Source organism: Mesoplodon bidens (genome assembly GCF_964165515.1).
Source record: "Mesoplodon bidens genome assembly, chromosome: 2".
Classification (NCBI taxonomy): domain Eukaryota; kingdom Metazoa; phylum Chordata; class Mammalia; order Artiodactyla; family Ziphiidae; genus Mesoplodon; species Mesoplodon bidens.
In genome coordinates, this window is record NC_138177.1 from 46,484,180 (window position 1) to 46,752,359 (window position 268,180).

Genomic DNA, 268,180 nt, shown 5'->3' on the forward strand with positions numbered 1-268,180 from the left:
CTTTCCACTATTCCTTTCCCCCTTCACTTTATTCTTCCGCAGTTCTCTCTCTCTCTCTCTCTCTCTCTCTCTCTCTCTCTCTCTCTGTGTGTGTGTGTGTGTGTGTGTGTGTCTCTTGAAGGGGCTCTCCACCTAAGTAATGTTTTCCAAGAATCTAGAGTCCTATACTAAATTTGATAGCGACGGACACAGACGACGCACACGTACGTTCAAAAGTGAGCTCTGCGGCTGTGTTCCCACAAAATAAATTGAAAAAAAACCGTAGTACCACAATTCTATCAGAACTCAGAGAAGGGCATTTCCCCACTTTGGGCATCCACCTTTGGAAATTCCCAAGGACATTATACAAATACACTAATTTTTTTTTTTTTCTTTTTAACAGTAACTGCAGTGAACCCTCCCACAAGCCTTAGTAAAGCTGTTCGGCTCTTAGTTTATTTCCTCTGTTTCTTTAAGACGCAAGTCGGGTGTTTTGCCCTGTTCAGAAATGGCTGCCCCTGCTTCACATGCACTGCGCATGCTTCTTGAACAGAATTTGGCGTAGAGGCAACTCAGTGACTTACGCGGCGCAAGATGTGGGGACTTGGCGGCGGGCATGACTGAACCTCCCAGCATGCTTTGCAGCCCGGCGGAGAGGCCCGACGTCTAGTGATGGGGGGCCTTTGGTGCTCTACGCCGCCAAATCGGCTGTAGAGGTTGAGGTTGAGCCCGGGGCCTGGGAATTGGACGCTCGCAGAGGGGGAGAATGGAAGCGTGGCGCTGTGTGAGGAGGGGCTACGGCCGCTGTGTGGTGGGGAGAGGCAGGTCAGTAGGGCTGGGTGGCGGGAGGGAGGAGGGAGGGGCGGGCGGCCTGGGGGCGGGCGGCCAGGGTTAACCGGGGCGGGGCGGGGTGGGGAGTGGGGGTTGGACGAGGAAGAGGGCCCGGGCCGCGGTACCGTCAGGACGGACCTCCAGAGACCCTGAGGGATAGGTAAACCCGGCGCGCAGCCGGAGGGGCGCTCGGCCCACGCGGTCCGGGGCCCCGCCGCGGAGCGCGTCGGCCATGGGCCGGGTTCGTGCTTTCCGGACCAGGTTGGCCTCAGAGTCCCGGCCCTTTTCCCCCAACCCAACCTCCGAGCCAGCCTGAGCCTCCGGGTCCCCGGCCTCCTTCCCCAACCCTGCAGCCCCCTCCGGGAGCTGCCGGTCTGCAGGGAGGGGCTGGTTTGTTGTTGTGTTGGTGCCTCTCGAACTTTAGTCACTGGAATCCCAACCTTTACGATTATTAGCAAATTCTCTTTCCACATCTATATTACTTACTGGATATTTTTCTTGAAATTGACTCACTTTTTAAAAAAGCACTTCAATAGGTGCTGCACACGTTAGCGTCTCCCTAAGCAGTATCCGTGAGATCTTGGGTTTGGTATACTGATTTTTTTTCCTAATACATTTTGAAATGGATGCTTAGATATAAAAATATTTTAAGTTTAAATGTGTACCACGCGAAACCGACTGGTGTACCACACGTGGGAAGCACAGCACTCTTATTAGTTTTTACATGAGTTATGGGGATCTGGTTTTAACTCCTGTAGTCTTGGGACTTGACAATTCAGTTCAACAATGTTTCCTGAGTACCAGCTGTGTGTCAGGCACTGTGCTAGGCACTTGGGAAGAGACCCAGATTAAAATGAATAAGAAGGCACTGGCCGTGAAGGAGCTCATCATTTTAAGAGAAAAAAAAAAAAAAAGTCTGTATAAGTAGCTACAGATATAGAGAATGTTTTGTAGTACAAGTATTGTATTTCAATACGGTAGCTTATTAAAATAGAAAATGTATGGGCAAGCCCCAAATCTCTATGGCTTTCAGAGTTGTCACAAAGCAGGATACACTACCCTTGTCATGTCTTTAAAGATTTACAATTACATTGAGTTTAGAGAACAGTTTGAAAATGTGTAAACTCAATATATGTAACAGTTAAAAAATGCTGTTAAAATGAAACAAATGTAACATATAAAAGTCAAATAACAGTTAAATACAATTTAAGCAAAATTCTTTTGGTGATAAAAGTGGACATTATTGACACTATCTTGGAAATGTACCTTTAATGAATTCTGGAGGAAAGGATATAAGTTTTTCTCAGAATCCTAGCATTTTGCCAGAAGAGTGTAGTAGAAAGAAGGTGGTGCTTGAGTTGCGTTGTTTCTTAGGAGAGCCTGAGAGCAATATATCTATTCAAAATAATAATAACACTACTTTGGAGACATTTTTCATGCTATAACCTATCATATAATTGGTATCAGATAATTGATGCTGTTGGGTTTGGAGTGTTGGTGAATTTCTAGTAAGTAATTCTCTTTCATTTCCCTCAAGGAGAAGCGTGCTTTAAAGTAAAAGAAAAAAAAAGGGAGTAGCATGGAACAATAAATTATCTACCTACTGATTAGCAAGAGAGGTACTTTTATGAGGTAGTGATAGGCTTTTGTTAGCTATAAAGATGTTTGGAAAATATAACCTTGGTATAAAAAACATGTTCAGAAGCATGTTTTTACTCCAAACCCAGGTTGGAGAGATTCACTTTAATTGTAGTCACCTTATGTGTTCTATATTTGATTTAAGTATTATGTTTGCTGTGGATTTTATTTGTCCATTGAGTTTTATTAGATGCTAGAAAGCTACTCTGAATACCGTTTGGTGATTGATTCAACACAGCTGAATTGTGCGGACTTTCAGAAGTGCATCTGGTGTTTCGGGAGGTTGGTGGATTCTATGTTAAGTGTTTAGAATACCATTCATAGTTGTTTAGGGAGAGTATTGAGATATTGCCACTAGTAGTTAAGTAATGGCTGCTTTTTCCCCCATCCTTCACAGATTTAGAAGTCAGATTTTAAATATTAGACATTACCTTCCCTTGAGGAAACATTTAGATTTTGTGTGCTACAGCTGAACAAGAAGTGGTGCCTCAAGGAGTGTATTTATTTCTTTTAGATACCCCATGTTACCCCATCACCAGAAGAGTCTGGGCAGAGACTGGACTGCACCGTGGGAGAATCTGCAAAGGTGTTGCTGGAACAGACATATTTCTAGTTGTATGAGGTGGCCTGGACATTACTCTCGTGCTCCTTACCCATACTTCAGTAGTAGGCATTTTTCACTAAATTGGAGACCACCTTGTTTGTTTGAGTCTAGAACTCAGTTTCAGTACTGGAACTGGACACCTGACAACCTGAGCCAGACATCTTTGATTCATCTCTCTAGTTACATCATGAACTCTGAGGGAGATGAGCCTTCATCAAAACGAAGAAAACACCAAGGTAAAGGTGACATTTATCTTGGTGGAGAAATAGACATAAGCCATAGAGTAATTGAAACTTTCATATTTAATCCTTAAGAAAACCTGCAGGTTTTAGAGGTGTTGGTGTTTATTTTTAGCCAGTAGTTTTCTGTTATAAAAAAGGAGATTCTTTTTTAAAATTAAGACTTTTAAAAAGAAATCTTCAATTAATTGTGTATTTCTGGCAGTAAAAATAGAAGTGACTCTACATATAGACTAAAGTTGGAAAACAATGGAGGACTAGATTCATACATTAAGTTTAATTTAAGAATAATTTTCAGATTCAGTGTTTTTGAAACAAAGGTCCTTAGACTTCTTAGAAATTGGTGGATGTATGCTTGGGAGTCCACAGAGCTATTTAAAAAAATCATGTTTTCATTTTTAATGTTAGCTTCATTGTATAAGACAAAAGAATTTCCTTAAATAGAAACAATCATAAATGAAAGCTATTTTCTTAAAGAATCAGATTTTAGCTTATTAGATTTATATTTCTCATACTGGGGTCTGTAGACATAATCTCGAGAGTCTGTGGGAAGTTTTATCTTTTAACCACATCTTATTCAACTTTGAGACACTTTTTTCTAGATATCTTGATTATTTCTATTTTTCTCATATTCTTTTTACTCTAAACAATTCACCAGGCTCTCTGTGCTGCCAGCCCAGCCCTGCCTCCAAAGTATACATGAGTTGTCTAAGTAAATTTGGAATTGTCTTTCTTACTGAGCTGTGGTTTTCAGTGAAGATCATCCCTCTGAAGATATGAAAATAGGCTGTGTGAGTGTTAATGTGTAGGAAGCTGACCTAAGTTTGTCAAAGGATGGCATTCACAGTGTCTCACCTGGAAGTCAGAGCTAGATTAGTTAGTGCTCTTTCAAGTAGAACTTCTACTACACATTTAAGTAGAAATTCTAAGCACTCAAAAGTGAAAATCTATTTGTATAGCACTTAACCACCACATGTGTTTATAAACAAAGCTTTGTTTGAATGATTAAAAGGTGTATTTAGAGACATTAAAATTAGGTTCCTAAGGACAACTCATACTTTATGAATCTAGGGCTGTATGATGACATGAGATAGCTTCTCATTCACGTATTCATTGTTCATGAGGACGACACACTCCTCTTCTGTTTAGCCTTTTGTTATAAATCAGGTGTGCTCTCAGATGGAGCGGTGGTGTAGTGACACAAGCATGGGCTTAGGAACCGCTCCCTGCTCTCATTCTGCTCCACCACTAATTGTGTGGGTTTGGACAGGTCACTGAACCTCTCTGCTCCTTGGTTTCCTAGTGTAAAATAATGCCTACTTCGAAAGCCTGTGGAGGCATGAAGTGAGATATGTCAAAGTGCCTAACACACTGTTGGCTTCATAGTAGGTACTCAGAAAATCCTGGTGTTGTTGTTTTCCCTTTAATGGACGGGGAATTACATTTACAGACTGATAAACTTTGATTGCAACCTGACTCTTTATATGTCCGTTCTTCCTAGGTATTGTGAATAAGGAAAATGCTCTTCGTTAAGCCATATTTGTGACTTCTGATATTTCACTAATACTACTTTTCAATCAAGAGAACAGCATTGCTAACTTGCCTATCACTTTAAAGTGGTATTTGAAGGATTTGTGTGACACAATTATGACCTTTTAATTAGGCACCCTAAAAACCTGATCAGGCCTATTGCTTACTTTCTTTGATTCATCTGTCTTCTCTGCTGTGATCACCTTGTTGCTCCTGACATGGAAGGTATATAAGCTTTTGTAGTGTGAATTTATGTTGTGAAGTATGTGAAGGCCAAAGACTATCCACTCTCTCAGTAGTTTTCAAATTGTCTTCCAGGGAACCCTAGCATTCAAACACATTTCTGTATGTTTATTAAAAGTAAATGTGGTCAGGATAAGACGTGTTTACCCCATCATCCCAGCTCCAGTCCCAACATACCAGGGACTGATGGTCATAATGTGAAAAGTAATGCCAAAGGGTTATACAAGCTGTAAAAGTCTGAAAGCCACTGTATTAATTTGATAATCTGATGGTCTCAGTTATTTAAAAAATGGAATTGCAAAAAGACTTGGTTACAAACTCTTAATTGCCAGGACTATACAAATTTTAATGCTTTTATATGCCTTTATATATACATATTCTACAAGAAAGTATGAATGATTTTTTTAGACTTTCATCTTTCATATTTTAATGCAATGGTGCCATCAGGGTAGTGCTGTAAGTTTGTGATGGTAGCTTACATTTTGTTTGTATGACTAGAGCCCTTTCCATCTCGTATACATATAAAGACTTAATGATTTGTGGCTAAAACCATAGACAGTCCCCAGTTTATGAATGAATTGTGTTCTAGATAATCAGTTCTTAAGAATCAGTTCTGTTTTCCTCATAGAAGCTGTGTTATAAATCTCAGGGTAGTTGTGTGGAGTCAGTATAATTTGCTTTAGTTGTGGCCTTTAGGGGTAGGATTCTCCATTTTCAGTGAAGGATAAGGAAGGGGATAGCTTCCTTCTCTTTCCTGGGCATAGGACAAGCTCTAGGCTAAATTATGTAATAGTTGAACGCTTTTGTTTAGTTTGGTTTTCTTTCCTTCCACCATTTTTTCTTAACCTTTCTCCTCAGGCTCCTAGTACCTTCGTGGTATCATAATTCCAACTCCCCTGTTCCACCCAGACCTCACTATTCATAAAAATTACCTTCCTCTTCTGTCCTCTGGTCAAAATTCCTATTCCCTCAGTGCAGCAGATATCAGCATTTAGATTTTGAGGGAAGAAACCTGATTAAAGTCAATTTACCAGAGTATATTTTAAAATTTTTACTTCACTGGCATTTTTATAGAGCGTACTGACACTTTTTTTCTTCCAGTTTTATTGAGATATAATTGACATATCAGCCCTGTATAAGCTTAGGTTGTACAGCATAATGATTTGACTTACATACATCATGAAATGATTATCACAATAAGTTTTGTGAACATCCGTCATTCCACAGAGACACAAAAGTAAAGAAATACTCTTCCCTGTGATGAGGACGCTTAGGATTTACTCTCTTAACAGTTTTCCTATAGAACACACCACAGTGCTCATTACATTGATCATGTTGTACATCATATCCCTAGTATTTATTCATCTTATAACTGGAGGCTTGTACCTTTTGACTGCCCTCAACCAGTTCCCCCTCCCCACTAGAGTGTGTTGATATTCTGACTGTAAATATACCATCATTGTAGAAGATTTGGAAAAATCTACCACAATCCTTCCTCTCAGAGACAATTACTCTTAAAAACAGTGGTATGTCTCCCTTTAGTCTTTTTTCCCCCATATATAAAATATTTTTCTTCAATTTAATTTTTAATTGGTGAAATCTTAGGGATTGTCATCCAGTGAAGTGCAAACCTTCTTTCAGGAAAAGGGAGATATTCTAGGGCTCAGATTTTTTTCATATCATCTAATCATGCTCAAAAGTCCATCTTCAAATCTTTTTGTTTCCCAAGTTCATCCCATTTCTTGTTTTTCCTTTCTTTTGAGCTTATAGATTCTCTAAAATGTTCCACATTTTTTTTATGGCTTCCATGGCAGTAAGAGTATCCTCTTTAATGGTGGGGTGAGGAAGACAAGATCAAAGGGGGGTGTGTGTCTGTGTATATATACATATATATAAACATATATACTTAGTGGCGTGTGTATCTATAGTGATACACATATATATATATATTTACTTTTAGTAGTCATTTCTAAGTCAAAGACTGCCTATAATTGCAAAATCTCATGCTATTTGATCCTCTTCTCATCACTTTATCAGGGTACATGGTGTCTTTGCAGAATATAAACTATCACACATTCCTGGTTGCTGCATGCTAGGTTTGTCAGTCAGGCATCATGATTTACTAGCATTCTGTAGCTGTATTACATTTAACTTTTGCTTTGGTGTGCATTAAAAATATTTCTTTTGCTTATTTTGTTTGCATTCTTCCAGTAAATACTGCTTCCATTTATTGTCATTATATACCCTTCATTCATGTCTAAACCAGATTTCTCAGATGAATTGTTTCTGGAACTTAGTTAAGCATTTGATGATCTTATCATACTAATAGGTGATAAAATACAATGTGAAATCACCTTACTGAAAGGCCAGCTGTGACATACATATTATCATGGTTATGAAGTTGCTGAGCATGTCTGCGGCAGAGCCACTTCGTAACCATGGGGAAGTGAGAAACCGTGACCCCAATACAGTCAGTTTTATTAACACACACTCTCAGCCTCCAAAAGACTTGCTAGACCCTTTTAAACTGTTTTGTACCTCTTGGTCAGTCAGTGTATCATTTTACTGCCTTTGTAGTCAATTTGATGACAACTTCTAGTTATTGAGTACTACATTGCCATTTCCTAGGGAAAAACATTCTGTTCATTGCCTATAGGAATGTTTAAAAGGCAAGAAAATACTTATATACAGGAAAAATATGATCCGTTTTTAATTAATTCTTTGTATTTTATCTAATATATTTTAACAGGCACAATAAAACGGCATTGGGAATATATATGTAACCATAATAAAGAAGAAACGAAGATCCTAGGAGACAAAAATGATGACCCCATATGTGGAGACAGTGAGAACAAGTTTGACTTTTCAGTGATGTCCTATAATATACTTTCTCAAGATTTATTGGAAGACAATTCACACCTTTATAAACACTGCCAGCGGCCAGTATTACACTGGAGTTTTAGGTTTCCCAATATTCTGAAAGAAATTAAACACTTTGATGCAGACGTAAGTACAAAATATCATCAAAATTCTTCACATAAGGAAGAGTTGGATTCATTTCTGAACTAAATGGTTTTATCCCTTTTGTTTGTAGGGTAAGAAGGGAAGACATTAAATATAGTGATGAGGGAATTCCCTGGCGGTCCAGTTGTTAGGACTCTGCACTTTCACTGCCAAGGGCCTGGTCTGGGAACTAAGATCCCACAAGCCACAGCATGGCCCAAAAATAAATAATATATAAATATAGCGATGGAACAGTTTTTAACAAGGTATCATAACTTTGGAGGAATAACTTGCTAATGGTTGTTGATATAAATAATTATATAATGTTTCAAATAAGATCCAAAAAGTTTTAAGTGTCAATCAGTTTTGAGACAGGGACTGGCACCATATTAAGTATTCAGTAAATATTTCCTTTGATTCAAAATTTAAATAATTCGTGCAAAAATTTATTTAGATGATAGCATTCGAAAAATTACCTCTTAAGAAAGGACTAGGGGCTTCCCTGGTGGGGAATCCGCCTGCCAATGGATTAAGAATCCGCCTGCCAATGCAGGAGACACGGGTTCAAGCCCTGGCCTGGGAAGATCCCACATGCCGTGGAGCAACTAAGCCCGTGGCCACAACTGCTGAGCCCACATGCCACAACTACTGAGCCCATGTGCCACAACTACTGAAGCCTGCGCACCTAGAGCCCATGCTCCACAACAAAAGAAGCCACAGCAGTAAATTCGTGCACCACAATGAAGAGTAGCCCCTGCTCGCCGCAACTAGAGAAAAGCCTGTGTGCAGCAATGAAGACCCAGTGCAGCCAAAAATAAATAAAATAAATTTTTTAAAAAAAGGACTAGAAGCATTTAGTACTAATAAACATGTAAATTCAGGAAAAATATTCCAACATATAAATTATAAGTATTTCCTTTGGTAAATACCAGTTTTGGATAATAAGAGGGCTTCATGTGATTAAAGGTCAGGGTTTTGGGGACTGATCAAATTTGGAGACATTAATTTGATCTATACATTACAAGAAAAAAAATTTTTTATTTCAGCTTTCATCAGGTTTTTAGAATTTTAGAAACCTATTTTTAAAGACAAAAGCACCAGAAAATTCATATTTGCATTTTTTTGTTTTAATTCAAGCCATTTTTTTTCTTTTAAGGTACTTTGTTTGCAAGAAGTGCAAGAAGATCATTATGGAACAGAGATCAGGCCAAGTTTGGAATCATTGGGTACAGTATAACTTTTACTTTAGCCAGATTTACTTAATGGGTTGTTAAAGTATAACTTGCTAATAACAAAGATGTGTGGTGTATTTGGACCAGAAATCTTAATTTTGGAAAAACTTAATATGCATTTCAGAAGGTCAGGAAAACATTGAGGTATATCAAATGGGACCTTTTGTGTTAATACATAATTTTAATTCGGATGGAAAGGTATGCAAGAATCTCTTAATAGCTTCCTTTCCAGGAGTTGCTTTGCCTACTCCCAGAGCCCTAAGATTCTGAGTTCCGTGAGATCAGGGACCATCGTGTCTAGTTCATCATCATATAATTCCAGGGTCCACCGTGTGTAATGGGTAGAAGCTGAAAATCTGTTTGGTGAGTGAATACCTCTAGAAACAGGTTGTCTGTTTGAGAAATGCTGCCTACTTCGCATTCATTCATGCAGCAAATATTGATATTTTTTGAGTGCCTACTGTACACCATGCACTGTTCTAGGCAGTGGGGATATAGCAGTAAGCAAAACAGGCAACAATCTCTGCCCTTGGGGAGCATACATTCTAGTGGAGAAAGGCCAAGAATAAACTGAACAAACAAGTAAATAGTGCCTTAGGTAATGGTAGTTTTCTGGAGAAAAGCAAATGGGTCAGGTTTCAGTTTTAAACAAAATGATCAGAGAAGGTAACATTTGAGTAAAGACAAAGGAGGTGAAGGAACAAGCCATGGCTAGAGCTTTCCAGGTAGTGGAGATAGCAAAGGAAAGGCGCTGAGGTTGGAGTGCCTTAAGGCAAGTGAAGCTGCTGTGTGTGGAGTGGAGCAAGCGGGGAAGAATTAGAGGCAAAAAGGTGAGAGATACGGGGTTGGGGGTGGTGGTGAGGGGGCAGATTACTATAAGGCCTCACTGTCTTTGTCATGACTCTGACTTTTGTTAGGATGGAAATGAGAATGTGATACTGTACATGTATGTAACCCTGAAGTCTGCCAGTAAAAAAATCTATTTGACCCAGTCTCAGACTTTTTTGATTCTAACACTTATTAACATCCTACATTACTAGTGTTTTGCAGAATACACTTTGGTAAACGTTGTTCAAAAAATTAGGAGAACTGTGTTTTGCCATATATATAATTTTTTGTGTGTGTGGCAAAACACAGCTCTTCTAATACTTATATATATAAAAAACCAGCCATCTTCATTTAAAATTTTTTTCTTTCCTTTAGGTTATCACTGTGAATACAAGATGCGGACAGGAAGGAAACCTGATGGCTGTGCCATTTGCTTCAAACATTCCAAATTTTCCCTCTTATCAGTGAACCCAGTGGAATTCTACCGCCGTGATGTTCCTCTATTGGACAGAGACAATGTTGGATTAGTGTTACTCTTGCAGCCCAAAATCCCAAGTGCTGCCTCCCCTGCGATCTGTGTGGCTAACACACATCTGTTGTATAACCCAAGGCGAGGTGATATTAAACTGACCCAACTGGCAATGCTTCTGGCAGAGATTTCCAGTGTTGCCCATCAGAAAGATGGCAGCTTCTGCCCCATTGTTATGTGTGGTGACTTTAATTCTGTTCCTGGTTCTCCACTGTATAGTTTTATAAAGGAAGGGAAATTGAATTATGAAGGACTTGCCATAGGAAAGGTACGTGCTTGTTTCCTCATCATTAGGAGGTGGACTTAGTCTCTCTCTTCGTTGTAAAGTAAGGATAGTCATCACAGGGCTGTTTGAAAACCTTGATGAGTCAGTACCCTCACTTTACCAACCTGTGATGATGAGCTACAGCTACTGATAAGTAATTATTTTACTTGACTGAATTTGACCTATTGAATTTCCATCTATTTGTGGCAACATTCTGCTTGGAGGAATTGACAGGCAGTAAAAAATTCAGAATGGGGGAGGAGAAGAAAAATGAAAGCATTGACAGACATGAGTACTGCATAAATAAGGAATTACTTACAAGGTGGCAGAATAGAATTTTGAATGCTGGATGTGGGCAATATAGTTGGCAAAACAGTAATTTAGTATTTATTTATTATATAAGTTTCCCTTTATACAGTGATAAATATTTTAATTCTTTAGCTGAGTAATTTATCCCATGTTTTTATTTTAAGTGTACTTTCTTTTGCTTACTTTAGATAATTTCATCTTCGGTATATTTAACCAAAATAAACTCTCCACCACTGAGTTTTGAATGATAGTTTGAAATTTTATAAGAGTTGATCTCTCTTAGTATTTTATGTAAAAGGAAATATATTGCAGGTAGTAAAAAAGGAGGAACAGTATTAGTCCAAAACTATAGATCGTTTAGATTTCCAAATTAGACAAAAACATGCATAGGAAAAGATTGCCATTTACATGTAAATAATAAGTGCTTTCTGAACTGTATTTGAACAAGATTTTATTATCACAAATAATCAATGTAATGAATAAAGGGTAATATTTACCATTCTTGGATTCCCTTTTATCTAAGAAATAAACTTTTCAGTACACAAACTATTTAAAATCTATTCACCTAAGATACCTGTTGAAATTTTGTTTAGGTATCTGGCCAGGAACAGTCTTCACGGGGACAAAGAATTTTATCTATTCCAATTTGGCCCCCAAACCTAGGTATCTCACAGAACTGTGTGTATGAGGTACAGCAGGTACCAAAAGTAGAAAAGACAGGTAAGTGTTTGCAATACATTTTGGCAGTCTTCTTGATAATAGTGTTCCATTTGAAGACATAAAACTAAATTTTTAAAGGGATAACATCTCAGTGATGAATATTCATATATAAAAGCATATAGTTGTTTGCTTATTCCTTTTTTTTAAGAGCTCTAAATTTACCTTTTTAAAATTCAGCTTCCAAAATTATCTTTGCGTGAATTACTTGCATGTTGCTTTGGAAATGTTTGTGTTTTATTTTTGCTAATTCTGGAGATCATCAAAACATAGATACGAGAATGAACCATTTAACTAGGCATCTATCTAAACTAGATATGTCTTAAATATTGTTCCTAGAGTAAAAGGACTATACTAAGGCAAGCTAGAACAAAACAATACATTGATAGTATAAATATATTTCTCTTTGTTCTTACAGACAGTGATCTGACACAGACACAGCTGGACAAAACAGAGGTCCTAGTAACAGCTGAAAAGTGAGTTTTGGAAAGCAACAATAGACATTTGCTGACTTTAGTTGAGTAAAGAAATCATTTCTCAAAAATCACTTGGATGAAAAATGAAGTTGATGTTATTTTATGATGGTGAAGAATGCTGGCTCTGAAGTGAAGTAGACCTGAGTTCCAACCTTGACCTTGCTACTTTTTAGCTGTGTGATTTTTGAGCAAGAAATTTAACATCTCTAAGGTTCAGTTTCTTTATCTATAATTTGGGTTGTTGTGAAGATTAGATGAGACAAAGCATGTAAAGCTCAGTGTTTGACATACAATAGTAAGTGCTTAAGCACTGCTGTTTATAGAAGCAGCTTGTCCACGGACCTGAACAGGCTAGTAAATTTATTATCTTTGAAATTTATTGCTATTACATATTTAAACAAAGGTCAAGATCACAGAAAAATATCTTTCAGGTTTCAAGAGGACCTTTAGCCTCCTTTGACTTACTGGATCTTGAAACAAATCTATAGGAGAATTGATCCAAAAGAATATGTCTGTAGAAAAGACAATTACTTATACCGTATCTCTTAAACTACAGGAAAAGGTCATCAGAGGTAGCTGGGTGAAGATGCCTGGATTTCTTTTTATTAAAGAATCATGAATCTTTAGGGCTGTGGTTGAGAAACAGATGTATATTAATACAACAGGGTGGAGACTTAAATCTTGTCTCTTGGGAGATTCTTGAAATGTCTTGATTGTTTCATATTGTGGCTCTTTTATAGCTTTGACTTTCGTTTAACATTTAAATTTTGGGACCACCTCTCATTCTCTTTATCTGCTTTCTCCTCAGTCTTATTTTATTTTGTATATCTTGTTTTGGGAAAATTTCTCATATATAAGAATTAGTAAGAAAGCAATTTTTTTGAATTTTTGAAAAAGAATATATAAAAATCTGTGATTAAAACTTTCAAAGTAAAAACTTCCCTGAGTAAGATTAATAAAAAGGTTACTCTTACTAACAAATACTTAGTTTTGAGTAATTCTAAAATCTTTTTATAACAAAATGGGGTATAAGAAAAGATACTTTTAAGTATCTATATAAATACAGTGTGTGTATACACATAGCTTTTATCTGTAAACTGAAATGTTGGTAGTAAGATAACAGTTTGCAGGAGACCTATTTTACATTTAAAAATATTGTAAATATAAGTCCTTAGACATAAAAAGTTGCTAAAACTTGGAAGTAGAGCATCTTGAAGCAATTACCTTTGCTTATTGACATATGAGCTCTTTAAAAGCAGAGCAACATCTTTATTTGTGTATTCTCAGTGCATAAGATGAGATAGTGCCTGGGACTTAGTACATGCTTGGTAAATGTTTGTTGGGTGAATTTAAAAAAAGGTTTTTTTAAATTTTGTTTTCTTTTGTGACATAAAAGATCCTTAAAATTCATGATGTGTTAGTAGGAAATGATTTTTAAACCTTTTACCCATAACATTATGTGTATTTGTAGTGTGGGGTAAATGTAAACCATAATAGAAGCTGTTTTAAGATACAGTATGGGGAATTCCCTGGCGGTCTGGTGGTTAGGACTCCACACTCTCAGAGGGCCCAGGTTCAATCCCTGGTCTAAGGTCCCGCAAGCCGTGCAGTGCAGCCAAAAAAAACCAGATGCAGTACAGAATTATCTCATATACCATACCAAGAACAGTCATGGTAAAATATAACCCCTCTGACATCAGAAGTCTGTTAGTTCTAAATAGCATTCCTAAAGGCCACTAATTTTCCTTCTTAAAAACAACAAAAAACTTATAAATTGTTTAAGAATATGTGTTCATTCACAAGTGAAGGCTCTCAAATATGTTATAATTAATTTTAAAAGTCACATTAGGGCTTCCCTGGTGGCACAGTGGTTGAGAGTCCGCCTGCCGATGCAGGGGACGTGGGTTCGTGCCCTGGTCCAGGGGGATCCCACATGCCGTGGAGGGGCTGGGCCCGTGAGCCAAGGCCGCTGAGCCTGCGCGTCCGGAGCCTGTGCTCCGTAACGGGAGAGGCCACAACAGTGAGAGGCCCGCATACCGCAAAAAAAAAAAAAAAGGCACAGTAGTCGGTTAAGTATTGAGCTCCCCACTTGCACCCCACCCCATGTATCACAGCTCTGTTAATGGGTTTTGGATATCACTGCATGAATAAAGGAATGTAAAATTGTGATATGGTCTATTTAAATAAAGCTTGTCCTAATGTCTGGTTTTGTCTGGAAATGAAGTGAAAAAGTGGTTTAAATAGGAGGAATTATAAAAATCATGAAGAACTTGATGGATGCTAAATAATTTTTCTTTTCAATTTAGATTATCTTCAAAGTTACAGCACCATTTCAGCTTGTCATCTGTTTATTCACATTATTTTCCTGACACTGGAATTCCAGAAGTGACCACCTGTCATTCCCGCAGTGCCATAACTGTGGATTATATTTTCTATTCTGCTGAAAAGGAAGGTGTTGCTGGGCAGCCAGGTAAAGAATGCATGTAATCTTAAATTCTGCTTGAGAACAAAGTAACTAAAACTTCAGGGCTAAAGTTGAGAAAGCTAGCTCAACATCTAGATGTTTAGATTTCGAAATTAAAAATACTTTTAAATTGGTAATATATTTGGCAGATTGGTGATATATTTGAGTAAATCAGTTTATCACCTGCAAAAGTTGGAGGCAGTAGAACACCTCAAAGCAAATTATGACCCAAGAATTATATCCTCAGCTCTATCCTCCAGTCCCAGTCAGCTTCTGAGGTAGAGCACAGATCTTTCATATCGCCCTTTGGTTTTACTCTCCATACATTTATGTTTTTCTTGTGACAGCAACATCATACAGTTTTGTACTTAAATTTTACTGAAGTATGCTGCCTTCATTGTAGGGCCTTGCTTTTACTGCCAACAATTGACAGTTTTGTCATGTTGAGCCTGGAATATTGGTTCTTCCTGGAAAGAGAAGTCTATAATATATGTGTTTTCAAAAAGCAAAGGTGAGGCTCCCCTGGTGGTGCAGTGGTTGAGAGTCCGCCTGCTGATGCAGGGGACGTGGGTTCGTGCCCTGGTTCGGGAAGATCCCACATGCTGCGGAGCGGCTGGGCCCGTGAGCCATGGCCGCTGAGCCTGCGCGTCCGGAGGCTGTGCTCCGCGACGGGAGAGGCCACAACAGTAAGAGGCCCGTGTACTGCAAAAAAAAAAAAAAAAAAAAAAAAAAAGCAAAGGTGATAACACACTCTTCTTTGTATGATTCAATGAAAACAAGGTTTTATTTATTTATTTTTTTTTTCCGGTATGCGGCCTCTCACTGTTGTGGCCTCTCCCGTTGCGGAGCACAGGCTCCGGACGCGCAGGCTTAGCGGCCATGGCTCACGGGCCTAGCCACTCTGCGGCATGTGGGATCTTCCCGGACCGGCGGCAGGCGGACTCTCAACCACTGCGCCACCAGGGAAGCCCAAGATTTTAAATACTAATCAGAGGACTTAACATGGAGAAGGAAGTGCCATTTAAAGTAACTGGAAGTCAAAAATACATTCAGAAAACTGAAAATCCTAAATGTGGGCAGCTATTTTGTTTTTCCTGATTTTCCCCTTTTTTCTTTTCCTTTTTCTTTTTTCAGTGCTACTTTTCTTTTCCCATCTGTTTGTTTGTTTTCTCCTTCACAAGGGTAACCTCACTAGTAACATTCAGGAGGTGGTTTACTCCTCTCTGCTAGATCAACTCTGCAAAATAAGCTTGCTTTGAATTTGTAATAAGGTTCTGGTAGTTGTCATACTGAAGAACACTCACTAGGTGGCGGAAGTGTGCCATGGACCAGCATCACTAATGTTGACATTAAGAGCACATCCTCTTTCCATGGGTACTGAGTCTCTGGGACCAAACTATACTAACTTATTCTGCAGTCACCTCATAAATGTCCTACTCAGATGTGGCTTGGTCTGATTTTATACAACTACAGAAAGGTTGATGGGTGAATTTCTTAGGTAGTTGTCAATCTCAAATTATTCTTAACATCTTATGTGTTGCATTGATATTTTCTTCTAAAGATTATTTGCAGAAGTTGGAATGGAAAAAAAATCTGAAATAGAAAAAAACAAGCATCTGAAACTTGTTTGTTAGAGAATTATAATTAGGTTATGTCACAATAAAAATTTAACCATATTCTAAAAACTGTTTCATATTAGACTTCCAGAAGGGTGTCAAGCTATATATCATTGTTGTTTTCTTTTTTTTCTTTTTTTTTTTTTTTGCGGTACGCGGGCCTCTCACTGTTGTGGCCTCTCCCGTTGCGGAGCACAGGCTCCGGATGCGCAGGCCCAGCGGCCACGGCTCACGGGCCCAGCCGCTCCGCGGCATATGGGATCCTCCCAGACCGGGGCACGAACCCGTATCCCCTGCATCGGCAGGCGGACTCTCAACCACTGCGCCACCAGGGAGGCCCATCATTGTTGTTTTAAAAGAAAAAAAGAAGATTGGTATGATTTACAGTAACCTGTTGTTTCACTAAATATGTATATGTTTCTTTAATGTAGGAGCCGAAGTTGCTTTGGTTGGTGGCTTGAAACTTCTAGCTAGACTGTCACTTCTTACAGAACAAGACTTATGGACTGTTAATGGACTTCCAAACGAAAATAACTCTTCGGATCATCTGCCTTTATTGGCTAAATTCAGACTTGAGCTCTGACTCTTTTTTTTTTTTGCGGTACGCGGGCCTCTCACTGTTGTGGCCTCTCCCGTTGCGGAGCACAGGCTCCGGATGCGCAGGCTCAGCAGCCATGGCTCACGGGCCCAGCCGCTCCGCGACATGTGGGATCTTCCTGGACTGGGGCACGAAGCCACGTCCCCTGCATCGGCAGGCGGACCCTCAACCACTGAGCCACCAGGGAAGCCCCTGACTCCTCTTTGATTACATATATACTGTGCTTTCCCATTTATGTTCTTTTTCAAAGAATGTAAAGTTCTTAAGAGTTTGCATGTTACTTATTTTTACGCTATGGAATTTCTGAAGAGGTTATGTTAAATGCTTGAAACAGGTAGCAGAAGAAACAAGTTTACAACAATTTTCTTTTTTCGATAATGAAAAAATATTTTCCTGACAAGTGAGATCTAAACGCTCTTTATTGTAAAAGAGTTGTAAATATTTATTCTAAATTCCAGTAAATTTGACAGTGATTTTTAAATATAGTGCAGTTTCTTTAGTCCTCTTAGTAAAGAATTTCATTTCATGTTTTTGGCAAGCTTTACAGTGGATCCAAAATATCTTTGAGTTCTTACAAACCACAACTCATTTCCCTTGCAGAGGCCCGATATCATCATGAGGATCATATGTTTGCTGAGTCCTAAGTAGTTCATCTCAGAAATCATCAGGTTCACAAGTGTCCAACCAACCATTGTAGTTTGTTTTTGAGGGGGCTCAGTAATGCTTTTTAAAATTGTACAAATTGCTTAATTCATCTTATTACTATCCTGAGCCATGTAATATACCTGCATTTTATTGGGGAAATATAGGTCACCATAACTAGTAGGATGAAGTGCTTTACACAAGCCCACTTTCCATCCTGTCATAGACCATTGCAGGATACCTAGGAGAGGCAGAGATTGGGGTTATACCTTGTGTTTCCCTAGTAAGTTTTTTTTTTTATATATTCAGTTTCAAGAAAAGATCCCTGGATTCGGAAAGATATTTTATTTTACTTAACTAATCCTGTAGAAATTTATTTTATTAGGAAACGTATTTGGAACAAAGTGGCAGCTATAAGGTTATTTTTATTTTGCCTTAGAAATAAGAGGAAGCCAGCAAAACTCTAGAGAGATATCAGCTTGGAGACATAATGCTCGTAAGTAGTAACTTTAACTGTTTTGTGTTGTTGTGGTTTAACTGTCGTTTTGTTTCTAAAATGTTTTATCATGATGCAGCAGTGTGAGATGATGCTGATTTTTTTTATAAAGTGGTGAAGAGCAGGCCTAAAAAATGCTGTAGTTGGCTCTGTATAAGTGTTTGAATCAAAAAATTTTAAACATAATTGAAAATTTTCTCTTTTTTAGACATTGGGATCAAAGAATTATGTGCATTTTTACTAAGTAGTAATTTTATACTGAATTATACAAGTTTTTACAGTGGGTTTTCTTAATAGAATACTTCATCTTAAATTAGAAAGCAGCAGCTACTTTATAGTCTTGGACTTTAAAAGTTTTTCTACTAAAGTATTTACTACAATTTTTAAAAAATAAACCAGATAAATACCCCCAAAAGGCATGTGGGTTACAAGGATTTGCCTAGTAAAAATTATAGCGATAAGCAAGTACTTTTAACTGTTTAATGTCTCGCTTTCTCTCACAGTATTAACTATAGTTCTAGGATTTTCATTTCGTAGTAACAGTTTTCAGAAGATTGTATGTTCTAATTAGCAGATATTGTCATCATCAAATAATAACAGCACATAGTATATTTATCCCCTTTTAGTATTGGGGAAAGAAAAATGAAGGTTCATTGATTACTACTTTGTGTTGTGTGAATTTATTAACTAACTTTATATATAGGTATTGTTGATAAACATCCCTGAAAACCTCTATGAAAACTTAATTTTTTGTATCCTGATTAATATATTGTGATTTTAGGCCCTTTTCATGCGCTTCAATTTTATGGAGTTAATCCATAAAATTGCTCTCTACTTTAGCTTATAGAATGAAGTATTATTTTGTGTACTGGAGGCCAAAGGGTCCATGTAACATCATAGCTTTTTAAAGCTCCACTAGGGACTTCTCTGGTGGTGCAGTGGTTGAGAATCCACCTGCCAATGCAGGGGACATGGGTTCAGTCCCTGGTCCGGAAGATCCCATATGCGGCGGAGCACCTAAGCCTGTGTGCCACAACTACTGAGCGTGCGAGCCACAACTACTGAAGCCTGTGCGCCTAGAGCCCGTGCTCCACAACAAGAGAAGCCACTGCAGTGAGAAGCCACTGCAGTGAGAAGCCTGCACACTGCAACGAAGAGTAGCCCCCACTTGCTGCAACTAGAGAAAGCCTGTGCACAGCAACGAAGACCCAGTGCAGCCAAAAATAAATTTATAAAAAATAAATAAAAGCTCCACTAAAATTAACGTCCATTTGTCTTTACTTTTTTTGGTCCAAAGAGTTAATAACTCTGTTGGATCCTTGTATTTATCTGCCAAACTTAAATTAATTTAAATTTGGTTAATTGCTGAAACCAAATCTCCCAGTCTCAAGCGCTATGCTGTCCAAGTGTGTGTGTGTGTGTGGTTTTTTGTTGGGTTTTTTTTTTTGGCCGCACCCTGCGACTTGCGGGATCTTAGTTCCCTGACCAGGGATTGAACCTGGGCCATGGCAGTGAAAGCAGAGTCCTAACCCCTGGACCTCCAGGGAACTCCCTGTGCTATTTAAGTTTTAAATGGAAAGGGATATATTGTGGAGTAATGAAATTTTGGCTTTACTGTAGCTTTTGCTATCAGTATACATGTTTGAAATCATCTTTTTTGGAATTTAGCAGCTGTATGCTTTTAACCCTTTGCTTTCATAAAAAAAAAAACTAAGATCCAGAGAGTTCAAGGGGTTGGAGAAACATTCACGTCAAGTCATTTGCACTTTTTCCCTGTAAGTTACCTAATATATTATTGTACTAGTACATCTGTGCCTGAAGATTTTGTAGTAGATGTACTAAGCTGTGTAATTGACTTGTTGCCTCTTCTAAACTGTTTCATTACCCTTTTCAGCCTTTATTACTTAGGGTGATACCAAAATATAAGTGAATTAAGATACACCAAAATAGAGTGATGTTTAACACAGAGTCTGAAAATTGTGAACGACAACAAGGGTGAGAGAGTGATAAATTAGTTTACTAGGACAAATATGTAATAAGAGGAATAAGAAAAAAATCACACCATTTATATTTTTAGAAGGAAAACAATCCTTGAGTTTCCAGGATGGTTTTATTAAAGTCCCATGCTGTGTATAAACATACAAATGATGAGAAAAACATTAACTTGAAACATGCACTTATCTGGCATTCCCTAAAATACCATTATACAAGTTTTCATTTACTTAGAAAAATACCCACTAAAACAATCACAGTTTTTCTTAAAAGATTTTAAAAAAATGTGTTGGCCAGAACAAAGTCCAAAGAATAAACAAGATTCTGAATTGCATGTCAAAAAAACTGTACAAGGTTGTACATAAAACTATAGCTTACAAAAGCCTCGGGTATAGTAAGAATACTGAATTAGGATTTCCAAAGTTCTATTTACCAATATCTATTAATAAAATCCTTCTGAAATAATTGACTTAGAAAAAGTGAAATGCTCATGATTTCAGAGTGTATAGAAAATACTAAATATCACTTTCTGAAATGAAGTGTACTCAAAACAGCACAACATGTAGTCTAGAATCAAAATTTCTGTCATTCACTTAAACTTTGCATGTATTGCCACAATGGCTTAAGCATAAAATTTCTCTTGCATTAATAACTTTAAAAACTAGATTTCAGATCCCTTCATAGTTTTGTTTACCTTTTGAATTATAGCCAGTTTTAAAATCAGTTCTAGGGGGTAAATCATGTCTTTTTTTTTCTTGCCTTATCAATTAAATTACTTCACTAGAATGTTGGAGTTTGGTGCCTTTCTCATATCTTTTAGAAATTAACATATTCCATAGGCAATAAAAATAAAATAACAACCAAGAACATTTTAAATTAATTTTCATGTTTCTGTGACTAACTCTTGCTTTGGGGAAATGAGTCTTAAAATCAAGAAATGAGTGTGGAATAAATCAGGTTACTAATTGAATCATCAAGCCAGTTGGCAGTTTTAAGGCTTATGCATCAGCATATTAGAAACAGGTTGTATTCCTATTCCTTTCCCCTTTTCTGTGGGAAACAAGAGGCTATGCAACTATTGGCATTCCATATTTTAGATTGGACAGTACATAATACTTAGAAAATCCTATTCCAAGCTCTTAGAATGATTGCAATGTTATAAGTCGTCTACTTATTGGATATAATATTTTCAGATTGATAAACAGATGATGGTATTTCATCTAGAGAGAGAGCGAGGTTAGTATTGTTTTAGAACGAGAATGAAATGATTCACTGGCGACTGCAAACATCTAAATACATGTGGCCATGGGGCTGCAAATGGGTTCATCTTGTGAAGGTTAAAGATAACTCATTTTAAATTCTGCTAACTGATAGTATTCTTGAGGAAAGTGGTTAAGTTCTGAATTTTTAACTTACGCTGTATTTTAATCTAACTGAGATGTACACTTCAGTCAAAGAAAATCAGAAGGGGAAGCACTGAGACTGAAATAACACTTTTGTTGACTAGCAGACTTCACTTAAATATGCCTTTTGGGGGCTTCCCTGGTGGCGCAGTGGTTGAGAGTCCGCCTGCCGATGCAGGGGACACGGGTTCGTGCCCCGGTCCGGGAAGATCCCACATGCCGCGGAGTGGCTGGGCCCATGAACCGTGGCTGCTGAGCCTGTGCGTCCGGAGCCTGTGCTCCGCAACGGGAGAGGCCACAACAGTGAGAGGGCCCGCGTACTGCACACACAAAAATATATATATGCCTTTTGGTCTCATGAGTTGGCATGGTTGCTAAGATCAAACAAATGAAACGGAAGCTGTATTCTTGATAACATACAGACTTGGTATGCTGTTAGAGTTATTCTGTGTGGTCTGCAGCCAGAAGTTACACTGTAACTACCATATGCAGGCCGGATATTCATACTGTGCTCCGTGGACTAAATCACACTATAAGGTGTAACACTGTACCTGAAGACTTTTCCATTAAAAAAAAGGTTCTGCTTCTCTAATTCATTGTATTTTCCAATACCAGTTTCTAAGCATCATGAAGTGGTACCTAAAAGCAAGGTACTGGAAAATAATCACATCGTGTTGTATTTGGTCTTAATATAAGACATCAGGACACATCTCTAACAACAGTGAGTCCTTCAGAATCGAGGCCTGACTCAGAGTTTCGAAATCAGGTGAAATGGGATCAGCAAGGTTAGCTGGTTCTCAAGACCTACTGATTCACTCCTGGCCTGTGCCTTTGAGTGTGTTACTGTCAGAGGTAATTGCAATACTGCTAAATTTGTGTAACAGTTCATGACCCTGTGTGCTTTTTGCTGGACTCTGCAAAGTTTAAATGTTAGTGACAGAACATAGACTAGCTTCTGAACGTGCTTTTCTTGTTTTGAAAGAACAAAAACTGCTGTCAGTGAATGCTTTAAGAAAGATTTAAGAAAGAAGTGACTCCAAGGTTCTGAAAATGGTTTCCTGTATTGCCAGAAGAATTTCAGTGCTTTTTTAGTAGAACACTTGCATATATAATACCTTAAATTTCATCGCATGTGTGCACCAGGAAAAAAATTCCAGACCTTGTGGAGATCCCCATGGAAAATACTGGGGAAACAATACAAATAGAATATAAAAAAACAAAACACCATTAAATTTGCATATCTGATGTCAAGATGCTGAGGTAATATTGACTGCTTAAAAAAAAAACCCACCAATCTTTGCCGCTGTTATTGCTGAAAAAGACATTAATACTGATTGAGTTTACCTTACTATATCAAAAGTGGGAGGGAGGGTTTCATGAACATTTACTACTGCTGTTTAAAACAAGTAAAAGAATGTAGGTAAATGGGAAAATACAAAACTACAGTTATGGTCTTACCCTTTCTATCCGGAGTGAGTCTGACCGCAGTGGGGTTTATTACTTAGCCTTTTCGTGGTTGTCCCTTCGTGAATTTTTTCAAAGTTAATTGTTACCACCCACTCAGAGTCTATTCCAAGTGAACCCTTAACAAATAAAATTCACAAGTTCTTAATAAATAGTTGCAGTTCCTCCTGAAGATGCTGGGTAAAGTGCAGACAGAAGCACCACAGAAGCCCTGTTGCTGGCTGTATTGCTGGCCTAAATTCGGATTTGATAGCCCACTTCATTCAGAGTGCTGAGATCAGCCACCTTCTTTTCAGGCAGTGCAGGCCTAAGGGTAAAAGAAAGACGGTAGGCGAGAGGGGAAGGGACAGAAAGATCATTCAGTATCATCAGGGACCTCTACCCTTTTGGTATTTGCCCCCCCTACACACACACACCAGCCTTAGCTCCCAACTCCACCTCTTGTTTCTGAAGTCCACCTTTATAGGTTTTAAGGAACCTTTTAATAGGCTTTCAATGTAGAGTTCAAAAAATATTTACAGGTTGCTGAATGAGTTTGTTCAACTTTAAGCCTGAATTTGGTCACACTGTAACTTCTGAAACCTAGTTTCTGTAAACCTTGAAAGGGTCTAAAAAAGTTTGACTACAGTAGAACTGAACATCTGAACCAAATTCTCCTAGAAACCTTGGCCCCCTCGTGTCGGTGCCCTGGGGAAGCCCAGCACCTACAAGATGTCTCAGGCGACTCAGGTTCTTGTGGAGATTCTCAGTCACTATTCCAGGCTTGAGGGTATAAATCAGGATGAATCTTTTAGAATTCATCTGTAAAAGCAGGTCAATGTGGAAAATCATTCCGTGGCAAATCACCTCTCTTCCCTAAATACATTTTCTCAAGCACTTTCCAATATGACAGTACACCCAAGCATTTATAGGAAGTTGTAAGAAAGTACTTCAAGGTGGGGAAAGAAATCATTCAGTAGCACATCATCTGTCTTCATTAAAGATACTTCCTAGGTGACTTCCCAATATAAAATCATACCTAAGTGTTCTCATGATTTATCTCACAATTTTTTCCATTTTTAAAATGAGCCTCCTCCTCACCTTCTTTGGTAAGACATAACCCAGATTGTAAACCAGTATGTCTGAGTTCTAATTGAAAAGTTTCACGTTTTTACAAGAAGATCAAAGACATTTTTAGGTTACACTTGAACATTAAGTGTTAAAAAAAAGAGAGACCAAATGAAAATATAATTGTTTAAAAGTTTCCTGGTTTATACCGAAAGATTTCCTAGCAGTAAATTTGTTTTTCCCTTGGCATGTATGTGGTCCAACTCATTCAGTGTTGCTACAACGAGAAATCAACAGCTAGCTTCTACTTAGGGTACTGCTCGATAAAGGACACCAGGCTTAGTTTCGGCAACAAATTCTATCACCCCTCACATTCTCACTCTCATTCTCTCTCTACTTGGCCCTCCCTCTCCCCTCTTCCTCCCTCCCTCCCTTTCTTGTTTTCAGAGATGTCCCATTTCTGATAAGTCATTAACAGTCTATGATCATCCCCTCTGAAACTAGATTATCCAAAGTGGTACAGAAACCTTCCCTGACCTGCTACTTGGCACTACTAAAATAACCTGTAACCTTTCTTGTCTCCATTGCGCGGGGCTTACTTCTCAGCTGGACCATGTGCCCTGCTTTATTGGTCAGGAATCATGCCTCTCATTCCTTTGTGTATCTTCTCATGGTGCCCAGGATACACAGATGATGCTGATAAATATGGTCGACTATGGGTAGAAATCCCAGTACTTCCTTGCCTACACCCTTCATTGTATTAAAGAGCCTAAGGCTTCTGACCTTCAGGGCAATGGTGTCCACCAGCGCATACATGCCCTAGAGATTAGCCATTCCCTATAAACAGAGCCACTGCCTCAGGCCTGGTAGAGTGGCTCCCAGGGACCACTGCAAGAGCCATTCTTGAGTTGCCTGCTAAAGGGAGCACGCTTTTGCTTGTGGATTCAAACTTAACCTTGTATTTCTGCCCTACTCCTTGGCCAACTGATGCGGGGGGAGAACTAGGGTTTTTGCAGACAAGCCAGGTTCACAGTCCATAGGTATCAATATCTTGTTCGTTTTGTCATAAAGCCTGAAAGAAGTCTGTTTTGTCTCCTTGCCTGGCGGGGTGCTGTCTTTACAAATAGCTAATATGAGACTTTCTCCCTCAAGTGGACTCCCCTTAAGTTAGCATCAGCCTAAGGCAAATGTGGTTAGAAAGGTAAATTACTCCCCCCTCCGCAGTGTGCCCCACTTTTAGAAAATTCAGTAGTCAAAAATCCACTGGCCGGGCTTCCCTGGTGGTGCAGTGGTTAAGAATCCGCCTGCGAATGCGGGGGACACGGGTTCGAGCCCTGGTCCGGGAAGATCCCATATGCCATGGAGCAGCTAAGCCCATGCGCCAGAACTGCCGAGCCTGTGCTCTAGAGACCGCGAGCCACAACTACTGAACCCACGTGCTGCAACTACTGAAGCCCGCGTGCCTAGAGCCCGTGCTCCGCAACAAGAGAAGCCAGTGCAGTGAGAAGCCCACGCACTGCAACGAAGAGTAGCCCCCGCTCGCCGCAACTAGAGAAAAGCCCACACGCAGCAACGAAGACCCAATGCAGCCAAAGATAAATAAATAAAATAAATTTACTTTAAAAAATCCATTGGCCAAAGGATAAGCTTGAAGTACCCATGTGCATTCCTTGCTTTAGAAAAGAATTCAGTAGGGATCATTCCCTATAGCAATTGAAATAATTTTCCACCATGGCAGCTCTTTAGATCTCCCGTTGCCTCTGAAAGTTTAACAATCCCTTGTGCTTAACAAGAGAATCCCTTGCTCCACGGTCCTTGCAGCACCTACCAATTAGCTCACCCCAGTTTCCGAACGTTTCTCGCACATGCTTTCTTCCTGGCCTGGCATCTTCCTCAACACCAAGTCACACCTCTCCTCCTTCCGAGACTCTAAAGGTGCCGCCCTTCCTATATGAGAATAATGCTAGTGAGACCCTAGCTTCATATTTCTCAGGTGTTGGGATAAATCTGCACTGACCTATTTTCTCTCCCTCGGTCCTCTGACCAACAGCACCTGCTGGAAAGTCAGTGGCAGGACAGGCGACAGGGTAGGTCAAGGAGAGAACAAACCCTACCCACTCAGCCCTGTAACGAGGGCTTCCCTGGGGTCACTGCAGCGACAGGCCACAGGCACAAACCACACGCTTGCCACCTCCTCAGAAGCCACTTTTTGGCCACTCTCCTGGCTTCCTCCTTTTGGAGCCCCTCAGCCCTGAGGAACAGAATTTTCATATTTTTCGAACTTTCTGTGCCCTGCAAATTTCTCCCTTTACCTTTCCCATGTTCTGCTCTCAGCACCCTTGAAAACAGATGCACTTTAATGAGGGGCTCTTATGGGAATTCCCTGGCATCCCAGGGGTTAGGACTCAGCGCTATCACTGCCAGGGGCCTGGGTTTGATCCCTGGTCAGGGAACTAAGATCCCATGAGCCGTGCGGTGTGACCAAAAATAAAGAAAGAAAGAAAGAATGTGGGGCTCTTTGGCCTCCTTTTTCTAAACCTTTCCTTATCACTTCCACCAGTTCCCCACACCTTCCACGTGCTGAGAAACCACCGTTATAAATAGCTTTTATTTATTAGGCACTTACTCTGGGCCAGGCATTGTTCTAAGCAGTTTACATGGGTGAATTCATTCTCGCCATAACGTCATGGCACTGATAGTGTTACTACCCATTTTACAGAGGAAGAAAGGGAGGCACTGAAAGTTAGGAAGCTTGCTCAAAGCAAAGTCGTGTGGTTATTAGCAAGTGGTGGAAACCAGAGTTCTTCCCCAGAATCTAGAGCCCATGCGCTTGACCAAGATGCAAACTGACCCCCATCCCCACGCAAAGTATCCTCCCAAGCATCTGAAGATGACATCAGGCCACTCCTGCCTCTGCACCTTGGCTTTTGGAATGCCTCCTGCTTGTCTTCTCATCATCCTTTCAAGAACCAACCCAGATGCCACTTCTCCCCTGCAGTATTTTCTGACTTCCTCTCTCCACAGCACACTGCTCCTTGCTCTGTATGCACTGGTGTTTCCTTTTGTACATCTGCTAAAGTATCTCGAAGGCTCATAATCCCTGTGCCCGCCTCAGAGACTGCAAACAACTTCAGAGCAGGGATCAAGTGGATTCATCTGTGAATCCCCACTGTGGCACCTGTACCCCTCAATAAATTTTTGGTCTAGTTCTGACTAACGTGTAAACGACTGATAGGACTTCTTTCTGTTACGTTTGTCATGGGATATTTTTATTTCAACAAAGTCCTAAGCCAGGAATTCAAGCCACCATGACACCATTCGAAGAATTAACAAGTAGGAAGAATTTTTTTTTTTTTTTCTGTGTAAGAGAGGCTTTACCTTATCTCCGAAAGCTATTTGGGGAACCTGCCTACTTGTACAGCTGAATGTGGTTCTGCAACGACAGCCAGCTTGGGGGCTTCTAATGGAAAGGGACTAAGCTGTCTCCTTCCTCTGTATCTCCACCCCTCCCACCTCCCCCCAAGAGCCCAGAACCCAGAAGAGGAAAAAAAACAGGTTAACACTGGCAGAAAATGAGTTAAACTGAGATTCCTGGTGACCTATCCGTAAGGTGAAACCCTTTTCTTTCTCAGCAACACTGGCTACAATTTCCTGGCCTGGCGAAGGGCAGAAGTGGGTTATCACAGCATGCCACCTGCCCGTGGGCCTAGCCAGAAATACTGTTCAGTCCTTGCCAGCTCATCTCAGGGCCAGAGCTGGGGGAGCTATTGAGTATGGAGAGGCCTCTTCCAAGTGCTCCCCTGGCTATAATTAGAATATGGCAAGGAGGGTTATTTTTAAGAAACACAAGCACCAGGATGATGATTCAGCCAGGTCTGTGCTTGCCCAGAACCTCACATCAGATCCAGGGTTATTATTTTAGAACAATATATTTCTCCAAACCCCTCCCCAGTCCAAACAAGCAAAAGAAATCAAAGGATTCTCCTTTGGAAAGCTCTCGGGCACCTTCTACTTTAGGGGAAGCGGGGTAGGGACCTCAGGTTTCCTTTGATGCACTTTGTGGATGGAAAAGGGGACGCTCCTCTCTGAGCACAAATGGAAAATCCCAGCCTCAACTGTATCCAGGGTGAACCAGGGTGACGGCGTGATGGCCTGGTCCCAGGTCCACCCTCAGCCCCACCCTCAGGCCTGCATCCCAGGAGTCAGCCGCAGCGAAGCTGTGCAGAGGCGGGGAGGTGGGCTGGGGAGGACAGGGCAACTGTTCCACGGAGGAGGTATCCTGTGAGACGTGCCACTGCTATTCACCACACACCCTAGTGTTCGCTAACTACACCTTGACAGTTCGGGCACAGTGAACCATCTCCAGGTGGCACATCGTGTCTTTCACAAACCCTGAGGCAGCCTCAGGGCCGAGGAAGAGCTCGGCTAGATTGGATGTTGGTGTTGAAGCCACAAGAAGCATCAGAACCAGAAAGCGATGGCAGCATCTTGGGGACAGAAGCGGGGACAACATCATATCCTGGGGCTTGAACGAGTCGGCGTGCGTCTGTGTGACACTGGCTTTCGGGAAAGAGTCAGTAAGTGGAGGAAAAGCCTACGGGGTTTTCCCTAAAACCACCCAGCCCCCTTTCTGTCCCTCTGACTAAGGGATGTGTCTGGGGCATCTCCTCTCCTCACGTCCCAACTCCCCAGCCCCCAAGCTGTCACCGGGCAGGATGGGTCCGAGGGCCTGAGTGGCAGCCGGACAGCAGGGCTCCTGCAACTTGCTTGCTACTTAACTCATTCACAAGAATGTATCAAGCAGCACTTTGTGCCGAGCACCTCGCAAGTCTTGGGGTTACCCAGACAGATGGCAGCTCAGTGGAGCCACAATCCATCCCCCTTTCTTCCAATGGAAATTTACCACTTGCTTCTCCCCTACGAGTGTGAGATACTGATTCAGGGACAGGGCCCAGCTCTGTCCAGTTCAGGGCCGCCTGATGGGGACCCACAGACCACCAGTCAGGCTGCTCATGCTTCTTGCTCCTGTTTCCCTTGAGGTCACAGCCCTTCAGGGTGGGGGTGCACGTGCCCGTGTTCACACGCACCGTCCTCACACACCGCACACTCGCAAGGACCAGTGTAGCTGTGATCCTTGTGGTCTCTGGATTCGAGAAAGGGATATATGGTAAAGAAGCCATGTTCATCTCTCAGGCCTCAGTGTTAAGGGTGTGGAACGGACTCCATCAGGGATGGTGTTGGCCCAGCATTCACAAGTTCAGGGAGACCCCAGGCCCTCCTCTCTGGTCTAGTCTGGCAGCAGTCAGGTCAGGCCAGGCCCTGATTTAGGACTCATGGCCCAAATGCGGGTACGCCTCAGGGACGAACACTGGGTGGTTCCCGCCCACCTGTCACCTTCCTTCAAAGCCAGTCCTGCTCCTCACTCACATTCCTTACTTCCCAGGACCGCAGGCACCACTGCTGGCAGCTGACAGGGCAGACAGCTGAGGCTGCTATGTGAACAGACGGGCTTGAGCCAAGAGAGACGTGGCTCCAAAGAGATCCTCCGGCCCTTTGCCCTTTCTTCCAAGCCCTCCCCAGCCAGGAACTCTGGCCAGAGACCAAGAGCCAGGGGCCACTGAGATTCCAGGGCACAGCTTCCAGGCTCTGATCTCACCTCCCGTTTCCATGGCAGAGAACCCCTGTAGGAACCCCAACCCGGCATGACTGTTTCAGTCGTCAGCTCTGGAGGCTCCTGGCTCACTCTGCCAGAGGCAGTCTTTCCTGATAAGGCCCATCACTCCATCTTGGTTTCTTCAAGCATCCCCAGGGACCCTGGACCATATGAAATCCCCTGGGGAACGAAGCAGGGTGGGCCTCTGAGTTGGAGACTACCTTCTCTGGGCTCCTGGAAAGAAACCCCACATCATCGTGGGGGTTTTACTTCTCCCTCCATAACCTTCCTAGTTTTCTCTCCCTCTTTGTGCCCCTGCTACGATCCACATGAAGGCAATTTTCCCCTTTCCCCCCTTGGGGAGATTTTCTCATTTGGGGTCTACAGAGAATGCCTTCTTGGGCCCCATTCAAAATATCTTCGATGTGATTAGATCATGGAACCAAACTGCTTCTCCTATGACTACATTATGATTTCATTTAGAAATGACTTGAGGGCCTCACTTAACCAGTTGCCTGGAGGCATCTTCATGAGCCTGGTGGTAGAACGGAGAAGGAATTCCCTCATCCAGCTTGTGGCCCAGCAGTGGAAGGAGAACTCTCACGGGGCTGAGTAACCTCTGTGACCCTGAGGGTCTCCAGCAGGGTGAATAAAGCCCACCGGAGGCACGAAGTGCCCTCGAGATAGATGACAAAGAAGGGAACTCAAAGAAAAGGAAAAAAAAATTGTGAACAGCAAAGAAGAGAGCAGAGACAGAGGGGGAAAAAAAGGAGGCAGATGGGGAGAGAAGACAAAGATGGTCTCGTGGGTCCTGAGGGACTCTTGCCCCAGTTCAGAAGAACGCTCCTCGGGGTCACTCCAGTTGGTAGGAGCTGCTTTCATGCGAACACAGGCAGCCCAGCCAGAAAACCACTGTCCACTCACCCCCACTCCCCCGGGTTCAGGCTACAGTCAGCAGGCCAAGAGCTGTGGACTGTCAGAGACGGAAAGGACCCCAGGGAGCATCTGGGGTTCTCAGTGGAAGCATTTTAGGTGGAATGGTTCTTTACGGGGGAGGATGGTCCATAGCTTTCTTTGCAGGGCATTGACCATCTTGGCTCCCAAGATGTTGATAAGCAAAACCCTCCCCTCCCGCTGCACTTCTAACCCTTCTCCCCCAGGGGGCGCCCTGGCTCCTGTTGAGAACCTCTGTGAACACCCCTCAGTGAAGAGCTAAGCGGGGACTGAGGCCCAGAGTTGTACAGGAGTTGATTCAAGTTCGCAAAAGGCCTTTTACACCTAGATCTCAACCTCCATCTCCCTGACTCTGTAAGAACTTCAGGAAACAACCTGGCTGTTCTGTGTGGACGCTTCTCTAAACACTCCTAGAGGAGCAGCGAGTACGAGAAAGGACTCTGGGTGGAGGGGTGGAGGAGTCCCTGTTTCTCTCTTGAAACTTTGTCTCAGCTGACACTAAGGTAGTCACTGCTACTTGCCCTCCTCCCACTCAGCTGACTCTCTGTCAACCCAGTGACACTGATCCTCCTTCCTAGAAGGATTATTCAGACAAGTGCAAAAATGGAGAGGAATGCAGGGCTGGAAGTAGCTCCAGCTGCAGGGAGGTGGTGGCTGAGGATATAAAGCCACTAAAATTATCCACGCACAGACAGGGGCTGGGGCCCCACAGCTGATGGGCTTCTTGCCTGTTATGGTCATTTTCCACCCTTTGGGCCACTCCCCGGCTTCACTATGGCACCCGACACATTTAGAAATGACTTGATGGCCGTAGGTAATGCTGAGATAATAACACAGTGAGAATCACCAAACCCTTGCTAATCCTGACCATGCTACAGTAGGATGCCCAGAGTTTGATGGAGTTATGGGGTCATAATCAAATTTGTCACTTTCTCGTTTCCTAGCCAAAAGCAAGATTACCTGGAGAAAAGCCTGCTTGGTGAAGGCCATGGGTAGAAACTGAGAGGCTGCTTTTCTCCAGACACACCTCTCGGAACCAGGCTGTCCTGGATTCTAGTCTGTTGTAATGGCGGAGGCTGGGAGCCGGAGAGGGATGGAGGGGTTTGGTGCTCAGTTCTTCCCGTGGTCCCCACCTCTCACAGCCTTCATTTTACTCTCATCTCCTGCATCTCTCTTCCGACATGGTGGCCCCTGTCATCCCTAACCCAGCCCTGCAACCCACAAGTCAGGGTTTAGGAGGAACCGGGGAGAGACTCTTCCCTCCTTGTAACTCCTCCATCCACTGTGAAACTTCAGCCAAGATATTTGCCCTCTAGATTCCTCTCCTGACCTCCAAACTAGGAGAAAAGAAGCGGCAGGGGCTTCCACCACCAAGAATAAGCATGGTCTTCCTGGATTTGCTCACATCAAATTGTCCATAAGAACCCACAAGCCACCTGGGTTCCCTTGATGGGCAAACAACCAAGGCCACCTGGCCCTAATTGGGGAAAAAAATCCCCATATTCTGACCCTTGGGAGGAGTTCATGAAGGAAGACTCCTGGGAACCAGTGCTCTGCCCAGAAGAAGGGGCTGCGGAGAAGGGTCATGAGTCCAAGGGATTCAGAGGCTGCTTGCAGCCACTCTTCACCATTTCGGGAAAGTTTACATTTTCACTGAACCATGAGCCGTCACCTGTGTGCTCCTGGGGCCTGCTCAGCTACAGCTGGGACCAATTCAGGGCATGAAGGAGGCTGGTGGAATTGAATCTCATGTCCCTGCACGTCTTCCTTCCTGACCCCCCAGTGACTACCGCCCTCTCCCTAGTCTTTCTCCCCCTTCCCAGGCCCACTCCCACACCTCAGGAGGGTGGGCCCTGACACTAGAGGGTGGCCCTGACGCTCACATCCTAGGCAGTCTAACAGCCGTCCTCTGCAGGCACCAGTGTGCTTGCATGCCTTGGGTGCACGACAAAGTAGCTGCAGTTAGAGCAGGGGCATGGCCAGGGGGATGACTGAGAACAGGATTTGTCTATCTGGCCCACAGGAGGAAGACCAGCTGGGTTCCTCCCAGAGTGACTTCAGTGGGGGGCCAGGCCCCGGTCACACCCTCTAGCCTCACCCCAGCAACCTCATTATCCAGAGGCCCAGGCAGGACCAGGCAGGGCTGAGCCCCTGAACCACACTCAATGGCCTCATCCGCCCCTCTCGGCAGATGTAGGACCTTCATCTTGACGTTCTGGGTTTTTTTTTTTTTTAAGTCAAGCCCCAGATCAGTTCTCCCACATTGATTGATCGAACGGTGGCTCTCCAGGTGTGGTCCCTGGACCGGCAGCATCAGCATCACCAGGGAACTTGTCTCTCCCTTCTTTCCTTGCAAATGTACCCAGCTGTTGTTTCAACTGTCACTTCTGAGGAGATGGCTCTAAAAGCATGATCTCTCTTTCCCAACATCCTCCAACTCCAGATCTGCATTTTCAGCAACTTCTGCAACAAACACCCCGCTCCCTGGGTGCCTAAGAAGTACCTCAAAGTCCACGGTCCAAACTCAAATTCACCTTCTTACCCCACGCAAACCACCACCAATACCACCACCATCACCAGCAGCTTGTCATCCTGACTTTTGTCTCTACAACCAGTTTCTAAAATCTTATTGGCCTTACCATCCCTGGGCAATCACAGGAACTTTTTCTGGTGAAAAACTTAGTATATTTTGGACTGCAAGGTTCCTGTGGATCCAAGTAAAATGACCCGGACAGGAATCGCCTTAAAAACCAACGGCTGCCATTCTGTGCATAAACCCGTCAGGTAGAATGCCTAGGGTTTCATGTACCCTGGACGCCAGAGTCTCAAGGGGAGAGAAAGGCTTTATGGACTGCTCAACGTTTGCTGAAGAGTGGGAGCCCCTCAGGAAAGGACTCAGGCCTCCACGGGCAGAAAGGATAATCTATCCGATTAAGGGGCCCCCTCCCCTGCTTCAGGAGCCACCAGATTCCCATTTCTGGGTCACTCACTCTATGCCAAATGACCCTCTGGGAAGGGCTTACATGTCCATAGTCCTGTGAGACAACTGCTACTTTGTTCAGGGAAGCAATGGATGGATGTTAGAATCAGAGAGGAGGAGACACAGGGTTAGGGTCACGGTCAAGGGTGCTCGTCAGCATCAGGGTCAGAGGCCATGTATGAAAGGCTTGAAGCCATCCCGCTCCCTGAAAGGACACACCTATGTTGAAACCACCCTGACTGACCTTCAGCTACAGGAGCACCTGACCCTCCTGCTTTGTCATTCCTCCCCTTTCAAACCCTGGGTTCCAGTCACTTTGCTCAAGGCCTTCCTGGCTGTCGATGCTGAAGCCTGGGATTGGCAGTGGGAGGTGGAGGGGAGATGAACGGGAAACCTTCCTCAGAAATGACAATACGCGGGTCCTGTCCTATTCTTCCAAAAACAGAACCGATGCTCCCCTCCCCCGCCACCTTCCCAGAGTCAAGAGACCTGGGTTCTAGCCCCAGTGCCATCACTGGCCAGCTACACGACACGGCAAAAGACGACAAACCTTTTTTGTGCTCTGGTTTCTTCATCTAAAAAGGAAAACCGTGAAACTCTCCCTTCTCCCCCTACAGAACTGACGTGACAATAATATGCTTGCGTACAGCAGTTCAGCACGAACAAATCACTCTCGTTACGTCTTCTAACTCGACCCTTACAGCACCTTGTGATATAGGCAAAAAAAGCATTTTTATCCTCTTTGACGGATGAGGAAACTCAGGCTCCCGAAGGATTTGCCCAGGCTGCAAGGTTAATAGGCAGCAGAGAGCCAGGGCCCAAGCTTGACCTCTGTGCCCTGTACCACTCCGTCCCCTGCACGGTGAGAACCCATGTGACAGACACAGCATGCTGCTGGTATTAATCAAAGTAGTAGTTTTTCCCAGTGTAATTATGACCCACATATTGGCCAGTGGATTATCACTGGTTACTCTGGGTAGCCTCAGCATCTCCAATCCGTCACTTCTTAAGTGGGTCATTTTGAACTCAGATGCAGGTGTGAAATCACTAGCTTCACGGCTAAAACAGGGGAGGATACAGTCAACCAGGGAAGAGGATGAGCCTAGTGGTATTTCTGATGCCACCATCCATGGAGGGCGATCACGCTTTCTGCTGGGCACAGAAGGCTAAGGTTTTAGGCAAGTTCATCACTTCTAACAATCGCATTTTGGGGGTGGGAGAACTTGAGCCTGGAAAGGCTGCATGACATGCCTAGGGCCCCATAGCTCCTTAAGCAGCTGAGCTGCCTCCAGACATGGGTTTCCTAACTCTGTAAGGCCAATGCTCCTTCCAGGCTACCGGGATTTCGCACTGTTCTCCATCTCACACTATCTGGGGCTTATCCCTCCAACTGCGTCTCCATCTGACAGTCAGGAGGGTAAGAGCACTGGGGGTGATGTGCATGGTGGATCCTTTTCCATAAGAGATGTCCACCGAACGAGGGGCAGATCTCTTGGAGATCACCATTTGGTTCAAATGCCGAGCCCAGGACACAACTTCATCCCCAAGGGCCAGGCCAACCTCCCAAACGTGTGTGCTGGGCCTTAATTTGGGGAAGAGGAAATACTACTCACGACTTGTCTCGCCTGCCGAGCCGTCTTGGGGGGCTCGCCTGCCTCCGTCGGGGGGACAGTGATTTTCCCCGGCTTCTCGCTTGGGTTGGAGAGTGGGCACTTGCAGGTTTCAGGAGCTGGAGGAGATTACAAGGAGTTACCACGCTGCTTCCAAACAGCCCCGCCCTCGCGCCTTCCTACAGCCCAGCATCTCAACCCCTGCCCATTCATGATCCCGGGGTTGAGAAGGCCCTGAGCTGGAGGCCTCCTCCTGACACACAGATGTGCTTCTCTCATGCTGCACTGACAAGAAGCAGAGGTACCACTTCCCAGAGGATGATAGGATTTCGTTGCGTTCCTTTCCCCACGGCAGAGAGAGGAACAGAGCCCAATGTCTCAGCCTCCTGGGGCTGTTTGGTTGCTCAGAAAATTCCCCTCTCCCGAAGGCAAAGTCCCAACCATGTTGCCCCAGAAGCCAGCTTGTTCCTTTTCTGACCCTCCCACCCTACACGCATGCGCAGAGTGGGTCCAGCTGATCCAGAATCTCCATTACAGGTGCTGCCGAGTGAAGTCCCCAGGTGCTAAACGCAACCAAGCCTGAATTCGGCATAATCCCTTGCCCCTGCGGGTCTCAGCATACACACAGGTTTTCTCTCTCAGTGACTCCACGAGCTCTGGAGGAGCAGGGACAAACAGGCATCCTGTCACCTTGGAAGTGACATGGTAGAAGGAAGAAGGGCTTATGAGTGTAGTTTATATTAAAGCCAGCAGAGCACATGCTCCTTTGTTTGCTTTTGTGACCCCAGGTCAGAATTTTATGCCAAAGGGCTTTGCAACTTACAAAGCAAAGCAGAGATAGGGCTTCCCTGGTGGTGCAGTGGTTGAGAGTCCGCCTGCCGATGCAGGGGACACGGGTTCGTGCCCCGGTCTGGGAAGATCCCACATGCCGCGGAGCGGCTGGGCCCGTGAGCCATGGCCGCTGAGCCTGCGCGTCCGGAGCCTGTGCTCCGCAACGGGAGAGGCCACAATGGTGAGAGGCCCACGTACCGCAAAAAAAAAAAAAAAAAAAAAAAAAAGAAGCAGACATAAAACAGGACTCTGAAATAGATTTTACAGCAGGGTGACCCACTCATCCTGGCTTGCCTGAGACTTTCTTGGCTTTAAGTACTGAAAATCTCATTTCCTCAGAAACCCCTCAGTTTCAGGGAAACTGAGATGACTGGCCACTCTTACTATAAAGACAAAACAGAATAAAGCAAAACTAGAGCCTTAGTATAAAATGACTAACATTTTAGATTGACTCACAGAAGGAACTGCAGGCCAAGACTCTGCTTCAGCTACAACACCTAAATTGAGCTTAGCTCTAGTTTTTAAAGTAGTAAATGCAGAGAGACTTAAATTGTCCATGTCAAAAATTGAATGTTATTTTTTTAACAGGGTGCCTACTAAGCAAGATAACCTCAAGAAACTTTTGACCATCTCAGAAACACAGGGCACGTGGCAATAGAGAAAGAGAGAGGGAGGGAGGGAGAGAGAGAGAGAGAACGAGGAAAGAACTCTCTTGCCTTGCTCATTTGCCTCCCCTGAGCCTACCTTCATTCTCATGTCCCTGGCATATTTCTCCAGCTCCTTCCTTATATCAGCCCTCAACATCTTTGAGACATTGAGGACCAGCTGCTTCCACTCGATGGGCTGGAAGCTATGAGGCTCATGGGGGACATACAAGCCAATCTTGACCTTCTTGACTGTGTGCAGATATTTCTTGTAGGAGTCTTCAAAGTCAAAGATGAGGTCACTCAGAGTCCGAAAGGTCAATGGCTTGTCCATCAGCTCAGCCCTTCGGCTCATGCCCAGTGAGCCATAGCGGCCATTGCAGTAAATCCCCAGCACAACATGGTGAAAGTAGTTTCCTGAGAAGTAGGTTTTAAAGCTGATGGGGAATCGCTCGATGGAAGGCTGTCCATTGGTTAAGTATCTTAGAGAATCTGAGTCAAGGAAGAGAAAGGAGGCTTGAGGACACCAGCACTTGGACTCCCAGGAAAGGAAAGTAGCCCATACGGTCAGTGGGTCCACCCCTCTGCCTCTGAGCAGGCCAAGACCTAACCTTTCCAGACCAATCCTCTTATAAAGGACTCACTGGATATCTCTGAGTACCTGCTACATGATGCATACCAAACCAAATTAATATGGGACAAAGAGGGAAGATTTGCCATCTTCTTTAGTAAATCAATAAATGCAAACAAAACCATTAACAATGTACTTTATCCTCCCCTGGTGCTCTACAGGGGATGATAAGCTATTAAAAGTTGGTTTCTGCCATTGGACTGATGTTCTCAGTCGTTAATTCTGGCTGGAGTATGTGGGACAGACCAGGAATTGAAGGCCTCTGCAATGGTGCTGGGAGAAATGACAACCAGAGCCTAGACAAGGCAGTGGAGATGTAAAAGACACAGACCAACTGACAGGATGGGAAGGGACAGAATGGTGTCAGAATGGGTCAGATCTGCGCCTTGTCTGCTCCTCTCATTGGCTCCAGCATACCCATGCTAGTAGCCTTGGGTACCACAGAGACCTGCCTGCAGCATCCGAACCTCAGGCTCCCTTCAGTCCCCAACCCAGCTGGGGTCACAGCTCAGCTCTCTCCACGTGTTGGCCCGTCTGGATTGAGCCACCCAGCCTCTTACCATGAACTCGGTTTGGGCCCAGCAACCCCACATGGTGCAGCTTCAAGTAACTACCCCCACTGACTCCACACGCTGCAACGACGGACAAGAGGCACCACATCCTCAAGTCCACCTCAAAGTCTCTGGACAGCCCTGGCATGGCCGTGGAGACTCAAAGACCCAACTCTTCTGGAGAGGGATACTGGAAATTCAAATACACTCTGCTGAAGACCGTTGGTGTCTCCGGACCTTTTCTAAGGGACATAACAATCCAGGCTCTTAACATGGTGGCTTGTGCACGGTGAGTGCTCAGTAAGTGGGTACCATTCTCCACTCTCGGAGAACTTGTCTTCACCATTTCTTGCCCCTGCTCCAATTTATCTTCCACACAGTGGCCAGAATGATCTACTGAAGCCAAAATTTGGTACATGTCACTCTTCTGCTTAAGTTTTCAGTGTCTCTCATCTTCTCCAGGACTTGGTCCAAATCCCTCAGCAAAGTCCTGCCATGATTCATCCCCTGTTCCTCATCCCTTTGTACCGTCTCATCTCCCCCACACTCTGGGCTCACACACTGACCTACAGTTGACCTGTGACTTTTTTTTTTTTTTTCCTGCAGTGCAGCTTGCAGGATCTTAGTTCCCCAACCAGGAATTGAACCCGCACCCTCAGCAGGGAAAGCGCGGAGTCCTAACCACTAGACCTCCAGGGAACTCCCAACCTGTGACATTTTTGAAAGATACACCGAGACCATGAAGAACCCAAAGATCTGTGCCCATTGTCCTCAGCACATACTCCCCCAGAATATGAAGTCAAATATAACTGAATATTTTAAATGACCTTTACATTACAAGGCCATGAGACTAAAGTGACCCAGGAAACTTTCAAAAACAAGCTACTAAACCCACTGTACACGACCTCATGTCTCCATCGAAGTATAACTTCTTTTATGGCTTCACTCACACATCAGTCTTATATTGTGGAGGATTTAAACCTGGCAGAGATCTTTGGGGTCTCCTAAGAATCATGAGTGACAAGGATGCTATTGGGGGTTTCCCTGGTGGTGCAGTGGTTAAGAATCCGCCTGCCAATGCAGGGGACACGGGTTCAAGACCTGGTCCAGGAAGATCCCACATGCCGCAGAGCAACTAAACCCGTGCGTCACAACTACTGAGCCTGTGTGTCACAACTACTGAAGCCCATGCACCTAGAGCCCGTGCTCCGCAACAAGAGAAGCCACTGCAGTGAGAAGCCTGTGCACCACAACGAAGAGTAACCCCTGCTCGCCACAAGTAGAGAAAGCCCGTGCACAGCAACGAAGACCCAACGCAGCCAAAAATAATTAAATAAATTTATTTTTTAAAAAAGGATGTTATTGGGCTTTCTCTCTTTACACAGGCTGCACCCTGACTGGAACAGCCTCACTTCCTGGGTGTGATACCTTCCCTGACCTTCCTCAGTGTGGGTTAAGTCTCCCACACCCCCTGCAAGAACTCCCACAGCACTTGGTGCTTATTCATCCTGCTTTGTGTGTGTGTGTATGCGCACGCACACGTGTGCGTTTGTATCTTGTAATGGCAGGAATTGTGCTTTGCATCCTGGTATCCCCGGGCATCGCACAGGCCTGGCGCACAGAAGTACCTGGTTAGTGCTTGCTGAAAGGATGAATCTTAGATTGTGAGGATACATTTCCTTACGTTTAAAAAGACTGTACTCGACAGAGAAAGACAAACACCATGTGATATCACTTACATGTAGAATCTTAAAAAATACAACAAACTAGTGAATATAACAAAAAAGAAGCAGACTTACAGATATAGAGAAGAAACTAGTGGTTATGAGTTGGGGGGGCAACATAGGGATGGGGGAGTGGGAGGTACAAACTGTTGGGTATGAGACAGGCTCAAGGATGTATTGTAAAACATGGGGAATATAGCCAATATTTTGTAATAACTGTAAATGGAAAGTAACCTTTAAAAATTACATTAAAATTTCTTTTAAGTAAAAATAAAATTTTTTTAAAAAGGTCTGCACTGGGTGTGGGGCTCATCCAGTACCCTTAAAAGAAAGAAGGCTTGTCCTCTATCCTCAATTAAATCACAGATGGCTCCTCTCTATTAAAATGGTTACCTGCTTTCTCTTCAATTTATGATGTGAGATAAACTGGCAGTAAGGGAGTGAAATCACATCCTTCTGAGTCCTCTTACATAAATTCTTACTTGCTTTCTGGGGTGAGTTCTCTGGGGCTGGAACAAGGGCATTCCTCAGTTAAGTCAGTGTAATAAACACTGGGTGAGTGTTTCCTGTGCCAGACAGACTGCTAGGTAGGGCTGCAGAGCCAAAGATGAAGACTCCCTGGAAGTCTGATAGGGAGACAGACTCAAAGTGGACACAATACCATCAGTATGGCAGTTCCTCAAGCAAACTAAACCTAGAATTACCATATGACCCAGCAATTGTACTTCAGATACTTCAGGTATATACCCAAGAGAACTGAAAGCAAAGACTCAAACAGATACTCACACACCAATGTTCACAGCAGCATTATTCACAATTGCCAAAAGGTGGAAATAACCAAAGGGTCCATCAAGGGATGAATGGATAAACAATGCGTGGTATATACATACAATGGAACATTATTGTCTTAAAAAGGAAGGAAATTCTGCAATATGCTACAACATGAATGAACCTTGAGCATATTACACTAAGTGAAATGAGCCAGTCACAAAAGGACAAATACTGTTATGATTCAACTTTATGAGGTACCTGGAGTGGTCGAATTCATAGAAACAGAAAGTAGAATGGTGGTTGCCAGGGACTGGGGACCCTGTGTTTCATGGGTTTAGCATTTCAGTTGGGAAAGAGGAAGTTTAGAGGTGAATGGTGGTGATGGTTGCACAACTGCGTGAATGTCCTCAATGCCACTCAATTGTACACTTAAAAATAGTTAAAATGGTAAATTTGTTATGAATATTTTACTATTCTTAGAAACCCCGCATTCGCAATATATGTGTCAAGTCATTATGCTGCACACCTTAAACTTTCACGGTGCCCTAAATCAATTTTATCTCAAACTGAAAAAAACCCACCCCCATGTGACGTGTGTTGTGAGAGAGGCATCCCTGCCACCTCAGGGAGAGCAGAGAAGAGCCCTCGGGACCAGAATGAGTCCCACAGGACAGGTAGAGTCAGCCAAGGGGAGAAGAGTGAGTGGGGAGGGGACTGGAGGGACCACCAGTCCATCCTGTGACAAGTCACCAATCACTTGGATTTGCTCCATCACTACAGCAAATCAGTAAAGTCTTGGGACCTGGAGCCTCTGTGAACGGAGAGGGAGGGGACTAAGAGGTATGGATTAGGGCTGGGAAGTAGCCTGAGCTTTTCTAGAGAAAAGGGAGCAACAGTGCCCCAAGCTTGGGGAAGATCTGCCCAGTACCCAGCCTGCTGGGGCTATGCCTCCCCTGCCTCTAATTACACACCTGTTATTGAATAAACCATAGCACTTCAGCACCATGATTAAGCCCCACCAGGGCCAGTGAGGCCCCCTAAAGAGCTGTCATGATTCAGAAAATAATTTGGAACCAAAAGTCTATCTCTCCAGCATGATCAAAAAAGCAAGATCAAAAGAAGTGGCCCTTCGCGAATGAATCCTGAACTCAGAGCTCATGTCAAACAAGAGAAAACAAGGACAAGCCCATGGACACAGCTTCCAAGCAGCAGCCAAGCCGACCTGTTTGAGTTGGCAACACACCGCTTGTCCTCTAGGACCTGTGGAAGGGCCCATGGGAGGCCGACCGATGACCCAAGTCTGTCCTTCACTGTGCCTGGGAGCAAAGCAGGCCACAGGGCTGCTGACACAAAGACAAAGAGGCCGTGACTTTTAGAATTCAGCTGTGTTTCTTGTCTGTGCAAGAGTCACATTTCCCTGAGTTCAGCTGTATTTCTCCCCCCTCCCTCCACTTTTCTGAAATGACAGACCGGTTAGAACAAAGGAGAACCCAGAGCACGCTACCCTCTGGTTCGGACAGGCCCAGAGGCTGGCCACAGGTCCATCCCCCCAACCCCAAAGGTTTTATTGGTAACTCCGGTAACCTAAGCTAATTTCGGCTTGGACTGATAGAATTGCTCGGGGACAAGACAACTGTGTACGGGACTGGCGTGTGAAGCAAGATGACCTCCATCCAGGGGCCCTGCGACCTCTGTCAGCACAGGGTCTGAAGGCAGCTGGTGCCCGTGGTGATGGGCTCCCTCACCCATCACCAGCAAATCCCCGACAATTGTTCACCCCATTAAACTTGCAGGAGGCTCTGCCCAACAGCTGTGCTGACTCCTGCCTCTAAAGGGTGGGGCCTGGAGCCATCTGCTGCACACACACCCCGCCCCCATCCTGCCCTCCTGCTGGGCTCCCAGACGCGGTCCATCTCCTTGGTGGGGAACAGGGAGGAGGTATGACTGGAGGGCTGGGCAAAGGCCTCCAAAAAGCTCAAGGTTCCATTTTTCAGACATCAGCCTGGGCACCTGCGGACAGTCCTCTTACAGATCCGGCCAGCCAGCGCTCTGCAGACTAGAAGGGTGGAAATTCCCCTCCCCACGAAGATGTCCAGGGGGCCGGGAGAACAGACCAGACCCAGCCTACTGTCCCCAGTCCGATTCTGAGTCACCAGTCCTTCTGTATCTGCTCTCTCTCCTGGTTCTCCTTCTACCTCTCTGGCCTCCAAGTCCTGTAAATTCTATCTCCTCGGGATCTCTTGAAACAGTCCCCTCAAATCCATTCCCATTGCCAAAACCATGGTTCAAGCATCAACATTGCCCTCATGTAGCAGCTCCTAACTGGCCTTGCAGATGCAGCGCCCCCTTCTCCGGTTGCCCTTCAACTGGCCCCAAGAACTACCTCTCTAAAGTGCACACCTCATCATGTCCTGTCTCTGCTCCAGAGATTTCGGCTGGGCTGCCCATTGCCTTTGGAAAAAGTTACCCTTCTCAGAATGGCATTCAAGGACCTACATGTCCTAACCTGGTATCACCTCTCGAGCTCATGTCTTACTGTGTTCCCTTGGCCGGTTCACCCCAGCCGTCCGCCCCAGGACTGGGAGTTTCTTTGCTTTTCTACCAGATCATATTCTACTGCCACTACCACTAATAAGTCAGTGCCATCACAGTTATTCTGGACCATATTCCCCCTCAGGCTGAGGATCCAGGAGTCTGGTGCAAAACAGAGCAGAAAGTGTGGAGAGACCAGACCCTTGTTTCAGCTTTATGTCCTGTAGGGTCAGGACACTACGCCATTGGTCTCCTCCACAATCCACTCATAGAACTTTCCCTGGAGATGGCTTTGGATAATCCCATTTTCCCTGGAGGGTCTTTCCTGTTGCAATGCCAGATTAATGCAAAAAATAATGATACACACTCTCTCACTAGTCCCTTGAAGCTGTAATTCTCCTTGTGACTAATGCGTCTGGCCTGGGAGCTGGCCGTGATGCAGGCTTCAGCTCACAAGTTACACTGATGATGGTCCAAGCTCTGATTTGGTTCAACTCCAGATGGTGAAAGTTCAAGAGAAGCACCAGGAGGGCTTGACACTTTCCTCCAAGGAGACAACAGGCATCATCTCTATGGATCTAGGATGATAAAGGCACAAGCAGCCCCACAGTGAAGCCATCATCTATGTAGTAAATTTAAGCTTACGTCACTTAAAGGATACATGCCCAGGATGACAGCTTCAAGGCATTTGATAGGCAAGGACTCCCGAGTCATTTCTTTCGCTGTTTCCATTAACCTGTAGGGTAGAGCATAGCAAAGGATCTCAGACTTATTCAGTTATGCAGTCAGTCTGTGTGCCAATCCACCAGGCATGCCCATCGCCACACTAGGCAGCATGCAGGAGTACAGAGAGAAAGGGCAGAACTTGCCTCGTAGGAGGCGCGCAAAGCACATCCGCACCTGGTGGAACTAAATTCCTAAATTCTCCACTCCTCTCTGCAAGACGTAGTTCCGGGAGATTAGTGCTTTTACTCCACAGCACTCTCCCACTAACCCAGGACACGGGTGTTACAATGGAGCAAGTGAAAAAGGCCACATAAAACAAATTTCACAGGTCTGCCCCACCCCTGAGTTAGTCTCCACCACTGAGCTTAGCTCAGCCCCACCTCCAACCTGGCCCGGGGCACCCCTACCCCTTACAGACCAGAATATTTGAGCACTGGGATGAAGGAGAGAGAGTGGGAGAGAAAGATGGCCCCTCTCAGATAGGAGCATGGTCACCTGGCCCACAGATCATGCACCACTTACCCACTCAGCGGTCTCATTTTCCTAATTTCAAAGAACTGGGTCCCTGTATGATTGTATCTGTGTGAAGTATGTAAAGGGAAAGTGACAGAAAACTCCAAAGGTCCCAGTAATCCAGCAGAGGGATTTCTCAAAGGGATGAGGAAGTGGGGGCTTTCCAGAAGGTGGCCTGTAGCCAGAAGATCGCCAACAGTATCTTCCTCCTCTCTGTCCTGCCCTAGAAATCTACTTTCTAACTTAGGCCCCAAAGCACCTTGGATCTATACAATAGCTATTTTCAATCTGCTCTCTATTTTGTTTAGTTGACTCCATGTCTTAATTCACCTACTAGACGACAAGCCCTTTGAGAGTTGGGACCATTTATCATCTTGTGTCACCCATAAAGCCTGGCACAAGCCCAACATATTCCATTTAGCAAATATTATTAAATAAATGAGGAATAAGTGAATGGAGGGGTGGATAGAAGGAAGGAAGGAAGGGTGGAATTGACAGAAGAGTGGATGGATGGATGAATGGAAAGCTGGTTGGTGGGCCGGACAGATAGAAAGGTAGGTTGATGGATGGGTGAAAGGAAGGATGGAAGGGTTACGGATGGAAGGTGGGTAGATGGTAGGAGGGTTTCTCGAGAGCGCAGACTCTGCAGCAGAGCTTACCGTGGAGGTAGCACTTTCATTTCATGCCTGGACTGATATTTGACATTGATTACTAGATCTGAGAAGATGACAGCATTCTCCACAAACTGGGATTTAGCTGGTTGCCCACAAGGTCTCAGGGACTGACAAGCCCGCACCAGCTCATTCGGAAGGAGACTGGAGATTCTCAGATACCGGGCTCTCTGTTCTGAAGGCGACTGGAGATTCTCAGATACCGGGCTCTCTGAGACCGGATCTTGATTTTTTTCTGAGCCTGAACAAAAGTTGTTTCATATGTTTCTCTTTCCTGCCTCAAACAAAATCCTATAGAAAAAGTGCATATTGGGAAGGTGCTAATGAAGCATGAACCTGTAGCCCAGGCAGGAAGTATGAGGTTAGATGTGTGCCCCTGCAGTGGTATGGGCAGCTGCAGGAAGTGGCAATGATCACCTCAAGGCACTGCACACCCTCCCGACAAGGGTTGGGATTCCTCTCCGGGCAAAGACGTGCTTGGCCGCTAAGACACAAACATATGTAACGATCACCTGGAGAGTTTGTTATAAGCAGATTCTGGGCTCCATCCTTAGAGATTCTGATTTCGGGCCATGGTCTTAGCCCCTGATGTCAGAGTCGCCCCACCTGGGACTGTCGAATTGGAAATTCTAGGGGATGATTTTAATAAGCTCACCGTTTGGAAATTACCAGCATGAGCCATAAGAATAACCAATAACGATATAGGCTTGCCCAGATTTTAAAAAATACAATATACAAAACCCTAGAGATAAGAGAGAAAAATGAAGGGCTACGTAGCCTCACTGTGAAATGCTTTTTCACTTTACCAAAGATTTCATTCAAATAGTGAGATTCCTTGTATATTTAAAGTAACATGCAACTGGCAAAAGTTCTATTTATATGCCCAATTTTCCCCCTGTTCATATATCTAGTTTATACATCTAGTGCATGGAGTGAGACAAACCTCTAATAAAATAATAAACAACTACCTGACCATTCTTTCTCTGTTCCTTACAGTTATGGGCCCCTGAAAGTGAGCTGGGGAGGACAGCCTCCTGTAAACGCTGCCTGAAGAGCGAGACTTCACCCTCTGCTCCCTACACAGCAGAGCTCGGGGGTGGGGACTTCTCTTTCCAGAACCCAGTGCAAGGTCAGCATTCCAGTTGGCCAACGCTGTGAGACTGTCAGAAGGGAAGGCAGGATTTGTCCTTTCCTGTTCCCCAGCTGTGGGGACATCTGTGGTCAGGGCTGGCCCCAATCGGTCCCCATACCCTAGCACCAGTCACTGCATCCAGGACAAAGCAGTAGGAAGGCCCAAGGAACTAAATAAAAGGCTGCTCAGGAGGTAGAACAAAGAGGTTACTCCAATGGCCAGGTGACCTGGAGCCTGATCCCAGTAGCGTGGTGGTGCTTTCCCTTCTCCAGCCCTCTCTGCAGTCACTGAACCAGCTCAGTGAACATCACAGTGGGTCAGTGAAGGGAAAAGTGAAAACGCAGATCCTTCAGGACTGAGAATGGGCTGCAGCCTTTCCGGGAGAATGAGCCAATGATATGTAAAGCACATGCAAATTTGCCCCATCAGTGCATTCCCAGCGGCCAGGTTCGTCCTCTTTAATCTCCAGCCAGATGATCCTTGTGAAGACCATGTCCTAAATAGAAGGGGGGAGCCATGCTAATTTCTGTCACCTTCTGGAACGTTCTGTGAGGAGTCGATCACATCCAGGAAGGCTCAGCTTTTGGGGTCCAGGTCGACTCTGGCAGGTGTTTATGCTTCTGGGCCACATGGAACTCCCCACGTGCGGTCCCAGTTCAGCGATCAGCACCGACATCAGCCTTCTGTGGGCTAGAACTGTCCGCCTGACCCCTGGAGGCTGGTGTTATCTTCTCTAATATCGCTTCAGGATTCTACGAGGAAGATGCCATGTAGGGGAGTGCACAGTCCGTGAAGTGGGAACTGAGAGGCTAATCAAGTAATTTGCCCACCCAAACGAGCTGCAGCTCTCATCTGGTAGGACCCTTCCCTTCAGGGAAAACACAGAAGTCCACAGGAAGGCTTCTTGCCTATAGCACAGAGAGGGGAGGCCTCCTCTCAGGCATGTGGGACATGTGTGCAGTGCCCCGTGAAATCCTTTCTGCTAAGCTCTATGCCTTTAGGGAGGAAAGACAGAGGTCAGCAGACCTCCTGAACAATGTGCTGGGGGCTAGGATGGCGGCAGCTGCCTCGGCAGGGAGTCCGATGCTGGCTTAGCTGAGATGCTCACTGACTCGCTTGGGCAAACGGCCTGTCCCACTCACATACACCTCCTCTGTTGGCCCGGCTCCCGTCTGACTCCCATCCCTGATAAAGCACCAGCCGTGGCGAGGGCACCATCTGAGCCTGCCCCTTCGTTCTTACAACATAGCTCACATGGGCGCTCAGAACAGATGTAATCCTGACTGCGAACACTGGAGGAGAAAAGGGGCCACAGACTGGCTGGTCTGCACCCAGCCTGGACCCACAGGACTTCTCAGCTCTTCTTCAAACTCACATGAGGGGAGACGGCCCCCAACCCAGGGCCCCATTCACTCATACAGAATGGACCAAGGGCACCAGCCACCAAAGGCAACGCCAGGTGGGCCTCTTGTAGATGATGAGTGGTCAGGATCAGGGCAAAAAGTGAAAGGAAAGAAAAGGAACAGAAGACTACGAGGGGGGCTTCCCTGGCGGTCCAGTGGTTGAGAATCCGCCTTCCAGCTCAGGGGACTCGGGTTCGAGCCCTGGTCTAGGAACTGAGATCCCACATGCCACGGAGCAACTAAGCCTGCACGCCACAACTACTGAGCCTACGCACCCTGGAGCCCGTGCACCACAACTAGAGAGGGAAAACCTGCGCGCCACAGCAAAGAGCACACGCTGCAATGAAAGATCCCGCACGCCTCAACGAAGACCCCGTGTGCCGCAACTAAGACCCGACGCAGCCATAAATAAATAAATAAACAGATATACTAAAAAAAAAAAAAAAAGACTAGGAAGGAAGAGGGAGAAAGCAAGCTGGTACAGGAAGAGAGATGGAGGGAGCCAAGGATAACCAAGGAGGAGGAGGTGGAGAAAGCGTAGATGGAAGGAAGAGGGGCGTGTGCTGCCCACCGCCGCTTCACTGCCCTTTACCGTCCCGGCCCACACCCTGCTTCAACGGAGAGGGTCTGATCATTGCAGTGACGTCCTCCAGTGTCACTTCTTCTAGACTCTCACATCGAGGCATCCCTCCGTGCCCGGCCTCGCCAACCTCAGACAGCATTTGCTGACCAGATGGGGACAGAGCCGCCACCAGGCTTGCGATCATCACGCCTGTCCCCGGGCTGGGTCTGCTCAGACCCTGGTCGGAAGGATACTGTAGTGTCTTCATGTAGTTCTGGATTGCCTGGAGCCAATCTGGGATCGTCATCGACAGCCTGTAGTTGGGAACCTGGGGTACTGAAGGCTGCAGGGAAGTAGAGAGAGATCATTTTATCAAGGAGATGCAGAGCTACTCCTGAAGGCAGATGGCCACACTGGCCTGGGCACCCGTTCAACGGGTGCCTCCTGGACAAGGTCTCCCCAGACAGGCCAGTCCTCTCTCTGCGTTCCCTTGGCACACACTCTGCCCTGGGTCGCAGCGGCTCTCTATGACCCTTTGTGTGTTGTGGTATGAACACCGCCTGCCTCCCCATGGGAGCCTCAGCCCTTCTTGAGGCCAAGGACCATGTCCTATAGTGTCCCCCCCTCCCCAGGCCTGGTCCAGGAGGGTTCAGAGGTGCTCCATTAATCCTTACACTTCTACTGCATGACTACACTTTTGCTGCATGGCTGGTGTCACCATTGTATGTGTCCACTCCAGGGCACCACTGAATACAAGATGAATGGCATGGTGCTACACATGCCATTTCTCTTCAACAGCACCCCCTGCAATGCCCATCACATCCATTGCCTGAGTCCAGCCCCAAGTGCACTAGGAAAGATTCCCTCCTTGCCTTGAATCTTCCCAGCTAAGTGCAGCTCCTCTCACTCATGAGCCATCTTACCCTTTGACCCCACCCGGCTGCCCAGTCTGCCTGGGCATCTCCTAGTCTGCCTCTTGGTCAACACTCATCAGCTGAGGGTATGAAGTTCTAACCCCGGCTGGGAACGGAAGGGAGCAACAGCCGGCCAGCACTGAAAAGGGGGAGGTAAGTCCCTCTTCTCGGGAATTTAGAGCTGAGACACCACCCAGCTCTGAGCAACCCGGCCGACCAGGCCAAGAGCGAGATCAAGCAGGGGCTTCCAATCCAGTCCCTCCTGGGAAGCAAGGGGGCAGTTTCTGCTTTATTTCTTCTCCGTGTTACCCAGTCCCTTACCCTCAGCCTCTCTGATGGGCGGGGGGGAGGGGCGCTGGTGACAGGGACACTCAGCCCATGTGGGTCTGTAGCTCTGGCAGGAAGGAGAGGAGGACTAAGCCGCTTAGGGAGGGGCAGAAGGGGCCGCAGGACAGATTAGTTCCAGCCTCTAAGACAACAGGGAGAGGGAGGCCCTGGGGATTTAGTACTTAGCTGATGGAAGGTGAAGCCACTGGTGGACAGACTGAGGGACAGCACTGGGCAGCCTGGCTGGGCACCAGCGCCAGACGCTGCCCACGGACGGTCCCCAGTTCTGTCCCCAGCTCTGCAAGCTCAGGCCCCACAGCCAAGCTGGAGGGCGAGGGGGTCCCCCGGGCCTGAAGCAGGAGGCTCTTCATACTTCTACAGCTTCTGCTGCTTTTACTTAAAATAGAAGGGAACTAGTCACACATCCTATTTCACAGCCAAGGTGCAGAGTGTGTATGTGTGTGTGTGTGTGTGTGCATGACTGCATGTGTGAAAGACAGAGAGAGAATGTGAGACTGTGTGCACACACTCACACAGCTGTTCTGCAAACATTTTGTTTACAACATATCAACTCAAATCACATTCCTGTCTTGGAGAGTCATTTTTGGGAGCAAAATGTTCCCATCTGAACATCTGCTTATACGGCCATTCCCACAACACCCCCGCCCAGCCCAGAGTCAAAATACAAAGCGCGTCCTGGTGTTTCCGACCTAGCAAACATGAGGACGCTTGTCCCTGCTTTTGGCAGTAACATCCACTGATCTACCCACACCTGGAATTCTGCATAAGAATGTGCCAGAGCTCTCACAGAGAAGTGAGGAAGCAGGGGAGACTGAGAACAACCATTTCTTTCGCACCTCCAGTGTTCCAAGCTCTAGGCCAGGTACAAGAGGGAGGTGGCAAACGACACAGTTTATGAAGGCAGGAGCATACCTCTACCCTGGCAAGCATGGGACAACGCCCCGGAGAATCACCAGCCACCTGAGGGATCCCCAGAGGGATGTCCCTTGGCCAAAGCCCTGAGGAAGCCGGAGTGCCCTGGCTCAGAGTCAGCTTTGGGGGCCGACCACCAAGTTATTTCAACCCCCCCCAAGCCCAGCGGAATCCACAAGAGCCAGATGATGGGGGGAGTCAGGCGGCAGCCGGTCCTCAGAATAGCTGCCCAGTGGCGCCCAAGGGCTTTTAAAAACAGCTGCCTGGTTACCTCAGCCCCGGCTAAGAGTGAGTACAGGGGCTGCAGTCACATTCCCCAAACCCCAGCTGGGGAGCCGGGCTGCGGTGGGAGAAAAGCCGAGACTGCTGAGGGGATGATGTCATCTGGCTACAGCCCACCCTGCCGTCTGGGACAGCTGGCGGGGGCTCAGGCTGGGGCTCAGGCTGGGGCAGCTCCCAACCAGCATCTCGGGCTGCCAAGGCCCCGCAGGATGATGGACTATAAACCAGGCAGGCTCCTTGGGGTATAATTATGAGTCCTTGCTTTGTCACCTACTGCTGTGGACGCTGGGCAAGCTGCACAGCCTCTCTAAGCCTCCAGTTCCTTCCTGCTAAAATAGGAGAGGATATCACCTACTTCAAACCTTCTGAGCTGGTTGCGAGGATTATATGACCTAATGTATAAAGCAGACAACTTGGGGCTTGGCACTCGGTGTTTTTAAGTGTTAGCTGTGTTATCATTATTCATCAACAGTGTGCTTTCAGAGGTCTAGATGGGGGAGGCTGAATGGTCTCCACTTTTCAGTAACTGGAAAACAGAATCAGCAGGGCCTGAGCCCCCAGACACTCAACTCAGGAGCATCACCAAGATGCCTTCTCAGCCTGATGGAAGAGGATGAAAACATCCACTTCCCCTGTGGACATGTGGTGACCATGAGTTAATATCCTTAATTCATGAAGAGTCCATACAAAGTGATAAGAAAGCTCTTCAGGCCTCAATGAAAAGAAAATGGCCCCAGAAAGTGGAAGCAACCCAAGTGTCCATCAACAGATAAATGGATAAACAAAATGTAGCATATATGCAATGGGATATTATTCTGCCTTAAAAAGGAGGGACATTCTGACACATGCTATACATGCCAGAACTTTGAAGACCTTACGCTAAGTGAAATAATCCAGTCACAAAAGGACAAATATTGGATGATTTCTCTTATGTGAGATTCCTATAGTAGTCAAGTTTATAGAGACAGAAAGTAGAAGGGTGGTTGTCAGGGGATGAGGGGAGGGAGAAATAGGAACTCAGTGTTTAATGGGTACAAAGTTTTAGTCAGGGAAGAAGAAAAATTTCTGGAAATGGAAGGTGGTGATGGTTGCACAACAATGTGAATATATTTAATTCACAGAACTGTACACTTCAAATGGTTAAAATGGTAAATTATATGTTACCACAATTCTTTTAACGGCCATGAAAAGACAATTCACAAAAGAAGAAATGCAAATAGTGAATAAATATTTTTTTAAATGTTCCAGCACACTAACAATTTAAGAACTGCAAATTAAAGCCACTGCAAATGTCATTTTTGGCCTCTCCAATTAGCAGAGATATTCTGAAATGTAGACACTCAGTGCTGGTGAGGATGCTCTCATACGGCATGATGGGAAAATTAATTGGTACAACCTTTTATGAAAAGACCAGGGCACACTCCTTTTTTTTTCTCTTCCTCCCTGACTGGGGTCCTGAGAGTCTCTCCTCTTATTTTCCTGCCCCCTTTCAGCTGAGACTCCAACCTAGAATTCCCCTGTCCCTGTCCCTCTAGATTCCCTCCTGCCACCTGCAATCCAGCTATCTCAAACCACAGCCCAGGGCCTCCCTGGTGGCGCAGTGGTTGAGAGTCCGCCTGCCGATGCAGGGGATACGGGTTCGTGCCCCGGTCTGGGAGGATCCCATATGCCGCGGAGCGGCTGGGCCCGTGAGCCATGGCCGCTGGGCCTGCGCATCCGGAGCCTGTGCTCCGCAACGGGAGAGGCCACAACAGTGAGAGGCCCGCATACCGCAAAAAGAAAAAAAAAAAAAAAAAAAAAAAAAAAAAAAAAAAAAAAAAAAAACACAGCCCAGCTGATGAAAGCAGAATCTAGGGGGCACACATCAAAACCACCCTCTCCACACAGGCACTGTGCCTACAGTTAGGGGGTGGGGTCCCTGAGGGTAGGGAATGGTGGGGGGGAAGGAGGGGAGTGGACAGGAATACGGTTGTTCAAGAAGAAAAATGAAACAAACCACAGGGAAGCTTTTGTGGACAGGCTCTCTTTCACTCCATTCTTGCCAAGTGCAATGCCCTGTCAGAAGAATGCAAGAAGGGATGTGGAAGGACACGAGTGTGAATCATCACCATGCATCACCATGTGGAAAGAAGGGAGAAGCCAGGAAAGGAGCCAGGGAGGCATCGAGAGCCCCAGGCACCAGGAGTCTTTAACAAGAAAGTACAAGGAGAAAGCGAAGCCTTTTGCCGTCCCTGCTCTGAATATGTATTATATACACTGTGCAGGTGCCAAGCAGAATTTTCTCTGGCAACCTTGGGCGGGGGGCGAGCATGGAACATCACTCTTGGGCCAAGGATGGGCCCCAGGCCCCTGCTCAGGAACAACCAGGAATCTGTTGATGGTGACCTGGTCCAGCGGTCACAACCTTGGGCTGAGCAGGAAGGTCGGAGGGATGGATGGCTTTGAACGCAGGACAGAGGAAGAAAGTGCACTGCCTGTGTGAGCCAGCAGGGGGCAGGAGTGGAGCCCTGACCGCAGCAAAGTCTGGTCCCAAAGCCCTCACTCTTCTTCACTCACGCAAAGCCGAGTCCTCTAAATGTGAATTATTTCCCAATTTGGGATCAGCGTGAGAATGAGCCACAAAAACGTGGTGTCTGCAAGAAACGGCTTGGTGTTTCCTGCTCAATCCATCTGGCTGTCTGCCCCAGGAGAGTCGGGCTCCAGCCACTTGAGAAGCAGGAGGTGCTGTTTCCTAGTCGGCCCAGCTGTTTTTTCTGGGCCAGCCATCCTCTCTGCCCCTCCCTTCCCAACCTCTACTATCCTCCAACTGACCCGTGCTGCTTTCTTGCACTGTCCCTGAAAAACCCTGGCTTTCACCTAGTCAATTGTTAACTTCAGACTCAGTAACCACCGGGGGAGAGGCCTGCAGTCATAAATTTAGGATTGCAGAGCAGGTGACACCTGTCCCCCTTTCCCCAGTGGGGGCACCTGGATCTTTGGGCAGAAATTACCACGGCTGCTAACAAAATGTCCTGCGGTCAAAGAAAGGGTCATTCAGTCCTCCTCTTAGGCCTTTGACACCTTCCCCTGGCCACTTCTTTTGCTTCTCAGTCCACAATTCAATTGCCAAAAAAGGTTCACCTCCCTGAAACTCTCCAACCCTTCCACCACCACTCCACCACCCCCCTTCTGTACAAATTCCTCAGCAAGACACTGATCTGATTAAAGGAGAAAAGGACTTGGCCCCAGAGGAAAAAAAGTCTGCTGAGCTGAGTGCAGGAATAGCCCTCAAATCAGAGAGGAGTGGCTCCTGGAAACAGGAACTTTCAAAGCTGTTCCCATCCCAGGGTCTGCATAGGGCTCATGGTTTGGGGAATGCCAGGACCAGGGAGAGAGGGGATGCTGTGATGGGCGTTGAGGATGGAGAACCAAGCATTATGATGCAGTGTAAGAGAGAGAAATGTGAAGCTCTTTATTGAGGTTCAAAAAGCCAATGCCCATGTTCAGCCTGGGGATGCCCTGGCTTGGCAGTTCTCATGTAACCTTCCGGTTACTATGAAAGTACAATATGATATGGCCGCTATATTTAAAAAAAAAAAAAAAAAGCAAGCTCATTTTTTAAGAACGCAGAATTCAGCCACAATAACGGGCGTATCAAGTACAAGTCTCAGGAAGTAGTACTTTACGTTCTAAGCTGCTCAGACAACATTTAGGATATTGTGTTTCTTACTGTGCTCACGTTTTCGGGGACTGGCTGATGACAAACTAGCAACTGTCCTAGAAAGAGGAGGAGGAAAGTGAGCTGATCTGGGAACTATGACACATAAGAAAAGGTGAAAGGAACTATCTGTGGACAAAGACGATTAAAGGAAGATGCAGAATAATCCAGTGCACATGTCACACAGATGACTAGAACCTGAAGACTAATGGGTCACAACACCACGGGATTTGAGAGTTGGAAAGAACTTTACATGAAATCTGATCTACTCACATTTTATAGGTCAGAAAACTAAGGCCAGAGATTTTAAGTGAGTGACCTAGGCCACAAAGCTAGAGGTATAGCACAACCAGAACCAGAATTCAGTCCCTTGATTTTTTCACTCCAAGTCCTTTCCTTACTCCAAGAGAACCATCTCGTAACATTTGAGGGAGCTATGAGTAGCACAGGAAGTCGACGTGTGCCGCCCTTTGGTTCTTGAGCACAAGAATCAGTGGTGACATGTGACCGAGGAGGAGCTCTGTTCAGTTTCAGAGAAGAGTTTCCCAGTGACCAAATCTGGCCAGGCCTGGGAGCTGCCCTGTGAGGTGACAAGCCCCCCATTCCCAGGAGGCCTTCAGAAAGAGGAAGGGATTCTGCTGAGAAGTACAGGATTGGTCTCTACCAACCCTGACATTGTCTGATTCCCACAGAGAAAGGGGGTCCCCACCCACAATGTTGGGAGAAAGATGAAGCCACAATCAGAAGCCACAATCAGGTGCTAAGGGTGCTAAATGAGAAAGGCTCACTTAAGTGAGGACAGACTCCAAAGTCAGAACTGCACTCCAGTATCAGCGTTGTTCTCAGGCTCTGAGTCCTCAAGGAGGACTCAGCAAGGGTAATTATAGCTGACACAGAAGCAGGCAAGATTCTCGCCGGGCATAATGAAGATCCCACTGACCAGTGTTTTGGTTACTAAAACACCGTAACCAACTACAGCAGGAAGCTTACAGGCTCTGTCACTTTTCCCAAGGGCACACACAGCTTTCTGGCCTGCAGGCTCAGATGCTCAGGTCACCAGATGCTCCAGGCTGGGGGCTCGACCAGATGGCCTTCCAGGTCTCAGGTCTGGCATTCCTAGACCTGTCCAGGAATCTTCTTGGCCATATCAGTGTCCCCAGGATGGATGGGAAACCACCTGCCATGCTCCAACCCCCAGGCTCTGCGGCATTTCTCCTCCAGTTTGCGTTTTCGTGCTTCATACAGCGACCACTGTACATCTTCCTCCATCTTACTAACATTATCTTTGGCCACCAAACCCAATTGGCTCACTGGCTTCTCTCCAAGGTAGAAAGAGTTTCACTCCTGAGCCTCCTTCTCTATCCAGTGAGATTCATTCCTCATGTGTACTGGAAAGTCCCTTTTTTTTTTTTTTTTTTTTTTGCGGTACGCGGGCCTCTCACCGTTGTGGCCTCTCCCGTTGCGGAGCACAGGCTCCGGACTCGCAGGCCCAGCGGCCATGGCTCACGGGCCCAGCCGCTCCGCGGCATGTGGGATCTTCCCGGACCGGGGCACGAACCCGTGTCCCCTGCATCGGCAGGTGGACTCTCAACCACTGCGCCACCAGGGAAGCCCTGGAAAGTCCCTTTTAAGCCATAGTTAAAACTCTTTTTTCTCAGAGCCCAGATAAGCTGGGAAAAGAGAGAGCTGACTGTTTTGCAAGTTTCAGAGGTGAAAGTCACTGTCATTAAAAAAAAAAAAAAAAAAATTTGCAAAAAAGTCTAGGAATGATTCACGCTGAGAGAAGTCTGACTGGTTGATTGTAAATTCATTCATAGCCTAATAAATCATTTGCAAAGGGGGGACAGAGGAAGACCAAGAGACTCCAAAGAGGATAAGCGGGGTGGGATCCCTAGGGGGCCTATGCATTCTTGGCATCACTGGTGCTACTTGGTGGCTACAGTCTTCATTGAAGCAGGATGTACACGGAGCTAAGTAAATGATAAGAGTTTGGCTCCAGATTCTGAGAAACCTTGGCACAAGCCGACCACACAGCCCCAGGACAGCAAGCCCCCTTTCTCTCCCTCCCCCATTTCTAAGACGTCCAAAACAAACATCTCAATTAAGCAAAGGGGGTGGAGGCTGTTGAGAAAAATGAGGAGGGGAAGGGAGTCTGCAGCAGGACCAGGAAAATGGAAATTGCTACGTACAGGCAAAATGGTCCCATCACTGCCCACACCACCCTCTTCCTTCGGAGCCACTAACCTTTGCTAAGAAGGTGGCGTTCCTGATGGCGCCCACCATTTCTCCCCCCTTGGGGTGCACTTTGGCCACGTGCATCCACATGCGCTCCCAGGTGTGGCTGTCGATGGGGAAGCCGCTCTTGTTAACGTGAAACAGCACCCCGCCGTCTTTGTCCTCCTCCTCCGAGCCCCCGCTAGTAGCGAGGCTCACGGGCCGCGCGTGGCTGCTCCGGGACCGGGTGCCTTTGGCGCCTTTGGGGTGGGGGCAGCGGTGAGTGTCGGCCGCCGAGCCGGTCATGGTGGGGCAGAGGCGGGGAGGGCGGCGGGGGGCGTGTGCGCGCGGGCGCGGTACGGGGATCAGCGCCCCACGGGGGCGGCCTTCTCCATGCTTCTGGCTGCCGCAGGACGCGCGAAGGGGCAGCGGCGGCTGGAACTCCGCTTACGGGCCGTGCCTGAAATCAGTGAGACCCAGCACATACCACGGGTAAGTGGACACCCGGAGGAACCAAGGAGGGGGCCGTGACCAAGACGGGAGGGGGGCTTCGAAGTGTCCCCACTTCCCTGTCCGCTCCCCCCGCGCGCGGACAGGACGCCCCCCCACCCACCAGGGAATTGTACACGAGCTTCCAGCCCTGCCATTACCTAGAAAGGCGACTTGAATTTTGCCACAAAGCTTCACACCCACCTAAACCGCGGGAGGGAAAGACAAGGAGCGTGAAGGCTGCGGAGTGGACGGGGTAGGGAGAAGAAAGACAGCTCGTGCAGCGGGATGGAACAGGAGGTCCCCGCAAGGCTCCACACGTCCCTTGGTCGCCAGATGTGGCCGAGCGCCGAGCCGAGCCAGAACGTGCCGGCACGTGAGCGCCCGGGGCTGCCCCGAGAGCCCAGCGACAGCCTCGGCTTGCAAAAGCGGCCGCGTTTCTTCCAAGAAGCCCTCCCGGAGCTGGGCGGACGAGGGGCGGCCCCGGCCCCCAGGCTCCAGTGGCAGTGGCTCCACCCGCCCCCTTCCCTGAGTTCCAGCGCCAGGCACCCCGGGGAAATGGCTGCAGGCGGGGCGCGGGAAGGGCGCACAGCAGCTCCCGGACCCTACCTCTGGACGGTCGGCCTCATGGCTGCACGACTTCTCCGGGCGGCGGGGGTGGAGGGAGCTGCTGGGGGTGCTGCGGCCGTCGCCTCATTCCATGTCCCATCCTCTAATGTTATTCTGTGACATATAAGCGAGTCACCCGGGCAGCCGCCGATGTTCCGACTGCGTCCATTGGCCACCGCAACAAAGAGGGGCGGGTCCCGGGCGCGGGACTCTACAACCCGGAGCTCCGCGACGCTCTGATTGGCTCCCGGGGTTCCCGGGCGGGAGGGGTGAAGAGTAGGGGGAGCTGGGCCGCCGCGCGAAATCCGATCGCTGTCATGTCCTGCGAGCCCCGCGGGGCTGGAGCGTTTGTCCCTAGGACTTAAGACAGAGTTTCCCCAGGGGTCGCGGCACTGCGGGGGAAGCAACTATGGGAAGCAGAGGAGAATTAAAGCCACCCAAGAAGTGACCCTGAGGTAGAGGAGGGCTTGTCATAGGACAGCATTCCCTGAAGAAGGCTGGGCACACAGTCACCTGCCGCTACCAGGCAGTGATGGATGGTTCAGGCAGGCATGTAAACATGACGGCACAATATTAAATCTTTTTTTTTTAATCCTACATTACAAATTCCCCAAAACTAACAAGGGGACACAGCCATATACCCTCTGACATTAGTCATGATTAATAAAGTCCCTTTAAACAAGCTGATATGCGACACTAAAACCGAGGACATCAGCCAGGTCCCCACTGTTCTGTCACAGCTACTGAGTTAGGAGAGGGTGGAGAGATGCTTCAGAGCCACTGTGAAGTGGAGACCCTCCCACACTCTCCAGGGAAACACCTTTTCCTTAAAGGCATCTTCTTCTTCTTCTTTTTTTTCTTAAAAGAAGAGCAAGATGAGGAGCAGCACCAGACTACTGACCTGAGGTCTGGCCCTAAGTCCAGGTTTATCACTTGGCAAAGCTGTGTGATCCAGGACAAGCCATTTGCCTGTTCTGGGCCATAGCCCCTTTATGAAAAGAGGAGAGCAGACCCTTCACTCTCCAAGGCCTGTTCTACCTCTAAGATTCTGTGATCCTCTGACTTCCTCTTTTATGGACACTTGGGAACCTGGCCATAATATGCTTTCTCTTTAAACTCCAGGCCAGCCTGCCAGCTTTGAGGGGAGTGAAGCAGCTCTGACAGCAATACTAAGTTAACCTCGAATTAAGAATGCAGTCATCAAAGACCACTGATGACAGATCTCTATCTGGATGCTTAACCCTGGAACGTCTCTTTCAGAGGAAGGCGTGGTGAGGGGCGAGTGTTGGAGGGTAGCTGAGAGCCCGGTATTGGGTGAGGAGACCTGGATTCTGGACCATTCCTGCACAGCTACAGACAGAGCCCATGCCCAGGACTTTATAGATTCCATAAGGAGACTAACTTAGGTCTGGATAGACAGAGGAAATGGACCTAATAATAATAGTCAGGAAATTATCTGAATAATTCAAGTGGAACAAGCACACTTGAAGAAAACATTAGGGAATTGAAAGAGAATTATCCTCTCAATATATAATTGCCTCAGTTTTCATTTCCTGATTAGGAGAAAACATGCCTCAGAGGGTGAGCTGTTTTCTCATCTCGAACATTCTTCCTCCCTTCTTTTCTCACTCATCTCTCAAATCTGTCCCCTTCTCCTTGCTTCCCCAGGGGTTTCAAGTCCCAGGAGACTAGGATTTCAGGATGCAGATCTCTATGCAGAGGAGGAGAATATGGCCTAACCACCCCTCAGGAGAAAACTGAGTTCTCAAAGCTCAAGTGATCAGACCAGTTGGTGAACATCGAAGAATGTCTGGCATGTTTCACTGTCCTTGGCATCGATTCCCAGTGTCCTGACTCAGGCCAAATCCAAACAACTACAATGTCCCTGTCAAACCAAGGCCTGGTTCCTGCTTTACCTGAATCAAAATCCTAGGGACAAGAGAGGATTATCGGTTCATCTTCCCGCCCCAGGCACCTCAGGACTCCCTGACAGTTGAGGGAAACGCTTTTGTTTTTCATCTCCAGTATTCCAACTATCTGTTCTCTTTTCCCCAGGAGATGGGGTGCAGTGGGGAGGCAAGCGAAATGGTCTATGAAGAGAGTTGTGAGATTTGGCTAATTTTCCAAAGAGGTGGTAAGAAGCCTTCTGAAGTGAGCTGCAGTATCCCACTGAAAGGACTGGAAAGGAGAAGGGCCCTTTTGTTCAGAATTCTTTTGCAATTGAGAATTGTGCTAATTGTGTGGACCAGCCAACTCTGTACTTCATTTCTTTGTGTATTTTGTGTTACATGACACTCAAGTGAACACAGGCCAGACAGATTATGGGTTTGGGGGTTTGGTTGTTGTTGTTTTCTGCTTGTTTTTAATTTTTTAAATTGAACTATAGTTGATTTACAATGTTGTGTTAGTTTCAGGTGTACAGCAAAGTGATTCAGTTATATATATATATGTATATATTCTTTTATATATACAAATATATATATATGTTCTTTTTCACATTCTTTACCCTTATAGATCATTACAAAATATTGAGTATAGGTCCTTGTTGGCTACCTATTTTATATACAGTGGTATGTATACGTTAATCCCAAACTCCTAATTTATCCCCCCACCCTTTCCCTTTGGTAACCATAGCTCAGATCGTTAGCGACAATGACATAGCACACAGTGGGCAGGGCCTACCTGCAACTTGAACAGGAACACCTGATGACTAGATGCCCAACCTCTGAGAGCATGATCATATCCATTCACTGGCATAACAACTGGTATAGCAGAGACATGTACTGGGAAGGTTTGGAACAAGAAAAACTGGGGATTTCCCTGGTAGGGCAGGGGTTGAGAGTCTGCCTGCCGATGCAGCAGACACAGGTTCGTGCCCCGCTCTGGGAAGATCCCACATGCCGCGGAGCAGCTGGGCCCGTGAGCCATGGCCGCTGAGCCTGCGCGTCCCGAGCCTGTGCTCCGCAACAGGAGAGGCCACAAGAGTGAGAGGCCCGTGTACCGCAAAAAAAAAAAAAAAAAAAAATCAGGTAATCACCTCCATAGATGCAGAAAAAGCATTTGAAAAAAAATCAATCATCCTTCACGATGAAACTGCCCAGAAAACTAAGAATAGAAGTGAACTTCTTAAACTTGACAAAGGGCAATTCTGAAATAAAACTACAGCTAACAACATACTTTATGGTGAAAGATTGAATGATTTCCCCTGGGAGAGGGAACAATGAAAAGATAACTACTCTTAACCCATCTATTAAATGAGCAGGAGTGTGTGTGTGTGTGTGTGTGTGTGTATGATAAAATTCACCACTGTAATTTTAGAGTGTTCAATTCAGTGGCATTCAGTACATTCACAATACTGTGTAAGCATCACCACTATCTAGTTCCAGAATTTTTCATCACCACAAAAGGAAATCCTGTACTCCCCATTCTCTGCTCCCTCCAGCCCTAGGCAACCACTCATCTAATATCTGTCTCTATGGATTTGCCTCTTCTGGGTATTTCCTATAAATAGAATCATACAATATGTGGCTTCTTTCACTGAGTATAATGTTTTCAAAGTTCATCCACGTTGTAACATATATCAGTACGTCATTCCTTTTTATGGCTGAATAATATTCCACTGTACGTAGAGACCACATTTTGCTTATCCAGTCATCTGTTGAGGGACAGTTGTGTGTATTTTAACAGAAAGATAGCCTTTACCCTCAAGGAATGAATCTCTATGGTGGGATTTCAAGCATAACATCAAACTGGAGAAAAGAGAGTTGGGAGCAAGGGCCTTTCTCAGAACTTTCAAGTCACAATTTACAAATCACGTATTCTGTGACTAGCTCTTTGAGAGTGACAATGAGGCAGGATGTCTAATGGTGTCAAGGCTTCCAAACCACTTCTGCCTGGTAGGGAGGTTAATACAGGACAGCATCTGGCAGGCTCTTGGAATCAAAGCTTACATCTCAGGCTACTCACCCCCCATTTCACTGGGGGAGGACATGTCATAAGAATAACTAGGTTTCCACACACAGGCTGTTTGCACAAGCATAAAGGAAGGGAGGATCTGAGTGATCCCCTGGATAACTTAATCCCCACATCAGCCCAATTGCTGTCTTGGGTTCTCTCCATAACATATATACACACATTAAAATTAATTATGCAACTTCTAATAATGCACCAAATAGGTCTTCTTAAAGGTAGTTAAGGGCCTCCCTGGTGGCGCAGTGGTTGAGAGTCCGCCTGCCGATGCAGGGGATACGGGTTCGTGCCCCGGTCTGGGAGGATCCCATATGCCGCGGAGCGGCTGGGCCCGTGAGCCATGGCCGCTGGGCCTGCGCGTCCGGAGCCTGTGCTCCGCAACGGGAGAGGCCACAACAGTGAGAGGCCCGCATACCACACACCAAAAATAAAAAAAAAAAAAAAAAAAAAAAAAGGTAGTTAAATCAGTCCAGTTTGAAAACATTTGGCTGGGCCAAGCTTTCTTTGTGAGGCTAAGTACTGTAGTGGTTCAGAACAAAGGCTTTAGAATCAGGTAGACCTACATTCAAATAGTGCCTCTGCTACCATTAGCTCTGGGAATTTAAAGAGGAGATACAACCTCAATTTCTTCACCTGTAAACTGGGAAGAGTAGTTAACAGTACCACACTCAGTGGATTCTTACCACCATATGTGAAGAATGCAGCATGGTGCCTAGGAGAAGCAAATTTTAACGTTTTTATTAAAAATCACCATCGTCCACGTTTACTGAGATTTTATGAAAGGACAGACTAAGGACCGCCACTGCCAACTCTGCCTTATTCGATACAATTAAACCATGAGCTTAAATGGTTCAAATTGATCCCATCATCTTACATTCCTATAGATTTCATCCAGTAGCTGAATTTGGGGGAGGAAAAGAAAAAGGACCCACACAAAACTTTCCCACTTGAAGACATTTTTATTGTGGTAACGCACCTGAGTCCCTGGCAGGAGGGGCCTGTCCTCCGCGGGGGCAATAGGGTGTTTGGGACAGGATGGGGCCCTGTCCTGAGGGGGCAGCTGGGGGATGAGGCAAAGGGCTCTGTGACAGTGATAGGTCACAAAGGGCTTTGTGACACTATGTCACAAAGGACATCAGAGGATAAATAGGCTGTGCCAGGGGGTTAGGCTGACAAAGTGGTTACTTCTCTCACTAGGACGGAAGTTCACCACAGCCTCTTGGGGAGATAAAAACCCAGAAGCAGAAGTGAGGTGAGGCGGAGGGGGAGCCTACCATACCTCTCGACACACTTGAAGAGATTCAGCCTGGGCTCCAGGCGCCCTACAGCGTCCCCACTGTGATCATCTGTGCCCCTACCCACACCCCTGCTGCCTCTGGGAGACCCTGAGGCAAACGTGGGGGCCTGTGGGGCGGGCTTGGAAGACCTGCCACAGGGCCGCCTGTGTGACGCAGGAGCATCGCAGCTCGCTCTTCTGCCAGTGAGGCCGAGGGAGGGAAGAGCCAGGGAGCCGCCTTAACCGCGCTGCCTGTCGTGATCAAAGACAGCCATGAGTGGGGACTCTCTGCTCCCGTATCACACGGCCCGGAGCAGCACCTGGGTGGACCTGTTCACCACCACCACGGGGAAGCTGCAGCAGCAACTGCACAAGGGCGAATACGACCGTTTCAAGTACGCGCCGATATTCGAGAGCGACTTCATCCAGGTCACGAAGAGGGGAGAAGCGATTGACGTGCACAACTGGGGCGGCATGGTGACCATGGGCATCACATCCACCAGCCCCGTCCTCCCGCTCCCAGACATCATGCTGCTGGCCCGACGGGCCACCGGCTGTGAAAAGCACGCCGAGCGCAGCCAGGCCACCAAGGGGAAGAGCCACAAGGCTGCAAAGACCTTAGAGCTCACCAGGCTCCTTCCCTTGGAGTTCGTGAGGATCTCCACTCACAATCGTGAGAAACAACAGCTGCGCGTGAAGCTTGCCACTGGCCGCTGCTTCTACCTGCAGCTGTGTCCCCCTCTGGACGCGCGGGAAGACCTCTTCGCCGAGTGGGAACAGCTGATTTACCTCCTGCGACCACCAGTGGACAGTGAAAGCAACACCTATGCCGTTCCCGTCTGGGACATGACCTGCATGCCTGTGTTCGAGGAGGAGCAGGACGGGAGGAGCCCGGCCGTGGAGGATTTCCGAGGAAAGGGGCATCAGGACCAGGTGAGCGTCAGCAGCCTCCACACGTGCCCTGAGGTGGCCGGGGCCACGCCTGCAGCTTTTGCTGGGGGGCACGGAATCCAACTGGACTCCCACAAGCCCGATACCATGCCCGATGGGGCCACTGCGAAAGCAAAACCTACTACAGGGCTTGACAAAGCGTCCGCATCGCGGGCAACGACAAAGGTGGAGACAGCAGGGGTGGCAGGAGGCACCACGGCGGGTGCTTTGAGCACGGCAGTGATCAAGTCTCCTGCCACTCAAGAGCAGAGCACGGCCATAGCAGCCACAGCCAGCGACAGGCCCGGAGGAAGCAAAACCAACATAGCCACTGGGGACACTGCCACAACATCCCTGAGGAGCGGGAAAACGGCCTTGGCAGGTGCTGAGAACAATTCAGAGTATGCTTCCAGCACGTCCACCAGCCTCTCCCCAGGGGCCGGCATGACTGTGGTCGGAGCAGAATCTACCAGCAAGACTGTCAAAGGAAGAGCCGACAAGGACCATGAGGGGACCCTCGTCTCAAGCTTGCCACAGGAAGGCAAAGTGAGCAAACGGTGGCAGCTCACAGAGAGTGTCCCAGGCCCGCAAGGGAAGAAGGGAGAGGAGGGAGCACTGGGGAGAGGACAGAGCTCTGACGAGCCCCTCGCTCTGCAGTTCCGTGGAAAGCCACCACAAGGCAGCGGGGAGCAAGACAATCCCCAAAGCAGCTGGCCCGTGCTCAGGCGGCCGCAGAGCCACTAGAGATGACCAAGAAGCCAAAGGCCACGGCAGCCCGTGGGGCAGCGAGCAGGGCACTGCTCCCAAAGGCATCAGCCGTGCTCCCATCACCAAGGAGTCCAGGACCTCGCACAAATCGGGCAGGAGCTTATCTTCAGCGAGTTCAGGTCCCACCACCAAGACACTCAGCAGGATCAGCTCTTTCTTCAGGAATATGAGAGCCAGATTTACAGCAAAGACAGGGGCCTCATCACGCAATAAATATGTGAGCATCCTGACGAAGCCAGTGGAAGGGACCTGAATGGAGGCCATCATAGAGACAGCAGAGAGTGGCCAGGGGCTGGAAATCACTGGTGTGACATCTGAGACCATGGAGCCAGTGACCGTTGAAGCCCATCAATAGGACCTAGAGCTGGGAGCTGCAAAGGGGACCAGGGCTCTGGGAAATACCCCTGGAGAGCCCATTTCAGCTTCCTTACTGCAATTTAAATAAAAAACCATAGAATCTGAGGATGCCTGCAGTGTTTTGTCTGAATTTCTAGGTCCCGAAGCCCAGCCATAGCCTCACAGTGGATTCTGTGATGTCAGCTGTGCCACAGTCTGAGACCCAGTGTCCACTCAAGGGCAGCCCCACCTCACACACATGCTCAGCGCCAACAGCAGTGCTCCATCTGGCTTCCACTCCTTTCTGGCTTTGCCCCCAAGGGCCATGGTTCAAAGTCAGACTATGGTCTGGGAAGCTCTCCTTCACTATCCCCCTATTCTTTTTATAAACGCTTTTTCCCCCTGAAGGTCTGTAAACAAAGCCAGAACAGGACTCGTGTCCCCTCGGGCTATTCAGTGGACAGAAATAAGGGCGGCAGTATGAGCTAGCAATCAGAACAGCAAGCACTCTCATCTAGACTTAGCCATTCCCTGCCCAGGTATATACCCTGGAGAAACACACCTGTTCTCAGAAACAACTCTGAGAATGCTTATAGCAAAAATAACTTAACAGCAAAACACGGGAAACAGCCCAAATTTCCATCAGCAAAATTAATACAGTAGGATTTGAAGAGACTGGAATATTCAATAGTGAAAAATAAATGAGCTACACACATTAGCAGAGATCAACTTCTCATGATTTTTAAAAACATCAAAAGAATGGGATACAATTCCACTCACGGAACCATTCTGAAACCAGCTCAAACAATGGATTGCATAGGGTACACGTTTTAAAAAAACGGTAGCTTAAAACTGAGGGAAGAGTAAACACAAAATTGAGGACAGTTTTCTCTAGGGTGGAAAGGCTAGGTCAAGGAGGTTGACACAAGGCTGTTAGTGCTGCTGGGAATTGTTCTGTCTCTTAAGCAAGATGGTAGGTACACAGATGTTGTATTTTTCACATTTTGCTAACTCTGAAATCAAGATGGTCCTATAATCACCGTGGCAGTTGTGATGAAGTTACTGCCAATGCCTTTCTCTTTTTTTCACTTTTATTTATGCACAGAAGTGATGTCAGAAAGCCTTGGCATCTTTAAAGTACATTTATTTAAGGTAAAGTACAAGAACACTTGGTTATTAGGAAAAGAAGGAACAATATGCCTATTTTATAGATGAGAACACTGAGGCTCAGAGAAGGTAACCTGCTCCAGTCGCACAATGGGATCTTTGCAGAACAGTGATCCACCAGCCCACTTCTCTATGCAAAGCCCTGTCTGTAGTATGCGAAGGAAGCAAGCAAACAAGCCTGAGATAGGACCAGCACAAGAACCCGAGGCACCACCATTCTTACCATCATGTTCCAAAACTACAGAGATGAGCATCAATTTTACTAGATTGAGGGGAGGGAGGGGTGGGGGCTGGGAGCCGGTTTTCGAACTTCAGTGAGCTCACAGCTCTTAGCTGGCCTTATCTCGGGAGCATTCAGGCTCTGGCTCCCAGGCTTCTACCTCTAGCCTCTGGCATGACCCGGGCTGCAGCCAGAAACAGGCTCCCACCTGGAATTCCAGCATTCACTCCTGGAACGTCCAGCGTCCAGTCCTCCTCCAGCCACTAATTAGACTTTTGAATGCCCTGCTCAGAAGGGTTTCTCCACACCAAATCTGCAGGAACTTTTTCTTCTTGGGGCTCCAAAACCAAATCCTTAAACCTCACATGAGGGAGAGTATTTGTTAGGTCAGAGCATCCTTGTTGATTGGACCTCCAGTTTGTGACTTCCACAGACCTCATCATGGGAGGCTGGGGAGACGTCTCTTCTGTTGGTGGACGGAATGGTGGGCACCTGGTGGGGAGCACTGATGAGAAAGGGAGACAGCCCAAGACCTACACATATGCACTGTTTCCCCTGGCCAAACAAGGTTCCTGACCCCAGGATTAACCCAGAGCTTCCGAGAAGACTAGGAGCTGCAGCGAGATACAATTAATCGTTTACTCTCCACCAGCTTTTCCTTGGACCCAAGGTGGAGAAATTACCAAAAGATCACGTCACATTCCTTTGAGCTTATGATTTCCACACAGGCAAGTGCAGGGAAACACTAGTGTGAAGGAAGAAAATGCATTAAAAACACGTGCATAGGGACTTCCCTGGTGGTGCAGTGGTTAAGAGTCCGCCTGCCAATGCAGGGCACTCGGATTCGAGCCCTGGTCCAGGAAGATCCCATATGCCACGGAGCAACGAAGCCCGTGCGCCACAATTACTGAGCCTGCACTCTAGAGCCCGCGAGCCACAACTACTGAAGCCCGCACGCCTAGAGCCCGTGCTCCACAAGAGAAGCCACCGCAACAAGAGAAGCCCGCGCACCACAACGAAGAGTAGCCCCCGCTCGCCACAACTAAAGAAAGCCACGCGCAGCAACGAAGACCCAGTGAAGCCAAAAATAAATGATAAAATAAATTTACAAAAAAAAAAAAAAAAACACGTGCATAGCCCTTAGCTGTTTATAAAGTTCTTGAATGTGTGTGCCCCCTTCCGATTCTCACGTCTTTCCATTTTGCAGATAAGCAAACGGAAGTTCAGAGCATTTAAAGGACTTGATCAAGGTGGCAGGTGATGGTGCAGAGAGGGAGCTACCTCGGTGCAACAACTTTCAGACAGTGTGCCACCCCGGTCCCGCACAGAGGTACACAGAGGGTGGAGGAGACAGGACAGCACGAGTCATGATCACAACTCTGAGTGACAAATACAATGAGAGACGTGTGTTTGGGGACTGGATCTATTCAGAGGAGGGGGTCTGGGGCATGGGAAGGAGTTGTGGGTTAGGGAGGGCTTCACAGGGGAATTGGCACTTTTAAGGATGCATAGGGCTCAACCAGGTGAAGGAAGTATGAGGAGCAAGGGTGAAGGTGGGGGAGGGGTGGGAGATGATCAGGCCACAGGAAGAGCATGTGCAAAGTACAAAGGCTTGACACACCACGCTGTGTTGAGCAACTACAAGTATTTCAGTACTACTGGTTGGAGGGCAAGAGAGGGACGTGAGGCTGGAGAATCAGGCAGCTGGGTCTTGGGGAGCCTGGGGTACTATTTGAGTGTCTGGCACTTGGGGAACGACTGAAGGCCAGAGTCTGATGGGAGTAAGATCTCTCTGGCTCCAGGGTGGAGAGTTGATGGGCAGGGGGCTGTCTGCGGACAGGGGGTCATCCAGGAAGCCACTGCCTTAATCCTGGCAGAGTCAGGGAGCCCCGAACCTGGGTGGCCCTGGGGAGACAGAAGGGGGCGGAGTCGGGAGGTGTTGAAGAGATGGAACAGGACAATTTTCCAGCCCACATCCTGAAAGACGGGGAGCTCATGGTGTAGGTCTGGCCCTCATCTAAAGGAAGTGGAGCTGACAAAAGTGGAGGTGACTTGCCCCTGTGGTGGCTATTGGTCAGTAGAGTGGGTGGCCAGAAGAGAGGCTCACGGAAAGCAAGGAGTAATGTGTTAAGAGAGAAAACAACAGCTGCTAGACAGCTAAGGGTAAAACATCAGGATAAGGCAGCCAAGGCGGGCAGTGGCCTTCAGCACTTGGAGAGGGGCAGAACCCCTGAGCAGTTCCTTGTCTATCCGGGCAGTACTTCCCACAGCGCCCTCCTCCCCTGGGCAAAGGGTCGCCCCAGAGAGCCCCTTGTGGCCACATGCTGGTACTGCAGGTTGGCGCTTGAATGAGGGGAGTCAGCACTGAGGCTGAGTCACCGTGACCCTTTCCCTGTGTCACACCACAATTAGTCTAATGCCAACCCCAAAGGTGTGAGCTAGGGGAGGTGAGGGGGTCTGGGCAATGAGGATGTGTCTCATTCAGGCGGCATGGCTCCAGGCCCCTGGCAGTGGAGTGGCAGAGTTTGAAATGGCTGAAAGGTCCCTGAGAGGCTGGGGATCCGGACCCAAGGGGACAATGAGTGACCACCAAGAACAGGGGTGGAGTTAGTGCCAGGGTCCCTCTGCAGCATGGAAGTCATTTGAGAAATAACTGTTGAGCACCTACTGTGGGCAAGATAGGAAATCAGGGACCATGAGGATGTTCACATACACATACATACACACACACACACACACACACACACACACGGTTGTAACACAAATCACAGTGTGGTAGTGGCCTCAGTGTATAGAAAGAGGCTGCACGGAGAAGTGGAGGGCTTAGCACAGGGATGGTAGGCTGAGTGCTCTGGCAGAGGGAATGGTGTGATGGAGAGAGAGAAGGGCTTGGGAGATGTTCACAGATGACAGACAAGTGCAGTGTGCCCAGGGCATAATGTGCTCGGGAGACAGAGTGGGGTGTTCGGTGGGAAAGGAGGCAAGAAATAGAAGTAAGGCCACAGCATAGAGGAGGGACCCAGAATGCTGCACAACTCCCCTGAACCCCATGATCTTCATTACTGCAAATGGGACCTGTATCCCAGCGTGAGGCATGTGCAGAGCTGGTTTCTCCAAGAGCAGAAGGGCAAGGGAAGCCTAGACTCTTCCCCTCTGCCAGTTCGGAGAACGTGAAACGGATAATGGAGGCCCATGGCTTCCCACACTCTCTCTAAGAGGACATTATCCCACAGGTGTGCTGAGGTTGATACCCCTCATCCTGGGAGCACCTGGAGGACCAGGCCACTTGGCTTTGGCTGCCAGGAGCCCCATCTGGTACCCCAGTGTGTGCCATTCCAATGTTGTCATTTTCTGCACGTGCCACGGCCTGTGAAAGGTTGGGAAACATCTTTCTAGATATGCACATGCCAGTACATGATACAGTTTGCAGGTGAACTGTGAGTGCAGCAGCAAGGAGCTGCTGAGAAGTACCTTCCCTGCAGAGCTTGCCTGCTCCCCACAGCTTCAGCTGATGCTCACATCACCCCTCTTTTCTTTTTCCTCTGACACTTTCACAGTCCCAGGACCCTGCCATAATGCAATATACACTGGTTCAAGGGAAAAACAAGAACAAATATATTGCTTTTCATAAAACTAAATTCGTTTTTGAAAGATCTATCCTTGGCTTTGAGATCATGTCCTGCCTCCTTGTTTCTTAACATTTTATTCTGAAGTGCAGTTGACAACACGAGTTTGAACTGCTCAGGTCCACTTAAACTTGGATTTTTTTTACTAAATACATACTACCGTACTACACAATCCATGGTTGGTTGCATCCGCAGATGTGGAACCGCGGATTCAGAGGGCCAACTGTAAAGTTATATACGGATTTTCACCTGGGGGCGGGGAGGTTCCTAACCCCTATGTTGTTCAATGGTCAATTTATAACATTCATGCAAGAAAGTGTGCCATCGTAAGCATACCACTCGATGACATTTCACAAGATAAGCAACCCCACGAAACTAGCACCTGACGAAGAATCAGAGCATCGCTGCACCTCTGGAAGTGCCCCCTTGCAGTCACTCAAGGGTAACTACTACCCTAGCTTCCAACACCACAGATGAATGGTGTTGGCTTTTCAACTTTACATAGTGGAATCACATAGTATGTACTCCTTGACTCTGGTTTCTTTCCCTTAACATTATATTTATGAGGTTTGTGCATGACTTTCCTGGCGATCGTCCATTTATTTTCACTGCTATACAATATTCCACTGTGTGATGATACTACAACTTATTCTGTTATTGATTTAAGTTATTATCAGTTTGGGGCTATTAAAAATAGTGCTATTATGAACATTTATATACAGATCTGTTGGTAAAAATATACATAAACTTCTGTTCAGCATATACATAGGAATGGAATTGAATATATGCATATGTTCACCTTCTGATTATACTGCCAAGCTATTTTTCTTCCAAAATGACTGTGGAAATAATAATTCCCACCAGGAATGTATTAAAGTCCTGGTTGTTCCACATCCTTGCCAACATTTGATACTGTTTAGCTCTTTCCTTTTAGCCATTCAGGTTGGATATTGTGACTTTTCTCCCTTTTTCATGATAAAAATATACTTAAAAATATATAATTGGACTTCCCTGATGGCACAGTGGTTGAGAGTCCGCCTGCCGATGCAGGGTACACGGGTTCGTGCCACGGTCCAGGAAGATCCCACATGCTACGGAGCGGCTTGGCCCGTGAGCCATGGCTGCTGAGCCTGCGCGTGCGGAGCCTGTGCTCCGCAACAGGAGAGGCCACAACAGTGAGAGGTCCATGTACCAAAAAAAAAAAAAAATTGGATTCAGATGGTATCTTATTATTCAAGTGCCAGTCGCTTGGTTCTCAATTATAAATAACACAAAGTCCTAACCCGATGATCATATTTCTAGCTCTACCACCTGTTGATGTAAATAGCCTATTGATGGATGTATCAGACGCACCTTATGAGCCTAATAGCACCAGCTAGACCTTGCCTTTCTCCTGCCTCCGCAGCTCCCTGAACAGCCAACCAAATCTGTGTAGTTCAGCCACCTAGGACTGATAGTCACTTGCCCAGTCAGGTCCCTCTAAGCTACTGCTGCACAGCCAAGCTGGCTGACCAATGTCCGGAGTCCGTGACTCTTCCACTACTTCTGGATCAGAAGAAGTGCCACACTGCAGGATGTGGCTTCTAAGCAGCCATCAAAGGGGAATCCGAGGGAATTAATTCCCTCTGGGGAACATTTTGACCAATGAGAATCAAGAGATGAGGGGGAGCTGGGCAAATAAACTCTCTTTCCTTCCTGCCTCCTGTGGACTGTTCAGAGTCATGATTTTCTAACACAGCCTGTCTGGAGATGTCTTGCATGGCTGAGCAGACATACCTCCTGAGAAACCTGCCAGGGCTCTTTGCGGTAGGTGGTGAAGCAGTTACCTGCGTGATAACACACCGTCTTACACTGCTTCTCATCCTAGCCCACCTCATTCCCCTTTTCACTCACTCTTACTGCCTTCTCAGTCAGATTTAGTCTTTGCTTCAGATACATTTTCTAGAAAAACAGAGCTAAGACAGTTGGTTCCACAAGTGGTTCAAGAAAGCAAGTCCTCAGGATGGATTTTGGGGTTGTATCTCCTAGGTGTCTGAAATCAATAGAGTCCTTTGCTGGTGATAAGAGAGATGGCAATAGCTTTGATGTGGGATCGCACCCAAGCTTTCACTTGGTTAATTGCGGTGAACTGGGTGGAGAGCGAGACATTGGGAGAGCAAGGGGCTGTGGTAGTCAGTTTGGAAACAGTGCTAATGACAGGTACCAGAGACCTTGGAAACAGAAAATGACAGGCTCAGAGCAGTTAACTACCAACTCATGGAATGCTCTGAAAGCCAGAGAGCTGCTATGGCTTTAAGGGAAAGTCTTATTTCCTGAAACTGTGGGAGAGACATAAAATCAAGCCCAAGATCTGATCACAGGGTAGCAGAACTGCAAAAAAAAAAGACTAAATGTATGGTCTTGATAGGCATCCATGTCAAAGCAGAGCCCTGTTAGGGAAAGACTGGAACCCTGAGACCTGGGATGGGCATATCTCGGTGGGTGAGCATCTTGACCCTTCAGATCCCCTGAATGTTCCTGCCCAAACCAGGTCCCCTTCTCCATGGCTACTTCTTCTTCTCAAGACCTGGCCCCACCACTACTGCCTCTGCCAAAACCCAGAGTCAAGTTGCAGCACAGCCCACACTGGCAGGAAAAAGTTCTCTTTCAGGGAGAAAAAGCATACCTGCCAAAGATCTTGCGGGACTTGGCTAACATGTACCGGCAGGAACTGTAGAAATATGTGTGGGAGTGGATCTGGAAGATGTTATATTTGGGGGTGAAACAGGAAGCTCAATTGGGAGGATCCACTAATTTGGGGATACTCACACAGAACTCGAGATTGAATGTTTTCGCAAGGATGCTCGGAGTTTGTCCCAATAGTTCGCTGGGATGGCTCTTTGAAGCCTGGTCTCAATGATGGCCTACAGTAAGCAAAGTGGAGAAGCCAGACTTCCTTGTGTAGTCTCGAGGAAGGGGTCAGAAGACTCAGGAAGGAAGGAATATTAGAAGCATTTATTATACGTGGCTCAAGAACCCACCACCTGACTAGTTCCCTGGGCCAGCCCAGAGGACACTCCCTTCACTAAAGCAATAAAGAATGTACTAGCAAGGAGGTTTTTTGAGCACCTGGTAGTGGCTATCCTTGTAGTCCAGGGTCGATGGGAGGGAGAAGGCTGCTGTGGAACTGAGCTCCATACTTTCAGTGGAGATGATAAAAATCACAGAATTGCCAAGCACTTAATCATAAAGGGCAAGGTGGAATACTTACCACAGTGGACAGCAAGGAGGAGGAAAGATCAGAGTGACTATATCTGCAGGGACTCCTGGTGTTTGGATAATAAGTCATGGTGTTCCTAGGGGGAGGGTATCCATAGAATTTGTTGTCTAAACTGAGCCACTTTTAAGAGTGAAAAGGGTCCTAGTAATAATTACATGGGGAGCATAGGTATACACCAGAACCACCCCAGTCAAACTGATACCCATGGTCACCCCACCAGGGGTGAGATAGATGAGCAGCCAGTTGAGTGTTGCATGATTTGTATCATCAGACAGAACAGAGAGCTGTGAGCAGAAGGCCAACTTTAGTCACCATAGTGAAAAATCACAGACCCTTCCTCCTTTCCAAATCTAAACCAGATCTGGCCCAAAGCGACTGCTGTTGCTGAGGAGCCCAACTGGCCAACAGAAAAGACTGATGCTGAGCCCTCAATATAGCAGCATTCCTCAGCGGAGCCATATAGCCACCTGGTGGCAGGTAAATTTATATTGGACCTTCCACCTTGGAAGCTGGCTTGAAGGGGCTCCCATTAGTCAAATCTGGGACAGTCTGAGCACAAAATAATTAACTACAATAATGAAATGCAAACCACTGGAAAAATAGGAATCCATGAGTCTATAGTGATTATAAATAGATAAGTAAGTGGGGAAGAAGGGAAGACTTGCTTAGAGAAGAATATAAATGTGGAAGGAGTAATAGAGTTAGAAAATCATCATTCTGCAATCATCTCAGTAAAGATTATTTCAGGCAAGTGTCATAAATGCATTCTAGGGGGGCATTTTGATGAGGAGCAGCATATCTGCATGGTCTTAGGTGTCTTACACAAGATTGCTCATAAGTTTCAAGAGAAAGAATGGTAATTATCCAGTGGAGTAATTACTCAGCACCTTGACCAGGGGATCAAAGTTAATATCACCAGTTATGGGCAGATGGACAACACGTGTGTCCAGTTGTGATATCCAGAGGACACAATATCCCCTTTACACTATTCTGGCTAGAATCCTTAACATGAATCTAATGATGAAGAAACATCATACCAATCCAAAATAAGGAAAGTTCCATTCAAAAAACTATATTTTTAAAACTGTCAATGTAATAAAAACAAAGAAAATCTGTGGAAATGTTCCAGATTAAGGAAGACTAAAAAAACAGGATGATTGGTACTTCCCTGGTGGTCCAGGGGTTAAGTCTCCATGCTTCCACTGCAAGGGGCACGGGTTCGATCCCTGGTCAGGGAATTAACATCCCACATGCTGCACGGCCAAAAAAAAAGAAAAAAGAAAAAAAAACATGATGACTAAATGTGCTATCTGATTATAAACTAGATCTTGACCTATAGGGGAAAAAATGGTGTAACTGATATTATTGGGTCAATTGACAAAATTGGAATCTAGGTGTTCAATTAGGTAAAAGTATTGTGTCTATGTTAACTTTACAGAAGTTAGTACTACCGTGATGTGAGAGAATATCCTGATTCCTTTTCTTAGAAAATATACATTGAGGTATACAGGGCAAAGGGCCATTATATGTGTAACTTGCTCTCAAGTTGTTCAGAAAAACACCCCACTGTGTGTGTGTGTGTGTGTGTGTGTGTGTGTGTGTATACAGAGAGAGAAAATGATAAAAGAAATGAGGTGAAATGTTAATGGTTGATAAATCTGGGTAAAGAGTATGTGGACATTTTTTGCACTATTCTTATTCTTGCCACTGTTCTGTGAGTTTGAAATTATTTCAAAGGAAAATGTTAAAAAAGGGGGGAGACTGAATAATCCCTGTAAACATAATAACTGTCTATTATACTAGCCCTGTGAGGCAGGTATTATTATTTTCATTTTACAAAGGAAGTAACTGAGGTTTAATAGGTTTAACTTGCATAAGGTGATACAATTAGTGAGTGTCAGAACTAGAAATTAAGGACTTCCCTGGTGGTCCAGTGGTAAAGGATCCGACTCCCAACGCAGGGAACGCAGGTTCGATCCCTGGTCGGGGAACTAAGATCCCACATGCTGCTGGGCAACTGAGCCCACGCACCACAACTAGAGAGCCTGGGTGCCGCAAACTACAGAGCCCATGTGCTCTGGAGCCCGCGCCCTGGAGCCCGCATGCCACAACTAGAGAGAGAAAACCCGCATGCCACAACTAGAGAGAGAAAACCCACATGCCACAACTAGAGAGAAGCCCGCATGCCACGACAGAAGATCTCGCGTGCACAACTAAGACCCAATGCAGCCTAAATAAGTAATAAATAAAAGAACTAGATTCTCTTAATCCAACTCTTTTCTTTTTTTTTTTTTAATAGTAGGAAGAACATGAATGCAAATGCTCATCACAGATAAGTCCCAGGCGTCTTTATGATCAAAAAGTTTTACTGTCCTGATGCTTCAAACTTTTGCCTTCTAGGGAAGTCCCTTGAATTTCAGGTTCATTAATTTTTCTAACCTATCCCCTAGAGAGGGGACGCCACAGAAGGGGGAGCACAGAGGAGAATTAGAAACAAAATTACTAAGACCAGGGGAGCCGCCAGGGAAAGAACCACACTGGAATGATCCACTGGCAGCAACGGGCCCTGGACAATGGTCCTCCCTGCCAGGTTTAGAGTGCTAAGGTGCTTTGAGGACAGTTGGCTAGAGGGAGCAGAAATTTAAGACTTTCTTGGATTACAGCTACTTTTTGCCCAGAGAGGAAGAGGATCATCTGCTGTAAATTTACAGTGGCAGCCTTCAGAGGAGAAACCTGTTGTCACTTCTGGACACTGCAGTCAGAGGCTCTGTGCTCGCCCCTTGACAAAAAGACCATAGACTGCATGACATAAACAACAAACATTAATTTCTCACAGTTCCAGAGGCTGGGAAGTCCAAGATCAAGGTGCTGGCAGATTCAAGGCTCTGGTGAGGATCCACTTCCTGGTTCATACACAGCCGGCTTCTCACTGTGTCTTCACTTGGTGGAAGGGACAAGGGAGCTCTCCAGGGCCTCTTTTACAAGGACACTAATCCCATTCATGAAGGCTCCATCCTTTCGACCTAATCACTGCCCAAAGGTCCCACCTCCTAATACCACTGCATTGGGGATTAGGATTTAACATATGAATTTTGGAGGGACACAAAAATTCAGTCTCTAATAGCAACCATCTTGCAAAAACTTGTGTTTGGCCTTTGTGGGCTTCCTGAGATTCACGCAGAGAGGAGCCGTTGCTCAGATGCCTTGGGACAGCTGGGGTTATGTGAGGAAGCTCCCCTTTTGGCTCTCTGGCACTTTAGGAAGACTAAAATGAAGCAAGTTAACAAGATAGCATCTGTTTCCCAAAGGAAAATGGGAACACAGTGACCCAGACCCAGGCCTGATGAATGAGACCTAAGGCAGTTGCTATGGAGACACATGATTGGGGTCCATACAGGAGCTACAGTTGAGAGTTTCTGAAGGTCCAGGAACCCATGTGATATGAAGGGCACGCCATCTACCAGTCTTAGCTCTGCCTGCAACATCCCAGCTGAGGCAGGTAGCCATCTCTAGGTATTTGGTGACTGCCACAGAATGTGTATTTGGAATATTCATGGAAATTAGAGTAGGACAGTCATCACTGAGCAGGATGACTGTGTGACCCATCACCCCAGCCACTGAGCAGTTTTTCTGGGTTCAGATCTCTCTACTGTCCCCTTAAAATCTATGTACAGATCAGTTTCCTCCTATATGAGTTAGGGGTCAAGTGCAAAACAAGTGGGACTCTCAAAAAAGGTTTAAGTGAAAGATACTTTTTGAAGGCCTTGTTGACAGAGGCATAGGCGGGATGAAGGGGACCACCAGGGATGGTGATGAACCCAGAAGCTGTTACCTGCCTGAGGCCTGAGCAGGTGAGGGCAGGAGACAGGAGCCCAGTCCACCGAGGGTGGCCTCCTGCACAGAGAGCACAGCAGAAAGTGGGCTGGGGGGCAAACAAAGATGACTAGTACACCTTGATCTTCAGGGCATGGGCACAGGCCCAGTGCCTTCCGGGGACTCTCACACACCTGGAGATGAAAGGGAAAGACAGATAAGATGGAACGAGGACTTAACACAGGAGGGAAAACAAGGCATTCGTGTATCCAGACCACGAGCTAAGCACATTCAGAGGCTGACTGTCTTCTGGGAGATACTGAATAGGGAATGTGAGCCCAAGTTACGTAGGGAGGTGTTCAACCTTCCCTGAGGAGAGGACCAAGGGGCCTCTTGTTGACAGTCTCCCTGGATGCTCCCCTGAATGTCCAATTTGAGGAAAGAGTCAGCATTAGAAATGTGCCAACATGTCTTCCTTTTTTAATTTTAACATTTTCCTCGACCTTATCAAAAACAACAGCTGTTGGGCTTCCCTGGTGGCACAGTGGTTGAGAGTCTGCCTGCCGATGCAGGGGACACAGGTTCGTGCCCCGGTCCGGGAGGATCCCACATGCCGCAGAGCGGCTGGGTCGGTGAGCCATGGCCACTGAGCCTGCGCATTCGGAGCCTGTGCTCCACAACGGGAGAGGCCACAACAGTGAGAGGCCCGCGTACCGCAAAAAAAAAAAAAAAAAAAAAAATCCCCTTAAAAACAACAGCTGTTTGGGGAGCAAGTGGGTACCCATGACAAACATCTCTTTCGGTAAAGGAAGCATTACTAAAAGCTAAAAAGGAAGTCCACACCCTGAATGTTATCATCACATGTTACTGCTAACATTTACTGAGACCATACGACGTGCCAGACACTGGGTGCTCTTCCTGCATGGACTCAGTCCAACCTCACACAGCCACCCTAGGAAATGGGCGCCATTATGGACTGAATTGTGTCCCCCTGCCCCGATTTGTATGTTGAAGCCCTAACCCCAAAGTGTGGCTATATTTGGAGATGGGGACCCTAAGGAAAGAATTCAGGTTAAATGAGGTCATAGGGTAGGGCCCTGACCCGATAGGGTTAGTGTCCTTATAAGAAGAGACACCAGATAGCTTGCCCTTTCCCTGAGCACATGCAGTGAGGAAAGGCCACATGAGGACATAGCAAGAAGGTGGACGTCTACAAGCCAGGAAGAGAGCTCTCACCAGAAACCAAATTTACCGGCGCCTTGATCATGGACTTTCCAGCCTCCAGACCTGTAAGCAAATAAATGTCTGCTGTTTAAGCTATCCAATCTGTGGTATTTTGCTACATCAGCCCGAGCCAAGACAAGCACTATCTATATTTCCATCTTATAGATGAGGAAACTGCAGCATAGGGAAGGTGAGTGGCTTTCTTAGGTCACCCCGTTTGCCTTTGACTTTGATCTTGTCACCTCGCAGGGTCCTGCTTTTCTTATAGGAAGGGGGTAGGAGGAAATAAGTCAGGGGCCGTAAACTCAGTTGTCAACAGAGGTCACGCAGGTAACAGAAAAAGGTGAAGCTGGCAGAGTGGGGACCCTGGCACACTGGAGACCACTGCCCTCTCTAAAGAGGAGGGAAGCCCTAGTCTGCTTCCACCAATGGTTGGCCAAGTGGTTACAGTTTTTCAAGACAAATTTAGAAGTCTGGATCTTTGGAGGAAATGTTCTGGTTTTTCAAATATTGGCAACAAATTACATCATAAAAGAGTGTGCAGGCCAATTAAAACATGTCTACAGGCCATGTCTGGTGTACAACGTCCCCTCTGGACTAGGTGATTTTTTTACCCTCCCTTCTCTTCCTTCCTCTCCACTTGGCCATGATTCTCTGCCTTTGGAGATATTCCTGTGGTGTCTCTAAGTCCCTTGTCTTCAGGAAAATTATCACCATCATGATCCAGAAGTGTTTCCAAGCACAGTGCATGCAAAGGACGATGTGCAGACTTGGCTGAGCCATGAAACCCTGAGCTCATTACCTCTTCTGAAAACTGGTCCAATGATACCCACCTTGCAGGAGTTGTGGTAGGATTAAATAAGACGGGGCAGGAGGAAGCAACTGGCAGATGATGAGTTAGCTGTGTGTGGAGCCCCTGTTGGGTTCAGAGGCACTGTGCTCAGCCTTCCCATACATATCAGGCATCTCAGTGTTAAGTGTGTGAGCTCCTTACCCACAGGGTACTGTTGGCTGTACCATGCTTGAAAGAGAAACCACCCAACCATCCACCAAGTTCTACATCTCAGCAGAGGGTGACCTGGAGAGCCCAGGGACCTGGCTGGGAGGTGGAGAAATTGTCAGGAATGAGAGAGCAGTGATTTCACCCCTGGAAGACAGGAACCAAGCAGCCTCCTCTGCTTGGGAGGGCTTGGGAGAATTAGTAACAGTGTTTGCAATAATGCACTGAAAGTTCTACTTGTGCTTTATAGCTGCCTGTAAAAATTCCAGTGGGTCCATTTTGAGTTGGGGCTAATGAGGGTTAAAAACTCTCCAGGCTGCTCAGAATAGTCTCAGAAAGGCTCCCCTAGGCAGGGAGTATTTACTGAGCTGCTGATTAAGGAACAGTTTATCTACTTTGTATCATCTTTCAGCAAAGCCTCTGTCAGTGTGTGTTTTGGGCTGCTGGTGGGGGGGTTTTTTGTTTGTTTTGTTTTGGTTTTTTTTTTTTTTTTTTTTTTTAAACAAATGAGAGCCATTATGTGTGTTCCAAGGCCATGACTCAAGTTAGCTGTTTGCCAGTTGGGAGGGAGACAGAGCTGGTTTTCTGGGGCCAGCTCTTCCTTTGCAGAGCCGGAGGAGAGTCACCAAGGAGGAGAAATGCAAAAGAAGAAGGCAAAACTCATTTTCTGCCAGGTCTTGCTGGGGACAGCTTGGGACTGGGGGTGGGGGGAATGCTCTGGTGAGGACTTTGACCTGGAGAAGAATGAGTGGGTTTAAGGCAGGTGAGGTGGAGGAAAGAAGGCCAGCAAGGAGCTGGGCAGCGGAGGCTAGTGGAGCAGACCCTCCCGGAGAGGCATACAGGGAGACTTCCCCCAGAAAGGGAAGAACCTGCAAGTGGTCGTAAAGGGAGGACCTCACAGAGCAGGAAGGAGGACCTAGGTGAAGCTGCGTTGGGGGCTGCACTGAAACTCTGTATTAAAGCTAAATCCACTCTGGGCAGATCAAGGAAAGGCTTAAAGTTCCTCACCTTGGGAAGAATTTTTGGCCACAAAAACCAGGAGATCGAAAAATGCATTTTCAGAAGAGATGATGGGGAGGCCTTTGAAGTAGAGAAGAGAGCTCACTGGATTTGGGGCTCATCCCTGCCACGAACTGGCTGAGTAATCCTGGGCACCCCACCCCCCCTTCCCCTCTCTGAGGCTCGGTCTATAAAACAAAGGGATTGTATTAGATCCCTAGTTCTAAACCTCAGCTGCACATTAGAAGTACCCAGGGAGCTACTAAAAATTCTGATACCTGGCGACAGCCCAGACCAACTAAATCAGAATCTTTCCAAGAGCAGGTCCAGGCATCAGTATCCCATAAACTAGAACACTGTACGGACCCAAGTTTGAGATCCACAGGGCTACGTGGTCTCTAAAGGTCTCAATCAGCCCTGCTGCCATATATTAAGTCTTTAAGGAAAGGAGAGAGGGGATGATTGGCAGGCAGTCCTCAGTGGAAGCAAGGCATGGACCAGATGGCCTCTTGAGAGTTCCACTGCCCATAACATTCAATGATTTGAGGCTCCAAGTGGACAGGCTCTTGCTGCCAAGTTCCAGCCAGCTGTTTCTCCTCATCAATTCATTTCACAAATACTTATTGAGCACCTACTGTATGCCTAGCACCATTCTAGGGGCTGGAACGAGACAGACCCTCTTCTGTGTTCAACTCTTGGGACAGACCTGAAATCACAAAGCTAAAGAGGAGGGTGTAGGATGGTGCAGAGAGTGGGAAGGGAATTTTGGGAATGTGTTGATTCACACAGAGTTCCCAAACTTACACATTATTTCATCAAACTCCTAAGGTTATCAGGGGTCTGTCCCTGTTGTATTAATCCCATCTTCCTTTACTCCCTACCTCCTCCTACAGCTGTGCGATCATCATATCTACAGTTAGCAAGCAACCTTAGGGCCAGAAAAATTCTCTTCCGTGAGCCCAAATCCATACTCCCAAGTACACACCATGTCTTCCCAACACAGCTTAAGCCCCTCACAGCCGAGGACCGGGGCTTGAGTCTTTGGGGGCCTTGGTGTAGTTTGGAGTGTGTAGGCTACAGACAGGCAGTCTGGATTCAGGTCTTGCCTCTGCCCTCCTACCAGAGCTTATCACTACATGACCTTGGGCACATACTTAGCATCCCAACCACCCACCTCAGATCTGCATCTGTAGAATGAGTGTTATCATAGCACTGCCTTTCGCATTGTTACGAGGAACAAATGAATTCATGAAGGGAAAGCAGTGTCTGGCCCATGAGCACACCCACTAGGTGGTGACTCTTACTATCCTAGAGCAGATGTTAAATGTGCTTGTTCCGATCCGACTGATGGAGCAACCAGCAAGGTTGTAGGTTGTATGTGGTGGGATCTGCTGTCTTTCTCCCTTCCCATGTCTGACACATTGGTAGGGGAATGCTACATCCTGTTGCAGGTAGAGCCTGAGATCTCAGCAGCTTAATTCCATGGGAGTTCATTCTTCTCTCATAAAGTCTAATGGTAGTGGGGAAGGGGGCGCTCTGCTCCTTGTAGTCATTGAGGATGTCAGAGGCTCCATCATCTTCAAGGTGTGGCCCCCAAGGCAGCCCAGGGCTTTGACAACCACATGGCACACAAGCTGAGAGAGAGAGAGAGAAAGACTATCTTGGGGGGTTTTGTGGGCCACGTGGCAATGGCGTCACTTCCACGGACATTCCACTGGCCAGAACCCAGTCACACGCCACAGGGAGCCTGGGAAAGGTGCTGTGAAGAAGGGCTGGAGGGAGCCAATAGGATTGTCTCCCATCTCAAGCCCTAGCACAGGTAGTGGTTATCCCATCTGGGGCAGCACTGGGACCACTGCGCATGTGCGGGGCTCGTCTTCTGTCTCTTTTCTCTCTGACCTTCTCCAGTTACTTTCCTCCAATTCCTGTTCTCTCTCCAATGGCGCCTACTCTCTGTTGGGGTTCTGTGGTTGCAGAAAGGTTGATTGTTTGGCCACTGAGGGTTTCAGTGGAGACATGCTCTAGGGACAATGATAAAGGATGTTGGGAGGGGGATAGGGCGAGAAATGCCGGCACAGGAGCCTTACAGGAAGGACAGCCGTGGCCACCTCCACCCACCTCCTGTGAAATCAGAGAGTTTGATCCCACGGGGATCAAAGGCGCTGGGCTCCCAGGGGCCTGGAAGGGGCTCTTAGCCCCTGACACTGTCCCCTGACCAGTAGCCGCCATATCACCTGGGAACTTGGTAGAAATGCAAATTCTCAGCCCCACCTCAGACCTGCTGAATCAGAAAATCGGCTCAGAAAGATTAGTAACCTGCCAAAGTCACACAGCTAGTAAGAGGCAGGACAAAAGCAATTGAACAAGCCCTTGGGTGATTCTGGTGCACTCAAGTCTGAGAATCCCTGCTGCAGGGGTGGAGCCCCAGGTGGAGGGCGCCGACAGGACAGTGCTTCACTCTGCCACCCAGTGGCCGCGGCGTGAACAACAACCCAGCTTCCAACGCAGGACAAACTTGGGGCTGAGGAGGCAGCACTGCTAATACACAGAATAGGAAGCAAGTTCTGGAAAGCACTGGGGAATCCACAGGCCCCGCAGGGGATTCACCCAAGGCTGCCTCGCAGACACTTTTTAAGACTTAGATTAGAGTCCAGCCCCCAGACAAACCCAATGTCTGTTTCTAGAAGGGCAAACCCACCTGGGGCTTTCATGGAGACTGGGCACAGCTGGCTGGAAGAGGCCTTTATGTTCAGACTGATGACCCCATTAGGGGTCAGGGTCCAAAAGTTGCTGTCAAGTTCAGGGGGTGCCAGGAGAAGCAAAACCCCCTCTTCCCTGGGAGAGCACACAACTTCAGCCGGATCCTGTGAATTAGGCCCCCAGGATCCCAGGGCTCACCTGGTTTAGCCCTCCCTGGGTCTCTGCCAGGAGCCTGGGGGGAAGAGAACAAGAGATGATCCCTCAGGGCGCAGCCCCCTCCAGCCTCTGTGACCAGCACTGCAGAGACGGGGCTCGCCACCTGAGCTCAACCAGGAGGAAATATCCAGAGACAAAGGCCTCTTGCTGTTTCCCTTGTCCCCACCCCCACCCCTGCTCAGACTCAGCAGGGCAGGAGGCTTAGTGCTTGGGGGACTGGCTCTGATTTTGCATTTTTATGGAAGGAGCTGGCAGCTGTGGGGTTCTGGGGGGAGGTGCCCAGCTTGCTGAGTAGGCTGTTCATTTGGTCCTGACACACCTGGCTTGTCCTGACTGTGCTCTGGAGACTCTGAGGGAGGGGGAGGGGCACGAGAACCAGTGTCTGTAGGGCATCCTGTGCTGTGTGGGGAACCTGTGATCTCCGTCTCATTTAACCCACTCACATCGAATTCCCAGCAAGACTCAGCTCAGAGAGGTTAGTAACCTGCCCAAAGTCACACAGCTAGTAAGCCCCCAGCTAGTAAGCTAGTAAGATCGAACACCAAAGCCTTTGTATTCTCTGTCCATCTCTCCCTGCTGCCCACTTCCCCACCACAGAACCCTTCTGGGCTGGCTATCATGCCAGGCAGTTCTCACACCCAGAAACCTGTGGGATCCAACAGCAAGAGAGCATCCTTGCTTAGCTGCCCCGCCCTTGGCTCCCAGGGACCCCTTTGGTGACTCAACAGCAGCTCTGACAAGGGAAGATGCTCCAGCCAACTCAGAAACCAGGAACACTGGCCTGTGTTCCCAGGTCAGAGGGAAAGCCTTCTCACCAGGGCAAAGCTACATGCAGAGGGTGCCCGTCTCCACCCTCAGGGCTCCCAGCGGGGGCTGCAGAGCAGAGCCCAAGTTGGGGAGGGTGGAGAAGGAAGAAAAGCAATAGCTCAGCTCTTCCAGAGGAGGGACAGATGGGGCCCCTGGTGCAGCACGGAGCAGCCTGGCCACCATGAGCCCCAGGTGCAGGTGCCCAGCCAAGCCGAGCTGAGCCTGGGATGGTGATGTGATGCCCAGATGCCCCACTGTTCTCCTGGGTCCATCAGGTGGGCCACAGCCACCTCATGCTACAGGTCACTTGAAACCAAGGTAGCTTTTTAAGATACATTTTCTGCTGCAGACTCCAAACTACATAACCATCACTAAAATAAACACATGAAAAAACACAGGAAAAGCATGAATGGATTTATACTTTAAGCTTTATTCAACATATGGATGTCATCAAAGAACCTAACATATATGAACCTCCTGCCCCCTCAGGGTGTCTGACTCAGGAGCAGGTGGGTGTGGCTTGTTGGACTTTTTGCCAAAAGATCCCCAGGATCCCCAAGGGAATCACCAGTGTGGCTTACAATCACTGACATAATTCGCAGCCCAGAGTGTCCACTGCCATATGCCTGACTTCGAGGCCCAGAGGATGGAGTTGGGCATAGAAAGGGGACTGCGTTGAGGGCGCCAGCAGCGGCTGCCCCAGACAGGTCAGGTGTGGGAGACCTTTCTAGAGAGTCTGCACGGGACCGATGCTGGGGAGCAATCCAGGCAGCTGTCCCGTGGGTGTTGGAAGGCAGAAGTTCCAGCAGCAGATTCGTTCCAGGGCTAAGAAAGCCAGCCCCTGATGCCCCTCAGGGCTGATAATCAGCGCTGACTTCTCCTTAGAGACATGCATCCCTCTGGGTCACCGGGGTGGGCTGGTGCCTGCCTGAGGCTGGGGCAGCTGCCAGCATCTCCCAGCTTGGGTTTTCTGACCCTTCTTTTTCCCAAGGAGGCAGCATGAGCAAGGGAAAGGCCTGCCTTGCAAATCTTTCCCAGTCCCAGCTCCATTCTTTTCTGGCCCTGCAACTTTTGGCAAGGCTGAGTCTGAGTCTACTCTTCTGCAAAATGGTTGTAATCAGTGAGGCTCCGGAGTTTTTTATAGGAGGCACTTAGGGGCCCTAAGGAAGGAGGTGCTGGGAAATTGTCGATAAGCACATATACAATATTTTGCTTAGCTAACAGGCTTGTTGGGGGTGGGTTGGGGGACGGGGAGCCAGAGTGATGCTGAAGCCTCTTCCAGCCATCTTTTTTTTTTTTTTTTTGCGGTACTCGGGCCTCCCACTGCCGTGGCCCCTCCCGCCGCAGAGCACAGGCTCCGGACGCGCAGGCCCAGAGGCCACGGCCCAAGGGCCCAGCCGCTCCGCGGGACGCAGGATCCTCCCGGACCGGGGCACAAACCCGCGTCCCCCGCATCGGCAGGCGGACTCCCAACCACTGCGCCACCAGGGAAGCCCCCAGCCATCTTTTAGTGCTGCCATGGTTACAGGAATCAAAACCTGCCTCCCACACGTGGTGATTGTGACGGTCAAATGAGATCATGCAGTGAAGCCCTCTGGGAATTGTAATGCTCTCAACAGATGGAGTATGTTATTGTCTCCTCCTAAAGAAGGACCTTAGCCCTTCAGCCAGGAGCCTAACCAGCATTGCTTGCTAATGGATCAGTGACGTTCCTGTGGACCCTTCTGCAGCGAGGCCTCCAATGAGCACTTTTCCCAGCTGTGGACGATGCCCCAAGTGGTTATCTGGCTGCTTCTTACACCAGGGACTTGGCTGGATCCTCCCAACCCCCCCAAAGCATTGTTTTCTGGAGGAATCTCCCTACTCATCAGCATCCCAAGTAGTCCTCCAAACAGGTGGTAAGAACCTTCAGAGGCAAAGGTGGCCAATCGCTTCTGGAACCAGTGGGATGCTTGTGAAAAATTCCACAGCCGCACCTTCGGTCTAAGGAATTAATTTCTGGGAGTGGGCTGGAACAATCTGTGAGGCTTTTTTGCTTGGTTTGGTTTTGTTTTTCATCAAAAGCATCCCTGGTTATTGTTGTACAAACTGAATTTGAGTTTTGGAAAGGATTTTGCATGGGATCTGGTGCCCTGCCCAGACAGAGTTCCTGCAAACCGTTCAAATTCGGGAGAATCTTTCCCAATTTTAAAGTACTCGCTTAGTCCCTGGGAGGTGATGAAGTGACAGGAACACACCACATATACCAGCCACGTATTCCTTTTGGAAATGTCAGTTGAAATAGTGCAGAAGGAAACTCGAGAATAAAAACAGAACTGGGGAGATGATAGGGTTTTAAACGCATTAGGAACTTTTGCTAAGGGCAGAAGCTCCTGTCTGGAAAAGACAGAAAACTAGGGGAGGTCTCACAGGGGGCTAGGGGATGCTCCTGGCAGACTCAGCTCAAACAGCAGCTCTACCCCGAAGCCTTCCCTCCCCAACTCCCTGCCCACCGCACCGGCGCCTCCACCCACAGAGTTCATCTTTGCTAATGTGCTCCAGCAGGCGGCACAGATCCCCTCCTTAGCACTTTCTCACCATTAAAATTCTCCATATGTCTGTCCTCACCAGACTATGAGAACTGGCATCAGGTCTTGCTTGGCTCTGCAACCCATCCACTGGCCCAAAGTACTGTTTAATGTTTGTTGAACGAATAAACAAACAAATCCCCTAATTAACCTGTGAGACAGAAACCCAGAGAAGATCTTAAATTTTAAGAGAGAATTTAAAGAAGAAGAAAAAAATGGAAGTCTTAATCATACAATTCATTATCCTTATAAATAATAGAGGAAAACATAAACAGGCAGAGGAAGGGTTAGGCAAACCCATACTTGAGAGTTCCAGAAGTGAATATGTAATTCAGGGAAGTGGTTGTCTTGTGTGGGTCTGACCCAGTGTGGCCATCCTGGATCACTAGGTGACTCCTAGACATTAAAAATCAAGACCACAAGCATCGCTTTCCCTCCTCTACTCGCTCGGAAAGAGGCCGTAGCATCAAGCCTAGGAGGTTGCCCTGTTGAGAGTGGTGGATTTTGCGCCCAGTTTCTGGGGCAGAGCCTCTTGTCTCCTTTGCTCACTTTTCTCCAAACCAGGTAAGGGTGTTTCTTTTCTTTTTTAAAATTTACTTATATTTGGCTGCACCAGGTCTTCGTTGCGGCATCTGGGATCTTTAGTTGCATCATGCAGGCTTCTTGGTTGCGGCATGCATGCGGATCTAGTTCCCCGACCAGGGATCGAACCTGGGCCCCCTGCACTGGGAGCGCAGAGTCTTACCACTTGACCACCAGGGAAGTCCCGGTAAGGGTGTTTCTTGCCTTCCTCCCTTAGTGGCTGCGGGAACAGGGTGTGTGTTAGTGCTGTCTTCACCAGGGAGAAAGCAGCTTTCCTAGAAGCTGGTTTTTCCAACCCTCCTTTCCTTGAAGCAGAGTCCTTCGCTCCCATCTCAAATCCACCCTATTCTCTGAATTGGTCCAAAAGCAAGGGGGAGGGGAGGAAGATAAACGTCTGATTGGGAGAAGCGCCAGCCGACACTCTCCAGGGACCAGCCTGGCCCTCCCCGTGTCTCCCGTGGGTGCTCGGCTTGTTTCTGCACAGAAGCAGGTGCCTGGTGGTGGCGTGTGTCCCGGGCAGGCTGGAGACGGGCCCCCTGCGCCATCTGCGTGCCTTCCCTCCGCAGCCACAGATGCACCTGCCCTGCTCGGAACTGTCCAGGTGGCTAAGAAACCCAGTCTCTACCTTGTTCCTCTTCACCAGGGGCAAGACAAAAGCCTCCGATCCGGATCATGAAAGAAACAGCCGGGGCCTGTTTCCAGTGAGGCTGGAGGAAGCATTTCTGGGGCAGCCAGGGGGCGCATGCGTGGGGAGGGAGTGCTGAGCCCGGGGAGACCCCCCCCTGAAGAGGCGGCGTGCGCTCAGCCCACCCAGGGACACGAGGCCAGAGGCAGCTACTGTAGGGTGGGAGTTCTCAAAGAGCGGTCCCCAGTCCTGGAACCAGCGTCTACCTAACCTGGAACTTGTTAGGAACACCAATTCTTGGGCCCCACCACAGACGGGCAGAATCACAACCTCTGCGGTGGGGCGCAGCACGTTGTGATTTAACAAGCCTTCCGGGGATTCTGAGGCAGGCCCGGATTGCCGGGCCTCTGGGTAAGGTCTGCCAGGATAGGAAGCCCTGAGCCCTGGCGAGGGAGGCAGGGCCCAGGGGCTGGGGGTCCCCCCAGGGGGCCTCCAGTCAGAGCAGCCTCATCCATGTGCCCCAGTGTGTTGTACAAAGAGTATCCTTTTCTAGATGTGCTGGCAGGTGAAAAGCGTTTGAGAGCCAGCTGAGAAGCACATGACAGGGAGAAACGCTGAGGAAAGTCACCTGCTGAAGGATGCCTTCCCTCTTCCAGGTGCAGATGACCGTTTATCCCAACTTGGAGAATGTGTTTCCACAGATTCCCTGGTAACCTGGCTTGGAGACTAACATTGTGTGCACATCCTTTTGCCCAACAGAAAACTGTCGTGTTTCATTCAGCACAGGCCCGCTACTTCTTGATATTTGGTCAGCAGGTGTGGAGAAGGGAGAAAGCCCACGGCCAAGCTGAGGGGTGTCAGTGGAAGGAAGCCCACCATTGGGCTACCGGGCTGGGTCTGGAGCAGTGTGGCCAGAGGTACCCCAAGGGTACCTCCAATGAGAAAACACTGTGGTCTTCCCAATCTTACAGAAATTGTGCAGGACAGTTAAGAGAAGTCAGCACGTTCACCAACCATCCCATTATTTGGCTTGGAAGCGTCACTAGAAGTATGAGAGATTGCTGTTTCCCTGTGATTTGATATGTGTGTGTGTGTGTGTGTGTTTGGGTTAAGTGACTCCTGCTGGCCTGGATATGGTTGCAATGAACCCGCACATCCTATCCCCCACTCCCCAAACAGCGAGATTTCTGCATTGTCTGAAACGGTTTGTGAGACCACCCAGTAGAGGGCGTGCTCGCCCCAGTTTGGGGTGGAACCGGCTCTCTGGGCCCTGAGCCCGCTTTGGGTCTAGCAGGCAGGCTTTTCAGTGCTAAGGAAAACCCAGATTGACCCAGATGTCAAAGAGGCACCAGCCTAACACAGTGTGACTTCAGGGACACAGGGAGGTACAAAGGCTCACATAGTCTGTCTTCCCAGACAATTGAGACTGTCTGAGGTTTATCCATTTAAAATGCAAATATAATCCAGGATTACGCTTCATGGCTTCCTGTCTCCTTGAGATGGAGGGAGTTGAGAGGGTTTTGACAAACTAGAAGGTGAGGGTGAGTGAGTGCTGGGGTGGGCAGAGAGGCATTTGGGGCATAAAACAATGAGATTGGGGCCTCGCAAGCATCACGATCCTCCTCTGTTCCAGAGAAAAGAAAAGCCTTGTGTGATTCCCAGGGTGAGAGCTGAGTCTGCCCGAGTGTCTGTGTCCCTCAGGACACAGACAAATTTTAAAATTTTTATTTTTATTTTAAAATTATTATTTGCACATAGGCAGTCTCTGATCAAGTGCTGTGGACGGTGATGATTTATTTTCTTGCTTTTGAGCATTCTGAGAACGGGACACTGCTTTGTGTTTCTAGCTCCTGTCGTAAACCCTGACACAATTGTAAATGTTCAATAAAAGTTGACTAAATCAACAAATGAATGGCCACGAGTGGGGAACCATTAAGTAAATTATGGTGTATCAGCCTTATTGGAATATTATGCAGTGATTTAAAATAATGGTTATTTCAGGGATTTCCCTGATGGTCCAGCGGTTAAGACTCCACGCTCCCAATGCAGGGGGCCGGAGTTTGATCCCTAGTCAGGGAACTAGATCCCTCATGCCGCAACTAAAAGATCCTGCACACCACAATGAAGATCCTGCATGCTGCAACTAAGACAGGCACAGACAAATAAATAAATAAATATTTAAATAAATAAATAAAATAATGGTTATTTGAGAATTGCTAAAAGAGTAGCTCTTACAAGAAAAAAAAATTGTAACTATGTGAGGTGATGGATATTAACTAAACTTACTGTGGTGATCATTTCACTATATATATAAATCAAATCATTATGTTGTACACCTTAAACTAATACAGTGTTATATGTCAAGTATATCTCAATAAAACTGGAAAAAATAAAATAAAATATTGGTTACAAAGGCCATGTAGCAACATGGGAAATGCTTATGATACTATGTTGAGTATACAAATTGCTTTATATCTATGGAAGATTACGCATTCATGTGAACAAAAAGGGAACAAGGAGAAATGAAGAGTTGTGGCAGGGCAGTGGACTTGTGGGTAGCTTCCTTCCTAGCTTGAGATTTAACCTCCTTTGTTGTGGGTTGTGCAATAAACATAAAAACCTTTTTTTCCTGCTCACAAGAGCGTCTCAGTTTTGTTCTTTGGTGCCAAAGTACCTTTACTCCCATCCTGTTTGCTCAGATCTCTGTCTCTTCAGAATTCATTTGTTCCATGTGCTGGTCACAATGCCCGGGGCTGCACCCACATGCACCCAGAAGTATCTAAATCCTTTGGATGTTAATGATTTTATGGCAGCTGATGTGAATAACATCAAGTTCAAACACTTAAACTGAAGTTTTCCCAAATCAGTCAACTGCTTCTCAAGTGTTATCTGTAGCAAGTCCCTATATTTACCATTTCTCAATGAGAATAATAATGGATCTGATTTTTTCAGAAGCTACTGTGTGGCTTCTACGTAAATTTAAGCCTCACCACAAACCTGCAAGCAAGGAAATATTATCCCATTTCGTAAAGGAAGAAACAGAAATTCAGAGGGTTTCAATTACTTCCCCAAGACCATAGGCAGTTGGGTTTCATACCTCAGACTAGGCTCCCAAAGGCTGTGCATGTTTTTACCCGCCATACCATGACAGATGCTTTCAAAGGGCTCACAATGCAGCAGAGGCAATAAAATAACGCACATGAATAATACAGCCTAACTATACAAGAAAACTGTCATGAATGATAGTACCGAGGACTGCATAGATTTGGAGACAATGAGTCTATGCCTATGTGTAATGTCTCCAGGGACCCTTTCTCTAATACTGAGCTGCTGATTGTGTAACGGGAAGCTCCATCCACCCATAAATCGTGCCCTAGCTGATGATCTGGAGCTTACCTCTCTTGGTTTTCGGTCAAAATATGTTTTGAAGGATTAGGCTTTTCACTGAAAAAGAAATCACTGTCACTCTTTTTATTTATTTATTTATTTATTTGTTTGTTTGTTTGTTTATTCTTGGCTGCGTTGGGTCTTCGCTGCCGCCTGTGGGCTTTCTCTAGTTGTGGCGAGCAGGGACTACTCTCTTCATTGCGGTGTACGGGCTTCTCATTGCGGTGGCTTCTCTTGTTGCGGAGCACGGGCTCTAGGCACACGGGCTTCAGTAGTTGTGGCACTCAGGCTCAGTAGTTGTGGCTCTTGGGCTCTAGAGCACAGGCTCAGTAGTTGTGGCAGACAGGCTTAGTTGCTCTGTGGCTTGTGGGATCTTCCTGGACCAGAGCTCGACCCCGTGTCCCCTGCATTGGCAGGCAGATTCTTAACCACTGCGCCACCAGGGAAGTGCCCACTGTTGCTCTTATTTCAGCTTCACTCTTTTGCATTCTGAAGCTTTATGAAAATTTATTCTATCTGTTAATCTCAGGGGGTTAGGGACCATTTCAATCCCTGGAGGAATCAGATGTTTCCCTGAGAAAGGTGTACTCAAGCAGCATGTGTCAACAAAAACCTGGAGGCTGCAACCAGAAATCAAGGGTCTACTGGTTTCTGACACTTCTCTTTAGAGTGACCATTTCACCATGGGCTTAAAATAATAGGAATGAAGGGAAAAGGGCAAATGAATACATGGAACAGGACTAGGCAGAAGCCTGATCTGTCGTTTGTCTAAATAGGAAATGAAGCTCATATACGTTACCTTATGAGTCATTTTCCCCTCTCTCCTGAATCCCATTCTCCTCTTTTCTCAAGGCTCTAGGGCCTCCAGACACATGTCCTCCTTCCTCTAATTCAAACCTGCCCACAGGACATCTATAGATCTTAGTACAGATTTAAGATAAGGTATTCTTCCTTGATGGTCAGTGCATTTTGACACCTTATCTCTCTTTAGGAACCCAAAGGTATTTTATCTCCTGTGAGATATTAAGAATCTGCCTTCCAATGCAGGGGATGTGGGTTTGATCCCTGGTCAGGGAACTAAGATCCCACATACTGCAGGGCAATTAAGTCCACATGCCACAACTACTGAGCCACAACTAGAGAGTGGCCCGTGCACCGCAAAAAAAGATCCCACATGCGCAACTAAGACCCGACGCAGCCAAAAATAAATAAATAAATAAACATGTTTAATTCTAAAAAAATATTAGTTTTTAATTGGCCTTGGCCTGTTTCAGCTCCGCAACGCTGGGTAGGGACGGAGGTGACGGGACCGAAGAGGTGCGAGAGGAGGGGCTGTCCCTGCGGCATAGAGGCGGGCCTGAGGTTCGGCGACGCCGCTCAGGGTGCCCCGCGCCAGGCCCGGGAGAGGGACCGCCGTGTCCGCGTCCCGCCGGTACCGGAACCGCTCCGCCCACAGAGTCCGATGATGGCGGCGGCGCTGAGTGACCCGCCTGAGGGCAGTGTGACTTTTGCAGATGTGGCCGTGAACTTTTCCTTGGAGGAATGGGGTCTCCTTGACGAGGCTCAGAGATGCCTGTACCATGATGTGATGCTGGAGGCCTTGGCACCTACAACTCCCCTGGTTGTTGGCGTGCAGAAGAGGATGGGGAGGCACTATCTGAGCAGAGTGTCTCTGATCAAGGAAGCTCACAGATCAGAATTGTTAAGGCAGGTCTGTCTCCCCAGAAGGCCAACCTCTATGAGATGTGTGGCCCGATCTTGAGTGACATTTTTCACTTGGCTGAGTACCAGGCAGCACGCTGTGGGCAGAAACTACTCGCGTGGGGCGTGTGAGAAACCATTCTATTTCAGAGCAAACCTCCATCACCAAAAGCAGCACACTGGAGACAAACCATTGAGAAGTGATGTGAGGAGAGCATTGTTTGTGAACGGCTGCAAATTCTATGTATCAAGGAAGCCCTTTACCTTTGGGGATGTCGGGAAGGACTTCCTGGGCAACTCAGGATTTCTTCACCAACAGGCCACATGCACCTGGGAGAAGTCAAATAGTGGAACTGGGGCTTCCCTGGTGGCGCAGTGGTTGAGAGTCTGCCTGCCGATGCAAGGGACACGGATTCGTGTCCCGGTCTGGGAGGATCCCACATGCCGCGGAGAGGCTGGGCCGGTGAACCATGGCCGCTGAGCCTGCGCGTCTGGAGCCTGTGCTCCGCAACGGGAGAGGCCACAGTGGTGAGAGGCCCGCGTACCGCAAAAAAAAAAAATAGTGGAACAGAGCGTGAGGCTCCCTTTCCAAGGGCAAAAAAATCATTATAAATGGGGAGACTGCCCAGAAACTTTCAGTGGCAAACACACTTGTTCAGCACCAGAGAGTACTCACTAGAGGAAGATGTTACACATACAGCGAATGTGGGAAATCATTTAGCAAAAGCTCCCATCTCATCAGACATGAGAGAGTTCACACTGGAGAAAGGCCTTATGAGTGTAGTGAATGTGGGAAATCCTTTAGCCAAAGCTCTAACCTCATCACACATCGGAGAGTTCACACTGAGAAAAGGCCCTTACAATTTGGGGAATATACTGAATTCTTTACCTACAGTTCCAGTCTCTTCAAACACTAGACTGTTTACACTGGATCAAGGCCTTGTTAATGCAATGAATATGATAAGGCCATTAGCCCAAGGTTTTGACTCTGGAACCACAGATTTCAGAGGGAAAAAACCATCTTACATGTGCAGGGATGTACAGTTTCCTTTTTCAGTATGTCGACACTTGAGATCCCTCCATGTGGTACCATCTGAATGGAACCTCATACATCCAAACATCTGCAAACATCCCAGGCATGTGGGAGCTGCATTGTACTTTTCTTTTTTTTTTTTTCGGTGTGCGGGCCTCTCACTGTTGTGACCTCTCCCGTTGCGGAGCACAGGCTCCGGACGTGCAGGCTCAGCGGCCATGGTTCACGGGCCCAGTTGCTCCGCGGCAGGCGGGATCCTCCTGGACTGGGGCACGAACTCACGTCCCCTGCATCGGCAGGCGGACTCTCAACCACTGCGCCACCAGAGAAGCCCCATGCATTATACTTTTTAACCTGCCCAGGTCCCTTGCCAATTTCTGTCACTGACAGTTTCTGTGGCCAAAGCCATTTCACCTCTCCCACCTGACAGGTACTCACAGTGTACAGCATTCATCCACCACAGTGTGTTCAGGGAAAGAAACCTTGGTTTTTCCCATTCACAGGAGGGACTGTGAGAATCCTGAGCACTCACTCCTTTCTCATTTCTTTAATGAGTTAAGTCACTGACCTGACCCATTTTTGGCCTAAAGGACTCTGCTGGTGACTTGCAAAAATGGACAACCTTATTCAGGGATTTTGTTGGCCTCACATAACTCCTATGATAGGATTTTCTAGCCATCAAGTCACCAATCCAGGAGTAGCTTCCCTCCCATTGCTCTGGTTTGTGCAATTATAAAGGTCTCACTGTTTAAGCCACATTAAATCCTGAGGTTCCATTCACTGTATGGGATGATTTGAAAACAGTTGGGTTCTGCTAACATAAAGGAGTGATCAGCTTTTGTTGGGAATCCCATACTTCGTGTGTCTTAAGGGCACAGTATGATAGCAGATGTACCTCTCTCCATTTTGGCCTTGTTTGCATTATTGCCCAAGGCTTCCAAGGAAAGACTACAGAGCTTTCTGGTCCTAATTTGTGGCCTGAGTGCCACATTTTCTTGGTTCAGAGGTCAGCCTGGGGAAGGAGCAATTGTTGTGACAACCTTCCTTGCTTATGAGAGTAACATGAAATTGTTGTCTTGTTCACAGGGGATATTGCCTTGAGCTCAGCATTAGTGAGGAAAATATTCTCCCAGGTCCTGCAGTAGAGCCATGTGCCCTTATGTGCAGAATTCTGTACCATAGCATCACTGGTTGTAAGATTATAGGGGGAAATGATAATTGTTACAGAAAACATTGGATTAATAGTGGGAGGAGGACACTATTACAAGCTGGCTGGCATGTGCCTCATTTAAAGGGGCATCCACAATGACCATGTTCCAGTCATGGTGGCTGTGAAGGACGAGCATGTACAGAAATTCTCAGATCGCCTGAATTGTGAAGCTTGTATAGCAGAGGGCATTACAAGAGAAAATAATCTGAAGGTTTTGTGGATTTCTGTAGCCTCTGTGGGCTACCCTCCTCAAGGCCATTTCTGTGCAGACAGAAAAATGAGAATAGAGAGAAGGGATATCTTTTCATCGAGTAATGGACTTTGGGACCCAGGCAATATTCCTGTTGAATCAGGTGGGAACAGTCTTCATTGCTTGTATATATATATATATATATATCTTTTTTTTTTTTTTTTAAATTTTTTCGGTACGTGGGCCTCTCACTGTTGTGGCCTCTCCCGTTACAGAGCACAGGCTCCGGATGCACAGGCTCAGCGGCCATGGCTCACGGGCCCAGCCGCTCTGCGGCATGTAGGATCTTCCCAGACCAGGGCACAAACCCGTGTCCCCTGCATCGGCAGGTGGACTCTCCACCACTGCGCCTCCAGGGAAGCCCTGCTTATTTATATTTTTGACCACTGAGGCAAGGTGACCCTCCCAGGGGGTGTGGCAGAAAGTGGTGAAGTCAATATAGGGGATTTTACAAAAATAGTAAGAAATCCCAGATTTTTATTTTGGATAATATTTTTAAGCTTTAATAAGGTATAAATACATGCAATAAAATGCACATGGTTAAAATTAAAAAATATATTACAAAAGAAATGTGCTACTTACCTATATATCTTTGCCTGCTGTGAAAAATGAGAATGGTACTTTTTTTCTGAAAGGAAGTTTTTTTTTCCCGCTGAAAATCTAAATGTAATTTTAGCGCTTTTCAATAGGATCTAAGAAAGGGCTTAGATTTTGAAGTCCCTGCTTATTATAGGGTAACTAATAAAACTACCCAGTTCTGCCTTTCTTTCTCACAGACTCTTCTGTCTCCAATGATTCTCCTTTCATCTGTCTCCTTATTAGACACCTTTGATCCTTGACCCCCTCTTACTCTCCATTCTTCCTTTTTTCTCACACTGTCAATCGTTGATTGAAAGCCAATCTCTTTTCTAGAACAGTGGTTCTCAAAGTGCGGTTGGCAGAACCTTGGGAGTCCCCAAGACCCTTTACAGGGAATCCATGTCAAAATTCTTATAATAATAATAATACAAAGAAGTTACTTGCATTTTTTACTGGGTGACATTTGCAAAAAGCGGTGACTGGTAAAACTGTTGGCATCTTAGCCCGAATAGGGCTGTGGCACCAAACTATACTATTGGTGGTCATTGGATCCTTCACCACCACGCATTTGCAGTTTAAAAAAAGTCAGTTTCACCTAAGGATATCCTCAGTGAAGGAGTAAGAGCTATTGAATCCTGATCCTTGGGTATATGACTTTTTAATATTTTGTGATGACATGGAAAGTATGCATAACACACTCTGCCACACACCAAAGTATGAGGGTTGTTTAGAAGAAGAGCACTTGTACAATTATTTGAGTTGCAAGCTGAACTAGAGCCTTATTTTCACAGAAAATCATTTTCACTTGAAAGAACGACTGACATAAATTACGGTTACCTAGACTTGGGCATTTAGTAGGTATTTTCTCAAGAGACAATGAAGTGAGTCACTTCAAGAAACAATGAAGCGAGTCACTTCAAGAAACAATGAAGTGCGTCACTTCAAGAAACTGACAGAATTTTTTTGCCAATGATAAGAATCAAGTTTTCAAACTAAAATTAGTGTTTTGGAAATCCTGCATCTGCCAAAACAAGATTCAGAATACTTGTATGAGCTTGACTGCTTCCCAATACTTAAAAGACTTTCTGATGAGATCAGAGGTGATTTGTCTGGCAACATATAATGAAATATATCAATATTTGGAAGAGCTGCATAATTCAGTGAAATCCTATTTTCCAAATGCCAGTGCATAATATTATAAAATCATGCATGGTTACAGATCTATTTAAACAAGAAGACAGACCATTAGATTTTAATGTAACAAAGTTTCAGATTCCACATAGCAACTAACTTTTAAGACACTACCAGTTTGAATTTTGGTGTAGTATTAAAAAATATCCACAATTACCTGAAAAAACTAGTACGTTTCCCTTTCCAGCTCCATATACCTGCAAAGCTTTCCTTCAAACATGTCAAAATAGTGTATCTTTACAGATTGAACACAGAATCTAAGAATCCAGCTGTTTTCTATAAAGCCAGACATTAAAGAGTTTTGCATTCTTTAAATATTAAAAAGTCACTCTTCTCACCACCTTTATTTTGGGAAATAGTTATTTTCATAAAGATGTAATTTATGTTAAGGTATAATGAAGTTTTTTTTTTTTTTTTTCGGTACGCAGGCCTCTCACTGTTGTGGCCTCTCCCGTTGCAGAGCACAGGCTCCAGACGCGCAGGCTCAGCGGCCATGGCTCACGGGCCCAGCCGCTCCGCAGCATGTGGGATCTTCCCGGACCAGGGCACGGACCCGTGTCCCCTGCATCGGCAGGCGGACTCTCAACCACTGCGCCACCAGGGAAGCCCTAATGAAGTTATTTTTAAATGAATAAAGTAGTTTTTAGTTTCTAATATGATACATATTGATTTTTAAGTGTAAAAGAATTTTGAGATCAAAACCTTTGGGAGTCACTTCCCTAGACCAATCTTTCTTCTGGCCTCCAGTCTCTATTACAGTTTCCTTAATAGACACTAACCCATTTATTAGTACACAAGACTAGCTTAGGGAGGATTTGGAGTGGGCAGCCTCCTGCCTGGTTTGATTTGAATAGTGCAGGCCACCACTTCCCTTCTCCCCAAATATCTTCTCTGTTGACCCTCCACAGGACTTCAGATTTTCCTCATTGGTATTCTTTTGATATGTCACTTGAACGTCGCTCTTCAAATTTAAATACATGTAAGTGGTAGTCGTTGCTAGTTACCAGTCATTAATGTATTAAAATAATACCCTTTAAAAAAAAAAAACTTTTGGCTGCACTACATGGCATGTGGGATCTTATTCCCCAACCAGGGATCGAAATTGCACCCCCTGCATTGGAAGTGTGGAGTCTTAACCACTGGACTGCCAGGGAGGTCCCAATACCCAACTTTTGAGTGTTGACTATGCCAAGCTTAATTCTAAACACTTTTCATGTATTATCTCACTTAATCTTATGAAGAATGAACATTTATCCTACCCTATTTTCAATGAAGAAACTTGTAGATTGATATTATTACATTAATCAGCAAGGCCTTGAGGAACAGTGACACATACTCTAGGATATAAGGTCCCATACAGGCACATGCTACCAGGAGAAAAAGGCAGAGAACAGTCTGGAGCTTAGATGTAGTGTCCATGATGGCTCATGGCGGGCCACCCATCTGGCCAATGAGAGGCAGGCACCAAAGTAAGGGGAAGAGATTGAGCCCTGGCTACTTTGCTGGTTCAGCCCTGACCCTGATCTGGACCCTGACCCTGGTGGGTTTTGTTACCTTGTACAGTTAAGTCCCCTACATACAAACCTTCAAGTTGTGAACTTTCAAAGATGCGAACGTGCATTTGCATGTCCAATCACGTGCTTTTGTGTACCTTACTGTACAGTACTATATAGAGTACAGTAGTGTAGCATATTTATTTCAAGCCTAGGATGTCTGGAAGCAAGCATGAAAGCAGCAGGGATGTAGCTGGTACTACTGCTAAGAAGCGCCAAGCAATAACAATGGAAACAAAAGTGAAAATAACTTGGTTGGACTTACAAACAAATTGGACTTAGGGATGCATTCCGGGAACAGAACTCGTTCATATGTAGGGGACTTACTGTATTCCACAAACCACCTCTCTCCCTTGGCCCATTCTGAAATGTTATAATCCCTTTCCATTCCCCATGTGTACTAAAACATCAGGACTTAAAAAAAAAAAGCCACACAAAATTAACCTTAAAAAAATAAATTTATCTCAAGTCTGAAATAACTGAAGAACAAGCATAAAGCTAAATAGTACAAAGAGCAAAAATTAGAACATGAAAAATGACTTAAGACAGACAGGCATTCTTCCGGCAATACTCTATGTTTACACATATTTTTAAAACACATTTTTAAAACACATTCACAAAAGGCAAAAGCTATATTTGCAACATTTTATAAATACAAGAGCTTTTGAAAGCATCCAGTTTCTTTCCAAAATCACTTGATTAAAGTTTACACAAGTGATAGTTACCAACTCCATATTCCAAAGATACTACATAGAATTACATGACATTCTTGTTCGATATATTACAGACAAATTTAATTCAAAATACAGAAAAATTATCAATTCATTTTGTGTTTTGTCACATATTTCATTCTTTTTCTAATCAACAAGGAAAAATACACATGACATATATGTATATATGCTTTTCAGAAATAAAATATTCCAACTTTTATCTGTAATTTGTTCAAACCTCAGGAACTTGACAAGTATATGATTATTTGAAATAACATTGACAGTTTAAAAGTAAAAACAATTATTTAGAGGAGGGGCCTTAAAATATATTTTTGGCCATAAAATCTGTGATGTAAATATCTAAGGAAGTTAATGATTCAGCATATTCTGCCTGAGCTATCACCAACTGAACAAAAAGGCTAAAAACAGATTTGATTTTAGTTTTTTTAAACTTTGTCATGCATATTTTTTTAATTAATTTATTTTTGGCTGTGTTAGGTCTTCGTTGCTGCGTGTGGGCTTTCTCTAGTTGTGGTGAGCAGGGGCTACTCTTCGTTGTGGTGCACAGGCTTCTCATTGTGGTGGCTTCTCTTGTTGCAGACACAGGCTCTAGGTGCATAGGTTCAGTAGTTGTGGCCCGCGGGCTCAGTGGTTGCAGCTCGCGGGCTCTAGAGCACAGGCTCAGTAGTTGTGGCGCACGGGCTTAGATGCTCTGCAGGATGTGGGATCTTCCCGGACCAGGGCTTGAACCCGTGTCCCCTGCCTTGGCAGGCAGATTCTTAAACACTGCGCCACCAGGGGAGTTCTAAAAATAGATTTTAAGTTCCCTGTATCTACAAGGTAACAACCACAGTTGTTTATTCAACTGTCCAGGGAATTTTTCTACAGCTAGATTTAAGTTCCTGTGGTACAATGATTTGGTCTATCCCCCGATGAGTGCATTTAAAATTCAAAAAAGATCTCTGAGATCAAATTTTACACATTCATTATACGGATGAGAAAAGTCCTGCCTGATTTACAGGAAAACTAGAAACAGATCCAGGACATAGACCTGAAGTTCCTGATTCCCAGCTAAGTTCTTCTGGTAACACGTTCTCCAGGGTAAGATTCCACATAATTTACTGTCATTTGGTTACAGAGAATGTCATAATTTCAGTATAAAGTGATGCATATAGTACACCCAAATCAGAATTGCTAATTCACTTCAAGGATATTCAAGGGAATACCTGATTGGCTTTCTGTGTTTATGTGGACATAATATAAATATTATGGCTGTTTAAATGCCATTACTCTAAAGATATTCCTATCAGCTTAGAGAGCCAGGACATGAACAACATTGAGATTCTCACTGTAAACAAAACGCAGTGGTAGGCACTGTGGAAATGCATTTGGTCCTATTCTCCTTACCCTGAGCATGTAAAAGAGCAAACTGTTCCAACAGTTTGGAGCCTATGCACATTCTGTGGTGAAGAAAAGAATCCACTCCCCCAACACACTGAGGGAGCACAGACCTGGGCAAAGGATTCCTCAAAGAATGATAAAGATTCCATAAAGAATGATTTGCTGAATTAGAACAGACAGCATTTCAAGAGGTCTCCACTAAATGGGAATACCTAGGCTACCTGAAGTTATTACAGATTTCCTTATCTCAGGAATCTTCAAGGCAAAAGTATAAGGTGTGATACAAAAAATCATGAAAAAGCCAGTAACACATAGGATGAAATTTTCTTACTAGAAAGTTATACATTGAAGAAAAAAAAGAGTAAAAAAAGGTAGTGGATACAAAACTACTCTATATCAAGTTGGAGTGAAAAAATATAGTGTTAGCATTCTTACAATGAATGGGAAGGCAGCACAAAGAAGAACTCAAGGTAATGAGGCTGTGTCTGGGCTACTTCGCTTAATGAGAACATATGCCTAAGACCAAAGTTATGGGTTCCGTCTGCACACAGAAAAGTTTTTATGGCCACTGACAGTACCTGTTACGAAGTATTTTCTAACAAGAATGTAAGAAATGGGAAAAATCTTAAGAGGTCATCTGGAAGTCTCATCCCAATAGTGTCATCTGGTGGGTTAGAAGTGTCATATTCGTAGACTGTATTCACACTGAGGGGGCTTGGAGAGCTGGTCTGAACAATGGAAAGGGAGATAATTAGGAATACATTGTACACTTGGTTCCACTGGATAGTTGTATATAAACAAATTGCATGTACTCCTATGTGACTTGAAGGGATTGGACCTCCATATTATCATTTTAGAAAGCCTTCTAAGCTTCCATTTTCTACAAAAAGAACATTTACTTTTGAAAACCAAATGTCAAGAAGCTTACTTTTAGGTCAATAATATAAGATGGGACACTCATTAGATAAATGGTAGTGTTAAAATGATGTAAACAAAAGTATTTTAAGCAAAATATTGCTTAAATTAACAAGTAAGAACAGTAACTGCATACAGGAGTCATACAATAATTTTCAAGTAAGTGTCCATTCCCCACAACCTATAAACTAATCTTTATTACTCAATCATCACATGATATTAACTTTTCCTTTCACCTCAAATTGCTGATTCTGATTGCTTGGACATCAGAATAGTTTTTGATTCTTCATCTGTGGGGCTATCAACTGGTACCTGTAGAAAGAATAAGAGGATAAAAAATTTACAGTACGTATCCAGCATATGCCATTATGACAGATCCACAGGAATAAAAAAAAAAACAGCTGATGGGGTAGATGGGTTTATAGTCACCCTAGCACACATTTCTCAATAGTATAATCATAAAAATATTCACTACTTACAGCTTTAATATCGCCATTTGTAATTCCTTTATTTATATTGTGTCTTTTCAGATCGGACTTGATTAATGCTGCAAAGAGAGAAGCATCAATGGAGTTACCGTAGAGTATGTATAAATATACTTTTTTCTAAGCAATACAAAATCTTTTTTGATATTGTCAAATTTAGCACTCTACAGTACCATAATATTCCATAACATTCTTGTAGCCTGAAAAAATAATAGTATCTCTCTAAGCCATTAACTTAATTAGCAAGTCATTCATTAGTGAACAAATACAGGATGCTAAGAACCAAGACACAAAGATGAAAAGCACCATTCTTTCCCTAAAGGACACTCCAGTATAGGGAAACACTGACATGCAAACAATTATAACATTGTATAACAACTCCAATAATGCAGGCATGCACAGAGTGTAGTGGAAGTGTGGGGAAAAAATTGCCTATGTCAGAAGGAAATCAGGAAAGGCTTACCAGAGGAGATATGTTTGAACTGAAACTTGAAAAATGAGTTGGAACTTGTCAAGCAGATAAGAGGAGAGGGGAAGGCATTCTAGGCAGGCGGAAACCAGTACATGCCAAGAGACCAGGACAGGAAGAGTACAGTCTATTCTTGGCACTAGAGGTAGTTTGGGATCATTGGAACATCAAGTACAAGAGGCAGGTGGCTGGGTTGGCAGGATGACATTGCGTCTGAGTAGGGGAGGACATGATCAGGTCTGTCCGTTAGGGAGCTCAGTCTGGCAGCTGTGCGGGGGATGTCATCAGCAACAAGACTAGAGGCAGGAAGGCCAGTCAAGAGGCTTTCATCCTGCTGAGAGGTGGTAAGACCTGCATGTGTGAGAAATGGTGATATAGGGACAGGTTTCAGAGATATTTTAGAATCGAACCAATAAGACTCAGTGGTTTGAGGGACTTCCCTGGTGGTCTAGTGGTAAAGAATCCGCCTTCCAATGCAGGGGACGTTGGTTCGATCCCTGGTCGGGGAACTAAGATCCCACATGCTGCGGGGCAACTAAGCCCGCGTGCCAGAACTACTAAGCTCGTGCGCCTCAATGAGAGGGCCCGCGTGCCACAAACTACAGAACCCACACACGCCACAACTAGAGAGAAGCCCAGCGCCGCAACGAAGAGCCCGCACGCTTCAGCGAAAGCCCCGTGTGCCTCCAATAAGACCCAACGCAGCCAATAAATAAATAATATTTTAAAAAGAAGACTCAGTGGTTTGATAGGATATGAAAAATGGGGATTAGGGAGGGGGAAGTGGGTGACTTGCTTGGGCAATTGAATGGATGGAGGTCCTAGTTATTGAAACTGAAAATACAAGACAAATTGGTGTGATTGGGAAGGTGGTGAGTTCAGTTCTGGACAGGTTGAATATAAAATCCCATGGGACATCCAGGTCCAGAGATAAATAGATGATTAGACATATTGGTCTGAAATGTGAAAGCGATCAGGGTCTGAAGGTACAGATTAATGTGGTAGTTAAGGCCATAGACTGCACAAAGAGAGTGTAAAACAAGAAAAGATAAAAGTTTGTGGGTAGTTAAGTAATCTAATCAGTCATAGAGCAAAGTCTGAAAGGTGAAAGTAAAATCAGTCTTAAAAATTAGACTAATGCTTCTTTAGAAATCCACACTGCCCCTTATAATTCTGTTCCATTACTGATACCAGTATTTTAGAAATTCAGATATTTATGCTGAACTAATTGGATATATGTAAAATGGCCTTTCTGAATGCATTTAAATGATTTTAAAGTGATGTTGTGTAACAAGCTCATACTTACAAGCAGCTTGATATTAAAACGTCATGCTTTAAATTGCAGCAATGATCGATATCGGCTGATCTGCTCGACACTGTTGTACAATCCACCAAAGCAAAGAGGCTACTCGTTTTTTATAGGGGGAAACTGGATTTCTTTACCATTAATATTAATCATAGAATTTAGAAACACCGTGAAGTGCTTAGAAACACTTTTTTCAATGGACATAAATGGTCTAAGGAGCATATATAATAGACTTTACAGAGAGCTCTCAATACTGGAAAAGCAGAATGCACTGCATTTAAATGGTAATTCCCCTGTCAAAACAAGACCTGCCAACAATTCTCAAAAAATGTAAAAAGAAAAGGTACCACCTTTACCACACCTCAGTAATTTCCCAGCCTTCTTTCCTCTGTCTAAACAAATAACTACTGGATATAAATCCATCACCTCTCTCCAGTAAAATATTCAACATATGAGAGACATTAATTAGCATTTTTAGGTGGCAAAAGTATCAATGTAAAACTAATTTTAAAGATTTTTTTTCACTTCTTAATTTTCTGTACTTCACCTGTTTGAATTAACATTTATGAATCTTACTATAAGATAATGTGAAAAGAGAACACAAAACTGTTCCCTTTTTTGTGCAACAGAAACACTCTATTTGATAGCTAGGTGTTACTTCCCTGGAAATTAAGAACAAATATGGAATTATTTATGACAGATCAGTAGTTAAGAGAGTTAATGTATTAAATTACATACATTCAGTTACAAAACATTCAGTTTTGTATGCTTTGTTTTACTAACTGAAGAGAGTAAGAGGAAAACACTTCCGTGGTAGGATGTTTTTCTTTGAGGAAATGGTACATTTAGTCCCTTTGAGTGTAATGAATGAATGATAGTGACCTTAGGTGGTTGTGTATTTCCAAAATAAGTGCTAATCACTGGTAAGCACTTATCATATTGGGGGTTTCAAAAAGAATGATCAGGTATTCAATGAATATAAAAAGAAGCCTTGATTCATATCTTTCTGTTAGATTCTATCCTTGAATCAAGTTATAGCAGATCAAAAAAATAATCCCTCTTCAACTCTCCATGGCTTCTGTCTCTCATGTTGACAAGGGGACTCAGAAAGAAATTAATAAAGTGCAATAACAGTTGAGGCCAACATGGGCCTGGAAGCACTACTGGATATAAATCTTGCTTTTTTTTTTTTTTTTTGGCCACGCCCCACAGCTTCTGGGATCTGTGTTCCCTAACCAGAGATCGAACCCAGGCCCCGGCAGTGAAAGCTCAGAGTCCTAACCACTGGACTGCTAGGGAATTCCCTATAAATCTTGCTTCGAAATTCATCCTTACACCCATGTGCCTGGACAAACTATGGATAAAAGTTCTTTTACATGCTCTTTTTCTGGAGATTGGGCACTATTCTCTTTCCTGCCCATGTCTATTCTGACTAGACCTAAGAAGAACTGGCAAATAATTCCACACGCTATTTCCACCACCACCATTTGACTTCTTCCCATGGTTACCACATTATAATAACAGCCTGGGACTTCCCTGGCGGTCCAGTGGTTAAGACTTCGCCTTCCAATGCAAGGGGTGCGGGTTCGATCCCTGGTTGGGGAGCTAAGATTCCACATGCCTCGCAGCCAAAAAAACAAAACATAAAACAGAAGCAAAAATTCAATAAAGACTTTAAAAATGGTCCACATCAAAAAAATCTTAAGGGGACTTCCCTGGAAGTCCAGTGGTTGAGAATCTGCCTTCCAATGAAGGGGACATGAGTTTGATCCCTGGTCAGGGAACTAAGATCCCACATGCCACAGGGCAACTAAGTCCATGTGCCGCAACTACTGAGCACAAAAGCTATGGGCCACAACTAGAGAGAAGCCCGTGTGCTGCAACAAAGAGCCTGCACGCCACAGCGGAGGATCCCACATGCCGCAACTAAGACTCGATGCAGCCAAAAAAAAAAAAAAAAATCTTAAAAAAAAAAAAGCAGCCTATGTGATACATGATCAGGCATGTCCTAGGTGCCAGACACTATACTAGGAGCTTTTCATCAACCATCTCAGTTAATCCTCACAGCAACCCTCTAAGGCAGGCTTTTTTTGTTGTTGTTGTTGTTTATTTTTTATTCGTTGCTCTAGGGATTACACTGCATCTTTAATTTATCACAATCTTCTTAGACTTTATATAGAATTACTTCAAGAAAGATGTAGAAATCTTGCAATAGTATAGTTGCATTCCCCCTTTCTTTTTGCTATTTTTACCATATTTATATTACATCTATATACATTTTTTGAGATACAATTCACATAACATTTACCCCTTTAATGTATACAATTCAGTGTTTTTAAAATTATATTCAAAAAATTGTATAACCATCATAAAGCAGGCTTTTAATACCCTATTATATAAATGAGAAAGGGAGGATGTGAGAGGTTGAGTAACTTTTCAAAGTCACACAGCTAGTGAGCAGCAGAATCAGAACTTGAGGCCAGGTCTGTCCATTCCAGGCCTTTACTGACACTTGTTACAATGGTTTGGTTTTCTATGCATAGTAATTGCATTGAATTTGAAACCTGAAAAATGAATTCATAGATTCATATCCTTGAAGGGAAACAGTAATATCCTGCTTTTTATCTCATTTTTTTCTTGAGTTCTGTCAAGCCTTGAGAAGCAATATAAATGAAAATTAAATATAAAGACAACAAGACACGAGTACTTTGGCAGGTAAATCCCCTAATTTACCTGTTAAAATGATGCCTACAAACATCCAAACACAGAGGAAAATGTTCCCTGTCCTAGGACCATAGTCTGATGTGAGCTTTCCTTGCGCCAATGTGAATAAAATTCCAAATATCTAAAATAAAGTAAGAGAAATATTTTTATTGTTTGCTTCTTTAAAACAAATATAATGTTTTCCCCAGAACTTTTCTTAACTATTTTATTCATATGATTCGGCTTCTAGAAACATGCATTGAAAGGTAGAATTTTTAAAACAAAAACTATGGTCAAACTCATTATCCACTAGACTATTTGGTAAACTAATGGTCTCAGATTTAAGAGAAATCAGAGGTTTACCTGTGCAGCAGCATTAAGAAGACCAGATGAAGTACCTTCAGACTCAGGGTAAGTGATTTCAACAGCAAATTCAAAACCCAAGGGGAGGTAACCAGTCATGAAGAAACTAAGAAAATAAATCAAAAATCACAGAAAGAATCATTAAAAGGACAAGATCACATATTGATGCAATTGCTTAACTTCTCGTACCTATTCTAATTATCAAGTAAGTGAATGTTTTGAGGTTGGTATGTGAAAGGAAGGCACTATTATGATTCACCAATTAACCCAAGGACATGAGAACTGAGACGCAAAACCATGAACTAGGAAGCAAAACAGTTTCTAATTTTTTTTCCTGAGAAAAATTTACCCCTAGTTTTCTAAGTCAGTTGTCTTTCTAGCCAAGTAAAGTTACTTGGATTAAGTAAGGCTTATCCATTTTTCACCTATAGTATAGCAAAAAAATAATTTTAAGCTAATTTTTATAGTTGTAAAGAATTACACATTGGGCTTCCCTGGTGGCGCAGTGGTTGAGAGTCCGCCTGCCGATGCAGGGGACACGGGTTCGTGCCCCGGTCTGGGAAGATCCCACATGCCGCGGAGCGGCTGGGCCCGTGAGCCATGGCCGCTGAGCCTGCGCATCCGGAGCCTGTGCTCCGCAGCGGGAGAGGCCACAGCAGTGAGAGGCCCGCGTACCACCAAAAAAAAAAAAAAAAAAAGAATTACACATTGACATGCCCAAAGCAGATTTTTAAAGTTTAAAATATTAAAGAACTTTTGAGCAATTATACTCCAATAAAGACGTTAAACAAATAAAAATATAAAAAATAAAATATTAAAGAACTTTTGGATGAACTTAAAAAAATTAAAAACCACAGTAGTAGTACTTCAGAATTATAACAGCATGCTATCATTCCTCCTAAACACAAGTGATGCTTACCCAAGCAACCCTCCAGTGACAAACACGATGACAATGTGTCCAAGGTTTAGTGTGAAAGTAAATATAACCATTCCAACAAAAGACAAAATGTAAACTGTCAAAGTAGTATGTCTAAAACAAAAATAACAAAATCGTTAGTATTTTGTCTGATTTTCTTAGGCACATAAAAATCATGTCTAGCTATGCTCTGTCCATACAGTAATAAATTCTTCAGATTTCAAGATTAACCCCTCCTTATCTATGGAAAATGTTTCCACCAAGGCATGGACTTGAAAGATTAAATTTAAGTTTCAACAGCAACAGACAACAAAACTCACATCATATCCAATGCTCAGACAAGAAGGAAAACTCATAAGGATAAAATCATTTTTGTGCCACCAAATGGGATAGTCCCCTAGCCGTATTTCAAGATACAGATCAAATTCCACCTCTTCCAAAATGCTTTTCCTAACCACTGCAGCTTACAAGATTCTCCTTTCTTCCAAACTCCCTAATCATTTTCTATCTACATAATCGGCACTTGACATATATTTTAGTCTGTTATATTATTATTTAACTTTACATATGTGAACACCTTATTTTTCCCAATTAGACTGCAAAGGTCCTAAGGACAGGGATCAAATATTACTTCCCACGATTCCTAGCTAAGACTGATGCACATAACAGGAACTTGGTGAATGAATGGCAGTTATCCTGAGAAGAAAGCCAGGGCAACAAAGAACATTTCTATGCCAATCCAGTTTCCTAATTATAAAATGGAACACGGACTATTAATAAATATAAATCCTTTACATATGCTCCCTTCATCTACAAATTTAATGGGTTTTACTCTAAGCTACCATTATGTAATAATGAAGCCACAGTAAGTGCTGTCTTAAATTACATGAGAACTATCTTGGAGAATTTCAAGATCAGCAATACTTTGAAAGGGTTTAGATAATGGTATCAAATATATCTTAGGCCTTGAAAGGCACAGAGGACATAGTTCCATTACTTCATTCATTCCTAGTTCCATTCATTCATTTCTCCCAAACAGATGGGAAGTTTCTGTCTGTTGAGAAATGTAGCTATTCTTCTTCTTCTTCTTCTTTTTATTTTTTTTGAAATATAGGTATTCTTTTAAGGCCCAGTGCAAAAGATGCTGCCTCTGAAATCCCTTTCTCAGTCTCCTAGTTGGTATTACTCACTTTTTCTTTTGTATTAGCATTTTTCTGGTTCCATATAGATGTACAATATAGCATCTTCATATTATGTATTACAGTATTATAGTTAAGTGGAACTACAGTTTGGGGGCATTTTAGCCAAAAAATTTTTTACCAAAAAGCCTTTTGATAGGAAAGAACAACTTTTTATTTGTTTGTTTTTAAGTTCATAACATGAGAAAAGAGCAATATAAAGTCTCTGTCAGAAGTCAAATGTTTCTCAGAAAGGGCCCTTTTCAGAATAGAAATGATCCATTCTGAAGAGGTATATATGAGTATTATTGGAGGGGAGGAGAGTCCATAAGGTATCCAAGTTCTCAAAGTTGAAATAAACATGACCGATAAGATAATACAGAGACGACTATATTCAGAAGTTAAGGGAACCTAAGAGTGTCTAGAATCCAAGTCTTTTAGTAATAATAACACTTTGTAAATTTCTTAAAATAAAAAGTAAAGGTTCCTTTAAAACCAAAATACCTTAGGTTGTACACCATACATTTGCCTACTTTCACTTACTTGTATGTTTTGGTATAATCCAGCCATAAACCACAAAGAATAGAACCCACCATTCCAGCTAATACTAGCGTTAGCCCAATCCTTCCAGCATTCACTTCTTCTCCCTTAAAATTTTTTTCAAAAGAAGTTGATCAGATACTTCTAATTCAAACAGATCCTTCACATTCCAATACCTTCTCAAAGTCAATGGAAATAGCAGATAAAATTGAGCATACAATATAACATGAAGAATTCAGTACATGTGTTAAGGTAAATGGGGTAGAGGAAGGTAAAGCACATGTTCAAGGACATTCTACATTAAAACGGAAAAAAAAAACCTGATATATGGGAGAAATCAAAAAGGGAATTTTTCTTGATCTTCCATGGTTAGAAGTACAGTAATTTTTGTTAGAATTCTTAAGTAATTCACAGATGTCTGAAAAGGAAGTTAAGCTGATAGCTTTTACATACTACAACTACATTCTCCTTTCAAAAGCAAAGAGAGATCAGAGCTTGATATTTACATCTTTATATTTGTGTTGGTTTCTTTTAAAGTTTGTTCTTTGTCTTTTTTCATATAACCAGTCACACTATCTCTTTAAAAAAATTTTTTTTAAAGACTGAGGTATTGTCAAAGCAATAATGACTTCTGCTTTCCATGTTGTTTTATAAACTGGATTAAATGTATCCTCAGTGAAAACAAATATAAATCTTTTACAGCAACAAGGTCATAAATCTTTAGCCTTATGATCATGCTAACAGGAATTATATTGCTAAAGAAAAATTCTTGGCCAGGCATGCAACACAATATAGGCAGAAGCTTACCTCATAGTATGTCAGTATAATTTGATTTAATAATGTTGAGACTGAATAAAATGCTCCAGTCATGATACCTACAATAAATAAAGAGAAAACTATCAATGTACCATGTACTAGTTCATAAAATAATATGGAATACTCTGTGACAGTTATGAAAATATAATGTCTTCTTAGACAGTTGACAGAAAAAATTAAGACCTCTTGCTATTCCCTTTCAGGATGTGGACTGATCAACGTAACACCTAAACTTACTAGAGATTGTGATTGTAAAATTCTGTCATTACATCATTTACTATTATTTAGATTCAGACATATGGACCAGAAATCACAGTCCCATGCATAACACTGTATACAGCAATCTAGCAACGGATTGCTTCCTGAGCGCCTACACAAGCTAATGAATGTTAAAGCATTAAGACAGAATCCCTCTTTCAGAGATCTCACCCCTGCATCAAAGACTTATAAGGCAATTAGTAAGAAAATGTTAATTAAAGAATACTTAAAAAGGAAAAATAAAAACAGCTGGTTATCAGGAATCATATGACTAGGTTTGAATCATGGAGTTTCTTCACATATGTTGTGTAACTTTAGGTCTAAGTCTTTTAACCTAGCTGAAATTTAAGTTTATTGTTTTTCTATTATTAAACATTTCAAGCATACAAAATAGTACAGAGACTAATTTAACAAATACCCTTACTCATCACCCTCTTGCTAAACATTAACATTTTGCCATCTTTGCTGTAGATTCATTTTTTTAGACCTTCCTTAATGCTATTCTTCCTCAGAGGTAATCCCCATCCTGATCGTGGTGTTTATTATCGTAGATATTATAACATATATGCATCAATACACAACAGTTAGAATTATTCTGCATGTATTTAAATTTTATATAAATAATATGGTATTAGTATCCATCTGCAATTTGCTCATATCACTCAATATCATGGTTTTGAGATTTAACCATGTTGATACTTTTAGTTCTAGCTCATCAGTTTTCTCTGGTGTATAATAGTACATTGTGTGAATATACTTCCATTTAATTATCTCTTGTCCTAAGTCAATAGACATGTTAAGGCTTTTTCCAGTTTTTTGCTATTTAAAACAATGTTGCAATAAATACTATGTTTTTGTTCTTATGTATAAGGGTTTCTCTAAGTATGTTCCTAGGAGTAAAACTTCTACTTTCTAGATATAGCCAAAATACCCTTCAAAATGGGTGTGCCAGTTTATATAGTAAGTCCCCTACATATGAACGAGTTCCGTTCTGAGAGTGGGTTTGTAAGTCGAATTTGTTCGTGAGTCCAACAAAGTTAGCCTAGGTACCCAAGTAATACAATCAGCTATATAGTACTGTACTGTAATGGGTTTATAATACTTTTCACACAAATAATACATAAAAAACAAACAGAAAATAAAGAAAACATTTTTAATCTTACAGTACAGTACCTTGAAAAGTACAGTAGTACAGTACAACAGCTGACATACAGGGGCTGGCATCAAGTGAACAGGCAAGAAGAGTTAGACCGGAGGAGGGAGAGGAGGTGGGAGATGGTAGAGCTGAAGGATCATCAGCAATAGGAGACGGGGGACAAGCTGCAACTTCACTCACACCTGATGTGGATGGAATGCACGTTTGCATCTTTGAAAGTTCACAACTTGAAGGTTCATATGTAGGGGACTTGCTGTACTACCAACAGAGTTCCTTTACTCTACATCCTTGCCAAATTTGTTTGCATCAGATTAAAAAATTTTTTTCTTTTTTTTTTGCCAATTTGAATGTGTGGGATATTGTATCTTACTTTGGTTTTGATTTGAATTTCCTCAATTACTAGTAAGGTTGAGCATCATACATGAGCAATATACACACACACAAACATATAAATGCCTTCTGATTTCCCCAGACTGTTTGCTCTTTCCTTAGTGACTAGTAGGGGTCAATTTTATATTGTGAGTACGAAGCCTTTGTTGGTTATGTGCATTGCAGACATTTTCTCATAGCCTATGTCATGTCATTTTAGAAAATATCATTATTTTAATGTATATATTTATCAATCTTTTTATTTAGGGTTTATGTTTTTTGCATTAGGAAATTCTTTTAAGAATACTAAAGATGGTTCCCTTCCCTTCCCTTTATTGCTTCTAAAACTATTAAAGTTCTGGGGACTTCCCTGGAGGTCCAGTGGTTAAGACTCCACGCTTCCACTGCAGGAGGCACGGGTTCAATCCCTGCCCTGGTCAGGGAACTAAGATCCCACATGCTGTGCCACGTGGCCAAAAAAAAAAAAAAAAAAAAAAATTAAAGTTCTGATTTTTACCCTTTGATCTTTAATCTACAATTCATTTTCTAATTTCACCTTATTTTTCCTCTATGGCTAATTGATTGTCCCAGGACAATTTACTATGTAGATTCTCTTCTACAAATATCAAGTTTTCATATATGCATAATGTTCTAGTCATCACAGCTGTCTGCAAATATTCTAGTTTTTCTCTATCCAGGCACTTAGTGGCATGACCATATGACTTTAAAGGTAAGTAAAAGTGATACTTCTCATTTCCTACCTGAGTAATCAAGGAGACATGTGCCTGGATCCCTGAGTAATTTGCTGCCTACTCACAGTGAACAGGTAGCATTGGCAAGAAATAAACTTTTGATGTGTTTGGCCACTAAGATTTTTTTTGGTGGGGTTTCATTGCTATAATACAACCTAGCCTATGCCAACTGATACACAGGGCTAGGTCCCTGGGCTCTCTATTCTGTTCCAGTGATCTAATTGTCTATCCCTTACTAATACATGAGATCTTGATTACCACTGCTCTATAAATCTTGATATCTGAGAATTAGTTCCTTACCTTGTTCTTTAACAAAATTACCATTGTTGTTCTTGGCCCTTACTTATCTCACAGGAATTTCAGAATTAGCCAAGTTTTATTACAAACCCTGTTTAAGTTGGAGATTGCAAGATGAGGCCTAGGTCTAAAGATCTTATCAAAAACCCCTGGGTAACTAGCCTTTGTTACTCACTTCCCACTGAGTTCAGGAATGCATAGGGACCAGCTAGGTTAGCCTGGGAGGCCAAGGAAAATAAAGGAGGCCTGTGCTGAGGCTTGAGTGTACTCTACTGCACTGTACCCTATGGTGATCTCAAATCTATTCCAGACCTCAGTGAGGATAGCCAGAATCTGGAGAAAAAATTATGACAGCAAAGAATACTGTTAGCTGAATCTAGAGTATGGTATTTGTCTGAGTTTCAGATAGCAAGTAGCTACAGGTAGGGACAGTGAGGGATCATGCTTTCTCCAAATAGCCCTAACTCAAAAAAAAAAAAAAAAAAAGTTTCTTGGTTTATTTGGTTCCTGAGTTTTGGACACTAAAAAATCCTGAAAACCTGTCCTAGGAGTGTAGTGCCTATCCAGACTATCCCATGTACAAGTCTGCTCCAATCTTTTGTACATAATACTAGGCATGGAGGGGGACAGGTACAATTCCAAAAGGTGTGATATGACTCTCACACATTCAGACATTATGATCCCTAACTATGCACCCCTTCGGTGACGAATATCAAGTCAAGAAACTTCTCCAACTGTCCTGGGGAATATTATTGAATGCTCCACAGGGTATCCCAACTCCCTCTTTCTAATTCCTTCAACAAGTAAACTCTGTTCAGTTTCTGAAGCCTGTGTCTGTGTCTGGCCTTTCTATCAGTCCAAATCCATAATTGGCATTTGTTAATATAGTGGTCCTGTAAGGTTAACTGGCATTATTACAACCTTGAGTCTTCCGAAAACATGGTATATCCCTCCACTTAATTGAGGTCTTCTCTTATGTCTTTCAATGTTTTACAATTTTATAATTTATAAAGTTATTTTTTAACATTTAAGTATAGCTGATTTACATTAAGTTCTTTTTGGTAGATTTATTCCTACGCATCTTATACTTTTGGTTGCTATTATAAAAGATATCTTTTTATAAGAATGCAATTGATGTTTTCACATTGTTAGGTATCTCATAATCTTTCTGAACCCATACTTATTAGTTCTAATAGAGTCTGTAGGTTCTCTTGAATTATTTTGTAGACCATGGGGTTAGCAAAAACATTTTCTGTAAAAGACCAGACAGTAAATATTTTAGCTTTGCAGGCTATATGGTCTCTAATGTGGCTACTCTGCTGCTCTTGTAGTTCAAAAGCAGCCATAGACAATATGTAAGTGAACAAAACTTTATAAAAACCGGCAACGGCCGGATTTGGCTCCTAAGACAGTTTGCTCACCTCTGGTATACATAATCATATTATCTGCAAATAATAGCATCTTTTTTCTTTCCAATTCATATACTTTTCATTTTTCCTGTATTAGTGGGCCAGCCAGGACTTTCAGTTGGATGTTGAATAGAAGTGGTGACAATAGGCATCCTTGTTTTAAGAGATACTTCTTACTGATTTTTTTTTTTTTTTTTTTTTTGTGCGGTACGCAGGCCTCTCACTGTTGTGGCCTCTCCCGTTGCGGAGCACAGGCTCCGGACGTGCAGGCTCAGTGGCCATGGCTCACCGGCCCAGCCGCTCTGCGGCATGTGGGATCTTCCCGGACCAGGGCACGAACCCGTGTCCCCTGCATCGGCAGGCGGACTCTCAACCACTACGTCACCAGGGAAGCCCCCTTATTGATTTTTAAGGGTAATGTTCCTAAGGTTCTGCTTTTGGAATGATGTTTGCTATAGGGTTTTTGTAGATAAACTTTATCAGGTTCAGAAAGTTCATTTTTCTCACAATTGGCTAGGAGTCTTTAACCAATGGGTATTGTATTCTATCAAATGCTTTTTCCTCAGCCATTGGGTAAATTTTCCTCTTTGCTCTCTTACTGTGGTCAATTATATGCATACATTTGTAGTACTAAATCATTTCTCACTCCTGAGATAAACCAAACTTCATCAGGATGTGCTATCCTTTTTAGAAATAGCTGGATTAGGTTTTCTATATTTTATTTTGGATTTTTACACCTAGGTTCATAGGTAAAACTGGCCTATAACTTTTCTCTTACACTGTCCCTGTCTGATTTTGATATCAAGGTTATACTAGCCTCACAAATAAATTGCAGATGATAACAAATAAGTTGCAGGTGGTAACAGTGATTCCTTCCAGGGAGTGGATGACCTGGGGATAGAGATGGGAGAAGACTGACTTTTCATTGTATGTCCTTTGTACCTATTAAATCCTATACAAATAAAATTTAGAATTAAGAAATGAGAACTCAGGGGACTTCCCTGGTGGTCCGGTGGTTAAAACTCCATGCTCCCAATGCAGGGGGCCCTGGTTCGATCCTCGGTCAGGGAACCAGATCCCGCATGCCACAACTAAGAGCCACATGCTGCAACTAAAAGATTCCCGCATGCCGCAACTAAAGATCCCTCATGCTGAAATGAAAATCCTGTACGCGGCAACAAAGATCCCAACTAAGACCTGGCGCAGGGACTTCCTTGGCGTCACAGTGGTTAAGAATCCGCCTGCCAATTCAGGGGACATGGGTTCAATCCCTGATCTGGGAAGATCCCACAAGCAAGGGAGCAACTAAGCTTGTGCGCCGCAACAGCTGAGCCTGCGTGCTGCAACTACTGAAGCCTGCACGCCTAGAGCCCATGCTCTGCAACAAGAGAAGCCACCGCAATGAGAAGCCTGCACAGAGCAATGAAGACCCAATGCAGCCAAATATATATATATATATTTAAATATATTTTTAAAAAAAGAAAAAGAAATGAGAACTCAGAGTCTTTATTTTTAAAATAAGTATAATAATCTTTCTATCTCAAAAGTTAGCTGAAATAATATACATGGAAGTCCTTTACAAATTACAAACAACTAAACAAATTTTTACCTAATTATTTATGCATAATCAGGTGCTAAATAATGTGCTATTAAAAACATAAAAGCTCCACAGAAATCAGAATATTCAGAGACGGTGCCATCTAAGGCCCTTGCTCATGCCATTACCCTCTTCCCCCTTGTCTATCCAAATCTAACCTGTCCTTCAAGGCCAGCCTTAACCACCATCTTTGCTGTGATGCCTTCCCTGCCATCCACACCCCTTCCTTCCTTGTATCTTGTCCCAATTATGTATTCTGAAGGCCTTTAGCATGCACTTGCCATACAACTTCTCTTATGTTGTTATCTTTCTGATAAATAACTTTTACACTATTGTTTACTTTTCAGAGGTTTACATAATCTCCTCAATTGAATTATAATTATTTCAGGGTGGAAATCATGTATCATGCTTCTTTCTAATCCATACAGCATCTAGGGCACTATTATACATTTAGTAGATACTTGATAATTATTGGTAGGATAAATGAATAAATGAATGAATAATGCAATGAACAATAAGTGAGGTAAACGTTAAGCTAGCTCTTATAGGACTGCTTAAGGAAAAAAAGGACATATTTCAGGTAAAAGAAATAATGGCACAAAATGTATTACAGAGATGAGAATTAACAGTGTATATGCATATGAAGGCATGTTTTTGTGTCTGTGTATGTGACACAAGGTTGGTTATAAATTTGGCTAAAAGAGAATTTTGTATTGGGAAACAATGAGGTATAAAAGAAGGAAAGAAGCCACCTTAAATGATAGGCTAAAGAAATGAATTTGCTCTACTAGATAACAGTGAGCCACTATATTTTCTCTACTTCCTAGTTATGAATTTTAGGTTTAAGCTAAGCAGTGGAGGTAACCAAAATTAAGAAAAGGAACTGAAGTATTTAATTATGAGATGATATAACATCTGGTATTTGCTTTAAAATATTCCAGGGAATTCCCTGGCTGTCCAGTGGTTAGGACTCTGCACTTTCACTGCCAAGGGCCCGGGTTCGATCCCTGGTTGGGGAACTAAGATCCCACAAGCTGCAGCATGGCCAAAGCCAAAAAAAAAAAAAAAAAATTAAAAAGGTAAAATATTCCAGGAAAAATGCAGAGGAAATAAAAGCAATATTGGTGAACAGTTGGTAATTGTTGAAGCTGGGTGATGATGGGTACTTAAGAATTCATTAAATCAAATGTTCTACTTTTGTGTTTAATAATTTCCACTAAGAAAAGGGGTGGGGGGAAGTAATCCCAGTAAAAGGGTAAGAGTTTAGGTCACAGCATAATTTATTAAAACTTATAAAACAATTATGTACTCCTGTATGCACTGCCCCCAAAAAATATAAAGAAAAGAATAGCAGTGAGTGACTTCTGAAGGCAAGTAAGACAGAAATAGGGGGTATTGGTTAATAAACAGTGTTAATATAAGGACAAAAGAATACTCTGTCAGAAAACTCTGAAGGGAACACAATGTGTTGGTGCCTGCAGTCAGAGCTACAGTGTTAGGAGGAATATCTGTCTGCTATGCTGAAAGATCTACAAGGATGAGACGTTGATAGAGTAGTCAAAATAGATGACAGTTTGCACAGGGTCAAAGAAAGGAATTATTGATGACATTTTCCATATGCTTATGGTGGTCAGAACTATAATTTATAAAGGACCTAAAACACCCTGGGAGAACTCACAAAAGAAGACAGTGCTGGCAGGCAGCAGAAACAAGAACTACAATCCTGCAGCCTGTGGAACGAAAACCACATTCACGGAAAGATAGACAAAATGAAAATGCAGAGTACTTTCTACCAGATGAAGGAACAAGATAAAACCCCAGAAAAACAATTAAATGAAGTGAAGGTAGGCAACCTTCCAGAAAAAGAATTCAGAATAATGATAGTGAAGATGATCCAGGACCTCGGAAAAAGAATGGAGATCAAGAAGATGCAAGAGGGCTTCCCTGGTGGCGCAGTGGTTGAGAGTCCGCCTGCCGATGCAGGGGACACGGGTTTGTGCCCCGATCCGGGAGGATCCCACATGCTCCGCAATGGGAGAGGCCACAACAGTGAGAGGCCCGCGTACCGCAAAAAAAAAAAAAAAAAAAAGAAGATGCAAGAAATGTTTAACAAGGACCTAGAAGAGTTAAAGAACAAACACCTAGAAGAATTAAAGAACAAACAAACAGAGATACAATAATTGAAATGAAAAATACACTAGAAGGAATCAATAGCAGAATAATTGAGGCAGAAGAACAGATAAGTGACCTGGAAGACAGAATGGTGGAATTCACTGCCGCAGAACAGAATAAAGAAAAAAAAAAAAAGAAAACAAATGAAGACAGCCTAAGAGACCTGTGGGACAACATTAAATGCACAAACATTCTCATTATAGAGGTACCAGAAGGAGAAGAGAGAAAGAAAGGACCTGAGAAAATATTTGAAGAGATTATAGTAGAAAACTTCCCTAACATGGGAAAGGAAATAGCCACCCAAGTCCAGGAAGCACAGAGAGTCCCAGGCAGGATAAACCCAAAGAGAAACATGCCAAGACACATAGTAATCAAACTGACAAAAATTAAAGACAAAGAAAAATTATTAAAAGCAACAAGGGAAAAACGACAAATAACATACAAGGGAACCCCCATAAGGTTAACAATTGATTTCTCAGCAGAAACTCTACAAGCCAGAAGGGAGTGGCACGATATATTTAAAGTGATGAAAGGGAAGAACCTACAACCAAGATTACTCTAGGGCTTCCCTGGTGGCGCAGTCGTTGAGAATCTGCCTGCTAATGCAGGGGACACGGGTTCGAGCCCTGGTCTGGGAAGATCCCACATGCTGCAGAGCAACTAGGCCCGTGAGCCACAACTACTGAGCCTACGCGTCTGGAGCCTGTGCTCCACAACAAGAGAGGCCGCAATAGTGAGAGGCCCGCGCACTGCGATGAAGAGCGGCCCCCACTTGCCACAACTAGAGAAAGCCCTTGCACAGAAACGAAGACCTAACACAGCCAAAAATAAATAAATTAATACATGCAACAGTGCTTACTAGATCATAAATTTCAAAAAAAAAAAAAAAAAGATTACTCTACCCAGCAAGGGTCTCATTCAGATTCGATGGAGAAATCAAAAGCTTTACAGACAAGGAAAGGCTCAGAGAATTCAGCACCACCAAACCAGCTCTACAACAAATGCTAAAGGAACTTCTCTAAGTGGGAAACACAAAAGACAAAAAGGACCTACAAAAACAAACCCAAAACAATTAAGAAAATGGTAATAGGAACATACATATCGATAATTACCTTAAACATAAATGGATTAAGTGCTCCAACCAAAAGGCACAGGCTCACTGTATGGATACAAAAACAAGACCCATATATATGCTATCTACAAGAGACCCACTTCAGACTTAGGGACACATACAGACTGAAAGTGAGGGAATGGACAAAAATATTCCATGCAAATGGAAATCAAAAGAAAGCTGGAGTAGCAATACTCATATCAGATAAAATAGACTTTGAAATAAAGAATGTTACAAGAGACAAGGAAGGACACTACATGATGGTCAAGGGATCAATGAAAGAAGAAGACATAACAATTATAAATATATACGCACCCAAAGATGAGCACCTCAATACATAAGGCAAATGCTAATGGCTATAAAAGAGGAAATCAACAGTAACACAATAAAAGTGCAGGATTTTAACACCTCACTTACACCAATGGACACATCATCCAGAGAGAAAATTAATAAGAAAACACAAGCTTTAAATTACACAATAGACCAGATAGATTTAATTGATATTTATAGGACATTCCATCCAAAAACTGCAGATTACATTTTCTTCTCAAGTGCACATGGAACACTCTCTAGGATAGATCACATCTTGGGTCACAAATCAAGCCTCAGTAAATTTAAGAAAATTGAAATCGTATCAAGCATCTTTTCCAACCACAATGCTATGAGATTAGAAATCAATTACAGGGGAAAAAACATAAAAAATACAAACACATGGAGGCTAAACAGTACACTACTTAATAACCAAGAGATCACTGAAGAAATAAAAAAGGAAATCAAAAAATACCTAGAAACAAATGACAGTGAAAACACAATGACCCAAAACCAATTGGATGCAGCAAAAGCAGTTCTAAGAGGGAAGTTTATAGCAATACAAGCCTACCTCAAGAAGCAAGAAAAATCTCAAATAAACAATTTATCCTTACACCTAAGGGAACTAGAGAAAGAAGAACAAACAAAACCCAAAGTTAGTAGAAGAAAAGAAATCATAAAGATCAGAGCAGAAATAAATGAAATAGAAACAAAGAAAACAATAGCAAAGATCAAGAAAACTAAAAGTTGGTTCTTTGAGAAGATAAACAAAATTGATAAACTTTTAGCCAGACTCATCAAGAAAAAGAGGAAGAGGACTCAATCAATAAAATTAGACATGAAAAAGGAGAAGTTACAATGGACACCGCAGAAATACAAAGCATCCTAAGAGACTACAAGCAACTCTATGCCAATAAAATGGACAACCTGGAAGAAATGGACAAATTCTTAGAAAGGTATAACCTTCCAAGACTGAACCAGGAAGAAATACAAAATATGAACAGACCAATCACAAGTAATAAAATTGAAACTGTGATTAAAAATCTTCCAACAAACAAAAGCCCAGGACCAGATGGCTTCACAGGTGAATTCTATCAAACATTTAGAGAAGAGCTAACACCCATCCTTCTCAAACTCTTCCAAAAAATTGCAGAGGAAGGAACAATCCTAAACTCATTCTATGAGGCCTCCATCACCCTGATACCAAAACCGGACAATGATACTACAAAAAAAGAAAGTTACAGACCAATATCACTGATGAATATACATGCAAAAATCCTCAACAAAATACTAGCAAACAGAATCCAACAACACATTAAAAGACTCATACACCATGATCAAGTGGGATTTATCCCAGGGATGCAAGGATTCTTCAGTATACGCAGATCAATCAATGTGATACACCATGTTAACAAACTGAAGAATAAAAACCATATGATCATCTCAATAGATGCAGAAAGTTTTTGACAAAATTCAACACTCATTTATGATAAAAACTCTCCAGAAAGTGGGCATAGAGGGAACCTACCTCAACATAATAAAGGCCATATATGACAAACCCACAGCAAACATCATTTTCAATGGTGTAAAACTGAAAGCATTTCCTCTAAGATCAGGAACAAGACAAGGATGTCCACTCTCGCCACTATTATTCAACGTAGTTTTGGAAGTCCTAGCCACGGAAATCAGAGAAGAAAAAGAAATAAAAGGAATACAAATTGGAAAAGAAGAAGTCAAACTGTCACTGTTTGCAGATGACATGATACTATACATAGAGAATCCTAAAGAATCCTAAAAATGCCACCAGAAAACTACTAGATCTAATCAATGAATTTGGTAAAGTTGCAGGATACAAAATTAATGCACAGAAATCTCTTGCATTCCTATACGCTAACAACAAAAGATCAGAAAAAGAAAGTAAGGAACCAATCCCATTCACCACTGCAACAAAAAGAATCAAATACCTAGGAATAAACCTACCTAATGAGACAGAAGACCTGTACTCAGAAAACTATAAGACACTGATGAAAGAAATCAAAGATGACACAAACAGATGAAGAGATACACCATGTTCTTGGATTGGAAGAATAAATATTGTGAAAATGACTATACTACCCAAAGCAATCTACAGATTCAATGCAATCCTTATCAAATTACCAGTGATATTTTTTACAGAACTAGAACAAAAATCTTAAAATGTGTATGGAGACACAAACGACCCCAAATAGCCAAAGCAGTCTTCAGGGAAAAAAACGGAGCTGGAGGAATCAGACTCCCCAACTTCAGACTATACTACAAAGCTACAGTAATCAAGACAATATGGTACTGGCACAAAAACAGAAATATAGATCAATGGAACAGGATAGAAAGCCCAGAGGTAAACCCATGCACCTATGGTCAACTAATCCATGACAAAGGAGGCAAGGATATACAATGGAGAAAAGACAGTCTCTTCAATAATTGGTGCTGGGAGAACTGGACAGCTACATGTAAAAAAAATGAAATAGAACACTCCCTAATACCATACACAAAAATAAACTCTATATGGATTAGAGACCTAAATGTAAGACTGGACACTATAAAACTCTTAGAGGAAAACATAGGAAGAACACTCTTTGACATAAATCACAGCAAGAGCTTTTTTAAAAATAAACAAATGGGACCTAATGAAACTTAAAAGCTTTTGCACAGCAAAGGAAACTAGAAAAAAGACAAAAAGACAACTCTCAGAATGGAAAGAAATATTTGCAAACGAATCAATGGACAAAGGATTAATCTCCAAAATATAAACAGCTCATGCAGCACAATGTTAAAAAAAAAAAACTAATCAAAAAATGGGCAGAAGACCTAAATAGACATTTCTCCAAAGAAGACATACAAATGGCCAAGAAGCACATGAAAAGCTGCTCAACTTCACTAATTATTAGAGAAATGCAAATCAAAACTACAATAAGGTATTTCCTCATACTGGTTAGAATGGGCATCATCAGAAAATCTACAAACAACAAATGCTGGAGAGGGTGTGGAGAAAAGGGAACCCTCTTGCATTGCTGGTGGGAATGTAAATTGATACAGCCACTATGAAGAACAGTATGGAGGTTCCTTAAAAAACTAAAAATAGAATTACCATATGATCCAGCAATTCCACTACTGGGCATATACCCAGAGAAAACCATAATTCAAAAAGACACATGCACCCCAATGTTCATTGCAGCACTATTTACAATAGCCAGGTCATGGAAGCAACCTAAATGCCCATGGACAGATGAATGGATAAAGAAGATGTAGTACATATATACAATGGAATGTTACTCAGCCATTAAAAGGAACGAAATTGGGTCATTTGTAGAGACATGGATGGATCTAGAGACTGTCATACAGAGTGAAGTAAGTCAGAAAGAGAAAAACAAATATCGTATATTAACGCATATATGTGGAACCTAGAAAAATGGTACAGATAAACCAGTTTCAGGGCAGAAACAGAGACACAGATGTAGAGAACAAACGTATGGACACCAAAGGGGGAAAGTGGCGGGGGAGGATGGTGCTGTGATGAATTGAGAGATTGGGACTGACATATATACAGTAATATGTATAAAATGGATGACTAATAAGAACCTGCTGTATAAAAAATTTTTTTAATTAAATAAATTTTTTTTTAAAAAGAGTGCTTCTGGGCTTCCCTGGTGGCGCAGTGGTTGAGAGTTCGCCTGCCGATGCAGGGGACACGGGTTCGTGCCCTGGTCCAGGAAGATCCCACATGCCGCAGAGCGGTGGGACCGTGAGCCATGGCCGCTGGGCCTGCACGTCCGGAGCCTGTGCTCCGCAACGGGAGAGACCACAACAGTGAGAGGCCCGCGTACCGCCAAAAAAAAAAAAAAAAAAAAAAGAGTGCTTCTCTCTTTAATATCCACAAATTTTTTTTGTTCTAAAAACGTGTAAGGAAATCCATTCTGAAGTTTTTGCTTTTGATTAAAAATTTAGGTTTATGACTACACTATTATTATAGAGTTAATAAACCTATCTCATTATCTCATTAATTAAAGCTCAAACCACTAGATTATAAGAAAATAATCTGTAATGCTCAAAGGTTTACACAGACATCAATGAAAATAAAACCACTTACCATAAGTGATCAATAGAAGGACAAAAGGAATATTTTTAAATAGGTTCCTTATTGATTTCACATAGGAATACTCTCCAGGGGGACTGTCTTGGAGAACTGCTTGAGCCTGGCTTGGTGGATACTGAGGTTTTTCTTTGAATGCTGGAAACATACATGAAAAGATAATTCAATATATGAGTCTTCTTTAGTGAGCAGACTAAATTCAGTTTAAGTTTAAAGAGGTAGTAAACATCTTTTATAGTAAGGCTTTTCATTTTCACTAATTTCTAAGTGAAGAATAGTTTGATATTATCATCTCAACCCTCTGAAATGGACTAGAACTCAGAGATTTGGCCAATTCACAGAACTGAACTGTAAACCCATCAATACTATGTCACAACTTTGCCCAGTGATTATTCCATTTTTAGTTAAGCAAGATTAATTTTTATTATATTAAGTATTCAAGAATTCTATTTTTAAATTTGGTTCAATCTGTAATTAGAGGTAATATCAGGTATGAGCAAGCCAGTATCTTATTGAACTTTTAGAGGATTGTCTTGAGTTAGTACCTATTTTCTTCTGAAATTTGATATAAAGTTTATCATCTGATGCAATTACCCCTCTAGAACTGAAAAGGTCCATGTGGATTCATGGGCGCAGAGCTAGGTCCTGCCTGCTGACTCACTTCAGCTGCACATGGAAAATCTATGGGTAGAGCTGGGAGACATAAAAGTGTGATACATAGTTTCTGATACTGTAAGTTCTAGCACTGCCCATTACTATGTAGTTAGAGAAAGATCGCACAGCCTTCTCAGCCAGACACTTAGAGACTGCCCTTTTGCTGGGCAGGGAAGGATCTACTAATTTCCTACAACAGATGGCTAGGCAGAGATTTCTGTAGGGTATGGCTAGCCAGGAGTCAAGACTTTTTGATAGAAGAGCTGACCTGCTAAGAGTGGTACATCAGAAATTAAAATCTAGTTTTAGTATTGACTCAAAATTTTAAACGAAAATACATACAGGAAAAATGCTGTATTTCACTGAATCTAAAATGGTCTGATGCTGGCACTTAATGATTTTGGCAGGCATCAACAGAAGGTTTTCACATAACCATGTCTCAATTGACACCAATGTTACATGCCATTTATAGTTTTTTATTGTGATAAGAACATCTAAGTTGAAATCCACCCTCTTAACAAACTTTTAAGTGTACAATAAGTATTGTTAACTATAGGCATAATGTTATACAGCATATCTCTAGAACTTATTCATCTTAGACGCCATTGATTGATTACTAAAGGCACCTCAGTTTCAGAGACACCATGAAAAAAATGTACACTTTAGAATCAATAAAGTAGGGTAAATTCAAAAGCCAAAAAGAAGGTAAATGGATTCAGAAGAAAGTAATATTTTCTAAAATATTAGAATTTCCTCCTTCTTTCTCCCTCTCTCCCTCTTTTTAAATAGTGGCTATTTCTTTCTTCCAACAAAGAAACCTGCTTTGTAGTTTGAAAGTGGTCTACATCTGATGGACCTGACTGTCAACTGTAATCATGTAGAAATATTTTAAAAATACAGATTTTGGGATTCTAGAGAAGGCTCAGTGAATCAGAACCTCCAGAATAGAACCTTAGAACTGTATTACACAAAACTCAACACTCAGCCAGGTTTGAAAATCACTGCAAAAAAAAGAAATCATCCTTAAAACTTGCACACAATATTGTAATTCTCTAATTCTCCTGTTTGCTGCTAAAAATTAAAACATTACAGCTCTTTACTCACCAAAACATGGATTAATTACGATATAAATAAAACAACAAACTAGACTTCTATTTTTATAGGTCTTACAACTAATTGAAGAGGAGACATAACTCATAAATATTTACTTTTTAATATCCTTACACTGGAGGACTGGTAGACATAAAATGTTTTAAGTGGTTGCAATCCCTCCCCTTCCTTTCACCCTATCTGCTCCTTGCACTGTTGAGGACGCCTGTTGTCCTCTCCTGAAAGTCTCTTTGCATCCTAGTTAAGATAGGAGATATCTCTTTTTATTAATATTGGTAAAACAGAACTCACATGGTTGTAAAACAAAGTTTCAGAATGTAGAAACTATGCTTACAACGTAGTCATGGGTATTGAATGAGTCCTAAGTCTCTTACTTAGATTTTTATTTACTATAGTAAAATAAGTCTAAATGGCTCAGATCTGAACTCAAATGCAAAATAAAAACAAGTTCTGGTAGTCTTTAATTCCATTAGACTTGTTTTCTGAATACAACTGTTATGTCTTAGTTTCAGAAAGTCAACTGCTCTCTTGGACAAAATCAAGACTTTATCTACCAGCTACACAATATAGTAAAGTCAGGCTTAAGTCTATGAAGAAAAAAAAAAAAGAGGAACAAAAAGACCATTGGTCTATGACCCTGTTTACGCCTCACTGCTCCTTTCAAAGGATGAAATATGGCTTTTTCTTTCTCCTTTGAAACTGAAAAATAGACTTCTAACTTCTTCTCTTCTCCCCACCAAAAATTTGTGCATATAAAATAATTAACTAATAAAATAATTAATTAATAAAACAGTTATTCTCCACCCTTAGCAACAGGCATGGAAAGTAGCCAAAGGATTTTGGGCACCACATTCAAACTTTTTCTCCCATGATGAATAAATAACAAATCTATTGTGTTTAGGACCACTTCTATTTTTTGAAATCAGGTAATAATATTATCTTTTGATTTCATTATTTGTGCCTTTGTGATTCAAGCGGACATTACACATATTAATTTATTATAAGACAAACACAGGTTTGAATCCTGGCTCTGACTCATCTCACTATATGATTCGAAGAAATCAATTCCTGCTTCTCAGCTATTGCTTTCTCATTCATAAAATGGAGATAATAACAATAAGCTGGTATGAGGACTATATGATATGTGTAAAAGAATTTTGTAATTATTGAGTACTACACAAAATACATTGTTTTTTTGAGGAATATTTATTTTTAAAAATCAGAGACTTTTCAGGGAATTCCCTGGCAGTCCAGTGGTTAGGACTTGTCTTCCACCGCAGGGGATACAGGTTGGATCCCTGGTCAGGGAATTAAGATCCCACATGCTGCACAGTGCAGCCAAAAATAAAATAAAATCAGAGACTTTTCTCAGGGCTTGAAAATTCTTATACACTAAGTAAAACGTACTTCTATTAACAATTTGTAATAGGAGCCAACATATAAATATCCTGAACATAAGAATCAAAAGTAAAATTATGCATGCATGTTTTATACTCATGTATTTAAATACCTTAATATTAAATATTTTGACTGCCATTACTTTCGGTTTCTGTCATCCACTCATTTTAGTGAATCAGGACGATAAGGATTTTAACTGACATACTTAAGTGATATAGTTTACTGCTCTGCATAAGAAGAACAGCTTTCAAATACAACAGCATTACCACTTATACAAGAGGAATTGAAACAAAAAATCAGACTAAGTAAAAATTAAAATGATATATTTGTATATGTAACATTTTATTAATGGAGTTAGATTGCCTAGGCTCAAATTTCATCTTTAGCATTTATATACTAACTGTGACCATGGGTAAGTTAAATTTACTTAAATTCTGTGCCCAGTTTCCTCATTTATAAAATGGGAATGATAATAATAGTACCGAAAACCAGAATTTATGCAAAGATACATAGCAATCAAAGGAAAGAGAATTTTATTTTAATAAACCCTATTGCTAATGGAAGATCCATTTATGCAAAATGTATATAAACTATATCTCATACTTCATCTAGCAAATCAAATACGGCTACCAGAAAAGTAGATATAGGAATTTGTTTTTCAAAACTATAGATTTCTTTTAAAACCTTGTTAAACTGCCAAAATAGTACAAGGGATAATTTATCTTTTTCAGTAGTCAGCACACAGCAAATATGCCACTCCCTAACAGAAACATAAAAACCAATCATAGGTAGATTGGACATGTCAGAATACTTTAAATGCTACCAAGAGAATATTTTGTTCATTATCTTAAGGGAAATTAAAAATATGTGGGCTGGGGCTTCCCTGGTGGCACAGTGGTTGAGAGTCCGCCTGCCGATGCAGGGGACACAGGTTCGTGCCCTGGTCCAGGAAGATCCCACATGCCGCGGAGCGGCAGGGCCTGTGAGCCATGGCCGCTGAGCCTGTGCATCCGGCGCCTGTGGTCCACAGCGGGAGAGGCCACAACAGTGAGAAGCCCGCGTACCACAAAAAAATAAAAAATAAAAAATGTGGGCTGAGTTTCCTATCCCTGGGTCCAGCAGTTCATCTCTAAAGGCATCCCTGGGCTTCCCTGGTGGTGCAATGGTTAAGAATCCGCCTGCCAATGCAGGGGACACGGGTTCGAGCCCTGGTCTGGGAAGATCCCACATGCCACCGAGCAACTAAGCCTGTGCGCCACAACTACTGAGCCTGTGCTCTAGAGCCCGCGAGACACAACTACTGAGCCCACGTGCCACAACTACTGAAGCCTGCGCACCTAGAGCCTGTGCTCCGCAACAAGAGAAGCCACCGCAATGAGAAGCCTGAGCACCGCAATGAAGAGCAGCCCCCGCTCACCACAAATAGAGAAAGCCCATGTGCAGCAACGAAGACACAAATCAGCCAAAAATAAAATAAATTAATTAAATAAATAAAATTAAAAAAAATAAAGGCATCTCTATCAAAACACTCCATAGTCTTTAACATACATTTTCTTTGAAAACTGAGGATTTTATATCTGGTGATCATAAAAAACAACTTGCATTTTTCATTACTGTTATAACCATGGTAAAAATTAACATATAAAATTAAAAACTCCAGCTATAATGAAATTTAATTATAAATTTTAATGATTAAAAGATGGCCTTTCAACTTTAAAGTTCCTTTCTTCTTCAAATCAATTTAAGATATACTGAGTGCCCAAAAGGCAATATTATAGTTATGTTAGCAGCTCTATTACTTAAATAAGCCTCACCTATTCTTTTCTCTGAAATCAAAATTGTTTCCCATTAAAAATAAACTTTAAGGGCTTCCCTGGTGGCACAGTGGTTGAGGGTCCACCTGCCAGTGCAGGGGACGTGGGTTTGGGCCCTGGTCCGGGAGTGTCCCGCGTGCCGCGGAGCGACAAAGCCTGTGCGCCACAACTGCTGGGCCTGTGCTCTGGAGCCCACAAGTCACAACTACTGAGCCCACCTGCCACAACTGCTGAGGCCCGCGCGCCTAGAGCCCGTGCTCCACAACAAGAGAGGCCACCCAATGAGAAGCCCATGCACTGCAACGAGGAGTGGCCCGGCTCGCCACAACTGGAGAAAGCCCACGCACAGCGCGCAGCAACAGAGACCCAACGCAGCCAAAAATAAATAAATTTATAAACAAACAAACAAGCAAAAACTTTAAAAAGCAGACCTTCCCAAACCTTCTTCCAAATTGATGATGGCTGCTTGCAGCTGATTTTGACTGACTGCTTCAAGAGACAGGCCCGGACGAGAGGACTCGGGGACGAGTGGCGGCAGCAGTGCTTTGCTGGAGTGGCCTAACAAGCAGATAGTTGCCACAGTTTGAAATTCTGCTGAACAGCTTGCTACTGCCCAGGATCATTCACTGGTCAACATTTTCAGATCCAGTTACCTGTTAAATTGGGGATCCTTGGAAGGATTTATCGTTTAAAGGAAGGTTGTAGCCTATTCGCATCATTTCAAAGCACGACAAGAACTTGTTCCTGGCAAGGTTAGCGTAAGATGCAGACACATAGACGGATATGCAAAGGGGAGGCAGGTAATATGTTTGAAACCAACAGTTATCAGGAAAGAAAAGTTAGTAGGGAGATAAATGAGATGAATTAGTCTTCAAACCCTTTACAATATTAAAACGGATGTAGCGGACCATAACATACCCCTAGGCATATAGCATTCATTACCTAAACAAGAAAGTGAACAGCAAGAATGAAACAAGCAAATAGCACTTGAGATATTACCAGTACAAATTTTCAGGGTTGGTTATTTTTATTTTCATATGTGTGTCATGCACTTATCTATTTAAGCTTCAGGGAAAGTAATTCACTTACCAATTATTGTTAAAATAAATAAAAATGTGGCGACAGCTGAAGTTCCATAAAACATGGTACTGATATTACAAGCCAGCAGTTGTGTGTTATTCTGTGTGTTCGGCACTAACACTGGTGGCAGCAAAAAGCCAACTGCAGTTCCAAGCTGTAAAATGAACAGTCCTGTTAATTCTTTCTTCTTATTATAAGAGAAAAAAAAGTAATTAATCAACATAAAGACAACCACTATTGCAAGGTCCTTTCGTAAGCTCTGAAGCACCATGTTCTAATGTCTTTTTACCATACTGTTAAAGGAAAATTGCTGTCAAATGTCTTCCCTATTCAATAAATATTTACTAAGCTCCAACCATCCAAATGATGCTGCTATAAAGTTGTGTAAGACACACTCCTTAACCTTTGGCTACTTACAATAAAAAGGAGAATAAAAATACACACATACATGCAAAAAAATGCTGAGAAAAGACAACCTACAGAATGGGAGAAAATATCTGCAAATCTTATATTTGATAAGGATCTACCATCCAGAATATATAGAGAACTCTTACAACTCGACAACAAAAAGACAAACATCCTAATTCAAAAATGGGCAAAAGACCTGAATAGACATTGCTCCAAAGAAGATGTACAAATGTCCAACAAGTACATGAAAAAATGCTCAATATCATTAGTTATTGGGAAAATGCAAATCAAAACCATACCCACTAGAATGGCAATAATTTTTAAAAAAACAGAAAATAACAAATGTTGTCATGATGTGGAGAAACTGGAACACTTGTATACTGCTAATAAGATTGTAAAACAGTGCAGTGACCATGGAAAACAATTTGGCAGTTCCTTAAAAAGTTAAACATAGAGTGACTGTATGACCTAGCAATTCCTCTCTTGGGTATATACCCCCAAACTGAAAACAGGTATTGAATATTGTACATGAATATCCATAGCAGCCCTATTTGCAATAGCCAAAAGGTGGAAACAAGCAAATTGTCTATCAATGAATGAATGGATAAACAAAATGTGGTATATCCATTCAATGAAATATTATTTAGAAAGAATGAAATACTGATAGATGCTGTAACATGGATGACCTTTGAAAACTTGTTAAATGAAAGAAGCCAGACACAAAAGGTCACATACTGTATGATTCTATTTATATGAAATATCTAGGGGCTTCCCTGGTGGTGCAGTGGTTGGGAGTCCGCCTGCCAATGCAGGGGACACGGGTTCGAGCCCTGGTCTGGGAGGATCCCACATGCCGCGGAGCAAGTAAGCCCGTGAGCCACAAGTACTAAGCCTGCTCGTTTGGAGCCTGTGCTCCGCAACGGGAGAGGCCACGACAGTGAGGGGCCCCCGCACTGCGATGAAGAGTGGCCCCCGCTCGCCGCAACTGGATAAAGCCCTCGCACAGAAACGAAGACCCAACACAGCCAAAAATAAATAAATAAATAAATAAATTTTTAAAAAAAGGAGCAATACTCTTTAAAAAAAAAGAAGAAAGAAATATCTAGACTAGGGAAATCCACAGCGAAAAAACAAATTAGTGGTTGCTGGGGCTAGAGAGGGGGGAATGAGGAGTGACTGCTTAGTGGGAACTGGGTCTTCTTTGAGGGTAGATGAAAATGTTTTGGAACCAGATATAGGTGATGGTTGCACAACATCGTGAAGGTACTAAATGCCACTGAGCTGTACATTTTAAAATGATTAATTTTTTATGTGAATTTCACCTCAGGAAAAAAAAAATTAGGCCGACTATGATAATCACAAGAGAAATAAAATCAAAGTATTAAAGGAGGCTCAGCGGAGGGAGACTTCAGATTCTTTGGGGGATGGAGGTGAGACAGAAGGGCCCAAGATAGGTTTCAAAAAGGAGGCTGAGGCAGAGATAGTAACATTTACCAAATATTTCATTTGCTCCCTATAAAAAGCTGGACAGAGACAGTTAAACAGGTAATTATGAGTGTAGTAAGAGCAGTACTGTGATGAGAGGTAGAGGGCGCCATGACTGGGAAGATCATGTAATTGATTATTCAAGCAAGAACACTAGTCAGAGTGAAAGGGACCCCATGAGCAGTTGTACTGGAGAACAGATGTACACCTGGACTGTTCTAGGCCAGTTGGAACATATGGTCACCTTAGCTAAGAGAGTATTTTAGAGGAGCACCTTGTATAGACTTGGGGTTCAGGAAAAATTTCTGAAGGAACAAAGATCTGAATAAGAAATTAGAGTTAGCCAAGTGAAATAGAAATGTTCCCAGTCAAGTAAGTCAGAAAGAGAAAGACCAATATCGTATATTAACGCATATATGTGGAACCTAGAAAAATGGTACAGATGAACCGGTTTGCAGGGCAGAAACTGAGACACAGATGTAGAGAACAAACGTATGGACACCAAGGGGGGAAAGCGGGGGTGGGGGTGGTGGGATGAATTGGGCAATTGGGATTGACATGTATACACTGATGTGTATAAAATTGATGACTAATAAGAACCTGCTGTATAAAAAATAAATAAAATAAAATTCAAAAAAAAATTGTTCCCAATCAAGGGGACATCATGTACAAAGGAAGGAGAGAGCATGACCTTGTGAGAAACTGTAAGTAGTGCACAAGTCCCCTCAGAGCAGAGAAAGAGTCTGTATACGAGGAATGGAGCCTGTGCAGAGAGGTGATGCTGAGGAATTGGCAGGAGGCAGAACTGGAAGGTCTCACTTGACACTTAAGAGAGTTTGAATTTTTTCCTAAGGGCAATGGAAGACACTGCAGGGGGCAAGGGAGTGTCCAGGACAGATATGCACATTAGAAAGACCACAATGGACGAATGTGGAGAACAGAGGGGAGAGAGCAAGAGCTGCAGATAGGAAAATCAGTTAGCAAGCTCTAGGTGAGAGCTACGGGTGGCCAAGGCTAAGATGGTGGCAGTAGAAATGAAGAGTAATGAGCTGGGAGACAAGGTAAATTTTGATTGGTGGGGTCATATGGGATAGTCAAGTGGAAATATCCAGCTGACCAGTATCTAAATAAGTCTGAAGCTCATTAATTTATTGAATAAATCTTTATGGAGAATCTACAACGTGCCAGGCACTGTAATGAATGCTGTACATTCAGATGATGTGCCTATTTCATGAAACTTACAACCTAATGGTAGGGATCGGAGAAGAGTAATAATTAACAATTAATATATAAACATATCAGACAGTGATAAGCACTACATAGAGGACTAAAGTACAATGATGTAATAAGACAGTGACTGGGCAACTCTAAATGGGATCCTCAAGAAATGCCACTGAATGATATTTAAAATGAATTTAAACTGAGAGCTGAATGATAATAAGGATATAACAATGTGATCCTAGGAGGAAGAACATTCCAGACAGAGAGAATGTTTTTGCAAAGGCCCTTATGAAAAATTCAAGCTTAGTGTTGTTTAAAGAACCAAAAACATATTAGTAAGGTTTTGTAATCCAGAGTAAGGAATTTAGATTTTATTTTAATTACTATGGGAAATCATTGGAGAGTTCAAAGCAGAGCTATGACATGATCTGATCTATGTTTTAAAAGATTCTCTCAGGAATTCCCTGGCAGTCCAGTGGTTAGGACTTGGTGCTTTCACTGCTGGGGCCTGGGTTCAATCCCTGGCTGGGGAACTAAGATCCTGCAAGCCGTGCGGCATGGCTAAAAAATTTAAAAAAAAAATTTTTTTAGAAGGTTCTCTCAGGTTAGAGACTTGGCACAGTAGATGGGTAGTTAAAAGATAGGATTTAGGAATCAGACAGACCTGAGTGTGAATTCTGCTGCTAATTAGCTGTGTGACTTTTGGAAAATAATTTTATCCCTTCAAGTCTCAGCTTCTGTATATATAAAATGAGGAGACTAATAGTTCCTACCTTACATAATTAAATTAAATGAAACAATGTGTGTAAAGTACTTAGCATGGTTCCAGGTTTAGTGAATGCTCAATAATGTTGAATATTACTATGAATGATCACTCCATAATCTAGGCTAAAGATGCATACTTGGGGGTTGTGAGCAAGTGCAGAGCTACTAGAGCCAAGGAAGGATTCGAACACTTAGGGAGAATGTAGGAGGAAGGCCCAGAGGTGTGCTAAGTGTTAGAGGGAAATCTGCCTATGAGAAAACATTTCCATTTATTATCCATGAAATAGATAATCCATAGATATGGATTGATAATATTTCCATCATGCTCAACGAAGTATTAATCTTGCATGTAATTTTGTAAATGAAAAAATATTTTAAGGAAACAGTTCCTAACCAAACATGCAGAAGCAACCAACTAAAATATCAGTCACAAATTATTTTGGATATACAACTATATTTCAAGCTATCCCTTCTTCTGTACTTTTAAGGGAAATAAATATAAAGCAATAAGCCCACATGTAGAGTTAGTCTTTACATGGAATTTAAATAGATCTTACTGTGATCTTGAAACAAGTGTTAGACCAGAAGTAAAAGAGTAACATTCTTTTGTTACATAGCTACATGATATATGTATAGAGAGAGGTAACATTTTTGTCATACAGGTCTTTTTTTTTTTAAGCAATTTCTTTTAAAAGTCTTTATTGAATTTGTTACAATATTGCTTCTGTTTTATGTTTTGGTTTTTTTGGCCCCAAGGCATGTAGGATCTTAGCTCCCTGACCAGGGATCCAGCCCGCACCCCCTGCATTGGAAGGGGAAGTCTTAACCATGGGACCGGCAGGAAAGTCCCTTGTTATACAGGTTTTTAACTTGATTCTCCTCAAGCTGAATGAACACTCAATATAATTTACATAAAGTATCATAGGACTCCATATGCAAAATTTAAATTACAGTAAAAGGACCATTCTGCAATTAAAACACACACACACACACACACACAAATTCTACCTAATAATGCTACTGGAATGCTAATGAATTTGAACCTATGGTGTTGGCAAGTCTAGGAAACAGTTTAATGGAGACTTGGCAAAATAAGCCGCGCTTCTGCAATAGATTCTATGATCTATGATTTGTCTTGCATTTTCTTACCGTTAAAATTTGGTAATAGGACTCAGTAATGCTGTGAGGTCTTTATCACTAGATTTATTTAGCGATCATTTACAAATGTCTGTTATGTACCAGGCACTCTGCTGACTGCTAATATATAAAATTAAACAGAAGCTGTTTACATGGACCACTCAAATTAAGAACAAACTTCCCAGAACCCAGCACCTTCCTTTTGCAAAGAATACACTGATGACAAAAATAATACCTACTTTAGACTCATTCATTATTGCACTGACAAGTTTTCTATGATGTTAGGCCTAGATATGGGCTTGTACAGTTAATTACTTTACAGGTAATTCTCAAAGATGACCAGGTAGTCATTTTAAACTGGTTTTGAAAGGTCTGTCTTCACAAATAAATCAAAACCCCTCTTTAATCCAAGACTGCTTCCTATTTTATGACTGCTCATCTCCTCTCCTTCATTTATAGAAGGCCTCCTAAGGGTCCATCCATATACCTAGCTCACATGGCCTATGACGTTTTATCTGGTCCTTCAGGATCCGATTTTCATCTATTACCCTAGTCCTTACCTGATTACCTAGCACGGCGGTGGCGCAAGCTGTGGACACCTCCTTGGGCCCAAACCACACTGAAGCGATGTGGGAGGGCAAGCCGAGGATGAACACCTGGGCCACAGAGCACAGGCACTGGCCCAACATGGTGACCCAGAAGAGATGCTGCTGCACGCTGCCGCACTTGATCCAGGCGCCCAAGCAGTTGAGGCCGGAGCCCAGCAGGGCGGTGAGCCGCAGGCCTCTGGTATCCAGCAGCCAGGTGGCCGGGAAGATGAGGGGCACGTAGGCCAGCATGTACACCATGGACAGCCAGTCAATGTGCAGCGAGGAAACGTTGTAGAAACCCTCGAAAACGTTGCTGATGATGCTGTACTGGATCCACTGAAAAGCGTTCACCAGCGAGTACAGGCTGAAGATCAGTAGCACCAAAAAGCGCCGCGCGGAGAGCGCAGTCCGGGGCACCAGGGTGCCCTCGACCGCCGGCGTCTCCTCGCCGGGGTCCTTGGGCAGCAGCCGGGCCTGGGTCTCCTCCTCCGGGGCCAGCGGAGTTTTCGGCCTGTCCAGAGCTCCCGAGGCGGCCTTGGGGCTGTCCCGAGAGACCCCATTCAGGGCCAGGCAGCCGGCTTTGGGCCCGTTCTGCGTCTCCGCGCTCACCTTTCCAGCAGGCGAGTCCCCCGGGACCGGGAGGTATCCGTTGGCGGGCGGGTGCCCGTTCGCCACCGTTGTCCCCTCCTCATCGTCGGGCAGTGCCATGTCCCTGGGCTCCCCGGAGCCGCCTGGCGCCCCCGCCCTCCTCCCAGCCCTGCACCCCCAGCCCAAGACCCGAGGCCCTCCCTGCACCCCAACCCTTACCCCGAGGCCCACTGCTCCTGCTACCCTCTCCCCGGCCGAGTGAGCCTCGGTCTGAGCCCGGAGCCGCAGCCCGCGATGCCTGAGTCCGCAGGCGAAGTCCTCGTCCCAGTGCGCGGCCCGGCGGGCGGTCACTCAGGGACATGCCGGGCCGGAAGACAGAGGCGTCACTGCGCGGTGAAGGCCCGCTGGCCAATCAGCGGCACCCTTGCCCGCCGGAGCCAATCGGGGAGATTCCGGGGGGGCGGGGCGGGAGTGAGTGGGCGGGGCGGGAGTGAGTAGAGGAGGAAGGCCACGCTGGAGGTCTGCGCTAGGTGGTCTCCTTCTGGATGGATGCCGTGGCCAGAAGTCCTCCGACCTGGGCGTGGGCGGGCGGGAGGCGACCTTTGGATTGAGCAACTCGGGACTGGGAACGAGGGGCTAGGAGAAACACGGGGGAGAGAAAGAGGCAGACATGAGTCTCTCCACCTAGAGGGGCTCCTCTAGGGACAGGTCTAACACTGGCAGAGGACGAACTTGGCCTCTCGGCTCAATGCAGCTGTCAACATCGGACGCTGCCTTTAGAGCAGACAGGCGCACGTTTCATAAATTCGTGCTGTCTCGGCAGAGGGAGAGCACCAGAAAGCATTTGGATCCAAATAAAGAGATTTCTTCAGAAATCTGCCTTTGTGAAGTTGGAATCTCTGGGATGCGCTGTGCCTGAGCAGGCCCTGTTGCTCAACATTCTCCCTTGCACCAACACTTGCAGTTAGTATTTACTGGACACACATTCAGTGGCTTCCAAGCACCAAACTTGCTTTGAAAGGTATGTGCCCCACACTGTCATGGACTCTGGGGAATAAAAAATAAAAATGAGACATATTGCCTGCTCTCCAGAGCACACGTAGCCTTGTAAGTGTTCCTGGACTACAGGAAAAGTCAGTCCTGCTACTTCTTGGGAAACTAAATTTGAAAGAAAGAAAGAAAAAGACTCCAAGTATTCATTATTAAAGTGGAATTGAAACTAGGGGTATCTCACAATGGATTTAATTTTAAAAGGTAGGGCTTCCCTGGTGGCACAGTGGTTAAGAATCCGCCTGCCAATGCAGGGAACACAGGTTCGAGCCCTGGTCCAGGAAAATCCCACATGCCATGGAGCAAGTAAGCCTGTGAGCCACAAGTACTGAGCCTGCGCTCTGGAGGCAGGGCCCCGCAGCTACTGAAGCCCATGCGCCTAGAGCCAGTATGCCACAGGAAGAGAAGCCACTGTAATGAGATGCCCGTGCACCTCGACGAAGAGTAGCGTCCTCTCTCCACAACTAGAGAAAGCCTGAGCGCAGCAATGAAGACCCAATGCAGCCAAAAATAAATAAATAAATTTATTTTTTTTAAAGTGTTGCTACCTAGAACCCTAAAACCCAGTACACTTTCTTTTTATTGCCTCTTAACATCATTATTTGGTAGCATATAAAAATATATCAGATACGTCTCAGTGCAGGTGAGATACTACATAATCCTAAACCTGAAGGAATATGTGCATTTTATGTCTTCCTTGGTCATCCTGTATAAATTGCACATTCCACTCCTAATCCCCTTCATTTTTCTTCTTAATGCTTAGCACTCTCTAAAAAGTCTTTTTTTTGTTGGTGGTGGTGGTTATTTCCTCCTTCCCCACTAAAACGTCAGTTCTGTGAGGGCAGGGCTGAAAGTTTTTCTGCTTTGCTGCTGTTGCTGTATACTGAGAACTTAGCAGTAGGTGTTCAATAAATATTTACTGAATGACTGCAACTAACAAGCATTGGATATTTTAAATAATTACTTATTTTTAAAGTGAATCCATTTCTTTTTTAAAAAAATTGTAAATTTCCTCTGCAAATATGATTTTCTAAACACTGATTTAGATATTATTTTAGATGACTGAGTGATGTCCTCTGAATGAACAAACAAATAACTAAATGTGGAATCCAAAGGACTTCATTCTTAGTTAAGAAGTCTATTATATGGATTTCTGAAAAATGAACTAATTGCATTGCTTAATATTCAGTACAACTCACTATTCATTATTCTGAGGCTTTTTTTTTTTTAATATCTTCATGAACCATGAAACCTTCTACATAGCTCACACACACACAACAAAAACCTGTTCAGAAAGGGAATCAGGGACTTCCCTGATGGCGCAGTGGTTAAGAATCTACCTGCCAGTGCAGGGGACACAGGTTCAAGTCCTGGTCCGGGAAGATCCCACATGCCACGGGGCAACTAAGCCCGTGCACCACAACTACTGAGCCCGCACGCCACAACTACTGAAGCCTGTGCGTGTAGAGCCCGTGCTCCACAACAAGAGAAGCCACTGCAATGAGAAGCCCGTGCACCTCGATGAAGAGTAACCCTCACTCGCCGCAGCTAGAGAAAGCCCGAGCACAACAACGAAGACCTAACACAGCCAAAAATAAATAATAAATAAATAAATAAATAAGTAATCCAATGGATAGAATTTTATTTTATTTTTGAATCTTTTTTTTTTTTGAAGCATTATTGACCTACAACACATGTTACTTCCAGGTGCACAACATAGTGATTTGATATTTCTACACATCTCAAAATGATCATCACCAATGAGTAGAATTTTAAACTGACCTTTCTTTACTTGCCCCAGTAGTACCTCCAATCCACATGTTCACAGTAAACATTCAGGTATCTGCAAACTTCTCACCCCCTTCCTGAAACCAAAAAGTGGCAAATTATATTAGGCTTCATTTCCCCATTATCTAGTGAAGATTGGAGATTGTCTTCTGCCAGACTGGAAAGATAACTTTCCTTTCTGCACAGAGGCAGCTTCTTGAATGTACTCCTGCAGGGAGGCCATTCTTTCTGATTCTTTAGGCTCCATCTGTGTAGAGATAATTTGTCTTCTCTATGTCCTTAGCAAGAATGATTGGGGTTGGGAGTTGGGAGTCCTCTGAGTGTCCCGTATACCAGTTAGCATCTAACTTCCCTCCATGGTGGACTTCCCTGGCGGTCCAGTGGTTAAGACTCTGGGCTTCCACTGCAGGGGGCACAGGTTCGATCCCTGGTGGGTGAACTAAGATCCCTGCATGCTGCTCAACGCCACCAAAAAAAAAAAAAAATTTCCCTCCACGCTTTTACCAGCTGGTGCCTATCTTATTCTTTTCCACCTTGTCATTTGTCTTCCCTGCACTTAACAAAGTTCTGTATCTGACACCGTCATCATCTACATGGAACAACAACCAAGAGGATCTAGAATAGTGGAGAAGAGTATCAGATCTAGAGCCAGGCTACCTGGAGTTGAATTCCAACTTCAGTACTCACTAGCTGTGAGAACTTGGGCAATTTACTTAGCTGTTCTGTAATAGTGCATGCCTCGTTAGATTGTTGTTGTGAGGATTAAGTGAGTAAATAACACCTCGCACATGGTTTAGGCATTCTTTTTTTTTTTTTTTTTGCGGTACGCGGGCTTCTTACTGTTGTGGCCTCTCCCGTTGCGGACCACAGGCTCCGGATGCGCAGGCTCAGCGGCCATGGCTCACGGGCCTAGCCGCTTCGCGGCATGTGGGATCTTCCCAGACCGGGGCACGAACCCGTGTCCCCTGCATCGGCAGGCGGACTCTCAACCACTGCGCCACCAGGGAAGCTCGGTTTAGGCATTCTTAGTTACAGTTATTGAGATAGTCTACTATAGTGGTTAAGGATCCAGGCTCCAGAGCCAAATGACCTGGATTCAAATCCTAGCTCTTTGACTTACTAGTTGCATGACTTTGGACTAGTTACTCTGTGCCTCAGTTTCAACAGGGAAAATGAGGACAATATTCTTCATGAGATGGTAGTAAGAAATAAATGGCTAATAAATATAAAGTACTTAAATGGTTCTTTGATCTCTGATGTATAGTAATAGTAAAGTATTATCTATAGCCATTATTATCAACTCATATCTCCTCAAAGTCATATCCCATTCTTGTGTTATCTTAGATTTGATCCCATCTTGTCTATTTAAACCTGCTTGGATTGTCCTGGAGCTACTCCAAGCTCTTTTAGATGGAATTTATGGTGGTAAAGTCCCTCCCTGGAAGATGCTCTGAGGATGTCCCTAAAGGGCAGTACACAATGGCATATACTAATTACCCTTAACCTCACAAGAGGGAGATTTCTTATCATTGGAAGTGGCCAACAGTTGAATGGACCACCACGTGACATATCTAGACAAGAGTTAGATGAAATCTGTGTTGGACTAGGTATGTTGTGGATAAGATTCCCAAACTCCATGGAAAAGTGAGCTATGTTAGATCTAAGATTTCTTCTGACTTTAAGTTTCTATGATTTATGAAAAGTAAGATATTTCCAATGAAAGGATTTGACAAAATTTGTATGCCTCTTTCAACAAAGTTCCATAAAGTAACAAATGGAGTACAGAAAGGGGAAAATTCAGCAGTATCTCTTTGTATTATCATTCGAATCTCTTAACCTTGCCTCCTCTCTTGAGGCTTCAGTGGTAGATACTTACGTACCAGTTTAGGCATGAATCATACTTTATATCACGGATCTATAACATAACACGAACCTTAAGCTCTGCCAGAGAGGACAGTACTGAGAACGTCACTTGGCTGGGAGTCAAGGTGAGTTTGAGCTACATTATGGATGTGAAATGCCAAGTCAGACCAATTTGAATGAGTAATAGTTCAGTGATATGAGATCTGAATGACACCCAGGAGCCAAGGTCCAAGATACTATTAAGAGTGACGTGGTTATTCCTGAGCAAAGGTTTCCTGAAGTCTAAGAGGGTAAGATACAAACAAGAACAAGGTCCCTAGATGGAAAATCCATCATGGAGAGGGGTAAATTTTAGCAACATTGTTTGCAGTTGGCACCACTATTACCATGTCTGTTCACCTGAGTGGCCAAGGCAATGCTGTTCTACGCTGTGGAAAGGTTGAGTTGGGAATAGAGGCATGGAGGAAGCTGGAAATCAGAATCCTCCCATGGTGTACTTTTCCCCCCATTGAAGTGATTTATCTGTATCTATATGTTACATTCCTAGAAAAAGAATCCTAAGGATTTTCCCTTATGTGTGTTTTTGTCTTGCTTCCTCTTGGTCCATGATGCCAGTTAAGTTCATCAGCACAATGAAACCAAACTGACAGGATAGGAGCAGATTATTCTGCCATTTTTCTAGATCTTTGAGCTACACACCTAATCTAGGGCTGATCACTCCACACTTTAACTGCCCGGGAGGTTCACAATTCTCCCAGCTCTGTGATCATCAATGACTTCGAATTTACCAATGTCACCATGCTTCAACATCAGTTAGAAACCAGGCAATGACTTTGAAGCAATGCCTAGTAAGGATTTGACATTTGGGCCTCTTTTTGGCATTGTTGATGCTCCTGAGAGCATCAGCCAGGACATTCATGCCTACCATTGTAGTGGCATGGAAAGATGGTGGAAACCATGTGTACATTTTTGTGCAGGTGTGCTAGGGATTTAATTCTGAAGTGGGAAGAGCGTTCCACCCTAAAACATCTCCACAGATTTACTAAATTAGATCCTGCCTCTCCTAATCTGGCTTAAAATTTGCCTATTGAGTGATTTAAGTATAACCAATGTCAAATCACACTAAATTATCCATACTACATCTTGCTCCTCTTCCCTTTACCTGAATGAATTTATCAGATTTGGCATGTTGGTTTTAAAGATGGTGAGATTCATAACAACACACTTAAAGAAGAGATTTCCATTCACACATTTACCCCTGATGGCTCCCCTACCCCCAGCCATAGTCATTTGAGCTTATTTTGTTTGTTTTTTAATGTTAAGGGAGCATTTTGTGCTCAGGAAAACAAAACAAAACATGGTTACTTGTGTTTAAATCAATACAAAATTTATTAAAGTTGCTAATTTCAAATTTCAGTCTCAGCTTCAGTGACATCATGTAGGTAGCATGAAATTGACCATAATGGGAATATGTACACAGTGAAACTGGCAAATGCTACATCTACCAATGCACCACTGCTAAAAATCTAACAAAACAAATCATCCAAAGTATTTTAAACACTACTTACAAACTTAATACGTCCAAAATTTTTGATTAAAACAAATTTTCTTAAACAGTGAAATACTGTTTGCAAAGAAACTCTTTTACAGCTGTGAGATAATAGAAATATATATATATATCGGTCTCTGTCACCGCCCCTCACCCCATTCCTGGCACAGATCTCCTAAAACCCTTGTAATTTCCTAATTGATAAGAGCACTAGGAGCATCTTTTGTTTTAATATTTGGTCTTTCTAGTTCCTAACACAGAGTTGATAAATCCCTTGGAATTTCCTGGGTGATAGCAGTGTCATTAGTCACTTTTAATGAGGTGACTCTTGGTGGGCTGCTGGATGGGGGCTGGCCACCAGAAAGACCAAGCCATGATTAGAAGCTTGGACTTTTCAGCCTCACTTCCCATTCTCCAGAGAGGAGAGAGGGGCTGGAAATGAAATTAATGATCAATCATGCCTACATGATGAAGCGTCCATAAAAATCCCAAAAGTACTGGGTTAGGAGAGTTTCTCTAACACCTGGTGAACACCTGCAGGTATGGAAGAGTGGTGCTCCTGGAGAAAACATGGAAGCTCCACATCCTTTCCCACATACCTTGCCCTCTGCATCTCTTCCATCTTGATGTTCATCTGTATCCTTTATCTTATCCTTTTATAATAAACGAGTAAACAGTAAGTAAACTGCTTTCCTCAGTTCTGTGAGCTGCTCCAGCAAATTAATCAAAACCAAGGATGGGGTCATGGGAACCTTGATTTATAGTCAATCAATTGGTCAGAAGCACAAGAGACAACCTGGACTTGCAATTGTCATCTGAAGTGGGGAGAGGAGCAGTTTTGTGGGACTGAGATCTTCACCTGTGGGATCTGATGCTATCTCCAGGTAGATAGTGTCAAAATTGAGTTGAATTGTTGGACACTCAGAGGGTGTCACAGAATTGCTTGACATAGAAAAAAATCCCACGTCTGGTGACGGAAGTGTTGTCAGTGTGATAGTAGTGTCAGAGTAAAGAAGAAACACATGGGAGGAAGAGTTTTCCCTATACAGAGCTTTCCAATAAAAATACTACAAGTGGGGGACTTTGCTGGCAGTCCAGTGGTTAAGACTCCATGTTTCCACTGCAGGGGGCACAGGTTTGATTCCTGGTCAGGGAACTAAGATCCCGCATGCTGTGCGGATCAGCCAAAAATAAATACATAAACAAACAAAAGGACAAAATAAAAAACTACAAGTGGAATAGCAATTAAACATAAATTAAAATCACAAGTCTAGTAAGTCAGATTCTCTAATATATCAGGGTCTCTTAGCCATTCATACATGTAAACTAACAAAATTCATACTGATTATTATGATTACAAAAACATTACCAAAAATATTATATTATGATTACTTCATTTTCTTGTAAAGTAAGCAAAAAAATTAATAAACAGAAACCTCAATTAAATAGAGTTGGGAGACCAGCAGGGGGCGCTCTCACACCCTGCAGCAACAGCAGAACGCAACAGGAAGAAGAAAGACTCCTTTCCTGACAAGGACTCAGCCAATGAAAAGTCACGGACTCTGTCTACTATAGCCCTCCCAGCTTCTTTCTCCCCTCGATAAACGCATTCTCCTTTCCTTACTGTACAGGGAACTTGCATGTGGCTCGCCATGGTTGCAGACCCTGAATTGCGATTCTCTACTGATCTGAATAATCCCATCTTTGCTGGAAAAATATCTAGCGGTCTATTTGTTTCAGGCCAACAAGTCATGCAAACAAAGCTCAATTCAGTCCACTTTGTGAGACCAATACCATCTGGGTCCTCTTCCTTGCCTGCCTCTGGCTAAACTTCCCAACCATTTTATCTCCATTTTATCTCCTCCAGTTCTATTTTGGATTGGAATTCTTTCACACTACCATAGCAAGTCAAATTCCTCATGTCCAGGCTTGGGAGGGTGAGGTCGCTAAGACAGTGCCCCTTTGGTCAGGAGTGGTGAAGGAGCTGTGCATGGCTGAGTGTACAGAGTGGAGACAATAACTAGAGCAGGGGAGGACTGGCAGAGCAGAAAACAAATCACACCACATTAATCCTCGCAGTGCAGCCAGGATGCCATGTGCGTGTTTATCATGCAATCGTCCTCATGATCTGCTAAGATATGCTCTCCATATTCTCTCAATTAGGCCTAACTACCCATCCTTTAGGGTCCAAGTCAGCTCAGTTCCCACCTCCTTCCTTAGTCTTTATCCATGACATGGAGCCCCTACAGACCTCTCTCTCTTCTGACCTCGTAGCACTATTAGAGCCAGTAGCCGAACTCTTCCTGGCAATGTTACTTAACTTCCCTTTGCATATTTTATCCCTTTTCTGGATTTGAGCTTGCTAAAGCCAGGGACTGTATCATATAGTATCTTATTTTATAACTCCCTCAGTACTTAAAAAGGCTTTTTATTTGGCAGTTCATGCCATATGGAATCACTTGCACCTAACTTGGTAAATGCTTTCAGGTGGCAGTGACTAACATTAGGAAGATAGCCTGCTCCATTATATAAAATTTTAAATTTTAATCTATATTACACATTAAATCAGGCCTTCTCTCCTTCTGAAATGTAACTAAACACAGTTTAAATTTAATTTTACATAGTTGGCCACAATTGTGCATGCCTAGTGTTGTATCCTATAAACTTAAGAGTGGGAATGAAGTAAGATCTTGGTAAGGTTTTGTGAAATGTGAAATAAAATAGATTTACTTATGTCGAGGGGTTTTAAAATGGAGCCAGGAGGCCATTAAGGAGGTGAACCTCACACACGGATGGAACCATGGACTTCTGAATTGGGCCAAAACACAAATATTCCAAGGACTCTGCAAGAATGCCTGAAACTTGTCACAGTCCTGGACCGGACTTTCCCCTCCCTCTAGCGTTAGCCTTAGCAACCCTGTTTAGTCAACACTAGCTTCTGCCTCCAACTACAATTAAAAGTCTCTGTAATACAAATCTCCCGTCTTTGCCTTTAAAAGCTCCTGACTTTTACTCCCCAGCAGGACGCTGTTTAGGTTGCTACCAGAATCTATGTGACCTGAATTACAATTCTTTGATCCCCAAATCAGTTCCTTCCAAGACACAAATTTTAAACTTTCTGAAAAGATTTCTCAGTTATAAAAGACTGGTAACTCTTCTGTCACCCCCTCCAGCTCCTCAAGTCTGTCCTCCACACGTTCCCCCATCTCCCTCCTTCTTTTCCTCTTCCCTTGCTGAACTCCCTTTTTACTCCCCAAACCCTGAGGCCCCCCTTGATCCTCCACCCCCAACCTCTTTCACTCAACCAATTCAAACTCACAGGTTTAGGGAATTCCCTGATGGCCCAGTGGTTAGGACTCCACACTTCCACTACAGGGGGCACGGGTTCGGTCCCTGGTCAGAGAACTAAGATCCTGCAAGCTGTGCAGTGCGGCAAAAAAATAAATACATAAATAAATAGACAAACTCATACGTTTAAATTGAAACCCAATAATGAGGGCACCCTTTTAAATCTAATTTACATACTTGGGACTAAGGCAGAATTGCTAGCTATAGCCAAAGAGATTTCCAAGCTTACTGAGAACCCTCACCGTTTTGCAAAGGAATTTAACATTGTCACTCAAATCTATGAGCTTGTGTTTCCTGATCTTTATCAATTTTGAGGGAAGGCAGGCCCAACTTTGGATGGCTAAAGCTGGCTGGAATAATCCTTTAGAGGATCTTCAATGTTTCATGCCAGCTGACAGCTCTGAAGCCCAAGAAATAGCAAAAACTTTACATGAAGCCATTCCTTGGGCCTTCCCAAAACCTGTTGATCGGAATAAAATCAAAGCATGCACTCAAGGACTAACAAAGCTGTGCATGACTATTACAACACACTTGAAATTGTTTTTAAGGAAAATCCTGGACTTGTAACGGAGCAGGACCCTATGGGGCCTTCCCAGGACAGGCCTTCCCCCATATCCTCTGCTTTAGCTTCTCTCTGAAGTACCTAGGTAACAGGTTTTTTTTTTTCTTCTTAGAGTTCATCTCCATTTATTTCAACATCACATGTTTAATGATGACTTCAACATTATATTTGCAGTTTTAATATAAACTTAAGTAGACTTTAATTTTTTAAAATAATTATCTATAGAACTATTTTTAGGCAGGCAAAACATGTTCAGTGATTTTTTTATCCTCAGCCATTGTCTTATTGCTCATTTTATCAAATTAATCCTTCCTGTCCCAAAGAAAATTAAGAGATCACTTTTATCTATAAATTGGGGGATAAGTCATAAAGTTTTTGTATATTATATGTTACATACATATATACAATATACATATGCATTTTATATATTGTGTATATATGTAAAGTATCCTCCAGTTTTACAAATTTTTAGTTACAAGTCCTAAGAGGGATAGAATATATAGAGACTACTTATTAAATCTTATTTGGGAATTGCTGAAATAGAATGTTACCATATTTGCCTCCGAATAACAACAAACACCATAAAACATAACTCAGTCAATAAATGGAATTCAATTAAAAATTTAAATATTCTTACAAACCACAGAGACTATAAATGCCAAAGAAAATCTGATGTCTATTTAGGTCACTAAATAAACATTTTTCAGTAAATCTACAGATAAAGAAGATTTCAGACTGAATGAAAAAAAGAACCATTTGGAGGAAATTTATCTTTAAGTTCAAAAGTCACAAAGTTAATCAACTGTATCAAAAATTAAGTTCAGGACTTCCCTGGTGGCACAGTGGTTGAGAGTCCACCTGCCGATGCAGGGGACACGGGTTCGTGCCCCGGTCCGGGAAGATCCCACATGCCGCGGAGCGGCTGGGCCTGTGAGCCATGGCCGCTGAGCCTGCGCGTCCAGAGCCTGTGCTCCGCAAGGGGAGGGCCACAACAGTGAGAGGCCCGCGTGCCGCAAAAAAAAACCCAAAAAACAAAAAACAAACTTAAGTTCAACACATTTCTTAACAAACACAAAGAATTCCATACAAGAAACTGATTATAAAATTCTGATAGGACTTCCCTGGACTTCCCTGGTGGTCCAGTGGTTAGGACTCCACGCTCCGAACGCAGGGGGTCACGGGTTTGACCCCTGGTCAGGGAACATCCCACATGCCACATGGCAAGGTCCCCCAAAATAAATAATTTACAAAATTTTTTAAATACAGAGAAAGTAAGGCAAAGAAAAATGAAAAATAATAAGGTCTAATGAATAGTAAGTATTATATAAATGAAAGCAAATAAATCATTTATTGCAATAATTTAAAAAAAGAATTCCAAAGGAACAAGACAGGGGCTATTTTAATACCAGGCTGCCCGGCAGCAGCAACGGGTCTTCCTGTTCTCATACAGGAGACAAACTGCCCTCCCTCCACCTCCAAAACTTACACACCACACTGAGTCATAAGGGAGCAGGGTCAGCAACCTAATGACCATCAGAAGAAATGAGACAAGAGGTCTAGTTAAAACACAAAGGAGCAACATGTACATAAAGCTAAGACATGCCACAAAGTCAACAAAATGAGGCTTCAGAGTAGTGCAAAAATGATTTTCGTGTGCTCCAGAATACTCAGCTCCAGCCAGGTTTGCTCAGGTGCCAGGTCACGATAGTACCACCACTGAATATGCCCACATGCAGGGCCATCAGAACTTAAAAGGAGTCCTCTAGGAGTGCCTACTGGTGACCTCCTACAGCTGACTTCTCAGAGGGGAATTAAAACAGTAAGTCTGATACGGTCTCTGCAACCGTCTCTGTGCTTTAAATCACAGTCATTAAGGAAAGGGGGAGGAGCAGGTATGTTGCCACTTGTATCTCTAAGTAGAGGGTGTGGCCCGTTTCCTTGCTCCACTGGGAGTATGCCTACGATTGTCCTTTGTTTTGTAGCTTGGTTGTCCCTATTAAACGAGGACAACCCTGCAGGACTAATTTCCACCCCGTCAGTCACAGGGGCCGCTGGAGATCCACGGGGCAGACCCATCATCACTGGAGGTTTTAAACGCCAAGCTGAAGAAGGACTCAACCTTGCTGTGTGGATATAATAACATCCCCCTCACCTACAGCGCTCACAAAATCCTATAAAGCAGTCATTCACAAAGCCAGCTGCCCTCCAACGTGATAAACTGGGACCAAAATGGGAAAATGTCACTTTGTCAACACAGATGCCTTTCACAAACGCTTCTGCCAGTTGCTCACAGATAACGGCTCCAGCAGGCTCTTCCCGGCACCGCCGCTGCCACGCTAGCCAGGCGCACGAAGAACCAGCCGGCCCAGGAGGGTCCCTGAGGCTGTCAGCTGTGTCGTAGGGGAATTATTTTTGCTGCAGTCATCTGAGTTAGAAGAGGTGGAAGTTGGAGTCATGGGAACAGAATTATTGCTATTACCAGCGCAAGCTTTTGACTTATTTATGTTCTTAGGTTTTCGTTTCCTCGTTTGAATTCCCTCTTTTTTCATAGCAAGCGGTCAAGGCACCCCATGGAGTTTCATGTAGAGTCCACAAGCATTGCACACAGGTTCACCCTCGGCGTTTCGGCACCACAAAGTGGCGGCTGTGGTGTGACAGTTGGAACAGGACAATCCAAGCCGGCGGGAGGAAGGCTGGTTATTATAAATAAGAGGTCCCTTGAGAGAAAAACCTTGAAGTGTAATTAGGTTGACCTTCCTGGACCAAAGTGTGCTCCATCCAATACATAAGATTCTAGATAATAGTGTTTGATGCACATTTCCTGAGTTGTTTTGCAGCTGTGAACCCCCCTTCCCACACCAAATGGAAAAACTACCTGATGACCATGAGCACACAGCCCCAGGCCTCCTGGAACCTAAGGACTGACAACGTTAACCCCTGTGACCCCACGCTGCTGCCTCACCATCAGCCAATCAGAGAACTGTGCACGAGCTGATCACGTGCCCTGCGACCCAACCCTCTCCTGGTCTTTAAAAATGCTTTGCCTCAATCGCTCGAGGCTTTTCAGGGCACGAGCCACCTCGTCTCCTTGTATGGCCTTGCAATAAACTTTTCTCTGCTCCAAACTCCGACATTTCAGTTTGCTTGGCCTTACTGTGCGCTGGGCACATGAACTTGTATTAACAGACTCTCTTCCGGTGCAGAGTCCACTAAGGTGGTCTTTAACGCCATGTTTAGAAGTGGCCCAGATGAAGATCTCACAATTCTAGTAAAGTGAGCCCAACTTAATTGGGAAACCATGGCCACTCCTGATTTGGTTAATTTGGTAAACCAACTGGGCCGGACTATTCAAAATTCAAATAAATGAGAGGCCACTAAAATCATAAACTTACTGCTTCAACAGCTATCAAACTCCTCCCAGAGGCTTCAACAAACTAAATCAAAGCCTTCAGACTCTAAAAATATCTGCCATTTGTGGAAGAAACGTGGCCATTGGAAAAAGAATTGCCTCAAACTAAAACACTTCAAACAATCCTCTCGTGTTAAGCCTTCAGCTCCTCTTATGGACTGAGCTTGCTCTGAGGACAAACAAGGGGTTTTCCAGTCCTTCCCCTTAATCATCTGGGTGAAACTTCCCTTGTGATAGGAAATGAGCTCCTTGTCTTAACTGGAGCCACACTTTCTGTGCTCAGTCCCACCAATCGCAAACAATCCCTTCCTCAGAGCACTGAGATAATTCAAATGGTGAGAATATCTAGTAAACCCCCTAGAGTTTATACATCCCCTCCCTTCCCTTTCCAGCTGGGCTCCCTCCAGGACCACCATTTCTTCCTATTGGTTGGTTCTTCTCCTGTCAACTTCCTGGAATGAGACTTTTTAGAGAAATATCATGCTGTCATCTTTTTCTCAAAAGGGGGAAATTATGCTTGAGATGGATTCAGTTCCCTCAGCAACTCCTGGCACTCCAAGCTCCTCAACCCTACTAGCAGTTTTTGCCCTTAGGACAAGCTTGGAAGATAACATAAACTTGAAACTCCCCAAAGAAATCCCTGAGACATTCTGGGAAAAATCCACAGCTGACATTGGGTGGATTCATTCAGCTCCCCCAATTCATATTCAAATCGACCCTGGTCAACTCTTCCAAGCATTAATCAACATTCTTTAAATCCTGAGACCTTAGCAGGAATTAAACCAATCACAGAGGAATATACGACACAAGGCCCCATAGGTCCTTGCACCAGTCCCTGTATTACACCCATTCTCCCTATTAAGAAACCCCAAGGAAGAAGAGAGAGATTTGTCCAAGATTTGAGGGCTATTTAGAACATCGTTATCCCTCATCATCTGACCATCCCTAACTCTCATAGGCTTTTTTTTTTTTTTTTGTGGTATGCGGGCCTCTCACCGCTGTGGCCTCTCCCGTTGTGGAGGACAGGCTCCGGACGCGCAGGCTCAGCGGCCATGGCTCACGGGCCCAGCCGCTCCGCAGCATGTGGGGTCTTCCCAGACCCAGGCACGAACCCGCATCCCCTGCATCGGCAGGCAGACTCTCAACCACTGCACCACCAGGGAAGCCCCTCATATGCTTTTAATAACAATACCTACAGAGGGTAAATTTTTCACCATAATAGACCTCTGTAGTGCCTTTTTCAGCATCCCCATGGATCCTGACAGTCAATTTTTATTTGCTTTCATGTGGGAAGGACAACTATACACCTGGCTATATGGAAAGCCCTTCCTACTTTCCACAGATCCTAAAAATGGATTTAGTAGATGTCATTCTTTTCCACAAGGGTCTATCTACCCTCTTACAGTATGTTGATGAACTTCTCTGTTCCTCTTCTAAGGAAGCAAGTGAGCAAAATAGCATCAGTCTCCTCAAGCCATTAGCAGCTAAAGTTCATTAGGTCTCTAAGGAGAAATTAGAAGTTGTTCAAATGCAGGTCAAATACCTAGGGTACTGATCTCATATAAAGGACTCCTTTTAGACCCTAATAGGATCCAGTGTCTTACATTTCCAGTAGCCACAGACCAAAAGACAACTTCAAGGGTTTTGGAGTCTGGCTGGATATTATGGGAACTGCATACCTGATTTTTCCTTAATTGCCCACTCTCTTTATACACTGCTCAAAGCTGAAAGACCAGATCCCTTAGATTGGGAAGAAAATATCTTTATGACTCTCCAAAACCTGAAAAGCAGACTTCTCAGACCACCTGCTTTAGGTCATCCTAATTACCAGCTTCCTTTTTCCCTCTTTGTGTACAAAAGGGAGGGGAATGCCTTAGATGTGCTTACTCAAAGGCACAGCTGTCAACACCGACCCCTTGGCTATCGCAGTCAACAATTAGACCCTGTAGCCAGAGGTGTTCTCCCATGCCTGAGAGCTATTTCAGCCGCAGCAGCAGATCTTACAAAATCAACTGAGGGAATAGTTATGGGCTGTCCACTTATCATCTGTGTTCCCCATGCAACAGAAGCCTTGCTCAATTCTTATCACACTCTGCCTTTCTCTAAGCTGTCTCACCTCATATGAAATATTGTGACTAACTTGTCACATAACCCTTTCCTACTGCAACAACCTTGACCCTGCAAGCCTTCTCCCTTGACCTACCGATGAAACTCCTCACGGCTGCTTGACCCTGACTGATCAGTTATTAATCCTCGGAGCTGACTTACAAGAAACCCGTATTGCTAATGCTGAAATTGAAGTTTACCGATGGTTCTTATTTGGAAAATGACAAAGGAAAATATTGTGCCGGGTATGCAATCGCCTCCTCCTTTGAAGTAATTGAGGAAGCTCCACTGACTACTGCTACTTCAGCTGGCATGCAGAACTCCACACTTTAACTGAGCTTGCACCCTAGCAGAAGGTAAAACTGTGAATATCTATAGAGACAGTCACTTTGTGGTAGTTTCGGACCTTGGCACTTTTGAAACAAAGAGGATTCTTGACCTCAGGCAGGAAACCAGATTAAGAATGCAGATTGGGTGAATGAGTTGTGGGAATCAATCCAACTTCCATCTGTCCTAAGTCATCGTTAAGGTGCTTGGGCATTCACAATTAAATTCAGATGAAACCAAAGGAAATAATTTGGCTGATCTGGCTGCAAGAATAGCTGTCTTATGAGCCACCCAACCTGAAATGGTTATATTAAGTTTTGACTACATTCTGAAAGAGCATCTAATGGAAATGATCAAAGAAGCCCAATCTAAGGCATGGCATAAAGGCTTTATTGGGATGATAATGGCTGTATTTTTAGCCCATTAGCTAATTTATAGTATGGCCCCAAAAGAAGACCTGTCTTTCCAGAGTCCATGTAAAGACCCCTGATGGAAATGACTCATCAGATGACCCACTGGGTCATGAGAAATGAGACAATACTGTTGGGAAAATATATTTAAGGCCTCCAAGGCAATGTAGTTGTACTGTACATCCTTTAAAAAAACCCAGAGGGGGGGGGGAAACCCAGAGGAACTATCCAAACTGCCCCTGGATATTTTGATTTCCCTAAAGGGCCTTTTAAGGTATAAAAGGCTATACATTTGTTCTTGTTGTGATTTGCATGTTTCCTCATTGGACTGAAGCATTGCCTTACCGGCAGGCTACTGCCTCAGCCGTTGCAAAAATATTGTTGGAAAATGTTATACCCACATGGGGTGTGCCCTCAGAACTGCATAGTGACCAGGGAGTACATTTTACTGGCCATGTTATGAAACAAGTCTGTGAGGTTTGCCCTATTCTACAATGTTTTCATTGTACTTAGCACCCTCAGTCCTCTGGACTGAGGGAAAGAACAAATGGCATTGTTAAGACTCAACTGGCAAAATTTATGCAGACCTTAAAATGGCTTGGCCTCGGCTTCCCTGGTGGCGCAGTGGTTGATAGTCTGCCTGCTGATGCAGGGGACACTTGTTCGTGCCCCGGTCCGGGAGGATCCCACATGCCGCGGAGCGGCTGGGCCTGTGAGCCATGGCCGCCGAGCCTGTGCGTCCGGAGCCTGTGTTCCGTAACGGGAGAGACCACAACAGTGAGAGGCCCGCGTACCGCAAAAAAAAGAAAAAAAAAAAGCCCCTGACTTTTACTCCCCAGCAGGGTACTCTTTGTGTTGCTACCTGAGTCCCCAATTGCAATTTTTTAATCTCAAATAAACACTTTTTCTCTTGATTGTTTCCTCCCAGGTTTATTTAGTTTGACAGTTTGCAGAGCGTAGCAAATGAGAACAAGTCCAAGAAAAAAGGGGTGGGGTACCTTAGAATGCAGCCTGAAATCTCTTCTGGGAGAGTAATCTTTGAACAAGGAAACTTTGTTGGCTTAAGAATTATTCAAATTGGGTTTCTTATGTCACAAATTATTTTTTTAAATTTATTTATTTTATTTGTTTATTTTCAGCTGCCTGGGTCTTCCTTGCTATGCGCGGGCTTTCTCCAGTTGTGGTGAGTGGGGGCTACTCTTCGTTGCGGTGCATGGGCTTCTCATTGCGGTGGCTTCTCTTGTTGCAGAGCACGGGCTCTAGGCATGCGGGCTCCGTAGTTGTGGCTCGCGGGCAGTAGAGCGCAGGCTCAGTCGTTGTGGTGAATGGGCTTAGTTGCTTCGTGGCATGTGGGATCTTCCTGGACCAGGAATTGAACCTGTGTCCCCTGCATCGGCAGGCGGATTCTTAACCACTGCGCCACCAGGGAAGTCTGTCACATATTATCATGTTGTAAAATAATGAGTGTTACTCTTGGGCACAGCACACACAACTTCCTGAATTAAAAGTCTAATCTATTACACATTTTAGAAGAACTCATAATGCTTGTATTGTACTTTATAGTTTACAAGACCTTTCATCTATTATCTTGTTTAATCCTCACAATACTGATATCAGCCCCATTTAGCAGTTAAGGAAGCTGAAGCTCAAAGATGTAGAAATCTTCCTCCAGGTTGCACTCTGATAAGGGAGGACTTGAATATAGCCCCTGGCCCTCAGGTGCCAGGGTTGTGCCCAACTGATGAAGCCTCTTGATAAGTTTTTTGCATATCTGGGAGCTTTGTTTTAAAAAAATGAAAAAAATACCTTCTTATCTTTAGCAAGTGCCCTGCTTTGGTCTGAATGGTTTTTGTACTCCAGTCTCATTAGAGTTGGGGGATTTAGTTTCTTTTGCTGACCCTTGATATAGTTCTTTAGGGAATTAATTTCTCTGGCATTGTGAACTGCTTTCTTCAATACCAGTTTCTTTCTTCTATCACTAATTTCTGTAAAGAGATAAAGAAATGATGACTTTTGTATTTGTGAAATGTATTTCTGAAGATTTTTTTAAGTTGGAGACATCTACTTCTGAGAAAAAACATTCGAATAAAATAATTACCCAAGTAAAACATGAAGTTTTAATAAAATCAGTAAAAACAGCTACAATTTACTAAGTACCTACCACAAACTCTCAGACTATAAGCTCCTTGGGGGCAGGTACCTATTTGCCCTCAGTACCCAGAACAGTACCAGGCACAGAATAGGTGCTCAAGAAATATCAGTGCATATAATAAATTGATGCCAGGCACAATGCAAAGAGCTTTATATGCATATCTCATTTAATTCTGTTAAAAAACAAAATTCAGCCAAGTAGATCTGAACATTGAATTGGCTTTATTAGGCAATTCATGACCTGGGTAGCATCCCACCTAGCAAGTAGAAGGGCACTCCAGGCTTGTACAAAATGGAAGGATTTTATAGGAAGAAGGGTGCGGAAAGGGAGCTATTGGCAAAAGAAAAAAAGGGTTGTTTTTAGGCCAGGATATCTTATTTTGGGGTCCGGGGTGGGGGTGGGGGAAGAGAAAGTCAAGGTTTTCATCATGCAGATTGCCTCTTCTTCCTCTGAGGGATGAAGAGGGCCTACATGGCAGATTACCTTATTGGTGCTGACCAGGAAATTCCAGACTGGTTGATTAAGACTGCATTTCTGGTAAAGATGGAAACTGCAATTACATTAGGTATTAAATCTAGGCTTGGCATCATGGGCTTTAGTATAAGTGATGCCATTTGGGGTCTGTGGGTTTTCTCTGTAGCAATTCCGACTCCTCCCTCCTCCACCGTATACACACAAACACACAACTTAATGAAATAGGTATCTTTATCCCATTTTGCAGATGAAGAAACTGATATTAAGAGAGATTGAGTACTTTATTCAAGGACACATGGCTGATAACTAAATGGTCTCCCTGACTCCAAACTCTTAACCAGGATTCTATGAATGGAACAAAGTTGGAATGGCACAGATCAGAATATTCCATCGCCAGGGTAACATCTCAGTAGGCTCATCCACACCAGTGGACTTCAAATAGGCGTTGGGTTGCTGTATGATAAAAGGTAATTTATAATAATAGACCTATAGAAACAGTAATATATTTTCTGTATATATACATTTGATTCTTGTTATTGTGGTAGTTATGTTGTATGAAGTGGCCCTGAACACTGAATTAACAGATATTGAGCCATTGCTCTTAGGGAGAATACAGGGTTAGGCTCTTGTGACCTTTGGCACAGCATTTTTGTCAACCAATCAATATATAATTTTCTTTTATGTGTGTATGTATGTTTCTTTTAGTTTAAAGAAACATATTTAATATATGTTGTTGATTCATTAATGTTGAACTCACAGCCGGCAGCACTATAACTCATTATTGAACAAGGCTGATCTAACACACATAAGGCACATCACAGCCTTCTTGCTGCTTAGAAACACAAGATAGCACTTTAGCACTATGCTTGGGGGGGCATTCTAAACAGTGAAATCAATGAAAAGAACCAAAATGAAAAAAAAAAAAATGGGACACTATAAAAGGACCAGGAAAAGGACACACATGGTATGAGAGCTGAAATAAGAAGGCAGAGAGCTGCCTTGTTGCACCCCAGCTGGGGATGTGCACGTCAAGGAGACTCAGATTTTTTGCTGCTCTGTGCATGTTTGGGGATGACTGTGAAAGCTCCACAGTATTGATTATTGGATAACAAATAAATTTTAGTGAGTAGGAAAATTTGCAAATATGGAATCCGTGAGTAATGAGGATCTACTCTATATATGTGCTTAATATTTTCAAAGCCCTTTAAACAGCCATAGGTTAGGCACATTATTTATCTCCATTTAAGAGGTTGTAAAACTGGGTGAATTAACCATAGAAATCGACTTGTTCCTATGTCATACATACAGTCAGTTTCATAGGCATGTGGCCTCTACACTCACACAAGTGCCAAACCTCTTCCCCCACCAAAGGGCCCCACTTCCTCTAATGCTCTGCTCTCACCATCTTGAAATTCTCAGTAGTTTTTCAACAAGGGTTCCTGCCTTTTCATTTTGCTCTGGGCACACAAATTATGTAGCTGATCCTGATCACATAGCAAGTAAACAGGTTAATAACTGGGGGGACAAAAATACTATATATTTATCCAACTGAACAAAAAAAAATTTTTTACAGTGCCTAATTAATATATTAAAGTTACCATTTATTGAGATTTGGTTGTACTAAGTTCTTGATAATGTATTAGCTCATTTAATCCTTATGACCCTCTGTAATCTGGATATTCCCATTAAATATATAAGGAAACTGAGGCCCAGAGAAGGTAATTTAACCAAGGTCATACAGTTAGCATAGCGTGAACGGGAATCAAATCTTTTTTTTTTTTTAATTAACTTATTTTTTTTGCTGTGTTGGGTCTTCATTGCTGCACGGAGGCTTTCTCTAGTTGCAGCGAGCGGGGGCTGCTGTTCCTTGCGATGCGCGGGCTCCTCATTGCAGTGGCTCCTCTTGCTACAGAGCACGGGCTCTAGGCGCGGGCTTCAGCAGTTGTAGCACGCGGCCTTGGTAGTTGTGGCTCACGGGCTCTAGAGCACAAGCTCAGTAGTTGTGGCGCACGGGCTTAGTTGCTCCATGGCATGTGGGATCTTCCCGGACCAGGGCTCGAACCCGTGTCCCCTGCATTGGCAGGCAGATTCTTAACCACTGTGCCAGCAGGGAAGTCCCCGCAATCAAATCTTTTTGACTTCAAATCACATGCTCTTACCATTAGACTCTTGCTGGGTCTAATTTTAGTTGGCTCCAGTTTTCAGGCAACTTGTAATAAGGGTTTGAATTTTGTGATCTTCTCAGTGAATTTGTGACTAAGACATCTACATTTTATTTGCAGTAAATCTATATAATAGGCATTTAACAAAATATAAATTAGCTCATAAGTACATAAGAGGGGCTTCCCTTGGTGGTGCAGTGGTTAAGAATCTGCCTGCCAATGCAGGAGACACTGGTTCAAGCCCTGGTCTGGGAAGATTCCACATGCCACAGTGCAACTAAGCCCATGCACCACAACTACTGAGCCTGTGCTCTAGAGCCCGTGAGCCACAACTACTGAGTCTGAGTGCCACAACTCCTGAGGCCACACACCTAGAGCTGGTGCTCCACAACAAGAGAAGCCACTGAAATGAGAAGCCTGTGCACTGCAATGAAGAGTAGCCCCCGCTCACTGCAACTAGAGAAAACCTGTGCACAGCAATGAAGACCCAATGCAGCCAAAAATAAACAAACAAACAAACAAATAAATAAATAAAGCCTTTGATTTCAACATGAGTCTTGTATTCTATTTATGAATTGAGCTATTTTCATATAAAGAATGATAATCCTTATTTTTTCATCCTTATCTCAAATCCAATTCAGGCGAATAGTCAATGGGAGCTGGTGGTTACGATTACTGTACCTAGGATGAGAGTTGTTAGGATAATGATAAGGATGGACGGGTTTATTAGTATGGGAAGGGTATAAACCAACATTTTCGGGGTATGGGTTAACCCAAGTTGAAAAGACTAAACACCTCTGGTAGTATATTTACAAGTCCTTTAAATATTGTAAATCTCCCTTGCAAATTTAGCATATCTGATTTTTAAGCACTTTAAATGCCTAAAAAGATAAATTTACAGGCCTCACAAGCAAAATCTTCCTAAATAGTTAATAAGACTTATACATTTTAAAATTTGTTTTAACTATAGCCAGTTTGATGTCTTCTGTACTTTTTTTTTGGCTGTGCCACGTGGCTTGTGGGATCTTAGTACCCTGACTAGGGACTGAACCTGCGCCCTGGCAGTGGAAGCACGGAGTCCTAACCACTGGACTGCCAGCAGATTTCCTATACTTTTTATAATAAAATACCTTTGGATATTTATTGGGAAAGAAACATCCAAAAATGTTAATTTGGTTGTCTCTGGATTACAAGTGATTTTAATTTTTCTACCTTATACTGTTCTGTATTTTCTTCATTTCTTACAATAAATACATACTATTTTTATAATCAGAAAAAGCAACAAAAGTCCCTAAAAGCAAGAATCAATGCATAGTATCACTTTAAAAACCAAAATATATTCTCTTACTGTATCCTCTTTTATTGGCCTTTTTTTCCCCCTGAGGAAATATCAAGACCTTAGAAAGCAATAAGAAATGGAGAGAGGTTGGGGGAGGGGGCACAGTGGTGGTGGAATTTGCAGGAGGAGAAATACCTGGCTGAGGTAATCACCTGATAAAGTAACTGGGGGTACTGGTAAATACCTGATTGTGAGTATTGGCTTCAAGGTCAAGCAGGCAATTGATAGTATTTTTTTCATTTGTTAGCAGGACAGCAAGAATCACTGGATTAGTTTGTCAGCATAATGGCATCTGTAAACAGAACCAGTGAAATAATTAAAAAACTTAAAGCAGACAAACATCTCCTGGAGGAGATAAATGAAAGGCGTGAATCCAACTGCTTGGTGGAAAGAAGCAATCAAGTCAGCTTATTGAGAGTTCAAAAGAGGCATTTCAGTGGTGCCTACAAGTCCCTTACTCATGCCCAGATCAAAGAACCTGTTCCTGACAGTGGCAGGAGCTCCTGGGTCAAACTGAGTCTCCTTGTTCACAAGGAGAAAAGGCACTTTCCGCTAAAAAGTAAGATGTTGTGGTAGGATTCCTATCCAATCGACAAGAGGAATCCATAAGTAAACTTAGGAGTTATTTCTGGGGTTGAAAGAAGTTCATATATATTGCTCTGGGTTAGTTGAAAGACAATCTGTCTGAAGTTAAAAGCATCAGTAAACTACGCTAGTTGATGTGAGATCTACTACAGACCAGAGATTCTCATATTCTTGTGCTTACAGGATCCCAGAGTCCATCTCCAGGCTGGCTCATTAAATAGGCTCTAGTTTGGGCCCTGGAATCTGCATTCTCAGCAGGCTAAGGTGACTCTGATGCTGATGGCCTGAAAACCGTATTTTGAGAAAACTCCAGAGGCGGCCTCTATCATCAATTTCTGTTGCCTCTGCAAAGGTTTCATGTGGAAAATTGAGATAAAATGGAAATGATTTTGATGACAAATATCAAACAAAAAGTCCTGAGAAACAATAAAATGTGGAGGGAGTTTGGGGTAGGGGTGTGTGTGGTGGTGGTATTACCTTGCAGGGGGCGGAAGAGGAACGGGTAAATACCTTAGCTGTGAATACTTGTTTCTAAGTCAAAACAAGCAATTGATGGTATTTTTTTCCATTTATTTGGAAAAAAAATAAGAGTATAATTATGTTAAATACAACCAACAAATGATTAAGTTAGATAAGAAACAAAAGAATTGCCATACTGGAAATTTAACTTCTTTGATGAGGGGGCTGTGACTTTACACTTGCTCCATACTTTTTTTTTTTTTTTTAAATTTCTGGCTGCATTGAGTCTTCATTGCTGCGCGCGGGCTTTTCTCTAGTTGCAGCGAGTGCGGGCTACTCTCCGTTGTGGTGCACAGGCTTCTCATTGCGGTGGCTTCTCTGGTTGCAGAGCACAGGCCCTAGGCACGCAGGCTTCAGTAGTTGTGGCTCACGGGCTCTAGAGTGCAGGCTCAGTAGTTGTGGTGCACGGGCTTAGTTGCTCCGCGGCATGTGGGATCTTCCCGGACCAGGGCTCAAACCCGTGTCCCCTGCACTGGCAGGCGGATGCTTAACCACTGCGCCACCAGGGAAGTCCACTCCATACTCTTTGTACATGGGGTAGAGAGGGCAATGAAGCATAGCCTGGAAAACTGATGTTTTAAAGTTAGTCTGTAACAGCCATGTTTTTATTTTACTCAAAAAATAACTCTTTTACAAGGAGGAATGCCTTTAGTGTTCCTAATTCTAAGAGAATCTGCACAATTTCAGCCATAAAAAAGAATGAAATAATTCCATTTGCAGCAACATGAATGGACTAGAGATCATCATATCAAGTGAAGTAAGTCAGAAAGAGAAAGACAAATACCATATGATATCACTTATACGTGGAATCTAAAATATGACAGAAATGAATCTATCTACAAAACAGAAACAGACTCACAGGCATATTGAAGCTCTCTCTTCAATCTTCCAGTTGTAGATATGGAGGCCAAAAGAGGGATAGTCTTACTTAAACTTGCCTTAAAAACAGAAGACTTGGTGTCTTAGTTAGTTTGGGCTGCTATAACATATTACCATAGACTGCGTGGCTTAAACAACATTTATTTCTCACAGTCTGGAAGCTGAAAGTCTGAGATCAGGGTGCCAACATGATTGGGTTCTTGGAGTGCCCTCTTCCTGGTTTTCAGAGGGCTGTTTTCTTGCTGTGTCCTCACATGACAGAAACAGCTACTTTGGCCTCTTCCTATAATGGCACTAATACCATTCTGAGGACTCCACTCTCATGACTTAATTACCTCTCAAAGGCCCCACCTCCAAATACCATCACAGTGGGTCTAGGGTTTCAGCATAAGAATGTGGAGGAGCACAAACCTTCAACCCATTGCACTTGGGTTCAAGCTTTGCTTCTGCCATTGAGTAGTCTCATGCTTTGAGTCATTTAGTGTCTCTAAACCTTACTTTCTGTATCTGTGAAACAGTATTTATCCTCTCTGCCTTCAGCAGTATTTTGGAACTATGAAATGTATTATAAGATATGTGACAAATACTTATTTTTTATTTTTCAGATAACACCATATTTGGATAAAGTGCATCTGCAGAGACACATAGAAATACCATCTCTTTGATCCTTCTTCAATGTCTGTCTCAATTATTTACAAATATTAATTATAAAAGAAGCCAAAGAAAACTATTCACTAGATCACCAAGAGAACATTGTCACGTAAAACATATCACACCTTCATTCTATTCCATCATTTAGACTTAGATGTTTTGAAAGAGGATTTGAGTTATTAAATGTACTTCCAAAGATGGATGACCTAGGGCTTCCCTGGTGGCGCAGTGGTTGAAAGTCTGCCTGCCGAGGCAGGGGACACGGGTTTGTGCCCCGGTCCGGGAGGATCCCACATGCTGCGGAGCGGCTGGGCCCGTGAGCCATGGCTGCTGAGCCTGTGCGTCCGGAGCCTGTGCTCCGCAACAGGAGGGAGTGGCATGGACATATATACACTACCAAATGTAAAATAGATGGCTAGTGGGAAGCAGCCGCATGGCACAGGGAGGTCAGCTTGGTGCTTTGTGCCCACCTAGAGGGGTGGGATAGGGAGGGTGGGAGGGAGACGCAAGAGGGAGAAGATATGGGGATATATGTATGCATATAGCTGATTCACTTTGTTATACGGCAGAAACGAACACATCATTGCAAAGCAATTATACTCCAATAAAGATGTTAAAACAAAACAAAAAACAAAAAAAACCTAACATGTATAACATACAACAGTGTTCATTGTATTTATCATGTTGTACATTACATCTCCAGTACTTATTTACCTTATAACTGGAAGTTTTTATTGTTTGACTGCCTTCATCCACTTCCTCCTCCTCGCACACCCAGCTCTTGCAACCACAAATACGGTCTCTTTTTCTATGAGTTTGTTTTTGAAGTATAATTGACCTACGACACTATGTTAGTTCCTGCTACGTTACACATCACAGTGATGTCTGTACATTTCAAACTGATCACCACGACGTCTAGTTATGATATACCACAAAAAGATACTACATAGTTACTGACTACATTCCCCACACTGTACAACTCATACCTGTGACTCATTTATTCTGCAATTGGAAGTTTTCACCCCTTAGTCTCCCTAACTTATTTTTTTCCTCCCCCAACCCCCTCCCCTCAGGCTACCACTTGTTTGTTCTCTGTATCTATAATTGTTTCTCTCTTATGTTTGTTCATTTTTTAAAAGATGCTACATATAAGTGAAATCATACAGTACTTGTCTTCCTTTGTGACTTGATGACTATCTTTAGTGTTATGTTTGGATTCCTTTCTCTTTTTTGTTTGTATATTATAGATTTCTGGTTTGTGGATACCATGAGGTTTATGTACATATGACTCTACATGTGACTGTTTTAAGTTGCTGATTTCTTAAGTTCAACTGCATTTTAACAACTCTGTATTTTTACTCCACTCCCCCAATGTTTACTATTTTTGACATGTATTTTTTTGTTTTGTATACCCCTTAAATATTGAGGATATAGATGTTTACTACTTTTGTCTTTTAACCTCCTTTCATACAGGGTTGATTTACTGCCTTTACTGTGTATTTGCCTTTACCAATGAGCTTTTTCCTTTTGTAACTTTCACGTTTCTAGCTGTGGCCTTTTCTTTTTCATTTAGAGAAGTCCCTTTAGCATTTCCTGTAAAGCTGGTTTGGTGGTGCTGAACTCTTTCAGCTTTTGCTTGTCTGCAAAACTTGATCTATCAAATCTGAATAAAGCCTTGCCAGGTAGAGTATTCTTGGTTATAGGTTTTTCCCTTTCATTGTTTTGAATATATCATGCCACTCTGTTCTGGCCTGCAGAGTTTCTGCTGAAAAGGCAGCTGATAGCTTATGGGAGTTCCCTTGTAGTATGTAACTTGTAGATTTTCCCTCGATGCTTTTTTTTTTTAAACACTGATTCCTTCCTTTCTCCTTCCCTCCCTCCCTTCCTTCTAGTTTTTGGGGGTTTTTTTTTGACATTTTTATTGGAGTATAACTGCTTTACAATGGTGTGTTAGTTTCTGCTTTATAACAAAGTGAATCAGTTATACATATACATATGTTCCCGTATCTCTTCCCTCTTGCATCTCCCTCCCTCACACCCTCCCTATCCCACCCCTCTAGGTGGTCACAAAGCACCGAGCTGATCTCCCGTCGCACGGCATGAGGGATCAGATCCCCGGCCAGGGATTGAACCCATGCCCCCTGCAGTGGAAGCACGGAGTCTTAAGCACTGGACTGCCAGGGAAGTCCCTCCCTTGATGCTTTTAATATTCTTTTATCTTTAATTTTTGTCATTTTAATTACAATGTGTCTTAGTGTGGTCCTCTTTGTGTTGATCCTGTTTGAGACTTTCTGCTTCCTGGACCTGGATGTCTGTTTCCTTTCTCAACTAAGGGAATTTTTTAGCTATTATGTCTTCACATATGATCTTTGCTCTTGTTCTCTCCCTTCTCCTTCTGGGACCCCTATAATGGGAATGTTAGTATGCCTGATGTTGTCCCAGAGGTCTCTTTAAACTGTCTTCATCTCTTTTTATTCTTTTTTCTGTTCGTCATTAGTGATTTCCACTCTGTTTTCCAGCTTGCTGACTCATCCTCCATATCATTTAATCTTCTGTTGATTCCTTCTAGTGCACTTTTCATTTTAGTTATTGTATCCTTCATCTCTGTTTGGTTCTTCTTTATATTTTCTAACTCTTTGTTAAAAACTTCTAACTTCTCATTCTGTTCATACAATCTCCTCCTGAGTTCTTTGAACATCTTTACAATCATGAACTTGAACGTTTTATCAGATATATTGCCTATCTCCACTTCACTTAGTTCTTCTGGGGTTTTATTTTGCTACTTTGTTTGGAACATATTCCTGTGTTACCTCATCTTGCCTAATTTGCTGTTTTTATTTCTGTGTATTTGGTAGATTGGTTACATTTCCTGACTTTGGAGAATTGGCCTTTCATAGGCCAATTCCTATGCATCTCAGCAGCACACTCCCCTCTGGTCACCAGAGCTATATGCTCTAGGGGTGCCCCCTATGTGGGCTGTGTGGGTCCTTCTGTTGTGGCAGGCTGAGGACTGTGGGAGGTCTGGTAGTGTGGCTGGCCCCCGGTCTGGTTGGTTGCCAGGTGCTGCTTAGCAGGGCCAGGTCATAAAGTGCTTGCTGCCGAGTCCCAGGCGTCACAGGGCTAGTGCTGGCCCACTGGTGGGTGGAGCTAGGTTCTGGGATTGGTGGTCGTGGGTCTGAGGTTCCCAGATCTAGTGTCAGCCTCCTGGTGGGTGGGCTGGTTCTTGACACGGCTGGTTGTGGGTTCTGGGGTGTCCCAAAGCTGGTGCTGACTTGCTGGTGAGTTGGGCTAGATCCTGCAGCGGTTGGCTGAGGGGTCCAAGGTTTCTCTGAGCTGGTGTCAGCCTGCTGGTGGGTAACCTAGATCCTGGGGCTGCTGGATGAGGGGCCCAAGGTGTCACAGAGCTGGTGTTGGCCTGCTGGTGGGTGGGCTGGGTCCTGACATGGGCTGGGCTAAGGGGCTGCAGTGGTCCTGGGCCTGATGTCTGCATGCTTGTGGAGGAAGCCAAGTCTTGGGGCTAGTGCTGGCCCGCTGCTGGGCGGAGCTGTGTCCCAGGATCTCGGGCTGCAGGCCCTGGGGGTCCCAGGGTTGGTAAGATGGTCTGCTGGTGGACGGGGCCCAGGCTGCAGCCCAGGTGATCATGGGGCTGATGCATGTCCACTGGTGGATGAGGCTGGTCCAGGGCCTAGCACTGGTGGGCAGGGCCATGTCCCAGGGTGACTGTGGGCTCAACGTGTCTGAAGACAGCAGGCCAGCTGGTGGGTGGGGCAGCATCTTCCCCCAGCTGGTTCTTTGGGCTGAGGTGTCCAGTACTGGTGCTGACAGGCCTGTGGGCAGGGCCAGGTCCTGGTGCTAATAAACTTGAAGGAGGATTCCAAAATGGCACTTGCCAGCACCAGTGTTCACGTGGTAGAAGCAGCTCCACAAAATTTTCTGCTGCAATTATTTATGTCCCCAAAGTGAGCTCCAGGTGCCTCCTGCCTCTTGGGGAGGCTCTCCAAGATCAGCAGGTGGGTCTGACCCAGACTCCTTTCAAATCACTGCTTCTGCCCTGGGTCCTGGCGTGTGTGAGATTTTGTGTGCGCCCTTTAAGGGTGGAGTCTCTATTTCCTGCAGCCCTCTGGGTCTCCAGAAAGTAAGCCCCCGTGGCCTTCAAAGCCAAACATTCTGGGGGCTCATATTCTTGGTGTAGGACACCCGGGCCTGGGGAGCTTGATGTGGGGCTCAGGCCCTTTACTCCTTGAGAAAAGCCTCTGCAGTTGTAATCATCCTCCCGCTCATGAGTCACCTACCTGGGCATATGGGTCTTGACTATACCATGTCTCCGCCCTTCCTACCTGTCTTGTTGCTGTTCCTTCTTTAGTTGCAGAAGATCTTCTCTGCTGGTCTTCTGGTCTTTCTCATCAACAGTTACTCTGTAAATAGTTGTAATTTTGTGGCCCATGAGAGGAGGTGAGCTCAGGGTCTTCCTACTCTGCCATCCCGGCCCCTCCTCAGAGACCTTCTCCATTCACTTATCTAAAAGATATGTGAGAGCACATGATATTGCAAACCTTGTTGCAAGACATGTAGAAGATGTCTTTTTCTAAGATGCAAAAACAAAAAAAGTATTTGTCCTCAAAAGGTTTGCAACCTCTGGAGGTGAAAAACATAAAGTAGCCCTAGTAAAAAGGAGTTATGTGTTATAATGTCATCAGACTGGTTTTATAGTACTTCATTCTTCCTTTATTATAGTACTTCTCACATTGCTTTGAAATTTGTCCACTTGTCTATCTTCTTTAGTAAAGTATGAACTGAAGGCAAGAACTGTATCTTATTCCTCTCTGTAGCCTACGGACCTAGATTAATGGGTAACCTAGAGGAGGAGCAATAACTATTTGTGTAAAATGAAAGAAACTGATGAATAAATGAAGAAAATGGCTATGCAATTTAGAGGGCAAGGATCGTGTCTGGCTGGGGTGATCGCATAGGGTGAAGTCATTTAAGTTGGATCTTAAAGGGTTTAAAGGTGAGAGTCTGAGAAAGGGAATGGGAGCTGAAGGAGGTAGAAAACAGGCAAAAGAAATATAGAGTTGAAAGGGAGATCAGAAGTCTAGTTTTAATATAACCTCCCATTAAATGTGGGCATTTCATCTGTCATGATGCTGATAAGTGGTTAAGTATCTCATAAAGCGTTCTATTTTGCTTCTTAGATAGTCTAGTTTGATTTGGACAATCTGCCCTAGAACTAGTTTTGATTCTTCTATAAATGAATTAATTTCAAAGTATTGAAGATTATGTAAAATCACTTGGCTTTTTAGGGAGTTAAATTATTTCTCTGACAGGTACTTTTTCCAGTATTTGCTGCTTAGGTAATTTAACAAAATTAAATACTCATGTTTTGGTATGGATCGCAATACCTTGTAACCTATATGTAAGATTTTTTCTAAAAACTTGTGGTAAAGTACACATAACATAAAATTCACCACCTGAAGAATTTTTAAGGGTATAGTTTAGTGGCTTCAAGCACGCTCATATTGTTGTGCTACTATCGCCACCATCCACTGGACTCTTTTCCTACCAGAGATGTTTAAAACTTAAAAATATAAAATATTATTGCATGCAAAAAAGTCAGATACATTTTTAATAGAGCTATGTACATTTTAAACATGTGACAAAATTCAGACTGGAACTTAAAACCAATTTATTAATTAAACTGTGGGGCTTGGTATTTAACGGTGATTGCACAAACCATGGGCTTTATAAGTCAAAATCTAAGATCAAGATAAAAATCTTGCACATTTTTCTCTTGAGAGATAATTCAAAGTACTAAAAGTTCAATTTTGCAAACCCAGAAAAGATCAGATTTCTGATAGTATAAAAAACTAGACACTCTCCTTTCACTGGATAAATCCTGTGGGAAGTCAAACAGGTGGTAAAGGATCAAACTTTAGCCTATTCCATGCCATCACAGGAGCACTTATTTCTTACCTGTGGGAGCCACCCTTGCCAGAAGAAATGGTTTCAGTTCATTTGGTGGTTCTATTTAACAGGGCAAAGTAAGAAGCAGTGGTATTTCCCAATCTCCTGCTAGGACTCCGTTAATTGCAAAGCAGTGCAAGGTAGAATTAGAACTCAGGGTTTTAGGATCTAAGCCCAGTTTTACTTCTAAGAAAAATATTTCTCTAAAATTATAATCCCGATACAATGGCTTCTTCAGTTCAGACTCTTCATCAGAACATTTATTTTTCTCAAACAGTGCCCTCTGCAGTTGATTTTGTTTTGAAGCTATTTCGGGAGCAGGTACTGAAGCTTGGGAAACAGTTTCAATGTGTTCTGTGTTGTCACTTCTATAACTTCCTCCACTGAGATCCCTTTCACCTGGGCAATATATTCTGCTGAAATGGAAATGTTTTGGGGCTCATTCCGTACCTGAGACAGACAAAGCAGACATTAATCAAACATGACACTAAAGGGAAGCAATCCTTGAAGACTGTAGATAAAAGAGATGAAAATTAGTTGGTAAAAACAACTGATGAGCACTTTTTTTTTTCTCTTTTTTTTTAATGGGGGTGAGGCGAAGCTGAGGAAAAGGCCCTGAACCTCAGCTTGAAAGCTAAGGCTACAACATTAACTGTAAGTCTATCCTGCTCCTGAAAAGAGCCCTGGGGTATTACCGGTCGAGGTTCCAGCACCTAGCATATGAAGCAGTCTGCACAAAGTGGACACTTGGTGAGCTGCTTCACTGATGAATTAACTGTCCTTCGGTTTGTTCCTCAAGTGAGTGCTTGCAAAGGTCAAGCTCTGTAGCTTGGCCATTTCACCTCACAGGCTACGTTACCGTTTGACTCAAGTAATGCCATGGTGTCTGGAAGACTACATAGATTATGTAGTCATATTTCACTGATTCTAAGATGCATTTCTCCCTTATCTTAACATCTCTGAAATTGATATCTATTTTACTGACATTCAGTGGCATGTGAAAGTATAATTGGTAGTGTTTTTTTCCTTAATGGTCACAAAACAGTGGTACATCTACAACCAGTGGCATTTAGATTTGATGAAATATATTATTGTTGTTATTATTAAGTTATCTACTCAGGATGATAATGTTCAAAGGAATAAGATAACAAGGTTAAAAAATAACCTTGATAACGTAGCCTAAGAAAACAATGAAAAATGCGCACCAAGGTTTAGGTTCAAGGACATTCATCATATTGTTTATAATATAGTTGACCCCTGAAAAACATGGTTTTGAACTGTGTGGGTCCACCTTACATGGATTTTTTTTTCAATAAATACTACAGTACTACACAATCCAAGCGTGGTTGAATCTGTGAATGCAGAACCACGAAAATGAGGGCTAAATCCGCAGATGCAAAACTGCAGACGTGGAGGGTGGACAGACATGTATTTTCCATGGTATGGGGCGGGGCTGGGGGTTGGGGAGGGTGTTGGTACCCCTAAGCACTTCTTGTTCAAGGGTCAACTGTACTGTGTTGGAAACAAATAACCTAAATGACAGTATCAAGTTAAATATATTGTGGCACATTCACACACTAAAATTTATATACTTATTAAACATGATGAGGAAAAGTATATTTACTGACATTTACATGTGTTCACCACATAAAAGCAAGTTATGAAATGTGTTGAAGCTAATCCTATTTTTATGAAAAAAATATTATGTGTACATATATGGACATAAAGAAGTGTGGAAGGACATAAGAACTTTCATTTATTTAGTGCTTGTTGTAGGCAAGGTTTTGTGCTAGGGTTTTCATGGAATTTCTCATTTAATCCTCAAAATAACTCTGTGAGATAGGTACTATTATTATTAGCATTCCTTTTTTACAGATAAGAAGGGATCCTAAACAGCGAGTAAGTAGCCCAGTTGAGGTTTAAACCTGTGCAAGCTGACATCAGAGTTTATGCTTTTAACCACTATACTATAGTGGTAACCTTTCAGTGGTAGATGGTTCTATTTTCTTATGATTTTCTGTGTTTTATATTTTTCTAGAACAAACATATTTTCCTTAACAAAAAGCATATTCAGTTTTATTTATTTTTATTTTTATTTTTTGGCCGTGCTGTGCGGCATGCAGGATCTTAGTTCCCCGACCAGGGATTGAACCCGTGTCCCCTGCAGTGGAAGTGCAGATTTCTAATCACTGGAATTCCTCAGTTTTAAAATTCATTTATTCAATAAATGTTTTTGAGTACCTACTATGTGCAAGGCACTATGCCAGAAACCCACAATTTTTATCAAATCATCTAAATACAAACATAAAACTGAGTTATAAGAGCATTTGAAATTCATTTCTGTTTAGGGTGAAGAAACTAGGTCTTTTTCATCCTATTTCACACTAACCAGGAAGGCAATTTTGTACCATTCTGTCCTACGCTCAAACAAGAAAATAAATGTGGTTATAATCCTCTATTTTCTCATTCCTCTTCTATATTCTTCTAAGAGCTGATTTATAAAATTATGTAACTAATTGGACATTAATTAGCAAAGTAATCATAATGTAATTACAAATAATCATAGTTTATTAACAATTACATCGCTACTGCTCCCAAACCTCCTACTCTCAAATGCCAGTCCTCTGAATCTGGGAGGCATGGAGACAGCTCTGATGGGCAGTCAGGGGCACTTAGTAAGCTACACAGTGGTAGGTGATTGTAACAGGCACTACTGTCTTCCTTTCAGATAATTATAATTATAATGGTAGCAATATTCAAAATATGATTCTTTGTGGCCTACAATAACAAAATGCACAGCAAAGATCAGATAAATAAATCTATGACTATATCAATACATCCTTGTACTGAAAGAAATTGAGGCTTATTTTAACATGCTAATTAAAAGAAGAAAAACATCTATTGAGCATCTACTATATACCAGACACACTAGGCACTTGCATATACATTACTTCATTTAATCCCCACTGTAATACTTCAAAGTATTTTACTATTATTTTACCCACATTTTATAAATGTAGAAACAGTTTCAGAGATTAAGGAACTTGCCCAAAGTTACACAGCTAGTGGGTATCAGAGACAGGATCTGAATCCAGGCCTTTCTGACTCTAGACACTAAGCTTTTTACTATACTGGTCTGGATTTCAATATTACATAAATTAGGACATGATCCATATCAAATAATATTCTTTGTAGCACAACAGCCATATTTACAAAAGACTTGAAATTAAGTCAATATAACCTTTCAACCTAGCATTAAAGTAGGATCCCATTGTATTTACACTGGAATGAGAAACACAGCTAAACTAGAAATAGTTCAAGTAAAAGATACAATCTAAATAATGTAGAAATTAGAAAATCATTTACCTTTTTTTCTGGCCCTAGTGCAGGTGAATCTGTTTCCAAGCAAATCGAAGTTAAAGGCAACTGTTTCACAAGTTTCTGCTTCTTAGAGAAAAGAGAAAGCTAGTAAGTTTAATACATGAGAAGTAAAGATTAAATAAGGAGCATTAAACCCACATGTCAATGCATACTACTCTGCAAGAATCTAAAATTCAAACTTTAATATTCAATTAATAAATGTTCACTACGTTCTCATCATTCTACATTAATGGTTAGATTTAAGAAGAAACATTCTTTGCCAAAAATTATCCGAAGCCTCTAGGAACCCAAAGAATAGTAACCAAGAGCAAAAAAATGAGGTAACATCCAGCAAGGACCCAAACATCTGATATCATATGCCTACTGAAAGATCCAAGGAAGAGCGACTTACCTGGTGGCATAGCGGTTAAGAATCCACCTGCCAATGCAGGGGACACGGGTTCGAGCCCTGGTCTGGGAAGATCCCACATGCCATGGAGCAACTAAGCCCATGAGCCACAACTACTAAAGCCTGCACTCTAGAGCCCATGAGCCACAACTACTGAGCCCACCTGCCACAACTACTGAAGCCCACGTACCTAGAGCCTGTGCTCTGCAACAAGAGAAGCCACCCAATGAGAAGTCCGTGCACCACAATGAAGAGTAGCCCCCGCTCACCACAACTAGAGAAAGCCCGTGTGCAGCAATGAAGACCCAACACAGCCAAAGATAAATAAATAAATTAGATAAATAAATTGAATAAATAAATAAATAAATAAAAATAAATAAGAAATTTCTCCACAAATGATAAAAGTAGGAAAAATAAAAGTAATCATGGACTATCAATTAACATGACCTAATTGACATTTCTAGAACTTTCCACCTGAAACCGTATATAAGGCCCAGTGTCCCTGTATTTTGAAGTAAATGCTTTTGCTTCAAGTCTCCCAGGCCTCCCCTGGGTCTCAAAAGGCTGGTTCAAGAATTAGTGATTAGGGAATGTGGAGATGTAGGAGCAATGAATAGCTGTTGGGTCGGAAAACTGGTAACAACTTAGACTATGAATTTGCCACATAGCGGAGTCACCAAATTCCCAGTTCCCTGAAAGTTATAGATAGAGGCCTGACACACACTCCTAAGCTGTTTTTACAGGAAGCAGACCCCCACCAGATGGAAACTGCTGACCTCAAGCATGTAGACCCCAGACCAGCTGAAACCAGAAGATTGATGATGCTTAAAACCTCACCATGATGCCAATCAATTCGAGAACTGAGCACAAGCTGCTCACATACCCTGCAGCCTCCTCCCTCACACTGCCTTTAAAATCCCTTTTCTGAAAGCTATCAGAAGTTCAGGTCTTTTGAGTATGAGCTGCCCAATTTTTTGTGAGTGGAAGTTTATTTTTTTTTGTGAGTGGAAGTTTATTTTGATGATATCCAATTTATCTATTTTTTCTTTGGTTGCTTGTGCCTTTGGTGTCATAGCTAAGAAACCACTGCCTGATCCAAGGTCACAAAGATTTAGATTTGTTTTCTTCTAAGAGTTTTCTAATTTTAGCTCTTATACTTAGGTCTTTGATCCACTTTTGAGTTACTTTTTTTTTTTTTTTTTTTGCGGTACGCGGGCCTCTCACTGTTGTGGCCTCTCCCGTTGCGGAGCACAGGCTCCGGATGCGCAGGCTCAGCGGCCATGGCTCACGGGCAGAGCTGCTCCGCGGCATGTGGGATCTTCCCGGACCGGGGCACGAACCCGCGTCCCCTGCATCGGCAGGCGGACTCTCAACCACTGTGCCACCAGGGAAGCCCTTGAGTTACTCTTTATATGAGGTAAGGACCTAGGATTAATTTTTGCAATGAAACCAGAATAGTATCACAAGTATATAATAAAAGTTCATATTTTAAAGTATATTCCACAAAGTATAAAATGAGGTTTAATGAAAGAATTTACCTGTCCACTTCTTATGATAGAAGGAGGAATTGAGAAGAAGTACCCAGCTTTTACTCCTTCCATGGCTACAGATGGCCGACCATCAAATGCATGCAGCAACACTTTGTCAGCACCTCTCAAAAATTAAAGATAAATCACAGTTCCATTTTATTTCCTTAATGAGAGGTTTTCCCACTAATCAAATTGAACAACACAGATGTTAAGTAAATGTCGGCCACTATAAGGTTCTATGATTTCTAGAGAGTAGATAAACATAGAGTGTTCAACCAGTAGAATAAAAATATAGTAAATTCTTAATCTTCAGAATAAAATTAATAAATACAATTGAGCAATTATTTAAACTTCCTATACCATCAAACCTTCTCCAAATCTTCAGAATAAAATTAATAAATACAATTTAAGCAATTATTTAAACTTCTTATACCATCAAACCTTCTCCAAAAGTTTCTGAACTGTCAAATTATTGTTCCTAATAGGTTTTTAAGCAAATTGTCCTTAAGAAGGATGCTAGTGAAAGAAGAAATGAGGAAATAAATGACTCACAAATTCAACACTCAGAGTTAGTTTCACAAAAACCATCTCCAGTTCTTAAAGGATGGCGGCTCAGCCTGCACAAAAATCATGTTCTCGGTGAATCCAGGGGACTCAGTACTCACCAGTGAGAAATACAGTGCTTTCTAGTTGCAGGCAATTATGTTTACTTCACTATTTGACACTGCTGGTAGGTGTGACATTTAGTGGTTTACTACCGTGAGTTATGAAATCAAATTAGTGGGTCACGACTGGCCAGTGTGTGCTTATATATTTGTGTGCATAAACACACGCACACACACATATCTATACACACATACATACAGATGTACTGCTTCTTGAACTTTTGTCAGTTTTCTGTATATGTATATACTGAGTTTCGAAATAAAGTCAGTGCCAAAAACAGTATGTATGTGTTTGTATCAAGTTTCAAAATAAAGTATATTTCTTATCGTGGACAGCACTTTAAAAATTTGAAAAGTAATCCTATGAGAAGTATTTTTTCTTTAGGAACAACTGGTGAAGATGACACTGCATTTTATATAAGATGGCCACAATCTGTATAATACCATTTTCTAAAGCAGCAGCCATAAAACATGCAAAACAGTAACTCAATGTGATCACCCTTCTTTGCTTTGTTTTTTCCTCTCTCACATAAGCTGATTAAAACGTTGGAGCTGCTAATTTTCAAAGTAAGGCATTAAAATTACTTGATCCAATTTTTCATTTGCTTTATCCTGGCCTGATAAACATCATAATCACACTGAAAACCTTGTAAATAGTAGGCTGACTTGCAAAACCACCTTAGTAGATTTCCATCTCTACCCTTGACCCATTCCCTTCCCTTTAAGAAATCAAGTAAAGCATGGCTTGTTCTATTGAGAATATGGACTGGAATTGTCAAACTTAAACATTAGGTACATTTTTCTCAGGAACCTAAATACCTTGCTCATTTAAGAGGCTGATGGTGGGTCTTCCAGCTGAACGTGAGTGAACATTTCTGGTAAACAACAAAAAAATTCCTTTTGAGTACTTAATATGAAATTATTATTTTTGTTATATTAAAGCAATTCAGAGAAAAAGAAAAGTAGAGCTCAATTTCAGGAGAATCATTACTTAATTTGCTCTGTAACTATTAATATAGAAAGATAATTAACCTACAAAGGCAAATTTAGTCTTTTGGCTAATTGGACCTGTCTGATTAGGACTTGTCTTTGCTCTTCCTTCTGTTCATCAGTGCCAGCAATTCTGGGGGAGAAATCTAGTCCAACCTATAACAGAAAAACAAAACAGAATTACATGTTTATGGTTTAATGAATCCCAAAAGACATAGTATGGAGCAGTACAGTCCAAGAGAAATATAATGGGAGCCACACACATAAACCACATACACAACCTTACAGTTTCCAGTAGCTACATTAAAAACACTAACAAGAAACAGGTGAAATTAATTTAATAATATATTTAATCCACTGTATCTAAAATATTATCAATATTACCATATAGTCATATTATTATATCAACACATAATCAATAAAAAATTATTGAGTTATTTTACATTCTTTTTTTGAGGTACTGAGACTTTGAAATCCTCAGTGCATTTTATCCTGATAGCACATCTCAACTTGGGCCAGTCACATTTCAAGTGCTCAACAGCTGCATGTGGTAACCACACTGGATAGTGAAGATTATAAACGACTGCTTCCCTTGATTCTGTTCTGGCATGCATCGTGGTAACCTAGATTCTGAATGTAAGTGCTATTCTTATTTTTTATCTTTAATTATAAGTGGAATTACCAAGTGATGTTTCACAGCTGTAAATTATTTAATAAAAAATGTTCTTTAATTATAAACTCTAACTTATTTAAAGTATGCTTGTATATACTATTTTAACTAACCAGAGAGATAATCCTATGTAAGCAAAAGGAAAAAAAGAGGAAAGTATATTAAAATGGTAATAGTTTTCTTTAATTAACATAAGCCCATGGGGAGGCTTCTATTGTTTTATCCCTAAGCACTCTTGCTTATTGAGGGAGTACTGACAAATTATTATTCAGCTGAACAGGGTGAACATAATTAATCCAATTCTGTTATAATCACCAATACTGAATTAAGGACTATTTTCATCTATCACATGAACGTCTGGATTAGAAATCATTTGATCAGCTAGTGGGTATTTACCTCTCCAATTGCCAACAATCGATCCTTATAATTCTCGATAATGGGCAAAGCTACATCCAAATCCTGGGATGAAAAGAAAGTAAATTTATTAAAATAGAAGAAGGCAATTTTATAGGTTTTGTATAAGCACCTATTATATGCCAGGCACTATGCTATACTGGGTCCTTTACATAGTCAATACCTTTTAACCAGTTGAAGAAGTAAGAATGTAATCCTTCTATAATGGTGAGTACTTCTGTCTGGAAATTTGAGTACAAACATCCCACAACCATTTATGTTACAAGAACATGACTTCCTTTCTTAAAAAATATTTATTTATTTATTTATTATTTGGCTGCGCCAGGTCATAGTTGCGGCATAGTTGCGACAGGATCTTCGCTGCTGTGTGCGGGATCTTCATTGCGGCATGCGGGATCTTTTAGTTGTGGCATGCGGAATCTTTAGTGGCGGCAGGCAAACTCTTTTAGTTGTGGCATGTGGGATCTAGTTCCTTGACCAGGGATTGAACCCGGGCCCCCTGCATTGGGAGCGCAGAGTCTTAGCCACTGGACCACTAGGGAAGTCCCAAGAACGTGACTTCTTACGAAGATTCCCACTTAAACCCTTCCTTCTGTTTAGGAGGCATTTCCTGGCATTTAGGAGGAGTGAACTGGATTTCCTGGAATAGCTGAGCAAGAGAGAAGAAAGCCACCAAGTGGTCACCTTTGTGAGTTTTTGGGAGTGCACTGCTATGTTCTTCTCTTAGGGTACTGATGGCTTGTGAATTTTTAATAGTGATAACCCCATACATCCTTTGCACTATTTTCACTAATTTGTCTTTATAGTCCTGTGTAGCCTATTTTTGTCCTAAAGGTTCAACAATATACATACTAAATATCACAAATATGTTGTTTGCCAACTATTGAAGTAACTGTGTACTGTTAGTTTCCATGATATTACTATTTCCACTTAAAGAGAATTCCCCTTGTGAGGGATCCCTTTAAGACAAGGGAAAGACAAATACATGGAAAATTTGCTTCTAGATATTTTAAACTACTTTGAGGATTTTAGTCTCAGAATATGTAAATTCAAGGTACTTCTAGTGAGGATAATCAGAACAAGGGAGAATTAAGAAAAGGGAGGTAAACTATATGGTAGAGGAAGAAGAGGAGATTTTATAATTATACCTCAAGAGAGAGAAAAGAAGATGAGGAAGGGTAAATCAAGGCCTCAGACATTCCAGTAGACTCAATGAAGAAGAATTAATGTTGTCAGGTGGAGCTAAGAGTATATAACCCTAAATACCAGAGATGATGTCTGGCAATAGCTGAGTAGGTCAAAGTGTCAGGCAAAGATCTTCCATATCAAACATCCAAACTACTGTGTGTCTGTGGGACCTCAAAGGGACTGGAGAAGTTGGAGAGATTACTCAGGAAATGTTTGACACTTAGAAAGTCTTCAGTCAGAAAGAAATTACACATTTGGATGAAGACCAGATACAGGGAAAAAATGCTTCTTGGAATATGTATTATCTATAAAAAGAAGCAAAATAAATTTACAATGAGACTGTTCCAATTCCTCATGAAATATTTTGGAAGTTTCTGGCAAGTCAGGTATAGTAATAGAAATTAATATAATTCATATCGCAGATTCAATATGTATAAATGTATGTGTGGTCTTTATCATTTTAATAGATGTAAAAATATTTATAAGGACATTCATAGGTCTAAAACTGACTTCAGTTCTATTCATAAAGTCTCAAGTTCTTTAACAGCTAATGGTTCTATTGTGGGGTTTTAAAATATCCTATACCTCTATACCCTATGACTGGGAATACTACAACTAAATAATTATTCACGATTTACAAACGAGGAAATTGAGACTTGGCAAAGTTAAGTGCCACAGATCACAGAAGCCAGTTGGCCAAGACTCTCTGACTTCAAAGCCCATGTTGTTTCCACTATGCTATTGAAAGAAGAAAGGAGAGAGAAGGAAAGGATGGAAGAAAGAAGGGCAAAGGGGAGGGAGGAGAGATTTATTCTGAATGATTTCAAATAATTAGAATTGATTTTTTATTAAAGAAAATGTTTAGTCTTCAGAACCTTTAGAACAGGGGTCAGGCGTGTAACCAAAATGAGTGAAGTAGGTTAAGTAGGGACAAGAGCCAACTGGACAGCACATGCCCTGCCTGGAGGGGGCGGTAGCTTGTAGACAGTGAATTGTGATTCCCCAGGGTATCCCAGGGGCTTAAACTCTGCCTGGTAATAATATTTATTGAATATGCTGAAAGATTTGTGTGATGCTAGGCAATTTTCATTTTATAAACCAAGGTAATTTAATGAATACTTACTATTGTACATACCTACCTTTGTACCCCATGGTAGGAGCTTGTAATCTAACCACGATGGGAAAACCTAACTACTGTGGGACTATAAGCACACTAAGAACAAAACTGCTTAACTCTGGTCTTTTCCAGAGGGCTATCTTGAGATTTGCTGAGTTCCTGTCTGCTTTGAGAATCTAGATTTACCTGTATATTGTTGGTATTTTATTTAGTTTTGTAAGTTAAATAGTCCTATCAGTTTTACATTCATTCCAAAAACATGCCAAATCCACTCACTTCTCTTCATCTCCACTGCTACCACTCTGGTCCAATCCACCATCGTTTCTCACATGGACTATTCCAACAGTCTTTTAACTATTCTCCCTTCTTCCTTTTTTGCCCTCTTCAAAATCGATTCTTCACACCATTGTCAAGGGTATCTTTTCAAAACAGAAATCACATCTTGTCACTCCCTGCTTTAAATCCCCCACTGATGTAAACTACAATCCAACAAGGACCTGTATGAGGTGATTGGGGATCCCTGCCCAATCCCTCTGACCTCACTATTCCTTCCTCTTCCATCTAGTCACATCAGTCCTCTTTCTATTTCTTGACCACAGCAAACTTGTAACTACCTTAGGACCTTTATGCTTCATTGTTTCCTTTGTCTTCAACACTCTGACCCCTCTCTTTGCATGGCCAACTGCATTCAGGTTGCAGTTCAAACGTCACCTCCTCAGAGAGGCCTTCCCTGACTACATAATCTAAAAACCAGCATCCACAATCCCCATCACATAATCTTGTTTCATTGCCTTTAAAGCACTTAGTTCACGTATCTCATTGTTGACTGTCTTCCCCAATCCAGAATCTGGCTTCTGTGAGAAGGATTTTCTATAGTGCTTCGAACAGTGTTCGAAATATAGTACATGCTCACTAAACACTTGTTGACTGACTACTGAAATGAAGGACTATTAGTATAAATCTCTACATAAATGAAAGAAATACTGTCCTGCTATCATCCCCAACATTTTGGGAATTGCAACTCTCTGGCAATTTAGCTAATTTTATCATATCAACAACTCAGGAAATCTACAGGATAAGTATGTATTTTTACCTGAAGTGAATTAAAAGTAATTTTGTTCCAAAATAAGTAGAACTACCTCGGGTACCCCAATGTAGGAATACAGATTTATTATTATAAAAAATGATAGTCTTCATATCTTAATTTATTCATAGATAACAAAAAGTCTCTACTTCTTCAACATGGGGCTTTCAATCTCATTATGTAATAAAGCACTCAGGAAACTGTGCATCTCCCTGATGCTAGTCAGGAGACAAGTCTGAAATACATGACATATTGACTTCTGTGAGTCAGTGAGATCTTGTGGGTAGGAGTTTTTTTAGAGAGGGTATAAAAGTAATGCAGTTTAACAGATCAAGAGCACTCCTATAGGGCTAGTTCAATGTTCACAGAAGACACTATGTACTTGAACTCATCTGTTCCCTTATAGTACTGCATCTATGAATTTGTATCTTTCTTTTTCTGGATATTTTATCACTTTTATTGCCAAAGCAATAGGACAACATGATAAAAAAATATGAAAACCAGGTGCTTATAACTCTACCAGACTATCACAACGAGTATAATTTCTGTACTTTTCTCTCTAGTCTTTTCCTTATAGAATATATTTTTACATGGATGTCACAGTGAATAAACCATTTGGTATCCTGCTTGTCTCCCTACACTATACTGTAAACATTTTCCATGTTGCTACATAAACCTTATAGTCCACACTTTCTATAGTTATACTTAACATTGTAGCATTATATTTAGCACTGTATAAGTTAACTAGTTATTTCCTAACCTCTAGGCTGTTTCCACTTTTTCTCTATTTCAAGTAACTGCTGCAACAAACATCTTTGTGAAAGAAGATAGAATTTCTTTCTTTTGGATTATTGCCTTATAATATTAATTTGGAAGAGGAAGAGTACTGAGTCAAAAGATGTTATGATTTTTTATGGTTCTTTTTTTATAAGACTGTTACCTTTAACGTGACACTTCTTTGGTCTTTTGGTGAAACTCCCTGAACTGGGTGAACACCCAAGCATGGCAGGACAAATCCATTATACCTAAAAATGTAGAACGAATTAAGAAAACAGAATATTAGACTAGGAGACAAAGTTACTCTGAAGAACAAGTAGGAAAGAATTTTTTTAGGGCTATGTTAATGTGATTGTTTTTCTTCTCATTCTCTTTAAAAATTGATGATCTTTGATATTATAAATATGACATCATAAATGCATCCTTATTAGCAACTCTTTCTAATTCTTAATGAGAAGTAACACCTTTCTGAAAGCTGCATAATCTTTTCAAATTCTCCTGAATGTTCAGCAACCACCACAAGAGCCATAACATTGGCCTGCAACAAAAATGAATAGAATAGTTAGTCTCAAACAATATACATCCAATATAATTAAATAAAAATTTAAAGTTTTCTGTGCTTTTAGTTATCCTTGCTCACTCACACTCCATCAATATAATCATAATAGCTATCACTGAGTAGTTACTATGTTTCAGGTATTATGTTCGGTGAATATAAATATTACCCCCCATTTAATCTACATACTCCTATGACATAGGCATTGCTGTAATCCACTATATGGATCAAGAGACAGAGTTTTGGATGGAGTCAAATAACTTGCCCAAGATCACTAGCCCTGTGTAACTCCAAACCCCATACTCCTAATTAAGCTGCCACAGTGGAAGATGGCTGTATGTAAAAATGGCAACCATTTCTGACTATCATTTTTGGGGAAGACCACAAAATGCTAGCTTCATAAACACTTCCAAAGATTAATAATTTTTTTCCCACACAAATCAAACTGTTTCAGAAAACTTTTATAATTTCTCCAAGATCTCCAGAATAATGTTAATTCAAGAACTGAAAGATGGACCAATTTGTTCCATATTGCTGGTAAGCATGGTGGCTGTGGGAATGTGTTTTGGATTCAGACTATCTTGTCTACACCACTTACTAATGGTGTGTCTTTGGACAAGTTAATCTCTAGGCCTTATTTTCCTTATCTATAAAATGGGTAATGGTTGGCTATAAAATAGTAGCTTCCTCAGAAGCTTGCTGTGAAACATTAAATGAGATAATGTACAGGATGGGCTTAGCTCAGTGCCTGGCACATAGTAAACAATAAATGCTGCTTATTATTAACTTATTATTATTGAAGTAACAACAACATAGTATAACTAAATTTCAAGCTGCTTTAGGTCAAAATTAGGAGGAAAATAAAAACAACAAATAAAAGGGCAATTATAGGTATTGGCTTACTGTCTTGGCTCTCTCCAACACATCATCCAGATCCTAAAATAAACATAAGTAATCATAATCATTTTAGATGGATAAGTAAGTGTCCTTTGGCTGTGTATAGCAATGTAGCTGAGGCACCATAAAGAATGACAATGATGGCAAGGAACAGCGTGGTGGAATGTGAAGAGCCTATGCTGACCCTACCTCCCATTTACTCTCTCAGTAAAATGTGGCTTCTGTTCCCACTCTACTAAAACAGAAACTGTTTTTGTCAAATATAAAGGACCCTTCTCGGTCCTCCTACTCTACCCCTCAGCAGCATTAGAAACTCCTCACTTGTCCACTCCTTCCTTTTTGAAATATTTCCCACTCTTGGCTTCTGCAAATACTCCTCTCTAGCTGGCTGCTACTTTTCAGTCTCCTTGACTGGCTCTCTCTTCTCTATCTGATTTCAGAACCCTATGCTTCTCTCTCTGACTCACCTTAAGTACTCTTATTACTATGCTCATTATGCTAATGAGTCCCCAGTTTTTATCTCCAGCCTATAGCTCTCTCCTGAACCCAAGATTCACATTTTATTTTTTTTTATTTTTATTTTTTAGCGGTACGCGGGCCTCTCTCACTGTTGTGGCCTCTCTCGTTGCGGAGCACAGGCTCCGGACGCGCAGGCTCAGCGGCCATGGCTCACGGGCCCAGCCGCTCCGCGGCATGTGGGATCTTCCCGGACCGGGGCACGAACCCGTGTCCCCTGCATCGGCAGGCGGACTCTCAAGCACTGTGCCACCAGGGTAGCCCCAAGATTCACATTTTAAAATGACCATATGACATCTCCACTTGGATGGGTATTAGGTTTCAACATGTGCGGAACATAACTATTTTCTCCTCAACAAACCTATTCTTTCTGCCTGCCCTCTCCAACCTCAGTTTTCCCTCATCTCAGCACCACCACCTCTCTACAGCATCCTCAAGTTCTCCCTTTCCCTCTCTTTCCACATCCAATTCCTCCCAGCATGTACTACAGATTCTATCTCTAAAACATACCTTGAATCCATCTGCTTCTCTCAAACTCCCCTGCAACCACTATCTTTAGTCTAAATACTGCAAAAGCTTCCAAGCTGGTCTTCTAGCTTCTATTCCTGTTCTCTTCTGTCCATTAGCCACACATCAGCAAAATGGTTTTTAAATGGATTATCAGATCTCGTCTCTCTCCTTAAAAAGCAAAGCCCTTTACTGGATCCCCATTGTGCTTCTAATGAAATGCAAACTCCTGACTCACTAATCCTCTGCAAACCTCTTCGGTCTTGTTTTACGCGTCTCTCATTTTAGCTGATCAGGCTCCACCCAGCCTTTCGGTAGCTTGAACGTCCAAATTCTGTCTTGTCTGGAGGCCTGCAACCCGCCTGCTTTCCTCACCACCATGCACTCACCGCTTTGTCTTTCCAGCACCAATTTAAGCTTCACCTCTTGAGAGATTTTCCCCCTAAAATAGACCCCGCTCTTCTTTATTATTAGCCTCTAGTTTCCAATGTAGCGGGTAAAACACTTTGAAATTACGTGTGTGTGTGCGCGCTTGCTGGTTTTTGTTTGCTTCGCTCCCCTGGAGAACTGGAGCACGCAGCGTGCGGGAGTGAGCCCGAGTTTCGCGGACGGCGTCCTGGGGTAAGCGGATTCTCTGCCCGGAGCTGTGAGGCTGGTAGGATAAACAGCGGGCCAAGGCGGGGTAGGGGGAAGGACTCCAGTAGCCAGTAACAGCAAATAAAAGCCAAGTGGAGATAGAGGATATGGATATTCGGGATGAGAAAGAAAAATCAGTGTGAGTGAGATTAAATAGGGAGTAAGGAGCAAGTTGCACAGGACCACAGACGGGGGCCTGGGAGGATTTGGGGCTTCGCCCTAAGGGAGGAGAACAAGGATAGCCTGAACGGAAAGAATGGGGGCCTCCCTGCTCCCACGGGCCCGACCTCGCCCTCACATACGCGGTCAAAGTCCGGGGCGGAGAGGTGGCAGTGACAGTCCACCAGCCCTACGCCCACCGCCCCCATCGCCGCACCCACTGAATCCCTCGACTTGCCCGCGGAGCCTCAGGCGGAACGCTGCTGCTGCGGGCCGAGTTTCCGGCCGGACGTATGCTCCTTCTTCCCGGGGAACCCGCTCTTCCGCTCCCAGAGTTCCCGCCCACAATTCAAGTTGGAAAAATGGAGGGGGCTCGTGAGTCGGTGGCGCTTTCTGCTTCGCCCGACGTGGAGAGAGTGGCCGGGACAGACGATGGGGCCTCGGATCTTGCCACCTCCCGAAAAGACTTCCGGGTGCGCTGCACCTCGAAGCGGGCCGTGACGGAAATGCTAGAACTGTGCGGCCGCTTTGTGCAAAAGCTGGGGGACGCGCTGCCAGAGGAGATTCGGGAGCCCGTGCTGCGAGATGCGCAGTGGGTACGGGCCCAGTCTTGTCTTATCACCCCCTCTCTCCACACCCCAGGTCTCAGTGGTCAGAAAGAGCGCACGCCAGGCTTCGGCAGAGTTAACGGTGCCCCACGCTTGGTTAGAAGCAGCCCGGGACACGGGAGGGAACGAAGTAGATGCTGGAGGCAGCTGGGTATTGTTAATTACTTAGACCAGTGCTGTCCGACAGAAAAATACTAGGAGAGCCATGTATGTAACTTGAAATTAAAAGTAAGAAAAAATAGGTGAAATTAATTTTAATAACATTTATTTAACCATGTCCAAGATATCGTTTTAACTTGTAATAATTAAAAAATGAACGAGATAGTTAAATGAACGAGATAGTTTATATTCTTTTGTTCATACTAAGCTTTTCAAATCTGTCTTTAACTTACAGCTCATCTCCTTTCCTACTAGCCACATTTTAAGGCCTCAGCAGCCATAAAGTGGCTAGTTGCTCCCCTGTTGGGCGGTGCAGACAGAGACTCTGAGAAATTCTCCAGGAGAGGGTAATCCTGGAAGTCAGTCACCAGGCTAGCTTTTGGTCTTTCCTTTTGTTTGTTTTAGAACATCTTGTAAAGAGAGCGAGAACTTTTTTCCTACAGGTCTAAATTAGATAAGGAAGCTGTTTTGCTTATAGACTTCAGTAAGATCACACACTGGCCCTTATAATACATTTCCCCTTCCTTTCTTAAATATTTTGCAAAGCCCTGAAGAAGATAGTTTTTTGAGGAAAGACGCAACAAATTGAGGGATTTGTGTCTGTCAAAAGGAAGCACACAATCTATTTATATTTAGGAAAAAAAGTTAAAATGCTTATAATGCAGTACAGTTTTGAGTGTGAATGACCACAGTGCAACCAAAATAAAGGTTAAATGGATGAAGAATGAAGGAACACTCCCTGGGTTGTGATTCTGTATTCCAGTGTTGTGTACACTGGCTCTTATATCATTCTGTCTTTGCAAGCAAGGGAAGAATAGAGACATACCTGAGGACATTTTTAATAGTTTCTTGGGAGAAGACTGTTTTGTTGTGTAATGATCTTAGGATTTACCCCTTTCTAGGAAGTGCTAAGCTGCTTAGAACATTTAATTACCTTACAAAAAAGAGGAACTTGGCTTAACCTATTATACCTTATTTAATGGATGAGAAAGTGGATTAGAAGATAAAAGGTGTGAAGACTTAAACTACCAAGGGAATTAACTTGTGTTTTACTTTAATTAAGAGAACAGATAAAAGGCAGAGGCTTTAATTATGTTGACATCTCTTTATCTAAAACCACATAATATAGTATTATCACATTCTTTTTTGTGATAGTTATTTAAAAATTTATTTTATTGAAGTATAGTTGATTTACAGTGTGTTAATTTCTACCATACAGCAGTGGTTCAGTTATATATGCATTCTTTTTTCAAATTTTTTTATTTATTTAGTTTTGGCTGTGTTGGGTCTTTGTTGCTGCGCGCGAGCTTTCCCTAGTGGCGAGCGGGGGCTGCTCTTTGTTGCAGTGTGCAGGCTTTTCATTGCAGTGGCTTCTCTTGTTGCAGAGCACGGGCTCTAGGTGAGCGGGCTTCAGTAGTTGCTGCACGCGGACTCTAGAGTGCAGGCTCAGTAGTTGTGGCGCAGGGGCTTAGTTGCTCCGAGGCATGTGGGATCTTCCTGGACCAGGGCTTGAACCCGTGTCCCCTGCATTGGCAGGCGGATTCTTAACCACTGCACCACCAGGGAAGCCCCTGCTACTTTTTAAAATATTCCCTATCACAAATCCGAAATTGTTATTTTGCCAAAATGTTTGAATTCAGTATTTAAAGTTACTTTCAGTGACTTGACTATTGTGACTTTATTGCAGACTTTTGAATCAGCTGTGCAAGAGAATGTCAGCATTAATGGGCAAGCATGGCAGGAAGCTTCAGCCAATTACTTTATGGGTATGTGATTTCGCTTTGTCCCTCTGTCATTCATTTCTGAGTTATTTTTGTGGCTAGTTTTATTTATTAATTTAATTTAATTTAATTTAATTTAATTTTTGGTCGTGATGCTAGGCTTTCAGGGTCTTAGTTCCCCAACCAGGGATCGAACCTGTGCGGAGTCCTAACCACTGGACCGCCAGGGAATTCCCTCTAGTTTTATTTTGAGTGCTAATTCTTAATCCCCATTTTCAGTGTCACTTCTTTTAAAATTCCTTTAGTGGAAGAGTTCTTTTGCTGGAAAAAAGAGAAAACTAATATAGAAGACTATTGAGGTCATAAGCTGAGGCAAACAACCTAGTGGTCACTGTGATCCTTTATACTGATATATACTATCTGGCATTCCCAGCAAGACTTTCATCTGATTAAACTTCAAAAGTACCCTTGTCAATAATAGCTTATTGGAAAATACTGTAGAACTATCCCCAGATGAAGAAACAGGTCCAGAGAATCCCTATGCTTAATACTTTATAAATCAAATTGTATTTTTACAAGTGATCCTTTGAGTAGATAGTGAAGTACTCTTAGAAATGTGAAGTTAAACTATAAAAGTACCATGTAAAGGATGAGGTCAGTATTTGTAGAAACCTCCTTGATAAAACAGAATATTTTCCCGGTGTAGAGCAGACTAGATTGTACCCTAACTAATGATGTTGACATACCTAAAGAAAAAGTTTTAATAGAAAGAAAATGGTCAGTGTAGGAAGGAAAAAATGTAGTAGAAAAAGAATGATCAGTGTGGGAAGAGAGGCAGAACTCTCCAGCAATGTCCAGGAGAAGGGCTGCCCCGATAAGAGGACTGGAGTGTCTTGTTGGTCCCCATGGTGATAGTATGGAGATTTGACCAGCATAGATTGATATCACTGCTAGCTGTTCAGCTTAACCACTTATACCCTTGAGCTTATTCCAAGCCCATCAAGATACCCTTGAGCTTATTCCAAGCCCATCAAGTAATTCTCTGTGGCTATAATTTTTCTCCTCAACATTAAGATAATTCTTTGCCCAGAAGACTTTACTGTTTAATCCTCGGCATTATTATAGTTATCTCTTCAGAGTCACCAAAGTTCACTTTCCAGTTTATATATTAAAATGGAAAAAATAACATCAGATTTTCCAAATATTATCAGAGTGATTGCCAATTAGTGGGGGAGGGGCAGTGTATCAGAATCACCTCAGAGTATTTTCAAACTACACAGCTTCTACTGTGTGTTCATCTGACTCTTGTTCTTTGAAGTCACTTTGGAATCGCTTTATCGTTTGGTCCAGACTGCCTTCAGCAATATGATTCATCAGTTTATAGATTACCATGTATTTTCTGACAGGTTGGCAACCTGGGTGGATGGCTCTGAAGTGTGGATATTCTCTATCCCTTTTCCCCCTTATAACTCTGAGGGGAATAGTTGAGAATACTACATTTTTACCTTCTTTCATGGGCACTTGATAAATGCCAGACACTATGCCAAATTCCAGGAAATAGATGAAAAGATATGGTTCTTACCATTTAGGAACTCATCATTAAGGAAAGGAAATGGACAAAGAATCACTATTACTCTTCAGGAAGTGGGAGAAGATGTAGCAGAGTAGGTTGTTGTTAAAGGAAATGCATTTAATAAGTAAGCGTGTGCTAGACAGAAAGGAGGTAGGAAGGACATTTGAAGCAAAGAGAAAAGCATATGCAAAGGCACAAAGGAGTGATATGTTTGCAAAATGTCAGCAGTGAATTGGGAATACTAATGACAGATGTGGCCAGAAAGATAAGTTGGGACCAGATCACAAAAAGCCCTGTAGGATATGCTGAGGAATCTGCACTTTATCCTGTAGGTAATAGGAAGCTGGTGAAGGTTTTTAAAGTAAAATTACAGTAGTCCCTTCTTATCTGAGAGGGATGTGTTCCAGGACGCCCAGTGGATCCCTGAAATCTCAGATACTACCAAACCCTATATCTTCTATTTTTAAAAAAATTTTCTTGAAGTATAGTTGATGTACAATGTTGTGTTAATTTTTTCTGTACAGTAAAGTGACTCAGTTATACATATATGTATATTCTTTTTCATATTCTTTTCCATTATGGTTTGTCACAGAATATTGCATATAGTTCCCAGTGCTATACAGTACGACCTTGTTGTTTATCCATCCTATATATATCTATGATAGAGTTTAATTTAGAAATCAGGCACGGCAAGAGATTAACAGATATAACTAGTAATAAAATAGAACAATTATAATAATACACTGTAATGAAAGTTATGTGAATGTGATCTCTCTCCCTCACTCTCAGAATATCTTATTGTACAAATTTAATGCCTTTTCCATCTTAACTAAGGACGTATCATGCAATGTGGCTGTAATTTTTGCCGTTTGAGGTACGACAACAAAGCTCGTACAGATTTCTTTCTCCTTCTTCACAATTTCATGGATAGAAGATTTATTCTTACTGTCGAACTTAGCAACTTCAGCATACAGTTTTTTTCCTTTAGTGGGTTGTGAACTTTCACCTTTTCATTTAACAGAAGCACAGCTTCTCTTTGCCATATTTGAATTGCCAGCATCACTACTCCTGTGCTTTGGGCCCATTATTAAGTATCAATACTTTTTTTTTTTTTTTTTTTTTGTGCTACGCGGGCCTCTCACTGTTGTGGCCCCTCCCATTGCGGATCACAGGCTCCGGACGCGCAGGCTCAGCGGCCATGGCTCACGGGCCCAGCCACTCCGCAGCATGTGGGATCTTCCCGCACCGGGGCACGAACCCGTGTCCCCTGCATCGGCAGGCGGACTCTCAACCACTGCGCCACCAGGGAAGCCCAAGTATCAGTAAACTAAGGGTTACTTGAAAACAAGCACCACGATACTGCAGCAATGGCTACCAAGTGACTAATGGGCAGGATACACTGGACAAAGGGATGATTCACGTCCTGGGTGGGACAGAGCAAGATGTTGCGAGATTTCATCACGCCACTCAGAATGACGCACAATTTAAAACTTACAAATTTTCCATGTAATATTTTCAGACCATGGTTGACCATGGGTAACTGAAACTGCGGAAAGTGAAACCACAGCTAAGGGTGCACTACTATAACAAGAAAAGGCTTGTGTTTTAGAAAGCTAACTGCTGGCTGTGTGGGGGACAGATTGGAGAAGGGAGAAATTCCAGGGAGAACCTCTAAGACCTTAGGACGTTATTGCAGTAATACACCAAAAGGTGGTGAAGACTTACCCTAAGAAAGGAGAGAAGAGGACGGGTTCAAGAGATGTTAGCAGGTAGAATTAATAGGATCTGTGTCTGATCTGATACATAGAATCAAAAAGTAAGCTTCACAAGGGCAGAGGTTTTTGTCTGTTTTGTTCATTGAGATCATTGTGCAAATGAGTGAATGAATAAAAGAATGAATGAATGTGCAAATGAAACCAACTTCCTCCCTGCCCCTCTACCCTGAAAGGAATTGAATTCAGAAGGCTGGACCTGACACATTTAAGAATTAAAAGATAAGCTCCTTGAGAGCAGGGATTATATATATTTTTCTCATCACTATGTTTTCAGTACTTGGCTTGGGACACAGTACATATTTGTTAGATTAATGACAAATTCTTCCCTGCTCAAATTTATACATTTCAGTTTTGTAGCTTTATCACTAGGTGGCGCTAAGAAACCATTTTCTTCTCTACATGGAAGATTTAGCTGGGAGACTTGTTTTTTTAAACTGATTGTGAAATAGTTACAATATTCCTTTCAGGCTAGTGATTGAATTTTTTTTTTTTTTTTTTTTTTTTGAGGTACGTGGGCCTCTCACTGTTGTAGCCTCTCCCGCCGCGGAGCACAGGCTCCGGACGCGCAGGCCCAGTGGCCATGGCTCATAGGCCCAGCCGCTCCGCGGCACGTGGGATCCTCCCGGACTGGGGCACGAACCCGTGTCCCCTGCATCGGCAGGCGGACTCTCAACCACTGCGCCACCAGGGAAGCCCCTAGTGATTGAACTTTTTAAATAATAAATTAAAATATAGGGAAGACTGCTCATTTAAATGAGTATTCAAAGTAAGAAATGACTATATTTTATAATACTCTCAGAAGAAGTAATTTAATTGGACTTAGTGAATATTTTTTTCACGAATGCAAGACCATACATGATATATACCTCATTAATCTTTATGATATATATGTTTATGCTGATGTATGTCAGCAGTGTCTCAAAATGTTCTCAAAATATGTAACATCTTTCAGACTTCTCCCTAATGAAGCTCTACTCAATAAAATAAATAGATCTATTTCTATGATAGACTTTGACATAGCAGAACACAAATGACGTAAGACCAGTTAAGCTGAGGACCTAGCTCTTTAGTATTTTTAGCTACTTAATATTTGCTACTTTTTAAAGTGATTTTCAAAATGAAGTTGATGTATCCCCTGCATTCATTTCATCTGGGGTGCTTAATTTCTGGGCCCCATTCCAGAGAACTCTACTAGGAATCAAAATTTCTGCACTTCTCCTTACCAAAGAGTATGTACTGTATTATTTCATTTATATAAAATTCTAGAAAATGAAAACTAGAATATAGTGACAAAAATTTGATCGGTGATTGCCTGGGGATACAGAGCAGTTTGGGAGGAGTAGGAGGGAGAGATTACAAGGGAGCATTAGGAAACTTAGGGGTGATGGTTGTGTTCATTATCTTGACTGTAGTGGTGGTTTCAAGGGTATATACATATGTCAAAACTTATCAAATCATATACTTTAAATATGTACAGCTCACTGTATGACAGTTATAACCTCAATAAAGCTGTTTTTTAAAAGGAAAAAAAAATTTCTGCACTTCTGACAAGTTCCCCAGGTGATTATTCATTCTTTCAGAGTTTGAGAATCAGTACATTTGACTCTTGAACAACTCAGGTTTGAACTGCAAGAGTCCACTTATACAGGGATTTTTTTCACCAAATACAGTATGACACCATTTGTAGTTGGTTGAATCCACAGATTGTGGAAACTCTGAAGTTTCCACAGAGGGCAAACTATAAAGTTATGCTTGGATTTTTGACGGCAAGGATGGTTGGTGCCCCTAACCTCCACGTTGTGCAAGGGTCAACTGTACTTTAAAACATAGGAAAGCAACTGATAAGATAGCTTTAGCCAAATCAAAGAAACTCTAAAGTCACCATATCTTTTATGTTTTCCTACCATTTATCCAGCTGTGCCTGTTTCAGATCTAGCTACTCCACTCACTGCTATTGTCACGGCTTTGGTTCACCACATGATAAAGTCAAAACTTGTTAGCATCCCTGATATTAAATGTTCTTTACAGTGTGGCTCTTCTATATATTATCATCCTTTTTTCCTTATACTTTAACCTGCAGCCATTTAGATCTTTTTCTGTTTCCTAAAGACTCTTTGATCTTGCAGATACTGTTTTCTCTGCCTCAAATGCATCTCCCTTTTTTTTCTTTTTTTCTTTTTTTTTTTTTTGCGGTACGCGGGCCTCTCACTGTTGTGGCCTCTCCCATTGCGGAGCACAGGCTCCGGACGCGCAGGCTCAGCGGCCATGGCTCACGGGCCCAGCTGCTCCATGGCACGTGGAATCTTCCTGGACCAGGGCACGAACCCGTGTCCCCTGCATCGGCAGGCGGACTCTCAACCACTGCGCCACCAGGGAAGCCCCATCTCCCTATTATTTTTTCCCTACCTTTTTTATGCAGTGGCTTTACACTTATATTTCAAGTTCCAAATCAAATGTTATTTTCTCTTTAAAGTCTTAAATTCCCAAGGCAGAGTTAGTGTTCCACTGTTCTTTGTCCTGATAGCATTTTGTTCATACCTCTACTGTATTTATTCAGTTGTTTTGCAGTTGTATGTCTGTTTCTTCCAGTGAACCGTGAGCTCTTAGAGAACAGGGATTATGTTATGTTCTTTTCTGTATTTCTCTGATTTAGGCTTGGCTTCCCATAGGGGCTCAGTAAGTAATTGACTGTTAAATGCATAAATGAATCAGTTACCAAAGTGGAGCATCCATTAACTTGCCATATTTGTTTTCCTTAAATTTTGTGTTTTCTAAATTTAGTTTATTACATTTTAGTTTGTTACAATTTAGTTTGTTACATTTTCATATAGAATATTAAAAAATGTGTTTTAAGGAATTTTTTGATATTATTTTTCCCTCGAAATAGATTCTGATATCAAAGTCCTTGAAGACCAGTTTGATGAAATCATAGTCGATATAGCCACAAAACGTAAGCAGTATCCCAGAAAGATCCTTGAATGTGTCATCAGAATCATAAAAGCAAAACAAGAAATTCTGGTAAGATGATTTACCTTTAAAATAGTAAATTTTATGTAATGTTTATTTTACTACAGTAAAAAAGTTAAAGTATGAGATCCAAGTGGAGGTAAATGACATTTTGTTTTCTTTGTCTTTCCTGCCTCAGTTACTACTGTTTGTCTGCTTCTAAGTCACACTAGGTTTTGAATACAGCTGATGGTAAAATAAAATAGAATTTGAAGATGCAAGACTGACAGTGACTTAATTCTGAGACCAGGAGGGAAAAGGAAATGTATCTTTTAAGCCTTTTCCTTCTATCCGTCATTTGTGTTTGGCACATTATTTGTATATGTTTATGTATTTTGGAAGACCCTTTAGTTAAATCGATGATGAAGATTGACTACCTGTTTTTTAACACCAAAATTTGCTTTATGAATTGTGTATAATTTGTTTTGCTCCAAAAATCATGATGAGGTGGAAGTAGGTTTGCTGGGAATGGCATTGCCTGTGGAGTGAGACATACATGTTGCTTTCGATTGTGCTTTACTTTTTGTCATTAGTTTTTGAAATTAGCATACTTTCACATATAAATTTTCTAGTTGCTTTCCTTTCAGGAATTGTTTTAGAGAGTGAAGACAGGTACTTTCTCTAAAACATTTTAGTTATCATTCTGTGAGAAAAAAATAATTATAAGCAAAATTTTTCATTTTTTTCTTCCATAGAAGTCAGTCCTCCAAGAAATACCCCACTCCTCTTGCCTTATCCACTTTTAAAGTTTCCTCGGGAAAAACATTCAAAATGTATTTATTTTCCAGCCTCTCCCTCTCTATTACTACCCTTCCTCCCCCACCAAAACCTAGTAATCAGTATTGCATAAAAGAAAGGAAGTTGGCTGGCCTAGGTGGGGTACTGCTGTGGAAGTTTAAAATTGATGCAAAATGGTTGGAGTGAGGATACTAAAGACAGATTTTTAAAAAAACAAACAACAACAACAACAAAAAAAGCTTTTTGGCTCCTGCTACTTTGGGCAAGAGAAAGGAGAGACATTCTTCTCTTTCTTTTTGCCTGAATTTTGGATCCCGTTCTTATAGTTCTGCTATTGCAGTCCCAGTGTATCACAGGATACGTAGGTAGGCATTACTGTGCTGATGTGGTAGTGGCCTGGCCACTTCTTAAAACAGAGTTTCTGTGGGAATATGAGTTCTGAGTTCTAAACACTTGTCTTAAAATGAACTTTTGAAAAACAGTCCATTCATAATTTGAAAACTACCTTGTACTTTATAAACACAGGATTCCATCTCTATGCCTCTAATTTGCTTGATTGCTTTTCTTATGCTTTTTGTTTTTTCTGGTGTTTTTTTTTTTTTGGCTGCACCGTAGTTCCTTGACCAGGGATTGAACCCTGACCCTCAGCAACAAAAACGTGGAGTCGTAACCACTGGACCACCAGGGAATTCCCTCTTATGCTTTTTTATGGTGCTATATCTTAGTGTATGCAGTAGGTGGCAATACTATAAAAGGTATAATTCAGTCTTAGTTTTTTTTTTTTATAAATTTATTTATTTTATTTATTTTTGGCTGCATTGGGTCTTTGTTGCTGTGCGTGGGCTTTCTCTAGTTGCGGCGAGGGGGAGCTACTCCTCGTTGCGTTGCACGGGCTCCCCATTGCGTTGGCCTCTCTTGTTGCGGAGCACAGGCTCTAGGCATGTGGGCTTCAGTAGCGTGGCTTGTGGGCTCAGTAGTTGCGGCTCACGGGCTCTAGAGCGCAGGCTCAGTAGCTGTGGCACACGGGCTTAGTTGCTCCGCAACATGTGGGATCCTTCCCGACCAGGGCCCGAACCTGTGTCCCCTGCGTTGGCAGGCGGACTCCCAACCACTGCGCCACCAGGGAATCCCCAGACTTAGTTTGATCTTTTCTTCTTTTCTCCTCCCTTCCCTACAGATTTTCAGGATCTAATTTTGGGGTTTTTTGTTTGTTTTTGGGTTTTTTTGTGGGTTTCTTTTTGGCAAAAGAATGGTACTACTGACTAATAATATATTTGCTCATATAAACTGAAGAAAATGTTTGTGTGAGGCACTAAGTTGTTAAATTAAATCTATTTTAATTTATTTTATGTTTAGAAGCAATACCACCCTGTTGTACATTCATTGGACCTAAAACATGACCCTGATCCAGGTGAGTCAGTGTTTATTTATGGTAAAAGTTAAGCGTGAGCTTGTAATTTTCAGGAGTTCCTGATACTCTTTTAAAGGTTTCAGCATCAAGGGTATCTTCCCTTTGATGCTCTAACTCACCACCAGTCATCAGTGTTTAACTCTTTTTTTCACTTAGGATTATAAGAACTTGCTCTAAACCTTCCAACTCAGAATCTCCAGGGCTAGGACCCAGGAATCTGGACTTTTATTAAGCACTCTCCTGACCTAGACTATTATAACACCTTGTCAGTCTCTAACTTCTGTTATAATACCCTCCCATCTCTAATGCTATTAAACCATCCATTCTTTGCATTACAGCCAAAGTTATACTATTAAAGCACTCATGGTGTCTCTTCTCAGTGTGATAACCATCACTGGTTTCTCATCATTTACAGAATAAGACCCAACAAAAATATAATGTTGAACTTAAGAAGAGATACATACACTTATTATGCCTTTGAACTCAATTCTGTTTCCACTTAGGTGCATCCTCTAACTCACAAAGAAATAAAATTTATACCAATTTTGTAAATCCAGCAATAGAACTGACTTTGCTAAAACTGTGGATCATACGTATTTTTAAATGACTCTATTATCATATTTAAAAATTTTCTAGCAGTTTTCTTGAGACCTTTTGAAATTTGCCTTTGGTGCTCAAGAGTACCATTTCTGAAGTATCAGTAAAACAGTTAAGACCTTCATTTATTTGTATGGGATTTCTATACATATGGCTTTGAGTACCTCACCCTTGTTGAATTCTGATTTACTTTCTAACATGTCCCTTTGCCCTTCGTAAGTGTCCCAAGCCAATGGGATAAACTGAGAGGGGGAAGTAAAGATACTCTGAAATTAGTTAAAATCACAGCACTGTATTTGATAATAAAAATTGACCTAGGACCTAACACTTAATTGTCATGGTTCACTAAAAAGAGTTAGTTGCCAAAATGCAGTGGTTGACATATACTTGTTTTGGTTTTGAACAACAAAAAAATAATTGAAAAATGTGTTGTCACAATATACTCAAGTATTACTTTTTAACTATAGTTAATTCTCCAAAGAAACTTGGTAACCTTTTTATCTTAGGAGGGAAAACAGGTTTATTTAAATGATCCTTTGACAGTCTACGTGATTTTCTTCCTACCATTCCAGTTATGTAGTATTAGTGGAAAAATCTTCTTTGTCATGTGATTCTGACTTCACAGTTAAGCAAATAATTAGAATCTATCTTTTGGATGAATTTTGAGATTTTTTTCATTATACATTTTCATAATGTTTATAAGCTTAGAATAGCAACAGCTCTTTAAGCACAGCAAAATTAACTTATAGTTTTATTAGTTGGATGTCCTTGGGCAAGTCACTTGACTTCAAGCCTCAGTTTCTTTATGATGAAGTCTGCATAGCCTGATGCTTTAGGTGTGAATTCCAGCTGTGTCACTAAATATTACAGAAATGTCCTGCCTACTCACTGAGGTTGTTATGAATCACATGAGATAAGGGGGTCTGTAAACTGTAACTAAAATATATAAGTAGTAGTTTTTTTTTGTTTTTTTTTTAATTTATTTATTTATGGCTGTGTTGGGTCTTCATTTCTGTGCGAGGGCTTTCTCTAGTTGCGGCAAGCGGGGGCCACTCCTCATCGCGGTGCGCGGGCCTCTCACTATCGCGGCCTCTCTTGTTGCGGAGCACAGGCTCCAGATGCGCAGGCTCAGTAATGGTGGCTCACGGGGCCAGCTGCTCCGCGGCATGTGGGATCCTCCCAGACCAGGGCTCGAACCCATGTCCCCTGCATTGGCAGGCAGACTCTCAACCACTGCACCACCAGGGAAGCCCTAAGTAGTAGTTTATAAGGAGGTGCTATGTAATAATAACCCTATTATAAATCCTATCCCTGGGCTTCCCTGGTGATGCAGTAGTTAAGAATCCGCCTGCCAATGCAGGGGACATGGGTTCGAGCCCTGGTCCGGGAAGATCCCACATGCCGCGGAGCAACTAAGCCCGTGTGCCACAGCTACTGAATCCCGTGCTCCACAACAAGAGAAGCCACCACAATGAGGAGCCCACACACAACAACGAAGACCCAATGCAGCCAAAAATAAATAAATGAATTATTAAAAAATAAAATAAATCCTGTCTCTTTTACAGTGGTACACCTTATAATACTACATAGCTTATAATACATTCAACTGATAAAATCGTATGAAATTAATTTAAATGGCTTAGGAGAAAAGTGGAAAGCATAAATTTGTGTAGAAGTTAAAATCTGAATAAGTTACATGGGAAAACTTCTTAGAGAACTACTTGGAATTTTGTTTGTTTGTTATTAGAATATTAAGTGATATCAGGCTTATTTGAAAGCTGACACTTTTTTTTTTTTTTTTTTTTTGTGGTACGTGGGCCTCATTGTTGTGGCCTCTCCCGTTGCGGAGCACAGGCTCCGGACACACAGACTCAGTGGCCATGGCTCACAGGGCCAGCCGCTCCGCGGCATGTGGGATCTTCCCAGACCAGGGCACGAACCCATGTCCCCTGCATCGGCAGGTGGACTCTCAACCACTGCGCCACCAGGGAAGCCCTGAAAGCTGACACTTTTAAAGAAGGTTGTCTGGTTTTCAAAACATGTTACTTAAGCAATGTATATAACAATTATTTGGCATAGTTATGTTAGGAACTCTGGGGGATATGGAGATAAAAAAGATTCTCCCTGTGAAGAGCTTATGTCTGAGTAGAAATAAGAGATAAACATAAAACAGGATTTTTTCATGCTCTCCAACTGATTCCTTTTCCGGTTTTCCCCATCTGAGTAAACAGCACCCTCACCTACGTACTGCTTTAGTGAGAAGTCAACTTTGATTCTTTCCTCTCCTGAACTCCTCATCTACAATCCATCAATAAGTCCTACAAATTATTCCTTTGAAATACAATCTCACATTCATCCACTTCTCTTCACCTCTCTATTATCACCTGTAATCTAGGTCACCATCGCTCTAGCCAGGATTTGTAGACATGCTTTCCTGAAGGTCTTCTGTTTCACTCTTATTCTCTTCCAGTCCATTGCACACACCTCAAGCAGAGTTGATTTTTTAAAAAATTCTTTGAAATATTTCAAATATAGAAAACATGGAGTATAACATAATGAACATCTTTGTATTTACCACTTATTTTTAAGGGCTATTCAAATTTGCCAAACTTGGGTCAGACCTTCTTAGGAATTAAAAGGTATGGATACAGTTGAAACTTTCTTTGTACCCTTCACCATCCCATTCCACTCCCTCTTACTTCAGAAGTAACCACCATCCTCAAGGTTAGTGGATCCTTCCTATCCATGTTTTTATGCTTTTATTGATACTTTATCAATGTATCTATAAACAATGTATGGCATTTGTTTTAAAATTTTATATAAATTGTATCATACCAGTCATATCATTCTACAACTTATTTTCCCCCCTCAATATTTTATACACACATATCTCTCCATTCATTTAGTTTCTAAATAATATTCCTGAGTATGAATACACCTCTGTAAATCCATTCCTCTACTGAGGGACACTTAGTTTCTTTTCTTTTCTTTTCTTTTTTTTTTTGGCTGTTATAAACAATATTACAATGAATATTTTTATGCCTGTGTCCTTGTAAAGTGTAAATATGTCACAGATTTTGTGGGGTAGATTTCTGAAAGCAAAATTTCTAGGTCCACAGGGCTTGTCTCTGTTCAGCTTTATTACATATGAGCTTTACTACCCCTCCAAAAGAGTCGTATCAGTTTACCGTCCCACCAGCAATGTTTGAAAGTTCTTGCTTCTCTACATTTTGCCAACAATTATTACTTGTCAGGCTTTCTGTATTTTTTTTTTCCGCCAATTTGATGGACATGCGGTAGTATTTAAAGTGAGGTTGAGCATCCTTGAATTCCCTATTTATATTCTTTGTCCGTTTTTTGGTTGGGTTATTTGAATTTTCCTTATTCATTTCTAAGAGTCATATACACAGGCACATGAACATACCTGCACACACACATTATGGATATTTGTGTTATAAGCACTGTAAATATTTGCTCTAAATTTTTGGCTCATCTTATAACTTTATAATGACCTTTTATATATGTTTACATAAGTTTTAATATAGTCGGATTTACCAGAGTTTTTCCATTATAAATGCTCTTTCAGTGCCTTTAAGTGTCTATCTAAATGACATAAAGATCCTTTGTTATTTTATTTATAGACTTTTGATTGTCATGTTTAGGTCTTGAATACAACTGAATTTTTAAAAAAATTTTATAAGGAGGGGATCTAATTTCTACTGTACTGGTAGCCAGTTGTCTTAGCATCATTTATTGAATAGTCCATCTGTTTTCCACTGCTTTGTAATGTCACTCTCTAATATACTAAGTTTCCATGTATTTGGGGGTCTGCTTCTGGGCTCTGTCTCTCTTTCTTTTTTTTTTCTGGCCCCGCGTCTTGTGGGATCTTAGTTCCCTGACCAGGGATTGAACCCTGCCCTTGCCAGTGAAAATGTGGAGTCTTAACCACCGGACCACCAGGGAATTCCTCTGGATTCTCTTTTTAACGTTATTGGTTGACTTGGCTGTCTCAGCAGCATTACCACACTTTTTAAGTTTCTGTAGTTTAAAAGAAGTCTTGATACCTTGCAATTTCTTCCAGATTTTGTTGCCTGTTTTTGGCCCTTTATTCTTCCATAGGAATTGTTAGGATCAACTTGTAGAATTGCTTGAAAAATCTTATTGGGATTTGATTGGGATTGCATTTAATTTATAGATAAATTTGGAGAGAAGTGCCACGTTTACAATATATGTCTTCCCATTCGTGAACATATTATATCTCATTTTGGGTTTTTCAAAATGTCCTCCAATAGTGTTTTATAAACACATGTAATAAAGATGGTTTTAAGAAAAAAATAGTATTTTATAAATTTCTCCACATAGGTTTTACACATCTTTTATTTGTTCCTAGATACCTTTTTGTAGCTATTGTAAATAGGAACATTTTGGGATTACACATTGTAATTGAATATTCCTGGTGTTTAGGAATACCGTCGATTTTTATTTGCTGAACTCTTGTTAGTTCTAATGGATTATCTAATTTCAACTAGATTTTTAAAAATGTAGATAATCATATCATTTGCAAGTAATGCTAGGTTTTATCTTTTTCCTAACTTTATACATGTTCTATTTTTGTCTTATTATTACATTGATTAGAGCCTCCATTATAAATATTTAGGGGGTGCGGAGTTTGGGATTAGCAGATACAAACTACTGCATATAAAACAGATAAACAACAAGGTCCTAATGTATAGCACAGGGAACTATATTCAATGTGCTGTAATAAACCATAATGGAAAAGAATATGAAAAAGAATATATATATATGTATAACTGAATCAGCTTGCTGTACCCTAGAAACTAACACAGCATTATAAATCAACTATACTTCAACAAAAAAATTTTTAAGGGAAAAAAACCAAAAACCAAAAAAAAACAACCTCCAGTGTAATGTTGAATACTAGTAATGATAGTGGCCATGATATATATATATATATATATATTTTTTTTTTTTTTTTTTTTTTTTTTTTTTTTTTTTTTTTTTTTTTTTTGCTGTACGCGGGCCTCTCACTGCTGTGGCCTCTCCCGTTGCGGAGCACAGGCTCCGGACACACAGGCTCCGCGGCCATGGCTCGCGGGCCCAGCCGCTCCGCGGCATGTGGGATCTTCCGGGATAGGGGCACGAACCCGTGTCCCCTGCATCGGCAGGCGGACTCTCAACCACTGCGCCACCAGGGAAGCCCTATATATATATTTTTTAAATTTTATTTTTGGCTGCGTTTGGTCTTCGTTGCTGCGTGGGCTTTCTCTAATTGTGGTGAACAGGAGCTACTCTTGGTTATGGTGCGCGGGCTTCTCATTGCGGTGGCTTCTTTTGTTGCGGAGCATGGGCTCTAGATGAGCGGGCTTCAGTAGTTGCAGCATGCGGGCACAGTAGTTGTGGCTTGCGGGCTCTAGAGTGCAGGCTTAGTAGTTGTGGTGCACGGGCTTAGTTGCTCCATGGCATGTGGGATCTTCCCACACCAGGGCTCGAACCCATGTCCCCTGCATTGGCAGGCAGATTCTTAACCACTCCGCCACCAGGGAAGCCCAGTGGCCATGATATTTTAAAATTATGAATAAATGTTTAATTTTATTGAACACTTCTTTTGCATCAACTGAGATCATATACTTGTTTGAGCAACTTTATTGAGATATAATTTACATATAATAAAATACATCCGTTTTATGCATACAGTTTGAGTTTTGACAAATGTATACAACTATGTAACTGTGACCACAATTCAGATACAGAATTTTTCACCACTCATGAAGTTCCCTTGTGCCCCTAGGTCGTATGCTTTTTTGTTTCTAACTGTTAATATGGTGAGTTAACAGTGACAGATTTTTCTGATGGTTATCTTTGCATTCATAGAGAAAACCCCACACTCATTAGTATATTTTTTCTTTTATACACTTGAATTAAATTTACTTATACTCGATACCTGTATTTTATTTAGTATATTAACCTATAGTATATTTGCATCTGTAGTCACACACAAAATAAACATGTGTTTTAAAACATACTGAACCTATTTGCAGGGCAGGAATAGAGACATAGACGTAGAGAACGGATGTGTGGACGTGGTGGGGAGGGGCGGGGAGGGTGGGACGGGTTGGGAGATTGGGAGTGACATGTATACACTACCATGTGTAAAAAAGATGGCTGGCATGAGCATGCTATAAAGCACAGGAAGCTCAGCTCAGTGCTCTGTGAGGACCTAGATGGGCAGGATGGAGGGTGGGGTGGGTGGGAGGTTCAAGAGGGGGGATATAGATATACATATGGCTGATGCACTTCATTGTACAGTGGAAACTGGCACAACATTGTGGAGCAGTTATACTCTAATAAGGAAAAAATAATAGTAAAGCAGGTGAACTTTAATGAAAAAAACAAACCATACTGTCCCTTTCCAGTTTTGTCATCAAGGTTATGCTGCCCTCATAAAACAGTTTCTAAATGTTAGAGGTTTTTTGTTCTTTGAAGAGTTGATAAGGTTCATGTATAAAACTGTGTGAGCCTGGGATATGTATGGGGGTAAGTTTGACTTAACTGATTTAGTATACTTAATGGTTATTGATTTCTTCAGGTTTTTAATTTTTTCTTGAATCAAATTTGGTAATATTTGTTTGGAAAATAGTCTGTTTCATCCATGTGTTCAATATGTTGGTATGAAACTGTTTGTAGTAGTTGCTTGTAATTAAAAAAATTTGTTCCACATATGCTTATTTCTTAATATTGTTTGTTTTTGCTTTCTCTTTTTTCTTGATATCTTGCTCTAGATTTCTTTGTTTTTACTGGTCTTTGCAGAGAGCCAGCTTTTAGTTTTGCTGAGTTTCTCTATGGTTTTTTACTTTTCTGGTTCCTTGAGTTCTGATCTTACTTTAGTGTGGTCTTCCTGCTTTCTTGAATTTTCTGTTATTTTTAGCTTCTTGAGTTAAACACTTAAGTTTACTTCAGTCTTATTTTTTAATAAATATGTTTAAGGATACGTTTAGATTTATCTCTAAGTCCTGCTTTAGCCATATCCTCGAGACATGACATGTAGAACTTTCATAATTCAGCTCTGAATATTTTTTTGTTTCCAAATATAGGAGTTTTACTATTTTCCCTCTTTTTTTGCCATCTATCATGTTGATAGATTTTTCTTTATTCTCTTATTTTCCTTTTTTCTGGTTTGGAAGCTATATGCTATGCTTCTTTTCCTTTAGTGTTACCTGTAAATTTTCAGCATACTATAATTCTAAAGTTATCTAACACAGTCGGGAGTTATACAGTATTTCAAGTCCCCTCCTGGGCAAGAAAAGGACTTTATTACACTTTACCCACTGAATAAGCATACCCCTCCCCCAATTTTCCTTCTTGTTTGTGTCTAGAATTTTAGTTCTTCTCTTGTTAAAAAACACTTCAATAGTTGCTACTTTTTTGCACACTCAGTGATTAATTAAATTTATAGCAAAATGTTCCAAACTCTCTGTCATGGCTTCCTTCTAGGTTTACTACTCTGTTGATGGGTTCCTTAGGTACTTTGAGTAAAAGTCTGTGGGTGGTAGACTCTTAGTTTCTATTTCATGCTCTTGAATTTTGTTTTATTTACTTTCATTTACCATATGGAATATATTACATCATTATCTTTGACACTTATTTTTTTCTAGTGGCTTTATTGAGGTACAATTCATATACTATCCTGTTCACCCATTTAAAGTGTGCAACTCGATATTCACAGTTTTATGCAGCCATCACTATAATTAATTTTTAAACATTTTCATCACTTCAAAAAGAAACCCCACATTCTCCCCCTAATCTCTCATCCCTCACCCTTGGCCCTAGGCAACCACTAATCTGCTTTCTATCTCTATAGATTTGACTATTCTAGACATTTCTTTTAAACTAAATCATGTAATATGTCATCCTTTAAGAATGGCTTCTTTGAATTAGCATGTTTTCAAGGTCCATGTTGTAGCATGTATCAGTATTTCATTTCTTTTTTTTTGCCAAATATTCTATTTTATGGACATATCACATTTTATTTATCCATTTATCAGTATATAGCTATTCTTGAGTTGTTTCTACTTTTGGTTGTTATGAATAATTCTGCTATGAACATTTGTGTACAAGTTATTGTGTGGACATATGTTTACAGTTCTCTTGAGTATATATAGCTTGGAATGGGATTGCTGGATCATATGGGAACTCTTTGTTTAGAGGAACTGTTGAACTGTTTTCCAAAGTGGCTGCAGCATTTCACATTTCCACCAGCAGTGTTCGAGGGTTCCAATTCCTCCACATCCTCATCAGCTCTTGTTATTTTCTGTCTTTTTTTTTTTAATTGGAGTAAAATTGCTTTACAATGTTATGTTAGTTTCTGCTGTACAGTGAAGTGAATCAGCTATATGTCTACCTATATCCCCACCCTCTTGGACCTCCCTTCCCCCCCCCTTCCCCCCCGCCATCTAGGTCATCACAGAGCACAGAGCTGAGCTCCTGGTGCTATACAGCAGGTTCCCACTATCTGTTTTACACATGGTAGTGTATTTATGTCAAACCTAATCTCCCAATTCGTCCCACCTTCCCCTTCCCCCGCTGTGTCCACATGTCTGTTCTTTACATCTACGTCTCTATTCCTGCCCTACAAATAGGTTCATCAGTACCATTTTTCTAGATTCCATATATATGCATTAATACATGATACTTGTTTTTCTCTTTCTGGCTTATTTCACTCTGTATGACAGATTGTAGGTCCATCCACATCTCTGCAAATGACCCAATTTTGTTCCTTTTTACGGCTGAGTAATATTCCATTGCACATATGTACCACATCTTCCTTATCCATTCATTTGTTGTTGGACATTTGTTTCCGTATCCTGTCTATTGTAAATAGTGCTGCAATGAACATTGGGGTACGTGTCCTTTTTTTTTTTCAATTTTTTTTTTTTTTTGGCTAAGTTGGGTCTTCGTCGCTGCATGCAGGCTTCCTCTAGTTGCAGTGAGCAGGGGCTACTCTTCGTTGCGGTACGTGGACTTGTCATTGCGGTAGCCTCTCGTTGTGGAGCACGGACTCTAGGCACACAGTCTTCAGTAGTTGTGGATCAGGGACTCTAGAGTGCAGGCTCAGTATTTGTGGTGCATGGGCTTAGTTGTTCCGCGTCTCGGACCAGGGCTCAAACCCGTGTCCCCTGCATTGGCAGGTAGATTCTTAACCACTGCGCCACCAGGGAAGCCCTATGTGTCCTTTTGAATTATGGTTTTCTCAGGGTATATGCCCAGTAGTGGGATTGCTGGGTCATATGGTAGTTCTATTTTTAGTTTTTTAAGGAACCTCCAGACTGTCCTCCATAGTGGCTGTATCAATTTACATTCCCACCAACAGTGCAGAAGGGTTCCCTTTTCTCCACACCCTCTCCAGCATTTATTGTAGATTTTTTGATGATGGTCATTATGACCGGTGTGAGGTGATATCTCACTGTAGTTTTGATTTGCATTTCTCGAGTAATTAGTGATGTTGAACCTCTTTTCATGTGCTTCTTGGCCATCTGTATGTCTTCTTTGATGAAATATCTATTTAGGTCTTCCACCCATTTTTTAATTGGGTGGTTTATTTTTTTGATATTGAGCTCCATGAGCTGTTTGTATATTTTGGAGAAAAAAACCTTAGTCCATTGCTTCATTTGCAAATATTTTCTCCCATTTTGAAGGTTGTCTTTTTGTCTTATTTATGGCTTCCTTTGCTGTGCAAAGGCTTTTAAGTTTAATTAGGTCCCATTTGTTTATTTTTCTTTGTATTTTCATTATTCTAGGAGGTGGGTGGAAAAAGATCTTGCTGTGGTTTATGTCAAAGAGTGTTTTTCCTATGTTTTCCTCTAAGAGTTTTATAGTGTCCAGTCTTACCTTTAGGTCTTTAATCCATTTGGAGTTTATTTTTGTGTATGGTGTTAGGGAGTGTTCTAATTTCATCCTTTTATCTGTAGCTGTCTAGTTTTCCCAGCACCACTTATTGAAGAGGCTGTCTTTTCTCCATTGTATATTCTTGCCTCCTTTATCAAAAATAAGGTGACCATGGGCCTCCCTGGTGGCGCAGTGGTTGAGAGTCCGCCTGCCGATGCAGGGGATACGGGTTCGTGCCCTGGTCTGGGAGGATCCCATATGCCGCGGAGCGGCTGGGCCCGTGAGCCATGGCCGCTGGGCCTGCGCATCCGGAGCCTGTGCTCTGCAACGGGAGAGGCCACAACAGTGAGAGGCCCGCATACTGCAAAAAGAAAAAAAAAAAAAAAAAAGGTGACCATAGGTGCATGGGTTTCCCTCTGGGCTTTCTATCCTGTACTATTGATCTATATTTCTGTTTTTGTGCCAGTACCATACTGTCTTGATTACTGTAGCTTTGTAGTATAGTTTGAAGTCAGGTAGCTTGATTCCTCCAGCTCTGTTTTTTTCGCTCAAGATTGCTTTGGCTATTCGGGATCTTTTGTGTTTCCATACAAATTGTAAAAAATTTTGTTCATATTCTGTGAAGAATGCCATTGGTAGTTTGATAGGGATTGCAATGAATCTGTAGATTGCTTTGGGTAGTATAGTCATTTTCACAATATTTATTCTTCCAATCCAAGAACATGGTGTATCTCTCCATCTGTTTGTGTCATCTTTGATTTTTTGCAGTACGCGGGCCTCTCACTGTTGTGGCCTCTCCTGTTGCAGAGCACAGGCTCCGGACGCGCAGGCTCAGCGGCCATGACTCACGGGCCCAGCCGCTCCGCGGCATGTGGGATCTTCCCAGACTGGGGCACGAACCCGTGTCCCCTGCATCCGCAGGCGGACTCTCAACCACTGCGCCACCAGGGAAGCCCCATCAGTGTTTTATAGTTTTCTAAGTACAAGTCTTTTGTCTCCTTGGGTAGCTTTATTCCTAGGTATTTTATTCTTTTTGTTGCGATGGTAAATGGGATTGTTTCCTTGATTTCTCTTTCTGAGTTTTCATTGTTAGTGTATAGGAATGCCAGAGATTTCTATGCATTAATTTTGTATCCTGCAACTTTACCAAACTCATTGGTTAGTCCTAGTAGTTTTTTGGTGGCATCTTTAGGATTTTCTATGTATAGTATCATGTCATCTGCAAACAGTGACGGTTTTACTTCTTCTTTTCCAATTTGTATTCCTTTTATTTCCTTTGCTTCTCTGATTGCCATGCCTAGGACTTCCAAAACTATGTTGAATAAGAGTGGTGAGAGTGGACATCCTTGTCTTGTTCCTGATCTTAGTGGAAATGCTTTCAGTTTTTTACTGTTCAGTATGATGTTTGCTGTGGGTTTGTCATATATGGCCTTTATTATGTTGAGGTAGGTAACCTCTATGCCCATTTTCTGGAGAGATTTTATCATAAATGGGTGTTGAATTTTGTCAAAAGCTTTTTCTGCATCTATTGAGATGATCACATGGTTTTTATTCCTTAATTTGTTAATATGGTGTATCACATTGATTGATTTGTGTATAATGAAGAATCCTTGCATTCCTGGGATAAATCCCACTTGATCGTGGTGTATGATCCTTTTAATGTGTTGGATTCTGTTTGCTAGTATTTTGTTGAGGATTTTTGCATCTGTGTTCATCAGTGATATTGGTCTAATTTTCTTTTTTTGTGATATCTTTGTCTGGTTTTGGTATCAGGGTGATGGTGGCTTCATAGAATGAATTTGGGAGTATTTCTCCCTCTGCAGTTTTTTGGAAGAGTTTGAGAAGGATGGGCATTAGCTCTTCTCTAAATGTTTGATAGAATTCACCTGTGAAGCCATCTGGTCCTGGACTTTGTTTGTTGGAAGATTTTAAATTATGGTTTCAATTTCATTATTTGTGATAGGTCTGTTTATATTTTCTAGTTCTTCCTGGTTCAGTCTTGGAAAATTTTAACTTTCCAAGAATTTGTCCATTTCTTTGTGGTTGTCCATTTTATTGGCATATAGTTGTTTGTAGTAGTCTCTTGTAATCCTGTGTATTTCTGTGGTGTCAGTTGTGATTTCTCCTTTTTCATTTCTAATTTTACTGATTTGCGTCCTCTCTCTTTTTTACTTGATGGGTCTGGCTAAAGGTTTATCAATATTGTTTATCTTTTCAAAGAACCGACTTTTAGTTTTACTGATCTTTGCTATTGTTTTCTTCATTTCTATTTCATTTATTTCTCCTCTGATCTTTATGATTTCTTTCCTTCTACTGACTTTGGGTTTTCTTTGTTCTTCTTTCTCTAGTTGCTTTAGGTGTAAGTTTAGGTCGTTTATTTGAGATTTATATTATTTCTTTTTTTTAAGTTTTTTTTTAACATCTTTATTAGAGTATAATTGCTTTACAATGGTATGTTAATTTCTGCTTTATAACATAGTTAATCAGCTGTACAGATACATATATCCCCATATCTCCTCCCTCTTGCGTCTCCCTCCCACCCTCCCTATCCCACTCCTCTAGGTGATCACAAAGCACCGAGCTGATCTCCCTGTGCTCTGCGGCTGCTTCCCACTAGCTATCTGTTTTACACCTGGTAGTATACATAAGTCCATGCCACTCTCTCCCTTCATCCCAGCTTACCCTTCCCCCTCCCCGTGTCCTCAAGTCCATTCTCTACGTCTGCGTCTAGTTTTCTTATTTCTTAAGGTGAGGTTGAATTGCTATCAGTTTCCGTCTTAGAACTGCTTTTGCTGTGTCACATAGGTTTTGGGCCGTTGTTGTCATTTGTTCTACGTATTTATAAATTTTTTCTGTGATTTCTTCAATGATCTCTTGATTAGTTAGTAGTGCACTGTTTACCCTCCATGTATTTGTGATTTTTATGGGTTTTTTCCCCCTGTAATTGATTTCCAGTCTCATAGCGTTGTGGTCAGAAAAGATGCTTGATACAATTTCAGTTTTCTTCGATTTTCCGAGGCTTGATTTGTGACCCAAGATGTGATCTATCCTGGAGAATCTTCTGTGTGCACTTGAGAATAAAGTGTATACTGCCACTTTTGGGTGGACTGTCCTATAAATATCAATTAAATCTATCTGGTCTATTGTGTCATTTAAAGCTTGTGTTTCCTTATTTATTTTCTGTTTTGATGATCTGTCCATTGGTGTAAGTGGGGTGGTAAAGTCCCCTACTATTATTGTGTTGCTGTTGATTTCCCCTTTTATGGTTGTTAGCATTTGCCTTATGTATTGAGGTGCTCCTATGTTGGGTGCATCAACATTTATAATTGTTACATCTTCTTCCTGGATTGATCCCTGATCCCTTGATCACTATGTAGTGTCCTTACTTATCTCTTTTTTTGTTTTTAACAGATTTTTTAAAACAAATTTATTTATTTAATTTATTTCTTTTTACCTGTGTTGGGTCTTCGTTACTGCACGCGGGCTTTCTCTAGTTGTGGCGAGCGGGGGCTACTCTTTTTTATTTTTTTTAATTTTATTTATTTATTTATTTTTGGCTGTGTTGGGTCTTCATTTCTGTGTGTGGGCTTTCTCTAGTTGCAGCGAGCGGGGGCCACTCTTCATTGCAGTGCGCGGGCCTCTCACTGTCACGGCCTCTCTTGTTGTGGAGCACAGGCTCCAGACGCGCAGGCTCGGTAGTTGTGGCTCACGGGCCTAGTTGCTCTGCGGCATGTGGGATCCTCCCAGACCAGGGCTCGAACCCGTGTCCCCTGCATTGGCAGGCAGATTCTCAGCCACTGCGCCACCAGGGAAGCCCGGGGGCTACTCTTTGTTGTGGTGCGTGGGCTTCTCATCGTGGTGGCTTCTCTTGTTGCGGAGTATGGGCGGCTCTAGGCGTGTGGGCTCAGTAGTTGTGGCTTTCGGGCTCTAGAGCACAGGCTCAGTAGTTGTGACGCATGGGCTTAGTTGCTCCGTGGCATGTGGGGTCTTCCCGGACTGGGGCTCGAACCCATGTCCCCTGCATTGGCAGGCGGATTCTTAACCACTGTGCCACCAGGAAACCCCCTTCCTTATGTCTTGTAACAGTCTTTATTTTAAAGTCTATTTTATCTGATATGAGTATTGCTACTCCAGCTTTCTTTTGATTTCCATTTGCATGGAATATCTTTTTCCATCCCTTTACTTTCAGTCGGTATGTGTCCCTAGGTCTGAAGTGGGTCTCTTGTAGACAGCATATATATAGGTCTTGTTTTTGTATCCGTTCAGCCAGTCTGTGTCTTTTGGTTGGGGCATGTAATCCATTTACATTCAAGGTTGTTATCAATATGTGTGTTCCTATTACCATTCTCTTAATTGTTTTGGGTTTGTTTTTGTGGGTCTTTTTCTTCTCTTGTTTTTCCTGCCTAGAGAAGTTCCTTTAGCATTTGCTGTAGAGCTGGTTTGGTGGTGCTGAATTCTCATAGCTTTTGCTTGTCTAAAAAGCTTTTGATTTCTCTGTCGAATCTGAATGAGATCCTTGCTGGGTAGGGTCATCTTGGTTGTAGGTTTTTCTCTTTCATCACTTTAAGTATATCCTGCCACTCCCTTCTGGCCTGCAGAGTTTCTGCTGAAAAATCAGCTGATAACCCTATGGGGATTCCTTTGTATGTTATTTTTTGCTTTTCCCTTCCTGCTTTTAATATTTTTTCTTTAAATTTAATTTTTGTTAGTTTGATTAATATGTGTCTTAGTGTGTTTCTCCTAGGGTTTGTCCTATATGGGACTCTCTGCGCTTGCTGGACTTGGGTGACTACTTCCTTTCCCATGTTAGGGAAGTTTTCCATTGTAATCTCTTCAAATATTTTCTCAGACCCTTTCTTTTTCTCTTCTTCTTCTGGGACCCCTATAATTCGAATATTGGTGCGTTTATTGTTGTCTCAGAGGTCTCTGAGATTGTCTTCAATTCTTTTCATTCATTTTTCTTTATTCTGCTCCTCAGCAGTTATTTCAACCATTCTGTCTTCCAGCTCACTTATTCCTTCTTCTGCCTCAGTTATTCTGTTATTGATTCCTTTTAGTGTATTTTTCATTTCAGGTACTGTGTTGTTCATCTGTTTGTTTGTTCTTTTGTGTTTCTAGATCTTTTTGAAACATTTCTTGTATTTTCTCAATCTATGCCTCCATTCTATTTCCGAGATTCTGGATCATCTTTACTATCATTACTCTGAATTGATAGGTAGGTTGCCTATTTCCTTTTCATTTATTTGGTCTTGTAGGTTTTTCCTTGCTCCTATATCTGTGACATATTTTTTGTCGTCTCATTTTTTTTTTTTTTTTTTTTTATGAGTGGGATTGTGTTTCTGTTTTACTGGTTGTTTGGTCTGAAGCTTCCAGCACTGGAATTTGTAGGTTGTTGGGTAGAGCTGGGTCTTGATGCTGAGATGAGGACCTCTGGGAGACCTCACTTCGATGACTGTTCCTTGGGTCTGAGGTTCTCTGTTAGTCCAGTGGTTCAGACTCAGAGCTCCCACTGCAGGAACTCTGCCCCGACCTGGCTCATGAACCAAGATCCCACAAGCTGCGTGGGACAGCAAAAAAAAAAAGGGCAAAACAATAACAGAGTAAACAATAAAATTAGGTTAGAAAAATAACAGATATGTTAAAAGGAATTAAAAAATTAAAATATAGAGGAAACAACAACTGGAAGGTAAAACAGAACCACAATAGTATAAAACAGGAGGAAAAGAAAAAAAAAAAAAAGCCAGAAAGGGCCTTGGCTGTGGGGGGTGGGGCTTAGGCAGGAACAGGTTTAGGTGGTGGATGGGGCCTATGCTTAAGACCCATAGGGCAGGAAAAGGTCCTGGGGGTGCGGGTGGGGCTTAGGCTTAGCAGGAGGGGCCCAGGCCCCTCTGGCCTTGGAGGGCGGAGGAACAGGTCCGGGGCCCCAGTGGGCTCACTGGCCCTAAGTGGGCGGGGGAAACGGTAGGCATGTTCCCCCCAATCCTCTAATCCCAGAGGGCCCCTCCCCATTGGCCTCTCTTCTTCTCCCCCGTCCCTCCCTCCTATTCCCCTGGGACTCATGTGGTGGGAGGGGACCCTGGAAGGCAGGGGATCAGATCTGGAAGCCCAGTAGGCTTCCCAGGACCGAGTGGGCAGGGGAAACGCCTGTGACCCCTCCCATCTGCCTTTCCTCTTCCTCCCCCTCCCTCCTATGCCCCTAGGACCCATGTGGCCTGGTGGGGGGCCTTGGAGGGTGGAGTACTCAGCACTGGGAAGCCTGCTGGGCTTCCCTGATCCTCTGGTCCTGGTGGGTTCCCCCCTACACTGTCTGCCTGTCCTCTTCCCCCCTCCTCCCTCCCTCCCAGACTCTGGGACCCAGGAGGCTAGAGAGTGCCCCAGAGAACGGAGGACCAGGCCTGGGAGCCCAGCAGGCTTCCTGGGGCCCGAGTGGGTGGGGGAAACACCTGCCACGCCTCTGCTTATTCTCCAGTTGGAGGGCCCCTCCCACCCACCTCTCCTCTTTTCCCCCCACCTCCCTCCTATGCTCCTAGGACCCACGTGATGCGAAGGGGCTTTGGAGGGCAGAGGACCCAGTGTGGGAGCCCTGCAGGCTCCCTGGGGCCCGATTGGGCAGGGGAGACGCTATGCACACTACCCCCATCCTCTGAGCCCCTGAGGGTCCCCCCCAGGTGTGGGAACCCCTACCCCTTCCCATCCACCCTTCAGGTGTGCTTGTCCTGTCCAGCTTCCACTTCTCCTCCCCACCTCACTCCCCCTTTGTCCTACCCAGTCGCGGGGGTTCCTCCCATCTCCTTGGGCATCGAGGTCCCCACCAGCATCCCAGTTTTTTTTATTATAGCCTTCCTAATGGGTTATTTATCTTTTATTGTTTAGTTGTAATTGTCCTTTATATATTCCAGGAACTAGTCTGTTATCAAATATATGATTTACAGATATTTTCTGCCATTCTGTGGGTTGTCTTTTCACTTTCTTGGTGATGTCCTTTGAAGTACAAAAGTTGTACTTTTGTACTTTTGTACCAGTTTATGTTTTTCCCTTCGTTGCTTGTGCTTTTGGTATCATATCTTAGAAACTATTGTCTAGTATAAAGCCATGAAGATTTATATTTAAGGGTTCTTTCAAGAGTTGTATAGTTTTAGCTCTTACATTTAGGTCTTTGATTCATTTTGAGTTAATTTTTGTATATGGTGTGAGGTAGAAGTCCAACTTCATTCTTTTGTATGTCTATATCCATTTGTTTCAAAACCATCTGTTGAAAAGGCTATTCTTTACCTTATTGAATGGTGTTGGCACCCTTGGAAATCAGTTAACTGTAATGTGTGGGTTTATTTCTGGATGTACAATTCTATTTCATTGATCTGTATATCTGTTTTTAGACCACTACCACACTGTCTTGATTATTATAGCTTTGCAGTATGTTTTAAAATCAGGATGTGTGAGTCTTCCAACTTTGTATTTTTTTTTCTCCAAGATTGTTTGACTCTTCTGGGTTCCTTAACTTTCCATATGAATTTTAGAATCAGTTTGTCAATTTCTGCAAAGAAGCTAGCTGCAATTTTGATAGGGACTGTGTTGAGCTGTAGATTAATCTGGGAGTATTACTATTTTAATATTAAGTTTTCTGATCCATGAACAACAAATATCTTTCCATTTATCTAGGTCTTCTTTAATTTCTTTCAACAAAGTTTTCTAGTTTTTAGCACCTCTTTAATTACATTTATTCCCAAGTATTTTATTCTTTTGTTGCTAATGTAAATGTAATTAAAAAAATTTCAGTTTGTTCATTGCTACTGTATAGAAATATAATTGATTTTTGTATCTAGATCTTATATCTTACAACCTTGCTGAACTCGTTTATTAGTTCTAATAGTTTTTTAGTGGATTCTTCAGGATTTTCTATATAAAAGATTATATCATGTCATCAGCAAATAGAGATAGTTTTACTTCTTCTTTTCCAATCTGGAAGCCTGGTATTCATTGTTGATGAGAAGTCTCCTGAGAGGCTAATTGCCGTTCTTTTATAGATAATCTATTTTTTCTCTCCTGATTTTTCAGAATTCTTTTTGTATTCTTAATGTTCTGCAATTTTACCATAATGTGGCTAGATGTTTATTTTTATTTATGTAGCGTGGTGCTTGAGGTGCACTTTTTTTTTTAAATGTTGAAAGCAACTTTATTGCTTTTTCTTGATTATGTATAAATGCATTCACATTCCAAAAGTGTTAAAAGCATAAGAAACAAATTTAAATCGCACAAGATCATGTACTCAAGAGATAATCACTATTAACATGTTTATAACCAGTGACCAAGTATTATAATACATTGCTTGAAGCTACACCTTCAGTCTGAAGATCTTGCTTCCTTTACCTTGAAAATATGTTCTGAATCCAACTGCTTCCTACCAAATCCCTCTCTACTGCTGTTGTCCTTGTCACTGTATTCTCCTAGTGGGACTGCTACAGTAGTCTCCTCACCGGTCTCCTTCCATTTCAGTTTGCCACACAGCGGATTCTTTTTAAAGCATAATCAGATTATGTCACCCCCTGCTTATAAGTCTCCAGTGGCTCCCCATCATACTTCCCTTGGTCTCTCTGACCTGGTCCCTGAGTGCTCCTCTTATTTCATCTCTGACCCTGGTTTCTTACCACTCTCACCTTTGTTTACTGAGCTCCAGCTACTCTAGCATTCTTTCTGTTTCACCAAGAATGTGCCAAACACACAGTGGCCCTGTGGCTTTCACACTTACTGCTCCCCCGTTCCTATCTGAAACTACCTGCCTCACTCTCACTTCATTCAGCTGTCTGTTCAAAGTGTTACCTCATCAGAGAGGTCTTCCCTGACAATCTGTGTCAAATCCCCTACTGACCCCCTTGGTCATACTCTATCACTTTAACCTGCTTTATTTCCCCCACTACTTACTGACATTATGTAATTTCTGTTCATTTTATTGTCTTCATCCCTTTTCCCACTGTATTATAAACTCCTGGTGAACAAGGACTTTGTTTTGTCCACTTTTATATCCCCTAGCTCTAAGATCATTATCTGACATAGTACACTCAGGAAATATTTATGAAATAAGTACATAATTATACATGTTCTTTTTAAATTAAAAAAAATAAGGATAGCATTTTATTTTTTGTTTTTGGCCTCCTTTCTCCTTTCCCATCTACTGCTCCTTCAGATGTCCAACATTAATCTGGTATGAATCCATTTATCCATTTTTATCTTCTCATATAATCATATAGAAATACATATGTACTAGACATTTGGGGAGTATAATTTATTTTACAGAAAATTGATTTATGTATTCAGATTATCTACACCTTACTCTTCTAAGTATATGGGAGAATCCTCCAATTCAACTGCCATAGATCTAACATTATTATTTTAAACTGTTTTATATTTTTATAATTAGTTTTTGTTTTGTTCTCTTAATAAATGTAAGCTTAATATAAACTTTTAAATAATCAGTGGTGTATATATAGTAGAAAATGAAAGTCCACCATACTTGTCTTCCCAAGTCTATCTGATGCCACACCTTCAACTAGATAACTACTGTAACTGTTTGATATGTCTAATTTTAGATCTTTATCAATGCATTTGTATGTGGGCAGATAGGCACAGGGAGTTTTGAGTTATTTATTTTTTATATATAAGTATTATGCAATATATTATATTCCGTTATTTTTTTCACTCAACTATGTAACATATAGTTCAGTTCTGTGCTGCTTATTGGTAATTTCTTTATGTTTTTGTACATATACACACAATTTTATTTAAATAGATCATACACGTATTTTTTTGGTTTTGGGTAGGGTGGATTTTTTATTTGTTTTGCTTGCTTCCTTTTTCTTCTCATCTTCCACTCAGATCTCTGTGTGTACTTGCAATCTGAGGACTCCCATCTTCTAGAAAATCTTTAACTTAATCATTCAACTTTGCTTCTTTATCATTTTTTCTATTTTTGTAGTATTCTTGTTTTTATTTCATAGCATTTTTTTTTTTTCTGTAATGTCTGTTATGATTTCCTTTAGCTATTGGAGGATCCTAAACCTTTAAAAATCATTTTCAGATTGCTCTGTTTTTATTCCATCTGCAGCAAGTTCCCCTCCTTGACATTGGTCATAGTGGCTGTCTTTCATGGTTGTAATTTCTTCATGTATTTAAGAATTTTGCTTAGCAAGTGCTTCTTGACTAAGTTTTTCATGTGCTTATTTTCTTATTGCTGCTTTCCCCTCTTCCTGTCTAGTAGTTTTGTGGTTTCCTTCCGTCTGGCCCCTGAACAGTCCCAGGCTAGAACCATATCTTAAATTGACACTGTGGGGCCCCTGTTCCACTGCAATATTGGAGATAGTGGATCTAGTCACTAAGTCAGCAGGCAGCTTAATCTAGGCCTGGGCTTTGAGGTATTTTCTGCTTCCAATCAACTTCTAGTGTAGCTTTAAGTATGCTACAGCTCCTCTCAGTGGTTAATGTCAGGTTTTTTTTTTCCAGCCTCCTTTTCAGGGTAGGAAAACTCCATTTCAGCCCTTGGTTTGATTATGAGGCCGACTCTCCCCATTTCCTGCCCCTCTGGAGCACTTTGATCCCCTTTTATCTTGTGGGAAGCAAATTCCTGGTTACTTATTGCCTGCCTACCATCTGCCAACCAGTGGATCTGCAACTTTAGCCTGACTTACAGCTTTTTCTCGTCTGCTTTTTTCTGGTTCAAAGAAATGTTTACTTTATATATGCTTTGGGATTTGTTTTTATAAATTTTCTGTATTTATCCAATGGTGTTTTGGACAAAGGTGGGGAGTTTATGAACTTCCAAGACCAACTTGAATAAAAATCTAGGATACTCTTAAAAACACAAATCAACTTTAATTCCTTTGCTTAAAATCCTAAAATCTTCCAATAAAAAAAAATGTATAATAGACTTCAAACTTCTCAGCATTCCTTTACATGACCTGGCCCCTCTAAATTCATTTCAGGCACTTTTTGCTGTAGCCCTAGACCCCATCTTTCAGTTCTTTGAAAGTGCCTCACTTTCACATATGCTTCTTCCCAATGCTTCTTTTCTTTTTTTTTTTATTGTTATTGAAATATAGTTGATTTACAATGTTGTGTTAGTTTCAGGTGTATAGCAAAGTGGTCTCTCTCCCTCTCTCTCTCTCTCTCTCTCTCTCTCTCTATATATATATATATATATATATATATATATATATATATATATATATAAATATATATATATAAATATATATATATATATCCTTTTTTAGGTTCTTTTCCATTGTAGGTTGTTATAATGAGTAGAGTTCCCTGTGCTATACAGTAGGTCCTTGTTGGTTATGTATTTATTTTTATTTTTATTATTATTATTATTTTTTTGCGATACGCGGACCTCTCACTGTTGGCGGCCTCTCCCGTTGCGGAGCACAGGCTCCGGACGCGCAGGCTCAGCGGCCACGGCTCACGGGCCCAGCCGCTCCGTGGTATGTGGGATCCTCTCAGACCGGGGCGCGAACCCGTGTCCCCTGCATCAGCAGGCGGACTCTCAACCACTGCGCCACAGGGGAAGCCCGGTTATGTATTTTATATATAGTAGTGTGTATATTTTAATCCCAAACTCCTGATTTATTCCTCCTATCCTTTCCCCTTTGGTAACATAAGTTTGTTTTCTATGTCTGTGAGTCTATTTCTGTTTTGTAAATAAATTCATTTGTATCATTTTTTTTTAGATTCCACATATAAGCAATATCATATATTTGTCTTTCTCTGTCTGACTTCACTTAGCATGATAATCTCTAGGTCCATCCATGTTGCTGCAAATGGCATTATTTCATTCTTTTTATGGTTGAGTAGTATTCCATTGTGTATATATACCACAGCTTCTTGTTATTGTTTTTGTTTTTTTGCGGTACGCAGGCCTCTCACTGTTGTGGCCTCTCCCATTGCAGAGCACAGGCTCTGGACGCGCAGGCTCAGCAGCCATGGCTCACAGGCCTAGCCGCTACGCGGCATGTGGGATCTTCCCAGACTGGGGCACGAACCCGTGTCCCCTGCATCGGCAGGCGGACTCTCAACCACTGCGCCACCAGGGAAGCCCTACCACAGCTTCTTTATCCATTTATCTGTCAGTAGACACTTAGGTTGTTTTCATGTCTTGGCTATTATAAATAGTGCTGCTATGAACATTGGGGTGCATGTGTCTTTTCAAATTATAGTTTTCTCCAAATAAATGCCCAGGAGTGGAATTGCTGGTAACTCTATTTTTAGTTGTTTAAGGAATCTCCATACTGTTCTCCATAGTGGCTTCACCAATTTACATTCCCACCAGCAGTGTAGGAGGGTTCCCTTTTCTCCACACCCTCTCCAGCATTTATTATTTGTAGACTTTCTGATGATGGCCATTCTGACTGGTGTGAGGTGAGACCTCATTATTGTTTTGATTTGCATTTCTTAAATAATTAGTGATGTTGAGCATCTTTTCATGTGCCTGTTGGCCATCTGTATGTCATCTTTGGAGAAATGTCTGTTTAGGTGTTCTCATTTTTTTTTTTAATACATTTATTTAATTTGAGCTGCATTGGGTCTTCGTTGCTGCTCGCTGGCTTTCTCTAGTTGTAGCGAGCGGGGGCTACTCTTTGTTGCGGTACGTGGGCTTCTCATTGCAGTGGCTTCTCTTGTTGCGGAGCACGGGCTCTAGGCACGCGGGCTTTAGTAGTTGTGGCTCGCGGGCTCTAGAGCGCAGGCTCAGTAGTTGTGGCGCACGGGCTTAGTTGCTCCACAGCATGTGGGATCTTCCCAGACCAGGGCTCGAACCCGTGTCCCCTGCATTGGCGGGCAGATTCTTAACCACTGTCCCGCCAGGGAAGTCCCTGGGCTCTTTTTTTTTTGTGGTACGCGGGCCTCTCACTGTTGTGGCCTCTCCCGTTGCGGAGCACAGGCTCTAGACGCGCAGGCTCAGCGGTCATGGCTCACGGGCCCAGCCGCTCCGCAGCATGTGGGATCTTCCCGGACCAGGGCACGAACCCGTGTCCCCTGCATCGGCAGGCGGACTCTCAACCACTGCGCCACCAGGGAAGCCCCCCGGGCTCATTTTTTGATTGGGTGTTTTTTTGTTTGTTTGTTTGTTTTTGATATTGAGCTGTATGAGGTGTTTGTGTATTTTTGGAAATTAATCCCCTGTCAGTCACATAGTTTGCAAGTATTTCCTCCTGTTCCTTAGGCTGTATTTTTGTTTTGTTGATGGTTTCCTTTGATGTGCAAAACCTTTTAAGTTTAATTAGGTCCCATTTGTTTATTTTTGTTTTTATTTCCATTACTCTAGGAGACAAATCCAAAAAAAACATTGCTGTGATTTTTGGGGCTTCCCTGGTGGCGCAGTGGTTGAGAGTCCGCCTGCCGATGCAGGGGACACAGGTTCGTGCCCCGGTCCGGGCGGATCCCACATGCCGCAGAGCGGCTGGGCCCGTGAGCCATGGCCGCTGAGCCTGTGCGTCCGGAGCCTGTGCTCCGCAACGCGAGAGGCCATAACAGTGAGAGGCCCGTGTACCGCAAAAAAAAATAAAAAAAATAAAAACATTGCTGTGATTTTTGTTAAAGGGTGTTCTGCCTATGTTTTTCTTCAGGAGTTTTATAGTATCCAGTCTTACATTTAGGTCTTTAATCCATTTTGAGTTTGCTTTTGTGTGTGGTGTTAGAGAATGTTCTAATTTCATTCTTTTACATGTAGCTGTCCAGTTTTCCCAGCACCACTTGTTGAAGAGACTGTCTTTTATCCATTGTACATTCTTGCCTCCTTTGTCGTAGATTAATTGACCATAAGTGCGTGAGTTTATTTTCCCCAGGGCTTCAAAGGTTGACATCTTCTCAATTTTTCTTTCACATATAAATGCTACCTCCTCAGATAATCTTCCCTAACTAAAATAGCCTCTCTCCAGTTCTCAATCATAACCCTTGTTTATTTCCTTAATATCATTTGTTACCATATGTATTTGTGTGTTTCTTTATGGTTTCTCACAAAACTGAAAGCTTCATGAGCTTCTTACTTTGTGTTTGCATGATATAGTATCATGCTCAGTAAATACTTACTGCCTGATTATTATTCACCCATCCATTCGGCATATTTATTGAATGTCTACTATATGCCAGAACTGTTCTCACTGTGGAGGATGTAATGGTGAACAACACAGACAGACAGGGTCCTTGATCTGTGGAGCTTATGTTCTAGTGGGAGAAGAAAAATATCAACAAATAGAAAAATAAATAAGTAAAATCAGTGCTAGGGTGGTGTGTTTAGGTGATGGGAAACACTTTTCTGAGGAAGCAGCAAGAAGGAGTTTACCTTGTGACAATCAAGAGGAAGAACTTTTCAGTTAGAAGAGCTAGAACAAGGTTCCTAAGTTAAGAATGAGGTTGAGTATAGAACAAGAGACCACTGAAGCTGTGGTGGAAGAAATAGAGGGAAAGAGCATTACAGGATAAGGTTAGAGACTTGGCTGAGACCCGGTAACACAAGCTAGGAGTTTGAAAGTATGTGGTACCTTAAGACAGATGCAACTCTTCAGTATTGAAGGAGCTGGTGAGGTGCATGTGGGAGTGGTTGCAGAGGATTACATACCTGCTACCTAGCAGGTGTGTTAAACAGATGTGTTTAAATTGTAGCAAAGTGTTATCTTCCAGAAAGCCATAAATCACTGCTTAGTTTTTGGTTTCATTTTCACCAGGGATGCTACTTTTTAATTCATGGTCCTTATTCATGCCTTTGGTTACCCCTTTAGAAACTAGTACAAGCCAGACATCCTCTGTTATTCATGCTTGCTCATACATGCTCATAAAATACAGTGGAAATAGAAAGGAAGCATTCAGTTAATGCTTTTTTGCTGAATTTCTGAATTTGTGCAGGCTTTTGGAATTTCATGTTTCTTAGTTTAGTCAGTGCAATGACCTGAAAGCAAAAGAAGGTTGATTACTCAATCTTTCATTTCCACTTTTTCATTTCCCTATGTTTTAGAAAGCAAGTGACTAGGGAAGGCAGTGTACTCAAGGGTGCGTAACTTCCACATTTTTAAGAGCAAACTGTTTTTAATATCTTTGCGGCAATTCTTTAATTAACTATGTACAAATAGGATGAGTTTTCATTTGTCACTTATAATCTTCTGTGATCCTATTAGTAAAACTAATCATTGCTTCCATATCATCATCATTTTTTAAGTTATTTGAAGTTTATCGATGAGACTCCCTTTTAATTGTTTCCTGTCCTTCTCTAAACATGTCGTGATGACAAGGAGCTATTTTAAGTTTCTCTGTAGTAGACTTTATGATAGTTCCAGTTCTTTTGCTGACCCTACAAGCAGAGGACTTGGAGGCAGTTCCTCTTCTTTCCTGATAATGACTTGCTTAAGCCACTGCCGGAATATTTACAGGTAGTCACCCACTTACATTTCAGACATTCATATTTAATCTGAGCTTTGGAATTTGAATTGTGTTCCCCCCCTGAAAAAAAATTTACAAATAGTATTATAAATGAATAAGTTTCTAGGCTACCCTTTAAAGATCTACATAACCTACAGTGTAGCTGAAATATCAGTACTGCACATTTATGATGAAAAACATTAGGAGAATCACATTTCAGATGCACATTAGTTCTACTACATGATGTTGAAATAGGAGGGAATAGTTTGGATTCCTAAACACCTTTGTTTGTGGTGAGAGGATGAACAGTGGTGCCATGAAGATGTTCCCATTGAGGCTATGGAGAGAGCCATTGGGAACACTTCTGGAGGAAGCCCATCTCCATCTCCTGCATGGCAGGGACCAGCCGTCTACATGTGAGACATTCTTAAGTCAAATGGATGTATATCAGGAGTACCTGTATGCTCTTACTAGTTACAAAAAGTGAAAAATTCATTAAAAGGAATCTTAAGTGAGGGATTGAAAAGTTTATATATTTTGAAATTTCCTAAGCAGATGTTAATGTTGATAAATGCTTTTTTGATACATTTACAGACATTTCATGTTTAGTGATATTTAATTGTGTGTCCCCTCCCTTGTGGTTTTTTTTAACCTTTGTGTGTTTTGGGGCTTCCCTGGCAGTCCAGTGGTTAAGACTCTGCGCTTCCAACGTGGGGGCAGTGGGTTTGATCCCTGGGTGGGAAATGAAGATCCCACATGCCGCACGGCGTGGCCAAAGAAAAAAATCTTTGTGTGTTTGGTTTTATTCCCAAAATTATTGATGATCCTTAGTTTTCAAAGAAAGGAATTTAATTCACTTAACTAAAAGGAAAGAAAATGGTACTGTAATGTTAACAGTTGAAACAAATTTAACTCTAGACTTATTCTACTTTTAATTCTTTACCAGGCATAATTTATTTTTATTTCAAGAGATTTTTATTATATTGGAGGTAATTTTTGATCATTCTTCTGAGTATAGTATAATTCCTGGCAAAGTGATATTTTGGAAAGTTATGTATAGAATACAGAAGAGCATGTGCTGTGGGTTCTAATTCTATTCAGTGTTTATTCAGTTATTCATTCAGTTCAGATACATTTCTCAGCCCTCAACAGCTTCTTTTTCCCTATCTATAAAAGGAGGCTGATGAAACCTGCTTGCCTCACAGAGTTGCTAAAGTTATTACATAAGATTGATTGGCAGTGTATGACAGCCCATAATACTACAGAAATGGGCTGTCGTAGGATCAAGTAAGGAAAGCTTTCATGCCATAGTGTTTCTTTTCCCTGAACTCTCCTCCTTTTCATAGCCAGGTTTCTCAAAAGAATAATCTACACACATCAGCTTTACTTGTAATCTCTCATTTTTGTCAGAAATAATCACTAGTATTTAGCATTGATATTGTTATATTAAATGTTCTTCAAATGAGTCAGGAAATCATACTATGAGTATATTCTTTCTTGAACATCTTCCCATCCCCTTTCAGAATGCTTTATTTTTCTGTTTGCTTTGTTTGCTGTTGTGTCTTTCACTAATTCTTTCCCAAACACTTCAATAGAACTGTAAAATTCCTCTCAGGATAGTAAACACTTCCATCAAATGGTTATCCATCAAATCCATTTTAAAACCCTTTCCTTTTTTCTTGGAGGTATTCCTCTGGGAGTCTTTTGTCTTCCTAGTATAATCTGGACTGTTTGCTCTCTAGGCCTGCTGCAAAGCTTCATCCTGTCTGTTCCTTTCCTCATCATTCTGGGAGTTTCCTTTACTTCTTCGCTGTTTTGGATCATGTTTCCTGGTTCCTGTGTTTTCTTCTTTCTTGATTTATTCCCTTGTTTTGGTATAGCACATCCTCTACCACCCACCTCCTATTCCCACTCACCCCCAGCCATCCAAATCCTCTTAGGCTAGGCAACTCTCTTACAACATCTATGAAGTTTTCACTCTCCTTTCAATTCCCCTGTTGGATTGACCCTACCTCCCTTTGTGTCTCCATAGCATACTTTATCATAGCCTTGGTCTGTCATACTTATTAAGCACCTACTCTACGTGTCAGGCACTGTGTTCAGCACTAGACCATCCAAAATTAAGAGAATGAGGTTCTTGTTCCCAGGGAAATTCTGAAAGGTGAAAAAGAACACCATGGTTCTCACTGGAGGCACTACTGCCCCCTAGCGGCCCTTTGAAAAAGTGGGGGGAAGTTTTCTGTTACCACAGTAATGGGAGGGTACAAGCTGGCATTTTGTAGTCGGGGGCCAGGAATACTAAATGTCTTATAAGTGCAGCACAACTTTAGAATGTTCCACCAAACATTCATGTGTGAAAATCTGTTCATAGTTATCCAAGCCCGGGACCTAACTCCATTTTATGCACAAACCCAAACTACTTGGTGCTTTTTATGTTGTCATTGCTTGTGCAACAGATGGAAAACAGCTACTGTCCATCATTGTGGGTTTATAGAAGAAGCATTTTTTTAAGTAGCATGTGTTTATAAAAAAGTTAAGAATCCCTTGGATGACAGATTCATGCAATAGCAATGAAGAAGAAAATGATTGCCTTACTCTATACTAAAAGTAAGAACTTTCTAGAGTAAATGTTAAAAAAAGATTCTGTTCATTATTGTGTGTATGTTTGTATATACTGAGCTATAATATACAGTGCACAGCTTGATGAATTGGTAAACACACGTACACATTAAGACATGTAACTGCCACCTGGATCTAGAGTGTCTGCATAGTTGGGAAACATAGGATACACGTATTTTTAACTAGTATGCTACATTTTCAAATAATGTGCCCATTATATTTTCATGTGTACAATAAATTCAGTCAAAGTGTCCAAAAAATCTGGAAACATCAGGAAAATATCCTATTTATCACATTTTTAATGCATTTTAGCAGTTGGACCATATTTTTATTTTATTTTATTTTTTTAACATCTTTATGGAGTATAATTGCTTTACAATGGTGTGTTAGTTTCTGCTTTATAACAAAGTGAATCAGTTATACATATACATATATCTCCATATCTCTTCCCTCTTGCGTCTCCCTCCCTCCCACTCTTCCTGTCTCACCCCTCTAGGTGGTCACAAAGCACCGAGCTGATCTCCCTGTGCTATGCGGCTGCTTCCCACTAGCTATCTATATTACATTTGGTAGCGTATATATGTCCATGCCACTCTCTCACTTTGTCCCAGCTTACCCTTCCCCCTCCCCGTATCCTCAAGTCCATTCTCTAGTAGGTCTGCATCTTTATTCCCATCTTGCCCCTAGGTTCTATATGACTTTTTTTTTTTTTTTAGATTCCATATATATGTGTTAGCATACGGTATTTGTTTTTCTCTTTCTGACTTACTTCACTCTATGACAGACTCTAGGTCCATCCACCTCACTACAAATAACTCAATTTCATTTCTTTTTATGGCTGAGTAATATTCCATTGTATACATGTGCCACACCTTCTTTATCCATTCATCTGTTGATGGACACTTAGGTTGCTGCCATGTCCTGGCTATTGTAAATAGAGCTGCAATGAACATTGTGGTACATGACTCTTTTTGAATTATGGTTTTCTCAGGGTATATGCCCAGTAGTGGGATTGCTGGGTCGTATGGTAGTTCTATTTGTAGTTTTTTAAGGAACCTCCAGACTGTTCTCCATAGTGGCTGTATCAATTTATATTCCCACCAACAGTGCAAGAGGGTCCTGTTTTCTCCACACCTTCTCCAGCATTTATTGTTTGTAGATTTTTTGATGATGGCCATTCTGACTGGTGTGAGATGATATCTCATTGTAGTTTTGATTTTCATTTCTCTAATGATTAATAACGTTGAGCATTCTTTCATGTGTTTGTTGGCAATCTGTATATCTTCTTTGGAGAAATGTCTGTTTAGGACTTCTGCCCATTTTTGGATTGGGTTGTTTGTTTTTTTGCTATTGAGCTGTATGAGCTGCTTATAAATTTTGGAGACTAATCTGTTGTCAGTTGCTTCATTTGAAAGTATTTTCTTTCATTCTGAGGGTTGTCTTTTTGTCTTATTTATGGTTTCCTTTGCTGTGCAAAAAGCTTTTAGGTTTCATTAGGTCCCATTTGTTTATTTTCGTTTTTATTTCCATTTCTCTAGGAGGTGGGTCAAAAAGGATCTTGCTGTGATTTATGTCATAGAGTGTTCTGCCTATGTTTTGCTCTAAGAGTTTCATAGTGTATGGCCTTACATTTAGGTCTTTAATCCATTTTGAGTTTATTTTGTGTATGGTGTTAGGGAGTGTTCTAATTTCATTCTTTTACATGTGCCCGTCCAGCTTTCCCAGCACCACTTATTGAAGAGACTGTCTTTTCTCCACTGTATATTCTTGCCTCCTTTATCAAAGATAAGGTGACCATATGTGCATGGGTTTGTCTCTGGGCTTTCTGTCTTGTTCCACTGAGCTATATTTCTGTTTTTGTGCCAGTACCATACTGTCTTGATTACTGTAGCTTTGTAGTATAGTTTGAAGTCAGGTAGCTTGATTCCTCCAGCTCTGTTTTTTTCGCTCAAGATTGCTTTGGCTATTCCAGGTCTTTTATGTTTCCATACAAATTCTGAAATTTTTTGTTCTAGTTCTGTGAAAAATGCCAGTCGCAGTTTGATAGGGATTGCATTGAATCTGTAGATTGCTTTGGGTAGTATAGTCATTTTCACAATGTTGATTCTTCCAATCCAAGAACATGGTATATCTCTCCATCTATTTGTATCATCTTTAATTTCTTTCATCAGTGTCTTATAGTTTTCTGCATACAGGTCTTTTGTCTCATTAGGTAGGTTTATTCCTAGGTATTTTATTCTTTTTGTTGCAGTGGTAAATGGGAGTATTTCCTTAATTTCTCTTTTACATTTTTATCATTAGTGTATAGGAATGCAAGAGATTTCTGTGCATTAATTTTGTGTCCTGCTACTTTACCAGATTCATTGATTAGCTCTAGTAATTTTCTGGTAGCATCTTTAGGATTTTCTATGTATAGTAACATGTCATCTGCAAACACTGACAACTTTACTTCTTCTTTTCCGATTTGGATTCCTTTTATTTCTTTTTCTTCTCTGATTGCTGTGGCTAAAACTTCAAAAACTATGTTGAATAATAGTGGTGAGAGTGGACAGCCTTGTCTTGTTCCTGATCTTAGAGGAAATGCTTTCAGTTTTTCACCATTGAGAATGATGTTGGCTGTGGGTTTGTCATATATGGCCTTTATTATGTTGAGGCAAGTTCCCTCTATGCCTACTTTCTAGAGGGTTTTTATCATAAATGGGTGTTGAATTTTGTCAAAAGCTTTCTCTGCATCTTTTGAGGTGATCATATGGTTTGTCTCCTTCAATTTGTTAATATGGTGTATCACATTGATTGATTTGCATATGTTGAAGAATCCTTGCATTCCTGGGATAAACCCCACTTGATCATGGTGTATGATTCTTTTAATGTGCTGTTGGATTCTGTTTGCTAGTATTTTGTTGAGGATTTTTGCATCTATGTTCATCAGTGATATTGGCCTGTAGTTTTCTTTCTTTGTGACATCTTTGTCTGGTTTTGGTATCAGGGTGATGGTGGCCTTGTAGAACGAGTTTGGGAGTGTTCCTCCCTCTGCTATATTTTGGAAGAGTTTGAGACGGATAGGTATTAGCTCTTCTCTAAATGTTTGATAGAATTCACCTGTGAAGCCATCTGGTCCTGGGCTGTTGTTTGTTGGAAGATTTTTAATCACAGTTTCAATTTCAGTGCTTGTGATTGTTCTGTTTATATTTTCTATTTCTTCCTGGTTCAGTCTTGGCAGGTTGTGCATTTCTAAGAATTTGTCCATTTCTTCCAGGTTCTCCATTTTATTGGCATATAGTTTCTTATAGTAATCTCTCATGATCCTTTGTATTTTTACAGTGTCAGTTGTTACTTCTCCTTTTTCATTTCTAATTCTATTGATTTGAGTCTTCTCCCTTTTTTTCTTGATGGGTCTGGCTAGTGGTTTATCAGTTTTGTTTATCTTCTCAAAAAACCAGCTTTTAGTTTTATTGATCTTTGCTATCATTTCCTTCATTTCTTTTTCATTATTTCTGATCTGATCTTTATGATTTCTTTCCTTCTGCTAACTTTGGGGGGTTTTTGTTCTTCTTTCTCTAATTGCTTTAGGTTTAAGGTTGTTTATTTGAGATATTTCTTGTTTCTTGAGGTAGGATTGTATTGCTGTAAACTTCCCTCTTAGAACTGCTTTTGCTGCATCTCATAGGTTTTGGGTCATCATGTTTTCATTGGCATTTGTTTCTAGGTTTTTTTAAAAAATTTCCTCTTTGATTTCTTCAGTGATCTCTTGGTTATTAAGTAGTGTATTGTTTAGCCTCCATGTGTTTGTATTTTTTACAGATTTTTTCCTGTAATTGATATCTAGTCTCATAGCATTGTGGTTGGAAAAGATACTTGATATGATTTCAATTTTCTTAAATTTACCAAGGCTTGATTTGTGGCCCAAGATATGATCTATCCTGGAGAATGTTCCATGAGCACTTGAAAAGAAAGTGTATTCTGTTGTTTTTGGATGGAATGTCCTATAAATATCAATTAAGTCCATCTTGTTTAATGTCTCATTTAAAGCTTGTGTTTCCTTATTTATTTTTGTTTTGGATGATCTGTCCATTGGTGAAAGTGGGGTGTTAAAGTCCCCTACTATGATTGTGTTACTGTCGATTTCCCCTTTTATGGCTGTTAGTATTTGCCGTATTGAGGTGCTCCTATGTTGGGTGTGTAAATATTTACAATTGTTATATCTTCTTCTTGGATTGATCCTTTGATCATTATGTAGTGTCCTTCTTTGTCTCTTGTAATAATCTTTTTTTAAAGTCTGTTTTGTCTGATATGAGGATTGCTACTCCAGCTTTCTTTTGATTTCCACTTGCATGGAATATCTTTTTCCATCCCCTCACTTTCAGTCTGTATGTGTCCCTAGGTTTGAATTGGGTCTCTTGTAGACAGCATATATATGAGTCTTGTGTTTGTATCCATTCAGCCAGTCTGTGTATTTTGGTGGGAGCATTTAATCCATTTACATTTAAGGTAATTATCGATATGTATGTTCCTATTACCATTTTCTTAATTGTTTTGGGTTTCTTATTGTACGTCTTTTCCATCTCTTTTGTTTCTTGCCTAGAGAAGTTCCTTTAGCATTTGTTGTAAAGTTGGTTTGGTGGTGCTGAATTCTCTTAGTTTTTGCTTGTCTGTAAAGGTTTTAATTTCTCCGTCAAATCTGAATGAGATCCTTGCTGGGTAGAGTAATCTTGGTTGTAGGTTTTTCCCCTTCATCACTTTAAATATGTCCTGCCACTCCCTTCTGGCTTGCAGAGTTTCTGCTGAAAGATCAGCTGTTAACCTTATGGGGATTCCCTTGTATGTTATTTGTTGTTTTTCCCTTGCTGCTTTTAATATTTTTTCTTTGTATTTAGTTTTTGATAGTTTGATTAATATGTGTCTTGGTGTGTTTCTCCTTGGATTTATCCTGTATGGGACTCTCTGTTCTTCCTGGACTTGATTAACTATTTCCTTTCCCATATTAGGGAAGTTTTCAACTATAATCTCTTCAAGTATTTTTTCAGTTCCCTTTCTTTTTCTCCTCTTCTTCTGGGACCCCTATAATTCGAATGTTGGTGCATTTAATGTTGTTCCAGAGGTCTCTGAGGCTGTTCTCAATTCTTTTAATTCTTTTTTCTTTATTCTGCTCTGCAGTAGTTATTTCCACTATTTTATCTTCCAGCTCACTTATCCTTTCTTCTGCCTCAGTTATTCTTCTATTTACCCCTTCTAGAGAATTTTAAATTTCATTTATTGTGTTGTTCATCATTGTTTGTTTGCTGTTTAATTCTTCTAGGTCCTTGTTGAACATTTGTTGTATTTTCTCTATTCTATTTCCAAGGTTTTGGATCATCTTTACTATCATTATTCTGACTTCTTTTTCAGGTAGACTGTTTCCTCTTCATTTGTTAGGTCTGTTGGGTTTTTATCTTGCTCCTTCATCTGCTGTGTGTTTTTCTGTCTTCTAATTTTGCTTATCTTACTGTGTTTGGGGTCTCCTTTTTGCAGGCTGCAGGCTCATAGTTCCCGTTGTTTTTGGCGTCTGCCCCCAGTGGCTAAGGTTGGTTCAGTGGGTTGTGTAGGCTTCCTGGTGGAGGGGACTAGTGCCTGTGTTCTGGTGGATGAGACTGGATCTTGTCTTTCTGGTGGGCAGGTCTACATCTGGTGGTGTGTTTTGAGGTGTCTGTGGCCTTATTATGATTTTAGGCAGCCTCTCTGCTAATGGGTGGTGTTGTGATTCTGTCTTGCTAGTTGTTTGGCATAGGGTGTCCAGCACTGTAGCTTGCTGGTCGTTGAGTGGAGCTGGGTCTTGGCGTTGAGATGGAGATCTCTGGGAGATTTTCGCCATTTGATATTACGTGGAGTTGGGAGGTCTCTTGTGGACCAGTGTCCTGAACTTGGCTGTCCCACCTCAGAGGCACAGCCCTGACACCTGGCTGGAGCACCAAGAGCCTGTCATTCACCTGGCTCAGAATAAAAGGGAGAAAAAAGAAGAAAGGAAGAAAGGAAAGGAAGGAAGGAAGGAAGGAAGGAAAAGAAAGAAGATAAAATAAAGTTATTAAAATAAAACGTAATTATTAAAAAAAATTTTTTAAGTAATAAAAAAAAGAAAGAAGAGAGCAACCACACCAAAAAACAAATCCACCAGTGATAACAAGCGCTAAACACTATACTAAAAAAACCAAAAAACAACAACAACAAAAATGGACATACAGAACCCTAGGACAAATGGTAAAAGCAAAGCTATACAGAGAAAATCACCCACAGAAGCATACACATACACATTTACAAAAAGAGAAAAAATATGTATATATCCTTGCTCCCAACGATTTGGGAGCACCTCCTCAATTTGGGATGATTTGTTGTGTATTCAGGTATCCCACAGATGCAGGGTACATCAAGTTGATTGTAGAGATTTAATCCACTGCTCCTGAGGCTGCTGGGAGAGATTTCCCTTTCTCTTCTTTGTTTGCACAGCTCCTGGGGTACAGTTTTGGATTTGGCCCTGCCTCTACGTGTAGGTCGCCTGAGTGCGTCTGTTCTTTGCCCAGACAGGACGGGGTCAAAGGAGCAGCTGACTCGAGGGCTCTGGCTCACTCAGGCCGGGAGGAGGGAGGGGCACGGATGCGGGGCGAGCCTATGGCAGCAGTGGCTGGCGTGATGTTGCACCAGCTTGAGGCACGCCGTGTGTTCTCCTGGGGAAGTTGTCCCTGTATCACAGGACCCTGGCAGTGGCGGGCTGTACAGCCTCCCGGGAGGGGAGATGTGGATAGTGACCTGTGCTTGCACACAGGCTTCTTGGTGGCTGCAGCAGCAGTCTTGGCGTCTCATGCCTGTCTCTGGGGTCTGCGCTGGTAGCCGCGGCTCGCGCCTGTCTCTAGAGCTCCTTTAAGCAGCGCTCTTAATCCCCTCTCTTTGCACACCAGGAAACAAAGAGGGAAGAAAAAGTCTCTTGCCTCTTCGGCAGGTCCAGACTTTTCCCCGGACTCCCTCCCAGCTAGCTGTGGTGCACTAACCCCTTCAGGCTGTGTTCACGCTGCCAACCCCAGTCCTCTCCCTGGGATCCGACCGAAGCCCGAGCCTCAGCTCTCAGCCCCCGCCCGCCCTGGCAGGTGAGCAGACAAGCCTCTCAGGCTGGTGTGTGCTGGTCGGCACCGATCCTCTGTGCGGGAATCTCTCCGCTGTGCCCTCCGCACCCCTGTTGCTGCGCTCTCCTCCGTGGCTCCGAAGCTCCCCCCGCCCACCACCCGCAGTCTCCGCCTGCCAAGGGGTTTCCTAGTGTGTGGAAACCTTTCCTCCTTCACAGCTCCCTCCCAGAGGTGCAGGTCCTGTCCCTATTCTTTTGTCTCTGTTTTTCTTTTTTTCTTTTGCCCTACCCAGGTACGTGGGGGAGTTTCCTGCCTTTTGGGAGGTCTGAGGTCTTCTGCCAGCGTTCAGTAGGTGTTCTGTAGGAGTTGTTCCACATATAGATAGATGTATTTCTGATGTATTTGTGGGGTGGAAGGTGATCTCCACGTCTTACTCTTCCGCCATCTTGAAGCTCCTCTCCTAAATGTCGTGGCTATAGGTAGGAGGCCTCAGTTCCTTGCCACATGGCTCTCTCCTTAGGGCTGCTTTAGTGCCCTCATGACATGGCAGCTGGCTCACCCCAGGATGAGTGATCTGGCACAAGGGGCCACCCCTGGTTTTGCATCAACATGATCTCAGGCGCAAACCTCCTTCTTTTTCCATTTTGTCTTTAAGTTACTTGTTGAAACATCTGGCCCACAGTCCCCAGGACTGTCACGGCTTTGGCTGGTGGGGCCCCTCCAGAGCCGGCCGGACCCGTTGTTTTAAATTTTACTTGAAAAGGTAATTTGAGGTTGAAGGAAAAGATACTGAGTGTATTACTTGCAAATGTAACTAGCACACATTTATCCTGCTTCCCAACTTTACAGACGCTCTGTACCCAAAAAAGTTTACTTACGTTCCTTCCTGGTCAGTATTTTGCTGCTATCAGAGGTAACCACCATTCTGACTTATATCATCATATTTCTTCAAATATTCTTTCTATCTCTGTTAGTTTACATGTGCAGGAAAGGTAAATTGAACTAAAAAGAAACAACTCTTTGCAACCAGTTATATTTTATCAGTCTAATTATGAAATGTTTTAGATCCAGTTACAACTTTCATACTCCCTTTTTTCAAAAGATGATGAATTACTTAGAGCGTTGTGTGTAGAACGAAGCTAATGGGAAATACGTAATAGAAGATTTGAGAGTCCTTTTAATAGAACCAAATGTTACTGAATTTAATAGAAGCACACAAAATGTAGGAATCTCATTTTTTTATTAATAAAAATGATTTTTAAATGCTTCCTATTATTGCCACACTAAATATTAAAAACTATTTTTGTACAGTGATAAGAAATTATGTGAATATTAAATTTTTAATTTGATCTTTAGATTGCTTTTCTTTACTCTTACTCTGAATCTGTCCACAAAGGTCAACCACATATCTTCTCTGTAGTTTCTCATATTTCTGTTTTTGTCTTACCCACTCTCTATTGCCCACCGCCTTTCAACAGTGTGATCTCTGAATTCTTTTTGAGTGGATGTATAAACTGAATGTAATTTGAATTATGGTGGAATTTCAAAGTAGGAGATATATTTTCTGTTGGATTTAATCTTACACTTTCCCATGTTCTAATGTAGGGAATTATTATTATTATTATTATTTTTCGGCGGCACACGGGCCCCTCACTGTTGTGGCCCCTCCCGCTGCGGAGCACAGGCTCCTGACGCGCAGGCCCATCGGCTATGGCTCACGGGCCCAGCCCTCTGTGGCATGTGGGATCCTCCCGGACCAGGGCACGAACCCGTGTCCCCTGCATCGGCAGGCGGACTCTCAACCACTGCACCACCAGGGAAGCCCTAGGGAATTATTCTGATATGACACTCTTAATAAGGCCATCTCATTTGTAGATATATTGTACTTCCTAATTTTCACCATTTCAACCTCCTGTATCTTGTCTTGGTATGTTATCCACACTCTTAAGATTATTTCCTCCTCGTCATATTCAAATAAATCTAGTCTTATTATTTCTCTGATCTTTTGTTTTCTATATAGAATAGTCTCTGATCTTTTGTTTTCTGTATAGAATGGCTTCTATATATAAATTTTCTTAAATCCAAATGTACCCAGTATAAATAGTTACAGGCATCTGAGTACTTCATTACATTTTTTTGATATGGTTGGATCTGAACATATTAAATATATTAAATAATACTCTATTATGATAAGTATATATGTCTATATTTCCACTTATGTGTGTAGAAATATCTATGAAATTTATTTTAGAATAGCAAAGGGGACTTTACAAAATACGTTTTAAAGGGGAAGGTTAGATCCGATAAGGTTGAGAAACACTCTTCTAGACAAGTTAGTGCAGTGGAGTCTTCCAGGTATTTTACTGGAACTGTTCAGGACACAGTGGGAGCCTGTCACAGGGGAATGGTCAGTTCAGGCAGGGAGTGGAATGTGTGGCAGTGATCATGGAAACTAGAGACTGCCTGGGGCAAGTTTGAGCTGATTTTGAAAAAGTATGACTTGTTTCTATATGTTTCCATGTGTCTCTCTCTTTTAAACTGAAAGTTCCTTGAGGGCAGAGACCATTTTTCCTTACTCTGAGTACCTAACTGCTGGTATTTGTCCATGGAAAGTACATAATAAGTGTTAGAAGAATGGGCAGCTCCACACAGGTGTGCAAGTTTGATGAGGAGAGAATGTGGGCCTGGCTGGAAGCCAGGTTGCTACAAGAGTACTGAAGGTTGGATCATTTATTTCCTGTATCCAGGGGAAAATTTAATAATTGCCTGAGTGCTCTTGGGGGAATCTCCCCAAATCGTAAAAGAATTGAAATTAAATTAGCATACTGTTTTAAGGCAAGGGTCCTGAGAATATAGGAGGCTGTGAACTTGGACAGGAAAAAAATTACATTGTTATTTTTATTAACCTCAAACTGAAATTTAGCATTTCCTTCGATTTTGAATGCAGGTAATGGTGGTAGTATTAGCAGTACCTGTAATTTTTTTTTTTTTTTTTTGCTACGGGAAGCCACAGATATTTTTAGTTTCAGTTGTTGCAGACACCTCGCAATATTGTTTATACTCATTATTTTCTTATTATGGTAATTAGACCTGCCACTCGATCTTTTTGTTTAAATCATTAATAAAGAAGCACCTATATTGCCTATTACAATTTTTAAGTAATTATATTTTAAAATTATATTTTAAAACATTGTTCTGAAATTCTAGAGTAAGCAAAACTAATGTATAATGATAGAAATCAGATGAGTGGTTGCTTCTTGTATAGAAGACTGGGAAAGGGGCACAAGAAAACTTTCTGGAGTGATGGAAATGTCCCATGTCTTTGGTGTACATTTGTCAAAGGTGATTGAATGCTAAACTTAAGTTCTGCATTTAACTGTATGTACATTATACCTCAATTAAAAAAATAAATACATTAAAAAATATTCTGAGAAGGGGTCCATAGGCTTCACCAAATTGCCAAAGAAATCTCTGGGAACAAAAAAAGGTCAAGAACCCTTTTTCTGAGGCTATCATGTTGCCTTTGCCTTTGCCTTTCTCCTTTAAGTGCCCGTTCTCTCAGTTCCTTTTTTTTTTTTAATTAATTTTTATTGGAGTATAGTTCCTTTACAATGTTGTGTTTTTACTGTACAGCAAAGTGAATCAGCTATACATATACATGTATTCCCTCTTTTTTGGATTTCCTTCCCATTTAGGTCACCACGGAGCATTGAGTAGAGTTCCCTGTGCTATACGTTAGGTTCTCATTAGTTATCTATTTTATACATAGTATCAATAGCGTATATTTGTCAGTCCCAATCTCCCAGTTCATCCCACCCTGCCCTTTCCACCTTGATATCCATGTTTGTACATATATGCGTTAATAAAAGATATTTGTTTTTCTCTTTCCGACTTACTTCACTCTGTATGACAGCCTCTAGGTCCATCCACGTCTCTACAAATGACCCAATTTCATTCCTTTTTAAGGCTGAGTAACATTCCATTGTATAGATGTACCGCATCTTCTTTATCCATTCATTTTTCGATGGACATTTAGGTTGCTTCCATGACCTGGCTATTATCAATAGTGCTGCTATGAACATTGGGGTGCATGTGTCTTTTTGAATTATGGTTTTCTCAGGGTATATGCCTAGGAGTGGGATTGCTGGGTCATATGGTAGTTCTATTTTTAGTTTTTTAAGGAACCTCCATACTGTTCTCCATAGTGGCTGTATCAGTTTACATTCCCACCAACAGTGCAAGAGGGTTCCCTTTTCTCCACACCCTCTCCGGTATCTCTCAGTTGCCTTTGCTATTCATTTTCTTTTTTCTAGATGTGTTCTCACTTTTTTGAGCCAAGAAAAGTCAGAAAAGAAAAAGAGCAGCTATGAAAGAAATTCTTTGCTTGGCTTATTTGCCAATCTGTTGAAGTCAGTAAAACTGTGGCCTTCCTAACATAGTTACATACTTGCTTAGACTTTAAGAAATTTCTAGTGAGAACTACTCTTCTAAAATCTGATTTGTAAGGGCTTCCCTGGTGGCACAGTGGTTGAGAGTCCGCCTGCCGATGCAGGGGACACGGGTTAGTGCCCTGGTCCGGGAAGATCCCACATGCCGCGGAGCGGCTGGGCCCGTGAGCCATGGCCACTGGGCCTGCGTGTCCGGAGCCTGTGCTCTGCAATGGGAGAAGCCACAACAGTGAGAGGCCCGCATACCGCAAAAAACAAACAAAAAACAACAACAAAAAACTAATTTGTAGATGATTTCATAATGGAATGATTTTCTTATCTCCAGTTTCACTTGGAGTTTTAGTAGGATTTTTATACAGAGATATCATTAAATATGCAGTTCTGTTATGAAGTAGGCACGAACATTTGTAACACAGATTGGAAGAAAAGAAAATGTATTAGGAATCAGAAAAGCATCGAGTGGGGCTTCCCTGGTGACGCAGTGGTTAAGAATCCACCTGCCAATGCAGGGGACATGGGTTCGAGCCCTGGTCTGGGAAGATCCCACATGCCGCAGAGTGTCTAAGCCCGTGTGCCACAACTACCGAAGCCCACGTGCCTAGATCTTGTGCTCCACAACAAGAGAAGCAACCACAATGAGAAGCCCCCACACCTCAATGAAGAGTAGCCCCCGCTTGCCGCAGGTAGAGAAAGCCCGCGTGCAGCAGCGAAGACCCATCGCAGCCATAAATAAATGAATAAATAAACAAACAAATAATTTTTAAAAAAAGAAAAGCATTGAGGAAGTAAGAAAAGAAAAATGAATATTACTGACAATCTATTCCACATTTTCTTTTTCAGAAACTCCATCTAGGTGTCCTTGATGTAGTGTGACTGTATATTCTAAGTTCAAATATGTTTTACTTTTATAAAATTCAGAGTACTACAGATACCAAATATTAGCCTATATTTATTTTATAATGTGATGATAGTGCTTGAAAATGCTAAACATAGTGGTAGATAATATGCAGAACAAACATTAGGTTCTTTTTTAGGGACACACATTGTTAAGACTACTCATAGTACAACTCTTGTTGTCTGTCATTTTATTTATTTTATTTTATTTTTTAAAATATTTATTTATTTATTTTTGGCTGCATTGGGTCTTCGTTGCTGCACGCAGGCTTTCTCTAGTTGCGGTGAGCAGGGGCTACTCTTTGTTGCAGTGCACAGGCTTCTCATTGCGGTGGCTTCTCTTGTTGTGGAGCACGGGCTCTAGGCGCGTGGGCTTCAGTAGTTGTGGCTCGTGGGCTCTAGAGCGCAGGCTCAGTAGTTGTAGCGCACGGGCTCAGTTGCTCTGCCGCATGTGGGATCTTTCTAGACCAGGGCTCAAACCCGTGCCAGGCAGATTCTTAACTACTGTGCCACCAGGGACGTCCCTGTCTATCATTTTATACTTATAACCATAAGTTTTTCTCTGCTATTCTAATATTTTCACGGTCTTTTTATTTATCTGGATAAACTTAATAGGACACTTGTTTTAAATAGATTACAAAGTATTCTAAGAAAGATTGAGCTAAGGTGAGTAGTCCTAACAGATTGTTGTCCAGATAGCATCTGCATGTCTTTTATGACTTGGTATTAGATAAAAAGCCTAAAATACTGTTTGACGGTTTCTTTGCAGCCCCTCGTATGGAAAATTTGAAATGCAGAGGAGAAACAATAGCTAAGGAGATCAGTGAAGCCATGAAGGTAAAAGCTACATACTAAATTATAAGTGAATAACATGTGTGGCTAGGTGTTTGCTTTTAGCATTCATAGGTGTTTTAGTCTGTTGTAACAGGAATTCTCAGTAGTCTTTTAAATAGATCTTTAATGAATTTATTAAGTGACGGTAACATTCAGAATAACTACCATTTATTAGACACCTACTATGTGCCATTATTATACCTGGCTTCTTTAAAGGTTGGTTATATTTTTGAGTTCTGAGAATTAGCAATCCATCAGACAATTTTGGATAATAATATCAGTTAACATTTAGTCAGCATTTAGTATGGATTAGGCACCATCTAACTGCTTTACATGTATTGTACTTCCTCATTTAATCCTTACACTAATCCTCTGAGATAGGTACTGCTACTGTTTTACAGATAAGGAAACCAAGGCACAGAGGGGCTAAGTAGATTGCCCAAATAAGTAATTGTGCCAGGATTTAAACCCTAGATGTTTAGCTCCAGAACCTGTACTCTTAACCACTATATTATACTGTGTTGATGCAAATAATCAATAAACAATATACAATAAGAATAGAAGAAGAGTTTTATTAGAGCCAAACTGAGGACTATAGCCCAGGAAACAGCTTCTCAGTAGCTCTGCTGGGACTGCTCCGAAGGGGTAGGGGAGGAGCCAGGATATATATGAATTTTTTTGGCTGGAAACAATGTGGTCAAGCTTAGAGCTTGGTAAAAGATTACTGCTAACCACAAAGAACAGACATCTCAAGTTAATGAATTTAGGATTTTTTCTGTGTATGGGAAGATGCAAGAATTTGGGATCATTGAAATTCATCCTTAAATATGCATCTTAACTATCTAGAAACCTGTACATTCAAAGCACAGAATACCTGAATTCCCCTGAGGGCTCACTGTCTTGGGTGGCTGCAGTGGGTTGCAGCTTAACCCTTTATGTAAGTGGATGATGAACAAATTCTTTAATGATGAAAGCAGATGTACAATGTATGTTTGACAGGCCACAAGACAGGCTGTTTCAGTTAGCATAAAGTTCAGGCTAAATCATGTATAAGCCAGAGTGATTTCCCCATACCTCAATATGTGAAAATTTCTTCCATCAACTGCATATCCAACTTGGAGTTTTAATATTATTATCATAAAATTGTTTATATTATTGACATTTATTTTGCCCAAACAGAAAATATTTAGATTTCTAGTACAGGAAAATTATTTTAAAACTCCTTCAGAATCTCCTCTGTTTTGATCATCTTCTGTAACATTCTTTTGTGGTTTGTACTGATGCCATTATTTTCTGGTACTCACACTTCTCTCATAACATGTTCTTAATCAGGAGTTGGCAAACTGTGGTGGGACAGGGTAAAATCCAGCCTGCCACCTGTTTTTATAAATAAAACTATTTTGGAACACAGCCATGTACATTCATTTACTTATTGTCTATGGCTTCTTTACATTACAACAGGAAAGTTGAATAATTGTGACAGAGATGTAAAGGCCCTCAGAGCCTAAAATGTTTACTGTATGGCCCTTTTCAGAAAAAAATGTGCTGATCCCTGCTCTTGATAATTAAGATTTCTAAAATACTTACTATCCTAAAATGTGGAATTTCAGACATTAAATTTTAAACTATGAAATTCTGTTTTGCCAGAGTTTTATTTAACTACCAGGCATTATAGGAACAGAACATATCTTTTTAAGTTTAGCTTTTTGTTAAAATTCCTCAGCTAAAACTGGTATTTTAAGGTAAAGTCGAATATCTATGACCTAAAAAATTAGGTTTTAGAAAAAGCCTTGACCTGAACAGTTAAAATACTCAAGTGTTGTGTCTATCTCTGTGTGTTTGCGTTTCAACTTGAGATTAATGTTAAGTATTACTGTTGTTTGTTTTTTAAGTCCTTGCCTGCATTAATTGAACAAGGAGATGGATTTTCCCAAGTTTTAAAGATGCAGCCTGTTATCCAGCTCCAGAGAGTCCACCAAGAAGTGTTTTCCGGTTGTTGTAGGAAACCAGATGTTAAACCTGAGAGCTTTATCGCACAAATAGAAACCACACCAGCAGAGACTTCTGCTAGGAAAGACACTGACTTGGTACTGAGAAGAAAGCGAACTAAAGACTGCCCCCAGAGAAAATGGTATCCACTGCGGCCAAAGAGAATCAGTCTTGACACATAAACTCTTTTTGTTTATCTTGGGAGTTGAGATTAGGCACTATCAACATTTAGATTCCAGCTTAATGCCTGGACAGGACTTCATTTAAAACAACAGATAAGTAGTGATTCTTTTATACAAATATAGTAGCTCTGTGCTGGGGTATGATGTAATATTGTATTTCTTTCCTCACCTTTGCATTGATAGTCAGTGAAAAGCGTATTGTTTGAATATTGGCACAAAGCCTGTCAGTGGTCATTAAGAGTGCAAGCTTTTACTGTCCTTGAATGCCATCAACACTTGGCTGCCTTACAGCTTTTATGGAATTTCAGAAGTAACATATTCCATTGGGTTTCCTGGATATACATCTTTCTTTTAAAAAAAGAGCTGTGTGACAGTTGTCGTTATTTAAGGGCTGAAAGTCATCATCAGTTCTGCACAGGAGCAGATGCAGTCCTCCCCTACCCCTGCAAAGCAGTTTGATTTATCAAATTAGCGTTCAGGTGACAAGACTGGCTCTGACTTTGTTACTCTAAGTTCTGCTAATTTGGATTTGTGGGATTAATTTTAGGATTTTTTGGTTTTGTTTTATAAGATAAAGAAGATGATTATTTGTGTAAAAATTTCTCTTAGAAATAAAAATTGGCACGTAGCCAATGTTTCTTACCCACACTTCTGTTTTCCATAGATCTCTTAACTTTTTTTTTTTTTTTTTTTTTGCTGTACGGGGGCCTCTCACTGTTGCGGCCTCTCCCGTTGCGGAGCACAGGCTCCGGACGCGCAGGCCCAGCGGCCACGGCTCACGGGCCCAGCCGCTCCGTGGCACGTGGGATCCTCCCGGACCGGGGCACGAGCCCGCGTCCCCTGCATCGGCAGGCGGACTCTCAACCACTGCGCCACCAGGGAAGCCCCCATAGATCTCTTAACTTTTAAACATAATTTGACTTGGAACTAATAGTTTCTTTTCAGGATTTCTCATTATTTCTTTGTAAATGACTCCAGATCAAAAAAATATATATCAGATTAATCCATTAAACAAATTGTCATTGTGGAACAAATATAGATGCAATCATACTGAACTATTTTACATTTAAGAATGTTTATATATCAAGTATATAATCATTGGTAGAAGTCTGAGAAAGCTATATTGCCTATACTTCTAACATTAACTGCAGTTTTTTATCTCTTATTGTGTCTCTTACATTAATACAATGTAGGCAGGGTCATCTAATTTGCCAGCTGTTTCCCTATTAATGACTGAATACCTTCATTCCTTTGCAGAGGAATTTACTAATCATGAGGCTGGAAAATCCATACTTCTCTTGTTCATTATGTCTTAATAATCATGAAAGTCTAAATGTGACAGAAAATCTGTCTCAGTGAAGAAAACTTACAAAGCTACTTTATCGCATTCTGTATTTGAATGTTACAACTTGAGATCTGTATATTTGTACACAGCAGTGTGTTTTTTATTAAAATAACGTACAAAGACTTCAGCCTTATACTGTATATTTTTTTTAATTAACTTATTTATTTTTGGCTGCACTGGGTCTTCGTTGCTGCGTGCGGGCTTTCTCTAGTTGCAGTGAGTGAGGGCTACTCTTCGTTGTGGTGCGCGGCCTTCTCATTGTGGTGGCTTCTCTTGTGGAGCACAGGCTCTAGGCGTGTGGGCTTCAGTAGTTGTGACTCGCAGGCTTCAGTAGTTGTGGCTCGCAGGCTGTAGAGCGCAGGCTCAGTAGTTGTGGCGCACAGGCTTAGTTGCTTCGCGGTATGTGGGATCTTCCCCGACCAGGGCTCGAACCCGTGTCCCCTGCATTGGCAGGCGGATTCTTAACCACTGAGCCACCAGGGAAGCCCCTGTGTGTTTTTAAGAGTTGTCTCAGGCCTTCTTGAGCTCAGCTTTAGTTAGACGGTAGATCAGCACCTTGCATTTCAGAACATACTAAATTTCACTTTAAAACTGTTTTGAGTCTACAGAATATTGCTGTATAAATGCAGTGCTAACTTTTTCATAGTACAGAATTCTGTATGAGTAGTTTCACTTCAAAAGCATGCAGACAAAAGAATTATTGTTAATTCTCCTAGATTAGATAATTGCATTGTGTTTACATAAGAAAATGTCTCCCTTAAGAGATTCATATTGCGATACATAGAGTTTAATGACTTGATGTCTTAGATTTGTTCTGAAATATGTCAACAAAGAAAAAAAGGAAAAGGAATAGATTAAGCAAGTGTGGCAAAAATCTTGATAATGTTGGATCTGGTGAGGCTCTAATCTTTCTACTCCTGGGTCTGGAAATTTTTTTTATTTTTTATTATTTATTATTTATTTTTGGCTGCATTGAGTCTTCATTGTTGCACACGGGCTTTCTATAGTTGTGGTGAGCAGGGGCTACTCTTTGTTGTGGTGTGTGGGCTTATTGTGGTGGCTTCTCTTGTTGCGGAGCACGGACTCTAGGCATGCGGGCTTCAGTAGTTGTGGCACGTGGGCTTAGCAGTTGTGGCTCACAGGCTCTAGAGCGCAGGCTCAGTAGTTGTGGCTCACGGGCTTAGTTGCTCCGTGGCATGTGGGATCTTCCCGGACCAGGGCTCGAACCCGTGTCCCCTGCATTGGCAGGCGGATTCTTAACCATTGCACCATCAGGGAAGCCCTGGAAATTTTTGTAATTTAAAAATGTTTCATTGTTTTTAAAGTGCTCAGACAGGCAGCTGAAACTTTTTGGGGGTGGGTGGGAATCAAACCCACACCCCCTGCATTAGAAGCACAAAGTCTTAACCACTGGACTCCCAGGGAAGTCCCTGAAACTTGAAATCTTTCAGAGAGCCCCAACTTTCACTCCACAGTTACAGCAGAGTTACAAATGAAATACCATTAGGAAAGAAAATATATTAGCATTATTAACTAAGATAAACATGGCTGATATCAGTAATAATATTGATAATGTACATTTTTAAGAAGAGAAATTGAGTTTCTGCATAGACCAAGGACTAAGCTAGCTAAGGTGATAAAAGGTCAGAAAGTTTATAGTTACAGGGAATGTTGAAGGAAAGAATAGAAAATCAAATATTGACCTACCTGTGGTAAAAAGAAGGCTGGATTGGATGGAGTCTTAAAATTTCCTTTCAACAAAAACCAAAGCCAAACAAACAAAAAAACACAACACGGGAAGGTTAAATCCAGTTCCACTGGAGAAAGAACACTGTTAAAGCAACTGGTTTCTGAAAACACTGAAGGAATATCTGTGTTTTCCAAACTTCAGACATTAGAAACTGTATTAGTTGGTTTGAGTTGCTATAACAAAATACCACAGACTGGGTGGCCTAAACAACAGAAATTTAACGTCTCACAGTTCTGGAGGCTTGAAGTTCATGATCAAGGCAAATTCGGTTTCTGGTGAGGTTTCTCTTCCATCGTGCTTGCATTGGGGGTTGGGGGATGTTGGGGTCTTTTCTTATAAGGACATTAATCTTATTAGATCAGGGTTGCACCCATATAGCCTCATTTGACCTTAATTACTTCCTTAGAGGCCCCATCTCCAAATACAGCCACACTGGGGGCAGGGTTAGGGCTTCAACCTATGGATTTTGAGGGGAAGCAAACATATAGTCCATAACACTAGATAAGAGAAATCTTTTCCTAGACCTCTTTCTCTGGGTCTTTATGGCTTGGGCTGCATAGAGAACAAAGCCAATGAAATCAAACTTTTAATTTGCTTCAAAATGTAGCTATCTCTAAGAATGAGCTTGTTTGACTTCTATTGAAAGCCTTGGTTTTTCCCTACACACCTTCATTCATTTATTAATCCATTCAGCAGATTCCTGTTAGTCACTACTCAGTTCAAAAGTCAGAGAGGTTCAGAGCATAGTCTCTCAGCCAGATCATCTGCATTCAGATTTCTGCTCTCCTGTTATTAAATAGAATTGGACAAGTTGCTTAACCTCTTTGCACTGCAGAGAGGTTATATATAACATGGGTGTGATGAGGTCATATGTAACATGGGTGTGATGATAAAACCCACCTTATAGTGTTATTGTGGAAAGTAAATGAGTTCATAATATAAAGTCCTTAGACTAGTACTTGGTGCATAGTATACATAGTAAGCATTCCATAAGCATTATTATTACTTGGTTTGACAAAGGAAGTGAAAACACCCATAGGATAAAACTTGTCTTCAAGAATCTCATATTCTAGTGAGGAGAACAAGCATGTGAACAATGATCGTGTAATGCAGCAAATGCTATGTAAATGTGTGTGGAGGGAACTTTGGTGAGAAGTCATGGGAGTCGTTGTGGAGGACGTGACATTTGAACAGTCTGGAATATTTTAGGCAAATAATCAGGGAGGAAGATTCCTAGCAGCCTGAGAGGATTTAACAAAGCAGGTGGTTGTGAGGGAGCATTGTGTACTGGAGGACCATCAGGTAAGTCTCTCTATGTGGGTCTTGTTTAAAGAGGCTTGTTACAGGTGAACCTGAAGAAAGAAGCAGGATCAGCTCTTAAGAATTTTGTACTTCTTAGAATTGGTGATGAGGAGCCATTAATTTCAGCAAATGAGGGGAATGGAAGTGGAAATCCATTGAATCCAGTTTCCTCCTTTTGTAGCATTTACCCCAAAATAGCAAAAGAAAGAGAAACACACTCATCTTTTGATGAAAGCAGGAGATATGTTGCCCCAAACCTTAGCATATGAAGAAGGAAAGTATATGGAGGAAAGAGAAATGATTTAGCAGATCAGAGGAAGATCAATCCTAAGTGTCTGCAGAGAGATGCACTGATAAGAGAAATCCAGTTTTCCCCCAGAATCTCTGAACAGTTGAAGAATGGAGGACACTACAACACCACAAAAGGCTGAGATGAGATGGAGGAGCCTGAAAATGAGATTGTGTCCTTATCCCCTCCACTCACTCAGTAATTAATCTTCGCCAAAGGAATTTGTTTTCTGAAAAACTGAAGTAAAGATGCTCTGGAGAGAAGGGTGAAACTCAGTACAAAAAAAATGGGCAAAATGAAATTCTGCGCTGGAATGATAAGACTTGAAGTTCCGGAAGTTCCAGCCTGGCTCACACATCTTAGATGATCCTTCTTTAGAGAAACTGAACAACCCCCAGAGAAAAGAGTTATAGACAGTGATATTTGGAGGTCCCAAACCACATTTCCAGCTGGCCAATCCACTAGTTCTACTTTACTCTCTAAGCCTCACTTACATAGAGCTTCCAGAAACATTTTTGTATGTATTTTACTCTCAGAAGTGAACAGACAGGGACTGGTGGTATTTTACTCTCAAAAATTAACAGACAGGGACCATCCCTGGTGGTCCAGTGGCTAAGACTCCACGCTCCCAGTGCAGGGGGTTTGGGTTTGATCCCTGATCAGGGAGCTAGATATCACATGCCACAACTAAGAGTTCGCATGCCACGACTAAAAGATCCCACGTGCCGCAACAAAGATCCTGTGTGCCGCAACTAAGACCTGGTGCAGCCAAGTAAATAAATAAATAAATAAATAAATAAATAAATAAATAAATATTTTTAAAAAATTAAAAAAAATGAACAGGCATAATGAAAAACAGGAAGCAACCCAAATATCCATCAATGGTTGAATGAAAAAATAAGTTACAGCATATACACATAATGAAATACAACACAGGAATTTTTTTAAAAGATGAAACTACTGATACACGTAATATGGATGAATCCCAAAGACGTTATATTGAATGAAAGAAGCCTGGCTTGAAAGAGTACGTACTGTGTATGAAATCACAGAATAGGCAAAACAAATCTATGGTGGTAACCTGTGAGGAAAGAGGAATTATTAACTGGGAATGGGCACAGGGAACCTTTTTGGGTGACAGAAATGTTCTATATCTTGATCTTAGTGGTGCTCATATTGCTGTATACATGTGTAAAATTTCATTGAGCTATACACTTTAATTTCTGCATTTTATTTTATGTAAGTTTTATTTTTAAAAATAATAAACACACAAATGGAAATTCGCCAGACATTTGAAGGAGGCCTCCAAATGCAGAGACCAAAAGACTGTGAGTCCCACAAAGGCAGGAATCTTTGTATCTAAAATACAAAGTACCTAAAATAGTGCCTGCAGGGCCCATGATAGTTTCTTAATGCATATCGGTTAACTGAAAACAACACAAAAACCAAAGGGAAATTAGGACCTCAGAAACAAACAAAAAACAGATAAATACAAAACAGAGTTCAGAATAATTACTGCTCTCCTGGAGATAAGAGGAGATACTGCATCCATTCAAAAAATTCTATTAAAGAATTTAGTAAACAAGAAAGAGTTCTCAAAAATTAAAAGTTGAAGTGTAAAAGTTGGAATAAATTCAGTAGGAGAGCTGAAAGATAACATGAGAATTTCCCCAAAGCAAAACAAAAAGATTAGAAGATGGCAAATTAGAAAACAAACATAAGAATAAAGAGAATAAATTTAGAGGGCCAATGTCGAATTGATAACCTTCCCAGAAAGAAAGCGCAGAAAAAACAGAGGAGTCAGAATTATCAAAGAGATAACGCAGTTACCATATGACCCAGCAATTCAATTCTGAGGTCTAAACCTAAGAGAACTGAAGGCATGTCTGTGCAGTAACTTGTACATGAACATTTGTAGCAGCAACCCAAATGTCTTATCAACTGACAAATGGCTAAATAAAATGTGGTATATCCAATTGATGGAATATTATTTGGCAATAAGTACAGTACATGTTACAATGTGGATGAAACTTGAAAACATGATAAGTGGTAAGTCACTCACAAAAGACTGTCTTTTGTATGACACCATTCATATGAAATGTCCAGAATAGGCAAATCTGTAGAAACAGAAAATAGATTAGTGGTTGCCTAGGACCAGAGGAAGGGAGAGGGTGGGAGGAATGGGGAGTGACCACTAATGTGTATGAGGTTTCTCTCAGGGATGATGAAAATGTTTTATAGCAGTGATGGTTGCTTGGTGAATATACTAAAACCCATTGAACTGTATAGTTTAAGTGAGTGAATTGTGTGGTACATGAAGTATATCCCAAAAAGAGAGTAAAGAAATAGGAATAATACAAGAAACATTCCCAGATACCAAGACTCCAGAGGATGAAAGCTGAGTATTCAACACAAGGAATGAAAAAAGACAAGAAACAAAAAAACTCATACCCACCAAGGCACATAACTGAGAAATGTTAGATAAAGAGAAGTTCCTAAAAGCTTCCACCAGTGGAAAAAGATCATAAAGAAAAGGGAATTGGAATGGCATCAAACCACTAAATAACAATCCTGAATCTAGAAGTCCCTGGAGCAATACAATCTGGAAATTCTCAGTATAAGTGATTTGCAACCTAGGACTCTATACCCAGCCAAACAATCAAGTATGAGGTTAGCTAAAAGCTATTCTCAGACATGCAAAATCTTAAAAAAAGAAAAGAAAAAAATTACTTCCAATGCATCCTGTTTGGGGACACTTCTAGAGGATGTGCACCACTACAAAGGGTACAAAGAAGAAACCCATGGGATCTAGGAAAGAGAGGCTACAAGATAGCAGCCAATTCAAGTCCACAGGGCACTGTTCAGCAGATCTGGAGAAGAGTCCAGTCAGACCAGGTTGGAATATGAACATGTAAGACTCCAAGAGAGATATTTTTGGGAGGAGAAAATATAACTGACAACATGGAAAATTTTACAGAAGATGTATTTTATAGTATTCAGATGTTCAAAGAAACAAATCAAATATCAGGCAATTATTCACTACAATAAAAGCAGAAAGTTACACAAGAAAAGAAATGTAGTAATAGTTGGCTCCACAGTGAATAATAATTATATAGACATAATAATGTATACTCTAAATCTGAACTCAGTAAAAAATCGAGACAGTTATATTGGGAGGGCAAGAAGATTGGGAATTAACCATGAGTACAGCATGAGTACTGGATATTCAGAACAGACAGTGGTCAAAACACTGGAGCAGGGGATCTGGAATGCCCGCTTATCTGCTGGGTCCTGGGGAAGCCCAGGTTTTCCCAGGATAGGAACTGGAGCAGCCAGGGTGACAGGGATAGGATGCTGAGGAAGCTTCTGTACCAACCAGTACAGAAATTCATTTTGCAGTGTTGAAACAACTCATATGGTTGTAACTCTGACCATCTGAATATCAGCCATGAAGTGGGAATGTTGGGGAGTGAAATCTTCGTCAGTGCAAAATGTCTAAAATAGCTGACTCGAGATAGCCGGAGATGGATATTATTCAGTAAATGCCAGAAAAACACAACTAAAAGAATGGAAGTAGCTAACTTCGTGGATGAATCTAAGTGGGAAAAGTGGGCCGAGGGACTGATATTTTTTGTTATAACCCTTATAGATTTGATTCTTTAAATTATGTGCATATAATACTTGCATGAAAATAGATTTGATTTTTAAATGATTTAAAGACTATAACACAAATGCAAGTGAATATGAATTGTCTTTGGCACTGTCTTCTCTTCTTCCTATCATTGAGAATTAAGAAACGAATTGTACCCCAGAGGCTCTTTCAGCTGTTTCAGTTCCATTATCTCAGTATATTTCAGATAAGACTGTTTTTAGCTGTTAGTTTTGGTTTCTTTGGAGTTGCCCCCTGCCCCCTGCTCCTTGACCATTTGTTTTGCAAACAGATTCTATTATCAAGCCTCTGTGTACGAAAATGAAGAAAAAAAAAATCTTTCTAGAGAACCACTAAGGGGTTAGTGGAGATTTTATATGAAAGGATTTGGGGAAATTAATACTATATTCATTTGAAGCTTCAGGGTTGAAGAGTCCTCCTATAATTCATTGCTGTATCTCTAAGTTGTTTGTACCCCGTGGGCCCTCCCCTAATATTAGTTGAATGAATGAATGAATGGTTTCATATTACAAATTTCTAACTTTTCAGTTTCCCTATATCACAATCTCAGGCATTAGTGACCTGTGGTATTCATATTCTTTATTAATTGAGTTTAGAAGACAGTCTTCCTAGCGGGAGGCAGGAGAGTGGAGAGGGGAGTAGGTGTGTGGCTGGGGGATTTAAAGTCCTGAGGGCAAATCACTGGGAAGCTCCCCTGAATGAGAACTCTGGAGTCTTCTGGCTACTACCATTGAAGTCTAGTCCCTGTAGCCCTGAGGATGTCAGAGCAGAGGAGGGCATACACACCCCTCAGACTGGTGCCAGCAGATATATTTGCCCTCTGGCCCTCCTTTCCTTTGGCTACTAGGTGGCCTGGGGGAGCCAGGTAAGAAAAGCTGACTCCTCTGAGTCTACTGCTCCAGCCGATGCCTGTGACTGTGAAGGCTCAGGCCGACTGTATTATCACCTTGACTAGCTTCATTTCAGAGACTGTCTCCCATGCCTTTGAGCTCATACCTAGTCATGGGTTTTAAGGCCTCCCTTGTTGCCCGCATATGTGGCTCTGTGGCCCACATCTTCCGCCACGATGGCACTGGAGCTTTCTGTCCATTTCTGCTCCTGGCGTCGCCTGGATGGGAATCCCCTTCACCAGTCCGTAAGTATCTGAGACTTGGGCATTTCATTCTTTTGGTTCCTTCAGACTCTTCTGAGGTTTACTTCCTCCTTGAAGCAGCCGGTGGTTACCCTCGCCTTTCAGGGCTCTTGCTGCCTGCATCACCTCAACAGCACCCCATCCCTGGATCCCCCCATCCCTGCCCTTTGCAGCACCAGCTGGTTCAGTGACTTTTCCCGGGTTAGAGTTCCTTTGTTCCTACATTTGAAGCTCCTTTTCTTTTGAGCCATTTAACACCTGAGCATCTCCACCGGAAGTGTAGGTGGGAAAAAGGAGAAGAGAGGAGGCTTTGACCTGCATATCTTGCTTCATTTCCTTCCCTGTTGAAAATAATGTGGTGAGAAGAAGGTTCAAATAAGTGTGGGTATGAATTCTCTCTGACTTGTCATACTTTACATATGTCACGTCTGCTGCCCACCTCTGATCCTGTGAGGGTGTGGAAATTAGGGAATGACAGGGTAGAGTAATAACATTTGACCAACTTGTAGGACACATCTGTGCCAGGTCCCACACCTCCCAGCTCCAGAGCCTTATCATCTTTCCCAATCACATTCCAAACCATTTCAAAATCATTTTTCACAATCACTCCTTCTTTTATTCTACAAATACTCAGTGTGCTAAGAGGTATGGCTATACACGTGTAAACCAAGGCACAGACCCTGCCCACAAGCAATCTGCCATTGGTCACGGGAGACATCAGTGGCAGCTGGGAATTCAATGGGGTGACAAAAAGGAGCCGAAGGAAAGGACCAGCAGTGGGGTGGGGGGATGGGACTTGTACTGTTGCTAGGGTTCCAGGCTCCCAGAGGGAAGATGAGGGTAAAACTCATGTGTTCTGAGACTTATGTGGAATTAGCTGCTTGCAAGAAATTGTTTTGTCTGGTTTCGAAAACTTAAGATGTAGCACTAAGAAATTCCTGTAATTTACTGGCAAATCTTAATACTTTCTGCGATTTCTGTTTGTTATAAACCCAATCCAAGAATTCCTCTTTTAAAGGAATTTTTCAGATTTAACAAATGATTGCTTCTCCAGAAATACTCCTTAAATGAATCCTCGCTTCATTTGTCTTTCACACTCAAAAGGAACCAAGTTCAAAAACATAAATCAAGGGACTTCCCTGGTTGCGCAGTGGTTAAGAATCCGCCTGCCAATGCAGGGGACACGGGTTCAAGCCCTGGTCTGGGAAGATCCCATATGCCGCGGAGCAACGAAGCCCGTGTGCCACAACTACTGAGCCCGCGCGCCTAGAGCCTGCGCTCCACAGCAGGAGAAGCCACCACAGTGAGAAGCCTGCAGGCACCGCAACGAAGAGTAGCCCCCACTTGCCACAACTAGAGAAAGCCCACGCGCAGCAACGAAGACCCAACGCAGCCAAAAATAAATAAAATTAATTAATTTTAAAAAAGCAAACAAACATAAATCAATATTGTGTTCTCTCTGGCTGGGTGATGGACTCTGTGGCCACCTCACCCCCGACTTCCAACACTCCCAGGCTTGCCCTCCCTGAAACATAGGACTTAATCTGCTGGGGGCTCTGCCCTGGACCCCCCTTCCTGCCTCCCAGCTGTTGTCGGATCAGAGAGGGAGGAAACAGAGGAGGAAAAAGACAAGATGTGGCATCAAAGGGACCATGATCAAGTTTACTCCGTGTTATCTGTGAAGGTGTCACACTCTCCAGAGATTTCCTCGAATGGCTTACAAGATGTGCAGATAAGCCTGTGGTTCCCTTCACTATTTAATACACAGATCAGAGCCTCAGAATTCTCAGAAACCATTTTTTCCCCCAACACAACCCCTTTTCTCTTTCATATCTCCTTTTAAATATGATTTGAAAAAATTGTTTAAACCAACCCACGATGTTACAGTGCAGCAAAATCGAGTGAAAGGCCATTAATAGAATGAATTGTAAAATTGTTTAAAGCAACATATTTTAGTTTTTTAGTTTTTATTTTTTAAGGTTTTTTTTGGGGGGGTGGGGTACATGGGCCTCTCACTGTTGGGGCCTCTCCCGTTGCAGAGCACAGGCTCCGGACGCGCAGGCTCCGGACGTGCAAGCTCCGGATGCGCAGGCTGAGCGGCCATGGCTCACGGGCGCAGCCGCTTCGCGGCATGTGGGATCTTCCCGGACCGGAGCACGAACCCGTGTCCCCTGCATCAGCAGGCGGACTCTCAACCACTGCGCCACCAGGGAAGCCCTGGGTTTGTTTTTAAAGTAGCATATTTTTGTTTGTTTTTTAGTTGTTTTATTTTTTATTAAAAATTTTTTTGGTTTGTTTTAAAGCAACATATTTTTTAAACGAGCATATAAAGAAACCACTTGGGAATTCTCTGATGGTCCAGTGGTTAGGACCTTTCGGAGCTTTCACTTCAGGGGCCGGGTTCAATCCCTGGTCGGGGAAATAAAATCCCGAAAGCTGCATGGCTCGGCCACAAAACAAAAACAAACAAACAAAATCCACTATATGCCCAGAATTGTACAAAAATGCTTTCCTATAAATGTTTAAACATAACCTTATCAACTTATTTGCTGAAGATAATAGTAGTAAAATACTAATAGTTACTATGCATTCAGTGCTTCCTATGTGCAAAGAACACACCAAGAGCTTCACATGCATCATCTCATTTAAGCCTTAAAACAATGCACAAGGTAGGGGCTGTTATCATCTCCGTTCTCAGGATAAGAGATAGAGGTGAGAGTGTACGTGCCCAGCCACCTTCCCAGGGGGCTCTGCAGACTATACACAGTGTAGTGAGGTGCTGTGACTCCAAGCTCCACCTGCAGCCTCTCCCCATGATACACATCAAAGGCCCCTTGCCCTGGGTCGCAGATGTCCTTGCCATTACACCACAGCTCCCTTGCTGGCTTTTTTTTTTTTTTTAATGACATATAGCAACATACAGTAAGAACAAACATTTCTAAATTTCCCAGGAGTTAATGAATAGCTAATATTCCCAGGTAAGAGCAGCATCTAAGAAATAACGAAAAGTGGTTTAAAGAAGTTGATTATCTTAAGAAGATTACATATACTTTTGCTGTTAATTGCTTGGAAAGTATACGTCATCATAGCCAACCATTCCTTCAGGGTGAGAAGCTAACAGTCCTGCCTGTTCAGTATTACAGTTATAAATTCTGAATTGGCAAACTGTGAATTAATAAGGTTTCAAAGCAACTTCCGGACAATTGAGTCATCAAGTTTTTCAGAGAAGTATGTGGCACACATTTAATTCATTGTCCTCTTTGGTGACATGTTTATGACATTAAATTATAAAAGAGGGACATCCCTGGCAGTCCAGTGGTTAAGACTCCGTGCTTCCACTGCAGGGGGCATGGGTTTGATCCCTGGTCGGGGAACTAAGATCCCACAAGCCGTGTGGTGTGGCCAAAAAAAAAAAAAAAAAAAAATTATAAAAGAAATAATTTTAGGGCTTCCCTGGTGGCGCAGTGGTTGAGAGTCCGCCTGCCGATGCAGGGGACACGGGTTCGTGCCCCTATCCCGGAAGATCCCACATGCCGCGGAGCGGCTGGGCCCGCGAGCCATGGCCGCGGAGCCTGTGTGTCCGGAGCCTGTGCTCCGCAACGGGAGAGGCCACAGCAGTGAGAGGCCCGCGTACAGCAAAAAAAAAAAAAAAAAAAAAAAAAAAAAAAAAAAAAGAAATAATTTTAGTTGACTGCTGCTCCAAATTGTATCAGATTTCCAAATGTATATACTGTCTGTTATAAGGATAATGTTTGGAAAACATTAAACTGACTTAGTTTCATTTTCCCAGTTCAACCTTGTTGCCTCCTGGCCTTCCATGTCTAAGGCTGAGTGCTGAGGCTTACTGTCCCCCAGTAATGAGGAGGGGAACATTGGCCCCACCTGGAACAAAGGATTGTGGAACAGCTGTGAGTCTTTTTTTTTTTTAATTTATTTTATTTATTTATTTATTGGCTGTGTTGTGTCTTCGTTGCTGCACGCGGGCTTTTTCTAGTTGCAGTGTGCAGGCTTCTCATTGCGGTGGCTTCTCTTGTTGCAGAGCATGGGCTCTAGGCGCGCGGGCTTCAGTGTTTGTGCCTCGCCGGCTCTGGAGCGTAGGCTCAGTAGCTGTGGCGCACGGGCTTAGTTGCTCCGCGGCATGTGGGATCTTCCTGGACCAGGGCTCGAACCCATGTCCCCTGCATTGGCAGGCGGATTCTTAACCACTGCGCCACCAGGGAAGCCCCAGCTGCGAGTCTTAAGGAAGTCTGAGCGCCATATTTCTTTGGTAGAGAAAAGGATTTTCTAAATTCCATTAGCCTCCATGTAATACATTAAGAGTCAGGTCTGGTGGACTGGTTATAAGCACAGTCTAGGAGAGAAGGGAGACCAGGAACCTTTGTCCATTTTGTCCCCAGTGAACTGTGGGAAGATGAAGAGGAGGAAGCTGGTAGACTCAGAGCCTGACTTCTTCTCTTTGGGCAGTGGTCTCAGACTAGATCGAAGGGACACCAAGAGGACAGAGCCTGGAAGCACGCTGTCCCTGTGCTCCTCATCTACCATAAGAGAGAAGAGTAAAATCAGTGCCTGGGTGGTGCTCCACAATCCAGCCCCTGAACCTGTCTTAGCTCTGTTGTTTCACAGAAGGCATTTGGAGATCTCTACATGCCACGTGGAGGATTGTGGGAGGAGCCAGTGGAGACAGCTGGCAGCCTACTGAGGAATACAAGGGAGTGACCCAATCATCCTACGTTACTCTTCGCATTGAAGGGGAGTCACAGCCATCCTGTGGGTAATGCAGTGCCCCTGGGAGCTGAGGTGAGCCAAGTGGTCTGTGGGGCGGTGGGGGGGGGGCAGAAACCTTGACCAAATCCCATAAACCACAGTATCAGATGGGCCCAGAGACCAGGTGGATAGGGGCATTGCCATGGAAACCAGAAGAGCAAGAGAGGGTACAAGGTCCTACACAGATGGCTCTAGAGTGCAAGATGCAATCTTGGTGAGGAGGGAAGAGATCTGAAAGATACCAAGTCATCCAAAGGAGCTGGAGTTACCTCCTAAAAACTGTTTAAATAATTGGATTGAACTAGATTTTCTGAGCTGGACTAATGTAAGTGTTTATTTTTTTCTCCTATTACCCAGCAGAATAATCGTTTAGGGGGGAGATTCGATTTCTTTATTTTCTTTCAGATGAATCACCATATGTCCCAACAATATTTATTTAACAATACCTCTTTTCCCCCACTGATTTGAGATGCCATGTTTTTCATTTAATAAAATCCGGTATATATATGTCTGTTTCTATACTGTTCTATTCATATGGTCATACCAAACTGCTTTAATTTTTATAGTTTTTTTTTTTATAACCACAGCAATTGGCTTTTTAATTTATTTATTTATTTTTGCTGTGTTGGGTCTTCGTTTCTGTGCGAGGGCTTTCTCTAGTTGTGGCAAGCGGGGGCCACTCTTCATCGCGGTGCGTGGGCCTCTCACTATCGCGGCCTCTCTTGTTGCAGAGCACAGGCTCCAGACGCGCAGGCTCAGTAGTTGTGGCTCACGGGTCCAGTTGCTCCGCGGCATGTGGGATCCTCCCAGACCAGGGCTCGAACCCGTGTCTCCTGCATTAGCAGGCAGATTCTCAACCACTGCGCCACCAGGGAAGCCCAATTTTTATAGTTTTAATGATTTATTTATTTTCTGTTGAGACTATCCCTCTGCCACTTACTATTTTTCAAGAAAGTTCCTGGCTACTTTTCTTATCCTCACATGAACTTTAGCATCAGATGCTCCCGCTCCAAAAAAAAAATCCTGTTGGTGATTTTGGGTGATTGCATTAATCTTGTAGCTTATTTTTAAGGAAGATGGACAGATTAATTCTTATTTAAGAACTTGGTATGGTCTAGTTTTTGTAAAGGCCTATTGCTACCATAACTCTGCTTGATTATTAAATTTCTAAGCCCTTGATCTATTAAAGTATCTTGAAGCCACTTTGGAACACCATATACTCCTCTCCTGTTTTCAGGAATTATAGGGTGTTGTTGTGGTTTGTGTGTTTGTGTATTGTTTATCAATTGCTATATAACAAATCATCCCCAAAATAGTGGCTCAAAACAACAACCGAATGGTTACCTGCTCACAGTTCTGCAATCTGAGCTGGGCTCAGCTGGATGGTTCTTCTACTGTTCTTGCTGGTGGTCACTCGTGTGGCTGCATTCAGCTGGCATGTTGGCTAGAGGCTAAGTTAAGCTGGGACCTGGGGTGGCCGAGCATCTCCCTCTCTTCCTATAGTCTCAGTGCCTCTCTCTTTCCAGATGGACTTTCCATGTGATTGCTCCAGCAGGGTAGCTGGACTCCTCACACAGTAGCTCAGGGATCCTCAAACCACAAAAGCAGAAGTTTCCAGGTCTTCTTGGGCTTAAGCCTGGAACTGGCACAGCATCACCTGTACTATATTCTATTAATTAAAGCAGGTCCCAGGCCAACTCAGATTTAAGGGGAGGGGATGGGGGCTCTACAAGGGCATGAATGCTGAGAGGCATGGTTCATCATGGGCCACCACAAGTCTTAAATTTTTTCAGTGGGCACTATATCCCCAGTATCTAACCCAGTGCTTGACTCATAATAGGTTCTCGGTAACATCCGTTGAATGACTACTACTGAAGCATCTGGCTAATGCTGCACATATAAGCAGCACCCCTGGAATATAGAAGTTCAGGTTCTGAAGGCAAACTGAGCAGCTACCTGCAAAGTCACACCTATAGCAGCACCACTTGTTTGCTGATGTGTTGGGGTGTGCTGGGGTCATTTGCGCATCCTCAAGACACCGTCCTACTTCTCAAAAGGCATCAGCTATTATGACATCCTTCCTGAGAATCTATTCAAACCACACATTAGACAGTAAATAAAGTGCAGTGTTTACATCCTGTGGAAACAGAGGGGACATTCTTTGAGGAGACTGGTTAGTGTGCAAGGAGACCAGAGATTTCATTGCTCTAGTTAGTCGAGGAAGGTTTCCTGGAAGAGGTGGTTTCAGGAGCTCTATGAATAAGGCGAGAAGATAGAGGTTGATTGGGGGATATTCTGGGCAAGTGGTATGGCCTTAAAAAAATCCAAGACACAAGAGTAAGATGGCTGAAAGGAGTGACGACTAACTGTTTGCAAAGAAGGAAGGACCAATTTGGGAAGGACTTTGATGGAACAGTCCAGGCACTGCCTGCAGAAGTTTGGCAGTGCCTGGAACGTTTCTGCAAAGGTTGAGCATTTACTGAGTCTGAGACTCGCCGTTCCTCCACTGCTCAGGCCCCCACCCCGTCTGGCTTCCCAGTCACTTCTAGAGGGGCTCAGATCAAGGCACAGAGGCGAACATGGCTGTATCCCTTAGGTTCACAGGTAACAGGGTGCAGCAATGCACAGCCTCAAAGCCACCATCTTTAAAAGTGGCTTCCCTGGAAAGAAACATGGAAACCAGGACAAAGAAACCTGGGAGAGCCCCAGTTACCTAGAGCTCCATGCCATATTGAGTAAAGCAGCCCCTATGAAGCCAGAGCTCCTTGAAGAACATATCCCCAGGGCTTGCCCCCTGCCAGGGAACACACTGCAAGGGGCAAAGTGAGGTCCCTCAGACCTGTTCTTTGTGGCCCTTCCTTTCATCATGAATGTGAGGAGAAGTGACCAGGAAATGGGTCAATTATTTATTTTTCCTGCTAGATCCACCACCCCCAAGAAACCAGCAAATTCCTGGAACTGCCTTTACCGTTTGTGACTCTTATTAGCAATCACACTCTTGAGTCAGATAGCCAGTAATGCTTACTAAATATTTGCTGTATGTAGAACCCTAAGCCAGGCTCCATGAGAAGATGAATAAAGTCAGAAGTGAGAGAAAGGCCCCAAAGTCATCTGATCTAGCCCCGCTGCTACCAGGAAGGAGAATAACCAAGTCAACTAGTTGTTAGGAAAATAAGCCTTGCTCACAGCCTCTTAGAAGATTCCAGGGATACCTCAACACTTTGAGGTATAAATAAAATAATTGGAAAATGAGACTCAAATGCCAAAGAGAAAGACAGTTGATTGATTCACCCCAGAGAAGAACAGGTTGACGGTGCAGTTGTTCAATTAGTTCTGTGGAAAATTCTCAGGCAGAGGAGACAGGCCAACACTTCTCTGCCTCTGGTGGGGAGAGAACAAGAGGAAATGAGTTTGAAGAACAGCACGTGGAACTGAAAATAAACATGAAGAACTGCTGACCATCAGCAGTATTACGTCCTGGAACACTGAGGGTGGGTAGAGACTCTTAAAAAAAAAAAAAAAAAAATCTTTCAGGTATAGTTTCCCCAAACAGGAACCAAAAAGGATCTAGAACAATCTTGCCAAGGTCTTTCAATGTTATCAGCAGTGGTCGCTGAGTAGAGGTAACAATAAATTAATTATTTTAACCAGTTATTAATTAAATATATAATAGTTTATTATTAATTATTGATAAGTATTACCATTGTCATTTCCTAATTTTCTATTATACTTGTTTCATTTTATAATAAGATAAGAATCTTTATTTTAAAAAGTTTCTTCTGGTCTTCCATGACTTATACATTTATAGCTCACTTTTTAATAAAAAAAATAGAATTGCTTGGTGTATGAAATTGCACACATGTGAGATATGAAAATTACAGCTATTTTTATGTAGGTAAGTGTATGAAACTTGCCTGGAATTTTCTACTTCAAAAATAACATAGTAGGCCTCCCTGGTGGCGCAGTGGTTGAGAGTCCGCCTGCCGATGCAGGGGATACGGGTTCGTGCCCCGGTCCGGGAGGATCCCATATGCCGCGGAGCGGCTGGGCCCGTGAGCCATGGCCGCTGGGCCTGCGCGTCCGGAGCCTGGGCTCCGCAACGGGAGAGGCCACAACAGTGAGAGGCCCGTATACCGCAAAAAAAAAAAAAAAAAAAAAAAAAAATAACATAGTATATTATCTAGATTTGTTTTTTTTTAAGTTCTTTTATATTATACAGTCTACTGAAACGTCCACCTTGCTTGAAGAAATGAAAGGTTTTTTCTTTTCCTTTCAGTTTTGTTGAGGTATAATTGACATACAGCACTGTATAAGTTTAAGGTGTAAGAAATAAATGTTGGAAACTCAGTGGAGTGTTGTCCATTTCCATGCGCAATAAAACAAGTCAGAATTTTAAAATACACTTTTCAGCTGTTTTGCTATTGTGAGAATAGTTCATCTGGCATGTACGTAGAAATCATTTCATAGCATGAGTTAATCAGTATTCTGAATAGTTCATTCTTCCAATTTGTTGTATGGGTGATATTTCTGCTCAACAAATTGGAAGTTTGCCTAATGTACCACTTGTGGTGAATTTGGTCACTGGAGATGGAATTTTAACAGTGTTCATTATGTGAGCTAGAATATTAATAAAGGAGAAGCACTTTGCCTACAAGCCAAGACATAGATGTAAAGAAACAGCAAGATAGTCCTGGTCTGAATCACTGATGAGAGGCCACCCACTGGTTTCCCAGATGTGTGCATTTTGATACCAAGCCACCCATCATATGACAGATGTTAGAGCACAGTGGAAGAGGGCAATCACTTCCAGTTGGAATGATCAAGAAAGTCTCCATAGAGGAAGCATTTGAGCCATATTTTAAATGTAAGTAGGGTTTGGTTGACAAAGAGCACTCCAGGAAGAGGGAATGGCATGGGCAAAAATGTGCAGGCAGGGACCATCTTAGCTGGGGCATACTGAGGCATTGACATAGCTGGGTTTGTTAAGTCAGAAGTACACCACGAGCTTTAAATGTTAGGTTAAGGTTTAGGGTGGTATTTGTCGGAAAGTGGGGAGTCACTGGAGGTTTTTTTAATTTTATTTTTATTTTATTTTATTTTTAATTAAAAATTTTTTTAATTAATTAATTTATTTTTTGTGGTATGTAAGCCTCTCACTGTTGTGGCCTCTCCCACTGCAGAGCACAGGCTCCGGATGCGCAGGCTCAGCAGCCATGGCTCACGGGCCTAGCCGCTCCGCGGCATGTGGGATCCTCCCAGATCGGGGCACGAACCCATATCCCCTGCATCGGCAGGCGGACTCTCAACCACTGCGCCACCAGGGAAGCCCCCCACTGGAGGTTTTTGATCTAAGTATGTGTGTAATTGCTTGTGGCACTGTGCCAGGTGGAGACTTACCCAGTGACATATTCCTGGCTTCTCTATTCAGATGCATCAGCAGGGTTCGCTACATATGTAAAAACAGAAACAAAAAACAGAAATGAGAGGAAAAAGCAATAGGCTTGAATAATTGGTAAAGTCTCAAATACATGTTTTAAAATGTGCAATTTGATAGAGACACAGATGTAGAGACCAAACATGGATACCAAGGGGGAAAGGAGGGGTGGGATGAATTGGGAGATTGGGATTGACATATATACACTATTGATACTATGTATAAAATAGATAACTAATGAGAACCTACTGTATAGCACAGGGAACTATATTCAATGCTCTGGGGTGACCTAAATGGGAAGGAAATCCAAGAAAAAGGGTGTATATATATATATATATATATATATATATATATATATATATATATACACGTATAGTTGATTCACTTTGCTGTACAGTAGACACTAACACAACATTGTAAAGCAACTATACTCCAATAAAAATTAATTTAAAAATAAGTGCAATTTGGGAGGAAGGAAAATATTTAATTCATCCTCAATCTTACTAGAACTCAGGGAAATGCAGATCAAGACCACAACACAACAGTGTTTTCCACCTCCTAGACAGGCAAAGATTTAGATATCTGATGATCGATAGGACAACTAGACAAAAATCAACAAGGATATAGAACTCAACAGTACCATCAACCAACATGGTCAAAGCAATATTTATAGAACACTCCACCCAACAGCAGCAGAATGCACATTCATTTCAAGTGCCCATGAAACATATACCAAGTTAAACTATATCCTGGGCCATAATACTAACCTCAACAAATTAAAGAGAATTCAAACTATACAGCGTATATTCTCTGACTATATTGGAATCAAACTAGAAAGTAATAACAGAAAGATAACAGGAAAATCTTCGAAAACTTGGACTAAACACTATTAACTAATTCGCGAGTTGAATAGGAAATTGCAAGGGAAATTTAAAAAATACCTTGAACTAAATGGAAATGAAAATATGATATATCAAAATTTGCTTGACATAGCTAAAGTAGTGCCAAGAGGGAAATTTATAGCACTAAATGTCTCAAGCTTTCACCTCAAGAACCTAGGAAAGAGGAAAATGAGTCCAAAGCAAGAAGAAAGAAGGAAATAATAAATAACAATGAAATTAAAGACAGAGAAAACCGCAAACACAAAGAGCTGATTCTTTGAAAGATCAACAAAATTGACAAGCCTCTAGCAAGACTGACCAAGAGAAAGAAAAAAGAGAAAACACAGATGACGAATATCAGGAATGAAACAGGGGATATCACCTGAGAACCTCCAGGCTCAAAAGAATAATAAAGGAATATTATGAGCAATTACATACACAAAGATTTGACAATTTGGATGAAATGGACTCATTCCTTGAAAAACATGAACTACTACAACTCACCCAATACACAATAGATAATTTTAATAGCTTTATAACTATTAAAGGAGTTGGCTTCATAATTTTAAAACTTATAAAAAAGAAAACTCCAGATCCAGATGGTTTCACCAGAGAATTCTACTAAACGTTTAAGGCAGAATTTTTTAAATTTCTTAAAAAAAATTTTTTTAATTTATTTTTTATTGAAGTATGTTGATTTACAATGTGTTAGTTTCAGCAAAGTGACTCAGTTACATACACATATATATATTCTTTTTACATATATAATAGTCTTTATACATATATCCATATTCTTTTTAAGATTCCTTTCCCATATAGGTTATTACAGAATATTGAGTATAGTTCCCTGAGCTATACAGTAGGTCCTTGTTGGTTAGCTATTTTATATATAATAGTGTGTATCTGTTAATCCCAAATTCTTGATTAATACCTCCCCTCCCCTTTCCCCTTTGGTAACCATAAGTTTGTTTTCTATGTCTGTGAGTTTATTTCTTTTTTGTAAATACATTCATTTGTATCATTTTTTTAGATTCCACATATAAGTGATATCATATGATATTTGTCTTTCTCTGTCTGACTTACTTCACTTAGCATGGTAATCTCTAGGTCTATCATGTTGCTACGAATGGCATTATTTCATTCTTTTATATGGCTGAGTAGTATTCCATTGTATATATATGAACCACATCTTTTTTTTTTTTTTTTTTTTTTTGACCATGCCGTGTGGCTTGCAGGATCTTAGTTCCCCGACCAGGGATTGAACTGGGCCCTTGGCAGTGAAAGCTCAGAGTCCTAACCACTGGACCACCAGGGAATTCCCTGTACCACATCTTCTTTATCCATTCCTCTGTCAGTGGACATTTAGGTTGCTTCCATGTCTTGACTATTGTAAACAGTGCTGCAGTGAACATTGGGGTACATGTATCTTTTTTTTTTTTTTTTTGCGGTACGCGGGCCTCTCACCATTGTGGCCTCTCCCGTTGTGGAGCACAGGCTCCAGACGTGCAGGCTCAGCAGCCATGGCTCACGGGCCCAGCCACTCCGCGGCATGTGGAATCTTCCCAGACCGGGGCACGAACCCGTGTCCCCTGCATCGGCAGGCGGACTCTCAACCACTGAGCCACCAGGGCAGCCCACATATATCTTTTTGAACTATGGTTTCCTCTGGATATACACCCAGGATTAAGGCAGAATTACTACCAATTCTATACAATCTCTTCCAGAAAATAGAAGAGGGGACATTTTCCATTTTATTTTATGAAGCTAGTATTACCCTGATACCAAAACCAAAGTCAGTACAAAATAAAGAAAAACACAGACCAATAGCCTTCATGAATATAGAAAAAACCAACAAAATATTAGCAAGTAGAAATCAGCAATACATAAAAATGAATTACACACCATGACCAAATAGAGTTTATTCCAGGGATACAAGGCAGTTTCAATACTTGAAAATCAAGCAGTGTAATCCACCATATTAAAAGACTAAAAAAGAAAAATCACACAATTATATCAGTTCATGAAGAAAAAGCATTTGACAAAATTCAACAATTCATGATAAAAACTCCCAGAAGAACTAGGAATAAAGGGGGACTTCCTCAATTTGAAAAAGAGTATCTACAAAAAAACTACAGCTAACATTACAGTTAACATGGCGAAAGACTGAAAGCATTCTCATCTAGGATCTGGAACAAGGCAAGAAGGTTTGCTCTCACAGCTCTTATTAACATTGTGCTGGAAATTCTAGTCAGTGAAGTAAGGCAAGAAAAAAAAGCATACAGATCAGAAAGGAAGAAATGAAACTGCCCTTATTTGCAGATGACATGATTGTTTACATAGAAAATCCCAAGGAATCTACAAAAAATTCCTAAACTAATAGGTGAGTTCAGCACGTTCACAGGACACAAGATAAACTGACAAAAATCAAATAAACACATGAGATTAAAAATACAATACCATTTACAACCACTCAAAGAAAAAAGAGAGAAATAGGTGTTAATCTAACAAAACATGTAAAGGACTTGAATGCTAAAAGCCATTAAATGATGATGAAAGAAAAAATCTAAATAAATGGAGGGACATACTGTGCTCATGGATTGGAAGACTCAACCTGGTAAAGATGTCAATTCTCCCCAAATTTTTATATAGGTTTAATGCAATTCCCGTCAAAATCTCAGCAAGATTTTTTTGTAGATATATGCAAGATTATTCTAAAATTTGTATGGAAAGACAAAGAAACTAGAATAGCTAAAAAAAACCTTGAAAAAGAAGAAGAAAGTGGGAGGAATCAATCTACCAAAGTTCAAGATTTATTATATAGCTATAGTAATCAAGACTGTGGTATTGGCAGAGAGATAGATACATATGTAAGTAGAACAGAATAGAGGACCCAGAAATAGACTCATACAAATATGCCCAGCTGATTTTTGATAGTGATGCAAAAGCAATTCAGTGGAAGACAGATAGCCTTTCCATTAAATGGTACTGGAGCAGTTAGATATCCATAAATTAAAAAAAAAAACATCAACCTAAGACTCACACCTTACAGAAAAATTAACTTAACATGGATCACACACCTAAATATAAAATGTAAAACTATGCAAGATTTAGGAAAAAATAAGAGAGAATCTTTAGGTTCTAGGGATAAAGAGTTCTTAGCCTTGATACCAAAAGCATGATCCACAGAAAGAAAAACTGGTAAATTTGACTTCATTAAAATTAACAATTTTGTTCTGCAAAAGAACTTGTTAAAAAATGAAAAGACAAGCTTCAGAGTGGGAGAAAGTATTTGCAAACCGTATATCTGACAAAGGACTAGAATCTAGTATACATGTAGAGCTCTCAAAACTAATAGCAAACCAACAAACAACCCAATTATAAAATGGATAAAAGACATAAAGAGACAGTTCACTGAAGGACATATACAGATGGCAAGTAAACACATGAAAAGGTATTCAACATCATTAGCCATTAGGGAAATGCAAATTAAAATCATAATGAGATATCATTACACATCTATCAGAATAGTTAAAATAAAAAACAGTGACAACAGCATGTGCTGGAGAACATGCCAAGAAACAATATTACTCATATATTGCCAGTGGGAATTTAAAATGGTTCAGCAAAGTGGGAAGTGGCTGCATTAGCACAGGGAGATCAACTCCATGCTTTGTGACGACCTAGAGGGGTGGGATAGGGAGGGTGGGAGGGAGGCTCAAGAGGGAGGGGATATGGGGGTATATGTATACAAATAGCTGATTCACTTTGTTATACAGCAGAAACTAACACAGCATTGTAAAGCAATTATACTCCAATAAATATGTGAAAAAAAAGTAGACTTTTCTCTTAAAAAAAAATGAAATAAAATGGTTCAGCCACTCTGGAAAACACTGTCGGTTTCTTTAAAAGCTAAACATTCAACTGCTATATGACCCAGCAATTGCACTCCTGAGCATTTTCCCTGAGAAGTTAAGACTTATGTTCACACGAAATCCTGTATACAAATGTTTATAGAAGCTTTATTTGTAGTAGCCAAGAACTGGAAACAACCCAGGTGCCTGTCAATGTGCGAATGGTTAGATAAACTGTGGTACATCCATACCATGGAATACTACTCGGCCACAACAACAGCAAAAATGAACTATTACTGATCCAGACAACAACATGGATGAATCTCCAGAGAATTATACTGAGTGAACAAACGTGACTCCTAAAAGGTTATATACTGTCTGACTATGTTTATATAACACTCTTGAAATGAAAAAATTAAAGAAATAGAGCTTTCTATACCAAAAGGAAATATGGGTGATCCTTGTAGTGATGGAAAAAAATGTTCTGTACCTCGACTGTATCAGCGTCAATATCTGGTTGCAGTATTGTACTATAGGTTTGCAAGATTTTACCACTGGGAGAAACTGGGTAAAGAGCACATGGGATCTCATCACAAGCAAATCTACAAATATCTCAAAATAAAAAAGTTTAATTAAAAAAGCAACAAAATGATAAATTTTAGGATAGTTAGGGTAGGGAAAGGAAGGAATAGGGATGAGCATAAAAGTAAATCAAAGGGATTGTCAGTGTTCTGGTTTTTGGATTAGGTGATGGGTTTAGAGGTGTTCGCTCTATTATTAATAAATAAATAAGTAATAAATAATTAAAAGAAGTCTATTCATGAACCAATGATGACAGTGTACAAGGAACCAAGAATAAAGGTTAATCCAATTTTGGGTACCTGAGATTTACTGGAGGGAAGTAAAAACTAGCTCAGCTCCTTCTGAGAAGCTGACTTTGGGCAGCTTTCTTACACACACCTAAGGGTCTTTCTGCCGTCAAGAAGCCAAGAGCACAGACAATTGTTAATAGGGAAAAGAGAAAAGAGATTTCTTGAAACAGCCCCAGAAACCCAGAGTGTTTGGGGGAATACCAAGGTATTATTCTCTTTCTGATGAAGTTTACTGTGGTGCTAGTGGAAAGTCATTCATAGTTTATTCATTCAGCAGATTTGTGACCAGTGTGTGCTAGGCACAACAAGAAGTTGGAGATGCCTCTGAGGAAATTAGGAATTAGTTGTAGAAAAGTGGTCAGTCCTACAGGAAATGAGTGCAATTATTTTTTTAAGTGAGTCACAAATGTCTTATTCATTGTTTTAAAGAGAAAAATGAGCAATCTCTTCAGATACTAGGCTATTATAATTCCCACGGTATGCCATAATGTAGGGTTGCCCTAAATTGTACTAGTAGTGCATAACTAGTTAAAACATTGTTTTACTATCAATAGATGTCTTTTCATACAAAACAAAACTGAAGGAAAAATGAAAAATTAGTTACCTAATTTTTCTGTGAAGTATGCTATCATGATGCTTCTGTAAGTCATTAAGCACACTCACATCTGCCTTGATGACCTGTGCTGGACCTTCTGCAGGGGCAACTCTTTTAGTCCAAGTGCTACTTGCTCCAGTGCAAATGTTCATTATATATTAATCAATTAACCTTTAGTAAGTGCATGCTCTGCCTGAGTTTGAATGCTAACTCTGCCATTTTTCTTGGTAATCTGGGCAAGTTTCTTAAGCTCTCTGTGCTTCAATGCTCTCATTTCTAGGGCTGTTTATTCCTACAACTAGGCCCTGGGTTTCGGAGAGGGGACAGAGGGATACATGAGACATTGTCTTTGCCCTCACGGGGTTTCTAATCTAGTAGGGGAAGACAGTAGGGAACTAATATATGAATAAGAACTGTAAAGACACACCAAACTGGTGGTGGAATTGGAGGTGATGATCACGTTCAATTTGTCTATAATAGTTGAATCCCTTCTTCTTCTTTTTTTTTTTTTTTTTGTGGTACGCGGGCCTCTCACTGCTGTGGCCTCTCCCGTTATGGAGCACAGGCTCCGGACGCGCAGACTCAGCGGCCATGGGTCACCGGCCCAGCTGCTCCACGGCATGTGGGATCTTCCTGGACCGGGGCATGAGCTCATGTCCCCTGCATCGGCAGGTGGACCACCAACCACTGCGCCACCAAGGAAGCCCTTGAATGATCTTTTTATCCTCTCTATAAAAATGTTTCAAACGCATTGTTATATGCTTTTGATCAAAGAGTATGCAGCTGAGAAATATTTGAGATAAAATCATATGGAGTATGTTAGCCATTAACAAAAAATAAGTATGCCATTTTCTGAATTTTTCTCACATTTGTGGTATTTTGTTAAGATTTATTTTCTCACTATAATTACACCTTGATTTTAATACCCAAATTTGAATTATTTTTCTTAAAGAGGGTGCCCCAAGTGGTGTCAGGTTCAGGCTTCACAAACCCTGGATCAGCCCTGATGTAGTCTTAGAGATTGACTGCGCGTGAGGCCTGTGGACGATGCCCTCATGCTCTCTGCCAGGTGACTGGGCAGCTGTTGGTCCAGACTGGGGTCCAGGGCACACAGAGGAGTGTGTTTGGGTGGATGATAAACTTAGTAGGGACCGTGTGAGGCTGAAGTGTCTGTGAGATATCCTGGAAGAGAGGCCCAGGAGGGAGATCTCAGTGCAGAAAGACAAATTGGGAAGACCCAGAATGAGAGGAGCCAGGCCAAGGATGGAGGGTGGAGCTCAGGGCAGCCATGACCAGGAGGTAGGCAGAGCTGCAGAGGTGAGACAGAGAGACAAGGCAGATAGATACACAGACAGACAGAACAAGGATATGAAACCCAGTCCCTTAAATTTTCTAGCCTCTATTCCAGAACCTTCTTTGGCATCTGGGCCAAAGTCACTCACTGGCACCCCACCACAAGTAACTTTTCTTTTTTCTGTTTCCTTTTTTCCCCTTTTTCTCCTTTGGCCTTTTTCTTTTTTCCTCTTTCCTGTCAGTGCCAATTCTACAAGAAGGAATAAGATAACAAGCTAACATAATGAGATTAAGGATTCTTCCCAAATCTTTTCCCCACTTTTAGGGCCATAGAGCTAGAGCCTAAAATTCCACCGTTTGATATTTGTCCTTTGTGTAAATGCATCTTCTGTACTTTTTCCTTTTAAAACGCAAGTACTTTTAACAGAGGTAATACGAACACCCAGGTTTGACTTGCTGTCTTTGTCTTTTCCTGTCTGAGAGCTGGGGGAAAGAAAAGCCTGAGGGGTGGGAAGCTTGGGTGGAGAAAATGTGGTGATGGGTTTTGGATCAGGCTGCAGAGCCCAGAGCATTGGCCTGCAGCCTGCATAGCCTGCCCCTAGAGGAATCCTGGGCACCAGGGAGGCAGCTTTGAGGAGTGGATGTAGAAGGGGCAACAGAAGGAAAGTTGCTAAAAACAACCCTTAACGCGTTGTTTTGGGCAGGTCCTCATCTTAAATTTATCTGTTCCGGTCTTTATATTTTTTTTCTTTCTTCTTTAATGGGAGTCCAACAAGTGACATGAGAAACAAGTTCAATTCGTCTGACCCTGAACTGAGTCCATCTAAAAATGTTACCTAATTAAGTAGTAGGATTTTCACACACTGCTGGCAGGACTTAATTGCAAGACCATTTTGCAACATATGTCAAATACCTTCAAAATATATGTATTCCTTTTGATTAGCAATTCTATTCCTAGGAATTAAACCTAAGGCCATAATCAGATAAGCGCAGAAATATGTGGATACCATGATTGCTATGGATTGAATTGCATCCCCTCCCCAAATTCATATGTGAACACCAGTGTGACTGTAAGTGGAGATAGGGTCTTTATGAAGTAATTAGGTTAAATGAGGTCATAAGAGTGGGGTCCTAGGTCCAAAGGGACTGTGGCCTTATAAGAAGAGGAAGACAGAGACATGTCTTTTCCTCTCTCTCTCTTCCTGCCATATGAGGGCACAGTGAGAAGGCAGCCACCTATAAGCCAGGAAGAGTTTTTACCAGAAACCTAATTGGCTAGCACCTTGATCTTGGATTTTCCAGCCTCTAGAACTGTGGGAAATAATTTGTTGTTGTTGTTTAAGCCGCCCAGACTGTGGTATTTTGTTATGGCAGCCAGAGTTGACTAATACAATGATATTTATAACAATGTTGTTTACACATATGGAAAAATTGAAAAGAACAGAGTAATAGATACTTGCTTAGATCAGTTATGGAGTATCTCTACAATGGTATACTATGCATATTTTAAATGATGATGTAGATGCACATTTGTTATCATGGAAAGAGGTTTATGATGTTCTTAAGTGAAAAAGCAGGTTAGAGTATGATTTCATGCATATCATACGTATATGTGTATATACTTGCATTTTAAAATGTGGAGGGGCTTCCCTGGTGGCGCAGTGGTTGAGAATCCGCCTGCCAATGCAGGGGACATGGGCTCGAGCCCTGCTCCAGGAAGATTCCACACGCCACGGAGCAAGTAAGCCCGTGCACCACAACTACTGAGCCTGCGCTCTAGAGCCCGCGAGCCACAACTACTGAAGCCTGCGTGCCTAGAGTCCGTGCTCTGCAACAAGAGAAGCCACCACAATGGGAAGCCCGCGCACTGCAACGAAGAGTAGCCCCAGCTCTCTGCAACTACAGAAAGCCTGAGCGCAGCAGCGAAGACCCAACGCAAACAAAAATAAATAAATAACATAAATATATTTATTTAAAAAATTAAAAAATAAAATGTGGAAAAGAAATATATGTGTATTAGTTAGTGTTCTCCAGAGAAAAAGAACCAGTAGGATATATAGAGCGATACATATCAATATATATGAGAGATTTAGTATAGGAATCGGTTCATAGGATTATGAAGGCCTTCTTGACTTCCTTCTATCTGCCGTTTGCAAGCTGGAGAGCTAGGAAAGCCAGTGGTGTAATTCAGTCACAGTCCCAAGGTCTGAGAACTGGAGCGTTGTTAGTGTAAGTCCTGGAGTCTAAAGGCCCCAAACCAGGAGCTCCAATGTCCAAGAGTAGGAGAGGATAGATGTCCCAGCTCAAGAAGAGAGAGGGAATTTGCCCTTCCTTTGCTGTTTTGTTCCGCTGGGCCCTCAACAGATTAGGTGATGCCTGCCCATATTGGTGAGGGTGGATTTTCTTTACTCAGTCTACTGAATAAAATACGAATCTCTTCCAAAAACATCCTCACAGGCACACCCAGAAAAAATGTTTTACCAGCTATCTGGGTGTCCTTTCCCCTAGTCAAGTTGACACATAAAATTAACCACCACAATATGCCAAAATATTAACAAGAATTATCTCTGGTGGGTGATTGGATAATGGGGAGTCTTTTTCTTCTATATGCTTTCCAGTTGATTCTAGATTTTACTATCATGTATGACCAGAATAAAAAAAAATATTAAAGGTTGTAAAGTTAGCTGGCTGACTATTAGGTGCCAACTACCTGCCTACCTCTTCCACAGTGTTGACGAACAAGGCTGTAATTAGGAAAGTAATTCTCTAATTCTGAAAAACAAAACAAACAAACAAACAAAAACCCTACAACAAATTACAAGTGTAAAAAACTGACAAATACCAAAAATATCAGAAAAATTAAGAAAAATACCATATTTTTATTAATTACCTTCCTGACATACCCTTATAATAATTTTTTCTCACCTTTTAAGTGCACATTTTTTGTTCTTTTCATAAGACAATGCTCCTGTAATATCATTATCTATAGACCAGAAAGATAATTCAGTCCTTCCATGTGATGCATAAAAATTTGATTAAAAAGTATTCAGATAATTTCTTTCAGCCTCACAGCAAGTTACTGGTAATTGTCATATAATTTTTTTAGAATAGTTGTCAGGTTTGGAAAAACCTCTAAATTTGTCAATGTGTGAGTTGTAATATTTCAGGACATTTCATGTTTTCTTTTCCATTGATTCATCTTAAATATTCTTAGAACTGATGACATTCATTAACCAATTTGTTACCGATGTCCTCATTGTACTTGTGTATTTTCCTTATCAATGTCAATATTTCACATGAGAGCAGCAAGAATTGTAAATATGTTTCCTTTGTGATTATATACTCTACTCTAC

General features: G+C 42.3%; 6 protein-coding genes and 2 pseudogenes across 21 annotated transcripts; 4 read left to right on the plus strand and 4 right to left on the minus strand.

The window, feature by feature from the left end:
* Positions 1 to 570: 570 nt before the first annotated feature.
* Positions 571 to 19,592, plus strand: ANGEL2 (angel homolog 2). 10 transcript variants are annotated; one of them, XR_014014461.1, is made up of 11 exons: positions 916 to 1,071; positions 2,639 to 2,730; positions 2,963 to 3,288; positions 7,814 to 8,070; positions 9,224 to 9,293; positions 10,503 to 10,924; positions 11,824 to 11,950; positions 12,366 to 12,423; positions 14,730 to 14,893; positions 16,935 to 18,239; positions 19,150 to 19,566. XR_014014461.1 is itself a non-coding variant. In XM_081223535.1 (10 exons), exons 2-10 carry the CDS (start codon positions 2,639 to 2,641, stop codon positions 17,084 to 17,086), a joined length of 1,668 nt encoding a protein of 555 aa, XP_081079661.1. In that variant the 5' UTR covers positions 916 to 1,071; positions 2,630 to 2,638; the 3' UTR covers positions 17,087 to 19,590. The 10 variants fall into 10 exon arrangements, 9 of the variants coding, with proteins under 9 accessions (XP_081079663.1, XP_081079660.1, XP_081079665.1 ...); XM_081223535.1 differs by having other exon boundaries at positions 2,630 to 2,730; positions 16,935 to 19,590; XM_081223533.1 differs by having other exon boundaries at positions 16,935 to 19,590.
* Positions 19,593 to 21,855: 2,263 nt separating this feature from the next.
* VASH2 (vasohibin 2) lies at positions 21,856 to 57,601 on the minus strand. Of its 2 annotated transcripts, XM_081224529.1 has the most exons (9): positions 57,499 to 57,601; positions 57,051 to 57,093; positions 56,431 to 56,860; positions 48,288 to 48,376; positions 44,275 to 44,331; positions 43,688 to 43,762; positions 36,918 to 37,299; positions 35,346 to 35,461; positions 21,856 to 23,405 (listed from the first exon to the last, which is right to left on the minus strand). In XM_081224529.1, exons 3-9 carry the CDS (start codon positions 56,704 to 56,706, stop codon positions 23,333 to 23,335), a joined length of 1,068 nt encoding a protein of 355 aa, XP_081080655.1. In that variant the 5' UTR covers positions 56,707 to 56,860; positions 57,051 to 57,093; positions 57,499 to 57,601; the 3' UTR covers positions 21,856 to 23,332. The 2 variants fall into 2 exon arrangements, with proteins under 2 accessions (XP_081080655.1, XP_081080656.1); XM_081224530.1 differs by lacking the exon at positions 57,051 to 57,093.
* Positions 57,602 to 62,607: 5,006 nt separating this feature from the next.
* On the plus strand, positions 62,608 to 64,879 carry LOC308629536 (Golgi-associated RAB2 interactor protein 4-like; annotated as a pseudogene). Its single transcript has one exon. The product of its transcript is annotated as a Golgi-associated RAB2 interactor protein 4-like (transcript).
* A 33,780-nt stretch (positions 64,880 to 98,659) lies between these two features.
* Positions 98,660 to 136,253, minus strand: FLVCR1 (FLVCR choline and heme transporter 1). Of its 3 annotated transcripts, XM_081224285.1 has the most exons (12): positions 135,480 to 136,253; positions 129,913 to 130,057; positions 129,265 to 129,381; positions 123,845 to 123,985; positions 110,280 to 110,347; positions 109,476 to 109,579; positions 107,758 to 107,868; positions 106,839 to 106,944; positions 106,506 to 106,617; positions 101,992 to 102,059; positions 101,749 to 101,824; positions 98,660 to 101,325 (listed from the first exon to the last, which is right to left on the minus strand). In XM_081224285.1, the coding sequence occupies exons 1-11, from the start codon at positions 136,215 to 136,217 to the stop codon at positions 101,750 to 101,752; spliced, it is 1,785 nt and encodes a 594-aa protein (XP_081080411.1). In that variant the 5' UTR covers positions 136,218 to 136,253; the 3' UTR covers positions 98,660 to 101,325; position 101,749. The 3 variants fall into 3 exon arrangements, with proteins under 3 accessions (XP_081080411.1, XP_081080412.1, XP_081080413.1); XM_081224286.1 differs by lacking the exon at positions 129,265 to 129,381 and having other exon boundaries at positions 98,660 to 101,824; XM_081224287.1 differs by lacking the exons at positions 123,845 to 123,985; positions 129,265 to 129,381 and having other exon boundaries at positions 98,660 to 101,824.
* Positions 136,254 to 141,341: 5,088 nt separating this feature from the next.
* Positions 141,342 to 141,747, minus strand: LOC308612188 (small ribosomal subunit protein uS8-like; annotated as a pseudogene). The gene has a single exon. The product of its transcript is annotated as a small ribosomal subunit protein uS8-like (transcript).
* Positions 141,748 to 158,921: 17,174 nt separating this feature from the next.
* SPATA45 (spermatogenesis associated 45) lies at positions 158,922 to 160,706 on the plus strand (the record flags this gene model as incomplete). Its single annotated transcript, XM_081257509.1, has 2 exons — positions 158,922 to 159,195; positions 160,633 to 160,706. The coding sequence occupies 2 exons, from the start codon at positions 158,922 to 158,924 to the stop codon at positions 160,704 to 160,706; spliced, it is 348 nt and encodes a 115-aa protein (XP_081113635.1).
* Positions 160,707 to 166,936: 6,230 nt separating this feature from the next.
* On the minus strand, positions 166,937 to 183,002 carry TATDN3 (TatD DNase domain containing 3). Of its 2 annotated transcripts, none has more exons than XM_081221748.1 (10): positions 182,849 to 183,002; positions 180,894 to 180,926; positions 179,899 to 179,972; positions 179,598 to 179,682; positions 175,251 to 175,313; positions 174,231 to 174,340; positions 174,014 to 174,069; positions 172,539 to 172,651; positions 170,598 to 170,675; positions 166,937 to 167,681 (listed from the first exon to the last, which is right to left on the minus strand). In XM_081221748.1, exons 1-10 carry the CDS (start codon positions 182,912 to 182,914, stop codon positions 167,538 to 167,540), a joined length of 822 nt encoding a protein of 273 aa, XP_081077874.1. In that variant the 5' UTR covers positions 182,915 to 183,002; the 3' UTR covers positions 166,937 to 167,537. The 2 variants fall into 2 exon arrangements, with proteins under 2 accessions (XP_081077874.1, XP_081077873.1); XM_081221747.1 differs by having other exon boundaries at positions 170,598 to 170,678.
* NSL1 (NSL1 component of MIS12 kinetochore complex) lies at positions 182,934 to 239,121 on the plus strand. Its single transcript, XM_081221735.1, has 6 exons — positions 182,934 to 183,301; positions 185,160 to 185,238; positions 191,429 to 191,559; positions 193,642 to 193,696; positions 235,414 to 235,481; positions 237,371 to 239,121. Exons 1-6 carry the CDS (start codon positions 182,999 to 183,001, stop codon positions 237,647 to 237,649), a joined length of 915 nt encoding a protein of 304 aa, XP_081077861.1. The 5' UTR covers positions 182,934 to 182,998; the 3' UTR covers positions 237,650 to 239,121.
* Positions 239,122 to 268,180: the final 29,059 nt, after the last annotated feature.

Excerpts from the sequence above, each read along its gene's own strand:
- TATDN3 (XM_081221747.1), bottom strand. The coding sequence starts at position 182,914 with ATGGGGGCGGTGGGCGTAGGGCTGGTGGACTGTCACTGCCACCTCTCC. Across the intron at positions 179,683-179,898 it reads ATTATGCAGCTTTCAGAAAG|GTATAATGGATTTGTCCTGC; the intron begins GTGTTACTTCTC and ends CTACATTTTTAG. Across the intron at positions 174,070-174,230 it reads AAAAGACTAAATTTGCCTTT|AAATGTTCACTCACGTTCAG; the intron begins GTAGGTTAATTA and ends GTTGTTTACCAG.
- NSL1 (XM_081221735.1), top strand. The coding sequence starts at position 182,999 with ATGCTCCTTCTTCCCGGGGAACCCGCTCTTCCGCTCCCAGAGTTCCCG. Across the intron at positions 185,239-191,428 it reads TTCAGCCAATTACTTTATGG|ATTCTGATATCAAAGTCCTT; the intron begins GTATGTGATTTC and ends CCCTCGAAATAG. Across the intron at positions 235,482-237,370 it reads AGATCAGTGAAGCCATGAAG|TCCTTGCCTGCATTAATTGA; the intron begins GTAAAAGCTACA and ends TTGTTTTTTAAG.
- VASH2 (XM_081224530.1), bottom strand. The coding sequence starts at position 56,706 with ATGACCGGCTCGGCGGCCGACACTCACCGCTGCCCCCACCCCAAAGGC. Across the intron at positions 44,332-48,287 it reads AACTACATGAAGACACTACA|ATACAATCATACAGGGACCC; the intron begins GTATCCTTCCGA and ends TACTTCACACAG. Across the intron at positions 37,300-43,687 it reads GAAGCTGTCATCCTGGGCAT|ATACTTAACCAATGGACAGC; the intron begins GTATCCTTTAAG and ends AGATTCTCTAAG.
- ANGEL2 (XM_081223535.1), top strand. The coding sequence starts at position 2,639 with ATGCTAGAAAGCTACTCTGAATACCGTTTGGTGATTGATTCAACACAG. Across the intron at positions 10,925-11,823 it reads AAGGACTTGCCATAGGAAAG|GTATCTGGCCAGGAACAGTC; the intron begins GTACGTGCTTGT and ends AATTTTGTTTAG. Across the intron at positions 11,951-12,365 it reads ACCAAAAGTAGAAAAGACAG|ACAGTGATCTGACACAGACA; the intron begins GTAAGTGTTTGC and ends TTGTTCTTACAG.
- FLVCR1 (XM_081224285.1), bottom strand. The coding sequence starts at position 136,217 with ATGGCACTGCCCGACGATGAGGAGGGGACAACGGTGGCGAACGGGCAC. Across the intron at positions 110,348-123,844 it reads CCTTCTATTGATCACTTATG|GTATCATGACTGGAGCATTT; the intron begins GTAAGTGGTTTT and ends TATTTATTGTAG. Across the intron at positions 107,869-109,475 it reads GATTATACCAAAACATACAA|ACATACTACTTTGACAGTTT; the intron begins GTAAGTGAAAGT and ends TTTTTGTTTTAG.